The 288358-nt window shown below is 43.9% G+C and overlaps 1 protein-coding gene and 2 pseudogenes across 1 annotated transcript; 1 reads left to right on the top strand and 2 right to left on the bottom strand.

Moving 5' to 3' along the window:
• The first annotated feature begins 147822 nt into the window (after positions 1–147822).
• Positions 147823–149209, top strand: LOC147959638 (uncharacterized; annotated as a pseudogene).
• An 11045-nt stretch (positions 149210–160254) lies between these two features.
• Positions 160255–161324, bottom strand: LOC147959639 (uncharacterized; annotated as a pseudogene).
• Positions 161325–163180: 1856 nt separating this feature from the next.
• Positions 163181–167509, bottom strand: LOC125529220 (Kelch repeat-containing F-box family protein). The gene is made up of 2 exons (XM_048693629.2): positions 166981–167509; positions 163181–164496 (listed from the first exon to the last, which is right to left on the bottom strand). Exons 1-2 carry the CDS (start codon positions 167342–167344, stop codon positions 163526–163528), a joined length of 1335 nt encoding a protein of 444 aa, XP_048549586.2. The 5' UTR covers positions 167345–167509; the 3' UTR covers positions 163181–163525.
• Positions 167510–288358: the final 120849 nt, after the last annotated feature.

The raw sequence follows: 288358 nt of genomic DNA on the forward strand, positions 1-288358 counted from the left end.
TGGTAAATTAATTGCCGTGCGCGAGCTCTAGTAATTGGTCCAGTATATGTAACAATAGGGGCTGTGGGTGTAACAATGGTATTGATGTCCTCATCAATGCGTGTTCTTGCTCCAATGTTCATCCTTCTCCAAGCTAGGCCCTTCATTTGAAAGCAAAACAAATGTATCCAATTTAGGCAGCATCATAATCTCATGAACATTAGAATCATTACCAAGAAACGAAAGTACCTGGTAATTTAATTGGCGTGCGCGAGCTCTAGTAATTGGTCCAGTATATGTAACAGTAGGGGCTGTGGGTGTAACAATGGTATTGATGTCCTCATCAAACCATGTCCGGATTTGTAGCAGGTGGCAAGTGGATGGATTCTTCTGTTAAGAAGAAAGACATCGAGGAGCTTCGAGAGGCCGGATACCTGGCCAAGGAGATCGTTCACTGTCTCCCGGCCGAAGGACAGATCGTCCCTACCCAGAGCCCCATGAGAGGGTTGTGTTTCTCGCACATTTCGTCCGTGGGCTGGGATTCCCTCTCCACCCGTTTGTCTGCAGACTGATGTTTTAGTACGGGCTAGACATCCATGATCTAGCCCCCAACTTTATCCTCAACGTCTCAGCATTTATAGTCGTTTTCGAGGCCCTCCTTTGTATCCCGCCTCACTTCAGCCTATGGCTGAAGACTTGCAATGTTAAGCAGAAGGTGGTGAGAGGCCAACAGGCAGAGTGCGGAGGCGCCATGGTGGGCAAGATGCCCAACGTTACATGGTCTGAAGGCTCCTTTGTGGAGACAGTGAAGGGGTGGCAGTCGGGGTGGTTCTACATCACCGAGCACGTAAATGTTCCAAATGTTCCTCCAAAGATTTGCTATAAATCAATATGTCATCAAAGTAAACTACCACAAATCGTCCAATGAAAGCACGTAAAACTTCGTTCATTAACCTCATGAAAGTACTAGGTGCATTAGTTAACCCAAAAGGCATGACTAACCACTCATATAATCCAAACTTAGTTTTAAATGCTGTTTTCCATTCATCTCCCAATTTCATACGAATTTAATGGTAACCACTACGCAAATCAACTTTGGAGAATATTGTAGAGCCACTCAATTCATCAAGCATATCATCTAGCCTAGGAATAGGATGGCAATAATGAATAGTAATATTATTAATGCCTCTACAATCAACGCACATACGTGACGTACCATCCTTTTTCGGCACTAAAATGATAGGAACAGCACAAGGACTAAGGGATTCGCGTATATAACCTTTGTCGAGCAGTTCTTGTACTTGACGCATAATCTCCTTCGTCTCCTCTGGATTGGTACGGTATGGTGCACGGTTGGGTAATGATGCACCGGGAATTAAGTCAATTTGATGCTCAATCCCGCGAATAGGTGGTAATCCCGGTGGCACGTCTTGTGGAAAGACGTCGGCGAACTCCTGCAAAATGTTAGTGACAGCAGGAGGCAAAGAGGAAGGCACGTCCTCGTATGAAAATAATGCCTCTTTGCACACAAAAGCATAGCAAACAGATTTGCTAAAATCTAGATCATCAATATCAGATTTGGTGGCAAGTAAACATGCACTTTTCAATTTAATTTCAGAAGCAACACTAGATTGTTTATTATTATTAGGCTGCATTTGTTGCTCCAATTCTTTTGCCACAATCTGATTTTCACTCTTAGTTTTCTCCTGTTTTGCTTTATTAGCTCTATTAATATCATCTTTCAAAATGGAATCAGGAGTCATAGGAATCAAGGTAATATTTTTATCCTTATGAACAAGAGTATACTGATTGTTTCTACCATGGTGAATAGAATTTTTATCAAATTGCCATGGTCTACCAAGTAATAAGGAACATGCTTGCATCGGTACCACATCACAATCAACATAATCAGCATATGTAGAGATACTAAAATGCACACGAACAGTACGTGTTACCTTAACCTTGCCGCTGTTGTTGAACCATTGGATGTAGTAAGGATGTGGATGTGGTCTTGTGGTGAGAGATAGCTTCTCCACCATCTCGATGCTAGCCAAGTTGTTGCAACTCCCTCCATCTATGATCACGCGAACAGAACGTTCCTTCACAACTCCCTTTGTATGGAACAAATTATGCCTCTGATTTTGCTCAGCTTGTGTAACCTGCACACTCAAAACACGTTGAGCAACTAAACATTCATACCTGTCAGCATCTTCAGGAGCCATGTATTGCGTCTCATGATCAGAATCGTCTCCACCGTGTTCGTCACGTGTAATAAGAGCCAAAGTCTCCTCATCATAGTCACTAGCGGACTCATACCCACCATCCTCAGTAACAATCATCACACGCTTAGATGGGCATTCTCTCGCATAATGACCTCCACCCTTGCAACGTCGACAAATAATATCATGTGTTTGCCCTGTTGATGCCATGGATGAAGAAGAGCTCTTTGTAGGCCCAGAAGGTGTGCTCTTGGCAGATAGTGGTGATTGTGCCTGCTTTATTGTATCACGGTTGGAGGTGGCAGCCGACGGAGGCGCCGGTGAAGCAGAACGTGTGGAAGTAGATGATGCACGTGGTGTCCATGAAGAAGGTCGACCTGCAGAAAAGTTAGTCCGCGCCAATGCCTGTCGATCCTGCACTTCACGTTCAGCTTTACAAGCAAGATGGAATAAACGAGTGATATTAGTATACTCCTTATACTCTAGAATCGTCTGAATCTCTCTATTTAATCCACCCATAAAACGTGCAAGCATAGCTTCATTCTCCTCAACAATACCACATCTAATCATGCCAGTTTGTAATTCCTGATAATATTCTTCTACAGAATTTTTTCCCTGTCTTAAGCGCTGCAATTTTTGAAGTAATTCACGTTGATAATATGGTGGAACCCAACGAGTACGCATAGCAGTTTTCAAAGCAGCCCAAGTAGCAGGAATGGGATATAATCTACAATGCTCAGACCACCAAACACATGCAAAACTAGTGAATGCACAAATAGCAGCAGGAACACGTCTCTCCTCGGGATATTGTAAACATGTAAATCGTTGTTCAGTTTCTAACTCCCAAGTAAGATATATATCAGGAACATATCTACCCTCAAATGGTGGAATATTCAATTTTAGCTTAGGGAGATGGTCATGATCTCGTACCTGATGTTGAGCCCTACCATTGCCATTATTTGCATGTGGACGACCTGATGGTTGCTGTGCTGGTGGTGGCACGTAGTTCTGATTTTGATCAACCTCATCCTCGTAATCGCCAGCAAAATCATCCTCCTCCGCATCAGCAGCAGGAGCCACAGAAGTAGCAACAGCAGCACCAACAGTTTGGCCAGGTGCAAGAGGGAGACGGCTCGCTCGGCGGAGGGCTGTTTCACGATGTGTAGGTAGTCGTCGTTGTTGTTGTTGTAGAGGTGCGTTAGGTGCAGCCGGTGGTGGTGGTGGAAGACGCACGAGCAATTCATTAAACCTGTCATCGAGCTTTGTTTCGAACGTCTTCTCCATGTCATCTATCTTCTCCATGGCCTCTTCAAATCTGTTTAGCACATCCTGCACCTGTCCATTCATCATTTGCTGAAATTTATCATGCAACTCCTGATTCGTCATGTTCTCCCAGTCAGTCTCGTCGGCTTGTGATCCTGCCATGGTTAGCAACAATAGAAAACACACAACAATATGATCCTACAGAATACTAACAAGAGGTGGTGGTGGCGGGTGTCACAAATCCGTCAAGCAAATCTCAAATTCTTACCAGTTCTTACGCAGCAGCAGGCGGTGATCGGCAACCGTTGTAGTCAAAACTCTCAAAAGCTTGGATAGAGCGATTGCCAGGGAGAGTCAAACGCACGACGTAGAGGTATGTGGAGCTGGGAAGGCTTATAGTATGGTAGCAAAAAGGGTCAGCAATAATCAATCCAGAGATGCAAAGTTGAATAAACGCTCAACGACGGTACTGTGCTGGTCCTAGGCTAGACCGTGCTAGAGACGTGAGCCTAGAACACTAACAAAATCACGGCGCTGCACGTAAATAAGGGAAAAGCACACTCTGGAACTTTTTTTTCGCTTTTTTTTGCGCTCCTCTAATTATTTTTTTGCGCTCCTCTTTTTTTTTGCGAAAAATTACTATAATGGCGAGTGTCTCAAAACTCTTCCCTCGTCAAACTGATAGGATGGGCACGGATTTTTTTTTTCACTTTTTTTTTTCTGAAATCAGGGCAGCGACGACGAAAAAGTGCGACAAAAAATCACTATGATGGCACGTGGCTCAAAAGACTCAGAAAAGCCTAAAAATAGGATAGGGAAAAAATATTTTTGCCCGTGAAAATTTTGGCCTAAAAACTGCCCGGGGGTCTCCAGACTTTTTTTTTTCGAGACCTACGCAGGCAAGGAAACACGAATCGGAATTGAGATTGATCTCAAGAACAAACCTAATATGAGAAGAACTCGGATTGGTGGTGGATATATGGTTACAGATTGGTGGTGGTATATGGATACAGATTGGTGGTGGTATATGGATACGGATTGGTGGTGGTATATGGATACGGATTCAGAACGGTGGCGGATAAGCAATGGTGGTAGATGGGCGATGATGATGGTGCGGCGGCGGCGTGACAACTTATGACCAGAACTCGAAACTCTAAAGGACTAGACTCTAAGACCAGCAACTTGACACGACGATGCAACCGCAAATTCAACAAAGCAAAAACCCTAAAAAGATTATGCAAAGGCTCAGATTGGTTCGGATATGATGAACTAACCCTAATTTTTTTTGTGGCTTTTTCGTGGACTGTAGGTATGAAGAACAGACTCGATCTAATCTACGAAAAACTGTAAAAATCTCACCGAGCAACCTGGAAATCTGATACCACTTGATAAAGGCAAAGGTGTCCCGATGTTTCGATGAGATGGTGGCTATCGTTTTCTGTGGGAGTCGACCTTGACGATCCGACTACGAACGTGCGAGACGTCGCGCCTTAGCAATCGCTAAACCAACTTCCGAGGGGTTATTGACCACGCCGAAGCACGATCAACCTGCCACGAGGGCCTATTTCCTGCGAGCAAACGAAGAACAAGCAAGAAACTGAGATTGCAATCGGGATATTGCGAATATAAGATGAAAGCTTTATTGATCAAGGTGGGGTTCTGTGACGTCTTGGTCTGGTCGTTGGACACAAACGAAGTACGAGAAGTTGCAGCTATGGCGAAACCAACCCTAACTCTTGTTTCCCCACACATACGGACTCTAAAAATAGCCTATACTTAAGTATTTCGAAATTACATGGGCCTGGCCCATTAATAAGGTGACGTAGCACCTAGAATAGCCTATGGACGAATATTATGAAGTGGCATCTTGTATATTTCGTCCATGGCTTCATGCACTCCTTATGGCGGCTTCAAAGTCCTGAAATCATCACTTGTAACTCCGTTCTTGATCCCCTTGCGCATGCCATCAACTTCATGTGTGTTCTTGCTCCAATGTTCATCCTTCTCCAAGCTAGGCCCTTCATTTGAAAGCAAAACAAATGTATCCAATTTAGGCAGCATCATAATCTCATGAACATTAGAATCATTACCAAGAAACGAAAGTACCTGGTAATTTAATTGGCGTGCGCGAGCTCTAGTAATTGGTCCAGTATATGTAACAGTAGGGGCTGTGGGTGTAACAATGGTATTGATGTCCTCATCATCCTCCCCTTCTTGAAATGAAGTCGTCCTCGACGGAAGCTCATCTTCCTCACCCAAATAAGGCTTCAAATCTGCAATATTAAAAGTGGGACTAACCCCAAAATCTGCAGGTAGCTCAAGTTTATATGCATTATCATTTATTTTCTCTAAAACCTTAAAAGGACCATCAGCACGTGGCATTAGCTTTGATTTGCGCAGATTAGGAAATCTATCTTTACGCAAATGTAACCAAACAAGATCTCCAGGTGCAAACACAACATGTTTTCTACCCTTATCTCCAGCAAGTTTATATTTAGCATTCATACGCTCAATGTTTTCCTTAGTTAACTCATGCATTTTTAAAATCAATTCAGAACGTTCTTTAGCATCAAAATTAACCTTCTCTGAAGATGGAAGAGGCAACAAATCAATAGGTGCACGAGGTAGGAAACCATACACAATTTCAAAAGGGCACATGTTAGTAGTAGAATGCAATGAACGATTATAAGCAAATTCAATATGAGGCAAGCATTCTTCCCACATTTTCTTGTTATTCTTCAAAACAGCCCTAAGCATAGTAGACAAAGTTCTATTGACTACTTCAGTTTGTCCATCAGTTTGGGGGTGACAAGTAGTACTAAAAAGCAGCTTAGTCCCCAACTTAGCCCATAAACATCTCCAAAAGTGGCTAAGAAATTTAGTATCACGATCTGAAACAATAGTATTTGGCACACCATGTAAGCGAATAATTTCACGAAAGAACAAATCAGCAACATTAACAGCATCATCGCTTTTATGACATGGTATAAAGTGTGCCATTTTCGAGAACCTATCCACGACAACAAATATGCTATCCCTCCCCTTCTTTGTTCTAGGTAAACCTAAAACAAAGTCCATATATATATCCTCCCAAGGAACACTAGGTACAGGCAAAGGCATATATAAACCATGAGGATTGAGTCGTGACTTAGCTCTTTGACATGTAGTGCAGCGAGCAACAAAACGCTCAACATCCCGTCTCATCTTTGGCCAAAAGAAATGTGTAGCAAGTATATCCTCCGTCTTCTTGACGCCAAAGTGTCCCATTAATCCTCCTCCATGCGCCTCCTGCAACAACAAAAGACGAACGGAGCTAGCTGGAATGCATAGCTTGTTAGCACGAAACACAAATCCTTCGTTAAGAACGAACTTGTTCCAAGTTCTCCCTTCCTTACAATTCTGCAATACATCTTTAAATTCAGCATCATTAACATATTGATCCTTGATGGTCTCCAAACCAAATATTTTAAAGTCAAGTTGTGAAAGCATAGTATAACGACGAGACAAGGCATCAGCAATAACATTTTCTTTACCCTTCTTGTGTTTAATCACATAAGGGAAAGTCTCAATGAATTCAACCCATTTAGCATGTCGACGGTTCAGTTTTGCTTGACTTTTAATGTGTTTCAAAGATTCATGATCAGAATGTATAACAAATTCCTTGGGCCATAAATAATGTTGCCATGTTTCTAAGGTCCGAACAAGAGCATATAATTCTTTATCATAAGTAGAATAGTTCAGACTAGGCCCACTCAATTTTTCAGAAAAGTATGCAACAGGTTTTCCATCTTGTAATAACACACCTCCTAATCCAATTCCACTAGCATCACATTCAAGCTCAAAAGTCTTATTGAAATTAGGAAGTTGGAGTAAAGGAGCATGTGTCAACTTATCTTTCAATACCGTGAAGGCTTCTTCCTGTGCGGTACCCCAAACAAAAGGTACATCCTTCTTTGTAAGCTCGTTGAGAGGTGCAGCAATGGTGCTGAAATCTCTCACAAAACGCCTATAAAAACCAGCGAGGCCAAGGAAACTCCTCACTTGTGTGACCGTTTTGGCCTGCGGCCAACTCTCAATAGCTTCAATCTTGGCTTTATCAACTTCAATTCCCTGTGGAGTAACAACATAGCCAAGAAAAGATACTCGGTCGGTGCAAAAGGTGCACTTTCCAAGGTTACCAAACAAACGTGCATCACGTAGAGCAATAAAAACAGCACGTAAATGTTCCAAATGTTCCTCCAAAGATTTGCTATAAATCAATATGTCATCAAAGTAAACTACCACAAATCGTCCAATGAAAGCACGTAAAACTTCGTTCATTAACCTCATGAAAGTACTAGGTGCATTAGTTAACCCAAAAGGCATGACTAACCACTCATATAATCCTCAAGGGCCATACTTAAAATATTTGGTTTGGAGACCATCAAGGATCAATATGTTAATGATGCTGAATTTAAAGATGTATTGCAGAATTGTAAGGAAGGGAGAACTTGGAACAAGTTCGTTCTTAACGAAGGATTTGTGTTTCGTGCTAACAAGCTATGCATTCCAGCTAGCTCCGTTCGTCTTTTGTTGTTGCAGGAGGCGCATGGAGGAGGATTAATGGGACACTTTGGCGTCAAGAAGACGGAGGATATACTTGCTACACATTTCTTTTGGCCAAAGATGAGACGGGATGTTGAGCGTTTTGTTGCTCGCTGCACTACATGTCAAAGAGCTAAGTCACGACTCAATCCTCATGGTTTATATATGCCTTTGCCTGTACCTAGTGTTCCTTGGGAGGATATATATATGGACTTTGTTTTAGGTTTACCTAGAACAAAGAAGGGGAGGGATAGCATATTTGTTGTCGTGGATAGGTTCTCGAAAATGGCACACTTTATACCATGTCATAAAAGCGATGATGCTGTTAATGTTGCTGATTTGTTCTTTCGTGAAATTATTCGCTTACATGGTGTGCCAAATACTATTGTTTCAGATCGTGATACTAAATTTCTTAGCCACTTTTGGAGATGTTTATGGGCTAAGTTGGGGACTAAGCTGCTTTTTAGTACTACTTGTCACCCCCAAACTGATGGACAAACTGAAGTAGTCAATAGAACTTTGTCTACTATGCTTAGGGCTGTTTTGAAGAATAACAAGAAAATGTGGGAAGAATGCTTGCCTCATATTGAATTTGCTTATAATCGTTCATTGCATTCTACTACTAACATGTGCCCTTTTGAAATTGTGTATGGTTTCCTACCTCGTGCACCTATTGATTTGTTGCCTCTTCCATCTTCAGAGAAGGTTAATTTTGATGCTAAAGAACGTTCTGAATTGATTTTAAAAATGCATGAGTTAACTAAGGAAAACATTGAGCGTATGAATGCTAAATATAAACTTGCTGGAGATAAGGGTAGAAAACATGTTGTGTTTGCACCTGGAGATCTTGTTTGGTTACATTTGCGTAAAGATAGATTTCCTAATCTGCGCAAATCAAAGCTAATGCCACGTGCTGATGGTCCTTTTAAGGTTTTAGAGAAAATAAATGATAATGCATATAAACTTGAGCTACCTGCAGATTTTGGGGTTAGTCCCACTTTTAATATTGCAGATTTGAAGCCTTATTTGGGTGAGGAAGATGAGCTTCCGTCGAGGACGACTTCATTTCAAGAAGGGGAGGATGATGAGGACATCAATACCATTGTTACACCCACAGCCCCTACTGTTACATATACTGGACCAATTACTAGAGCTCGCGCACGCCAATTAAATTACCAGGTACTTTCGTTTCTTGGTAATGATTCTAATGTTCATGAGATTATGATGCTGCCTAAATTGGATACATTTGTTTTGCTTTCAAATGAAGGGCCTAGCTTGGAGAAGGATGAACATTGGAGCAAGAACACACATGAAGTTGATGGCATGCGCAAGGGGATCAAGAACGGAGTTACAAGTGATGATTTCAGGACTTTGAAGCCGCCATAAGGAGTGCATGAAGCCATGGACGAAATATACAAGATGCCACTTCATAATATTCGTCCATAGGCTATTCTAGGTGCTACGTCACCTTATTAATGGGCCAGGCCCATGTAATTTCGAAATACTTAAGTATAGGCTATTTTTAGAGTCCGTATGTGTGGGGAAACAAGAGTTAGGGTTGGTTTCGGACCCCACCCTCAAGGGCCATACTCAAGGGCCATACTTTTTTTTCGGAAATCAGGGCAGCGACGACGAAAAAGTGCGACAAAAAATCACTATGATGGCACGTGGCTCAAAAGACTCAGAAAAGCCTAAAAATAGGATAGGGAAAAAATATTTTTGCCCGTGAAAATTTTGGCCTAAAAACTGCCCGGGGTCTCCAGACTCTTTTTTTTTCCGAGACCTACGCAGGCAAGGAAACACGAATCGGAATTGAGATTGATCTCAAGAACAAACCTAATATGAGAAGAACTCGGATTGGTGGTGGATATATGGTTGTGGTATATGGCAGCGGTGGTGGTATATGGTAGCGGTGGTGGTATATGGATAGAGATTGATGGTGGTATATGGATACGGATTGGTAGTGGTATATGGATACGGATTTAGAGCGGTGGCGGATAAGCAAAAGTGGTAGATGGGCGATGATGATGGTGCGGCGGCGGCGTGACAACTTATGACCAGAACTCGAAACTCTAAAAGACTAGACTCTAAGACCAGCAACTTGACACGACGATGCAACCGCAAATTCAACAAAGCAAAAACCCTAAAAAGATTATGCAAAGGCTCAGATTGGTTCGGATATGATGAACTAACCCTAATTTTTTTGTGTGGCTTTTTTGTGGACTGTAGGTATGAAGAACAGACTCGATCTAATCTACGAAAACTGTAAAATCTCACCGAGCAACCTGGAAATCTGATACCACTTGATAGAGGCAAAGGTGTCCCGATGTTTCGATGAGATGGTGGCTATCGTTTTCTGTGGGAGTCGACCTTGACGATCCGACTACGAACGTGCGAGACGTCGCGCCTTAGCAATCGCTAAACCAACTTCCGAGGGGTTATTGACCACGCCGGAGCACGATCAACCTGACCACGAGGGCCTGTTTCCTGCGAGCAAACGAAGAACAAGCAAGAAACTGAGATTGCAATCTGGATATTGCGAATATAAGATGAAAGCTTTATTGATCAAGGTGGGGTTCTGTGACGTCTTGGTCTGGTCGTTGGACACAAAGAAGTACGTGAAGTTGCAGCTATGGCGAACTTTTAATCTAAACAAAACCCAAAGTCTAAACGACGCCCTAAGGGCTGTATATATGGAGGAAGAGAGGGGAATTTCGTGGCCCTTGATGGTGGGGTCCGAAACCAACCCTAACTCTTGTTTCCCCACACGTACGGACTCTAAAAATAGCCTATACTTAAGTATTTCGAAATTACATGGGCCTGGCCCATTAATAAGGTAACGCAGCACCTAGAATAGCCTATGGACGAGTATTATGAAGTGGCATCTTGTATATTTCGTCCATGGCTTCATGCACTCCTTATGGCGGCTTCAAAGTCCTGAAATCATCACTTGTAACTCCGTTCTTGATCCCCTTGCGCATGCCATCAACTTCATGCGTGTTCTTGCTGCAATGTTCATCCTTCTCCAAGCTAGGCCCTTCATTTGAAAGCAAAACAAATGATGAGGACATGACTACCTTGGATACGACCAAAAATATTGCATACATGCATATTTGTCAGGTGATTTCTAATGCAAACTATTCAATAATCTATTTATGTTATCCAAAACAAAAATACTTCACACACTTTTGTGTTTTGTCTAATTGCAGGTGTATGGGACATTTGTACAATCCACATATGAAGACAAGGGAAAAGGAGAAGTTTAGGTTGTGTTCAAAAAGTCCTCTCACGTCACTTTTGGGCCAAGAGAAGATAGAGTCCAAGTCTCTCACGTTCTGGATTCAGATTCGGACTGCACAGACATACCTGACTCAAAACGCCAACAACTTTTTCATACGGACTCCGAATTGGGTGATTCTTTTTTTGTTGGAAACTAGATTTCGTGCTCTTTCCAACCCAATTGGATTCACCTTCAAATTCATCCGGAGCGTTGAGTTACGGACGAAACAATCTGACATTGCAGCAGAATCCGAGTCAAACTACAAGCCCAAAGGTGTTGCATCACCTCCACTTGGGCCCATGAGCCTTGTACGACCTAGGGTTAGTTTTAGGCTGCCTTGGGACGTCCTCCCACCTCCTTGGCCGCCACCCCTTGCTCCTATATAAGTAGATCCATCTAGTAGCTTTTTCCTGGGGATTTGTTTAGTTAAAAGTTAGCCATTGCAACTTCGTGTACTTCGTTTGTGTCCAACGACCAGACCAAGACCGCTTACGGATCCCCACCATTATCAATACCTCATATATATTTGCAATATTCAGATTGCTTTAACATATTCTTGCTCGTTCTTCGATTGCTTGCAGGAATAGACCTTCATGGTCAGGCTGACCGTGCTTCCGGCATCGTCAGTAACCTCAGGAGATTGGTTTAGCGATTGCTAAGGCGCAACGTCGTGCACGTTTGTAGTCGGATCGTCAAAGTCGTCTCCACCAAATCGATAGTTATCATCTCATCGAAAGATCGGGACCCTCGCCTCTATCAACAAATGTATCCAATTTAGGCAGCATCATAATCTCATGAACATTAGAATCATTACCAAGAAACGAAAGTACCTGGTAATTTAATTGGCGTGCGCGAGCTCTAGTAATTGGTCCAGTATATGTAACAGTAGGGGCTGTGGGTGTAACAATGGTATTGATGTCCTCATCACATCTCACCTCTACATGGACATACACATGCCCGGGTTCCCGGCAAGGCTCATCTTTTTTTATTAATATGCTAATACGAGTACAAGCATTACAGAATAGAAACATGGACTAGAGAGATTACATTATTTGAATTAAAATTTGGCAATCGCCGACAGATATAAGATTGAAAAAAGAGGAGTGCCTCGTAATGCCTTTTCCCCTGTCCATCTCCTACAGGACGAGGTCGAAGAGGCCGGAGGCTGGCGCCGTTGGGATTTGGCGCCTCCCCGGTAGGGAGGAAGAAACCGGAAGGCAAGTGATAGAGGCAAAGGTGTCCCGATGTTTCGATGAGATGGTGGCTATCGTTTTCTGTGGGAGTCGACCTTGACGATCCGACTACGAACGTGCGAGACGTCGCGCCTTAGCAATCGCTAAACCAACTTCCGAGGGGTTATTGACCACGCCGGAGCACGATCAACCTGACCACGAGGGCCTGTTTCCTGCGAGCAAACGAAGAACAAGCAAGAAACTGAGATTGCAATCGGGATATTGCGAATATAAGATGAAAGCTTTATTGATCAAGGTGGGGTTCTGTGACGTCCTGGTCTGGTCGTTGGACACAAACGAAGTACGCGAAGTTGCAGCTATGGCGAACTTTTAATCTAAACAAAACCCTAAGTCTAAACGACGCCCTAAGGGCTGTATATATGGAGGAAGAGAGGGGAATTTCGTGGCCCTTGAGGGTGGGGTCCGAAACCAACCCTAACTCTTGTTTCCCCACACATACGGACTCTAAAAATAGCCTATACTTAAGTATTTCGAAATTACATGGGCCTGGCCCATTAATAAGGTGACGCAGCACCTAGAATAGCCTATGGACGAATATTATGAAGTGGCATCTTGTATATTTCGTCCATGGCTTCATGCACTCCTTATGGCGGCTTCAAAGTCCTGAAATCATCACTTGTAACTCCGTTCTTGATCCCCTTGCGCATGCCATCAACTTCAGGTGTGTTCTTGCTCCAATGTTCATCCTTCTCCAAGCTAGGCCCTTCATTTGAAAGCAAAACAAATGTATCCAATTTAGGCAGCATCATAATCTCATGAACATTAGAATCATTACCAAGAAACGAAAGTACCTGGTAATTTAATTGGCGTGCGCGAGCTCTAGTAATTGGTCCAGTATATGTAACAGTAGGGGCTGTGGGTGTAACAATGGTATTGATGTCCTCATCATCCTCCCCTTCTTGAAATGAAGTCGTCCTCGACGGAAGCTCATCTTCCTCACCCAAATAAGGCTTCAAATCTGCAATATTAAAAGTGGGACTAACCCCAAAATCTGCAGGTAGCTCAAGTTTATATGCATTATCATTTATTTTCTCTAAAACCTTAAAAGGACCATCAGCACGTGGCATTAGCTTTGATTTGCGCAGATTAGGAAATCTATCTTGACGCAAATGTAACCAAACAAGATCTCCAGGTGCAAACACAACATGTTTTCTACCCTTATCTCCAGCAAGTTTATATTTAGCATTCATACGCTCAATGTTTTCCTTAGTTAACTCATGCATTTTTAAAATCAATTCAGAACGTTCTTTAGCATCAAAATTAACCTTCTCCGAAGATGGAAGAGGCAACAAATCAATAGGTGCACGAGGTAGGAAACCATACACAATTTCAAAAGGGCACATCTTAGTAGTAGAATGCAATGAACGATTATAAGCAAATTCAATATGAGGCAAGCATTCTTCCCACATTTTCTTGTTATTCTTCAAAACAGCCCTAAGCATAGTAGACAATGTTCTATTGACTACTTCAGTTTGTCCATCAGTTTGGGGGTGACAAGTAGTACTAAAAAGCAGCTTAGTCCCCAACTTAGCCCATAAACATCTCCAAAAGTGGCTAAGAAATTTAGTATCACGATCTGAAACAATAGTATTTGGCACACCATGTAAGCGAATAATTTCACGAAAGAACAAATCAGCAACATTAACAGCATCATCGCTTTTATGACATGGTATAAAGTGTGCCATTTTCGAGAACCTATCCACGACAACAAATATGCTATCCCTCCCCTTCTTTGTTCTAGGTAAACCTAAAACAAAGTCCATAGATATATCCTCCCAAGGAACACTAGGTACAGGCAAAGGCATATATAAACCATGAGGATTGAGTCGTGACTTAGCTCTTTGACATGTAGTGCAGCGAGCAACAAAACGCTCAACATCCCATCTCATCTTTGGCCAAAAGAAATGTGTTGCAAGTATATCCTCCGTCTTCTTGACGCCAAAGTGTCCCATTAATCCTCCTCCATGCGCCTCCTGCAACAACAAAAGACGAACGGAGCTAGCTGGAATGCATAGCTTGTTAGCACGAAACACAAATCCATCGTTAAGAACGAACTTGTTCCAAGTTCTCCCTTCCTTACAATTCTGCAATACATCTTTAAATTCAGCATCATTAACATATTGATCCTTGATGGTCTCCAAACCAAATATTTTAAAGTCAAGTTGTGAAAGCATAGTATAACGACGAGACAAGGCATCAGCAATAACATTTTCTTTACCCTTCTTGTGTTTAATCACATAAGGGAAAGTCTCAATGAATTCAACCCATTTAGCATGTCGACGGTTCAGTTTTGCTTGACTTTTAATGTGTTTCAAAGATTCATGATCAGAATGTATAACAAATTCCTTGGGCCATAAATAATGTTGCCATGTTTCTAAGGTCCGAACAAGAGCATATAATTCTTTATCATAAGTAGAATAGTTCAGACTAGGCCCACTCAATTTTTCAGAAAAGTATGCAACAGGTTTTCCATCTTGTAATAACACACCTCCTAATCCAATTCCACTAGCATCACATTCAAGCTCAAAAGTCTTATTGAAATTAGGAAGTTGGAGTAAAGGAGCATGTGTCAACTTATCTTTCAATACCGTGAAGGCTTCTTCCTGTGCGGTACCCCAAACAAAAGGTACATCCTTCTTTGTAAGCTCGTTGAGAGGTGCAGCAATGGTGCTGAAATCTCTCACAAAACGCCTATAGAAACCAGCGAGGCCAAGGAAACTCCTCACTTGTGTGACCGTTTTGGGCTGCGGCCAACTCTCAATAGCTTCAATCTTGGCTTTATCAACTTCAATTCCCTGTGGAGTAACAACATAGCCAAGAAAAGATACTCGGTCGGTGCAAAAGGTGCACTTTCCAAGGTTACCAAACAAACGTGCATCACGTAGAGCAATAAAAACAGCACGTAAATGTTCCAAATGTTCCTCCAAAGATTTGCTATAAATCAATATGTCATCAAAGTAAACTACCACAAATCGTCCAATGAAAGCACGTAAAACTTCGTTCATTAACCTCATGAAAGTACTAGGTGCATTAGTTAACCCAAAAGGCATGACTAACCACTCATATAATCCAAACTTAGTTTTAATTGCTGTTCTCCATTCATCTCCCAATTTCATACGAATTTGATGGTAACCACTACGCAAATCAACTTTGGAGAATATTGTAGAGCCACTCAATTCATCAAGCATATCATCTAGCCTAGGAATAGGATGGCGATAACGAATAGTAATATTATTAATGCCTCTACAATCAACGCACATACGCGACGTACCATCCTTTTTTGGCACTAAAATGATAGGAACAGCACAAGGACTAAGGGATTCGCGTATATAACCTTTGTCGAGCAGTTCTTGTACTTGACGCATAATCTTCTTCGCCTCCTCTGGATTGGTACGGTATGGTGCATGGTTGGGTAATGATGCACCGGGAATTAAGTCAATTTGATGCTCAATCCCGCGAATAGGTGGTAATCCCGGTGGCACGTCTTGTGGAAAGACGTCGGCGAACTCCTGCAAAATGTTAGTGACAGCAGGAGGCAAAGAGGAAGGCACGTCCTCGAATGAAAATAATGCCTCTTTGCACACAAAAGCATAGCAAACAGATTTGCTAAAATCTAGATCATCAATATCAGATTTGGTGGCAAGTAAACATGCACTTTTCAATTTAATTTCAGAAGCAACACTAGATTGTTTATTATTATTAGGCTGCATTTGTTGCTCAAATTCTTTTGCCACAATCTGATTTTCACTCTTAGTTTTCTCCTGTTTTGCTTTATTAGCTCTATTAATATCATCTTTCAAAATGGAATCAGGAGTCATAGGAAGCAAAGTAATATTTTTATCCTTATGAACAAGAGTATACTGATTGTTTCTACCATGGTGAATAGAATTTTTATCAAATTGCCATGGTCTACCAAGTAATAAGGAACATGCTTGCATCGGTACCACATCACAATCAACATAATCAGCATATGTAGAGATACTAAAATGCACACGAACAGTACGTGTTACCTTAACCTTGCCGCTGTTGTTGAACCATTGGATGTAGTAAGGATGTGGATGTGGTCTTGTGGTGAGAGATAGCTTCTCCACCATCTCGATGCTAGCCAAGTTGTTGCAACTCCCTCCATCTATGATCACGCGAACAGAACGTTCCTTCACAACTCCCTTTGTATGGAACAAATTATGCCTCTGATTTTGCTCAGCTTGTGTAACCTGCACACTCAAAACACGTTGAGCAACTAAACATTCATACCTGTCAGCATCTTCAGGAGCCATGTATTGCGTCTCATGATCAGAATCGTCTCCACCGTGTTCGTCACGTGTAATAAGAGCCAAAGTCTCCTCATCATAGTCACTAGCGGACTCATACCCACCATCCTCAGTAACAATCATCACACGCTTAGATGGGCATTCTCTCGCATAATGACCTCCACCCTTGCAACGTCGACAAATAATATCATGTGTTTGCCCTGTTGATGCCATGGATGAAGAAGAGCTCTTTGCAGGCCCAGAAGGTGTGCTCTTGGCAGATAGTGGTGATTGTGCCTGCTTTATTGTATCACGGTTGGAGGTGGCAGCCGACGGAGGCGCCGGTGAAGCAGAACGTGTGGAAGTAGATGATGCACGTGGTGTCCATGAAGAAGGTCGACCTGCAGAAAAGTTAGTCCGCGCCAATGCCTGTCGATCCTGCACTTCACGTTCAGCTTTACAAGCAAGATGGAATAAACGAGTGATATTAGTATACTCCTTATACTCTAGAATCGTCTGAATCTCTCTATTTAATCCACCCATAAAACGTGCAAGCATAGCTTCATTCTCCTCAACAATACCACATCTAATCATGCCAGTTTGTAATTCCTGATAATATTCTTCTACAGAATTTTTTCCCTGTCTTAAGCGCTGCAATTTTTGAAGTAATTCACGTTGATAATATGGTGGAACCCAACGAGTACGCATAGCAGTTTTCAAAGCAGCCCAAGTAGCAGGAATGGGATATAATCTACAATGCTCAGACCACCAAACACATGCAAAACTAGTGAATGCACAAACAGCAGCAGGAACACGTCTCTCCTCGGGATATTGTAAACATGTAAATCGTTGTTCAGTTTCTAACTCCCAAGTAAGATATATATCAGGAACATATCTACCCTCAAATGGTGGAATATTCAATTTTAGTTTAGGGAGATGGTCATGATCTCGTACCTGAGGGTGAGCCCTACCATTGCCATTATTTGCATGTGGACGACCTGATGGTTGCTGTGCTGGTGGTGGCACGTAGTTCTGATTTTGATCAACCTCATCCTCGTAATCGCCAGCAAAATCATCCTCCTCCGCATCAGCAGCAGGAGCCACAGAAGTAGCAACAGCAGCACCAACAGTTTGGCCAGGTGCAAGAGGGAGACGGCTCGCTCGGCGGAGGGCTGTTTCACGATGTGTAGGTAGTCGTCGTTGTTGTTGTTGTAGAGGTGCGTTAGGTGCAGCCGGTGGTGGTGGTGGAAGACGCGCGAGCAATTCATTAAACCTGTCATCGAGCTTTGTTTCGAACGTCTTCTCCATGTCATCTATCTTCTCCATGGCCTCTTCAAATCTGTTTAGCACATCCTGCACCTGTCCATTCATCATTTGCTGAAATTTATCATGCAACTCCTGATTCGTCATGTTCTCCCAGTCAGTCTCGTCGGCTTGTGATCCTGCCATGGTTAGCAACAATAGAAAACACACAAGAATATGATCCTACAGAATACTAACAAGAGGTGGTGGTGGCGGGTGTCACAAATCCGTCAAGCAAATCTCAAATTCTTACCAGTTCTTACCCAGCAGCAGGCGGTGATCGGCAACCGTTGTAGTCAAAACTCTCAAAAGCTTGGATAGAGCGATTGCCAGGGAGAGTCAAACGCACGACGTAGAGGTATGTGGAGCTGGGAAGGCTTATAGTATGGTAGCAAAAAGGGTCAGCAATAATCAATTCAGAGATTGCAAAGTTGAATAAACGCTCAACGACGGTACTGTGCTGGTCCTAGGCTAGACCGTGCTAGAGACGCGAGCCTAGAACACTAACAAAATCACGGCGCTGCACGTAAATAAGGGAAAAGCACACTCTGGAACTTTTTTTTTCGCTTTTTTTTTGCGCTCCTCTTTTTTTTTTGCGAAAAATTACTATAATGGCGAGTGTCTCAAAACTCTTCCCTCGTCAAACTGATAGGATGGGCATGAAATTTTTTTTTTCACTTTTTTTTTCGGAAATCAGGGCAGCGACGACGAAAAAGTGCGACAAAAAATCACTATGATGGCACGTGGCTCAAAAGACTCAGAAAAGCCTAAAAATAGGATAGGGAAAAAATATTTTTGCCCGTGAAAATTTTGGCCTAAAAACTGCCCGGGGGTCTCCAGACTCTTTTTTTTTTTCGAGACCTACGCAGGCAAGGAAACACGAATCGGAATTGAGATTGATCTCAAAAACAAACCTAATATGAGAAGAACTCGGATTGGTGGTGGATATATGGTGGTGGTATATGGCAGCGGTGGTGGTATATGGTAGCGGTGGTGGTATATGGATAGAGATTGATGGTGGTATATGGATACGGATTGGTGGTGGTATATGGATATGGATTCAGAGCGGTGGCGGATAAGCAAAAGTGGTAGATGGGCGATGATGATGGTGCGGCGGCGGCGTGACAACTTGTGACCAGAACTCGAAACTCTAAAAGACTAGACTCTAAGACCAGCAACTTGACACGACGATGCAACCGCAAATTCAACAAAGCAAAAAAACCCTAAAAAGATTATGCAAAGGCTCAGATTGGTTCGGATATGATGAACTAACCCTAATTTTTTTTTGTGTGGCTTTTTCGTGGACTGTAGGTATGAAGAACAGACTCGATCTAATCTACGAAAAACTGTAAAATCTCACCGAGCAACCTGGAAATCTGATACCACTTGATAGAGGCAAAGGTGTCCCGATGTTTCGATGAGATGGTGGCTATCGTTTTCTGTGGGAGTCGACCTTGACGATCCGACTACGAACGTGCGAGACGTCGCGCCTTAGCAATCGCTAAACCAACTTCCGAGGGGTTATTGACCACGCCGGAGCACGATCAACCTGACCACGAGGGCCTGTTTCCTGCGAGCAAACGAAGAACAAGCAAGAAACTGAGATTGCAATCGGGATATTGCGAATATAAGATGAAAGCTTTATTGATCAAGGTGGGGTTCTGTGACGTCTTGGTCTGGTCGTTGGACACAAACGAAGTACGCGAAGTTGCAGCTATGGCGAACTTTTAATCTAAACAAAACCCTAAGTCTAAACGACGCCCTAAGGGCTGTATATATGGAGGAAGAGAGGGGAATTTCGTGGCCCTTGAGGGTGGGGTCCGAAACCAACCCTAACTCTTGTTTCCCCACACATACGGACTCTAAAAATAGCCTATACTTAAGTATTTCGAAATTACATGGGCCTGGCCCATTAATAAGGTGACGCAGCACCTAGAATAGCCTATGGACGAATATTATGAAGTGGCATCTTGTATATTTCGTCCATGGCTTCATGCACTCCTTATGGCGGCTTCAAAGTCCTGAAATCATCACTTGTAACTCCGTTCTTGATCCCCTTGCGCATGCCATCAACTTCATGCGTGTTCTTGCTCCAATGTTCATCCTTCTCCAAGCTAGGCCCTTCATTTGAAAGCAAAACAAATGTATCCAATTTAGGCAGCATCATAATCTCATGAACATTAGAATCATTACCAAGAAACGAAAGTACCTGGTAATTTAATTGGCGTGCGCGAGCTCTAGTAATTGGTCCAGTATATGTAACAGTAGGGGCTGTGGGTGTAACAATGGTATTGATGTCCTCATCAGCAAGCGTCAATGGTGATGCTGTCGAAGGACCAGATGGGAGGCATGGAGTCGCCGGCAAACACGACTCGTCAGAACGGTCGTCCCCATTCTTAATGTGTCGGGGGTTTCGCGGTCCTCTGCACCACTACCACCCGAAAACCTCAGCGCGGCCATCACGCCAGACGCCATGCTCTCCAGGCTTTCCCACAGAGAGCATGGTTGTCCCCTAACGTTGAAGTCATTGCACGTCCTAGAGACATATATGAGAGAAAGAATCCTCCTTGCATCACAGGAAGGCAACGCTCAGGAGGAGTCGGATTCGCCACCACTACCAGCGAATCTCCTCCGCAACTCTCCCCAATGTCGTGGAGGGAAGAAGCATGAGGAGCGATCGACTACCACGTGATGTGCCCGCCTCGAGCCGCGACATGGTGTTGTCCATGTCCCCTCCCATAGAAATCAAGGCCACGGGCGGCCCAACAGCAAACGCACTGGGGTTGCCATTCCCGGCGTTGTCGCCTCGCCGCCCGAGTCCTCCTTTCAAATCTAGAGAAAACCTCGGAATGGATCCAGGGGGCTGGACCCAAGGCCTCTCCTTCGACATCACCAACAGAAGCGGAGAATAAAGAAGAAGAAGGATGCGATGAATGACTCCGCCCCTCCCTTTAATAGGCAGGGCGAGGAGGGGGGCTGCTCCATCGTCGGGTGACCACCACCCTCCTCCGCTAATTGAAGATGACCGGGCCATCACCATGATGCTCTCCCATGCAACGCACCTCCGTTACCTACCCCACACGATGCATGCCGCATACGTGGCCTAGGATAAGGCCGTGGTGGTAAGAGTGAATTGGCAGTTTCTACCCTGTACATTAAAGTCATTCATGGGCCATTACTGCAGCGACCCCACCACTATTAGCTTTACACGACGCGCGGAGAAACCAGAAACTGGCCTGAAATCAAGGCTAATGAAGATGCAAAGAAGACTTCAAGAGACCAACCTCTTCAGCAACCCTCTCCTATGCAATTATTAGGCCCTACCCCGGCATCGCTCGGCAGCGCGTTCGGGGCAGGCTGATGTCTACTACACAACCTTCTTCTTGTAGACGTTGTTGGGCCTCCAAGTGCAGAGGTTTGTAGGACAGTAGCAAATTTCCCTCAAGTGGATGACCTAAGGTTTATCAATCCGTAGGAGGCGTAGGATGAAGATGGTCTCTCTCAAGCAACCCTACAACCAAATAACAAAGAGTCTCTTGTGTCCCCAACACACCTAATACAATGGTTAATTGTATAGGTGCACTAGTTCAGCGAACAGATGGTGATACAAGTGCAATATGGATGATAGATAAAGGTTTTTGTAATCTGAAAATATAAAAACAGCAAGGTAACTAATGATAAAAGTGACATAAACGGTATTGCAATGCTAGGAAACACGGCCTAGGGTTCATACTTTCACTAGTGCAAGTCCTCTCAACAATAATAACACAATTGGATCATATAACTATCCCTCAACATGAAACAAAGAGTCACTCCAAAGTCACTAACAGCCGAGAACAAACGAAGAGATTATGGTAGGGTATGAAACCACCTCAAAGTTATTCTTTCCAATCAATCCGTTGGGCTATTCCTATAATTGTCACAAACAGCCCTAGAGTTCGTACTAGAATAACACCTAAGACACAAATCAACCAAAACCCTAATGTCACCTAGATACTCCAATGTCACCTCAAGTATCCGTGGGTATGATTATACGATATGCATCACACAATCTCAGATTCATCTATTCAACCAACACATAGGACCTCAAAGAGTGCCCCAAAGTTTCTATTGGAGAGTCAAGACGAAAACGTGTGCCAACCCCTATGCATAGGTTCATGGGCGGAACCCGCAAGTTGATCACCAAAACATACATCAAGTGAATCAATAGAATAACCCATTGTCACCACGGTTATCCCACGCAAGACATACATCAAGTGTTCTCAAATCCTTAAAGACTCAATCCGATAAGATAACTTCAAAGGGAAAACTCAATCCATTACAAGAGAATAGAGGGGGAGAAACATCATAAGATCCAACTATAATAGCAAAGCTCGCGATACATCAAGATCGTATCACCTCAAGAACACGAGAGAGAGAGAGAGAGAGAGAGAGAGAGAGAGAGATCAAACACATAGCTACTGGTACATACCCTCAGCCCTGAGGGAGAACTACTCCCTACTCGTCATGGAGAGCACCAGGATGAGGAAGATGGCCACCGGAGAGGGATTTCCCCCTCCGGTAGGGTGCCGGAACGGGTCTAGATTGGTTTTTGGTGGCTACGGAGGCTTCTGGCGGCGGAACTCCCGATCTATTGTGCTCCCCGATTGTTTTAGGGTATATGGAGATATATAGGAGGAAGAAGTGCGTCAGGGGGTCCACGAGGGGCCCACGAGGGTGGAGGGCGCGCCCAGGGGGGGTGGGCGCACCCCCCTGCCTCGTGGCTTCCTCGTTGATCCCCTGACGTGCACTCCAAGTCTTCTGGGCTTCTTCTGATCCAAAAATAAGTTCCATGAAGTTTCAGGTCAATTGGACTCCATTTGATTTTCCTTTTCTGCCATATTCTAAAACAAGGAAAAAACAGAAACTGGCACTGGGCTATAGGTTAATAGGTTAGTCCCAAAAATCATATACAATAGCATATAAATGCATATAAAACATCCAAGGTTGATAATATAATAGCATGGAACAATCAAAAATTATAGTTACGTTGGAGACGTATCAGCATCCCCAAGCTTAATTCCTGCTCGTCCTCGAGTAGGTAAATGACAAAAACTGAATTTTTGATGTGGAATGCTACCTACCATATTTCTCTAAGTAATTCTCTTCATTTTGGCAAGAATATTCAGATCCATAAGATTCAAGACAAAAGTTTAATATTGACATAAAAATAATAATACTTCAAGCATACTAAGTAAGCAATTATGTCTTCTCAAAATAACATGGCCAAAGAAAGCTATCCCTACAAAATCATATAGTATGGCTATGCTCCATCTTCACCACACAAAGTATTTAAAATCATGCACAACCCCGATGACAAGCCAAGCAATTGTTTCATACTTTTGATGTTCTCAAACTTTTTCATTCTTCACGCAATACATGAGCGTGAGCCATGGACATAGCACTATAGGTGGAATAGAATGGTGGTTGTGGAGAAGACAAAAAGGAGAAGATAGTCTCATATCAACTAGGCGTATCAATGGACTATGGAGATGCCCATTAATAGATATCAATGTGAGTGAGTAGGGATTGACATGCAACGGATGCACTAGAGCTATAAGTATATGAAAGCTCAACTAAAAGAAACTAGTTGGTGTGCATCCAACTTGCTTGCTCACGAAGACCTAAGGCATTTTGAGGAAGCCCATCATTCGAATATACAAGCCAAGTTCTATAATGAAAGATTCCCACTAGTATATGAAAGTGACAACATAGCAGACTCTCTATCATGAAGATTATGGTGCTACTTTGAAGCACAAGTGTGGTAAAAGAATAGTAGCATTGTCCCTTCTCTCTTTTTCTCTCATTTTTTTTATTTGGGCCTTCTCTTTTTTATGGCCTTTTTGGGGGCTTCTTTGGCCTCTTTTATTTATTTATTTTCATCTGGAGTCTCATCCCGACTTGTGGGGGAATCATGGTGATGAGGACATCAATACCATTGTTACACCCATAGCCCCTACTGTTACATATACTGAACCAATTACTAGAGCTCGCGCAAGCCAATTAAATTACCAGGTACTTTCGTTTCTTGGTAATGATTCCAATGTTCATGAGATTATGATGCTGCCTAAATTGGATACATTTGTTTTGCTTACAAATGAAGGGCCTAGCTTGGAGAAGGATGAACATTGGAGCAAGAACACGCATGGAGTTGATGGCATGCGCAAGGGGATCAAGAACGGAGTTACAAGTGATGATTTCAGGACTTTGAAGCCGCCATAGGGAGTGCATGAAGCCTTGGACGAAATATACAATATGCCACTTCATAATATTCGTCCATAGGCTATTCTAGGTGCTGCGTCACCTTATTAATGGGCCAGGCCCATGTAATTTCGAAATACTTAAGTATAGGCTATTTTTAGAGTCCGTATGTGTGGGGAAACAAGAGTTAGGGTTGGTTTCGGACCCCACCCTCAAGGGCCACGAAATTCCCGCCCTCTTCCTCCATATATACAGCCCTTAGGGCGTCGTTTAGACTTTGGGATTTGTTTAGTTAAAAGTTAGCCATTGCAACTTCGTGTACTTCATTTGTGTCCAACGACCAGACCAAGACCGCTTCCGGATCCCCACCATTATCAATACTTCATATATATTTGCAATATTCAAATTGCTTTATCATATTCTTGCTCGTTCTTCGATTGCTTGCAGGAATAGACCTTCGTGGTCAGGCTGACCGTGCTTCCAGCATCGTTAGTAACCTCAGGAGATTGGTTTAGCGATTGCTAAGGCGCAACGTCGTGCACGTTTGTAGTCGGATCGTCAAAGTCGTCTCCACCAAATCGATAGTTATAATCTCATCGAAAGATCGGGACCCTCGCCTCTATCAAGTGGTATCATGGTCTCCATCATCCTTTCCTCACTTGGGACAATGCTCTAATAATGAAGATCATCACACTTTTATTTACTTACAACTCAAGAATTACAACTCGATTCTTAGAACAAGATATGACTCTATATGAATGCCTCTGGCGGTGTGCCGAGATGTGCAATGACTCATGAGTGACATGTATGAAAGAATTATGAATGGTGGCTTTGCCACAAATACGATGTCAACTACATGATCATGCAAAGCAATATGACAATGATGGAGCGTGTCATAATAAACGGAACGGTGGAAAGTTGCATGGCAATATATCTTAGAATGGCTATGGAAATGCCATAATAGGTAGGTATGGTGGCTGTTTTGAGGAAGGTATATGGTGGGTTTATGATACCGGCGGAAGGTAGCAATGATGGAAGGGTGAGAGTGCGTATAATCCATGGACTCACCATTAGTCATAAAGAACTCACATACTTATTGCAAAAATCTATTAGTTATCGAAACAAAGTACTACACGCATGCTCCTAGGGGGATAGATTGGTAGGAAAAGACCATCGCTCGTCCCCGAGCGCCACTGATGAGGACATCAATACCATTGTTACACCCACAGCCCCTACTGTTACATATACTGGACCAATTACTAGAGCTCGCGCACGCCAATTAAATTACTAGGTACTTTCGTTTCTTGGTAATGATTCTAATGTTCATGAGATTATGATGCTGCCTAAATTGGATACATTTGTTTTGCTTACAAATGAAGGGCCTAGCTTGGAGAAGGATGAACATTGGAGCAAGAATACGCATGGAGTTGATGGCATGCGCAAGGGGATCAAGAACGGAGTTACAAGTGATGATTTCAGGACTTTGAAGCCGCCATAAGGAGTGCATGAAGCCTTGGACGAAATATACAAGATGCCACTTCATAATATTCGTCCATAGGCTATTCTAGGTGCTGCGTCACCTTATTAATGGGCCAGGCCCATGTAATTTCGAAATACTTAAGTATAGGCTATTTTTAGAGTCCGTATGTGTGGGGAAACAAGAGTTAGGGTTGGTTTCGGACCCCACCCTCAAGGGCCACGAAATTCCCCCCTCTTCCTCCATATATACAGCCCTTAGGGCGTCGTTTAGACTTTGGGTTTTGTTTAGATTAAAAGTTCGCCATAGCTGCAACTTCGCGTACTTCGTTTGTGTCCAACGACCAGACCAAGACGTCACAGAACCCCACCTTGATCAATAAAGCTTTCATCTTATATTCGCAATATCCAGATTGCAATCTCAGTTTCTTGCTTGTTCTTCATTTGCTCGCAGGAAACAGGCCCTCGTGGTCAGGTTGATCGTGCTCCGGCGTGGTCAATAACCCCTCGGAAGTAGGTTTAGCGATTGCTAAGGCGCGACGTCTCGCACGTTCGTAGTCGGATCGTCAAGGTCGACTCCCACAGAAAACGATAGCCTCCATCTCATCGAAACATCGGGACACCCTCGCCTCTATCAAGTGGTATCAGATTTCCAGGTTGCTCGGTGAGATTTTTACAGTTTTTCATAGATTAGATCGAGTCTGTTCTTCATACCTACAGTCCACGAAAAAGCCACAAAAAAAATTAGGGTTAGTTCATCATATCCGAACCAATCTGAGCCTTTACATAATCTTTTTAGGGTTTTTGCTTTGTTGAATTTGCGGTTGCATCGTCGTGTCAAGTTGCTGGTCTTAGAGTCTAGTCTTTTAGAGTTTCGAGTTCTGGTCATAAGTTGTCACGTGGCCGCCGCACCATCATCATCGCCCATCTACCACCATTGCTTATCCGCCACCGTTCTGAATCCGTATCCATATACCACCACCAATCCGTATCCATATACCACCACCAATCTGTATCCATATACCACCACCAATCTGTAACCATATATCCACCACCAATCCGAGTTCTTCTCATATTAGGTTTGTTCTTGAGATCAATCTCAATTCCGATTCGTGTTTCCTTGCCTGCGTAGGTCTCGGAAAAAAAAAGTCTGAAGACCCCCGGGTAGTTTTTAGGCCAAAATTTTCACGGGCAAAAATATTTTTTCCCTATCCTATTTTTAGGCTTTTCTGAGTCTTTTGAGCCACGTGCCATCATAGTGATTTTTTGTCGCACTTTTTCGTCGTCGCTGCCCTGGTTTCCGAAAAAAAAGTGGAAAAAAAATTTTCGTGCCCATCCTATCAGTTTGACGAGGGAAGAGTTTTGATACACTCGCCATTATAGTAATTTTTCGCAAAAAAAAAAGAGGAGCGCAAAAAAAAAGAGGAGCGCAAAAAAAAGCGAAAAAAAAAGTTCCAGAGTGTGCTTTTCCCTTATTTACGTGCAGCGCCGTGATTTTGTTAGTGTTCTAGGCTCGCGTCTCTAGCACGGTCTAGCCTAGGACCAGCACAGTACCGTCGTTGAGCGTTTATTCAACTTTGCATCTCTGAATTGATTATTTCTGACCCTTTTTGCTACCATACTATAAGCCTTCCCAGCTCCACATACCTCTACGTCGTGCGTTTGATTCTCCCTGGCAATCGCTCTATCCAAGCTTTTGAGAGTTTTGACTACAACGGTTGCCGATCACCGCCTGCTGCTGGGTAAGAACTTGTAAGAATTTGAGATTGGCTTGACAGATTTGTGACACCCGCCACCACCACCTCTTGTTAGTATTCTGTAGGATCATATTCTTGTGTGTTTTCTATTGTTTCTAACCATGGCAGGATCACAAGCCGACGAGACTGACTGGGAGAACATGACGAATCAGGAGTTGCATGATAAATTTCAGCAAATGATGAATGGACAGGTGCAGGATGTGCTAAACAGATTTGAAGAGGCCATGGAGAAGATAGATGACATGGAGAAGACGTTCGAAACAAATCTCGATAACAGGTTTAATGAATTGCTCGCGCGGCTTCCACCACCACCACCGGCTGCACCTAACGCACCTCTACAACAACAACAACGACGACTACCTACACATCGTGAAACAGCCCTCCGCCGAGCGAGCCGTCTCCCTCTTGCACCTGGCCAAACTGTTGGTGCTGCTGTTGCTACTTTTGTGGCTCCTGCTGCTGATGCGGAGGAGGATGATTTTGCTGGCGATTACGAGGATGAGGTTGATCAAAATCAGAACTACGTGCCACCACCAGCACAGCAACCATCAGGTCGTCCACATGCAAATAATGGCAATGGTAGGGCTCACCCTAAGGTACGAGATCATGACCATCTCCCTAAACTAAAATTGAATATTCCACCATTTGAGGGTAGATATGTTCCTGATATATATCTTACTTGGGAGTTAGAAACTGAACAACGATTTACATGTTTACAATATCCCGAGGAGAGACGTGTTCCTGCTGCTGTTTGTGCATTCACTAGTTTTGCATGTGTTTGGTGGTCTGAGCATTGTAGATTATATCCCATTCCTGCTACTTGGGCTGCTTTGAAAACTGCTATGCGTACTCGTTGGGTTCCACCATATTATCAACGTGAATTACTTCAAAAATTGCAGCGCTTAAGACAGGGAAAAAATTCTGTAGAAGAATACTATCAGGAATTACAAACTGGCATGATTAGATGTGGTATTGTTGAGGAGAATGAAGCTATGCTTGCACGTTTTATGGGTGGATTAAATAGAGAGATTCAGACGATTCTAGAGTATAAGGAGTATACTAATATCACTCGTTTATTCCATCTTGCTTGTAAAGCTGAACGTGAAGTGCAGGATCGACGGGCATTGGCGCGGACTAACTTTTCTGCAGGTCGACCTTCTTCATGGACACCACGTGCATCATCTACTTCCACACGTTCTGCTTCACCGGCGCCTCCGTCGGCTGCCACCTCCAACCGTGATACAATAAAGCAGGCACAATCACCACTATCTGCCAAGAGCACACCTTCTGGGCCTGCAAAGAGCTCTTCTTCATCCATGGCATCAACAGGGCAAACACATGATATTATTTGTCGACGTTGCAAGGGTGGAGGTCATTATGCGAGAGAATGCCCATCTAAGCGTGTGATGATTGTTACTGAGGATGGTGGGTATGAGTCCGCTAGTGACTATGATGAGGAGACTTTGGCTCTTATTACACGTGACGAACACGGTGGAGACGATTCTGATCATGAGACTCAATACATGGCTCCTGAAGATGCTGACAGGTATGAATGTTTAGTTGCTCAACGTGTTTTGAGTGTGCAGGTTACACAAGCTGAGCAAAATCAGAGGCATAATTTGTTCCATACAAACGGAGTTGTGAAGGAACGTTCTGTTCGCGTGATCATAGATGGAGGGAGTTGCAACAACTTGGCTAGCATCGAGATGGTGGAGAAGCTATCTCTCACCACCAGACCACATCCACATCCTTACTACATCCAATGGTTCAACAACAGCGGCAAGGTTAAGGTAACACGTACTGTTCGTGTGCATTTTAGTATCTCTACATATGCTGATTATGTTGATTGTGATGTGGTACCTATGCAAGCATGTTCCTTATTACTTGGTAGACCATGGCAATTTGATAAAAATTCTATTCACCATGGTAGAAACAATCAGTATACTCTTGTTCATAAGGATAAAAATATTACTTTGCTTCCTATGACTCCTGATTCCATTTTGAAAGATGATATTAATAGAGCTAATAAAGCAAAACAGGAGAAAACTAAGAGTGAAAATCAGATTGTGGCAAAAGAATTTGAGCAACAAATGCAGCCTAATAATAATAAACAATCTAGTGTTGCTTCTGACATTAAATTGAAAAGTGCATGTTTACTTGCCACCAAATCTGATATTGATGATCTAGATTTTAGCAAATCTGTTTGCTATGCTTTTGTGTGCAAAGAGGCATTATTTTCATACGAGGACGTGCCTTCCTCTTTGCCTCCTGCTGTCACTAACATTTTGCAGGAGTTCGCCGACGTCTTTCCACAAGACGTGCCACCGGGATTACCACCTATTCGCGGGATCGAGCATCAAATTGACTTAATTCCCGGTGCATCATTACCCAACCGGGCACCATACCGTACCAATCCAGAGGAGACGAAGGAGATTATGCGTCAAGTACAAGAACTGCTCGACAAAGGTTATATACGCGAATCCCTTAGTCCTTGTGCTGTTCCTATCATTTTAGTGCCGAAAAAGGATGGTACGTCGCGTATGTGCGTTGATTGTAGAGGCATTAATAATATTACTATTCGTTATCGTCATCCTATTCCTAGGCTAGATGATATGCTTGATGAATTGAGTGGCTCTACAATATTCTCCAAAGTTGATTTGCGTAGTGGTTACCATCAAATTCGTATGAAATTGGGAGATGAATGGAAAACAGCATTTAAAACTAAGTTTGGATTATATGAGTGGTTAGTCATGCCTTTTGGGTTAACTAATGCACCTAGTACTTTCATGAGGTTAATGAACGAAGTTTTACGTGCTTTCATTGGACGATTTGTGGTAGTTTACTTTGATGACATATTGATTTATAGCAAATCTTTGGAGGAACATTTGGAACATTTACGTGCTGTTTTTATTGCTCTACGTGATGCACGTTTGTTTGGTAACCTTGGAAAGTGCACCTTTTGCACCGACCGAGTATCTTTTCTTGGCTATGTTGTTACTCCACAGGGAATTGAAGTTGATAAAGCCAAGATTGAAGCTATTGAGAGTTGGCCGCAGGCCAAAACGGTCACACAAGTGAGGAGTTTCCTTGGCCTCGCTGGTTTTTATAGGCGTTTTGTGAGAGATTTCAGCACCATTGCTGCACCTCTCAACGAGCTTACAAAGAAGGATGTACCTTTTGTTTGGGGTACCGCACAGGAAGAAGCCTTCACGGTATTGAAAGATAAGTTGACACATGCTCCTTTACTCCAACTTCCTAATTTCAATAAGACTTTTGAGCTTGAATGTGATGCTAGTGGAATTGGATTAGGAGGTGTGTTATTACAAGATGGAAAACCTGTTGCATACTTTTCTGAAAAATTGAGTGGGCCTAGTCTGAACTATTCTACTTATGATAAAGAATTATATGCTCTTGTTCGGACCTTAGAAACATGGCAACATTATTTATGGCCCAAGGAATTTGTTATACATTCTGATCATGAATCTTGGAAACACATTAAAAGTCAAGCAAAACTGAACCGTAGACATGCTAAATGGGTTGAATTCATTGAGACTTTCCCTTATGTCATCAAACACAAGAAGGGTAAAGAAAACGTTATTGCTGATGCCTTGTCTCGTCGTTATACTATGCTTTCACAACTTGACTTTAAAATATTTGGTTTGGAGACCATCAAAGATCAATATGTTCATGATGCTGAATTTAAAGATGTATTGCAGAATTGTAAGGAAGGGAGAACTTGGAACAAGTTCGTTCTTAACGATGGATTTGTGTTTCATGCTAACAAGCTATGCATTCCAGCTAGCTCCGTTCGTCTTTTGTTGTTGCAGGAGGCGCATGGAGGAGGATTAATGGGACACTTTGGCATCAAGAAGACGGAGGATATACTTGCTACACATTTCTTTTGGCCAAAGATGAGACGGGATGTTGAGCGTTTTGTTGCTCGCTGCACTACATGTCAAAGAGCTAAGTCACGACTCAATCCTCATGGTTTATATATGCCTTTGCCTGTACCTAGTGTTCCATGGGAGGATATATCTATGGACTTTGTTTTAGGTTTACCTCGAACAAAGAAGGGGAGGGATAGCATATTTGTTGTCGTGGATAGGTTCTCGAAAATGGCACACTTTATACCATGTCATAAAAGCGATGATGCTGTTAATGTTGCTGATTTGTTCTTTCGTGAAATTATTCGCTTACATGGTGTGCCAAATACTATTGTTTCAGATCGTGATACTAAATTTCTTAGCCACTTTTGGAGATGTTTATGGGCTAAGTTGGGGACTAAGCTGCTTTTTAGTACTACTTGTCACCCCCAAACTGATGGACAAACTGAAGTAGTCAATAGAACATTGTCTACTATGCTTAGGGCTGTTTTGAAGAATAACAAGAAAATGTGGGAAGAATGCTTGCCTCTATTGAATTTGCTTATAATCGTTCATTGCATTCTACTACTAAGATGTGCCCTTTTGAAATTGTGTATGGTTTCCTACCTCGTGCACCTATTGATTTGTTGCCTCTTCCATCTTCGGAGAAGGTTAATTTTGATGCTAAAGAACGTTCTGAATTGATTTTAAAAATGCATGAGTTAACTAAGGAAAACATTGAGCGTATGAATGCTAAATATAAACTTGCTGGAGATAAGGGTAGAAAACATGTTGTGTTTGCACCTGGAGATCTTGTTTGGTTACATTTGCGTAAAGATAGATTTCCTAATCTGCGCAAATCAAAGCTAATGCCACGTGCTGATGGTCCTTTTAAGGTTTTAGAGAAAATAAATGATAATGCATATAAACTTGAGCTACCTGCAGATTTTGGGGTTAGTCCCACTTTTAACATTGCAGATTTGAAGCCTTATTTGGGTGAGGAAGATGAGCTTCCGTCGAGGACGACTTCATTTCAAGAAGGGGAGGATGATGAGGACATCAATACCATTGTTACACCCACAGCCCCTACTGTTACATATACTGGACCAATTACTAGAGCTCGCGCACGCCAATTAAATTACCAGGTACTTTCGTTTCTTGGTAATGATTCTAATGTTCATGAGATTATGATGCTGCCTAAATTGGATACATTTGTTTTGCTTACAAATGAAGGGCCTAGCTTGGAGAAGGATGAACATTGGAGCAAGAATACGCATGGAGTTGATGGCATGCGCAAGGGGATCAAGAACGGTGTTACAAGTGATGATTTCAGGACTTTGAAGCCGCCATAAGGAGTGCATGAAGCCTTGGACGAAATATACAAGATGCCACTTCATAATATTCGTCCATAGGCTATTCTAGGTGCTGCGTCACCTTATTAATGGGCCAGGCCCATGTAATTTCGAAATACTTAAGTATAGGCTATTTTTAGAGTCCGTATGTGTGGGGAAACAAGAGTTAGGGTTGGTTTCGGACCCCACCCTCAAGGGCCACGAAATTCCCCCCTCTTCCTCCATATATACAGCCCTTAGGGCGTCGTTTAGACTTTGGGTTTTGTTTAGATTAAAAGTTCGCCATAGTTGCAACTTCGCGTACTTCGTTTGTGTCCAACGACCAGACCAAGACGTCACAGAACCCCACCTTGATCAATAAAGCTTTCATCTTATATTCGCAATATCCAGATTGCAATCTCAGTTTCTTGCTTGTTCTTCATTTGCTCGCAGGAAACAGGCCCTCGTGGTCAGGTTGATCGTGCTCCGGCGTGGTCAATAACCCCTCGGAAGTTGGTTTAGCGATTGCTAAGGCGCGATGTCTCGCACGTTCGTAGTCGGATCGTCAAGGTCGACTCCCACAGAAAACGATAGCCTCCATCTCATCGAAACATCGGGACACCCTCGCCTCTATCAGCCACTCATAAGGAAGACAATCAATAAATAAATCATGGGCCGACTTCATCGCATAACGGTTCACCATACGTGCATGCTACGGGAATCACAAACTTCAACACAAGTATTTCTCAAATTCACAATTACTCAACTAGCATGACTCTAATATCACCATTTCCGTATCTCAAAACAATTATCAAGTATCAAACTTCTCTTAGTATTCAATGCACTCTATATGAAAGTTTTTATTATATCCCTCTTGGATGCCCATCATATTAGGACTAGTTTCATAACCAAAGAAAACTACCATGCTGTTCTAAAGGACTCTCAAAATAATATAAGTGAAGCATGAGAGATCAATTATTTCTATAAAATAAAACCACCACCGTGTTGTAAAAAGATATACGTGAAGCACTAGAGCAACAACGAACTACTCCAAAAGATATAAGTGAAGATCAATGAGTAGTCGAATAATTATGCAACTATATGAAGACTCTCTAACATTTAATTATTTCAGATCTTGGTATTTTATTCAAACAGCAAGCAAAGCAAAAGAAAATAAAATGACGCTCCAAGCAAAACACATATCATGTGGCGAATAAAAATATAGCTCCAAGTAAAGTTACCGATGAACGAAGACGAAAGAGGGGATGCCTTTCGGGGCATCCCCAAGCTTAGGCTTTTGGTTGTACTTGAGTATTACCTTGGGGTGCCTTGGTCATCCCCAGGCTTAGGCTCTTTCCACTCCTTATTCCATAGTCCATCGAATCTTTACCCAAAACTTGAAAACTTCACAACACAAAACTTAACAGAAAACTCGTAAGCTCCGTTAGCGAAAGAAAACAAAACACGACTTCAAGGTACTGTAATGAACTCATTCTTTATTCATATTGGTGTAATATCTACTGTATTCCAACTTCTCTATGGTTCATACCCTCCATACTACTCATAGATTCATCAAAATAAGCAAACAACACATAGAAAACAGAATCTATCAAAAACAGAACAGTCTGTAGTAATCTGAATCAAACGTATACTTCTGGAACTCATAAAATTCTCCAATAAATTGCTGGACGTGAGTAATTTATCTATTAATCATCTGCAAAAATAATTAACTAAATAGCACTCTCCAATAAAAACTGGCAGCAATTCTCGTGAGCGCTAAAGTTTCTGTTTTTTACAGCATGATCGCAAAGACTTTCCCCAAGTCTTCCCAAAGGTTCTACTTGGAACAAACACTAATTAAAAGCATAAAACCACATATAAACAGAGGCTAGATGAATTATTTATTACTAAACAGGAGCAAAAAGTAAGGAACAAAAATAAAATTGGGTTGCCTCCCAACAAGCGCTATCGTTTAACGCCCCTAGCTAGGCATGATGGTTTCAATGATGCTCGCATAAAAGATAATTGTAACATAAAGAGCATCATGAAGAATATGAATAGCACATTTAAGTCTAACCCACTTCCTATGCATAGGTATTTTGTGAGCAAACAACTTGTGGGAACAATAATCGACTTGCATAGGAAGGTAAAACAAGCATAACTTCAAAACTTTAAGCACATAGAGAGGAAACTTGATATTATTGCAATTCCTACAAGCATATATTCCTCCCTCATAATAATTTTCAGTAGAATCATGAATGAATTCAATAATATAACCAGCACCTAAAGCATTCTTTTCATGATCTACAAGCATAGAATTTTTATTACTCTCCACATAAGCAAAATTCTTCTCATTCGGAATAGTGGGAGTATCATAAGAGACTCCAATACTATAAATTGTTTCCACATTAAAAGAGTAATGTTCAGAGAAGGGGTAATCATAATCATGACAAGTTTTATAAATATAATCACTACTTTTTATAGCATAAGTATCATCACAATAATCATCATAGGTAGGAGGCATGCTATCATCATTATAAATTTGCATATTAAAACTTGGGAGACTAAAAATATCATCTTCATTAAACGTAGCATCCCCAAGCTTGGGACAAACATTAATTGCAGCAAACATATTCTCAAAAACATCATCTTCATCAAACATAGCATCCCCAAGCTTGGGCCTTTTCATATCATAAGCATAATCACTCTCATCATTAATAGTATGGATAGCACCAATAGTATAGCAATTATCATATTCTTCCAAGAAAGTGCCAAAAAGATTTTCAAGATCATAAGAAGTATCATTATCTTCCACAATTATATTTTCATGAGGCACAATAGTAATAGGAGCAGTATTATTTGGGGGAGATATCTTTTTACCTCTCTTCCTTTTTCTTTTCTTCTTTTTCACCACGTCATGTGTGGGTTCAATCCTCTTTTTGGAGCTCCTTATGAATGAGATTGGTTGAATAGAAGGCTCCTCCTCGTTACCTAATTCATCATAAGAAATAATAGGAGGATATTGGGAAATCTCTTCCCTTTCATTAGTATTCTCTTCATCATCTATTTGCTTTATTTTCTTTATGTAATTGGCAATATAAGGATTTTCAATGCAATTCACCGCACAATACATATAAATTTCCTCTAGATCAAAGCCAAGAAGTTTATAACGGGCAAATTCTGGAAGATGCTTAGTTATATGTTTCATTTCTTCGTAGCCCATAAGCAAACTAAGTTCATTATAATGTGCAAGGGAAATCAAGTCATCACAATTTTTGGACACGATTAGATCAAGAAACAATTTGCATCGGATAGCTAAATGACCCTGTTCATTGCAAAGTCCACAATTACGGCCAAGAAAATTTAAATTTTCAGCACAATCATCTAGCCTTTCTTGCAACAATTTAGTTTCTAAGTACTTATGCCTCTTGCAACATCTATCTTCCCTAGTTGGTGTATACTTGCAAACCCAATGCACTCCACAAAAATTGACATGTTTATAGGAGACATTTTCATCATAACTAGTGCAATCATCATTAGTACTATGGATATTCAAGGGATTCATACTAACAACATTGCAATCATGCTCATCATTCAAATATTTAGTGCCAAACATTTTAATGCATTCTTATTCTAACACTTTGGCACAATTTTCCTTTCCATCATACTCACGAAAGATATTAAAAAGATGAAGCATATGAGGCAAACTCAATTCCATTTTTTTGTAATTTTTTTATAAACTGAACTAGTGATAAAACAAGAAACTAAAAGACTCGATTGCAAGATCTAAAGATATACCTTCAAGCGCTAACCTCCCCGGCAACGGCGCCAGAAAAGAGCTTGATGTCTACTACACAACCTTCTTCTTGTAGACGTTGTTGGGCCTCCAAGTGCAGAGGTTTGTAGGACAGTAGCAAATTTCCCTCAAGTGGATGACCTAAGGTTTATCAATCCGTAGGAGGCGTAGGATGAAGATGGTCTCTCTCAAGCAACCTTGCAACCAAATAATAAAGAGTCTCTTGTGTCCCCAACACATCCAATACAATGGTAAATTATATAGGTGCACTAGTTCGGCGAAGAGATGCTGATACAAGTGCAATATGGATGATAGATAAAGGTTTTTGTAATCTGAAAAATATAAAAACAGCAAGGTAACTAATGATAAAAGTGAGCGTAAACGGTATTGCAATGCTAGGAAACAAGGCCTATGGTTCATACTTTCACTAGTGCAAGTCCTCTCAACAATAATAACACAATTGGATCATATAACTATCCCTCAACAAGCAACAAAGAGTCACTCCAAAGTCACTAATAGCGGAGAACAAACGAAGAGATTATGGTAGGGTACGAAACCACCTCAAAGTCATTCTTTCCAATCAATCCGTTGGGCTATTCCTATAAGTGTCACAAACAGCCCTAGAGTTCATACTAGAATAACACCTTAAGACACAAATCAACCAAAACCCTAATGTCACCTAGATACTCCAATGTCACCTCAAGTATCCGTGGGTATGATTATACGATATGCATCACACAATCTCAGATTCATCTATTCAACCAACACATAGGACCTCAAAGAGTGCCCCAAAGTTTCTACCGGAGAGTCAAGACGAAAACGTGTGCCAACCCCTATGCATAGGTTCATGGGCGGAACCCGCAAGTTGATCACCAAAACATACATCAAGTGAATCAATAGAATAACCCATTGTCACCACGGTTATCCCACGCAAGACATACATCAAGTGTTCTCAAATCCTTAAAGACTCAATCCGATAAGATAACTTCAAAGGGAAAACTCAATCCATTACAAGAGAGTAGAGGGGGAGAAAGATCATAAGATCCAACTATAATAGCAAAGCTCGCGATACATCAAGATCGTATCACCTCAAGAACACGAGAGAGAGAGAGAGAGAGATCAAACACATAGCTATTGGTACATACCCTCAGCCCCGAGGGAGAACTACTACCTCCTCGTCATGGAGAGCACCGGGATGAGGAAGATGGCCACCGGAGAGGGATTTCCCCCTCCGGCAGGGTGCCGGAACGGGTCTAGATTGGTTTTTGGTGGCTACGGAGGCTTCTAGCGCCGGAACTCCCGATCTATTGTGCTCCCCGATCGTTTTAGGGTATATGGAGATATATAGGAGGAAGAAGTCCATCAGGGGGGCCACAAGGGGCCCACGAGGGTGGAGGGCGCGCCCAGGGGGGGTGGGCGCGCCCCCTGCCTCATGGCTTCCTCGTTGATCCCCTGACGTGCACTCCAAGTCTTCTGGGCTTCTTCTGATCCAAAAATTAGTTCTGTGAAGTTTCAGGTCAATTGGACTCTGTTCGATTTTCCTTTTCTGCGATATTCTAAAACAAGGAAAAAACAGAAACTGGCACTAGGCTCTAGGTTAATAGGTTAGTCCCAAAAATCATATAAAATAGCATATAAATGCATATAAAACATCCAAGGTTGATAATATAATAGCATGGAACAATCAAAAATTATAGATACGTTGGAGACGTATCACAGGCCCGGGGGCTTCTATCGTGCAATAAACCCTGGGTCTGTTTCCCAGACTGTGCATAGGCTCGGGAACAAGATTGAAGCACCAGCCCAAGTGAGAGTACAAGAGCCCAAGAGATTCGAAGGACCAACATGCAGATCAGAAGGACCAAGATCAAGCCAAGGAAGCGTGATGTTGTCAAGAGAAAAGCCTCCCTTGCCGGGTAGGCGACCCGGCAAGGGGCGAGGCCACCCCCAGATACAAAAACGAGGTGCCCCGATAGGGCCTGCCGGGGCTCACAGAGGGAAAACCGCCTCACCAACCACTCCAACACGACCCACGTCGGCGATCAGTGCGGTGTGAAGCCGCAAAGTGATTATGTGACAGTCATTTGCCACATGGCAGCCATTTCCTACATGAGAAACCCACAGATGACACCCGTCCTGTGACGTGTCAGCGAGCAGGCGCGCAGCTGGCAAGATAGCCCGGCAAGCCTTGCCAGGCAACCAACGATGTGACGTTAAGCGGTGCATTTAATGCGCCCCTGTCAGCCCGTAGAGTTAGGTATGATAGCACTATTTGCTATCTTATTAGTGCATAATGACTTCTTTGACACTGTGGTTACCGCTTGACCTATAAAAGGAGGCCGATGGCAACTGTAGAAAGGGTTAGAAGATTGGATAACTCACACCCCCATATGCGCGTAGTTGTTGCTGCCTGAGGCAACCCCTGCCGGGCAAGTGTACTGTGCACCACCACCATCTTTTCCACCATCAATCCACCAAAGCAGGAGTGTGGTTTTATGCCTCACGGCGGTCCAAACTTGGGTAAATCGCTCGTGTGATCTCCGCCACGCTGTCCCACGCTGGTCTGCTCTTTATGCAACCCGTCGCCCCTGCCGAACGAGCAAGGGACCTCCTGGTCCCATAGGTGGCCCTGGTTTCCTGCGACAGGCGCCCGCGTTTTGTAAACCGGCAGTAACTTATTGTAACAAATAGAACTTATAAGTACTAGTTAGGAAGGTAGATAATGAACATATATACGCTCTCCATTATTTTATAGCCAATTTGGGAACATTCGGAACCAAATAGGAAGAGGGATGAGGGAGTCTTGGATTAAGGGGTCCTCAGACATCCGACATGTGTGACATGGGCCGAACTATTGGGCCATGAAGATGCAAGAGAGAAGACTTCCTCCCGTGTCCGGATGGTACTCTCCTTTGCGTGGAAGTCAAGCTAAAACGTCTGGATGTATTATCGCCTTTCTCTGTAATCAACTTTGTACAACCCTAGGCCCCTCTGGCGTCTATATAAACCAGAGGGTTTAGTCCGTAGGGAAAATCATAATCATACAGGCCAGACTTCTAGGGTTTAGCTACAACGATCTCGTGGTAGATCAACTCTTGTAATCTTTATATTCATCAAGATCAATCCAGCAGGACGTAGGGTATTACCTCCATCAAGAGGGCCCAAACCTGGGTAAACATCGTGTCCCTTGTCTCCTGTTACCATCGACCCTAGACGCACAGTTCGGGACCCCCTACTCGAGATCCGCCGGTTTTGACACCGACATTGGTGCTTTCATTGAGAGTTCCACTATGACGTCAAAGTTAGGGTTGATGGCTCGCCTCGTTATCGAAGACAGTATCACCTCAGGAGGAGCTCTGGCCTCAGGCCCAACCCTCTGGTTGGGAGGCTTTACCATGACCCCCGTTCGGCCGTTAAGCTGACGATGACTTCGCATGTCATAAAAAATCGCCTCCGTGTTGACTCTGAATACTCCAGATGGATGGATTCGGTGGAGTGGCTGTCTTTAAATGAACTCCTGGATCACATCGCCGCCATGGGGGTCGCTACTGACTATGATCAGATTGGGCTTAAACCCGATAAGAGAGAAATCAGATCTCCGCCGATCACCCATCAAATAGCGGTCGTAGAAGAGCAAAACAACAATTCTTCCCCTATGCTGAAGACGAACTATTTTTGGATCTTTGAGCTCGAAGAGCCAGATACCTGCCTGTGGAACGACACTCCAAGCCCTCCGAATCCGGAATCGGGCGCGGGGCCCGGAAAATCATTGGACATTCCGGAACCCGAACTAATAAGCTCAGAAACTTCTCAAACCCCGGACTCCAAATTGGGTCAGGGTTAGGATTTAAAGCCACCCACCCACCACATGCAATATTCAACAAGAAATTTCGATCATCCGGATATATGCGACCTCACGTGCATACAACAGCAGTCTCAGGGAACAGTCCATCACTTTTGGTCCAGGTTCCTCCTTGTCAAAGACAAGATTAAAGATTGCCGCGACGAGGACGCGATTCCCGTATTCTTCAATAATTGCATGGACCAAGTAATCCTCAATGCCATCAACCGCCGTCGTGTATTACACTTCACGGCCTTGGCAACTATAGTACAGAAGTACGACACAATGGAAAGCGCCTGGAAAACTCAAACAGCTCGCTGGGAGCCACCGGTCTCCACCCAACCCCTCGAGCGAACAAAACGGATGCACCCTCGCTGGCCACCGAACCCATAGTAAAGAAAACTAAACCCATTACGGGACGCGGAACCGTTCTTGGGGGATTGGCTCGATGGGCCATGCAAAATACACACGACACCGGATACCGTTCCAACCCACAGCCTTAGAGCATGTTGGATACTCCCGCAAGTGGCCAAGAGCGGCGAGGATATCCTCACCAAACATACCGCAGAGCAACTCCCCGTGGAAAACGACGACCACAGAGTATTGACAGTCTTCGACACTTTTGCTTCAAACAATCGGCACAAGAGGGCACTCCGCGACCTCGCCGAAGTCTGCCAAGTCGCAACAATAAATCCCTGGAACAACACGGCCATAACTTTCAACGCCAGTGATGAACCCAAAATCCGGTCAGTCCGGGCACCAGCCGCCTTGGTCCTCAACCCAATTGTGGATGGCGGCAGCGGACTAAACCTCATCTATGAGGACACACTGAATAAAATGGAAATAGACAGGAGCCGTATCGAGCATAGTAATACGACCTTCCGCGGGATCATTCCCAGTCGGGAGGCACGATGCGCAGGAAAAATTACACTTGACGTGGTATTCGGCACGCGGGAGAACTATCGGTCCGAAGAGATAACCTTCCAAGTGGCTCCTTTCAACAGTGGATATCACGCCCTGTTGGGGCGAGATGCATTCACATGCTTTCAAGCTATACCTCATGATAGAGGCTAAGGTGTCCCGATGTTTTGATGAGATGGTGGCTATCGTTTTCTGTGGGAGTCGACCTTGACGATCCGACTACGAACGTGTGAGACGTCGCGCCTTAGCAATCGCGAAACCAACTTCTGAGGGTTATTGACCACGCCGGAGCACGATCAACCTGACCACGAGGGTCTGTTTCCTGCGAGCAAACGAAGAACAAGCAAGAAACTGAGATTGCAATCGGGATATTGCGAATATAAGATGAAAGCTTTATTGATCAAGGTGGGGTTCTGTGACGTCTTGGTCTGGTCGTTGGACACAAACGAAGTACGCGAAGTTGCAGCTATGGCGAACTTTTAATCTAAACAAAACCCAAAGTCTAAACGACGCCCTAAGGGCTGTATATATGGAGGAAGAGGGGGGAATTTCGTGGCCCTTGAGGGTGGGGTCCGAAACCAACCCTAACTCTTGTTTCCCCACACATACAGACTCTAAAAATAGCCTATACTTAAGTATTTCGAAATTACATGGGCCTGGCCCATTAATAAGGTGACGCAGCACCTAGAATAGCCTATGGACGAATATTATGAAGTGGCATCTTGTATATTTCGTCCAAGGCTTCATGCACTCCTTATGGCGGCTTCAAAGTCCTGAAATCATCACTTGTAACTCCGTTCTCGATCCCCTTGCGCATGCCATCAACTCCATGCGTGTTCTTGCTCCAATGTTCATCCTTCTCCAAGCTAGGCCCTTCATTTGTAAGCAAAACAAATGTATCCAATTTAGGCAGCATCATAATCTCATGAACATTAGAATCATTACCAAGAAACGAAAGTACCTGGTAATTTAATTGGCGTGCGCGAGCTCTAGTAATTGGTCCAGTATATGTAACAGTAGGGGCTGTGGGTGTAACAATGGTATTGATGTCCTCATCATCCTCCCCTTCTTGAAATGAAGTCGTCCTCGACGGAAGCGCATCTTCCTCACCCAAATAAGGCTTCAAATCTGCAATGTTAAAAGCGGGACTAACCCCAAAATCTACAGGTAGCTCAAGTTTATATGCATTATCATTTATTTTCTCTAACACCTTAAAAGGACCATCAGCACGTGGCATTAGCTTTGATTTGCGCAGATTAGGAAATCTATCTTTACGCAAATGTAACCAAACAAGATCTCCAGGCGCAAACACAACATGTTTTCTACCCTTATCTCCAGCAAGTTTATATTTATCATTCATACGCTCAATGTTTTCCTTAGTTAACTCATGCATTTTTAAAATCAATTCAGAACGTTCTTTAGCATCAAAATTAACCTTCTCTGAAGATGTGATAGAGGCAACAAATCAATAGGTGCACGAGGTAGGAAACCATACACAATTTCAAAAGGGCACATCTTAGTAGTAGAATGCAATGAGCGATTATAAGCAAATTCAATATGAGGCAAGCATTCTTCCCACATTTTCTTGTTATTCTTCAAAACAGCCCTAAGCATAGTAGACAATGTTCTATTGACTACTTCAGTTTGTCCATCAGTTTGGGGGTGACAAGTAGTACTAAAAAGCAGCTTAGTCCCCAACTTAGCCCATAAACATCTCCAAAAGTGGCTAAGAAATTTAGTATCACGATCTGAAACAATAGTATTTGGCACACCATGTAAGCGAATAATTTCACGAAAGAACAAATCAGCAACATTAACAGCATCATCGCTTTTATGACATGGTATAAAGTGTGCCATTTTCGAGAACCTATCCACGACAACAAATATGCTATCCCTCCCCTTCTTTGTTCGAGGTAAACCTAAAACAAAGTCCATAGATATATCCTCCCATGGAACACTAGGTACTGGCAAAGGCATATATAAACCATGAGGATTGAGTCGTGACTTAGCTCTTTGACATGTAGTGCAGCGAGCAACAAAACGCTCAACATCCCGTCTCATCTTTGGCCAAAAGAAATGTGTAGCAAGTATATCCTCCGTCTTCTTGACGCCAAAGTGTCCCATTAATCCTCCTCCATGCGCCTCCTGCAACAACAAAAGACGAACGGAGCTAGCTGGAATGCATAGCTTGTTAGCACGAAACACAAATCCATCGTTAAGAACGAACTTGTTCCAAGTTCTCCCTTCCTTACAATTCTGCAATACATCTTTAAATTCAGCATCATGAACATATTGATCTTTGATGGTCTCCAAACCAAATATTTTAAAGTCAAGTTGTGAAAGAATAATATAACGACGAGACAAGGCATCAGCAATAACATTTTCTTTACCCTTCTTGTGTTTAATGACATAAGGGAAAGTCTCAATGAATTCAACCCATTTAGCATGTCTACGGTTCAGTTTTGCTTGACTTTTAATGTGTTTCAAAGATTCATGATCAGAATGTATAACAAATTCCTTGGGCCATAAATAATGTTGCCATGTTCCTAAGGTCCGAACAAGAGCATATAATTCTTTATCATAAGTAGAATAGTTCAGACTAGGCCCACTCAGTTTTTCAGAAAAGTATGCAACAGGTTTTCCATCTTGTAATAAAACACCTCCTAATCCAATTCCACTAGCATCAAATTCAAGCTCAAAAGTCTTATTGAAATTAGGAAGTTGGAGTAAAGGAGCATGTGTCAACATCTTTCAATACCGTGAAGGCTTCTTCCTGTGCGGTACCCCAAACAAAAGGCACATCCTTCTTTATAAGCTCGTTGAGAGTTTCGAGTTCTGGTCATAAGTTGTCACGCCGCCGCCGCACCATCATCATCGCCCATCTACCACCATTGCTTATCCGCCACCGTTCTGAATCCGTATCCATATACCACCACCAATCCGTATCCATATACCACCACCAATCTATATCCGTATACCACCACCGCTACCATATACCACCACCGCTGCCATATACCACAACCATATATCCACCACCAATCCGAGTTCTTCTCATATTAGGTTTGTTCTTGAGATCAATCTCAATTCCGATTCGTGTTTCCTTGCCTGCGTAGGTCTCGGAAAAAAAAAGAGTCTGGAGACCCCGGGCAGTTTTTAGGCCAAAATTTTCACGGGCAAAAATATTTTTTCCCTATCCTATTTTTAGGCTTTTCTGAGTCTTTTGAGCCACGTGCCATCATAGTGATTTTTTGTCGCACTTTTTCGTCGTCGCTGCCCTGATTTCCGAAAAAAAAAGTGAAAAAAAAAATTTCGTGCCCATCCTATCAGTTTGACGAGGGAAGAGTTTTGAGACACTCGCCATTATAGTAATTTTTCGCAAAAAAAAAGAGGAGCGCAAAAAAAAAGAGGAGCGCAAAAAAAAGCGAAAAAAGAAAGTTCCAGAGTGTGCTTTTCCCTTATTTACGTGCAGCGCCGTGATTTTGTTAGTGTTCTAGGCTCGCGTCTCTAGCACGGTCTAGCCTAGGACCAGCACAGTACCGTCGTTGAGCGTTTATTCAACTTTGCATCTCTGAATTGATTATTGCTGACCCTTTTTGCTACCATACTATACGCCTTCCCAGCTCCACATACCTCTATGTCGTGCGTTTGACTCTCCCTGGCAATCGCTGATAGAGGCAAAGGTGTCCCGATGTTTCGATGAGATGGTGGCTATCGTTTTCTGTGGGAGTCGACCTTGACGATCCGACTACGAACGTGCGAGACGTCGCGCCTTAGCAATCGCTAAACCAACTTCCGAGGGGTTATTGACCACGCCGGAGCACGATCAACCTGACCACGAGGGCCTGTTTTCTGCGAGCAAACGAAGAACAAGCAAGAAACTGAGATTGCAATCTGGATATTGCGAATATAAGATGAAAGCTTTATTGATCAAGGTGGGGTTCTGTGACGTCTTGGTCTGGTCGTTGGACACAAACGAAGTACGCGAAGTTGCAGCTATGGCGAACTTTTAATCTAAACAAAACCCAAGGAAAAAGCTACTAGATGGATCTACTTATATAGGAGCAAGGGGTGGCGGCCAAGGAGGTGGGAGGACGTCCCAAGGCAGCCTAAAACTAACCCTAGGTCGTACAAGGCTCATGGGCCCAAGTGGAGGTGATGCAACACCTTTGGGCTTGTAGTTTGACTCGGATTCTGCTGCAACGTCAGATTGTTTCGTCCGTAACTCAACGCTCCGGAGGAATTTGAAGGTGAATCCAATTGGGTTGGAAAGAGCACGAAATCTAGTTTCCAACAAAAAAAGAATCACCCAATTCGGAGTCTGTATGAAAAAGTTGTTGGCGTTTTGAGTCAGGTATGTCTGTGCAGTCCGAATCTGAATCCAGAACGTGAGAGACTTGGACTCTATCTTCTCTTGGCCCAAAAGTGACGTGAGAGGACTTTTTGAACACAACCTAAACTTCTCCTTTTCCCTTGTCTTCATATGTGCATTGTACAAATGTCCCATACACCTGCACTTAGACAAAACACAAAAGTGTGTGAAGTATTTTTGTTCTGGATAACATAAATAGATTATTGAATAGTTTGCATTAGAAATCACCTGACAAATATGCATGTATGCAATATTTTTGGTCGTATCCAAGGTAGTCATGTCCTCATCATCCTCCCCTTTTTGAAAATAAAGCCGTCCTCGGCGTTGCTTAATCTGAAATGTGGCTAACAAAAGAGACAAGGTGTACATGTTGTATATGTATATGTCATCCAGTTTAACTTCCCTTGATTTTCGCACGTATGACACATGTATACATGAGTAACTTTCATAGTTCATAAAAACTAAAGCCAAAAAATTATCACAGGAAGTAGAAGGCATGAAAATATTGGAACTCTGTTTGCACATATAAGTGAAGCTCTTATTCTCTTCAAAAGATTGGCAATGTTCATCATTAAACCATCCTAACTTCGATGAATAAACCTTACTTGCATCAAATTTGCATGCTACAACATGCTTAAATAAGCAAACATGCAATAAGTCATTGGACACAGAATCATCATCAAGATTAGAGGTCATATCAAAATGATTAAACATTGGTTCTTTTGCATCAACAGTTAATTCAATGGGTGCACTCAAAATTGTTGATATTTCAGTTGTTTGATCACATGACGCATTCATGACAGTAACAAGAGTCTCTAAAATAGGTGGTGTGCTCAAATCAACAGGTAACTCAACACATGATGCATTCAAGTTAACTAGGCATGCTTCATTCTCATGTGAAGTTATATCATCAATACCTTTACTGTTACCTCGCAGAGATGTAGCTGATGTAGGTACGGACGTTGACAATGTACCATACTCTTGAGATGATATTGCGCTCACAATCCGAGGTGGGGCTGCTCTAGTAGGTGCAATAGTGGAGTAACCAACCGGCGATGGTGAGCATGAACTGGAATAGTAGTTGTTGTAGTCACCCAATGCATCCTCCTGTATCTGTCTCTCAAAGGTACAAGCACGGACATACATACCAGTAATGCAACGAGGAATATACCGAAATCTTGCCTGAATATCATGGTTCAAACCACCAAAAAATCTATTCATTGTATCATCCTCAGATTCTTCTATGTCACAATGATGCATATAAGATTTGAACTCTTGGTAGTAAGCATGAACAGTGTTACTGCCTTGTTTTAATTGCTCCAATTTGCAACGCAATTCACGACGATAGTAAGGAGGAAAAAATTGTTGTCTCATTACAGCTTTCAAAACTTTCCAAGTTGTGGGTTGGTTATCAATGTTTTTCTTACAATGTACACTCCACCAAACAGAAGCAAAACCAGTAAATGCTCTAATGGTAGCTCGTACTCTCTCAAGTTCAGAAAAATCATGGTGACTAAAAACTTGTTCTACTTCAAGCTCCCAAGCTAGATAAATAGCAGGATTAAATCTACCCTCAAATGATGGTAAAGAGATAACCTGACCATATGCTTGTGTGTGTTGTCCCAACTCTTGTGATGGTGAAGATGTGTCCGTCGTCCAAGAACTTCTATCTCTGGAACCTTTCATGATTAGTAGAAAGAAGAACCAAAATTCGAGAATAATGTTCCTATGAACTACTAGGATGTGGTTGTAAAGTGCTCACAGTAAAGCAAATATCAATATCTTACAAGTTCTTACCATGCGGCAGGTGGTGACAGGCAACCAGCGGTGTCAAATAACTTCGAAGATTGTGTAAAGCGATTGCCAGGGGAACGTGCGTATACACGGTGTAGAAATATGTGGAGCTGGATTGGCTATATATGGTAGCAAAAGATTAGCAATAATCAATTCAGAGATGCAATGTTGAATAAACGCTCAACGACGGTACTGTGCTGGTCCTAGGCTAGACCGAACTAGAGACGCGAGCCTAGAACACTAATGAGGTCACGTCGTAGCACAACCAGCATCAATGAAGGATACTAAGTAGCTCTGGACAGCAAGATATAAGTGAAGATCACAACGGCAGTAAAGATAATGATGTGAAACAACAGCCAAGCTGTTTTACTGAACAGTGCACAAAACAGATTCCAATCCGAATTCAACTACGAGATTGAGTCTAAAAAGATCCGAATTTTGTTTTTTTTTCTCGCACTTTTTTTTTCTTTCTCTCCTTTTTTTCTCTGACTTTTTTTCTCTTTTTTTCTCTCGTTTTTTTTTCTCTCTTTTTTTTCCCCTCTTTCCAACACAAACTAGATAAGATGCAGATTGGATCAAGTGAAGATGTGAACGATCTCAACTATTATTATGACAATGAATGGTGGGTAGCATGTGGTGGAAATTGATGGATGGGTGGTGGACAGCGGAAGAGATAATGATGCAGCGGTGGCGTGACTAATGTGAACAGAACTCGAAACTCTAAACGAACTAGACACTAAGACCAGCAACTCGACACGACGATGCAACTGATAATTCAACTATGCAAGCAATGAAAAGAAAATTGCAAAGGCTCAGACTGGCTTGGACCAAGGATGAATAGATCTAACTCTTTTTTGTGGCTTTTTCTTGGACAATAGGTAAGAAAATAAATCTAATCTAGGAAAACTGGAAATTCTCACTGAGCAACCTGAAAACTGATACCACTTGATAGAGGCAAAGGTGTCCCGATGTTTCGATGAGATGGTGGCTATCGTTTTCTGTGGGAGTCGACCTTGACGATCCGACTACGAACGTGCGAGACGTCGCGCCTTAGCAATCGCTAAACCAACTTCCGAGGGGTTATTGACCACGCCGGAGCACGATCAACCTGACCACGAGGGCCTGTTTCCTGCGAGCAAACGAAGAACAAGCAAGAAGCTGAGATTGCAATCTGGATATTGCGAATATAAGATGAAAGCTTTATTGATCAAGGTGGGGTTCTGTGACGTCTTGGTCTGGTCGTTGGACACAAACGAAGTACGCGAAGTTGCAGCTATGGCGAACTTTTAATCTAAACAAAACCCAAGGAAAAAGCTACTAGATGGATCTACTTATATAGGAGAAAGGGGTGGCGGCCAAGGAGGTGGGAGGACGTCCCAAGGCAGCCTAAAACTAACCCTAGGTCGTACAAGGCTCATGGGCCCAAGTGGAGGTGATGCAACACCTTTGGGCTTGTAGTTTGACTCGGATTCTGCTGCAACGTCAGATTGATTCGTCCGTAACTCAACGCTCCGGACGAATTTGAAGGTGAATCCAATAGGGTTGGAAAGAGCACGAAATCTAGTTTCCAACAAAAAAAGAATCACCCAATTCGGAGTCTGTATGAAAAAGTTGTTGGCGTTTTGATTCAGGTATGTCGGTGCAGTCCGAATCTGAATCCAGAACGTGAGAGACTTGGACTCTATCTTCTCTTGGCCCAAAAGTGACGTGAGAGGACTTTTTGAACACAACCTAAACTTCTCCTTTTCCCTTGTCTTCATATGTGGATTGTACAAATGTCCCATACACCTGCACTTAGACAAAACACAAAAGTGTGTGAAGTATTTTTGTTCTGGATAACATAAATAGATTATTGAATAGTTTGCATTAGAAATCACCTGACAAATATGCATGTATGCAATATTTTTGGTCGTATCCAAGGTAGTCATGTCCTCATCAGCTAGCCAAGTTATCATCTCATCGAAAGTTATCATCTCATGTCCAAATCGATAGTTATCATCTCATCGAAAGATCGGGACACCCTCGCCTCTATCACTGGGAGAACATGACGAATCAGGAGTTGCATGATAAATTTTAGCAAATGATGAATGGACAGGTGCAGGATGTGCTAAACAGATTTGAAGAGGCCATGGAGAAGATAGATGACATGGAGAAGACGTTCGAAACAAAGCTCGATGACAGGTTTAATGAATTGCTCGCGCGTCTTCCACCACCACCACTGGCTGCACCTAACGCACCTCTACAACAACAACAACGACGACTACCTACACATCGTGAAACAGCCCTCCGCCGAGCGAGCCATCTCCCTCTTGCACCTGGCCAAACTGTTGGTGCTGCTGTTGCTACTTTTGTGGCTCCTGCTGCTGATGCGGAGGAGGATGATTTTGCTGGCGATTACGAGGATGAGGTTGATCAAAATCAGAACTACGTGCCACCACCAGCACAGCAACCATCAGGTCGTCCACATGCAAATAATGGCAATGGTAGGGCTCACCCTAAGGTACGAGATCATGACCATCTCCCTAAACTAAAATTGAATATTCCACCATTTGAGGGTAGATATGTTCCTGATATATATCTTACTTGGGAGTTAGAAACTGAACAACGATTTACATGTTTACAATATCCCGAGGAGAGACGTGTTCCTGCTGCTGTTTGTGCATTCACTAGTTTTGCATGTGTTTGGTGGTCTGAGCATTGTAGATTATATCCCATTCCTGCTACTTGGGCTGCTTTGAAAACTGCTATGCGTACTCGTTGGGTTCCACCATATTATCAACGTGAATTACTTCAAAAATTGCAGCGCTTAAGACAGGGAAAAAATTCTGTAGAAGAATACTATCAGGAATTACAAACTGGCATGATTAGATGTGGTATTGTTGAGGAGAATGAAGCTATGCTTGCACGTTTTATGGGTGGATTAAATAGAGAGATTCAGACGATTCTAGAGTATAAGGAGTATACTAATATCACTCGTTTATTCCATCTTGCTTGTAAAGCTGAACGTGAAGTGCAGGATCGACGGGCATTGGCGCGGACTAACTTTTCTGCAGGTCGACCTTCTTCATGGACACCACGTGCATCATCTACTTCCACACGTTCTGCTTCACCGGCGCCTCCGTCGGCTGCCACCTCCAACCGTGATACAATAAAGCAGGCACAATCACCACTATCTGCCAAGAGCACACCTTCTGGGCCTGCAAAGAGCTCTTCTTCATCCATGGCATCAACAGGGCAAACACATGATATTATTTGTCGACGTTGCAAGGGTGGAGGTCATTATGCGAGAGAATGCCCATCTAAGCGTGTGATGATTGTTACTGAGGATGGTGGGTATGAGTCCGCTAGTGACTATGATGAGGAGACTTTGGCTCTTATTACACGTGACGAACACGGTGGAGACGATTCTGATCATGAGACTCAATACATGGCTCCTGAAGATGCTGACAGGTATGAATGTTTAGTTGCTCAACGTGTTTTGAGTGTGCAGGTTACACAAGCTGAGCAAAATCAGAGGCATAATTTGTTCCATACAAACGGAGTTGTGAAGGAATGTTCTGTTCGCGTGATCATAGATGGAGGGAGTTGCAACAACTTGGCTAGCATCGAGATGGTGGAGAAGCTATCTCTCACCACCAGACCACATCCACATCCTTACTACATCCAATGGTTCAACAACAGCGGCAAGGTTAAGGTAACACGTACTGTTCGTGTGCATTTTAGTATCTCTACATATGCTGATTATGTTGATTGTGATGTGGTACCGATGCAAGCATGTTCCTTATTACTTGGTAGACCATGGCAATTTGATAAAAATTCTATTCACCATGGTAGAAACAATCAGTATACTCTTGTTCATAAGGATAAAAATATTACTTTGCTTCCTATGACTCCTGATTCCATTTTGAAAGATGATATTAATAGAGCTAATAAAGAAAAACAGGAGAAAACTAAGAGTGAAAATCAGATTGTGGCAAAAGAATTTGAGCAACAAATGCAGCCTAATAATAATAAACAATCTAGTGTTGCTTCTGAAATTAAATTGAAAAGTGCATGTTTACTTGCCACCAAATCTGATATTGATGATCTAGATTTTAGCAAATCTGTTTGCTATGCTTTTGTGTGCAAAGAGGCATTATTTTCATTCGAGGACGTGCCTTCCTCTTTGCCTCCTGCTGTCACTAACATTTTGCAGGAGTTCGCCGATGTCTTTCCACAAGACGTGCCACCGGGATTACCACCTATTCGCGGGATTGAGCATCAAATTGACTTAATTCCCGGTGCATCATTACCCAACCGGGCACCATACCGTACCAATCCAGAGGAGACGAAGGAGATTATGCGTCAAGTACAAGAACTGCTCGACAAAGGTTATATATGCGAATCCCTTAGTCCTTGTGCTGTTCCTATCATTTTAGTGCCGAAAAAGGATGGTATGTCGCGTATGTGCGTTGATTGTAGAGGCATTAATAATATTACTATTCGTTATCGTCATCCTATTCCTAGGCTAGATGATATGCGTGATGAATTGAGTGGCTCTACAATATTCTCCAAAGTTGATTTGCATAGTGGTTATCATCAAATTCGTATGAAATTGGGAGATGAATAGAAAACAGCATTTAAAACTAAGTTTGGATTATATGAGTGGTTAGTCATGCCTTTTGGGTTAACTAATGCACCTAGTACTTTCATGAGGTTAATGAACGAAGTTTTACGTGCTTTCATTGGACGATTTGTGGTAGTTTACTTTGATGACATATTGATTTATAGCAAATCTTTGGAGGAACATTTGGAACATTTACGTGCTGTTTTTATTGCTCTACGTGATGCACGTTTGTTTGGTAACCTTGGAAAGTGCACCTTTTGCACCGACCGAGTATCTTTTCTTGGCTATGTTGTTACTCCACAGGGAATTGAAGTTGATAAAGCCAAGATTGAAGCTATTGAGAGTTGGCCGCAGCCCAAAACGGTCACACAAGTGAGGAGTTTCCTTGGCCTCGCTGGTTTCTATAGGCGTTTTGTGAGAGATTTCAGCACCATTGCTGCACCTCTCAACGAGCTTACAAAGAAGGATGTACCTTTTGTTTGGGGTACCGCACAGGAAGAAGCCTTCACGGTATTGAAAGATAAGTTGACACATGCTCCTTTACTCCAACTTCCTAATTTCAATAAGACTTTTGAGCTTGAATGTGATGCTAGTGGAATTGGATTAGGAGGTGTGTTATTACAAGATGGAAAACCTGTTGCATACTTTTCTGAAAAATTGAGTGGGCCTAGTCTGAACTATTCTACTTATGATAAAGAATTATATGCTCTTGTTCGGACCTTAGAAACATGGCAACATTATTTATGGCCCAAGGAATTTGTTATACATTCTGATCATGAATCTTTGAAACACATTAAAAGTCAAGCAAAACTAAACCGTCGACATGCTAAATGGGTTGAATTCATTGAGACTTTCCCTTATGTGATTAAACACAAGAAGGGTAAAGAAAATGTTATTGCTGATGCCTTGTCTCGTCGTTATACTATGCTTTCACAACTTGACTTTAAAATATTTGGTTTGGAGACCATCAAGGATCAATATGTTAATGATGCTGAATTTAAAGATGTATTGCAGAATTGTAAGGAAGGGAGAACTTGGAACAAGTTCGTTCTTAACGATGGATTTGTGTTTCGTGCTAACAAGCTATGCATTCCAGCTAGCTCCGTTCGTCTTTTGTTGTTGCAGGAGGCGCATGGAGGAGGATTAATGGGACACTTTGGCGTCAAGAAGACGGAGGATATACTTGCTACACATTTCTTTTGGCCAAAGATGAGACGGGATGTTGAGCGTTTTGTTGCTCGCTGCACTACATGTCAAAGAGCTAAGTCACGACTCAATCCTCATGGTTTATATATGCCTTTGCCTGTACCTAGTGTTCCTTGGGAGGATATTTCTATGGACTTTGTTTTAGGTTTACCTAGAACAAAGAAGGGGAGGGATAGCATATTTGTTGTCATGGATAGGTTCTCGAAAATGGCACACTTTATACCATGTCATAAAAGCGATGATGCTGTTAATGTTGCTGATTTGTTCTTTCGTGAAATTATTCGCTTACATGGTGTGCCAAATACTATTGTTTCAGATCGTGATACTAAATTTCTTAGCCACTTTTGGAGATGTTTATGGGCTAAGTTGGGGACTAAGCTGCTTTTTAGTACTACTTGTCACCCCCAAACTGATGGACAAACTGAAGTAGTCAATAGAACATTGTCTACTATGCTTAGGGCTGTTTTGAAGAATAACAAGAAAATGTGGGAAGAATGCTTGCCTCATATTGAATTTGCTTATAATCGTTCATTGCATTCTACTACTAAGATGTGCCCTTTTGAAATTGTGTATGGTTTCCTACCTCGTGCACCTATTGATTTGTTGCCTCTTCCATCTTCGGAGAAGGTTAATTTTGATGCTAAAGAACGTTCTGAATTGATTTTAAAAATGCATGAGTTAACTAAGGAAAACATTGAGCGTATGAATGCTAAATATAAACTTGCTGGAGATAAGGGTAGAAAACATGTTGTGTTTGCACCTGGAGATCTTGTTTGGTTACATTTGCGTAAAGATAGATTTCCTAATCTGCGCAAATCAAAGCTAATGCCACGTGCTGATGGTCCTTTTAAGATTTTAGAGAAAATAAATGATAATGCATATAAACTTGAGCTACCTGCAGATTTTGGGGTTAGTCCCACTTTTAATATTGCAGATTTGAAGCCTTATTTGGGTGAGGAAGATGAGCTTCCGTCGAGGACGACTTCATTTCAAGAAGGGGAGGATGATGAGGACATCAATACCATTGTTACACCCAAGTAAGATATATATCAGGAACATATCTACCCTCAAATGGTGGAATATTCAATTTTAGTTTAGGGAGATGGTCATGATCTCGTACCTGAGGGTGAGCCCTACCATTGCCATTATTTGCATGTGGACGACCTGGTGGTTGCTGTGCTGTTGGTGGCACGTAGTTCTGATTTTGATCAACCTCATCCTCATAATCTCCCACATAATCATCCTCCTCCACATCAGCAGTAGGAGCCACAGAAGTATCAACAGCAGCACCAGCAGTTTGGCCCGACTAAAGAGGGACACGGCTCTCTCGGCGGAGGGCTGTTTCCCGACGTGGAGGTAGTCGGTGTTGTTGCTGCTGTTGCAGAGGTGCGGCCGGAGCAGGCGGTGGTGGTGGTGGAAAACGCGAAAGCAATTCAGCAAACTTGTTATCGAGCTTTGTTTCAAACGTCTTCTCCATGCCATCTATCTTCTCCATGGCCTCTTCAAATCTGTTTATCACATCTTGCACCTGTACACTCATCATTTGCTGAAACGTATCATGAAGCTCCTTGTTCGTCAAGTTCTCCCTGTCAGTCTCGTCGGATTGTGATCCTGGCATGGTTAGCAGCAATAGAAACACACAAGATGATAGAGGCAAAGGTGTCCCGATGTTTCGATGAGATGGTGGCTATCGTTTTCTGTGGGAGTCGACCTTGACGATCCGACTACGAACGTGCGAGACGTCGCGCCTTAGCAATCGCTAAACCAACTTCCGAGGGGTTATTGACCACGCCGGAGCACGATCAACCTGACCACGAGGGCCTGTTTCCTGCGAGCAAACGAAGAACAAGCAAGAAGCTGAGATTGCAATCTGGATATTGCGAATATAAGATGAAAGCTTTATTGATCAAGGTGGGGTTCTGTGACGTCTTGGTCTGGTCGTTGGACACAAACGAAGTACGCGAAGTTGCAGCTATGGCGAACTTTTAATCTAAACAAAACCCCCAGTCTAAACGACGCCCTAAGGGCTGTATATATGGAGGAAGAGAGGGGAATTTCGTGGCCCTTGAGGGTGGGGTCCGAAACCAACCCTAACTCTTGTTTCCCCACACATACGGACTCTAAAAATAGCCTATACTTAAGTATTTCGAAATTACATGGGCCTGGCCCATTAATAAGGTGACGCAGCACCTAGAATAGCCTATGGACGAATATTATGAAGTGGCATCTTGTATATTTCGTCCAAGGCTTCATGCACTCCTTATGGCGGCTTCAAAGTCCTGAAATCATCACTTGTAACTCCGTTCTTGATCCCCTTGCGCATGCCATCAACTCCATTCGTGTTCTTGCTCCAATGTTCATCCTTCTCCAAGCTAGGACCTTCATTTGTAAGCAAAACAAATGTATCCAATTTAGGCAGCATCATAATCTCATGAACATTAGAATCATTACCAAGAAACGAAAGTACCTGGTAATTTAATTGGCGTGCGCGAGCTCTAGTAATTGGTCCAGTATATGTAACAGTAGGGGCTGTGGGTGTAACAATGGTATTGATGTCCTCATCATCCTCCCCTTCTTGAAATGAAGTCGTCCTCGACGGAAGCTCATCTTCCTCACCCAAATAAGGCTTCAAATCTGCAATGTTAAAAGTGGGACTAACCCCAAAATCTGCAGGTAGCTCAAGTTTATATGCATTATCATTTATTTTCTCTAAAACCTTAAAAGGACCATCAGCACGTGGCATTAGCTTTGATTTGCGCAGATTAGGAAATCTATCTTTACGCAAATGTAACCAAACAAGATCTCCAGGTGCAAACACAACATGTTTTCTACCCTTATCTCCAGCAAGTTTATATTTAACATTCATACGCTCAATGTTTTCCTTAGTTAACTCATGCATTTTTAAAATCAATTCAGAATGTTCTTTAGCATCAAAATTAACCTTCTCCGAAGATGGAAGAGGCAACAAATCAATAGGTGCACGAGGTAGGAAACCATACACAATTTTAAAAGGGCACATCTTAGTAGTAGAATGCAATGAACGATTATAAGCAAATTCAATATGAGGCAAGCATTCTTCCCACATTTTCTTGTTATTCTTCAAAACAGCCCTAAGCATAGTAGACAATGTTCTATTGACTACTTCAGTTTGTCCATCAGTTTGGGGGTGACAAGTAGTACTAAAAAGCAGCTTAGTCCCCAACTTAGCCCATAAACATCTCCAAAAGTGGCTAAGAAATTTAGTATCACGATCTGAAACAATAGTATTTGGCACACCATGTAAGCGAATAATTTCACGAAAGAACAAATCAGCAACATTAACAGCATCATCACTTTTATGACATGGTATAAAGTGTGCCATTTTCGAGAACCTATCCACGACAACAAATATGCTATCCCTCCCCTTCTTTGTTCGAGGTAAACCTAAAACAAAGTCCATAGATATATCCTCCCAAGGAACACTAGGTACAGGCAAAGGCATATATAAACCATGAGGATTGAGTCGTGACTTAGCTCTTTGACAGGTAGTGCAGCGAGCAACAAAACGCTCAACATCCCGTCTCATCTTTGGCCAAAAGAAATGTGTAGCAAGTATATCCTCCGTCTTCTTGACGCCAAAGTGTCCCATTAATCCTCCTCCATGCGCCTCCTGCAATAACAAAAGACGAACGGAGCTAGCTGGAATGCATAGCTTGTTAGCACGAAACACAAATCCATCGTTAAGAACGAACTTGTTCCAAGTTCTCCCTTCCTTACAATTCTGCAATACATCTTTAAATTCAGCATCATTAACATATTGATCCTTGATGGTCTCCAAACCAAATATTTTAAAGTCAAGTTGTGAAAGCATAGTATAACGACGAGACAAGGCATCAGCAATAACATTTTCTTTACCCTTCTTGTGTTTAATGACATAAGGGAAAGTCTCAATGAATTCAACCCATTTAGCATGTCTACGGTTCAGTTTTGCTTGACTTTTAATGTGTTTCAAAGATTCATGATCAGAATGTATAACAAATTCCTTGGGCCATAAATAATGTTGCCATGTTTCTAAGGTCCGTACAAGAGCATATAATTCTTTATCATAAGTAGAATAGTTCAGACTAGGCCCACTCAATTTTTCAGAAAAGTATGCAACAGGTTTTCCATCTTGTAATAACACACCTCCTAATCCAATTCCACTAGCATCACATTCAAGCTCAAAAGTCTTATTGAAATTAGGAAGTTGGAGTAAAGGAGCATGTGTTAACTTATCTTTCAATACCGTGAAGGCTTCTTCCTGTGCGGTACCCCAAACAAAAGGTACATCCTTCTTTGTAAGCTCGTTGAGAGGTGCAGCAATGGTGCTGAAATCTCTCACAAAACGCCTATAGAAACCAGCGAGGCCAAGGAAACTCCTCACTTGTGTGACCGTTTTGGGCTGCGGCCAACTCTCAATAGCTTCAATCTTGGCTTTATCAACTTCAATTCCCTGTGGAGTAACAACATAGCCAAGAAAAGATACTCGGTCGGTGCAAAAGGTGCACTTTCCAAGGTTACCAAACAAACGTGCATCACGTAGAGCAATAAAAACAGCACGTAAATGTTCCAAATGGTCCTCCAAAGATTTGCTATAAATCAATATGTCATCAAAGTAAACTACCACAAATCGTCCAATGAAGGCACGTAAAACTTCGTTCATTAACCTCATGAAAGTACTAGGTGCATTAGTTAACCCAAAAGGCATGACTAACCACTCATATAATCCAAACTTAGTTTTAAATGCTGTTTTCCATTCATCTCCCAATTTCATACGAATTTGATGGTAACCACTACGCAAATCAACTTTGGAGAATATTGTAGAGCCACTCAATTCATCAAGCATATCATCTAGCCTAGGAATAGGATGACGATAACGAATAGTAATATTATTAATGCCTCTACAATCAACGCACATACGCGACGTACCATCCGTTTTCGGCACTAAAATGATAGGAACAGCACAAGGACTAAGGGATTCGCGTATATAACCTTTGTCGAGCAGTTCTTGTACTTGACGCATAATCTCCTTCGTCTCCTCTGGATTGGTACGGTATGGTGCACGGTTGGGTAATGATGCACCGGGAATTAAGTCAATTTGATGCTCAATCCCGCGAATAGGTGGTAATCCCGGTGGCACGTCTTGTGGAAAGACGTCGGCGAACTCCTGCAAAATGTTAGTGACAGCAGGAGGCAAAGAGGAAGGCGCGTCCTCGAATGAAAATAATGCCTCTTTGCACACAAAAGCATAGCAAACAGATTTGCTAAAATCTAGATCATCAATATCAGATTTGGTGGCAAGTAAACATGCACTTTTCAATTTAATTTCAGAAGCAACACTAGATTGTTTATTATTATTAGGCTGCATTTGTTGCTCAAATTCTTTTGCCACAATCTGATTTTCACTCTTAGTTTTCTCCTGTTTTGCTTTATTAGCTCTATTAATATCATCTTTCAAAATGGAATCAGGAGTCATAGGAAGCAAAGTAATATTTTTATCCTTATGAACAAGAGTATACTGATTGTTTCTACCATGGTGAATAGAATTTTTATCAAATTGCCATGGTCTACCAAGTAATAAGGAACATGCTTGCATAGGTACCACATCACAATCAACATAATCAGCATATGTAGAGATACTAAAATGCACACGAACAGTACGTGTTACCTTAACCTTGCCGCTGTTGTTGAACCATTGGATGTAGTAAGGATGTGGATGTGGTCTTGTGGTGAGAGATAGCTTCTCCACCATCTCGATGCTAGCCAAGTTGTTGCAACTCCCTCCATCTATGATCACGCGAACAGAACGTTCCTTCACAACTCCCTTTGTATGGAACAAATTATGCCTCTGATTTTGCTCAGCTTGTGTAACCTGCACACTCAAAACACGTTGAGCAACTAAACATTCATACCTGTCAGCATCTTCAGGAGCCATGTATTGCGTCTCATGATCAGAATCGTCTCCACCGTGTTCGTCACGTGTAATAAGAGCCAAAGTCTCCTCATCATAGTCACTAGCGGACTCATACCCACCATCCGCAGTAACAATCATCACACGCTTAGATGGGCATTCTCTCGCATAATGACCTCCACCCTTGCAACGTCGACAAATAATATCATGTGTCTGCCCTGTTGATGCCATGGATGAAGAAGAGCTCTTTGCAGGCCCAGAAGGTGTGCTCTTGGCAGATAGTGGTGATTGTGCCTGCTTTATTGTATCACGGTTGGAGGTGGCAGCCGACGGAGGCGCCGGTGAAGCAGAACGTGTGGAAGTAGATGATGCACGTGGTGTCCATGAAGAAGGTCGACCTGCAGAAAAGTTAGTCCGCGCCAATGCCTGTCGATCCTGCACTTCACGTTTAGCTTTACAAGCAAGATGGAATAAACGAGTGATATTAGTATACTCCTTATACTCTAGAATCGTCTGAATCTCTCTATTTAATCCACCCATAAAACGTGCAAGCATAGCTTCATTCTCCTCAACAATACCACATCTAATCATGCCAGTTTGTAATTCCTGATAATATTCTTCTACAGAATTTTTTCCCTGTCTTAAGCGCTGCAATTTTTGAAGTAATTCACGTTGATAATATGGTGGAACCCAACGAGTACGCATAGCAGTTTTCAAAGCAGCCCAAGTAGCAGGAATGGGATATAATCTACAATGCTCAGACCACCAAACACATGCAAAACTAGTGAATGCACAAACAGCAGCAGGAACACGTCTCTCCTCGGGATATTGTAAACATGTAAATCGTTGTTCAGTTTCTAACTCCCAAGTAAGATATATATCAGGAACATATCTACCCTCAAATGGTGGAATATTCAATTTTAGTTTAGGGAGATGGTCATGATCTCGTACCTGAGCGTGAGCCCTACCATTGCCATTATTTGCATGTGGACGACCTGATGGTTGCTGTGCTGGTGGTGGCACGTAGTTCTGATTTTGATCAACCTCATCCTCGTAATCGCCAGCAAAATCACCCTCCTCCGCATCAGCAGCAGGAGCCACAGAAGTAGCAACAGCAGCACCAACAGTTTGGCCAGGTGCAAGAGGGAGACGGCTCGCTCGGCGGAGGGCTGTTTCACGATGTGTAGGTAGTCGTCGTTGTTGTTGTTGTAGAGGTGCGTTAGGTGCAGCCGGTGGTGGTGGTGGAAGACGCGCGAGCAATTCATTAAACCTGTCATCGAGCTTTGTTTCGAACGTCTTCTCCATGTCATCTATCTTCTCCATGGCCTCTTCAAATCTGTTTAGCACATCCTGCACCTGTCCATTCATCATTTGCTGAAATTTATCATGCAACTCCTGATTCGTCATGTTCTCCCAGTCAGTCTCGTCGGCTTGTGATCCTGCCATGGTTAGCAACAATAGAAAACACACAAGAATATGATCCTACAGAATACTAACAAGAGGTGGTGGTGGCGGGTGTCACAAATCCGTCAAGCAAATCTCAAATTCTTACCAGTTCTTACCCAGCAGCAGGCGGTGATCGGCAACCGTTGTAGTCAAAACTCTCAAAAGCTTGGATAGAGCGATTGCCAGGGAGAGTCAAACGCACGACGTAGAGGTATGTGGAGCTGGGAAGGCTTATAGTATGGTAGCAAAAAGGGTCAGCAATAATCAATTCAGAGATGCAAAGTTGAATAAACGCTCAACGACGGTACTGTGCTGGTCCTAGGCTAGACCGTGCTAGAGACGCGAGCCTAGAACACTAACAAAATCACGGCGCTGCACGTAAATAAGGGAAAAGCACACTCTGGAACTTTTTTTTTTTGCTTTTTTTTTTGCGCTCCTTTTTTTTTTTGCGCTCCTCTTTTTTTTTTGCGCTCCTCTTTTTTTTTTTTGCGAAAAATTACTATAACGGCGAGTGTCTCAAAACTCTTCCCTCGTCAAACTGATAGTATGGGCACGAAAATTTTTTCTCCACTTTTTTTTTTCGGAAATCAGGGCAGCGACGACGAAAAAGTGCGACAAAAAATCACTATGATGGCACGTGGCTCAAAAGACTCAGAAAAGCCTAAAAATAGGATAGGGAAAAAAAAATTTGCCCGAGAAAATTTTGGCCTAAAAACTGCCCGGGGGTCTCCAGACTCGTTTTTTTTCCCGAGACCTACGCAGGCAAGGAAACACGAATCGGAATTGAGATTGATCTCAAGAACAAACCTAATATGAGAAGAACTCGGATTGGTGGTGGATATATGGTTGTGGTATATGGCAGCGGTGGTGGTATATGGTAGCGGTGGTGGTATATGAATACAGATTGGTGGTGGTATATGGATACGGATTGGTGGTGGTATATGGATATGGATTCAAAGCGGTGGCGGATAAGCAAAAGTGGTAGATGGGCGATGATGATGGTGCGGCGGCGGCGTGACAACTTATGACCAGAACTCGAAACTCTAAAAGACTAGACTCCAAGACCAGCAACTTGACACGACGATGCAACCGCAAATTCAACAAAGCAAAAACCCTAAAAAGATTATGCAAAGGCTCAGATTGGTTCGGATATGATGAACTAACCCTAATTTTTGTTTTGTGGCTTTTTCGTGGACTGTAGGTATGAAGAACAGACTCAATCTAATCTACGAAAAACTGTAAAATCTCACCGAGCAACCTGGAAATCTGATACCACTTGATAGAGGCAAAGGTGTCCCGATGTTTCGATGAGATGGTGGCTATCGTTTTCTGTGGGAGTCGACCTTGACGATCCGACTACGAACGTGCGAGACGTCGCGCCTTAGCAATCGCTAAACCAACTTCCGAGGGGTTATTGACCACGCCGGAGCACGATCAACCTGACCACGAGGGCCTGTTTCCTGCGAGCAAACGAAGAACAAGCAAGAAGCTGAGATTGCAATCTGGATATTGCGAATATAAGATGAAAGCTTTATTGATCAAGGTGGGGTTCTGTGACGTCTTGGTCTGGTCGTTGGACACAAACGAAGTACGCGAAGTTGCAGCTATGGCGAACTTTTAATCTAAACAAAACCCCCAGTCTAAACGACGCCCTAAGGGCTGTATATATGGAGGAAGAGAGGGGAATTTCGTGGCCCTTGAGGGTGGGGTCCGAAACCAACCCTAACTCTTGTTTCCCCACACATACGGACTCTAAAAATAGCCTATACTTAAGTATTTCGAAATTACATGGGCCTGGCCCATTAATAAGGTGACGCAGCACCTAGAATAGCCTATGGACGAATATTATGAAGTGGCATCTTGTATATTTCGTCCAAGGCTTCATGCACTCCTTATGGCGGCTTCAAAGTCCTGAAATCATCACTTGTAACTCCGTTCTTGATCCCCTTGCGCATGCCATCAACTCCATTCGTGTTCTTGCTCCAATGTTCATCCTTCTCCAAGCTAGGACCTTCATTTGTAAGCAAAACAAATGTATCCAATTTAGGCAGCATCATAATCTCATGAACATTAGAATCATTACCAAGAAACGAAAGTACCTGGTAATTTAATTGGCGTGCGCGGGCTCTAGTAATTGGTCCAGTATATGTAACAGTAGGGGCTGTGGGTGTAACAATGGTATTGATGTCCTCATCATCCTCCCCTTCTTGAAATGAAGTCGTCCTCGACGGAAGCTCATCTTCCTCACCCAAATAAGGCTTCAAATCTGCAATGTTAAAAGTGGGACTAACCCCAAAATCTGCAGGTAGCTCAAGTTTATATGCATTATCATTTATTTTCTCTAAAACCTTAAAAGGACCATCAGCACGTGGCATTAGCTTTGATTTGCGCAGATTAGGAAATCTATCTTTACGCAAATGTAACCAAACAAGATCTCCAGGTGCAAACACAACATGTTTTCTACCCTTATCTCCAGCAAGTTTATATTTAACATTCATACGCTCAATGTTTTCCTTAGTTAACTCATGCATTTTTAAAATCAATTCAGAATGTTCTTTAGCATCAAAATTAACCTTCTCCGAAGATGGAAGAGGCAACAAATCAATAGGTGCACGAGGTAGGAAACCATACACAATTTTAAAAGGGCACATCTTAGTAGTAGAATGCAATGAACGATTATAAGCAAATTCAATAGGAGGCAAGCATTCTTCCCACATTTTCTTGTTATTCTTCAAAACAGCCCTAAGCATAGTAGACAATGTTCTATTGACTACTTCAGTTTGTCCATCAGTTTGGGGGTGACAAGTAGTACTAAAAAGCAGCTTAGTCCCCAACTTAGCCCATAAACATCTCCAAAAGTGGCTAAGAAATTTAGTATCACGATCTGAAACAATAGTATTTGGCACACCATGTAAGCGAATAATTTCACGAAAGAACAAATCAGCAACATTAACAGCATCATCACTTTTATGACATGGTATAAAGTGTGCCATTTTCGAGAACCTATCCACGACAACAAATATGCTATCCCTCCCCTTCTTTGTTCGAGGTAAACCTAAAACAAAGTCCATAGATATATCCTCCCAAGGAACACTAGGTACAGGCAAAGGCATATATAAACCATGAGGATTGAGTCGTGACTTAGCTCTTTGACAGGTAGTGCAGCGAGCAACAAAACGCTCAACATCCCGTCTCATCTTTGGCCAAAAGAAATGTGTAGCAAGTATATCCTCCGTCTTCTTGACGCCAAAGTGTCCCATTAATCCTCCTCCATGCGCCTCCTGCAATAACAAAAGACGAACGGAGCTAGCTGGAATGCATAGCTTGTTAGCACGAAACACAAATCCATCGTTAAGAACGAACTTGTTCCAAGTTCTCCCTTCCTTACAATTCTGCAATACATCTTTAAATTCAGCATCATTAACATATTGATCCTTGATGGTCTCCAAACCAAATATTTTAAAGTCAAGTTGTGAAAGCATAGTATAACGACGAGACAAGGCATCAGCAATAACATTTTCTTTACCCTTCTTGTGTTTAATGACATAAGGGAAAGTCTCAATGAATTCAACCCATTTAGCATGTCTACGGTTCAGTTTTGCTTGACTTTTAATGTGTTTCAAAGATTCATGATCAGAATGTATAACAAATTCCTTGGGCCATAAATAATGTTGCCATGTTTCTAAGGTCCGAACAAGAGCATATAATTCTTTATCATAAGTAGAATAGTTCAGACTAGGCCCACTCAATTTTTCAGAAAAGTATGCAACAGGTTTTCCATCTTGTAATAACACACCTCCTAATCCAATTCCACTAGCATCACATTCAAGCTCAAAAGTCTTATTGAAATTAGGAAGTTGGAGTAAAGGAGCATGTGTTAACTTATCTTTCAATACCGTGAAGGCTTCTTCCTGTGCGGTACCCCAAACAAAAGGTACATCCTTCTTTGTAAGCTCGTTGAGAGGTGCAGCAATGGTGCTGAAATCTCTCACAAAACGCCTATAGAAACCAGCGAGGCCAAGGAAACTCCTCACTTGTGTGACCGTTTTGGGCTGCGGCCAACTCTCAATAGCTTCAATCTTGGCTTTATCAACTTCAATTCCCTGTGGAGTAACAACATAGCCAAGAAAAGATACTCGGTCGGTGCAAAAGGTGCACTTTCCAAGGTTACCAAACAAACGTGCATCACGTAGAGCAATAAAAACAGCACGTAAATGTTCCAAATGGTCCTCCAAAGATTTGCTATAAATCAATATGTCATCAAAGTAAACTACCACAAATCGTCCAATGAAGGCACGTAAAACTTCGTTCATTAACCTCATGAAAGTACTAGGTGCATTAGTTAACCCAAAAGGCATGACTAACCACTCATATAATCCAAACTTAGTTTTAAATGCTGTTTTCCATTCATCTCCCAATTTCATACGAATTTGATGGTAACCACTACGCAAATCAACTTTGGAGAATATTGTAGAGCCACTCAATTCATCAAGCATATCATCTAGCCTAGGAATAGGATGACGATAACGAATAGTAATATTATTAATGCCTCTACAATCAACGCACATACGCGACGTACCATCCGTTTTCGGCACTAAAATGATAGGAACAGCACAAGGACTAAGGGATTCGCGTATATAACCTTTGTCGAGCAGTTCTTGTACTTGACGCATAATCTCCTTCGTCTCCTCTGGATTGGTACGGTATGGTGCACGGTTGGGTAATGATGCACCGGGAATTAAGTCAATTTGATGCTCAATCCCGCGAATAGGTGGTAATCCCGGTGGCACGTCTTGTGGAAAGACGTCGGCGAACTCCTGCAAAATGTTAGTGACAGCAGGAGGCAAAGAGGAAGGCGCGTCCTCGAATGAAAATAATGCCTCTTTGCACACAAAAGCATAGCAAACAGATTTGCTAAAATCTAGATCATCAATATCAGATTTGGTGGCAAGTAAACATGCACTTTTCAATTTAATTTCAGAAGCAACACTAGATTGTTTATTATTATTAGGCTGCATTTGTTGCTCAAATTCTTTTGCCACAATCTGATTTTCACTCTTAGTTTTCTCCTGTTTTGCTTTATTAGCTCTATTAATATCATCTTTCAAAATGGAATCAGGAGTCATAGGAAGCAAAGTAATATTTTTATCCTTATGAACAAGAGTATACTGATTGTTTCTACCATGGTGAATAGAATTTTTATCAAATTGCCATGGTCTACCAAGTAATAAGGAACATGCTTGCATAGGTACCACATCACAATCAACATAATCAGCATATGTAGAGATACTAAAATGCACACGAACAGTACGTGTTACCTTAACCTTGCCGCTGTTGTTGAACCATTGGATGTAGTAAGGATGTGGATGTGGTCTTGTGGTGAGAGATAGCTTCTCCACCATCTCGATGCTAGCCAAGTTGTTGCAACTCCCTCCATCTATGATCACGCGAACAGAACGTTCCTTCACAACTCCCTTTGTATGGAACAAATTATGCCTCTGATTTTGCTCAGCTTGTGTAACCTGCACACTCAAAACACGTTGAGCAACTAAACATTCATACCTGTCAGCATCTTCAGGAGCCATGTATTGCGTCTCATGATCAGAATCGTCTCCACCGTGTTCGTCACGTGTAATAAGAGCCAAAGTCTCCTCATCATAGTCACTAGCGGACTCATACCCACCATCCGCAGTAACAATCATCACACGCTTAGATGGGCATTCTCTCGCATAATGACCTCCACCCTTGCAACGTCGACAAATAATATCATGTGTCTGCCCTGTTGATGCCATGGATGAAGAAGAGCTCTTTGCAGGCCCAGAAGGTGTGCTCTTGGCAGATAGTGGTGATTGTGCCTGCTTTATTGTATCACGGTTGGAGGTGGCAGCCGACGGAGGCGCCGGTGAAGCAGAACGTGTGGAAGTAGATGATGCACGTGGTGTCCATGAAGAAGGTCGACCTGCAGAAAAGTTAGTCCGCGCCAATGCCTGTCGATCCTGCACTTCACGTTCAGCTTTACAAGCAAGATGGAATAAACGAGTGATATTAGTATACTCCTTATACTCTAGAATCGTCTGAATCTCTCTATTTAATCCACCCATAAAACGTGCAAGCATAGCTTCATTCTCCTCAACAATACCACATCTAATCATGCCAGTTTGTAATTCCTGATAATATTCTTCTACAGAATTTTTTCCCTGTCTTAAGCGCTGCAATTTTTGAAGTAATTCACGTTGATAATATGGTGGAACCCAACGAGTACGCATAGCAGTTTTCAAAGCAGCCCAAGTAGCAGGAATGGGATATAATCTACAATGCTCAGACCACCAAACACATGCAAAACTAGTGAATGCACAAACAGCAGCAGGAACACGTCTCTCCTCGGGATATTGTAAACATGTAAATCGTTGTTCAGTTTCTAACTCCCAAGTAAGATATATATCAGGAACATATCTACCCTCAAATGGTGGAATATTCAATTTTAGTTTAGGGAGATGGTCATGATCTCGTACCTGAGCGTGAGCCCTACCATTGCCATTATTTGCATGTGGACGACCTGATGGTTGCTGTGCTGGTGGTGGCACGTAGTTCTGATTTTGATCAACCTCATCCTCGTAATCGCCAGCAAAATCACCCTCCTCCGCATCAGCAGCAGGAGCCACAGAAGTAGCAACAGCAGCACCAACAGTTTGGCCAGGTGCAAGAGGGAGACGACTCGCTCGGCGGAGGGCTGTTTCACGATGTGTAGGTAGTCGTCGTTGTTGTTGTTGTAGAGGTGCGTTAGGTGCAGCCGGTGGTGGTGGTGGAAGACGCGCGAGCAATTCATTAAACCTGTCATCGAGCTTTGTTTCGAACGTCTTCTCCATGTCATCTATCTTCTCCATGGCCTCTTCAAATCTGTTTAGCACATCCTGCACCTGTCCATTCATCATTTGCTGAAATTTATCATGCAACTCCTGATTCGTCATGTTCTCCCAGTCAGTCTCGTCGGCTTGTGATCCTGCCATGGTTAGCAACAATAGAAAACACACAAGAATATGATCCTACAGAATACTAACAAGAGGTGGTGGTGGCGGGTGTCACAAATCCGTCAAGCAAATCTCAAATTCTTACCAGTTCTTACCCAGCAGCAGGCGGTGATTGGCAACCGTTGTAGTCAAAACTCTCAAAAGCTTGGATAGAGCGATTGCCAGGGAGAGTCAAACGCACGACGTAGAGGTATGTGGAGCTGGGAAGGCTTATAGTATGGTAGCAAAAAGGGTCAGCAATAATCAATTCAGAGATGCAAAGTTGAATAAACGCTCAACGACGGTACTGTGCTGGTCCTAGGCTAGACCGTGCTAGAGACGCGAGCCTAGAACACTAACAAAATCACGGCGCTGCACGTAAATAAGGGAAAAGCACACTCTGGAACTTTTTTTTTTCGCTTTTTTTTTTGAGCTCCTTTTTTTTTTGCGCTCCTCTTTTTTTTTGCGCTCCTCTTTTTTTTTTTTTTGCGAAAAATTACTATAACGGCGAGTGTCTCAAAACTCTTCCCTCGTCAAACTGATAGTATGGGCACGAAAATTTTTTTTCCACTTTTTTTTTCGGAAATCAGGGCAGCGACGACGAAAAAGTGCGACAAAAAATCACTATGATGGCACGTGGCTCAAAAGACTCAGAAAAGCCTAAAAATAGGATAGGGAAAAAAAAATTTGCCCGAGAAAATTTTGGCCTAAAAACTGCCCGGGGGTCTCCAGACTCGTTTTTTTCCCGAGACCTACGCAGGCAAGGAAACACGAATCGGAATTGAGATTGATCTCAAGAACAAACCTAATATGAGAAGAACTCGGATTGGTGGTGGATATATGGTTGTGGTATATGGCAGCGGTGGTGGTATATGGTAGCGGTGGTGGTATATGAATACAGATTGGTGGTGGTATATGGATACGGATTGGTGGTGCTATATGGATATGGATTCAAAGCGGTGGCGGATAAGCAAAAGTGGTAGATGGGCGATGATGATGGTGCGGCGGCGGCGTGACAACTTATGACCAGAACTCGAAACTCTAAAAGACTAGACTCCAAGACCAGCAACTTGACACGACGATGCAACCGCAAATTCAACAAAGCAAAAACCCTAAAAAGATTATGCAAAGGCTCAGATTGGTTCGGATATGATGAACTAACCCTAATTTTTGTTTTGTGGCTTTTTCGTGGACTGTAGGTATGAAGAACAGACTCAATCTAATCTACGAAAAACTGTAAAATCTCACCGAGCAACCTGGAAATCTGATACCACTTGATAGAGGCAAAGGTGTCCCGATGTTTCGATGAGATGGTGGCTATCGTTTTCTGTGGGAGTCGACCTTGACGATCCGACTACGAACGTGCGAGACGTCGCGCCTTAGCAATCGCTAAACCAACTTCCGAGGGGTTATTGACCACGCCGGAGCACGATCAACCTGACCACGAGGGCCTGTTTCCTGCGAGCAAACGAAGAACAAGCAAGAAGCTGAGATTGCAATCTGGATATTGCGAATATAAGATGAAAGCTTTATTGATCAAGGTGGGGTTCTGTGACGTCTTGGTCTGGTCGTTGGACACAAACGAAGTACGCGAAGTTGCAGCTATGGCGAACTTTTAATCTAAACAAAACCCCCAGTCTAAACGACGCCCTAAGGGCTGTATATATGGAGGAAGAGAGGGGAATTTCGTGGCCCTTGAGGGTGGGGTCCGAAACCAACCCTAACTCTTGTTTCCCCACACATACGGACTCTAAAAATAGCCTATACTTAAGTATTTCGAAATTACATGGGCCTGGCCCATTAATAAGGTGACGCAGCACCTAGAATAGCCTATGGACGAATATTATGAAGTGGCATCTTGTATATTTCGTCCAAGGCTTCATGCACTCCTTATGGCGGCTTCAAAGTCCTGAAATCATCACTTGTAACTCCGTTCTTGATCCCCTTGCGCATGCCATCAACTCCATTCGTGTTCTTGCTCCAATGTTCATCCTTCTCCAAGCTAGGACCTTCATTTGTAAGCAAAACAAATGTATCCAATTTAGGCAGCATCATAATCTCATGAACATTAGAATCATTACCAAGAAACGAAAGTACCTGGTAATTTAATTGGCGTGCGCGAGCTCTAGTAATTGGTCCAGTATATGTAACAGTAGGGGTTGTGGGTGTAACAATGGTATTGATGTCCTCATCACAAGAATATGATCCTACAGACTACTAACAAGTGGTGGTGGTGGCGGATGTCACAAATCCGTCAAGCAAATCTCAAATTCTTACCAGTTCTTACCCAGCAGCAGGCGGTGATCGGCAACCGTAATAGTCAAAACTCTCAAAAGCTTGGATAGAGCGATTGCCAGGGAGAGTCAAACGCACGACGTAGATGTATGTGGATCTGGGAAGGCTTATAGTATGGTAGCAAAAAGGGTCAGCAATAATCAATTCAGAGATGCAAAGTTGAATAAACGCTCAACGACGGTACTGTGCTGGTCCTAGGCTAGACCGTGCTAGAGACGCGAGCCTAGAACACTAACAAAATCACGGCGCTGCACGTAAATAAGGGAAAAGCACTCTCGAACTCTTTTTTCGCTCTTTTTTTTTGCGCTCCTTTTTTTTTGCGCCTCTTTTTTTTGCGAAAAATCACTATAATGGCGAGTGTCTCAAAACTCTTCCCTCGTCAAACTGATAGGATGGGCACGAAATTTTTTTTTCACTTTTTTTTCGGAAATCAGGGCAGCGACGACGAAAAAGTGCGACAAAAAATCACTATGATGGCACGTGGCTCAAAAGACTCAGAAAAGCCTAAAAATAGGATAGGGAAAAAAAATTTGCCCGTGAAAATTTTGGCCTAAAAACTGCCCGGGGGTCTCCAGACCGTGAAATTTTTTTTTCCGAGACCTACGCAGGCAAGGAAACACGAATCGGAATTTAGATTGATCTCAAGAACAAACCTAATATGAGAAGAACTCGGATTGGTGGTGGATATATGGTTGTGGTATATGGCAGCGGTGGTGGTATATGGTAGCGGTGGTGGTATATGGATATAGATTGGTGGTGGTATATGGATACGGATTGGTGGTGGTATATGGATATGGATTCAGAGCGGTGGCGGATAAGCAAAAGTGGTAGATGGGCGATGATGATGGTGCGGCGGCGGCGTGACAACTTATGACCAGAACTCGAAACTCTAAAAGACTAGACTCTAAGACCAGCAACTTGACACGACGATGCAACCGCAAATTCAACAAAGCAAAAACCCTAAAAAGATTATGCAAAGGCTCAGATTGGTTCGGATATGATGAACTAACCCTAAATTTTTTTGTGGCTTTTTCGTGGACTGTAGGTATGAAGAACAGACTCGATCTAATCTACGAAAAACTGTAAAATCTCACCGAGCAACCTGGAAATCTGATACCACTTGATAGAGGCTAAGGTGTCCTGATGTTTCGATGAGATGGTGGCTATCGTTTTCTATGGGAGTCGACCTTGATGATCCGACTACGAACGTGCGAGACGTCGCGCCTTAGCAATCGCTAAACCAACTTCCGAGGGTTATTGACCACGCCGGAGCACGATCAACCTGACCACGAGGGTCTGTTTCCTGTGAGCAAACAAAGAACAAGCAAGAAACTGAGATTGCAATCGGGATATTGCGAATATAAGATGAAAGCTTTATTGATCAAGGTGGGGTTCTGTGACGTCTTGGTCTGGTCGTTGGACACAAACGAAGTACGCGAAGTTGCAGCTATGGCGAACTTTTAATCTAAACAAAACCCAAAGTCTAAACGACGCCCTAAGGGCTGTATATATGGAGGAAGAGGGGGGAATTTCGTGGCCCTTGAGGGTGGGGTCCGAAACCAACCCTAACTCTTGTTTCCCCACACATACGGACTCTAAAAATAGCCTATACTTAAGTATTTCGAAATTACATGGGCCTGGCCCATTAATAAGGTGACGCAGCACCTAGAATAGCCTATGGACGAATATTATGAAGTGGCATCTTGTATATTTCGTCCAAGGCTTCATGCACTCCTTATGGCGGCTTCAAAGTCCTAAAATCATCACTTGTAACTCTGTTCTTGATCCCCTTGCGCATGCCATCAACTCCATGCGTATTCTTGCTCCAATGTTCATCCTTCTCCAAGCTAGGCCCTTCATTTGTAAGCAAAACAAATGTATCCAATTTAGGCAGCATCATAATCTCATGAACATTAGAATCATTACCAAGAAATGAAAGTACCTGGTAATTTAATTGGCGTGCGCGAGCTCTAGTAATTGGTCCAGTATATGTAACAGTAGGGGCTGTGGGTGTAACAATGGTATTGATGTCCTCATCAGCAAGTCACTCATCGACGTCGGGATCTACATAAAACCCATCGGAGGGGGCGGTGTTGTCGTCTGAAAACGGTAATTAAGCAAACATGAGTACAAAGGTACTCAGCAAGTCTTACATCAGAACCTACTATACATGCTCACTCTCAAGAAGGTGGTGGAGTTATTGCAGCAAGCCAGCTTTGACTCTTGGCTAAGCTATCCTATGAGACACCACTAGTAAAAATAGTTTTCGCACACGAGTCCACTAATCACCAACACAATACTCCACCGGGGATCCTCCCTCGTCATCCTACGAGAGGGCCATCCTCGGTACTCACACTTATCTTGAGTCTTTTAGTAGTAACCATTAACTTGTATACGAACTGTATAGGCAACCAAGTAGTCCTTTACCGCGGACGCGGCTATTCGAATAGTTTTATACCCTGCAGGGGTGTACTACGTCACACATGTTTCCACCACTTAGCGTCTGCACACGACATGTGCTCGGCAGACTTCAAGCGAAAGCCGACGTGGGTGTAGACCACGACCTGACTAACCACACAAGTCTCTAGTCCAGGTTTATCGCCTATTCAGGTTCCATCCGCAAGGAAATCCGGCCGGGGTGTCCTCAACGGCCCCAAACGATGTGTGCAGGGTCCCGAGACGCCAAACGGGAGCTCGGCATACCCGGCCATGGTGTATCTATCACATCATAGCCCACCCCTAGGGTCAGCGCTACGCACGGCCGCCAACACATAACCTACAAACACCAGAGACTAGTTGCAACTCCTGGACAGAGGACGAGAGGGGTCGGTAAGTCGTGCGGGGTCATATTTCAGGGCCCAATGTGTGGTAGTAGTTGAATCTTAAATCACGCATACAGATCTCAATTCTTATGGAGGGCCTCAATGAAACTACCCACCATGTACTCCTACATGGCCTCTCATCGATACCTTTACCAAATCATGTTCAACACATCCCTCACATTACCGACATAATCATTTCACTCTAGCCCATCACCCAGATGAACCAGACCTGACACAACTCTAAGCATAGCAGGCATAACAAGGTAGGAAACACATACATGGCTCAATCAACTCCTACACATGCTAGTGGGTTTCATCTAGTTACTGTGGCAATGACAGGTCATGCAGAGGATAAGGGTTCAACTACCGCAACACACAACAGTTTGAAACGTTGTTGTCTTAATGCAGTAAATGAAAGCAGAGGCGAGAACATGGGATTGTATCGATATGATCAATGGGGCTGCTTGCCTGATGGAGTAGTAGTAGGGTACTGCCCTTCAGTTGGATACTCGGAGATATCCTCAGAGGCAGAACCTACCACGAAGGACGCACAGAACATAATCAACACATGGCAATATGCAACAATATGATGCATGCTATGACATGGCAAAATGATGTGTCATGCCTGATGCAATGTGAAACAAGTTGAAATGGGTCCATTTGTATCAAAGATTCAAATGAAAGCTTAAGTTCTTATGCATAATAAGTGCATTAGCTTGTTCCACCTAAACAGCAAGGTTAAAGTGTTTTGTCATGCATGAACCCATTACAGATGGAAAGATTGAATTTTTCTGATCACTTTTCATGTATAACTTGTTTGATTTGGACCTATGGTTGATTTTCTATGATTTTTAGAAGTTTAGGCTATTTTCTGGAATTTCCTATATAAGAATAAATCCATAAAATGAATAATTGCGTCAGCACTGCGTCACTGTGACATCAGCGAGTCAAAGGCGCCAACCCAGGTCAAACCTGACTGGTGGGCCCCATCTGTCAGTGTCTCAGCTAACTAACAAAATTAAGTTAGTACTAACTAACTGTCAGTGGGGCCTGGGCTCGCATGTCAGTGACCTAAACTAACTAAATTTAGTTAGCACTAATCCTAACCTAATTAACAGGCCGGCCCCACCTGTCATAGGCTCAGGGGGGAGTCAACCTGGGCCCACACGGGTCAAACATGGTCAACTCGTCGGCGGCTTGACGCCGGTGACGACAGACGCGGCGGAGGGGCTCGGGTTTGCATCTCCGGCGACTAAATCGACGGCGGAGAGCAGCTACGTGATGCGGGGAGCTAGCCACGTCGTTTGGTGGTGGAAGTGGAGCTCGGGGAGGCCGGGAACGACGCCGGCGACGACCTTGGCGGTCGCCGGAGCTCGGGTGAAGATGGATCCGAGGCTACAGGGCACGGCGAGGCACGTGGAGTGGTGCGTTAGGCTCCTGGGGACGTGGTGAGTGTGGTGACGCGCTCGGATTCGAACTTACGCGCCTGTGGCCACGGCGGTGACATGGCCGGCGGAGCCGAGCTCTCGGCCGTGATGGCCAACGGGGTTAGAGGGCACCTCGAGCGATGTGGCTAGGGGAGAAGAGAGAGGAGCTCATGGCGAGTGCAGCGGGCATCGAAGCGGGCTCGGGGAAGCTTGGGAGGCGGCGAATCATCGGCGGCGATCTCCGGTGGCCGACGAGGGGAGCGGAAGCGATGGCGGCGTTGCAGCGCGTCCGAGGCCTCGTGGCTCGTCGAGGAGGTCGAGGGAGATGCTGCGGAGCTCGTGGGCACGGTGGGGTGACACGGGGACGACGGTGGCTACGGCTACGGCGGCCAGACGGCGGCGGCTGCGTCGTCCATGGCTTCGGGGGAGCGAGGGAGAGAGCAGGGGGAGGAATGAGGTGTCCAGGGGGTCGGTGCGGCGACGTGGAGCTCGCCCATGTGTCCAGGGGCGCGGGCGGCAAGCAGCTGATGCCGTGGCGAGCTCGTGCTCGCCGGCGTCACCTCTGTGCCTGCCTGGCGAGGGAGAAGCAGCTGGCTGGCATGGGCCAGCACAGTGCTGGGCCGGCCAGGTGCGCTGCGGCCAGGTAAGTTCCCTCCTTCTCTTTTATTTCTGTTTTTCTATTTTTCTGTAAGTTTGTGGCTTTATTAAAAATACTAAAACGTTTCCAAAAATCCTAAAAATAATTGTGGGCTCTGTTGGGATTATTCCTAACAGCCCTCACTTAAATCCAGGATTATTTGGGCATTTAAAATATTTTATAGTATTTAAATGCCCAAATTCAAATACTTATGATTTAATTCAAAAAATCCAGAATGTCCTAGAAAAGAGTGCACCATTTTTGCCAGGGGTTTTATCCCAATCCAGAAATGGTGAACATTTTGTGAAGGGCATTTTGGGTTCATTGAAAATAATTTTAGTAAACCCTAGTTGTTTCCAGGGGGTGCTGAGGGTTCTGTCATCCTCATTTCAAGTTTCTGTAAAAGTAGACATGATGCAACACTCTAATGCATGAACTAGCTAGGATGTGACAGTCTTGCCTTGATCTCTCCACCCCTCGCGAGCCAGCCTGGTGAGGCCGCTCCTGGGTAGGTCTTGTGTCATCCGCCTCGCGAGGCTTGGCCCCTCGCGAGGGTCTTGAATGCTTGTTGGTGAAGATGGGCCGTACGGGCCTGCTCGCAGAGCCACGCCGTGGGCCGCAGGCAGGCAAGTCTGGGGACCCCCATTCCCAAAACGCCGATAGTAGCCCCCGGGCCCAAGGCGCGCTCGGTCTTGGCTTCGAGGCGAAGCCAAAGGGCAAGTGCGGAGCGCCGCGGGCCCCAATAGCATGCGGCCTTGGTCGACGTGTGGTGGTTGATTGGTCGTGTGCATCTCCGCTTCCCCACGCAGCCTCGACAACTTCCTGATTTGACGGGTACTTGCTGCATGCAGGAAAAAGATCATTATTACCTTAGATCGTGGAGGCTGACGGTTGGCCTCCCCTTGGCTATAAATGGGAGGTGGGGGCGGAGCCCCCATCATCCGTCTCTCCTCTGCCTCTCCCGCTTCTTCTCCTTCCTTGCTCCACTCCTTGCTAGTGTAGTCATGGCGCCGATTTGGAGATTCTCAGCCGCGGAGAAGGGCAAGGCTCCCCTCAACGAGCCCGAGCTGCTCCCGCTAAAGAAGAGGAGGCCCCATCGTCGCAAGATGGTCGTGAGGTCGGTGGTGTCGCGGCCGTGGTACGAAAGGCCGCCTCCTGGGTACCCGTTGCCCTTGTATGCTCATGCTGACGATTCCGGAGGGAGGAGCGATGAGCGCCGCCGCCCGTGCCAGGGCCGTGGCCGCGGTGGCGCACGCTGTTGCCCCAGGGGTCCACGCCGCGGACTCCCCGCGCGAGTTCGTGTTGTGGGCGGCGATGCCCCCGAGCACTTGGATTCGCCTTACACAGTTCTTCTTCGCCGAGATGCCACCGAGAGGCCCTCTCAAGCTTTGGCTGCAGCACGCCGACTGCGACGCCCCGGTGACTGGAGCGGAAGTTGAGGTCGTCGCCTCCGGGAGGATCTTCATGACTCGAGGCTGAGGCGAGATTGCCCGAGCCTACCGTGCAAATGGCGCCCTCGCCATCCACTTCGAGTATGACGGCGCCTCCATGCTGTTCTTCAAGGTCTTCGACGAGGAAGGCCGCCGCTTGGAGTGCTGCCCTGAAGGAGGTCGCTAGGACGGCGCAGCGGCGGGCGCCTGGCCTGCCGCTGGCCTCGCCTGCAGCTCCTCCAGCGACAACGGTGATTCTTGGTGGTCCAGCGATTCTCCCGAGCTCATAGGGACTCCAGAGACGAGCGACGATGACTACGTGCCCCTAAGCTCCCGCCGTGCCCGGAGCAGGGCCTCGGCATCCAGCCGCCGTTGTCGCTGATCTGGATGGGGTTGGCGCCGGCCTCACGTGGCCCACTGTTGATGATGGCGTCAGCGATGTCCGGCGTGTGTAGATAGAACTCCTAGGAATTCATGTCCTTTTGTTCCCTGCGAGGAATCGAATCGAACCCCGTGGGGGCGTGTAAAGCGTCTGTAATGCCTTTTTATTCATATCATCCTTATTAGGAAAATTTTCGAACACGCGTCCTCCTGAGGCTAGGTCTCCCCTTTCCAACCCCGCGGCATCTTGGTGCTCTACGCCGACAGGTTCCGGTCCCCAGGCAGGCTGCAGCCGTCGCTAGTATGCCAGGTCGAGATGACGTGGTCAAGGCCAGGAGGTGAGCGGCCCAGGTCCAGTAAGAGCTCCTGAGGCGCGATGCTCAAGAGGTCCCCTTTAGCATGCAAGCAGCTACCTGGGGATGAGAAAGGGAGGCGACGTTGCCGCAGCAGGGCAGCGAAGAGGCGAGGATTCTATGCCATAGCGGTGGGTCGGTCTGGGTGCAGGACTTATCTTGGCATTCCAGAGCTGGTTCCTCGTGTTGTGCCAGACTTGGGCGTCGGCCGCTGCTGGGTAGCTAGGTTAGGCCCGTGCGAGCATCCTCAGGTCCCGGCCCTCAAGCGAGCTCAGCCGCCGTTGGTATGCCAGGTCGCGATGTCGTGGTCAAGGCCAGGGGGTTAGGGCTGGAGAGCTAGTAAGAGCTCCTGCGTCGCGATGCTCAGGAGCCCCCCTTTTAATGCGCAAGCAAGTCGCATGGGAGAAGAGAGAGAGTCCGTGGTACCGCTCGCTATAATCCTCAGGAAGTTCATGCATGTTAGCGCGAGGAGGGGAACAAACCGTCGCGGTGATCGCCCGTCCGTTGCCAACTTGTGGGAGGGGACTCCCTACTGCGGAGAGCCGCCGGGGCGTGTACAGCCCCGCCCTGACACGTGGCTTGCACGGCAAGGCTGGAGGAGGAGTATCTGGGCACCCGTGAGCCAGCGCGGGACTCACGAGGCCCTACCTCAAGGCGGGTTGTGCCTGGTCTTGATTCTTGTTCGTTGTGTTGTTCCTATGAGGTGGTCAGACAACCTGTGTCGAGCGAATCTCCTGAGGTTATCGCGTGAGAAAGCCAAGCACCAACGGCCCCAGGAGGTGACGTGAACGGGGCCGGCCCACCAGATAGAGCTCAGCCGTTGGATTTATCGACGCTGCAGGGACGTGCCCAAGTACAAACGCCGTGCCTAACCCTCTCACGTGAAGGGTCATGAAGAAAGACGACCGACGCACGGCTCCCATGGTGGCAACAATCAAGCAGGTGATAACCATAGATAGATTATGCATGGAAAGCAAACATGCCACTTGGTCAGGCCCGAGCGGCTTGGGGATGATGCATCCCGAGGGGCGCCCCCAGCAAGGTAAGCTAAGGACATAAAAAAGAAGGGATACATGCCATAGGGACGGACCCACGCGGCCTGGGAATGATGCAGCCCTGGGGGCGCTCCCAGCTAAATAAACTTGGAAAGTGTCACCTGGTTCCGTTGATGAAGGGGTGTTGAGGCAGCTGAAGGTACGCGGCGAAGGGGTTGCTCTTGACAAGCCACCGCGGCCCTGAGCCTCGAGAGGCTCTGGGGGTCCAGGCGGTTCCTTGAGGACCGTCGCCATCTCCGGCAGGACTGTGTGGTGCCTGGCCTCCTGACCCGCCATGACGCTCCGCAGGTTGCGCTGGAAGGCAGCAGTCACACTCGGCAGGCCGAACGGCATGCGAACGTAGCTGTGAGCTGGGCCCTCACAGCGCCCAACACACGAAGGCCAGAAGTGCTCCTGAGATGCGGCTCGGTTGAGCCCTGGTATGTCAATGTAGACGCGCAGCTCACCACCTTCGCCAAGGTGGGGAGCAACGCCAGGTGGGCGGCAGTCGCCATGTATTGCTCTTGCTTCTTGAAGCTCCTGAGATACCTTGGTGATGAACTCCTGGGCACCGGGCGCTCCTTGCCCAGTATCCTCCTGAGGAAAACATGCCGCGAAGCACACCTCTCGCGACGTTGGCAAGGTCTGAGGCCCTCCAGAAGAGAGCCCCCAAGCCTGCCCGAGGAGGGCGCCGGGCGCGCCTTCCTATGCGATAGAGGGAGGCGCCCCAGGCACGGGCACTGATCCTGACGAGGTGCCACTTGCGGTGCTGCCCTCCCGAGGTCCGACACGGAGTAGCTGCTTCTTCTTCTTGGGGACGACCTCATGAGGGTACCGAGCTGCATTGTTGTTGGGGTCTTCGATTGACGCTGCTTGGGAGGCGTGCTCGAGGGAGCACACCTCATCTCTTTCTTCGCAGGGGACTGTGATGATCCCGTTGCTCCCTGGCATCTTGAGGATGTTGTAGCTGTGGTGCGTCACTGCCATGAACTTGGCCAGGGCTGGGTACCCGAGGATGGCATTTTATAGCAGACGGATGTGGGCGACGTCGAAGTCAATGAGCTCGGTGCGGTAGTTGTTGCGTTCTCCAAAGGTGACTGGGGGCAGACCTGACCTATCAGCATGGTGGAGCCGTCGGTCACTCCTGAGAAAGGCTTGGTAGGCTGAAGCTGATCGTAGGGCACTTGTAGGTTCTCGAACGTCTTGACGGGAAGGACGTTGAGCCCTGCGCCGCTGTCGATGAGGGTCTTGGTGACTTGCACGTTGCTGATGACGGGCAAACAAAGCAATGGGAGAGCACCAGCGGTAGCCGCGCACTTGAGCTAATCTACCGAACTGAAAGTGATGGCACACATGGACCACCTAAGCGGGCGAGTGGCCTCGAGCTTGGGGAGAACTGCGTTTACCTTGCGAGCAAACTTCTTGAAGATACGCTGTGAGGCTGGGGCTTGAGCTCTGCCCAAGATGCAGGCGATAGCACGTGGCTCCTGGAAGCCCCCAGCCCCCTCGTCTTGATGGTGGTCGTCGTTCCTTCTTGGTGGTGGCGGTAGCGGATGAAGACTGGGGTTGCCCTGAGGGCGATCCTCGCGAGGCTGATCCCTCCAGGCGCCCTCGCGAGGCTGATCTCGCCAGCGGTCCTCTTGAGGTTGGTCGCGCCACTCCTGGCGTGGGCCATGGTCGTCCCAGCGTCCTCCGCCATGTCCTCCTCCTCGGTCGTAGCCTCGGTCCTTGCGCTGGGGGCGTCGACCGAAGCGTCCATCACGAATGGCCCTGAGCTCTTGACAATCGTTGGTGTTGTGGTTGTGCATGTTGTGGAAGGCGCAGAATGGTCGGCTGCCCTTGGATGACTCCAGCTGGTCCCTGCCGTGCTTCGTGTCCGTCTCCACCGCGAGCACGGCAACTCCCTTGCGCTTCACGTCCTTGGCCTTGGATTTCTTCTCCTCCGGGTCGGCAGCTGGGAGCTCGAGGAGGGAAAGGCGCCCTTCCTCATCCCTTGCACACTTGGTCGCCGGGTTGAACGGCTCCAGGGATGTGCACAGCTCCTCGTGGATGGCGAGCTCCTCCTCATCTTGACGTCGCGGATGCCATCGGAGAACGCAGAGATGATGGCCTCTTCTTTCACCTTGGGGATCTTGAGGCGGACGTTGTTGAAGCGCTGGATGTACTTCTGGAGGGTCTCTCCCGGTTGTTGCTTGACGCGGCGCAGGTCACCCGCGGCCGGGGGGCGGTCGCGAGTGCCCTGGAAGTTGGCGATGAAGCAGTCGTGCATCTCGTTCCAAGAAGAGATGGAGCCCGGAGGTAGGTTCAGGAGCCACGAACGAGCGCCATCCTTGAGAGCCATAGGGAACCAGTTCGCCATGACCTTCTCGTCGCTGTTGGCCGCCTCGATGCTCAGCTCGTAGAGCTGCAAGAACTCTGCGGGGCCGGGGGTTCCGTCGTAGCGAGGGGGTAGACCCGGCTTGAACTTGCCCGGCCAGGCGACGCTACGCAGCTCGGGGGTGAAGGCGCGGCAGCCGGCCGTGGTCACCGGGACCCGCCATGGAGGTGGAGCCTGGTCTTGGTACCCGCCCGCCACCACGGCAAGCAGCGCATGGCCCTTCCGCGTCAAGCGAACCTGACGCGGCGGTGTAGGTAGCGGTGGAGCATTCTCTTGCGGTCGAGGAACTTCTTGACAGCTTCTTCCTTCACGCACGGGTGCTTGGCGCGGCGGGTCGCACCGCAGAGCCGCGTGCCTTGGCGCTAGGGCACCGTCTTGGTGTAGGGGTGGCGGAGGTGCTACGTGAGCTGCGTCGCCCGTAGCTGGCGGTGGACGAGGCAGCGAGAGGGATGGTGCAGGGGAGCCCCCTGCGGTGCTGACGAGCTCGGCAATGCGGTCCAACCAGTCCTCGTAGAGGTCGTCGACTGGACGGTAATGCAGGAGCTCGCGCGCCATGAGTAGTGTGGCCCGCACGTCCGTGAGAGCGTGACGAGCGTGAGACGAGGAACCAGCGGGGGTCAGCGATGGAGTCGCGGTGTGGCCGTCCCGCCGCACCGAGGGGTGCAACGAGGATGCTTGATGTTCGTTTCCCGCCGGGCCGGTGGCGGCGTTGGCGGCGGGTGACGGAGAATGACGGGGAGGCCCGCCGACAGGAGCCGTCTGGGCGACGCGGGCGACGAGGGCGGCCCGACGCTCAGCTCGAGCGCGACGAGCGTCCGACATGGTTGCGACGAAGCTGTGGAACACGGAGCGACGGAAGGAAAGCATCGGCGCAGCCCCTACCTGGCACGCCAAATGTCCGATTTCGGGTTCCGGCCAAACCCTTAAGGTTCAAAAAATGGGGTGCGCGCGAAGATCTCTCCCTCACCAATCACGCCCTCACACACTTCGCAATTTCTAGGCTAGGCAGCCGAACTCACAACACACAAGACACAAGATTTATACTGGTTCGGGCCACCGTTGTGGTGTAATACCCTACGCCAGTGTGGTGATGGTGGATTGCCTCTTGGGCTGAGGATGAACAGTACAAGGGGAAGAACAGCCTCCTGAGGAGAGGTGTTCTTGTGCTTGGTGGACTTGTGGTTGTGAGGATGGATCTCTCTCTCTATGATTAGTTAGTTGCCCCTCCTACTATGTAGCTAGTCCTATTTATAGAGGCCCTGGTCCTCTCCCAAAATATTGAGCGGGAAGGGAGCCAACAACGACCAATTTGAAAGGGGACAGCTAGTACAGCTTATCCTGACAAAAGTAGTCTTTGCCTGCCAAAGGCTCTGGTGGTACGCCGTCTTGGGCTCCACGGTGACCTCCTTCTTGCCGTCCTGCTGGTCTTGGTCTCATTGCACCGATATGGAAACCTTTGCGTGACGCCTCGGTACTCTTCGTCTGCGCTTGCCTCCTTAGCACCAAAGTGGAAACAAGGACATTGTGCGCACTGGCGCCCGCCTGGCACCCGCCTGGTCTCGATCATCATGGCTCACGTCACTGGAACCTCGCGAGGTTTGTCTTGCCTTGATCTCTTCGCCCCTCGCGAGCCAGCCTGGTGAGGCCGCTCCTGGGGAGGTCTTGTGTCGTCCTCCTCGCGAGGCTTGGCCCCTCGCGAGGGTCTTGAATGCTTGTTGGTGAAGATGGGCCGTACGGGCCCGCTCGCAGAGCCACGTCGTGGGCCGCAGGCAGGCAAGTCTGGGGACCCCCGTTCCCAGAACGCCGACACTATGTGTTTAATCTCTCTCTCTCTCTCTCTCGTGTTCTTGAGATGTCACAATCTTGATGTATTGCGGGTTTGTTAATATAGTCGGATCATATGGTGTTTTCCCCTCACTATCTTGTTGTGCTTTTATGGATTTGAGAGCACTTGATATATGTCTTGCAATTGAATACTCATGGTGACAATGGGGTATCATATTGATTTACTTGATATATGTTTTGGCACTCAACTCGCGAATTCTAGAGTTGACATTGGGGTAATCTATGTATAGGGGTTGATGCACGTTCTTGTCTTTGTTTCTCAAGTAGAAATCTTGAGGCACTCTTTGAAGTTCTTTGTGTTGGATTGAGTATTATGAATATGAATTTGCTTTGGTGTTATTTTAGTACGAACTCTAGGATAGATCGAACGAAAAGAATAGATTTGTGTTATTTTAGTATGAACTCTTGAATAGATCGAACGGAAAGAATAGCTTTGAGGTGGTTTCGTACCCTACAAAAAAATTATTCTTATGTTCTGCGCTAGATAGGAACTTTGGAGTGATTCTTCATCGCACTTTGATGGGTGGTTATATGATCCAATTATATTAGCATTGTTGAAAGGTTGGACTAGTGAAAGTACGGACCCTAGGCCTCATTTTCAAGCATTGCAATACCGTTTTTGTGCCCGTTTACTATTTTCTACCTTGCTATTTTTATTTATTCAGATTATAAAAATATAATTCTACCATCGATATTACACTTTTATCACCATCTCTTCGTCGAACTAGTGCATCTATAGAATTTGCCATTGTATTGGGTGTGTTGGGGACACAAGGGATTTCTTGTATTTGGTTGCAGGGTCGTTTGAGAGAGACCATCTTCATCCTACACCTCTCACGGATTGATAAACCTTAGGTCATCCGCTTGAGGGAAAATTGCTATTGTCCTACAAAACTCTTCACTTGGAGACCCAACACGTGTCTACAAGAATAAAGTTGCATAGTAGACATCAGTGTACTATGTTTCACCACCTCCATTCCACCATCAATCCACCAAAGTAAGAGTAGGGTTTTCTGTCGTGCTCTCTGTCGTGCTGCCATACGCGACGTCCCCCTGCCGAACCAACAAGGGGCCTCCTGGTCCCGTAGGTGGCCGTGGATATCCCGCGACAGAAGCATTATCCTCTCCCTTGGCCAAGGGTATCTTGACGATCTCCTCCCCTGACCTTGTCTTGGGCTTCTTGGTCAACTTTTCCTCCAGTTCCAGCTCAGCAACCTTACAGAAAGAGATAGTGAGATTTTTGACAACTTATTTTTGAGCAATTGGAGGGACAACATTGCAAGGAATACATTTTGTGTTTGAACAAGAATTCCTTTTGAAACCATCATTATCCTTTTTTATTCTATCACTCCTCCTTACCTCAATTTCAACTAGAGGAGTTTTGCCACCTCTACTTTTATTTATATTCTCGGGTCCAAAGGGCTACAAAAGAGCTTGTGATCCTAAGTCTTGCTGGTTGGAGGAGTCTCCGTCATTTTCTTTATTGTTTCCCAAAGCTTGCTTCATCTCAAGAGCATTGATCTAACAAACAGGTGCATGAAAAGTTGAGCATTTATCAGGTATGTGGAAAGTATAACTTATTCATTTCCTTCAACTTCAGATAGTAATTCCCACAAAGGAGATTTTAACATATGTATAGTCCATCCAAATTTATCAGGCATCGTAAGAAGATGGATAATGAAGTTGAACCAACTTATAGGTATGTTGATAGAGAATGTATTTTTATCGTCCAAGGATTTCTCTGCAATTTTTTTTTCCAAATAAGCAGACCTTCCTTAGAGAGAGCAGTTTCATTATTAGCATTAGCATACATTTGAATATTTTTTAGAACTAGCAATGAGGAAGCCATTTTAAAATGATCATTGATTTGCTCCAACCAGTTACCTTCAAGGCCAACATGTAAATCACCAATGTTTGAAATTGGAGCAAGACTACCTTTTGTGGTGTTAACCAAATTTGTTGTTTCCTCGGCAGAGGGAAGAAGTGGCACATCAGATCTATCAACAGTCCTGAGACTGGTGCAGATACATAACAGTTGGGTCCTCTTGGGAAGGAGGAACAGTTTCACTGTCCCTATCAGCAGATATAATTGGATTAAATTCAGCAAGAGTGGCATGTTCCACATGTTGGGAAACGTTGCATGGAAAACAAAAGAATTCTACACACACAAGATCTATCCATGGAGATGCATAGCAACGAGGGGGAGAGTGTGTCTACGTACCCTCGTAGACCGTAAGCAGAATCGTTTAACAACGCGGTTGATGTAGTCGAACTTCTTCGCGCTCCAACCGATCAAGTACCGAACGTACGGCACCTCCGCGTTCTGCACACGTTCAGCTCGGTGACGTCCTCCGCCTTCTTGATCCAGCAAGATGGCGAGGTAGTAGATGAGTTATGGCAGCTCGACGGTGTGGTGACGGTGATGGTGAAGTGATCTCCGTAGGGCTTCGCCTAAGCACTGCGAAAATATGACCGGGGTGTAAACGTGGAGGGGGCGCCGCACACGGCTAGGCAATTGTCTGTTGTGTGCTAGGCACCCCCCCTCCCACTTATATATAGGTGGAGGAGGGAGGAGGCAGCCTAGAGGCGCCCCAAGTGGGGCCGAATCCCACTTGGGGTCCTGCCCCGAGCTGCGCCCCCTGCCATGTATGAGTGCCGGAGGAAGGCAGGGGAGGATTGCGTCCCCCCTTTCCTTTCTCACTTGAGGAGGGAAAGGAAGGAGGGGCCAACCCTCCGTTTTCCTTCCCCTAGGGCCTGCTGTCCAAGGAAGGGGTGCACGAGGGGCTGGTTTGTCCCCCCTTTGGCCCATTAGGCCCATACACTTACCGGGGGTGTCCGGAACCCCTTCTAGTGACCCGATGACTACCCGGTGCATCCCGAAACCCTTCCGGTGTCCGAATACCATCATCCTATATATCAATCTTTACCTCTCGACCATTTCAAGACTCCTTGGCATGTCCATGATCTCATCCGGGACTCCAAACAACATTCGATCACCAAATCATATAACTCATATAACACTATATCGTCAACGAACATTAAGCGTGCGAACCCTACGGGTTCAAGAACTATGTAGACACGACCCAGACACCTCTCAGGTTAATAACCAATAGCGGAACCTGGATGCCCATATTGGCTCTTACATATTCGATGAACATCTTTATCGGTCGAACCGTTATGACAACATACGTAATTCTCTTTGTCCATCGGTATGTTACTTGCCCGAGATTCGATCGTCGGTATCTTCATACCTAGTTCAATCTTGTTATCGGCAAGTCTCTTTATTCGTTCCATAATACATCACCTCATGAATAAACTCCTTAGTCATTTGCTTGCAAGCTTATGATGTGTATTACCGAGAGGGCCCAGAGATACCTCTTCGATGATCGGAGTTAGAAATCCTAATCTCGATCTATGCCAACTCAACAAACACCTTCGGAGATACCTATAGAGCATCTTTATGATCACCCAGATACGTTGTGATGTTTGATAGCACACAAGGTTTTCCTCCGGTATCCGGGAGTTGCATAATCTCATAGTCGAAGGAATATGTATTTGACATGAAGAAAGCAATAGCAATAAACTGAACGATCTATATGCTAAGCTAATGGATGGGTCTTGTCCATCACATCATTCTCCTAATGATGTGATCACGTTATCAAATGGCAACACATGAAGACTGGGCTATCGCCACCATCCATCCGCTCCCAGCCGATGCGCCATTCCCCAATGTAAGAGAAGTTCTTGAAGAGTTTGTAGTAGTGCATAAGCGCTTGGGGTTACAGGACGTTCAGAGGTATCCTTTTCGGAAACCTGAACCATCTTTGATCAACGAGCTAGTCTAGTAGAGGATTAATAGGGACACGGTGTTTGTTTATGTATTCACACATGTATTTAAGTTTCCGATCAATACAATTCTAGCATGAATAATAAACCTTTATCATGAATAAGGAAATATAAAATAACAACTTTATTATTGCCTCTAGGGCATATTTCCTTCACCTCAATCTCAGCTACCTCCACTTACTCCTGAACTGCAACATTGTTGTTGGGGACAACAACATCATCCACTACAACATCCACTTGCTGAACTGCAGCAAACTGATCATGCATATCCACATCATTCACAACATTCTGATCAACATGAAAAACATCATTGTTTAGCTCCTGTATGGGATGAATGTCCTCATCATCAGATTGATAAGCTTGTATGATATTTGGCAAACCATTAGCAATAGCACTGAGAGGTTGTGGCACTTGAACTGCATGGAGAGGAGCACCAACTTGGAGAACCCCAACATGGACCACATTAAAAACTCGTACATGAGGACCAAAGTTGTTTGAATTATCACTTTCAGAGGAAGACATATGATGTAAGACTGCTATTACTAGCAACAGGTAAAAGTTCTTCCCCATCAGCCCAAGCAATTTCTTCTTGTTGAACAACATCCAGAAGGTCATGTAAGGCTTCATTGTGATTTTTGGGTTGTGGTAATCCCTAGTTGTCATCTTCTTCCAATTCACCATCTTCCTGATTTTCCATGTAATTGTTATTAAGAGCTGCCTGATGAAATCCAGACTCAATCTATGCATCCTCAGGTACTGGTTGTGGGTCAACATTGTCAGACGGAATCAAGTCCTCGTCTGCAGGACCTCCACCAAGTAACTCACTAGCAAGCACTTCAACTGAAGACGACAACCCATCTTCTTCAAATTCGTCCCCTTCTAACCATCTAAGGCTTTTGGGAATGATCTCCAAATTCATAACCCTAGTCTTAACCAAAATGCGCCCCATGTGCTCATCCTCTTTATCCTAGGAAATTAGACGCCCAAATTGACTAACAACATTAGCCAGATCTTCATTGTTATGGAAATCAAAGGGAACTCCCGTGAGCATAAGCCAGACAGTCCTATTGAAATGAACTCTTCTATGATTCCTCCCTTCATCATGCTTAATAAAAGAGATAAACACGTCGCCAAATTGATGCGGTCTATAGCACAAGCTTGTCCCTATCTCAGACTCTTGTGAGATGCACATAAGCTTCCCCAAAAGGATACCTCTAAACGTCCTGCAACCCCAAGCACTTATGCACTACTACAAACTCTTCAAGAACTTCTGTTACATTGGGGAATGGCGCGTCGGCTGGGAGCGCATGGATGGTGGCAATAGCCCAGTCTTCATGGTGACGTAGTCAATGAGGAAGCACCATCCTTGCCACCCCATTGCGCCCCTCAATGTGCCGAATATCAAACCCGTGAGGCACAAAAGGGCGTGGGTCGATGGGGATGTTTGCCATGGAGGCAGGCGCGCTCGGAGCAAAAGCCGATGATAACCTTGACGAGACAGGAGTAGGGTTTGAGCACTGTAGAGGAGGGGCAGAGCCAGAGGGTGGATAAGCTGAGGAGGCAAGTGCCAATCGAGGCTGAAAGTTAGGAAAAGCTCACATACAAAGCTCTCCAAAATAGGAAACAACCGAAGGGTCATGGGCTGGGCCGACATAAACCAACCTTGGACCATACCAGGGGCCCATGCCGCTTCTGGTGGGCTACTAAAAGTAGCAAAATTCAAATAAGGGTAAAGCCTAGTGAACCGTTTAACCATGCACTCCTTGGCAAAGTACCCAGACATCTGCATGCATAACATTGAACCAAACCATTTGAATGTGCCCCCAAATATATTAGAAGAGCATGTGCAAAGTTTGGGGTTCAATCTCAACCTAAAAACATCAAAAGGGAACATGCTCTATATAAAACTTAATAATATCAATTAACAAAATAATTTAGTGTTGGGTATTTTCTTTTTTATTTATTTGAGAAAATTGCATGATGCCATGATGAATGCAAGATAAAATAACAATTAAAATGTTTGGGTAGGTACTCAAGGATGTTACACAAAAGAAACAAATTTGCCATTAGACAAGTACAAACATTTTTGATGAATTGCAATGGTTTAGTGTAATAAGGGATATTGGTGTAATGCGTTGGATGATATTATTGAGCCTCGAGGGTGAGTATATATTGAGTACAAGACTTGGAAGGCAAGACGTCTCCTAGAGATAAGATGGAAACAATTCATATCTAATCATTGACAATCTCTAAATACCAAATATATCTCTAACATCCCCCCGCAATCGTAGGGGTAGCATTGCAAACAACAAGAGCGTCACGGACAGTTAGACTGGAGAGAATAGCAGCCGACGGGCTCACATCCTCCTGCAGTCATAGCGGGAGCGCCGTGGACGGTGTCGCGTCGTGGACGCATGGGCTGTAGGGGAAGCCAACGAGTTGATCAAGCGAGGTGATAGCCCTTTGTGCCATTGTCGATGGAGCCGAGAGCGTAGGGTGGTGTAGCCGTGGTCGAGGTAGCCGTGTGAGGGATGTCGTGGTCCATGTCGAGTCGTGGTGGTCGGTGTCGAGGTAGTCGTCACAGAGCCGCGGAAGAAGAGTGGCGGTGGCAGCCCGAGGATGCCGTGACGATGGCTAGGTTAGGAGTGTGGCGGCGTTGCTCGAAGTAGGCAGGAAGAACTCGACAGCATGACGAAAACCAACACGAATAGTGGCGTTCCCGTGCTTAGGAAGGCGGCACGGCGCATACCACACGGAAGTTGATGTGTGTGGACGGTGAAGAGGACCGCATGCCGCGGTGCTACGACCCGAAGGGGCGACGCAGCGGCAGCACTCGGGTCGGGGCGACGGTGGGGAACAACTCAGGGCGGCAGTAGGGACTGCGTGCCACACTCGCTACGGCCCGATGAGATGACGTAGCGGCATCACAAGGGTCGGTGCAGCCACGGGGATGGCCTGAAGCAAACGACCTTGGGGCAGCGGTGGACCGCAGGCCGCGGCAATATGACCCAAAGGGGCGACGCAGTGGCAGCGCGTGGGTCGGTGCAGCCGCGGGAAGAACCATGGGCGGCGTAGGGACAGTGTGCCACGCTCGCTATGACCCGATGGGACAATGTAGCAGTAGCGCGTGGGTCGGTGCAGCCACAGAGACGGCCTAGAGTGGACCACCGCAGAGCGGAAACGGACCGCGGGCCACGACACTACGATCCAAAGGGCGAGGCAGCGGCAACACATGGGTCGATGCAGCCGTGGTAAAAACCATGGAACGGGGATGCTACGGTGAGAAGAGACGAGGCAACGGTAGTCCGTTGCTTGATCGGAAGGGCGCCTTGTACTCGTAGACGATCTTCGTCAGAATTTGGTGCAGGCACAAATGTTGATCATATCGGACGGGTGTATATCAGGCGGGCGGACGAGCCAGGAGACATGTGCAAGCACACAAACAACCCCCATCCCACCCTGGATGCAGTATACATATGTACGAGAGGTCAACATGGCCAATGCGTGATGAGGACATCAATACCATTGTTACACCCACAGCCCCTACTGTTACATATACTGGACCAATTACTAGAGCTCGCGCACGCCAATTAAATTACCAGGTACTTTCGTTTCTTGGTAATGATTCTAATGTTCATGAGATTATGATGCTGCCTAAATTGGATACATTTGTTTTGCTTACAAATGAAGGTCCTAGCTTGGAGAAGGATGAACATTGGAGCAAGAACACGAATGGAGTTGATGGCATGCGCAAGGGGATCAAGAACGGAGTTACAAGTGATGATTTCAGGACTTTGAAGCCGCCATAAGGAGTGCATGAAGCCATGGACGAAATATACAAGATGCCACTTCATAATATTCGTCCATAGGCTATTCTAGGTGCTGCGTCACCTTATTAATGGGCCAGGCCCATGTAATTTCGAAATACTTAAGTATAGGCTATTTTTAGAGTCCGTATGTGTGGGGAAACAAGAGTTAGGGTTGGTTTCGGACCCCACCCTCAAGGGCCACGAAATTACCCTCTCTTCCTCCATATATTGATGAGGACATCAATACCATTGTTACACCCACAGCCCCTACTGTTACATATACTGGACCAATTACTAGAGCTCGCGCACGCCAATTAAATTACCAGGTACTTTCGTTTCTTGGTAATGATTCTAATGTTCATGAGATTATGATGCTGCCTAAATTGGATACATTTGTTTTGCTTACAAATGAAGGTCCTAGCTTGGAGAAGGATGAACATTGGAGCAAGAACACGAATGGAGTTGATGGCATGCGCAAGGGGATCAAGAACGGAGTTACAAGTGATGATTTCAGGACTTTGAAGCCGCCATAAGGAGTGCATGAAGCCATGGACGAAATATACAAGATGCCACTTCATAATATTCGTCCATAGGCTATTCTAGGTGCTGCGTCACCTTATTAATGGGCCAGGCCCATGTAATTTCGAAATACTTAAGTATAGGCTATTTTTAGAGTCCGTATGTGTGGGGAAACAAGAGTTAGGGTTGGTTTCGGACCCCACCCTCAAGGGCCACGAAATTACCCTCTCTTCCTCCATATATACAACCCTTAGGGCGTCGTTTAGACTTGGGTTTTGTTTAGATTAAAAGTTCGCCATAGCTGCAACTTCGCGTACTTCGTTTGTGTCCAACGACCAGACCAAGACGTCACAGAACCCCACCTTGATCAATAAAGCTTTCATCTTATATTCGCAATATCCAGATTGCAATCTCAGCTTCTTGCTTGTTCTTCGTTTGCTCGCAGGAAACAGGCCCTCGTGGTCAGGTTGATCGTGCTCCGGCGTGGTCAATAACCCCTCGGAAGTTGGTTTAGCGATTGCTAAGGCGCGACGTCTCGCACGTTCGTAGTCGGATCGTCAAGGTCGACTCCCACAGAAAACGATAGCCACCATCTCATCGAAACATCGGGACACCTTTGCCTCTATCAAGTGGTATCAGATTTCCAGGTTGCTCGGTGAGATTTTACAGTTTTTTCGTAGATTAGATCGAGTCTGTTCTTCATACCTACAGTCCACGAAAAAGCCACAAAAAAAAATTTAGGGTTAGTTCATCATATCCGAACCAATCTGAGCCTTTGCATAATCTTTTTAGGGTTTTTGCTTTGTTGAATTTGCGGTTGCATCGTCGTGTCAAGTTGCTGGTCTTAGAGTCTAGTCTTTTAGAGTTTCGAGTTCTGGTCACAAGTTGTCACGCCGCCGCCGCACCATCATCATCGCCCATCTACCACTTTTGCTTATCCGCCACCGCTCTGAATCCATATCCATATACCACCACCAATCCGTATCCATATACCACCATCAATCTCTATCCATATACCACCACCACTACCATATACCACCACCGCTGCCATATACCACCACCATATATCCACCACCAATCCGAGTTCTTCTCATATTAGGATTGTTCTTGAGATCAATCTCAATTCCGATTCGTGTTTCCTTGCCTGCGTAGGTCTCGGAAAAAAAAAAAAAAGAGTCTCGAGACCCCCGGGCAGTTTTTAGGCCAAAATTTTCTCGGGCAAAAATTTTTTTCCCTATCCTATTTTTAGGCTTTTCTGAGTCTTTTGAGCCACGTGCCATCATAGTGATTTTTTGTCGCACTTTTTCGTCGTCGCTGCCCTAATTTCCGAAAAAAAAAGTGGCAAAAAAAAAATTTTCGTGCCATCCTATCAGTTTGACGAGGGAAGAGTTTTGAGACACTCGCCATTATAGTAATTTTTCGCAAAAAAAAAAAAAAAAAAAAAGAGGAGCGCAAAAAAAAAAGAGGAGCGCAAAAAAAAAAAAAAGAGGAGCGCAAAAAAAAAAGCGAAAAAAAAAAAGTTCCAAAGTGTGCTTTTCCCTTATTTACGTGCAGCGCCGTGATTTTGTTAGTGTTCTAGGCTCGCGGTCTAGCCTAGGACCAGCACAGTACCGTCGTTGAACGTTTATTCAACTTGGCATCTCTGAATTGATTATTGCTGACCCTTTTTGCTACCATACTATAAGCCTTCCCAGCCCCACATACCTCTACGTCGTGCGTTTGACTCTCCCTGGCAATCGCTCTATCCAAGCTTTTGAGAGTTTTGACTACAACGGTTGCCGATCACCGCCTGCTGCTGGGTAAGAACTGGTAAGAATTTGAGATTTGCTTGACGGATTTGTGACACCCGCCACCACCACCTCTTGTTAGTATTCTATAGGATCATATTCTTGTGTGTTTTCTATTGTTGCTAACCATGGCAGGATCACAAGCCGACGAGACTGACTGGGAGAACATGACGAATCAGGAGTTGCATGATAAATTTCAGCAAATGATGAATGGACAGGTGCAGGATGTGCTAAACAGATTTGAAGAGGCCATGGAGAAGATAGATGACATGGAGAAGACGTTCGAAACAAAGCTCGATGACAGGTTTAATGAATTGCTCGCGCGTCTTCCACCACCACCACCGGCTGCACCTAACGCACCTCTACAACAACAACAACGACGACTACCTACGCATCGTGAAACAGCCCTCCGCCAAGCGAGCCGTCTCCCTCTTGCACCTGGCCAAACTGTTGGTGCTGCTGTTGCTACTTCTGTGGCTCCTGCTGCTGATGCGGAGGAGGATGATTTTTCTGGCGATTACGAGGATGAGGTTGATCAAAATCAGAACTACGTGCCACCACCAGCACAGCAACCATCAGGTCGTCCACATGCAAATAATGGCAATGGTAGGGCTCACCCTCAGGTACGAGATCATGACCATCTCCCTAAACTAAAATTGAATATTCCACCATTTGAGGGTCGATATGTTCCTGATATATATCTTACTTGGGAGTTAGAAACTGAACAACGATTTACATGTTTACAATATCCCGAGGAGAGACGTGTTCCTGCTGCTGTTTGTGCATTCACTAGTTTTGCATGTGTTTGGTGGTCTGAGCATTGTAGATTATATCCCATTCCTGCTACTTGGGCTGCTTTGAAAACTGCTATGCGTACTCGTTGGGTTCCACCATATTATCAACGTGAATTACTTCAAAAATTGCAGCGCTTAAGACAGGGAAAAAATTCTGTGGAAGAATATTATCAGGAATTACAAACTGGCATGATTAGATGTGGTATTGTTGAGGAGAATGAAGCTATGCTTGCACGTTTTATGGGTGGATTAAATAGAGAGATTCAGACGATTCTAGAGTATAAGGAGTATACTAATATCACTCGTTTATTCCATCTTGCTTGTAAAGCTGAACGTGAAGTGCAGGATCGACAGGCATTGGCGCGGACTAACTTTTCTGCAGGTCGACCTTCTTCATGGACACCACGTGCATCATCTACTTCCACACGTTCTGCTTCACCGGCGCCTCCGTCGGCTGCCACCTCCAACCGTGATACAATAAAGCAGGCACAATCACCACTATCTGCCAAGAGCACACCTTCTGGGCCTGCAAAAAGCTCTTCTTCATCCATGGCATCAACAGGGCAGACACATGATATTATTTGTCGACGTTGCAAGGGTGGAGGTCATTATGCGAGAGAATGCCCATCTAAGCGTGTGATGATTGTTACTGAGGATGGTGGGTATGAGTCCGCTAGTGACTATGATGAGGAGACTTTGGCTCTTATTACACGTGACGAACACGGTGGAGACGATTCTGATCATGAGACGCAATACATGGCTCCTGAAGATGCTGACAGGTATGAATGTTTAGTTGCTCAACGTGTTTTGAGTGTGCAGGTTACACAAGCTGAGCAAAATCAGAGGCATAATTTGTTCCATACAAAGGGAGTTGTGAAGGAACGTTCTGTTCGCGTGATCATAGATGGAGGGAGTTGCAACAACTTGGCTAGCATCGAGATGGTGGAGAAGCTATCTCTCACCACAAGACCACATCCACATCCTTACTACATCCAATGGTTCAACAATAGCGGCAAGGTTAAGGTAACACGTACTGTTCGTGTGCATTTTAGTATCTCTACATATGCTGATTATGTTGATTGTGATGTGGTACCTATGCAAGCATGTTCCTTATTACTTGGTAGACCATGGCAATTTGATAAAAATTCTATTCACCATGGTAGAAACAATCAGTATACTCTTGTTCATAAGGATAAAAATATTACTTTGCTTCCTATGACTCCTGATTCCATTTTGAAAGATGATATTAATAGAGCTAATAAAGCAAAACAGGAGAAAACTAAGAGTGAAAATCAGATTGTGGCAAAAGAATTTGAGCAACACATGCAGCCTAATAATAATAAACAATCTAGTGTTGCTTCTGAAATTAAATTGAAAAGTGCATGTTTACTTGCCACCAAATCTGATATTGATGATCTAGATTTTAGCAAATCTGTTTGCTATGCTTTTGTGTGCAAAGAGGCATTATTTTCATTCGAGGACGCGCCTTCCTCTTTGCCTCCTGCTGTCACTAACATTTTGCAGGAGTTCGCCGACGTCTTTCCACAAGACGTGCCACCGGGATTACCACCTATTCGCGGGATTGAGCATCAAATTGACTTAATTCCCGGTGCATCATTACCCAACCGTGCACCATACCGTACCAATCCAGAGGAGACGAAGGAGATTATGCGTCAAGTACAAGAACTGCTCGACAAAGGTTATATACGCGAATCCCTTAGTCCTTGTGCTGTTCCTATCATTTTAGTGCCGAAAAAGGATGGTACGTCGCGTATGTGCGTTGATTGTAGAGGCATTAATAATATTACTATTCGTTATCGTCATCCTATTCCTAGGCTAGATGATATGCTTGATGAATTGAGTGGCTCTACAATATTCTCCAAAGTTGATTTGCGTAGTGGTTACCATCAAATTCGTATGAAATTGGGAGATGAATGGAAAACAGCATTTAAAACTAAGTTTGGATTATATGAGTGGTTAGTCATGCCTTTTGGGTTAACTAATGCACCTAGTACTTTCATGAGGTTAATGAACGAAGTTTTACGTGCCTTCATTGGACGATTTGTGGTAGTTTACTTTGATGACATATTGATTTATAGCAAATCTTTGGAGGACCATTTGGGACATTTACGTGCTGTTTTTATTGCTCTACGTGATGCACGTTTGTTTGGTAACCTTGGAAAGTGCACCTTTTGCACCGACCGAGTATCTTTTCTTGGCTATGTTGTTACTCCACAGGGAATTGAAGTTGATAAAGCCAAGATTGAAGCTATTGAGAGTTGGCCGCAGCCCAAAACGGTCACACAAGTGAGGAGTTTCCTTGGCCTCGCTGGTTTCTATAGGCGTTTTGTGAGAGATTTCAGCACCATTGCTGCACCTCTCAACGAGCTTACAAAGAAGGATGTACCTTTTGTTTGGGGTACCGCACAGGAAGAAGCCTTCACGGTATTGAAAGATAAGTTAACACATGCTCCTTTACTCCAACTTCCTAATTTCAATAAGACTTTTGAGCTTGAATGTGATGCTAGTGGAATTGGATTAGGAGGTGTGTTATTACAAGATGGAAAACCTGTTGCATACTTTTCTGAAAAATTGAGTGGGCCTAGTCTGAACTATTCTACTTATGATAAAGAATTATATGCTCTTGTTCGGACCTTAGAAACATGGCAACATTATTTATGGCCCAAGGAATTTGTTATACATTCTGATCATGAATCTTTGAAACACATTAAAAGTCAAGCAAAACTGAACCGTAGACATGCTAAATGGGTTGAATTCATTGAGACTTTCCCTTATGTCATTAAACACAAGAAGGGTAAAGAAAATGTTATTGCTGATGCCTTGTCTCGTCGTTATACTATGCTTTCACAACTTGACTTTAAAATATTTGGTTTGGAGACCATCAAGGATCAATATGTTAATGATGCTGAATTTAAAGATGTATTGCAAAATTGTAAGGAAGGGAGAACTTGGAACAAGTTCGTTCTTAACGATGGATTTGTGTTTCGTGCTAACAAGCTATGCATTCCAGCTAGCTCCGTTCGTCTTTTGTTATTGCAGGAGGCGCATGGAGGAGGATTAATGGGACACTTTGGCGTCAAGAAGACGGAGGATATACTTGCTACACATTTCTTTTGGCCAAAGATGAGACGGGATGTTGAGCGTTTTGTTGCTCGCTGCACTACATGTCAAAGAGCTAAGTCACGACTCAATCCTCATGGTTTATATATGCCTTTGCCTGTACCTAGTGTTCCTTGGGAGGATATATCTATGGACTTTGTTTTAGGTTTACCTCGAACAAAGAAGGGGAGGGATAGCATATTTGTTGTCGTGGATAGGTTCTCGAAAATGGCACACTTTATACCATGTCATAAAAGCGATGATGCTGTTAATGTTGCTGATTTGTTCTTTCGTGAAATTATTCGCTTACATGGTGTGCCAAATACTATTGTTTCAGATCGTGATACTAAATTTCTTAGCCACTTTTGGAGATGTTTATGGGCTAAGTTGGGGACTAAGCTGCTTTTTAGTACTACTTGTCACCCCCAAACTGATGGACAAACTGAAGTAGTCAATAGAACATTGTCTACTATGCTTAGGGCTGTTTTGAAGAATAACAAGAAAATGTGGGAAGAATGCTTGCCTCATATTGAATTTGCTTATAATCGTTCATTGCATTCTACTACTAAGATGTGCCCTTTTGAAATTGTGTATGGTTTCCTACCTCGTGCACCTATTGATTTGTTGCCTCTTCCATCTTCGGAGAAGGTTAATTTTGATGCTAAAGAACGTTCTGAATTGATTTTAAAAATGCATGAGTTAACTAAGGAAAACATTGAGCGTATGAATGCTAAATATAAACTTGCTGGAGATAAGGGTAGAAAACATGTTGTGTTTGCACCTGGAGATCTTGTTTGGTTACATTTGCGTAAAGATAGATTTCCTAATCTGCGCAAATCAAAGCTAATGCCACGTGCTGATGGTCCTTTTAAGGTTTTAGAGAAAATAAATGATAATGCATATAAACTTGAGCTACCTGCAGATTTTGGGGTTAGTCCCACTTTTAACATTGCAGATTTGAAGCCTTATTTGGGTGAGGAAGATGAGCTTCCGTCGAGGACGACTTCATTTCAAGAAGGGGAGGATGATGAGGACATCAATACCATTGTTACACCCACAGCCCCTACTGTTACATATACTGGACCAATTACTAGAGCTCGCGCACGCCAATTAAATTACCAGGTACTTTCGTTTCTTGGTAATGATTCTAATGTTCATGAGATTATGATGCTGCCTAAATTGGATACATTTGTTTTGCTTACAAATGAAGGTCCTAGCTTGGAGAAGGATGAACATTGGAGCAAGAACACGAATGGAGTTGATGGCATGCGCAAGGGGATCAAGAACGGAGTTACAAGTGATGATTTCAGGACTTTGAAGCCGCCATAAGGAGTGCATGAAGCCATGGACGAAATATACAAGATGCCACTTCATAATATTCGTCCATAGGCTATTCTAGGTGCTGCGTCACCTTATTAATGGGCCAGGCCCATGTAATTTCGAAATACTTAAGTATAGGCTATTTTTAGAGTCCGTATGTGTGGGGAAACAAGAGTTAGGGTTGGTTTCGGACCCCACCCTCAAGGGCCACGAAATTACCCTCTCTTCCTCCATATATACAGCCCTTAGGGCGTCGTTTAGACTTGGGTTTTGTTTAGATTAAAAGTTCGCCATAGCTGCAACTTCGCGTACTTCGTTTGTGTCCAACGACCAGACCAAGACGTCACAGAACCCCACCTTGATCAATAAAGCTTTCATCTTATATTCGCAATATCCAGATTGCAATCTCAGCTTCTTGCTTGTTCTTCGTTTGCTCGCAGGAAACAGGCCCTCGTGGTCAGGTTGATCGTGCTCCGGCGTGGTCAATAACCCCTCGGAAGTTGGTTTAGCGATTGCTAAGGCGCGACGTCTCGCACGTTCGTAGTCGGATCGTCAAGGTCGACTCCCACAGAAAACGATAGCCACCATCTCATCGAAACATCGGGACACCTTTGCCTCTATCAATGCGCAAGCACCAACGTGCACACCCATGCACTGGATGCGACCTTTGTGGTCTGGGTGGATCAGCCAACGCAGATGCTCGAGCAGCAACCCACGCCCAGGCGAGGCGCCTCGATAGTCACAGGCATGTGGGGAGGATGAGAGGCCAGCAAAGGACATCCCGAGCAATTGCCGTACCAGCGCATCAGACGCGCGACATGTGTGTAGCCCGTCGCCTTGTGGCAACCGATCCAGATGGAGACGACGAAGATGTCGATGGGGCATAGGCGCAGTGTAGACGACGAGGGCGACTCAATCCGATCTTAGATCAAAAAACCAAAAAAGAAATGCTGATTAGACGACCTGCGTGAGAGAGAAAAATCCAGATTAAGCATCAGGAAAAACACTCTCTACGACAGCCGATCAATACGACCGGCGAAGGAACCCTAGGTACGGGTGGTACGGGTGGTGCGGCTGGCGGTTGATGAGGACATGAATACCTTGGATACGACCAAAAATATTGCATACATGCATATTTGTCAGGTGATTTCTAATGCAAACTATTCAATAATCTATTTATGTTATCCAGAACAAAAATACTTCACACACTTTTGTGTTTTGTCTAATTGCAGGTGTATGGGACATTTGTACAATCCACATATGAAGATAAGGGAAAAGGAGAAGTTTAGGTTGTGTTCAAAAAGTCCTCTCACGTCACTTTTGGGCCAAGAGAAGATAGAGTCCAAGTCTCTCACGTTCTGGATTCAGATTCGGACTGCACAGACATACCTGACTCAAAACGCCAACAACTTTTTCATACGGACTCCGAATTGGGTGATTCTTTTTTTGTTGGAAACTAGATTTCGTGCTCTTTCCAACCCAATTGGATTCACATTCAAATTCGTCCGGAGCGTTGAGTTACGGACGAAACAATCTGACGTTGCAGCAGAATCCGAGTCAAACTACAAGCCCAAAGGTGTTGCATCACCTCCACTTGGGCCCATGAGCCTTGTACGACCTAGGGTTAGTTTTAGGCTGCCTTGGGACGTCCTCCCACCTCCTTGGCCGCCACCCCTTGCTCCTATATAAGTAGATCCATCTAGTAGCTTTTTCCTTGGGATTTGTTTAGTTAAAAGTTAGCCATTGCAACTTCATGTACTTCGTTTGTGTCCAACGACCAGACCAAGACCGCTTCCGGATCCCCACCATTATCAATACTTCATATTTATTTGCAATATTCAGATTGCTTTATCATATTCTTGCTCGTTCTTCGATTGCTTGCAGGAATAGACCTTCGTGGTCAGGCTGACCGTGCTTCCAGCATCGTCAGTAACCTCAGGAGATTGGTTTAGCGATTGCTAAGGCGCAACGTCGTGCACGTTTGTAGTCGGATCGTCAAAGTCGTCTCCACCAAATCGATAGTTATCATCTCATCGAAAGATCGGGACACCCTCGCCTCTATCAAGTGGTATCAGTTTTCAGGTTGCTCGGTGAGAATTTCCAGTTTTCCTAGATTAGATTTATTTTCTTACCTATTGTCCAAGAAAAAGCCACAAAAAAGAGTTAGATCTATTCATCCTTGGTCCAAGCCAGTCTGAGCCTTTGCAATTTTCTTTTCATTTCTTGCATAGTTGAATTATCGGTTGCATCGTCGTGTCGAGTTGCTGGTCTTAGTGTCTAGTTCATTTAGAGTTTCGAGTTCTGTTCACATTAGTCACGCCACCGCCGCATCATTATCGCTTCCGCTGTCCACCACCCATCCATCAATTTCCACCACGTGCTACCCACCATTCATTGTCATAATAATAGTTGAGATCGTTCACATCTTCACTTGATCCAATCTGCATCTTATCTAGTTTGTTTTGGAAAGAGGGAGAAAAAAAGAGAGAAAAAAAAACGAGAGAAAAAAAAGGAGAAAAAAAAAGGAGAGAAAGAAAAAAAAAGTGTGAGGAAAAAAAGAGAGAAGAAAAAAACAAAAAAATCGGCACAAACTTTTTCAGAGGAAAGTTGGAGACAAAGTTGTTGATATATCCTGCTTGGCTGTTGTTTCACCTCATTATCTTTACTGCCGTTGTGATCTTCACTTATATCTTGCTGTCCAGAGCTACTTAGTATCCTTCATTGATGCTAGTTGTGCTACGACGTGACCTCATTAGTGTTCTAGGCTCGCGTCTCTAGTTTGGTCTAGCCTAGGACCAGCACAGTACCATCGTTGAGCGTTTATTCAACATCGCATCTCTGAATTGATTATTGCTAATCTTTTGCTACCATATATAGCCAACCCAACTCCACATATTTCTACACCGTGTATACGTACGTTCCCCTGGCAATCGCTTTACACAATCTTCAGAGTTATTTGACACCGCTGGTTGCCTGTCACCACCTGCTGCTTGGTAAGAACTTGTAAGATATTGATATTTGCTTTACTGTGAGCGCTTTACCACCACACCCTAGTAGTTCATAGGAACATTATTCTTGAATTTTGTTTCTTGTTTCTACTAATCATGACAGGTTCCGAAGATAGAAGTTCTTGGACGACGGACACATCTTCACCATCACGAGAGTTGGGACAACACACACAAGCACATGGTCAGGTTATCTTTTTACCGTCATTTGAGGGTAGATTTAATCCTACTACTTATCTAGCTTGGGAGCTTGAAGTAGAACAAGTTTTTAGTCACCATGACTTTTCTGAACTTGAGCGAGTGCGAGCAGCCACTAGAGCATTTACTGATTTTGCTTCTGTTTGGTGGAGTGTACATTGTAAGAAAAACATTGATAACCAACCCACAACTTGGAAAGTTTTGAAAGCTGTAATGAGACAACAATTTTTCCCTCCTTATTATCGTCGTGAATTGCTTCGCAAATTCGAACAATTTAAACAAGGCAACAACACTGTTCATGCTTACTACCAAGAGTTCAAATCTTATATGCATCATTGTGACATAGAAGAATCTGAGAATGATACAATGAATAGATTTTTTGGTGGTTTGAACCATGATATTCAGGCAAGATTTCAGTATATTCCTCGTTGCATTACTGGTATGTATGTCCGTGCTTGTACCTTTGAGAGACAGATACAGGAGGATGCATTAGGTGACTACAACAACTACTATTCCAGTTCATGCTCACCACCGCCGGTGGGTTCCTCCATCATTGCACCTCGGATTATGAGCGCGGCATCATCTCAAGGGTATGGTACATTGTCAACGTCCGTACCTACATCAGCTACATCTTTGCCACAAGGTAACAGTAAAGATATTGATAATATAACTTCACATGAGAAAGATGCATGCCTAGTTAACTTGAATGCGTCATGTATTGAGTTACCTGTTGATTTGAGCACACCGCCTATTTTGGAGAGTGATCAAACAACTGAAATATCAACAATTTTGAGTGCACCCATTGAATTAACTGTTGATGCAAAAGAACTAATGTTTAATCATTTTGATATGGCCTCCAATCTTGGTGATGATTCTGTGTCCAATGGCTTATTGCATGTTTGCTTATTTAAGCATGTTGTAGAATGTAAATTTGATGCAAGTAAGGTTTATTCACCAAAGTTGGGATGGTTTAAGGATGAACATTGCGAATCTTTTGAAATGAATAAGAGCTTCACTTATATGTGCAAACTGAGTTCTAATATTTTCATGCCTTCTACTTCTTGTGATAATTTTTTGGCTTTAGTTTTTATGAACTATGAAAGTTACTCATGTATACATGTGTCATACGTGCAAAAATCAAGGGAAGTTAAACTGGATGACATATACATATACAACATGTACACCTTGTCTCTTTTGTTAGCCACATTTCAGATTAAGCAACGCCGAGGACGGCTTTGTTTTCAAAAAGGGGAGGATGATGAGGACATGAATACCTTGGATACGACCAAAAATATTGCAAACATGCATATTTGTCAGGTGATTTCTAATGCAAACTATTCAATAATCTATTTATGTTATCCAGAACAAAAATACTTCACACACTTTTGTGTTTTGTCTAATTGCAGGTGTATGGGACATTTGTACAATCCACATATGAAGATAAGGGAAAAGGAGAAGTTTAGGTTGTGTTCAAAAAGTCCTCTCACGTCACTTTTGGGCCAAGAGAAGATAGAGTCCAAGTCTCTCACGTTCTGGATTCAGATTCGGACTGCACAGACATACCTGACTCAAAACGCCAACAACGTTTTCATACGGACTCCGAATTGGGTGATTCTTTTTTTGTTGGAAACTAGATTTCGTGCTCTTTCCAACCCAATTGGATTCACATTCAAATTCGTCCGGAGCGTTGAGTTACGGACGAAACAATCTGACGTTGCAGCAGAATCCGAGTCAAACTACAAGCCCAAAGGTGTTGCATCACCTCCACTTGGGCCCATGAGCCTTGTACGACCTAGGGTTAGTTTTAGGCTGCCTTGGGACGTCCTCCCACCTCCTTGGCCGCCACCCCTTGCTCCTATATAAGTAGATCCATCTAGTAGCTTTTTCCTTGGGATTTGTTTAGTTAAAAGTTAGCCATTGCAACTTCATGTACTTCGTTTGTGTCCAACGACCAGACCAAGACCGCTTCCGGATCCCCACCATTATCAATACTTCATATTTATTTGCAATATTCAGATTGCTTTATCATATTCTTGCTCGTTCTTCGATTGCTTGCAGGAATAGACCTTCGTGGTCAGGCTGACCGTGCTTCCAGCATCGTCAGTAACCTCAGGAGATTGGTTTAGCGATTGCTAAGGCGCAACGTCGTGCACGTTTGTAGTCGGATCGTCAAAGTCGTCTCCACCAAATCGATAGTTATCATCTCATCGAAAGATCGGGACACCCTCGCCTCTATCAAGTGGTATCAGTTTTCAGGTTGCTCGGTGAGAATTTCCAGTTTTCCTAGATTAGATTTATTTTCTTACCTATTGTCCAAGAAAAAGCCACAAAAAAGAGTTAGATCTATTCATCCTTGGTCCAAGCCAGTCTGAGCCTTTGCAATTTTCTTTTCATTTCTTGCATAGTTGAATTATCGGTTGCATCGTCGTGTCGAGTTGCTGGTCTTAGTGTCTAGTTCATTTAGAGTTTCGAGTTCTGTTCACATTAGTCACGCCACCGCCGCATCATTATCGCTTCCGCTGTCCACCACCCATCCATCAATTTCCACCACGTGCTACCCACCATTCATTGTCATAATAATAGTTGAGATCGTTCACATCTTCACTTGATCCAATCTGCATCTTATCTAGTTTGTTTTGGAAAGAGGGAGAAAAAAAGAGAGAAAAAAAAACGAGAGAAAAAAAAGGAGAAAAAAAAAGGAGAGAAAGAAAAAAAAAGTGTGAGGAAAAAAAGAGAGAAGAAAAAAACAAAAAAATCGGCACAAACTTTTTCAGAGGAAAGTTGGAGACAAAGTTGTTGATATATCCTGCTTGGCTGTTGTTTCACCTCATTATCTTTACTGCCGTTGTGATCTTCACTTATATCTTGCTGTCCAGAGCTACTTAGTATCCTTCATTGATGCTAGTTGTGCTACGACGTGACCTCATTAGTGTTCTAGGCTCGCGTCTCTAGTTTGGTCTAGCCTAGGACCAGCACAGTACCATCGTTGAGCGTTTATTCAACATCGCATCTCTGAATTGATTATTGCTAATCTTTTGCTACCATATATAGCCAACCCAACTCCACATATTTCTACACCGTGTATACGTACGTTCCCCTGGCAATCGCTTTACACAATCTTCAGAGTTATTTGACACCGCTGGTTGCCTGTCACCACCTGCTGCTTGGTAAGAACTTGTAAGATATTGATATTTGCTTTACTGTGAGCGCTTTACCACCACACCCTAGTAGTTCATAGGAACATTATTCTTGAATTTTGTTTCTTGTTTCTACTAATCATGACAGGTTCCGAAGATAGAAGTTCTTGGACGACGGACACATCTTCACCATCACGAGAGTTGGGACAACACACACAAGCACATGGTCAGGTTATCTTTTTACCGTCATTTGAGGGTAGATTTAATCCTACTACTTATCTAGCTTGGGAGCTTGAAGTAGAACAAGTTTTTAGTCACCATGACTTTTCTGAACTTGAGCGAGTGCGAGCAGCCACTAGAGCATTTACTGATTTTGCTTCTGTTTGGTGGAGTGTACATTGTAAGAAAAACATTGATAACCAACCCACAACTTGGAAAGTTTTGAAAGCTGTAATGAGACAACAATTTTTCCCTCCTTATTATCGTCGTGAATTGCTTCGCAAATTCGAACAATTTAAACAAGGCAACAACACTGTTCATGCTTACTACCAAGAGTTCAAATCTTATATGCATCATTGTGACATAGAAGAATCTGAGAATGATACAATGAATAGATTTTTTGGTGGTTTGAACCATGATATTCAGGCAAGATTTCAGTATATTCCTCGTTGCATTACTGGTATGTATGTCCGTGCTTGTACCTTTGAGAGACAGATACAGGAGGATGCATTAGGTGACTACAACAACTACTATTCCAGTTCATGCTCACCACCGCCGGTGGGTTCCTCCATCATTGCACCTCGGATTATGAGCGCGGCATCATCTCAAGGGTATGGTACATTGTCAACGTCCGTACCTACATCAGCTACATCTTTGCCACAAGGTAACAGTAAAGATATTGATAATATAACTTCACATGAGAAAGATGCATGCCTAGTTAACTTGAATGCGTCATGTATTGAGTTACCTGTTGATTTGAGCACACCGCCTATTTTGGAGAGTGATCAAACAACTGAAATATCAACAATTTTGAGTGCACCCATTGAATTAACTGTTGATGCAAAAGAACTAATGTTTAATCATTTTGATATGGCCTCCAATCTTGGTGATGATTCTGTGTCCAATGGCTTATTGCATGTTTGCTTATTTAAGCATGTTGTAGCATGTAAATTTGATGCAAGTAAGGTTTATTCACCAAAGTTGGGATGGTTTAAGGATGAACATTGCGAATCTTTTGAAATGAATAAGAGCTTCACTTATATGTGCAAACTGAGTTCTAATATTTTCATGCCTTCTACTTCTTGTGATAATTTTTTGGCTTTAGTTTTTATGAACTATGAAAGTTACTCATGTATACATGTGTCATACGTGCAAAAATCAAGGGAAGTTAAACTGGATGACATATACATATACAACATGTACACCTTGTCTCTTTTGTTAGCCACATTTCAGATTAAGCAACGCCGAGGACGGCTTTGTTTTCAAAAAGGGGAGGATGATGAGGACATGAATACCTTGGATACGACCAAAAATATTGCAAACATGCATATTTGTCAGGTGATTTCTAATGCAAACTATTCAATAATCTATTTATGTTATCCAGAACAAAAATACTTCACACACTTTTGTGTTTTGTCTAATTGCAGGTGTATGGGACATTTGTACAATCCACATATGAAGATAAGGGAAAAGGAGAAGTTTAGGTTGTGTTCAAAAAGTCCTCTCACGTCACTTTTGGGCCAAGAGAAGATAGAGTCCAAGTCTCTCACGTTCTGGATTCAGATTCGGACTGCACAGACATACCTGACTCAAAACGCCAACAACGTTTTCATACGGACTCCGAATTGGGTGATTCTTTTTTTGTTGGAAACTAGATTTCGTGCTCTTTCCAACCCAATTGGATTCACATTCAAATTCGTCCGGAGCGTTGAGTTACGGACGAAACAATCTGACGTTGCAGCAGAATCCGAGTCAAACTACAAGCCCAAAGGTGTTGCATCACCTCCACTTGGGCCCATGAGCCTTGTACGACCTAGGGTTAGTTTTAGGCTGCCTTGGGACGTCCTCCCACCTCCTTGGCCGCCACCCCTTGCTCCTATATAAGTAGATCCATCTAGTAGCTTTTTCCTTGGGATTTGTTTAGTTAAAAGTTAGCCATTGCAACTTCATGTACTTCGTTTGTGTCCAACGACCAGACCAAGACCGCTTCCGGATCCCCACCATTATCAATACTTCATATTTATTTGCAATATTCAGATTGCTTTATCATATTCTTGCTCGTTCTTCGATTGCTTGCCGGAATAGACCTTCGTGGTCAGGCTGACCGTGCTTCCAGCATCGTCAGTAACCTCAGGAGATTGGTTTAGCGATTGCTAAGGCGCAACGTCGTACACGTTTGTAGTCGGATCGTCAAAGTCGTCTCCACCAAATCGATAGTTATCATCTCATCGAAAGATCGGGACACCCTCGCCTCTATCAAGTGGTATCAGTTTTCAGGTTGCTCGGTGAGAATTTCCAGTTTTCCTAGATTAGATTTATTTTCTTACCTATTGTCCAAGAAAAAGCCACAAAAAAGAGTTAGATCTATTCATCCTTGGTCCAAGCCAGTCTGAGCCTTTGCAATTTTCTTTTCATTTCTTGCATAGTTGAATTATCGGTTGCATCGTCGTGTCGAGTTGCTGGTCTTAGTGTGTAGTTCATTTAGAGTTTCGAGTTCTGTTCACATTAGTCACGCCACCGCCGCATCATTATCGCTTCCGCTGTCCACCACCCATCCATCAATTTCCACCACGTGCTACCCACCATTCATTGTCATAATAATAGTTGAGATCGTTCACATCTTCACTTGATCCAATCTGCATCTTATCTAGTTTGTTTTGGAAAGAGGGAGAAAAAAAGAGAGAAAAAAAACGAGAGAAAAAAAAGGAGAAAAAAAAGTCATAGAAAAAAAAAGGAGAGAAAGAAAAAAAAAGTGTGAGGAAAAAAAGAGAGAAGAAAAAAACAAAAAAATCGGCACAAACTTTTTCAGAGGAAAGTTGGAGACAAAGTTGTTGATATATCCTGCTTGGCTGTTGTTTCACCTCATTATCTTTACTGCCGTTGTGATCTTCACTTATATCTTGCTGTCCAGAGCTACTTAGTATCCTTCATTGATGCTAGTTGTGCTATGACGTGACCTCATTAGTGTTCTAGGCTCGCGTCTCTAGTTTGGTCTAGCCTAGGACCAGCACAGTACCATCGTTGAGCGTTTATTCAACATCGCATCTCTGAATTGATTATTGCTAATCTTTTGCTACCATATATAGCCAACCCAACTCCACATATTTCTACACCGTGTATACGTACGTTCCCCTGGCAATCGCTTTACACAATCTTCAGAGTTATTTGACACCGCTGGTTGCCTGTCACCACCTGCTGCTTGGTAAGAACTTGTAAGATATTGATATTTGCTTTACTGTGAGCGCTTTACCACCACACCCTAGTAGTTCATAGGAACATTATTCTTGAATTTTGTTTCTTGTTTCTACTAATCATGACAGGTTCCGAAGATAGAAGTTCTTGGACGACGGACACATCTTCACCATCACGAGAGTTGGGACAACACACACAAGCACATGGTCAGGTTATCTTTTTACCGTCATTTGAGGGTAGATTTAATCCTACTACTTATCTAGCTTGGGAGCTTGAAGTAGAACAAGTTTTTAGTCACCATGACTTTTCTGAACTTGAGCGAGTGCGAGCAGCCACTAGAGCATTTACTGATTTTGCTTCTGTTTGGTGGAGTGTACATTGTAAGAAAAACATTGATAACCAACCCACAACTTGGAAAGTTTTGAAAGCTGTAATGAGACAACAATTTTTCCCTCCTTATTATCGTCGTGAATTGCTTCGCAAATTCGAACAATTTAAACAAGGCAACAACACTGTTCATGCTTACTACCAAGAGTTCAAATCTTATATGCATCATTGTGACATAGAAGAATCTGAGAATGATACAATGAATAGATTTTTTGGTGGTTTGAACCATGATATTCAGGCAAGATTTCAGTATATTCCTCGTTGCATTACTGGTATGTATGTCCGTGCTTGTACCTTTGAGAGACAGATACAGGAGGATGCATTAGGTGACTACAACAACTACTATTCCAGTTCATGCTCACCACCGCCGGTGGGTTCCTCCATCATTGCACCTCGGATTATGAGCGCGGCATCATCTCAAGGGTATGGTACATTGTCAACGTCCGTACCTACATCAGCTACATCTTTGCCACAAGGTAACAGTAAAGATATTGATAATATAACTTCACATGAGAAAGATGCATGCCTAGTTAACTTGAATGCGTCATGTATTGAGTTACCTGTTGATTTGAGCACACCGCCTATTTTGGAGAGTGATCAAACAACTGAAATATCAACAATTTTGAGTGCACCCATTGAATTAACTGTTGATGCAAAAGAACTAATGTTTAATCATTTTGATATGGCCTCCAATCTTGGTGATGATTCTGTGTCCAATGGCTTATTGCATGTTTGCTTATTTAAGCATGTTGTAGCATGTAAATTTGATGCAAGTAAGGTTTATTCACCAAAGTTGGGATGGTTTAAGGATGAACATTGCGAATCTTTTGAAATGAATAAGAGCTTCACTTATATGTGCAAACTGAGTTCTAATATTTTCATGCCTTCTACTTCTTGTGATAATTTTTTGGCTTTAGTTTTTATGAACTATGAAAGTTACTCATGTATACATGTGTCATACGTGCAAAAATCAAGGGAAGTTAAACTGGATGACATATACATATACAACATGTACACCTTGTCTCTTTTGTTAGCCACATTTCAGATTAAGCAACGCCGAGGACGGCTTTGTTTTCAAAAAGGGGAGGATGATGAGGACATGAATACCTTGGATACGACCAAAAATATTGCAAACATGCATATTTGTCAGGTGATTTCTAATGCAAACTATTCAATAATCTATTTATGTTATCCAGAACAAAAATACTTCACACACTTTTGTGTTTTGTCTAATTGCAGGTGTATGGGACATTTGTACAATCCACATATGAAGATAAGGGAAAAGGAGAAGTTTAGGTTGTGTTCAAAAAGTCCTCTCACGTCACTTTTGGGCCAAGAGAAGATAGAGTCCAAGTCTCTCACGTTCTGGATTCAGATTCGGACTGCACAGACATACCTGACTCAAAACGCCAACAACGTTTTCATACGGACTCCGAATTGGGTGATTCTTTTTTTGTTGGAAACTAGATTTCGTGCTCTTTCCAACCCAATTGGATTCACATTCAAATTCGTCCGGAGCGTTGAGTTACGGACGAAACAATCTGACGTTGCAGCAGAATCCGAGTCAAACTACAAGCCCAAAGGTGTTGCATCACCTCCACTTGGGCCCATGAGCCTTGTACGACCTAGGGTTAGTTTTAGGCTGCCTTGGGACGTCCTCCCACCTCCTTGGCCGCCACCCCTTGCTCCTATATAAGTAGATCCATCTAGTAGCTTTTTCCTTGGGATTTGTTTAGTTAAAAGTTAGCCATTGCAACTTCATGTACTTCGTTTGTGTCCAACGACCAGACCAAGACCGCTTCCGGATCCCCACCATTATCAATACTTCATATTTATTTGCAATATTCAGATTGCTTTATCATATTCTTGCTCGTTCTTCGATTGCTTGCCGGAATAGACCTTCGTGGTCAGGCTGACCGTGCTTCCAGCATCGTCAGTAACCTCAGGAGATTGGTTTAGCGATTGCTAAGGCGCAACGTCGTACACGTTTGTAGTCGGATCGTCAAAGTCGTCTCCACCAAATCGATAGTTATCATCTCATCGAAAGATCGGGACACCCTCGCCTCTATCAGCGGTCATGAGACCGACCGCCCCAGGGGTGGCGCGAAGCGGAAGCGGCAGGTGGCGGCTAGCGTTGGCTCGGTTAGGCTGATACCATGTAATAAGGGATATTGGTGTAATCCGTTGGATGATATTATTGAGCCTCGAGGGTGAGTATATATTGAGTACAAGACTTGGAGGGCAATACTTTTCCTAGAGATAAGATGGAAACAATTTCTATCTAATCTCGGACAATCTCTAAATACCTAATATATCTCTAACATTTTTAGACAATAGAAATTCCTAAATTTTCCATGTGACCATTACAAAATTTGTGAAGTTGTTATGGTTTGGGAAACATATAGTCCTGAATTTTCCATGTGACCACTAGAAACATTTTTCAAAATTTGATATGTTTGGATAACATTTTTGTTATTACCATGGAAAATTATGAACAACAACTAAACATCTAGGCAAATCTAAAAACAACACTACAAAATTACATGGTTTATTTGAAAACCCGGAAATTCATGCTCCGTTTATAAGATTACTAGATAAAATTCCACACTCAATCTTCAGAGAAAGTTGCGCATTGTTCAACTCTGCTATTGATGCCACATGTGATGACCCACAAGTATAGGGGATCTATCGTAGTCCTTTCAATAAGTAAGAGTGTCAAACCCAACGAGGAGCAGAAGGAAATGATAAGCAGTTTTCAGTAAGGTATTCTCTGTAAGCACTGAAATTATCGGGTAACAGATAGTTTTGTGATAAGATAATTTTTAATGGGTAACAAGTAATAAAAGTAAATAAGGTGCAGCAAGATGGCCCAATCCTTTTTGTAGCAAAGGACATTCCTGGACAAACTCTTATATCAAGGAAAGCGCTCGCGAGGACACATGGGAATTATCGTCAAACAAGTTATCATCACGTTCATATGATTCGCGTTCGGTACTTTGATAATTTGATATGTGGGTGGACCGGTGCTTGGGTATTGCCCTTACTTGGACAAGCATCCCACTTATGATTAACCCCTCCTACAAGCATCCGCAACTACAAAAGAAGTATTAAGGTAAACCTAACCATAGTATGAAACATATGGATCCAAATCAGCCCCTTACCAAGCAACACATAAACTAGGGTTTAAGCGTTTGTCACTCTAGCAACCCATCATCTACTTATTACTTCCCAATGCCTTCCCTAGGCCCAAACAATGGTGAAGTGCCATGTAGTCGACATTCACATGACACCACTAGAGGAAATACAACATACATCTCATCAAAATACCGAACGAATACCAAATTCACATGACTACTTATAGCAAGACTTCTCCCATGTCCTCAGGAACAAACGTAACTACTCACAAATCATATTCATGTTCACAACCAGAGGGGTATTAATATGGATAAAGGAACTGAACATATGATCTTCCACCAACTAAACCAACTAGCATCAACTACAAGGAATAATCAACACTACTAGCAACCCATAGGTACCAATCTGAGGTTTTGGGACAAAGATTGGATACAAGAGATGAACTAGGGTTTGAGATGAGATGGTTCTGGTGAAGATGTTGATGGAGATTGACCCCCTCCCGATGAGAGGATCGATGGTGATGATTTTGTTGGGGAATGCGGTAATTTCAAAAAAAATCCTATGCACACGCAAGATTATGGTGATGCATAGCAACGAGAGGGGAGAGTATCGTCTACATACCCTTGTAGACCGTAAGCGGAAGTGTTATGACAACGCGGTTGATGTAGTCGTACGTCTTCACGATCGACCGATCCTAGTATCGAACGACACCTCCGCGATCTGCACACATTCAGCTCGGTGACGTCCTGCGAACTCATGCTCCAGTAGAGCTTCGTGGGAGAGTTTCGTCAGCACGATGGCGTGATGATGGTGATGATGTTGCTACCGGAACAGGGCTTCGCCTAAGCACCACTACGATATAACCGAGGTGGATTATGGTGGAGGGGGGCACCGCACACGGCTAATGATAGAGGCTAAGGTGTCCCGATGTTTCGATGAGATGGTGGCTATCGTTTTCTGTGGGAGTCGACCTTGACGATCCGACTACGAACGTGCGAGACGTCGCGCCTTAGCAATCGCTAAACCAACTTCCGAGGGTTATTGACCACGCCGGAGCACGATCAACCTGACCACGAGGGTCTGTTTCCTGCGAGCAAACGAAGAACAAGCAAGAAACTGAGATTGCAATCGGGATATTGCGAATATAAGATGAAAGCTTTCTTGATCAAGGTGGGGTTCTGTGACGTCTTGGTCTGGTCATTGGACACAAACGAAGTACGCAAAGTTGCAGCTATGGCGAACTTTTAATCTAAACAAAACCCAAAGTCTAAACGACGCCCTAAGGGCTATATATATGGAGGAAGAGGGGGGAATTTCGTGGCCCTTGAGGGTGGGGTCCGAAACCAACCCTAACTCTTGTTTCCCCACACATACGGACTCTAAAAATAGCCTATACTTAAGTATTTCGAAATTACATGGGCCTGGCCCATTAATAAGGTGACGCAGCACCTAGAATAGCCTATGGACGAATATTATGAAGTGGCATCTTGTATATTTCGTCCAAGGCTTCATGCACTCCTTATGGCGGCTTCAAAGTCCAGAAATCATCACTTGTAACTCCGTTCTTGATCCCCTTGCGCATGCCATCAACTCCATGCGTGTTCTTGCTCCAATGTTCATCCTTCTCCAAGCTAGGCCCTTCATTTGTAAGCAAAACAAATGTATCCAATTTAGGCAGCATCATAATCTCATGAACATTAGAATCATTACCAAGAAACGAAAGTACCTGGTAATTTAATTGGCGTGCGCGAGCTCTAGTAATTGGTCCAGTATATGTAACAGTAGGGGCTGTGGGTGTAACAATGGTATTGATGTCCTCATCATCCTCCCCTTCTTGAAATGAAGTCGTCCTCGACGGAAGCGCATCTTCCTCACCCAAATAAGGCTTCAAATCTGCAATGTTAAAAGTGGGACTAACCCCAAAATCTACAGGTAGCTCAAGTTTATATGCATTATCATTTATTTTCTCTAACACCTTAAAAGGACCATCAGCACGTGGCATTAGCTTTGATTTGTGCAGATTAGGAAATCTATCTTTACGCAAATGTAACCAAACAAAATCTCCAGGCGCAAACACAACATGTTTTCTACCCTTATCTCCAGCAAGTTTATATTTAGCATTCATACGCTCAATGTTTTCCTTAGTTAACTCATGCATTTTTAAAATCAATTCAGAACGTTCTTTAGCATCAAAATTAACCTTCTCTGAAGATGGAAGAGGCAACAAATCAATAGGTGCACGAGGTAGGAAACCATACACAATTTCAAAAGGGCACATCTTAGTAGTAGAATGCAATGAGCGATTATAAGCAAATTCAATATGAGGCAAGCATTCTTCCCACATTTTCTTGTTATTCTTCAAAACAGCCCTAAGCATAGTAGACAATGTTCTATTGACTACTTCAGTTTGTCCATCAGTTTGGGGGTGACAAGTAGTGCTAAAAAGCAGCTTAGTCCCCAACTTAGCCCATAAACATCTCCAAAAGTGGCTAAGAAATTTAGTATCACGATCTGAAACAATAGTATTTGGCACACCATGTAAGCGAATAATTTCACGAAAGAACAAATCAGCAACATTAACAACATCATCGCTTTTATGACATGGTATAAAGTGTGCCATTTTCGAGAACCTATCCATGACAACAAATATGCTATCCCTCCCCTTCTTTGTTCGAGGTAAACCTAAAACAAAGTCCATAGATATATCCTCCCAAGGAACACTAGGTACTGGCAAAGGCATATATAAACCATGAGGATTGAGTCGTGACTTAGCTCTTTGACATGTAGTGCAGCGAGCAACAAAACGCTCAACATCCCGTCTCATCTTTGGCCAAAAGAAATGTGTAGCAAGTATATCCTCCGTCTTCTTGACGCCAAAGTGTCCCATTAATCCTCCTCCATGCGCCTCCTGCAACAACAAAAGACGAACGGAGCTAGCTGGAATGCATAGCTTGTTAGCACGAAACACAAATCCATCGTTAAGAACGAACTTGTTCCAAGTTCTCCCTTCCTTACAATTCTGCAATACATCTTTAAATTCAGCATCATGAACATATTGATCTTTGATGGTCTCCAAACCAAATATTTTAAAGTCAAGTTGTGAAAGCATAGTATAACGACGAGACAAGGCATCAGCAATAACATTTTCTTTACCCTTCTTGTGTTTAATGACATAAGGGAAAGTCTCAATGAATTCAACCCATTTAGCATGTCTACGGTTCAGTTTTGCTTGACTGTTAATGTGTTTCAAAGATTCATGATCAGAATGTATAACAAATTCCTTGGGCCATAAATAATGTTGCCATGTTTCTAAGGCACGAACAAGAGCATATGATTCTTTGTCATAAGTAGAATAGTTCAGACTAGGCCCACTCAATTTTTCAGAAAAATATGCAACAAGTTTGCCATCTTGTAATAACACACCTCCTAATCCAATTCCACTAGCATCACACTCAAGCTCAAAAGTCTTATTAAAATCAGGAAGTTGGAGTGAAGGAGCATGTGCCAACTTATCTTTCAATACCGTGAAGGCTTCTTCCTGTGCGGAACCCCAAACAAAAGGCACATCCTTCTTTGTAAGCTCGTTGAGAGGTCTGGCAATGGTGCTGAAATCTCTCACAAAACGCCTATAGAAACCAGCGAGGCCAAGGAAACTCCTCACTTGTGTGACCGTTTTGGGCTGCGGCCAACTCTCAATAGCTTCAATCTTGGCTTTATCAACTTCAATTCCCTGTGGAGTAACAACATAGCCAAGAAAAGATACTCGGTCGGTGCAAAAGGTGCACTTTCCAAGGTTTCCAAACAAACGTGCATCACGTAGAGCAATAAAAACAGCACGTAAATGTTCCTCCAAAGATTTGCTATAAATCAATATGTCATCAAAGTAAACTACCACAAATCGTCCAATGAAAGCACGTAAAACTTCGTTCATTAACCTCATGAAAGTACTAGGTGCATTAGTTAACCCAAAAGGCATGACTAACCACTCATATAATCCAAACTTAGTTTTAAATGTTGTTTTCCATTCATCACCCAATTTCATACGAATTTGATGGTATCCACTACGCAAATCAACTTTGAAGAATATTGTAGAGCCACTCAATTCATCAAGCATATCATCTAGCCTAGGAATAGGATGACGATAACGAATAGTAATATTATTAATGCCTCTACAATCAACGCACATACGCGACGTACCATCCTTTTTCGGCACTAAAATGATAGGAACAGCACAAGGACTAAGGGATTCGCGTATATAACCTTTGTCGAGCAGTTCTTGTACTTGACGCATAATCTCCTTCGTCTCCTCTGGATTGGTACGGTATGGTGCACGGTTGGGTAGCGAAGCACCGGGAATTAAGTCAATTTGATGCTCAATCCCTCGAATAGGTGGTAATCCCGATGGCACGTCTTGAGGAAAGACGTCAGCGAACTCCTGCAAAATGTTAGTGACAGCAGGGGACAAAGAGGAAGGCACGTCCTCGAATGAAAATAATGCCTCTTTGCACACAAAAGCATAGCAAACAGATTTGCTGAAATCTAGCTCATCAATATCAGATTTGGTGGCAAGTAAACATGCACTTTTCAATTTAATTTCAGAAACAACAGTAGATGGTTTCTTATTAGGCTTCATTTGGTGCTCAAATTCTTTTGCCACAATCTGATTTTCACTCTTATTTGTCTCCTGTTTTGCTTTATTAGCTCTATTAATATCATCTTTCAAAATGGAATCAGGAGTCATAGGAAGCAAAGTAATATTTTTATCGTTATGAACAAGAGTATACTGATTGTTTCTACCATGGTGTACAGAATTTTTATCAAATTGCCATGGTCTACCAAGTAATAAGGAACATGCTTGCATAGGTACCACATCACAATCAACATAATCAGCATATGTAGAGATACTAAAATGCACACGAACAGTACGTGTTACCTTAACCTTGCCGCTGTTGTTGAACCATTGGATGTAGTAAGGATGTGGATGTGGTCTTGTGGTGAGAGATAGCTTCTCCACCATCTCCATGCTAGCCAAGTTATTGCAGCTCCCTCCATCTATGATCACGCGAACAGAACGTTCCTTCACAACTCCCTTTGTATGGAACAAATTATGCCTCTGATTTTGCTCAGCTTGTGTAACCTGCACACTCAAAACACGTTGAGCAACTAAACTTTCATACCTGTCAGCATCTTCAGGAGCCATGTATTGCGTCTCATGATCAGAATCGTCTCCACCATGTTCGTCACGTGTAATAAGAGTCAAAGTCTCCTCATCATAGTCACTAGCGGACTCATACCCACCATCCTCAGTAACAATCATCACACGCTTAGATGGGCATTCTCTCGCATAATGACCTCCACCCTTGCAACGTCGACAAATAATATCATGTGTTTGCCCTGTTGATGCCATGGATGAAGAAGAGCTCTTTGCAGGCCCAGAAGGTGTGCTCTTGGTAGATAGTGGTGATTGTGCCTGCTTTATTGTATCACGGTTGGAGGTGGTAGCCGACGGAGGCGCCGGTGTAGCAGAACGTGTGGAAGTAGATGATGCACGTGGTATCCATGATGAAGGTCGACCTGCAGAAAAGTTAGTCCGCGCCAATGCCTGTCGATCCTGCACTTCACGTTCAGCTTTACAAGCAAGATGGAATAAACGAGTGATATTAGTATACTCCTTATACTCTAGAATCGTCTGAATCTCTCTATTTAATCCACCCATAAAACGTGCAAGCATAGCTTCATTCTCCTCAACAATACCACATCTAATCATGCCAGTTTGTAATTCCTGATAATATTCTTCTACAGAATTTTTTCCCTGTCTTAAGCGCTGCAATTTTTGAAGTAATTCACGTTGATAATATGGTGGAACCCAACGAGTACGCATAGCAGTTTTCAAAGCAGCCCAAGTAGCAGGAATGGGATATAATCTACAATGCTCAGACCACCAAACACATGCAAAACTAGTGAAAGCACAAACAGCAGCAGGAACACGTCTCTCCTCGGGATATTGTAAACATGTAAATCGTTGTTCAGTTTCTAACTCCCAAGTAAGATATATATCAGGAACATATCTACCCTCAAATGGTGGAATATTCAATTTTAGTTTAGGGAGATGGTCATGATCTCGTACCTGAGGGTGAGCCCTACCATTGCCATTATTTGCATGTGGACGACCTGGTGGTTGCTGTGCTGTTGGTGGCACGTAGTTCTGATTTTGATCAACCTCATCCTCATAATCTCCCACATAAGCATCCTCCTCCACATCAGCAGTAGGAGCCACAGAAGTATCCACAGCAGCACCAGCAGTTTGGCCCGACTGAAGAGGGACACGGCTCGCTCGGCGGAGGGCTGTTTCCCGACGTGGAGGTAGTCGGTGTTGTTGCTGTTGTTGCAGAGCTGCGGCAGGAGCAGCCGGTGGTGGTGGTGGAAAACGCGAAAGCAATTCAGCAAACTTGTTATCGAGCTTTGTTTCAAACGTCTTCTCCATGCCATCTATCTTCTCCATGGCCTCTTCAAATCTGTTTATCACATCTTGCACCTGTCCATTCATCATTTGCTGAAACGTATCATGAAGCTCCTTGTTCGTCAAGTTCTCCCAGTCAGTCTCGTCGGCTTGTGATCCTGGCATGGTTAGCAGCAATAGAAACACACAAGAATATGATCCTACAGACTACTAACAAGTGGTGGTGGTGGCAGGTGTCACAAATCCGTTAAGCAAATCTCAAATTCTTACCAGTTCTTACCCAGCAGCAGGCGGTGATCGGCAACCGTTGTAGTCAAAAACTCTCAAAAGCTTGGATAGAGCGATTGCCAGGGAGAGTCAAACGCACGACGTAGATGTATGTGGAGCTGGGAAGGCTTATAGTATGGTAGCAAAAAGGGTCAGCAATAATCAATTCAGAGATGCAAAGTTGAATAAACGCTCAACGACGGTACTGTGCTGGTCCTAGGCTAGACCGTGCTAGAGACGCGAGCCTAGAACACTAACAAAATCACGACGCTGCACGTAAATAAGGGAAAAGCACACTCTGGAACTTTTTTTTTCGCTCTTTTTTTGCGCTCCTTTTTTTTTGCGCTCCTCTTTTTTTTGCGAAAAATCACTATAATGGCGAGTGTCTCAAAACTCTTCCCTCGTCAAACTGATAGGATGGGCACGGAAGTTTTTTTTTCACTTTTTTTTTCGGAAATCAGGGCAGCGACGACGAAAAAGTGCGACAAAAAATCACTATGATGGCACGTGGCTCAAAAGACTCAGAAAAGCCTAAAAATAGGATAGGGAAAAAAATTGCCCGTGAAAATTTTGACCTAAAAACTGCCCGGGGGTCTCCAGACTCTTTTTTTTTCCGAGACCTACGCAGGCAAGGAAACACGACTCGGAATTTAGATTGATCTCAAGAACAAACCTAATATGAGAAGAACTCGGATTGGTGGTGGATATATGGTTGTGGTATATGGCAGCGGTGGTGGTATATGGTAGCGGTGGTGGTATATGGATAGAGATTGGTGGTGGTATATGGATACGGATTGGTAGTGGTATATGGATATGGATTCAGAGCGGTGGCGGATAAGCAAAAGTGGTACATGGGCGATGATGATGGTGCGGCGGTGGCGTGACAACTTATGACCAGAACTCGAAACTCTAAAAGACTAGACTCTAAGACCAGCAACTTGACACGACGATGCAACCGCAAATTCAACAAAGCAAAAGCCCTAAAAAGATTATGCAAAGGCTCAGATTGGTTCGGATATGATGAACTAACCCTAATTTTTTTGTGTGGCTTTTTTTCGTGGACTGTAGGTATGAAGAACAGACTCGATCTAATCTACGAAAAACTGTAAAAATCTCACCGAGCAACCTGGAAATCTGATACCACTTGATAGAGGCTAAGGTGTCCCGATGTTTCGATGAGATGGTGGCTATCGTTTTCTGTGGGAGTCGACCTTGACGATCCGACTACGAACGTGCGAGACGTCGCGCCTTAGCAATCGCTAAACCAACTTCCGAGGGTTATTGACCACGCCGGAGCACGATCAACCTGACCACGAGGGTCTGTTTCCTGCGAGCAAACGAAGAACAAGCAAGAAACTGAGATTGCAATCGGGATATTGCGAATATAAGATGAAAGCTTTATTGATCAAGGTGGGGTTCTGTGACGTCTTGGTCTGGTCGTTGGACACAAACGAAGTACGCGAAGTTGCAGCTATGGCGAACTTTTAATCTAAACAAAACCCAAAGTCTAAACGACACCCTAAGGGCTGTATATATGGAGGAAGAGGGGGGAATTTCGTGGCCCTTGAGGGTGGGGTCCGAAACCAACCCTAACTCTTGTTTCCCCACACATACGGACTCTAAAAATAGCTTATACTTAAGTATTTCGAAATTACATGGGCCTGGCCCATTAATAAGGTGACGCAGCACCTAGAATAGCCTATGGACGAATATTATGAAGTGGCATCTTGTATATTTCGTCCAAGGCTTCATGCACTCCTTATGGCGGCTTCAAAGTCCTGAAATCATCACTTGTAACTCCGTTCTTGATCCCCTTACGCATGCCATCAACTCCATGCGTGTTCTTGCTCCAATGTTCATCCTTCTCCAAGCTAGGCCCTTCATTTGTAAGCAAAACAAATGTATCCAATTTAGGCAGCATCATAATCTCATGAACATTAGAATCATTACCAAGAAACGAAAGTACCTGGTAATTTAATTGGCGTGCGCGAGCTCTAGTAATTGGTCCAGTATATGTAACAGTAGGGGCTGTGGGTGTAACAATGGTATTGATGTCCTCATCAGCTAAAAGATCAACTGATCAACTTGTCTGTCCATGGGGTGCCCCCCTCCCCCGTATATAAAGGAGTGGGGGAGGGGGAGGGCCGTCCCTCTCTATGGCGCGCCCTGGGGGAGTCCTACTCCCCATTTCCTAGTAGAAGTAGGAGCCCTTCCAAGTAGGAGTAGGAGAGGAAGGAAGGAGGAGAGAGGAAGGAAGGAAAGGGGGGCCGACTCCCCTCCCAATTCAGATTGGGCTTGGGGCGCGCCTCCCTCTTTTCCCTTCCCTCTCCTCTATTCCACTAAGGCCCAATAAGGCCCATATACTCCCCGGGGGGTTCCGGTAACCTCCCGGTACTCCGAAAAAATGCCCGAACCACTCGGAACCATTCCGATGTCCAAATATAGGCTTCTAATATATCGATCTTTATGTCTCGACCATTTCGAGACTCCTCGTTATGTCCGTGATCAAAACCGGGACTCTGAACTACCTTCTGTACATGAAAACACATAAACTCGTAATACCGATCGTCACCGAACGTTAAGCGTGCGAACCCTACGGGTTCGAGAACTATGTAGACATGACCGAGACTTATCTCTGGTCAATAACCAATAGTGGAACTTGGATGCTCATATTGGTTCCTACATATTCTACGAAGATCTTTATCGGTCAAACCGCATAACGGTATACGTTGTTCCCTTTGTCATCGGTATGTTACTTGCCCGAGATTAGATCGTCGGTATCTCAATACCTAGTTCAATCTCGTTACCGGCAAGTCTCTTTACTCGTTCCGTAATGCAACATCCCGTAACTAACCCATTAGTCACATTGCTTGCAAGGCTTATAGTGATGTGCATTACCGAGAGGGCCCAGAGATACCTCTCCGACAATCGGAGTGACAAATCCTAATCTCGATTCATGCCAACTCAACAAACACCATCAGAGACACCTGTAGAGAACCTTTATAATCACCCAGTTATGTTGTGATGTTTGGTAGCACACAAAGTGTTCCTCCGGTATTCGGGAGTTGCAAGATCTCATAGTCATAGGAACATGTATAGTTATGGAGAAAGCAAAAGCAACTAACTAAACGATCATCGTGCTAAGCTAACGGATGGGTCACGTCAATCACATCATTCTCTAATGATGTGATCCCGTTAATCAAATGACAACTCATGTCTATGGTTAGGAAACATAACCATCATTGATTCAATGAGCTAGTCAAGTAGAGGCAAACTAGTGACACCCTGTTTGTCTATGTTTTCACACATATACTATGTTTCCGGTTAATACAATTCTAGCATGAATAATAAGCATTTATCATGATATAAGGAAATATAAGTAACAACTTTATTATTGCCTCTAGGGCATATTTCCTTCAGTCTCCCACTTGCACTAGAGTCAATAATCTAGATTACATTGTAATGATTCTAACACCCAGGGAGTCTTGGTGCTGATCATCTTTTGCTCGTGAGAGAGGCTTAGTGAACGGGTCTGCAACATTCAGATCCGTATGTATCTTGCAAATCTCTATGTCTCCCTCCTTGACTTGATCACGGATGGAATTGAAGTGTCTCTTGATGTGTTTGGTTCTCCTGTGAAATCTGGATTCCTTTGCCAAGGCAATTGCACCAGTATTATCACAAAAGATTTTCATTGGACCCGATGCACTAGGTATGACACCTAGATCGGATATGAACTCCTTCATCCAGACTCCTTCATTTGCTGCTTCTGAAGCAGCTATATATTCTGCTTCACACGTAGATCCCGCCACGACGCTCTGCTTGGAACTACACCAACTGACAGCTCCACCATTTAATAAAAACACGTATCCGGTTTGTGACTTAGAGTCATCCGGATCAGTGTCAAAGCTTGCATCGACGTAACCGTTTACGACGAGCTCTTTGTCACCTCCATATACAAGAAACATATCCTTAGTCCTTTTCAGGTATTTCAGGATGTTCTTGACCGCTGTCTAGTGATCCACTCCTGGATTACTTTGGTACCTCCCTACTAAACTGATGAGGACATCAATACCATTGTTACACCCACAGCCCCTGCTGCTATACATACTGGACCAATTACTAGAGCTCGCGCACGCCAATTGAATTATCAGGTGCTTTCGTTTCTTGGTAACAATTCTAATATTCATGAGAATATGATGCTTCCTAAATTGGATACATTTGTCTTGCTTACAAATGAAGGGCCTAGCTTGGACAAGAAAGATGAACCTTGGAACAAGTTCAAGCGTGGAGATGGTGGCATGTGCAAGGGGATCCAGAACGGAGTTACAAGTGATGATTTCAGGACTTTGAAGCCACCATAAGGAGTGCATGAAGCCTTGGACGAAATATACAAGATGCCACTTCATAAATTTCGTCCAGAGGCTATTTTAGGTGCTGTGTCACCTTATTATTGGGCCAGGCCCATGTATTTTCGAAATACTAAGTATAGGTTGTTTTTAGAGTCCGTATGTGTGGGGAAACAAGAGTTAGGGTTGATATCGGACCCCTCCTCCAAGGGCCACGAAATTCCCCCCTCTTCCTCCATATATACAACCCTTAGGGAGCCGTTTAGACTTTGGGATTTGTTTAGTTAAAAGTTAGCCATTGCAACTTCGTGTACTTCGTTTGTGTCCAATGACTAGACCAAGACCGCTTACGGATCCCCACCATTATCAATACTTCATATATATTTGCAACATTCAGATTGCTTTATCATATTCTTGCTCGTTCTTCGATTGCTTGCAGGAATAGACCTTCGTGGTCAGGCTGACCGTGCTTCCGGCATCGTCAGTAACCTCAGGAGATTGGTTTAGCGATTGCTAAGGCGCAACGTCGTCCACATTTTTAGTCGGATCGTCAAAGTCGACTCCACCAAATCGATAGTTACCATCTCATCGAAAGATCGGGACCCTCGCCTCTATCAAGTGGTATCAGATTTTTAGGTTGCTCGGTGAGATTTTACAGTTTTTCGTAGTTTAGGTCGAGTCTGTTCTTCATACCTACAGTCCACGAGAAAGCCACAAAAAATTTAGGGTTAGTTCATCATATCCAAACCAATCTGAGCCATTGCATAATCTTTTAAGGGTTTTGCATTGTTGAGTTTGTGGTTGCATCGTCGTGTCTAGTTGCTGGTCTTAGTGTCTAGTCCTTTAGAGTTTCGAGTTCTGTTCACAAGTAGTCACGCCGCCGCCGCATCATCATCATCACCGATGCCATATACCACCATCGTCATCATCACTGCCATATACCACCATCATCATCGCCGCTGCCATATACTATATATCCACTGCCATCACGCCAATCCGAGTCCACCTGCAACATATATACGCCACCAGTCCGAGCTCCACCAGATTTATCTCCGCCACCAGTCCTAGTCCAGTTTTTTGTTACTCTGTTTTGGATTTCCAGATCACGCGATACTCCGAGTCGTGATAGCGTAGGACTCCTGAACTTTCGTGCTACCCGCAGAAGAAAAATAGTTCCAAACTCAAAAAAAAGTGCAAAAAAAGAAAAAAAAAGAAAAAAATTCAGAGTGTGCTCCTCCCTTGTTTACGTGCAGCGTCGTGATTTTGTTAGTGTTCTAGGCTCGCGTCTCTAGCACGGTCTAGCCTAGGACCAGCACAGTACCGTCGTTGAGCGTTTATTCAACTTTGCATCTCTGAATTGATTATTGCCGACCCTTTTTGCTACCATATTATAAGCCTTCCCAGCTCCACATACATCTACGTCGTGCGTTTGACTTTCCCTGGTAATCGCTCTATCCAAGCTTTGAGAGTTTTGACTACGACAGTTGCCGATCACCACCTGCTGCTGGGTAAGAACTGGTAAGAATTTGAGATTTGCTTGACGGATTTGTGACACCACCACCACCTCTTGTTAGTAGTCTATAGGATCATATTCTTGTGTGTTTCTATTGTTGCTAACCATGGCAGGATTACAAGCCGACGAGACTGACTGGGAGAACATGACGAATAAGGAGTTGCATGATAAATTTCAGCAAATGATGAGTGGACAGGTGCAAGATGTGCTAAATAGGTTTGAAGAGGCCATGGAGAAGATAGATGGCATGGAGAAGACGTTCGAAACAAAGCTCGATAACAAGTTTAATGAATTGCTCGCGCGTCTTCCACCACGACCACCGGCTGCCCCTAACGCACCTCTACAACAACAACAACAACAACAACAACAACAACAACAGCAACAACGTCGCTTTCCAAATCAAGTGGGACGAGCACAGCGCATTCCCATTGACCCTGGGCAAAATTTGGGTGCCACTGTTGATGCTTCGGCCACTCCTGCTGCTACTGCAGACGTGGTGGACCATTACGAGGATGAGGTTGACCAAACTCAGAACTACGTGCAACCACTAGCACCACCACCACCAGGTCGTCCTCATGCATATCATCGCAACGGTAGGGCTGCACCACCACCTGAGGTACATGACCATCTTCCTAAACTAAAATTGAATATTTCACCATTTGTGGGTAGATATGTTCCTGATATATATCTTACTTGGGAGTTAGAAACTAAACAACGATTTACATGTTTACAATATCCTGAGGAGAGACGTGTTCCTGCTGCTATTTGTGCTTTCACTAGCTTTGCATGTGTTTGGTGGTCTGAACATTGTAGATTATATCCTATTCCAACTACTTGGGCTGCTTTGAAAACAGCTATGCGTACTCGTTGGGTTCCACCATATTATCAACGTGAATTACTTCAAAAATTGCACAGTTTAAGACAAGGAAAAAATTCTGTAGAAGAATATTATCAGGAATTACAAACTGGCATGATTAGATGTGGTATTATTGAGGAGAATGAAGCTATGCTTGCACGTTTTATGGGTGGATTGAATAGAGAGATTCAGACCATTCTAGAGTATAAGGAGTATACTAATGATGAGGACATCAATACCATTGTTACACCCATAGCCCCTACTGTTACATATACTGGACCAATTACTAGAGCTCGCGCACGCCAATTAAATTACCAGGTACTTTCGTTTCTTGGTAATGATTCTAATGTTCATGAGATTATGATGCTGCCTAAATTGGATACATTTGTTTTGCTTACAAATGAAGGTCCTAGCTTGGAGAAGGATGAACATTGGAGCAAGAACACGAATGGAGTTGATGGCATGCGCAAGGGGATCAAGAATGGAGTTACAAGTGATGATTTCAGGACTTTGAAGCCGCCATAAGGAGTGCATGAAGCCTTGGACGAAATATACAAGATGCCACTTCATAATATTCGTCCATAGGCTATTCTAGGTGCTGCGTCACCTTATTAATGGGCCAGGCCCATGTAATTTCGCAATACTTAAGTATAGGCTATTTTTAGAGTCCGTATGTGTGGGGAAACAAGAGTTAGGGTTGGTTTCGGACCCCACCCTCAAGGGCCACGAAATTCCCCTCTCTTCCTCCATATATACAGCCCTTAGGGTGTCGTTTAGACTTGGGTTTTGTTTAGATTAAAAGTTCGCCATAGCTGCAACTTCACGTACTTCGTTTGTGTCCAACGACCAGACCAAGACGTCACAGAACCCCACCTTGATCAATAAAGCTTTCATCTTATATTCGCAATATCCAGATTGCAATCTCAGTTTCTTGCTTGTTCTTCGTTTGCTCGCAGGAAACAGGCCCTCGTGGTCAGGTTGATCGTGCTCCGGCGTGGTCAATAACCCCTCGGAAGTTGGTTTAGCGATTGCTAAGGCGCGACGTCTCGCACGATCGTAGTCGGATCGTCAAGGTCGACTCCCACAGAAAACGATAGCCACCATCTCATCGAAACATCGGGACACCTTTGCCTCTATCAAGTGGTATCAGATTTCCAGGTTGCTCGGTGAGATTTTACAGTTTTTCGTAGATTAGATCGAGTCTGTTCTTCATACCTACAGTCCACGAAAAAGCCACACAAAAAAAAATTAGGGTTAGTTCATCATATCCGAACCAATCTGAGCCTTTGCATAATCTTTTTAGGGTTTTTGCTTTGTTGAATTTGCGGTTGCATCGTCGTGTCAAGTTGCTGGTCTTAGAGTCTAGTCTTTTAGAGTTTCGAGTTCTGGTCATAAGTTGTCACGCCGCCGCCGCACCATCATCATCGCCCATCTACCACTTTTGCTTATCCGCCACCGCTCTGAATCCTTATCCATATACCACATACCACCACCGCTACCATATACCACCACCGCTGCCATATACCACAACCATATATCCACCACCAATCCGAGTTCTTCTCATATTAGGTTTGTTCTTGAGATCAATCTCAATTCCGATTCGTGTTTCCTTGCCTGCGTAGGTCTCGAAAAAAAAAAAAGTCTGGAGACCCCCGGGCAGTTTTTAGGCCAAAATTTTCACGGGCAAAAATATTTTTTCCCTATCCTATTTTTAGGCTTTTCTGAGTCTTTTGAGCCACGTGCCATCATAGTGATTTTTTGTCGCACTTTTTCGTCGTCGCTGCCCCGATTTCCGAAAAAAAAAAGTGAAAAAAAAAATTTCGTGCCCATCCTATTAGTTTGACGAGGGAAGAGTTTTGAGACACTCGCCATTATAGTAATTTTTCGCAAAAAAAAAAAAAAGAGGAGCGCAAAAAATAAAAAAGAGGAGCGCAAAAAAAAAAAGAGGAGCGCAAAAAAAAAAGCAAAAAAAAAAAAGTTCCAGAGTGTGCTTTTCCCTGATTTACGTGCAGCGCCGTGATTTTGTTAGTGTTCTAGGCTCGCGTCTCTAGCACGGTCTAGCCTAGGACCAGCACAGTACCGTCGTTGAGCGTTTATTCAACTTTGCATCTCTGAATTGATTATTGCTGACCCTTTTTGCTACCATACTATAAGCCTTCCCAGCTCCACATACCTCTACGTCGTGCGTTTGACTCTCCCTGGCAATCGCTCTATCCAAGCTTTTGAGAGTTTTGACTACAACGGTTGCCGATCACCGCCTGCTGCTGGGTAAGAACTGGTAAGAATTTGAGATTTGCTTGACGGATTTGTGACACCCGCCACCACCACCTCTTGTTAGTATTCTGTAGGATCATATTCTTGTGTGTTTTCTATTGTTGCTAACCATGGCAGGATCACAAGCCGACGAGACTGATTGGGAGAACATGACGAATCAGGAGTTGCATGATAAATTTCAGCAAATGATGAATGGACAGGTGCAGGATGTGCTAAACAGATTTGAAGAGGCCATGGAGAAGATAGATGACATGGAGAAGACGTTCGAAACAAAGCTCGATGACAGGTTTAATGAATTGCTCGCGCGTCTTCCACCACCACCACCGGCTGCACCTAACGCACCTCTACAACAACAACAACGACGACTACCTACACATCGTGAAACAGCCCTCCGCCGAGCGAGCCGTCTCCCTCTTGCACCTGGCCAAACTGTTGGTGCTGCTGTTGCTACTTCTGTGGCTCCTGCTGCTGATGCGGAGGAGGATGATTTTGCTGGCGATTACGAGGATGAGGTTGATCAAAATCAGAACTACGTGCCACCACCAGCACAGCAACCATCAGGTCGTCCACATGCAAATAATGGCAATGGTAGGGCTCACCCTCAGGTACGAGATCATGACCATCTCCCTAAACTAAAATTGAATATTCCACCATTTGAGGGTAGATATGTTCCTGATATATATCTTACTTGGGAGTTAGAAACTGAACAACGATTTACATGTTTACAATATCCCGAGGAGAGACGTGTTCCTGCTGCTGTTTGTGCATTCACTAGTTTTGCATGTGTTTGGTGGTCTGAGCATTGTAGATTATATCCCATTCCTGCTACTTGGGCTGCTTTGAAAACTGCTATGCGTACTTGTTGGGTTCCACCATATTATCAACGTGAATTACTTCAAAAATTGCAGCGCTTAAGACAGGGAAAAAATTCTGTAGAAGAATATTATCAGGAATTACAAACTGGCATGATTAGATGTGGTATTGTTGAGGAGAATGAAGCTATGCTTGCACGTTTTATGGGTGGATTAAATAGAGAGATTCAGACGATTCTAGAGTATAAGGAGTATACTAATATCACTCGTTTATTCCATCTTGCTTGTAAAGCTGAACGTGAAGTGCAGGATCGACAGGCATTGGCGCGGACTAACTTTTCTGCAGGTCGACCTTCTTCCTGGACACCACGTGCATCATCTACTTCCACACGTTCTGCTTCACCGGCGCCTCCGTCGGCTGCCACCTCCAACCGTGATACAATAAAGCAGGCACAATCACCACTATCTGCCAAGAGCGCACCTTCTGGGCCTGCAAAGAGCTCTTCTTCATCCATGGCATCAACAGGGCAGACACATGATATTATTTGTCGACGTTGCAAGGGTGGAGGTCATTATGCGAGAGAATGCCCATCTAAGCGTGTGATGATTGTTACTGAGGATGGTGGGTATGAGTCCGCTAGTGACTATGATGAGGAGACTTTGGCTCTTATTACACGTGACGAACACGGTGGAGACGATTCTGATCATGAGATGCAATACATGGCTCCTGAAGATGCTGACAGGTATGAATGTTTAGTTGCTCAACGTGTTTTGAGTGTGCAGGTTACACAAGCTGAGCAAAATCAGAGGCATAATTTGTTCCATACAAAGGGAGTTGTGAAGGAACGTTCTGTTCGCGTGATCATAGATGGAGGGAGTTGCAACAACTTGGCTAGCATCGAGATGGTGGAGAAGCTATCTCTCACCACAAGACCACATCCACATCCTTACTACATCCAATGGTTCAACAACAGCGGCAAGGTTAAGGTAACACGTACTGTTCGTGTGCATTTTAGTATCTCTACATATGCTGATTATGTTGATTGTGATGTGGTACCTATGCAAGCATGTTCCTTATTACTTGGTAGACCATGGCAATTTGATAAAAATTCTATTCACCATGGTAGAAACAATCAGTATACTCTTGTTCATAAGGATAACAATATTACTTTGCTTCCTATGACTCCTGATTCCATTTTGAAAGATGATATTAATAGAGCTAATAAAGCAAAACAGGAGAAAACTAAGAGTGAAAATCAGATTGTGGCAAAAGAATTTGAGCAACAAATGCAGCCTAATAATAATAAACAATCTAGTGTTGCTTCTGAAATTAAATTGAAAAGTGCATGTTTACTTGCCACCAAATCTGATGTTGATGATCTAGATTTTAGCAAATCTGTTTGCTATGCTTTTGTGTGCAAAGAGGCATTATTTTCATTCGAGGACGCGCCTTCCTCTTTGCCTCCTGCTGTCACTAACATTTTGCAGGAGTTCGCCGACGTCTTTCCACAAGACGTGCCACCGGGATTACCACCTATTCGCGGGATTGAGCATCAAATTGACTTAATTCCCGGTGCATCATTACCCAACCGTGCACCATACCGTACCAATCCAGAGGAGACGAAGGAGATTATGCGTCAAGTACAAGAACTGCTCGACAAAGGTTATATACGCGAATCCCTTAGTCCTTGTGCTGTTCCTATCATTTTAGTGCCGAAAAAGGATGGTACGTCGCGTATGTGCGTTGATTGTAGAGGCATTAATAATATTACTATTCGTTATCGTCATCCTATTCCTAGGCTAGATGATATGCTTGATGAATTGAGTGGCTCTACAATATTCTCCAAAGTTGATTTGCGTAGTGGTTACCATCAAATTCGTATGAAATTGGGAGATGAATGGAAAACAGCATTTAAAACTAAGTTTGGATTATATGAGTGGTTAGTCATGCCTTTTGGGTTAACTAATGCACCTAGTACTTTCATGAGGTTAATGAACGAAGTTTTACGTGCCTTCATTGGACGATTTGTGGTAGTTTACTTTGATGACATATTGATTTATAGCAAATCTTTGGAGGACCATTTGGAACATTTACGTGCTGTTTTTATTGCTCTACGTGATGCACGTTTGTTTGGTAACCTTGGAAAGTGCACCTTTTGCACCGACCGAGTATCTTTTCTTGGCTATGTTGTTACTCCACAGGGAATTGAAGTTGATAAAGCCAAGATTGAAGCTATTGAGAGTTGGCCGCAGCCCAAAACGGTCACACAAGTGAGGAGTTTCCTTGGCCTCGCTGGTTTCTATAGGCGTTTTGTGAGAGATTTCAGCACCATTGCTGCACCTCTCAACGAGCTTACAAAGAAGGATGTACCTTTTGTTTGGGGTACCGCACAGGAAGAAGCCTTCACGGTATTGAAAGATAAGTTAACACATGCTCCTTTACTCCAACTTCCTAATTTCAATAAGACTTTTGAGCTTGAATGTGATGCTAGTGGAATTGGATTAGGAGGTGTGTTATTACAAGATGGAAAACCTGTTGCATACTTTTCTGAAAAATTGAGTGGGCCTAGTCTGAACTATTCTACTTATGATAAAGAATTATATGCTCTTGTTCGGACCTTAGAAACATGGCAACATTATTTATGGCCCAAGGAATTTGTTATACATTCTGATCATGAATCTTTGAAACACATTAAAACTCAAGCAAAACTGAACCGTAGACATGCTAAATGGGTTGAATTCATTGAGACTTTCCCTTATGTCATTAAACACAAGAAGGGTAAAGAAAATGTTATTGCTGATGCCTTGTCTCGTCGTTATACTATGCTTTCACAACTTGACTTTAAAATATTTGGTTTGGAGACCATCAAGGATCAATATGTTAATGATGCTGAATTTAAAGATGTATTGCAGAATTGTAAGGAAGGGAGAACTTGGAACAAGTTCGTTCTTAACGATGGATTTGTGTTTCGTGCTGACAAGCTATGCATTCCAGCTAGCTCCGTTCGTCTTTTGTTATTGCAGGAGGCGCATGGAGGAGGATTAATGGGACACTTTGGCGTCAAGAAGACGGAGGATATACTTGCTACACATTTCTTTTGGCCAAAGATGAGACGGGATGTTGAGCGTTTTGTTGCTCGCTGCACTACATGTCAAAGAGCTAAGTCACGACTCAATCCTCATGGTTTATATATGCCTTTGCCTGTACCTAGTGTTCCTTGGGAGGATATATCTATGGACTTTGTTTTAGGTTTACCTCGAACAAAGAAGGGGAGGGATAGCATATTTGTTGTCGTGGATAGGTTCTCGAAAATGGCACACTTTATACCATGTCATAAAAGTGATGATGCTGTTAATGTTGCTGATTTGTTCTTTCGTGAAATTATTCGCTTACATGGTGTGCCAAATACTATTGTTTCAGATCGTGATACTAAATTTCTTAGCCACTTTTGGAGATGTTTATGGGCTAAGTTGGGGACTAAGCTGCTTTTTAGTACTACTTGTCACCCCCAAACTGATGGACAAACTGAAGTAGTCAATAGAACATTGTCTACTATGCTTAGGGCTGTTTTGAAGAATAACAAGAAAATGTGGGAAGAATGCTTGCCTCATATTGAATTTGCTTATAATCGTTCATTGCATTCTACTACTAAGATGTGCCCTTTTGAAATTGTGTATGGTTTCCTACCTCGTGCACCTATTGATTTGTTGCCTCTTCCATCTTCGGAGAAGGTTAATTTTGATGCTAAAGAACGTTCTGAATTGATTTTAAAAATGCATGAGTTAACTAAGGAAAACATTGAGCGTATGAATGCTAAATATAAACTTGCTGGAGATAAGGGTAGAAAACATGTTGTGTTTGCACCTGGAGATCTTGTTTGGTTACATTTGCGTAAAGATAGATTTCCTAATCTGCGCAAATCAAAGCTAATGCCACGTGCTGATGGTCCTTTTAAGGTTTTAGAGAAAATAAATGATAATGCATATAAACTTGAGCTACCTGCAGATTTTGGGGTTAGTCCCACTTTTAACATTGCAGATTTGAAGCCTTATTTGGGTGAGGAAGATGAGCTTCCGTCGAGGACGACTTCATTTCAAGAAGGGGAGGATGATGAGGACATCAATACCATTGTTACACCCATAGCCCCTACTGTTACATATACTGGACCAATTACTAGAGCTCGCGCACGCCAATTAAATTACCAGGTACTTTCGTTTCTTGGTAATGATTCTAATGTTCATGAGATTATGATGCTGCCTAAATTGGATACATTTGTTTTGCTTACAAATGAAGGTCCTAGCTTGGAGAAGGATGAACATTGGAGCAAGAACACGAATGGAGTTGATGGCATGCGCAAGGGGATCAAGAACGGAGTTACAAGTGATGATTTCAGGACTTTGAAGCCGCCATAAGGAGTGCATGAAGCCTTGGACGAAATATACAAGATGCCACTTCATAATATTCGTCCATAGGCTATTCTAGGTGCTGCGTCACCTTATTAATGGGCCAGGCCCATGTAATTTCGCAATACTTAAGTATAGGCTATTTTTAGAGTCCGTATGTGTGGGGAAACAAGAGTTAGGGTTGGTTTCGGACCCCACCCTCAAGGGCCACGAAATTCCCCTCTCTTCCTCCATATATACAGCCCTTAGGGCGTCGTTTAGACTTGGGTTTTGTTTAGATTAAAAGTTCGCCATAGCTGCAACTTCACGTACTTCGTTTGTGTCCAACGACCAGACCAAGACGTCACAGAACCCCACCTTGATCAATAAAGCTTTCATCTTATATTCGCAATATCCAGATTGCAATCTCAGTTTCTTGCTTGTTCTTCGTTTGCTCGCAGGAAACAGGCCCTCGTGGTCAGGTTGATCGTGCTCCGGCGTGGTCAATAACCCCTCGGAAGTTGGTTTAGCGATTGCTAAGGCGCGACGTCTCGCACGATCGTAGTCGGATCGTCAAGGTCGACTCCCACAGAAAACGATAGCCACCATCTCATCGAAACATCGGGACACCTTTGCCTCTATCAACTAATATCACTCGTTTATTCCATCTTGCTTGTAAAGCTGAACGTGAAGTGCAGGATCGACAGGCATTGGCGTGAACTAACTTTTCTGCAGGTCGATCTTCATCATGGACACCATGTGCATCCTCTATTTCCACTCCACCAGCACCTCCATCAGGTGCCACCTCCAGCTGTGATACAAGAAAGCAGGCACAACAACCACTATCTGCCAAGAGCACACCTGTCAGACCTGCGAAGAGCTCTTCTTCGTCCATGGCATCAACAGGGCACACAAGTGATATTATTTGTCGTCGTTGTAAGGGAAGAGGACATTTTGCGAGAGAATGCCAATCTCAGCGTGTCATGATTGCTACTGAGGATGGTGGGTATGAGTCCGCTAGTGACTATGATGAGAGACTTTGGCTCTTATTACACGTGAAGAACACGGTGGAGATGATTCTGATCATGAGACGCAATACATGGCTCCTGAAGATGCTGACAGGTATGAATGTTTAGTTGCTCAACGTGTTTTGAGTGTGCAGGTCACACAAGCTGAGCAAAATCAAAGGCATAATTTGTTCCATACAAAGGGAGTTGTGAAGGAACATTTTGTTCGCGTCATCATAGATGGAGGGAGCTGCAATAACTTGGCTAGCATGGAGATGGTGGAGAAGCTATCTCTCAACACAAGACCACATGCACATCCTTACTACATCCAATGGTTCAACAACAGTGGCAAGGTTAAGGTAACACGTACTGTTCGTGAGCATTTTAGTATCTCTACATATGCTGATTATGTTGATTGTGATGTGGTACCTATGCAAGCATGTTCCTTATTACTTGGTAGACCATGGCAATTTGATAAAAAAATTGTACACCATGGTAGAAACAATCAGTATACTCTTGTTCATAAGGATAAAAATATTACTTTGCTTCCTATGACTCCTGATTCCATTTTGAAAGATGATATTAATAGAGCTAATAAAGCAAAACAGGAGAAAAATAAAAGTGAAAATCAGATTGTGGCAAAAGAATTTGAGCAACAAATGTAGCCTAATAATAAACCATCTACTGTTGCTTCTGAAATTAAATTGAAAAGTGCATGTTTAATTGCCACCAAATCTGATATTGATGATTTAGATTTTAGCAAATCTATTTGATATGCTTTTGTGTGCAAAGAGGCATTATTTTCATTCGAGGACGTGCCTTCCTCTTTGCCTCCTGCTGTCACTAACATTTTGCAGGAGTTCCCTGACGTCTTTCCACAAGACGTGCCACCGGGATTACCACCTATTCGAGGGATTGAGCATCAAATTGACTTAATTCCCAGTGCATCATTACCCAACCATGCACCATACCGTACCAATCCAGAGGAGACGAAGGAGATTATGCATCAAGTACAAGAACTGCTCGACAAAGGTTATATACGCGAATCCCTTAGTCCTTGTGTTGTTCCTATCATTTTAGTGCCGAAAAAGGATGGTACGTCACGTATGTGCGTTGATTGTAGAGGCATTAATAATATTACTATTCGTTATTGTCATCCTATTCCTAGGCTAGATGATATGCTTGATGAATTGAGTGGCTCTACAATATTCTCCAAAGTTGATTTGCGTAGTGGATACCATCAAATTCGTATGAAATTGGGAGATGAATGGAAAACAGCATTTAAAACTAAGTTTCGATTATATGAGTGGTTAGTCATGCCTTTTGGGTTAACTAATGCACCTTGTACTTTCATGAGGTTAATGAACGAAGTTTTACGTGCTTTCATCGGACAATTTGTGGTAGTTTACTTTGATGACATATTGATTTATAGCAAATCTTTGGAGGAACATTTGGAACATTTACGTGCTATTTTTATTGCTCTACGTGATGCACGTTTGTTTGGTAACCTTGGAAAGTGCACCTTTTGCACCGACCGAGTATCTTTTCTTGGCTATGTTGTTACTCCACATGGAATTGAAGTTGATAAAGCCAAGATTGAAGCTATTGAGAGTTGGCCGCAGCCCAAAACGGTCACACAAGTGAGGAGTTTCCTTGGCCTTGCTGGTTTCTATAGGCGTTTTGTGAGAGATTTCGGCACCATTGCCACACCTCTCAACGAGCTTACAAAGAAGGATGTGCCTTTTGTTTGGGGTTCCGCACAGGAAGAAGCCTTCACGGTATTGAAAGATAAGTTGGCACATGCTCCTTCACTCCAACTTCCTGATTTTAATAAGACTTTTGAGCTTGAATGTGATGCTAGTGGAATTGGATTAGGAGGTGTGTTATTACAAGATGGCAAACTTGTTGCATACTTTTCTGAAAAATTGAGATGATGAGGACATCAATACCATTGTTACACCCACAGCCCCTACTGTTACATATACTGGACCAATTACTAGAGCTCGCGCACGCCAATTAAATTACCAGGTACTTTCGTTTCTTGGTAATGATTCTAATGTTCATGAGATTATGATGCTGCCTAAATTGGATACATTTGTTTTGCTTACAAATGAAGGTCCTAGCTTGGAGAAGGATGAACATTGGAGCAAGAACACGAATGGAGTTGATGGCATGCGCAAGGGGATCAAGAACGGAGTTACAAGTGATGATTTCAGGACTTTGAAGCCGCCATAAGGAGTGCATGAAGCCTTGGACGAAATATACAAGATGCCACTTCATAATATTCGTCCATAGGCTATTCCAGGTGCTGCGTCACCTTATTAATGGGCCAGGCCCATGTAATTTCGAAATACTTAAGTATAGGCTATTTTTAGAGTCCGTATGTGTGGGGAAACAAGAGTTAGGGTTGGTTTCGGACCCCACCCTCAAGGGCCACGAAATTCCCCTCTCTTCCTCCATATATACAGCCCTTAGGGCGTCGTTTAGACTTTGGGTTTTGTTTAGATTAAAAAGTTCGCCATAGCTGCAACTTCGCGTACTTCGTTTGTGTCCAACGACCAGACCAAGACGTCACAGAACCCCACCTTGATCAATAAAGCTTTCATCTTATATTCGCAATATCCAGATTGCAATCTCAGTTTCTTGCTTGTTCTTCGTTTGCTCGCAGGAAACAGGCCCTCGTGGTCAGGTTGATCGTGCTCCGGCGTGGTCAATAACCCCTCGGAAGTTGGTTTAGCGATTGCTAAGGCGCGACGTCTCGCACGTTCGTAGTCGGATCGTCAAGGTCGACTCCCACAGAAAACGATAGCCACCATCTCATCGAAACATCGGGACACCTTTGCCTCTATCAAGTGGTATCAGATTTCCAGGTTGCTCGGTGAGATTTTACAGTTTTTCGTAGATTAGATCGAGTCTGTTCTTCATACCTACAGTCCACGAAAAAGCCACACAAAAAAAATTAGGGTTAGTTCATCATATCCGAACCAATCTGAGCCTTTGCATAATCTTTTTAGGGTTTTTGCTTTGTTGAATTTGCGGTTGCATCGTCGTGTCAAGTTGCTGGTCTTAGAGTCTAGTCTTTTAGAGTTTCGAGTTCTGGTCATAAGTTGTCACGCCGCCGCCGCACCATCATCATCGCCCATCTACCACTTTTGCTTATCCGCCACCGCTCTGAATCCTTATCCATATACCACATACCACCACCGCTACCATATACCACCACCGCTGCCATATACCACAACCATATATCCACCACCAATCCGAGTTCTTCTCATATTAGGTTTGTTCTTGAGATCAATCTCAATTCCGATTCGTGTTTCCTTGCCTGCGTAGGTCTCGAAAAAAAAAAAGTCTGGAGACCCCCGGGCAGTTTTTAGGCCAAAATTTTCTCGGGCAAAATTTTTTTTCCCTATCCTATTTTTAGGCTTTTCTGAGTCTTTTGAGCCACGTGCCATCATAGTGATTTTTTGTCGCACTTTTTCGTCGTCGCTGCCCTGATTTCCGAAAAAAAAAAGTGGAAAAAAAATTTTCGTGCCCATCCTATCAGTTTGACGAGGGAAGAGTTTTGAGACACTCGCCATTATAGTAATTTTTCGCAAAAAAAAAAAGAGGAGCGCAAAAAAAAAGAGGAGCAAAAAAAAAAAGAGGAGCGCAAAAAAAAAGCGAAAAAAAAAGTTCCAGAGTGTGCTTTTCCCTTATTTACGTGCAGCGCCGTGATTTTGTTAGTGTTCTAGGCTCGCGTCTCTAGCACGGTCTAGCCTAGGACCAGCACAGTACCGTCGTTGAGCGTTTATTCAACTTTGCATCTCTGAATTGATTATTGCTGACCCTTTTTGCTACCATACTATAAGCCTTCCCAGCTCCACATACCTCTACGTCGTGCGTTTGACTCTCCCTGGCAATCGCTCTATCCAAGCTTTTGAGAGTTTTGACTACAACGGTTGCCGATCACCGCCTGCTGCTGGGTAAGAACTGGTAAGAATTTGAGATTTGCTTGACGGATTTGTGACACCCGCCACCACCACCTCTTGTTAGTATTCTGTAGGATCATATTCTTGTGTGTTTTCTATTGTTGCTAACCATGGCAGGATACAAGCCGACGAGACTGACTGGGAGAACATGACGAATCAGGAGTTGCATGATAAATTTCAGCAAATGATGAATGGACAGGTGCAGGATGTGCTAAACAGATTTGAAGAGGCCATGGAGAAGATAGATGACATGGAGAAGACGTTCGAAACAAAGCTCGATGACAGGTTTAATGAATTGCTCGCGCGTCTTCCACCACCACCACCGGCTGCACCTAACGCACCTCTACAACAACAACAACGACGACTACCTACACATCGTGAAATAGCCCTCCGCCGAGCGAGCCGTCTCCCTCTTGCACCTGGCCAAACTGTTGGTGCTGCTGTTGCTACTTCTGTGGCTCCTGCTGCTGATGCGGAGGAGGATGATTTTGCTGCCGATTACGAGGATGAGGTTGATCAAAATCAGAACTACGTGCCACCACCAGCACAGCAACCATCAGGTCGTCCACATGCAAATAATGGCAATGGTAGGGCTCACCCTCAGGTACGAGATCATGACCATCTCCCTAAACTAAAATTGAATATTCCACCATTTGAGGGTAGATATGTTCCTGATATATATCTTACTTGGGAGTTAGAAACTGAACAACGATTTACATGTTTACAATATCCCGAGGTGAGACGTGTTCCTGCTGCTGTTTGTGCATTCACTAGTTTTGCATGTGTTTGGTGGTCTGAGCATTGTAGATTATATCCCATTCCTGCTACTTGGGCTGCTTTGAAAACTGCTATGCGTACTCGTTGGGTTCCACCATATTATCAACGTGAATTACTTCAAAAATTGCAGCGCTTAAGACAGGGAAAAAATTCTGTAGAAGAATATTATCAGGAATTACAAACTGGCATGATTAGATGTGGTATTGTTGAGGAGAATGAAGCTATGCTTGCACGTTTTATGGGTGGATTAAATAGAGAGATTCAGACGATTCTAGAGTATAAGGAATATACTAATATCACTCGTTTATTCCATCTTGCTTGTAAAGCTGAACGTGAAGTGCAGGATCGACAGGCATTGGCGCGGACTAACTTTTCTGCAGGTCGACCTTCTTCATGGACACCACGTGCATCATCTACTTCCACACGTTCTGCTTCACCGGCGCCTCCGTCGGCTGCCACCTCCAACCGTGATACAATAAAGCAGGCACAATCACCACTATCTGCCAAGAGCACACCTTCTGGGCCTGCAAAGAGCTCTTCTTCATCCATGGCATCAACAGGGCAGACACATGATATTATTTGTCGACGTTGCAAGGGTGGAGGTCATTATGCGAGAGAATGCCCATCTAAGCGTGTGATGATTGTTACTGAGGATGGTGGGTATGAGTCTGCTAGTGACTATGATGAGGAGACTTTGGCTCTTATTACACGTGACGAACACGGTGGAGACGATTCTGATCATGAGACGCAATACATGGCTCCTGAAGATGCTGACAGGTATGAATGTTTAGTTGCTCAACGTGTTTTGAGTGTGCAGGTTACACAAGCTGAGCAAAATCAGAGGCATAATTTGTTCCATACAAAGGGAGTTGTGAAGGAACGTTCTGTTCGCGTGATCATAGATGGAGGGAGTTGCAACAACTTGGCTAGCATCGAGATGGTGGAGAAGCTATCTCTCACCACAAGACCACATCCACATCCTTACTACATCCAATGGTTCAACAACAGCGGCAAGGTTAAGGTAACACGTACTGTTCGTGTGCATTTTAGTATCTCTACATATGCTGATTATGTTGATTGTGATGTGGTACCTATGCAAGCATGTTCCTTATTACTTGGTAGACCATGGCAATTTGATAAAAATTCTATTCACCATGGTAGAAACAATCAGTATACTCTTGTTCATAAGGATAAAAATATTACTTTGCTTCCTATGACTCCTGATTCCATTTTGAAAGATGATATTAATAGAGCTAATAAAGCAAAACAGGAGAAAACTAAGAGTGAAAATCAGATTGTGGCAAAAGAATTTGAGCAACAAATGCAGCCTAATAATAATAAACAATCTAGTGTTGCTTCTGAAATTAAATTGAAAAGTGCATGTTTACTTGCCACCAAATCTGATATTGATGATCTAGATTTTAGCAAATCTGTTTGCTATGCTTTTGTGTGCAAAGAGGCATTATTTTCATTCGAGGACGCGCCTTCCTCTTTGCCTCCTGCTGTCACTAACATTTTGCAGGAGTTCGCCGACGTCTTTCCACAAGACGTGCCACCGGGATTACCACCTATTCGCGGGATTGAGCATCAAATTGACTTAATTCCCGGTGCATCATGACCCAACCGTGCACCATACCGTACCAATCCAGAGGAGACGAAGGAGATTATGCGTCAAGTACAAGAACTGCTCGACAAAGGTTATATACGCGAATCCCTTAGTCCTTGTGCTGTTCCTATCATTTTAGTGCCGAAAAAGGATGGTACGTCGCGTATGTGCGTTGATTGTAGAGGCATTAATAATATTACTATTCGTTATCGTCATCCTATTCCTAGGCTAGATGATATGCTTGATGAATTGAGTGGCTCTACAATATTCTCCAAAGTTGATTTGCGTAGTGGTTACCATCAAATTCGTATGAAATTGGGAGATGAATGGAAAACAGCATTTAAAACTAAGTTTGGATTATATGAGTGGTTAGTCATGCCTTTTGGGTTAACTAATGCACCTAGTACTTTCATGAGGTTAATGAACGAAGTTTTACGTGCCTTCATTGGACGATTTGTGGTAGTTTACTTTGATGACATATTGATTTATAGCAAATCTTTGGAGGACCATTTGGAACATTTACGTGCTGTTTTTATTGCTCTACGTGATGCACGTTTGTTTGGTAACCTTGGAAAGTGCACCTTTTGCACCGACCGAGTATCTTTTCTTGGCTATGTTGTTACTCCACAGGGAATTGAAGTTGATAAAGCCAAGATTGATGCTATTGAGAGTTGGCCACAGCCCAAAACGGTCACACAAGTGAGGAGTTTCCTTGGCCTCGCTGGTTTCTATAGGCGTTTTGTGAGAGATTTCAGCACCATTGCTGCACCTCTCAACGAGCTTACAAAGAAGGATGTACCTTTTGTTTGGGGTACCGCACAGGAAGAAGCCTTCACGGTATTGAAAGATAAGTTAACACATGCTCCTTTACTCCAACTTCCTAATTTCAATAAGACTTTTGAGCTTGAATGTGATGCTAGTGGAATTGGATTAGGAGGTGTGTTATTACAAGATGGAAAACCTGTTGCATACTTTTCTGAAAATTGAGTGGGCCTAGTCTGAACTATTCTACTTATGATAAAGAATTATATGCTCTTGTTCGGACCTTAGAAACATGGCAACATTATTTATGGCCCAAGGAATTTGTTATACATTCTGATCATGAATCTTTGAAACACATTAAAAGTCAAGCAAAACTGAACCGTAGACATGCTAAATGGGTTGAATTCATTGAGACTTTCCCTTATGTCATTAAACACAAGAAGGGTAAAGAAAATGTTATTGCTGATGCCTTGTCTCGTCGTTATACTATGCTTTCACAACTTGACTTTAAAATATTTGGTTTGGAGACCATCAAAGATCAATATGTTCATGATGCTGAATTTAAAGATGTATTGCAGAATTGTAAGGAAGGGAGAACTTGGAACAAGTTCATTCTTAACGATGGATTTGTGTTTCGTGCTAACAAGCTATGCATTCCAGCTAGCTCCGTTCGTCTTTTGTTATTGCAGGAGGCGCATGGAGGAGGATTAATGGGACACTTTGGCGTCAAGAAGACGGAGGATATACTTGCTACACATTTCTTTTGGCCAAAGATGAGACGGGATGTTGAGCGTTTTGTTGCTCGCTGCACTACATGTCAAAGAGCTAAGTCACGACTCAATCCTCATGGTTTATATATGCCTTTGCCTGTACCTAGTGTTCCTTGGGAGGATATATCTATGGACTTTGTTTTAGGTTTACCTCGAACAAAGAAGGGGAGGGATAGCATATTTGTTGTCGTGGATAGGTTCTCGAAAATGGCACACTTTATACCATGTCACAAAAGCGATGATGCTGTTAATGTTGCTGATTTGTTCTTTCGTGAAATTATTCGCTTACATGGTGTGCCAAATACTATTGTTTCAGATCGTGATACTAAATTTCTTAGCCACTTTTGGAGATGTTTATGGGCTAAGTTGGGGACTAAGCTGCTTTTTAGTACTACTTGTCACCCCCAAACTGATGGACAAACTGAAGTAGTCAATAGAACATTGTCTACTATGCTTAGGGCTGTTTTGAAGAATAACAAGAAAATGTGGGAAGAATGCTTGCCTCATATTGAATTTGCTTATAATCGTTCATTGCATTCTACTACTAAGATGTGCCCTTTTGAAATTGTGTATGGTTTCCTACCTCGTGCACCTATTGATTTGTTGCCTCTTCCATCTTCGGAGAAGGTTAATTTTGATGCTAAAGAACGTTCTGAATTGATTTTAAAAATGCATGAGTTAACTAAGGAAAACATTGAGCGTATGAATGCTAAATATAAACTTGCTGGAGATAAGGGTAGAAAACATGTTGTGTTTGCACCTGGCGATCTTGTTTGGTTACATTTGCGTAAAGATAGATTTCCTAATCTGCGCAAATCAAAGCTAATGCCACGTGCTGATGGTCCTTTTAAGGTTTTCGAGAAAATAAATGATAATGCATATAAACTTGAGCTACCTGCAGATTTTGGGGTTAGTCCCACTTTTAACATTGCAGATTTGAAGCCTTATTTGGGTGAGGAAGATGAGCTTCCGTCGAGGACGACTTCATTTCAAGAAGGGGAGGATGATGAGGACATCAATACCATTGTTACACCCACAGCCCCTACTGTTACATATACTGGACCAATTACTAGAGCTCGCGCACGCCAATTAAATTACCAGATACTTTCGTTTCTTGGTAATGATTCTAATGTTCATGAGATTATGATGCTGCCTAAATTGGATACATTTGTTTTGCTTACAAATGAAGGTCCTAGCTTGGAGAAGGATGAACATTGGAGCAAGAACACGAATGGAGTTGATGGCATGCGCAAGGGGATCAAGAACGGAGTTACAAGTGATGATTTCAGGACTTTGAAGCCGCCATAAGGAGTGCATGAAGCCTTGGACGAAATATACAAGATGCCACTTCATAATATTCGTCCATAGGCTATTCCAGGTGCTGCGTCACCTTATTAATGGGCCAGGCCCATGTAATTTCGAAATACTTAAGTATAGGCTATTTTTAGAGTCCGTATGTGTGGGGAAACAAGAGTTAGGGTTGGTTTCGGACCCCACCCTCAAGGGCCACGAAATTACCCTCTCTTCCTCCATATATACAGCCCTTAGGGCGTCGTTTAGACTTGGGTTTTGTTTAGATTAAAAGTTCGCCATAGCTGCAACTTCGCGTACTTCGTTTGTGTCCAACGACCAGACCAAGACGTCACAGAACCCCACCTTGATCAATAAAGCTTTCATCTTATATTCGCAATATCCAGATTGCAATCTCAGTTTCTTGCTTGTTCTTCGTTTGCTCGCAGGAAACAGGCCCTCGTGGTCAGGTTGATCGTGCTCCGGCGTGGTCAATAACCCCTCGGAAGTTGGTTTAGCGATTGCTAAGGCGCGACGTCTCGCACGTTCGTAGTCGGATCGTCAAGGTCGACTCCCACAGAAAACAATAGCCACCATCTCATCAAAACATCGGGACACCTTTGCCTCTATCAGTGGGCCTAGTCTGAACTATTCTACTTATGACAAAGAATTTTATGCTCTTGTTCGTGCCTTAGAAACATGGCAACATTATTTATGGCCCAAGGAATTTGTTATACATTCTGATCATGAATCTTTGAAACACATTAAAAGTCAAGCAAAACTGAACCGTAGACATGCTAAATGGGTTGAATTCATTGAGACTTTTCCTTATGTCATTAAACACAAGAAGGGTAAAGAAAATGTTATTGCTGATGCATTGTCTCGTCGTTATACTATGCTTTCACAACTTGACTTTAAAATATTTGGTTTGGAGACCATCAAAGATCAATATGTGCATGATGCTGAATTTAAAGATGTATTGCAGAATTGTAAGGAAGGGAGAACTTGGAACAAGTTCGTTCCTAACGATGGATTTGTGTTTCGTGCTAACAAGCTATGCATTCCAGCTAGCTCTGTTCGTCTTTTGTTGTTGCAGGAGGCGCATGGAGGAGGATTAATGGGACACTTTGGCGTCAAGAAGACGGAGGATATACTTGCAACACATTTCTTTTGGCCAAAGATGAGACGGGATGTTGAGCGTTTTGTTGCTCGCTGCACTACATGTCAAAAAGCTAAGTCATGACTCAATCCTCATGGTTTATATATGATGCGGAGCATCCTATGGACATCACCATGTCAAGAGTTCATTCGGCAAGTGACATGTGCGACATCTACTTCACATACATAAAGGTGAATCCTCTCCTTTACACGTGCTCACTTGACCCCTTCGAGGATGGTATACTACTTGACCCTCCATCGTGCATCAATAGGTATTGTCAGAGCTTCACGGATGACGACGAGGAGTGCAAGCACCAAGGATCACCTACACCATCCGCGAGGGAAGCGTGGAAGAGAAGGAAGAAGAAGCCTGGCCAAGCTTCTGGAAAGCCCGGAACTTCCGGCCGCTGCCCGGAACTTCCGGCCACCGGAACCTCCGGCCATCCCGGAGCTTCCGGCCCTGCTGCACCGAAGCCGTCCGAGAGTGTGCCAACTCTCTAGATAGCCCGGACCCTGCCCGGACCTTCGCCCGGAACCTCCGGCGCCCGGACCTTCCGGCCGTCCCCGGAACTTCCGGCCCTGCCTGCACGCAGACACTCGGGTCGAAGCCCATGTACCCTTTCGCCCCTCACTTACCCCTTCGTGGACCTAGACTATATATACTCCTCCACCTCCTCCTTTCTAGGGTTAGCGTTGGTTTAGCTCATACTTCGAGATAGAGCTACGCTCATCCATATCGGATCTCCTCCTTGCGAGAGACCGCGGCCTCTTCGGAGAAGATCCCTTTGGATTCAAGGCCCCTTCTAAGGGAAGATCCCCTCGTGGATTCAAGACCCCTCTTGGGCGGGCCCCCTCAAGACCTCCTCACGGAGAACACCGGCTACCTATGTATCGTCCCTAGTTGATCGTGTACCGTGTATCTGATGAGGACATCAATACCATTGTTACACCCACAGCCCCTACTGTTACATATACTGGACCAATTACTAGAGCTCGCGCACGCCAATTAAATTACCAGGTACTTTCGTTTCTTGGTAATGATTCTAATGTTCATGAGATTATGATGCTGCCTAAATTGGATACATTTGTTTTGCTTACAAATGAAGGGCCTAGTTTGGAGAAGGATGAACATTGGAGCAAGAACACGCATGGAGTTGATGGCATGCGCAAGGGGATCAAGAACGGAGTTACAAGTGATGATTTCAGGACTTTGAAGCCGCCATAAGGAGTGCATGAAGCCTTGGACGAAATATACAAGATGCCACTTCATAATATTCGTCCATAGGCTATTCTAGGTGCTGCGTCACCTTATTAATGGGCCAGGCCCATGTAATTTCGAAATACTTAAGTATAGGCTATTTTTAGAGTCCGTATGTGTGGGGAAACAAGAGTTAGGGTTGGTTTCGGACCCCACCCTCAAGGGTCACGAAATTCCCCCCTCTTCCTCCATATATACAGCCCTTAGGGCGTCGTTTAGACTTTGGGTTTTGTTTAGATTAAAAGTTCGCCATAGCTGCAACTTCGCGTACTTCGTTTGTGTCCAACGACCAGACCAAGACGTCACAGAACCCCACCTTGATCAATAAAGCTTTCATCTTATATTCGCAATATCCCGATTGCAATCTCAGTTTCTTGCTTGTTCTTCATTTGCTCGCAGGAAACAGACCCTCGTGGTCAGGTTGATCGTGCTCCGGCATGGTCAATAACCCTCGGAAGTTAGTTTAGCGATTGCTAAGGCGCGACGTCTCGCACGTTCGTAGTCGGATCGTCAAGGTCGACTCCCATTGAAAACGATAGCCGCCATCTCATCGAAACATCGGGACACCTTAGCCTCTATCAGTATCGTTCCATGTATCCGAGGATCTAGCACATGTGTGATCTATTCATGTTGGTTTGAGTGTTTTCTCTCGTTTTCCCCTTTGTGTTCTCCGTGTTCTTCGCGGGATTCCACTCCTTTTGTGAAAGATCGGGCCATAGGGTTCTACCCTACATCATCTTGGATCAGAGCCAGCTTGTCTCTTGATACCATCATCTTGAGCCACGTTGATCACTATTTCGGAGCCTCCCCTCTTCGTTTTCTAGCCTAATTTTGTTGTGTCCTTCCCCAATTTCGAAAATCCCCACCAAAAATAGCCCCAATTTTTTTGTGATTTGTTGGTTTGACGATGTTTTGTTGATTTTGATCCATGGATTCGTTGTGTCTCAAGTGGATCTAGCATTCCCCATCTTTCCCCCCATTTCTATCCACAAAATCTTCCCAATTTTGACCATGGAAATCAAGTTTTTCCGCCCACATTCTCGGATCTGGAATTTAGGGTTCGTCCCGGAAGAAATTTCACGACCCCCGGAACTTCCGGACTCCCCCGGAACTTCCGTCCCAGCCCCGGAACTTCCGGGCTAAACAGAGAGTTTACCCAAAATCCCCCGACTTCCCCGAGACTTTTTCCGCGACCCCCGGAACTTCCGGCCACCCCCTGGAACTTCCGGCCTAACCTGAAACATTACACAGAATTTTAGCATCAGCCTCTTTCACCGTTTTGGTCACAACTTTTCGCTCCGAACTCCGATTTGAGTGTTCTTTGGTTCGTTTTGAAGCTATCGGCGTGCCCAAGGACCTCACCTTGGTTTCACCACCTTTTGACACCATCATTTTTTTGGAAACTTTGGCATCTTTGCCTAGGCCTTCCACCATATCATCCGCTACACCATCACCGACTTCTGCAACCTAACCAATTTTGTTCCCCATCGCATATGTGGTTACTTGAGGAGTGATTTGAGTCTCCTAAGGTGTCTAGGCTACTTAGGGACGGTTGCTTCTTCATCAACCACCACCACCACCATAACTTCCGCATAGGCTTACCAACCATACACTTCTTCCTCCCCAACCTAACCCAATTTTGTTTCTGTTGTGAGTTGTGTCTCCTAAGGTGTTTCGGCTACTTAGGGACCGTGCTTCCAACTCCGACTCACATAACCCAATAACCCTCCACTTCTGCATTGCCTACTCGCATAACCCATCATTGCATTGTCGCAATCCCATTGAGCTTCCGCAACACCACCACCGCATCCCGCTACCACCATTTTGACATTTGAGATTTTGAGTTCGCAGTTTTTCCATTTCCTAAGGTGTTTTGGCTACTTAGGGACGAGTCTCCATCATCTTGGTATCTCCATCAAGATCACCGCCACTCATCATCGACAAGGACGGTAACCTCCATATCATCTTGGTATCGTGGTATCCCTCCATTGTATATTCCCTTGCCATTGCATTGATAACCCCTAGCCCATTTTGCGTCACTTGCCTATCGAGACTAGCCATTTGATTATTGCTGGCAACGTTACTTGTGCACATTAGTGATCATCGAGCTACACCTCCCATTGCATACATACCATACCATAGGTATCATCTTGTTATCATATCATCTCGTGTGCCTCAAGTTTGTTCCCGCATATACACAATAGCTATCTTGGTTTGTGCATTGTGCAAAAGTGGCCATACAAAAAAAGAGAATAAAGCTTTTAAGCAAAGAAAAAGAGTGAACAAAGAGCTTGTAAGCAAGTGCCAAAGCATCATACCACATTGTCATATAAGATCATCTTGGATCATAACACCGGGAACCATATATACATAGCATACTTGGGATAGAAGTCATTGCATTTTTGTCTCCTATAGGTTGTGCACAAGTGTCGTATCCGCCTATTGAGCAATCGTGCTAGCGTCTCTCTAGAGTTGTGCAACAAGAGCATTTTCCGTGGATTCCACATTTTGAGCTCACTCCTTGGTTGCATGACCCCATTTATCTATCCGTGTGTGTGTTTCCGTGTGCCACATATTGCTATTGGTCTACTTGTTTCACTTGCGAATTTGTGAATCTCTTTCAACATTATTGACTCTTGCTAACATTTTGCATAAAAAAATTGTGCCACTATCCTCACTGAGCTCCACCATAAGCCTTATTCGTGTAGGTGTGAGAAACCGACAAGAATTGGTACCAATTGTGCTATTTCCTTGTCCACATTGGAGTGATCATTGATCCACTTTCAACTTCGGTTAAGGTACATTTGGTATTCGTTCTTCTCTTTCTCCACTCATATTGGCTCGAATCTTGTGATGGATAGGCAAGGCATTTCGTCTCCGATCTTCCACAACAACGGCGGCGTGTACAACTACATCAACAACAAGCTTTCCGCACAAAAGGAGGAGCAAGATGCAAGGATGGAGGAGATTCGGACCTTGTTGATCAACCGTTCTTCCCCTTCATCATCCTCAAGGCGGCGACGTTCAAGTCACAAGTCTTCGGAGCGTAAAAATGATGCAAGCGCAAGTCATCCTCGTCCACATCTCCATGGAGACCACCATCACGTTTGTGATCCACCTCGTCAGGAAGGGAAAGTCACCTCCAAGCAACATGTGCACGACGACGACGAACGACATCTACATTGAGCTAAAGAACGACAACGACAACATCATCATGAAGATGCTCGAGATGCACCTACCTACAAGTCGCAACAAGCCCTACTTCACGCCAAGTCCAAACTTCATGACCACAAGAGAAGACCGCGAGACAAGCACCAAGACGGAGCTACGGCTACACCAACCACTAAGGCATCTTCGCCTTCGGATATATGGCATCTTCGCCAACAAGCACCTCAAGACTACACTCAAGAGAAGCTCCCCAAGCTCAAGTCCGCGACTTCCACGAGCTACTACGACCTCAACATCGACCACACGATTCCTTTCTATGGGACTCAAGAACCCGAGGAGTATCTTGAGTGGGAGCGTTTGATGGACGACTACCTCAAGCTACATCAAGTCCCTCCCGAAGATCAAGTGAAGTGCGCCACAAGGAACTTCCATGACTACGCGTCCACATGGTGGCTTTACACACCTTCGGAGAGCTACGACATGAGTTGGCCTAAGACGAAGAGAGCTTTGCGGCGAGAGTTTGTGCCTCCAACCTACACGGAACAACTTCAATGCCAATTGGAGAACACCATCCAAGGATCCAAGTCCATCGACGAGTACTTCAAGGAGATGAAGATTGCCTTGCGACGAGTCGGTGTGGACGACCCCATTTCGATGACGTTCCACTTCATGATGGGATTGCACAACGACATCTCCAAGACGATCTTCCTCGAGAACTACAAGTCCCTCGACGACAACTACATTGGTGCTCTCAAGGTGGAACAAGAACTCATGAAGGCCAAAGTTTCTCTACCCCAAGCTCACTTCACGACGACCAAGCTCCATGAGAACGAGCATGAGGCTAGTACCACCACGATGTCCAAGCCCGACGAGCTCCAAGATGCTACTCCCAAGTTCGACGCCATCCCTCTTTGTGGCATTGATGATGCCGAGTCCTCCATGACTCTTTTTCAAGACGATGCGGTGACGAGTACGACTACGGAGACCCTCAAGGACCAAGCTTTGAAGGTGAGCGACAAGGTGGCGAGCAAGGATGATGCTTCCATCTTAGGAGGCGAGAGTGATGATGTGCCATCTTCGGCCTTCATCCACAGCGAGAGTGATGTTGTGCCATCTTCGACCTTCATCCATGATGACGACTACGAGATGGTTGAGCATGGGATTTTCCCTTCGACCACGGCGACATGTGATGACTTGAGTGACTTTAGCCACCATATTGAGAGTGAGAGTGATTTCACCACTAGCCCCATATATGATGTGTTTCCACTATTCCCATGTGAGGAGAGCCACAACCCCCACCTCTTGAGTGAGATGAGTGACTCCACCATATGTGAGTTTGAGTGCACCTATTTTGAGGGAGTGAGTGAACCACCACATAGAGAGAGTGAGATAGTTGATAGGTCATGTGAGGCCACTTTTAGCACTAACGACTTGACCTCTACCTCTATTGTGTCTTCTCATTTGGTGCTAGGTCCCTTATATGATGATGCGCCGCTTCTCGACGACTTCGTCCTACCTTTGGACAAGACGATGGCCATGGTGGAATATGATGCACCCCCCACATGGTTCCATCACAATGATGATCTTGACCACCATTTGGTCTTTCCCACCTCACCTACACCACTTGAGTGGAATGAACAAGGTAACATAGGTGAAGATGATGCTCTAGTCCCACTAGTGGACATTCATGACATTGATTGCTTGCATGATGTTGATCCCCCTATTGACATACTTCATGCTAGTATGATTTCCCCATGCGATGATTTACCCATTTATGATGAGTATGATGATTGCCATGTGGAGTCTATTAGTTGTGATGCCATGTTACATAGGATTTCTTGTGCTAATTCTCTCGGTCACATCATGTTTGCCAATCCGCTTGACTTCTCATATGCTATGCATGAGATCGACCACATGTCATATTTGCAATCTCTTCATAGTGACTATGCATATGCCATTCAGATTAACCCAATTTGCACATATGGCATAGATGACAAGCCTATGGTTATTGGCATTTGTTTCTCTTGTGATGATATTGACATGCTACCTTTGCATCATTTATCTCATATGCCATGCCATGACCACCTAGCTTCGGATATGCATTGTTTTGGATATTGTCCATTTTCTCCATATGATGTTCCCATTATTGCTCATGAGGAGACCCCCATAGTTTCCTCATACATGTTTGGAGATTTTGTTCACTCCCATCCATTGCATGATCCCAATACTTGTATGCACAATATGCTTCCCATGAATACACATGCTATTGATGTGCCATATACTTGTATGCTAAATTTGCATCCCCATCGTGTCATACACAGTAACTATTCTTTCATGATGGATGACATGTTCTTATACCATGCATCAAATTTCTTTGACCGATGCTTATCTTGTGCTAACTCACACGTGCACATACACATCATGATGGATGATGTGTACATTTACCACGTGCACAATTTCTTTGGTTTGTGTCTCTTTTGTGTAAGTACCCATGAATTCTTGTCAACCTCGCAATCCCACGAGTTGACAAAACGAGCTCTAGAGAGCAATGATGACTTGGGATCCCATGGATTGCATTTCCCACCGCTCTCTTCACGCGAAGTCTTCGCGCATTTCTTCTACATGACCCTCACTTGGCTATGGGTTATTGTCCATTACATATTATATGCCCATCTTGCCATGTTCACTTTGCATGATATGCTCATTACTATGCCTTTGCCATGCATTTGTGACCCACGCTTTGCATTACACATGCTGATTGATTCTCATACTTGTATGTGTATTTGCAAGCTTGGTGGAGATATCACTTGTTATTGCCATATTTGCTTTGTACCCCATGCCTGTGATGATACTTTCATCTTGCTTTGTGTTCGTGCTTGCGATATGTCATGTGCATTGCCTATGCCTATTATTTGCTCTCATGACATGATTGCCATGATTTACTCTAGTATGTTGCATCTTCGCACTACTAGCTTGCATGACTTGATTACTATGCTTGACTTGATTGCCTCACACATGATGAACAATTGCTCTTTCTATTGTGTTGAGTGCCACACTATATTCACTACACCCCATGCACATTATGCTTGGATTGTCTTGCACCTGACCCATGTGTTTAGACACTTCATTTTACTTGGTGTTGTGAATGATTCATATGCCTATCATCGACCTTACATTGAGCAATTTGTGAATGCTTGCTATGAACTTGAGGTAGATGCTTCTTCTCTTGTCACACATATTTCAATCACTACCTCACATTCACATGCTTGTTTCCATGATGTCCTTCTTTGTGCTCAATTTATGTGCTTACATGCCATGTCACAATCCTTTGTCACACCATATGCTATGCTTGATGACAACACTTGTTGGGTGAATCACCTCTTGAATGCTTGGTTTTGCACTAACGGTAACCGCATTTGTTTTTCCAAGTGTTTGTTCTCCTTGCTCCTTTTGAAGGAATCACGAGACGGTGCGACATTGGAGAGTGCCCATTTCAAGCTTCAAGATGACGAGAACATGGTGATCGACCACTACTACACGGTGATGCCATCTCTTTCCCATGGTGATTTGGATTTCGATTCGAGATCGGATCTTTCCCAAGGGGGAGGGGATGATGCGGAGCATCCTATGGACATCACCATGTCAAGAGTTCATTCGGCAAGTGACACGTGCGACATCTACTTCACATACATAAAGGTGAATCCTCTCCTTTACACGTGCTCACTTGACCCCTTCGAGGATGGTATACTACTTGACCCTCCATCATGCATGCATAGGTATTGTCGGAGCTTCACGGATGACGAGGAGGAGTGCAAGCGCCAAGGATCACCTACACCATCCGCAAGGGAAGCGTGGAAGAGAAGGAAGAACAAGCCTGGACAAGCTTCTGGAAAGCCCAGAACTTCCGGCCGCTGCCCGGAACCTCCGGCCATCCCGGAGCTTCCGGCCCTGCTGCACCGAAGCCGTCCGAGAGTGTGCCAACTCTCTAGATAGCCCGGACCCTGCCCGGACCTTCGCCCGGAACCTCCGGCGCCCGGACCTTCCGGCCGTCCCCGGAACTTCCGGCCCTGCCTGTGCGCAGACACTCGGGCCGAAGCCCATGTGCCCTTTCGCCCCTCACTTACCCCTTCGTGGACCTAGACTATATATACTCCTCCACCTCCTCCTTTCTAGGGTTAGTGTTGGTTTAGCTCATACTTCGAGATAGAGCTACGCTCATCCATATCGGATCTCCTCCTTGCGAGAGACCGCGGCCTCTTCGGAGAAGATCCCTTTGGATTCAAGGCCCCTTCTAAGGGAAGATCCCCTTGTGGATTCAAGACCCCCTCTTGGGCGGCCCCCTCAAGACCTCCTCACGGAGAAGACCGGCTACCTATGTATCGTCCTTAGCTGATCGTGTACCGTGTATCGTTCCATGTATCCGAGGATCTAGCACATGTGTGATCTATTCATGTTGGTTTGAGTGTTTTCTCTCGTTTTCCCCTTTGTGTTCTTCGTGTTCTTCGCGGGATTCCGCTCCTTTCGTGAAAGATCGGGCCATAGGGTTCTACCCTACATTAATATATGCCTTTGCCTGTACCTAGTGTTCCTTGGGAGGATATATCTATGGACTTTGTTTTAGGTTTACCTCGAACAAAGAATGGGAGGGATAGCATATTTGTTGTCGTGGATAGGTTCTCGAAAATGGCACACTTTATACCATGTCATAAAAGCGATGATGCTGTTAATGTTGCTGATTTGTTCTTTCGTGAAATTATTCGCTTGCATGGTGTGCCAAATACTATTGTTTCAGATCATGATACTAAATTTCTTAGCCACTTTTGGAGATGTTTATGGGCTAAGTTGGGGACTAAGCTGCTTTTTAGTACTACTTGTCACCCCCAAACTGATGGACAAACTGAAGTAGTCAATAGAACATTGTCTACTATGCTTAGGGCTGTTTTGAAGAATAACAAGAAAATGTGGGAAGAATGCTTGCCTCATATTGAATTTGCTTATAATCGTTCATTGCATTCTGCTACTAAGATGTGCCCTTTTGAAATTGTGTATGGTTTCCTACCTCGTGCACCTATTGATTTGTTGCCTCTTCCATCTTCGGAGAAGGTTAATTTTGATGCTAAAGAACATGCTGAATTGATTTTAAAAATGCATGAGTTAACTAAGGAAAACATTGAGCGTATGAATGCTAAATATAAACTTGCTGGAGATAAGGGTAGAAAACATGTTGTGTTTGCACCTGGAGATCTTGTATGGTTACATTTGCGTCAGGATAGATTTCCTAATTTGCGCAAATCAAAGCTAATGCCACGTACTGATGGTCCTTTTAAGGTGTTAGATAAAATAAATGATAATGCATATAAACTTGAGTTGCCTGCAGATTTTGGGGTTAGTCCCACTTTTAACATTGCAGATTTGAAGCCTTATTTGGGTGAGGACGATGAACTTTCGTCGAGGACGACTTCATTTCAAGAAGGGGAGGATGATGAGGACATCAATACCATTGTTACACCCACAGCCCCTGCTGCTATACATACTGGACCAATTACTAGAGCTCTCGCACGCCAATTGAATTATCATGTGCTTTCGTTTCTTGGTAACGATTCTAATGTTCATGAGAATATGATGCTGCCTAAATTGGATACATTTGTCTTGCTTAAAAATGAAGGGCCTAGCTTGGACAAGAAAGATGAACCTTGGAACAAGTTCAAGCGTGGAGATGATGGCATGCGCAAGGGGATCCAGAACGGAGTTACAAGTGATGATTTCAGGACTTTGAAGCCACCATAAGGAGTGCATGAAGCCTTGGACGAAATATACAAGATGCCACTTCATAAATTTCGTCCAGAGGCTATTTTAGGTGCTGCGTCACCTTATTATTGGGCCAGGCCCATGTATTTTTGAAATACTTAAGTATAGGTTGTTTTTAGAGTCCGTATGTGTGGGGAAACAAGAGTTAGGGTTGGTTTCAGACCCCTCCTCCAAGGGCCACGAAATTCCCCCCTCTTCCTCCATATATACAGCCCTTAGGGCGTCGTTTAGACTTTGGGATTTGTTTAGTTAAAAGTTAGCCATTGCAACTTCGTGTACTTCGTTTGTGTCCAACGAACAGACCAAGACCGCTTACGGATCCCCACCATTATCAATACTTCATATATATATTCGCAATATTCAGATTGCTTTATCATATTCTTGCTCGTTCTTCGATTGCTTGCAGGAATAGACCTTTGTGGTCAGGCTGACCGTGCTTCCGGCATCGTCAGTAACCTCAGGAGATTGGTTTAGCGATTGCTAAGACGCAACGTCGTGCACATTTGTAGTCAGATCGTCAAAGTTGACTCCACCAAATCGATAGTTATCATCTCATCGAAAGATCGGGACCCTCGCCTCTATCATAAACTTATAGCTAGGCACACATTAGGTCTGGTACACAGCATTGCATACATGATAGAGCCTCTGGCTCATGCTAAAAGGTTGATGTCGGACAAGGAAGACAACGTAATGGGTTATGTTTTCTTATGTCCGAATAAAGTATATTGTCTTGGATCATCCAACATGTTGAGCTTGCTTTTCCCCCTCATGCTAGCCAAATTCTTTGCACCAAGTAGAGATACTACTTGTGCTTCCAAGCATTCCTTAAACCAGTTTTGCCATGAGAGTCCACCATACCTACCTATGAATTGAGTAAGATCCTTCAAGTAAGTTGTCATCGATGCATGCAATAAAAATTGCCCTCTAAATATGTATGATATATTAATGTGGAGAAAATAAGCTTTATACGATCTTGTGATGTGGAAGAAATAAAAACGACGGACTGCATAATAAAGGTCCATATCACAAGTGGCAATATAAAGTGGCGTTCTTTTGCATTAAGATTTTGTGCATCCAACCATAAAAGCGCATGACAACCTCTGCTTCCCTCTGCGAAGGGCCTATCTTTTACTTTTATCTTCTACCTTATGCAAGAGTCATGGTGATCTTCACCTTTCCTTTTTACATTTTATCTTTTAGCAAGCACATTGTGTTGGAAAGATCCTCATATATATATCCAATTAGATGTAAGCTATCATGAACTATTATTGTTGACATTACCCTTGAGGTAAAAGTTGGGAGGCGCATCTATAAGCCCCTATCTTTCTCTGTGTCCGATTAAAACTTTGAACCCATAAATATCACGTGAGTGTTAGCAATTGTGAAAGACTAAATGATAGTTGAGTATGTGGAGTTTGCTAAATCAAAGCTTTGACATAGACCCTTCCTAAAAATAAGATGAATTGAAATTGTTTGATAACTGAGAATATAGTTTGTTAGTTTCAAGAGAGTTTATGATCTATACTTTAACATGTGAACAGCTTGTTACTTGATCATGAAAAGTTTTATGAAAATGAGCTACTGTTATGATATATAATGATGCTAGAAAAAGTGATTGGAACTATCATTGATGAAACTTATGCACTTGCTAGCATTCGCACTTCATAAATTATTTCTTTTATCATTTACCTACTCGAGGACGAGCAGGAATTAAGCTTGGGGATGCCGATACGTCTCCAATGTATGTATAATTTATGAAGTATTCATGCTATTATATTATCAACCTTGGATGTTTTATATGCATTTATATGCTATTTTATATGGTTTTTGGGACTAACCTAATAACCTAGAGCCCAGTGCCAGTTTCTGTTTTTTCCTTGTTTTTGAGTTCTACAGAAAAGGAATATCAAACGGAGTCCAATTGACGTGCCAATTTTTAACGATTTTTTATGGACCAAAAGAAGACCCCGGAGTAAAAGAGTTGGGCCAGGAGAGTCCCGGGGCGTCCACGAGGGTGGGGGCGCCCCCTCCCCCCCCCCCCCAGGCACGTGGGCCTGCCTCATAGACGCCTGGGCACCTCCTTGACGTGAGACCGACGCCAAAAATTCCTATAAATACAGAAACCTCAGAAAATTAACCTAGATTGGGAGTTCCGCCGCCAGAAGCCTCCATAGCCATCGAAAACCAATCTAGGCCCTCTCCGGCACCCTGTCGAAGGGGGCCATCATCACCGGAGAGCATGGAGGAGGATCCCGGAGGGGCCATTATCATCATGAAGGCCAAGGACCAGAGGGAGAACCTCTCCCCATCCAGGGGGAGGCCATGGAGGAGGAAGCACAAGGGGGAGAACCTCTCCTCCTCTCTCTCGGTGGCATCGGAGTGCCATCGGGAGGGGAATCATCGTTGCGGTGATCGTCTTCATCATCATCACCATCCTCATCTCTTTTACGCGGTCCACTCTCCGGCACCCCGCTGTAATCCCTACTTGAACATGGTGCTTTATGCCACACATTATGATCCAATGATGTGTTGCCATCCTATGATGTTTTGAGTAGATATCCTTCGTTTTTGGGTTGATTGATGATCTAGATTGGTATGAGTTGTATGTTTTACTTTGGTGTTGTCCTGTGGTGCCCTCCGTGTCGCGCAAGCGTGAGGGATTCCTGCTGTAGGGTGTTGCAATACGTTTATGATTCGCTTACAGTGGGTTGCGTGAGTGCTGAAACACAAATCCGAGTAAGGGGTTGTTGCGTATGGGATAAAGAGGACTTGATGCTTTAATGCTATGGTTGGGTTTTACCTTAATGATCTTTAGTAGTTGCGGATGCTTGCTAGAGTTCCAATCATAAGTGCATATGATCCAAGTATAGAAAGTATGTTAGCTTATGCCTCTCCCTCATATGAAACTGCAATAGTGATTACTGGTCTTATTAACGATTGCCTAGGACAATTCCGCACACTGATCCACCATTATTCCACACTCGCTATTTATAATATTTAGTAATATATTCTAACTTTATGATAGCAGCACCTACTTTTATATTTTAGCTCTCCGATATCATACAAAGTTATCCTCTTCATACCCACAACATAGTTTTATTTCTCGTTGCTAGTTGGAAGCAAACATTCGGTGTACGTAGAGTCGTATCAGTGGCAGATAGGGCTTGAGAGAATATTGATCTTACCTTTAGCTCCTTGTGGGTTCGACACTCCATACTTATCACTTCCACCTTTGGAAATTGCTACGATGATTCCTTGCACTTGGGGATTATCACATCATCATAAGCATCATTCATAGTAGGAGTAGCATCATCAATAACTTGCGACATATCAGAATTAATAGCATGTGGTGGTGTTGCAAGTTTACTTATAACAGAAGGTGAATCTAAAGCAGAACTGGATGGCAGTTCCTTACCTCCCCTCGTCTTTGAGGGAAATATCTTAGTCTTAGCATCCTTCAGATTCTTCATAGTGACAATATGATAATAATCCCAAGTGACTCAACAAATATAGATATGCTCCCCAGCAACGGCGCCAGAAAAAGGTCTTGATAACCCACAAGTACAGGGGATCGCAACAGTTTTCAAGGGTAGAGTATTCAACCCAAATTTATAGATTCGACACAAGGGGAGCCAAAGAATATTTGAAGGTATTAGCAGCTGAGTTGTGAATTCAACCACACCTGGAGATTAATTATCTGTAGAAAGTGATCAGTAGCAAAGTAGTTTGATAGTTTTGATAGTAGTAGCAGCAGCAATAGTAACAATAATAGTGATAGCAGTAATTTTGTAGCAAGTGTAACAGTGATGATAGCAGTAGTAACTTAGCAGAAAAAATATTAAATAAATTCATCGGTGACTTGTTGGATGATATTCATCATGTGACAGTTATAACCTAGGGCGATGCGGCACTAGCTCCAGTTCATCAATATAATGTAGGCATGTATTCTGTAAATAGTCATACGTGCTTTATTAAAAGAACTTGCATGACATCTTTTGTCCTACCCTCCCGTGGTAGCGGGGTCCATATTGGAAACTAAGGGATATTAAGGCCTCCTTTTAATAGAGAACCGGAACAAAGCATTAACACATAGTGAATATATGAACTCCTCAAACTATGGTAATCACCGGAAGAAGTCCCGGTTATTGTCACTCCGGCGTTACCGGATCATAACACCTAGTAGGTGACTATAACTTGCAAGATCAGATCTAGAACATGAATAAAATGGTGATAACATAAACGGTTCAGATCTGAAATCATGGCACCCGGGCCCAAAGTGACAAGCATTAAGCATGGCGAAGTCATAGCAACATCAATCTAAGAACATAGTGGATCCTAGGGATCAAGCCCTAACGAAACTAACTCGATTACATGATGAATCTCATCCAACTCCTAACCGACCAGCGAGCCTACGAAGGAATTACTCACTCCCAGTGGGGAGCATCATGGAATTGGCGATGGAGAAGGGTTGGTGATGATGAAGAACGAAGATCCCCCTCTCCGAAGCCCCAAACGGACTCCAGGTCTGCCCTCCCGAGGAAGAACAGGGCTTGACGGCGGCTCCATCTCGTGGATGGCGATAATTCTCTCTCCCTGATTTTTCTCTGAAAATTGGATTTTATAGTGTTGGTTTCAGGGTCTGCGGGGCCACCAGGTGGGGACAACCCACCTGGGCGCGCCAGGAGAGGGGGCGCACCCTGGTGGGTTGTGCCCACCCAGGGCCCCTCTCCGGTGGGTCTTGGCTCCAGAAATTCTTATATATTATATAAAAATTCCTTGCAAAGTTTCTTTCCATTCTGAGAACTTTTATTTCTGCACAAAAACAACACCATGGTAGTTCTGTTGAAAACAGCGTCAGTCCGGGGTTAGTTTCATTCAAATCATGCAAATTAGAGTCCAAAACAAGAGGAAAGCGTTAGGAAAAGTACATACGTTGGAGACGTATCACCCCCCGTCTTAAATTTCCGCTTGACCCCAAGCCCACGCAACGTAGAACCTCCGGGATCCCATGGCATCTCTATGTGCAGCACCCAAACTCCATACTGCTTGCTTGTGGCCACGCCATTTTCATAAGTGTACTGTCCAGATGATGGGAAGACATGGCACAGGTATGCCTCATGGAAAGAGGCCAGGATTGCGAACTCTCCTCTTGTAATAGCCATCGACGTGAGTAGACCATTGTCCCATGGTGAGGTTACACACAGGACTCTTGTAGGAACATGTGGTAGGCTGAAATTTTCTTCCAAGGAGAAGAAAAACCAAGGTTTCTGCCCTACTGACGCCACAATGATTTCCAGTCCCTTCTCATCCATTAGAGACACATCCCTGGCATTTGTTCTAAGTGGTGGAGGCCACGGCCGCAAAAGTTCATAGGGCAAACACTCCGGGAGCCAAATTGACAGTACCAAACAACACATTTGCTGATTGTTGTAACTCCGGAATATGCATGAATTCATTGCCATCAGTAGGACAAGGGCAGCTGAGAACCCTTGCAATTGTGATGTGACCGAGATTCCAAGGAAGCAGCGATAAATGGAGTGAAAAGTTACTTGCCGCCAGATGACCGACACCAGCAGGAGAAGAATTGTGACCCGAATCCCAAGGGAGAAGCAAAACCAGATGATGAGTAATTGTACTTATCTCGGAAGAACCAACAACAATTATAAGCCTTATCGTTGTTGATTGAGGAAGATTGATGTCGACCATGTAATACTGGAAAGCCCACCACTGAACGAATGCCTCGTTAGCATTGAACAGATTATCTCCAACAGCAATTGCATGAACATGAACAAGCTCACTCTGTGCAGCGAAGCAAAACAAACTGACAGTAAACCAATAAGCTAGCAGAGCTCCTTTCAAGCCAACTATTCGCATAATAATCTCATAATATGCCTTTGTTTGCCTCTTCAGCAACATGTGATGCAAACTTGGCATTGGATACTTCCAAGAGCTCAGTTTCCTATAATGCAATGGAGTAATCTTAACTGGTGTGAGATCTGGCCATAATATTAGAAATCCAGGAAGTGTAAGACCCAGCCCAGCATGTTGATTCATGAGAATCTCATGAGTGCCAATATGGTTTGGTGGTTTGTCTGACTTGCTATTGGCCTGCCCACTTCCTCCAAATCTGAACAAGCACCAGATGTTTTCACTAGACCCCATACAAAATATTCAGAAGTAAAAGGCATAGCATGTTCGAGTAGGCTCCCCTTGCAACTGGAGTACCGCTTCGCATATAATTTTCTAGAGTATTGCAAGATGATTGTTCCTTCTCTCATTATCCTTGGAAGTACTGTTGTACTGTGATGACTGTTCGATGTTACAACAATAGCTTTGTAACAAATTGCAATTATTCTCCTTCTTGAATTGAGAACCACCTCTTTTCCGGAGCCCAGCCGACCAGGGTACTTCCACCGATGGCTATAGAAATAGGTCGTCCAAGAAGGCCATGGTTTCTTCCAATGTAATTCTGCAATTATATCTCTTGATGACCTATCAATCTCCAAACTGCAAATGGACACCTCTAGATGCACAAGAATGCACAGAACAGTACTTCCACGAGAAATATGGAGCACCACTGGTATATCATGTTTTAGTAAACTGCATTTGTTCGGATGCTCGTACACTTGCAGACTCAGTGCCAACACCACTTGGGGTAGTAGCCATGAAAACGACAGTGATTTCCAACGTACTCCAGGAAACAGATGCCCATGTGCTCTCTCCACTAGAATTTCTCTGCTCTGAAGCGCACAACACAAACTCCCAATCACAGCATGAGCAGCATTTTCATAAGAACCCCGGCCTAGTTTCCTCTTCAGCATTCCAGGTTTTGCACTTGGCATAGAACAACTCCTAGAGCTCATAACTTTTGAGAATATTTCCATAAGAATTTTGGCTGCAGAACCACTTGGAAGCCCTTGTAGTATTGAAGTAGAAGGAATCTGTAGCAGCCATCTATCAGTGTACAGAAGAATGGGACTGCTCTCACCAACTGATTGTTGCACAGTCATACCAGCTGAAGAAATTTTCACAAGGCTCCCCAATGCTTCCAGCTGCGCCATCTTCCATATCGGAATGCATGCAAAGGATGGCCATGGTAACGGATGCAACTCAACCCTACTATCAGTGACTTGAGTGAACTGGGACGTTAATGCGAATGTGCTCTTGATAGATACCTTTGTCGAACACCTAGTGGGTGCAAAGCTGTCCAGATCAAGGATAGGGAACAACCAACGCAGAAGCATTGGTGAGGCTTCATGTGGCATTGTGAAGGATGTAGGTGCACTCCAGGGAACTAGGCACGACGCCATTGGGTCGTCTCTGTCAGTATTATGATAGATGCCACGTACAAGTGCAGCAAGCTCTGGAGTGACGTTGCCGACGACCATGGATGAAGATAGTGTCGTGGACGAAGTGAGCGCCGACTCCTCGGGCGTGTCGTAGCTTGGGCACCCTGTCGAACAAGTGGTGGGCGTCGCAGTAGCTTCGTTGGTGTCGTCGACTTCGAGCACCTTGTTAGTCACACTGAACTCCAGGACGGAATTGTCGGTGGTCGCGAACGGAGTTGGCGCCATAGGCGTGGCGAGCTCGAACGGAGTCGCGCTGATGGCGTCCATGGACACCTCGAGTTGGAGGTCATCGGTGGAAGTAGCGGACGCCTCATCATGGCGCTCGACTGCGGCCAACGCTGCAGCCCACTCCGCGTAGGGAGTGTCATCGTAGAAGTACGAGGGCGCCATCCAGTCGTCATCCGGCATGGTGATGGTGGTGTAGACTGGCGGGACGTGGTCGACAGCAAGGATGCAACAGCCATCGTAGATAGCATGGCCATCCAGGGCATCTCGAGCTCGGGCCGCCCTCCATCGAGACCGGAACTCGGCATACGCCTCCACGCCGTACATCCCGTCCACCACCCACTCGTATGCACAGATCACATATCCATCATCGGAGCGGCAAAACAACTGTCGAATCGACTCGACGGTAACCACATCACGAACATCGCTGATCCGGGCGTGAAGAACGCCTTCGGGGCAGACTAATTTGTGGCTTGGCATACTGTCGAATAGGTTGGAGGCACTGGTTGGAGGGGAAAATGTGTGGAGATTTTGAGGAATTTCGGAGGATGATCGAACGGCTCTGATACCAATTGTTAGGATCCAACTAGTTGATTCACTCAATCACCATGACCTAGTTGTGATTCAAGGATTACAAGAGGAAGACCCAGAGAGAGGGAGGAGACAGAGGAGGAAGACGAGCTCTACGGAAGAAGGAACGCACACGCCTGGCCAAGGCCGAAGCCCATCCATCCAAGACAACTCCATCGAGGCCATCTCTCTTGTATTTGTAGTGGTTGGCCGGTAGCTCTTGAGCGGCCCAGGCCCAGCCCAAGCGACAAGAAGGAGGCCACTGACAGCTCAGTGCACTCAGATTAGAGAGGGGGTTAGGGATCGGGCGCATCGAGCGTGGTCCCTGTCGTGGCGGCGCTATCGTCCCTGAACAGGAGACCGATCGGGAGGTGGAAGGAGGTAAGGTGGGTCGGAGTGTCGGTCGCTCGGAGAGAACCAAGGGGAGGAAGACAGGTGGGGTGTGGCGCTGACCTGGGCGGGCAGCCTCAGTGAGGTGGGCTGGCATGCTGCACACTTGTCGGGCTGGGCCTTGGGCGCTACTGCTCGCTGCGCTGCGCTGAAGTGGTCTGGCCTGCTGCGCTGCACTGCGCGCAAGCAGAATTTAGCCTTTAGTCTGTTATTTTTTTACAGAAATCATTTTGGCTCCAAAATTGTACCAAAACATTATATATATATAAAAAAACAGAACACCCACAAAAAAACAAATAGAGTTACATATAGCATAGTGAACATTTTTTCAGTCCAAAATACTTATATAAAATACATATAATATTTTCATAAACTTTAATTTGACAGTTATAAAATGTCCAATAAAAACATTCTTTTCAACTCCGGGGAAAAATTCAAATAAGATTTAAATCATTTCCAACTCTTTTGTATTGAAGGAGTCATATTACCTTCTCTCAAAAAAAATTGGTTGGATTTGTTTTAAATGTTGAAACCAAAATAAGAGAATATTCAATTATTCACCAATATCATTCTTTGAGGAAGTCATGTCATCCTCTCATATATGAATTGGAAATATTATGAATATTCTCAAAGTTCAAAATAAGGCCGAAAGGAATATTCAGGAAGCCATTTTTATTCCATCTCATTTGAATATTCAATAAATCCAAAATAAGATGCAAATGTAAAATTGGGAAAGTCCTTTTATTCCCTCTCGAAAAAATATTCATTTAACACCAAAAATTTCAAATCCTAGTCAAAATTTACAAACAACGAGCAACACAAGCCAATTTTAAATTAATTCTATTTAAATAATTAACATTTCAAAATTTAGAATTTTGGGATGTTACAACAGTTCAACACAACATGCTCCTTGCGTGTGACCCAGTTGATGCATGCTAATCATCCATCCACAATTTCTGTCCAAGATGAAAAGCTGCAGAGCAAGCCCCAGATGGTGCATACTAATCATCAATTATGTGATTCTAGTTTATCATTTATGATAAACTAAATGATAAACTAATCCTTCTTTTCACAACGATAATGAGAAGTCATCACAAGTACTCCCTCCTTCCATCTATATAGGGCCTAATGCATTTTTTAAGACCGCCTTTGACTATTGACAAGATTAATAGTACATGACATGCACAATGTGAAAATTATATCATTGAAAACTCCTTTCACACACGAATTTAACGGTGTGCTTTGTGTAAGTTGCATGTCATATATTATTACTCTAATATTTGGTCAAAGTTAGCCTCGAAAAACGCATTAGGCCCTATATAGATGGAAGGAGGGAGTAATATGGATCAGAGGGAGTAGCAATCTTTCCCAGATGGTATTGACAGACATTCTTTGTTAACATATGAATCTGAGAAAGGATGTACATTTCAACACATATGTAGAGAAACCCGTTCTACATCACCGTTGCTTTCAGAGATCAGTGACAGGTATTGCACCCATACGCACTTGACAGGGAAGAACCATCTTTCAGCATCATCACAATGTCCAAATTGTGGCAGCTGAAATTATAAATAAAGAGATCTTGATCATCTAAATACTGTGAGCGAGATCTTCAGATTTACTATCCAGGTGTTCTGACAAGAAAAACTACACAATGCTGCATTATTAGATCTAAACAGTTATCTCTAAGAAAATATTTATAGGAAAACATCATACAGATTCTAGAGATGCAGCACAAGCTCCACTTGATACAGTTGCCCATCAAACCTCAAGCCCAAGGATTCTGCAGGATGCAAAAGTGCATCAACCATTCCACCAAAAACATACACACAGTAACCAGAAGTATCTACACATGCCCCATGGAAGGACCGACAATTCGGGGATTGGCCATCTATCCTTAGTTTTTTCCACATCCTCTTTGCCATTTTCCTGTTACCTGACTCAAACTGAAGTAAAGCTGGTATATCTAAGATCCAGAAATCATCCATCCGCCGTCTTTCTTTGTCCTCCCCACCATATACAAGGATCTTGCCACCAAAGAGAAATGTTGCTGAATGCCCAGCCCGGGGAGAAGGCAATTCACCAAGAATACTAGACAAATCGTACTTTTGCTCTTTCCATTGCAGCAAATGATCACCAATATCAAACAGCCAGACATCACTAAGCACCTCATATTCTGATCCTCTACCACCAAAAAGAACCATGCGCCTATCACCAATCCAAGTTAAGGTGTGGCCAGAACGAGCTGAAGGCAAAGGTCCAGTATTCCTCATTCGGCGCCAACTGCCAGATCGAAGTCCATCGGAGAGATCAAGAAGCCATGTATCACCAAGCCGGCTTCCATGCACCCCTATCCCACCGTGAATCACAATGAACTTATCATCTATGCAGCAGGCTGCATGGGCCCCACGAGGAGATGGTGCCAGGGGGCCTATCTCCAGCAGTCTCCATGAGATCCTCATCCTGCAAGGTTCTTCACAGATTATTTGGCCTATCCATGTGTCATTCAAACGAAGCCCACGGTCATTAATCCCGCCAAACAGGACTAGTGCATCACCAACGAGAATGCATGAATGACCAAAACGACCACTTGGAGTACCAGAGGCCAATTGCTGCCAGGTAAGTGAATTGGATGATCTAGTTCCAGCTCTATTTCCAACATATGTTGCCCAGATATCATCAAGATGACGACCTAACTAGAGCAAAAGAGAATATCAGAAAGCATACGAGATCGCAATAAATCAGAACAAACATTAGATAGCTGATTTCTACAAAGATTTGTAACATAATGCAACCGTTGTTATGTACAGATAGACAGAAAAAGGTGCAAACCTCAAACATAAGTCCAGAAAGAAAATTCAGCAAAGCTAAAAACAGGAATAGTTGTCTGAAGAATTACTAGTTTATCTAATAAGCATCTGAAAAGAGATGTGCAGATGCAAACTCATCCTGAGGAGAGCTCACACTATCAACAGAATGAGTAACTAAAATGCTGCTGGATTGAACTTTGACATTTCTACTGTATCACGTTTAGTTGTGTGTGTGTGTTTTTTTCAACACTAGTTGTGTGTACATGGTAGAACCTGTTACATCTGCCCACGCTTTTGGTCAGTATCCAAGTCAACGCAACACTATAACCGATGGAAACCACCGTTATATATAAGGCTCACTGTAATAGATAATCTAAACCAATTGAACTAGTGAAACTTCAAATTGCTAATTATAAGGTATCACTTATCTAGCATTTCTACCAAGGTACACATGTATTGGCAGAATAGTAGCATGACACTGGCTTTGGGGGAACAAAATCCGTCTGTCTCACAAATTAACATCTTTATTAGTAAAAACTTCTTTAATACTTGAGCAGAAACATCCACACACCCATAAAAATTTCACAGGAGAAAAGACATCTAATGAATCCAACACTTTATTTGTGATTTAGGACAGATTTTGCATATTTCGAAACCTACCAGGCCAAGGTAATACAGTTCATATTCAACCTACTAAACAAGGCAATCAATCAACTTAACCCAACATAGTGTGGTGTTTAGATTTAATTAAAAAGACCAAAAGATAAATATTGAATCTGAACAAACATTGGCAAACATAGAGATGAAAATGGTAAACAGCAAAAACCAACAATAATCAGTAACGACAAATGAAGTAATAAAAAGTTAGATAGGTCTAAAGGTGTCATTTAAACATTCCAAGATTTTTAACTTTAGTATAAATCTCATATATTGGTTTCCGTGTTGCTGCAGCAGTGTGTGAGTATTTGCTTTGGTACACCCCTCGTAAAACTTTGAACATTTAAAAGCAAACAAACGCTGAAGATTAAACTTTGTAGCCAACTAGTAATCTTAGTTTTGACATTTATTTTATGCTAAAACAAAACTAGTCCGTAAAACTCGTACTACTTTTTCGATAAGAAAAAGGTTTTACTACTAATTCATGCATGTAGGAACAATTTTCTGTGATCTTTCTAATGGTGCCCCACGCCAACATCATACACCTTGCCCACTTATGAATCAATAGTAGTGCCTACTCATTACAACTTTTTATCGTCTTATGAAGCCAACCTATATCTGCTCCGAGTGAGTTGTACCAAGTAGCAGAACTTTAACCAAGACACAAACACGATCATGCAGAGTGACCCACACATATCAAAGTCAACCAATACATACTAGATAGATGGGCTGCCACAGCAAGAACAATAGACCATGTGTCTTAGTTTCAGGGAGATAATGCATTCAAAAAGGAATAGACATAATAGGAACAATACATAATATCTGACAAAGGAGCTAAATTTGTTGTTGGTTCGATCTTCTTTTACAACAATGGGATTTAGAGCCACATTGCAACTATTTCTGTAACTGGTACATATTTGCCCCTACATTCTTGTAACTCTTATGCTATTAAGATTTGTGCAAGTTTTCTGTAGAGGTGCATAGAAACAGGACTCGTGATCTGTAGAGATGTGAGCTATGATTGTGTAGCCTCCCTATTATTTCTGTATTAGGTCAAATAGTCTTGAATCACGCTTGTTACGCAATCCCAAGCCTGCTAGGTTAGCGTCCTGGCCCCAAGGTCCATTGCGAGGGGACAGCTTCGCCCCTTTAAGTCTTGCTCTGCCTCCTCCCATAGCCAATGTGGGACAACAGTCTCATAATTATAAATCCAATCAAATACTACAATACTCTCCAAATAATCAAAAATTTCCTCTCAATATAAAATTTCACTCAGCTAAGCTGCAGCTAGGCTCTCCAAACAATTGCACATGTTTTGTCATTAACCTAACAAAAGTAAAACTTGTCTTCCGATTATTTATCTTAATCTTGGACAAACATAGCAAATATCTCATGCTCCCTCCATCCAAAATTACTTGTCGCTCAAAAGGATGTATCTAGCACTGAAATACTTCTAGATACATCCATTTCAGTGATAACTAATTCCGGACGGAGGTAGTGCTAAATTAACCAACACCCACACTACTATGGCATAATAAGGATCTCTGGAAAAAATTGTAGTCTGTGAGCAATTTTTCACAACGAAATCAACTACAGTTCTTAGTTCCGACACAACCCCAGATGATCAAATTCCTCGATGTTATACGAAGCCCAATGAAAGCAATTTGATAACAAGAATAGACTGAAAAAATTAAACGGCTGGATTTTACCTCCCTCGCAGCCACCGCCGAAGACTACTAGCCAGCCGGCCACGAGATTGATGGAGTGCGACGCACGGGGCCGTGGCGAGGTGCCCTTCACCTGGAGCCGGCGCGCCTGCAGAGCGCTTAGTCGGGCGACCTCGGCGTAGAGGCGGCGCCATGGCACGCCGCACCGCCAGTCCGCGAGCGCAGCGGCGGCGGCGCGTGCCCCCCAGTCGCGTCGGCAGAGCGCCTCCCAGAGCACGTCGGAGGAGGCCCAGTCGCGAAAGGCGCGGCAGGTGGCGGCGAAGGAGAGCACGGCCTCGGCTGGAAGGAGGCGCAGGATGGACAGCACCTGGTCGTAGCCCAGGTGTCCGACGGGCGCCGCGTCCATCGCTTACTGCCGCTTGTCGATTCTTGGCACTTGCCCTCTGTGACTTCCCGTGGTGTTTGCCTCCTAGGGCGCCATGAATTGCCAGTCGATTCCCCACATGTTATACCTAGCAGACCATGGTTCTTGGTTTCTTGGCCTCTTCGGTGATTGGATGGATGTTATGACAAGTAGATGCGGTATTGTACTACTTCGTCCCATAATATAATACATTTTTTAACTGAAATCATATAGAGTATATTCCATTGACCAAAAAGCACAGCAGCATCGCTGGCTATCAAGTTTTGCACAAAATCAGGGGCATCATTTGACCATAAAGCTGGGAATGATAGCCTTGCCCCTGCACCATACTTCGCTAGAGCGTCTGCAACTTTATTACATGCTCTTGGGGTAGAAAGTAATACAGAAAAAATTAAAATTTAGTCGAGTAAAATATTTAATCTCCTTGAAGATAATACCATTTGTCGTCATATCTTGGTCGTCTGACCGAAGCGCTTGCACAAGCTGGGATGCATCTGTTTCAACGTGGACTTCTGATATACCTCGTGCCTGGGCAGCCTGTAAGCTCTCAAGACACGTAATTGCTTCTGCATGTAGAGGGTCTTGGACGTGCAGCATGTATCCAGCGCCTGCCCCAAGGGCATGTCCTTGACTGTCACGGACAATGAAACCCCATCCTTCTGTTGCTAGGTCATCATTCATGATAATCTTTAGTGCATTCTGTTCTGAAGGTACCCAACTACTCTCTGGCATCGTTATAGAATTTTTCCTCACACAATGGATGTGGTGCTTCTCAGCGGCTCACCTGCATTTTTTTATTTCTTGTATCCCACCACACCCAGAGCATTGTGATACATACGAGTCTTTTGTCCTCTGGCAGTGTTAGGATTCTGGTGACTAGCTTCTTCGCACCCACCTCATCAAGAAACGGAATTCTAGTTTGCTCCAACTGCAACTCCCTCCACAGTGGTTTGACTTGTTTACATCTTAAGAAAATGTGCACCCCATCCTCATCCTTAGGCTCACAAACTGGGCAAAGTGTATCCACTTCCATGCCCCGCCGAGAAATACTCAGACGGTGCGGAAGGCTATTATGAGCAAGTCTCCACAAAAACTGCTTAACTCTCTCAGGGCATTGGATCTTCTAGATTGAGCTCCATCTAAATTTGTCTACACACGTGCTTGAATCACCCGTCTGCCGCCGAGCCTGCCGTTGTTGATTATCCCTAATCATGTGATAGAGGCAAAGGTGTCCCGATGTTTCGATGAGATGGTGGCTATCGTTTTCTGTGGGAGTCGACCTTGACGATCCGACTACGAACGTGCGAGACGTCGCGCCTTAGCAATCGCTAAACCAACTTCCGAGGGGTTATTGACCACGCCGGAGCACGATCAACCTGACCACGAGGGCCTGTTTCCTGCGAGCAAACGAAGAACAAGTAAGAAACTGAGATTGCAATCTGGATATTGCGAATATAAGATGAAAGCTTTCTTGATCAAGGTGGGGTTCTGTGACGTCTTGGTCTGGTCGTTGGACACAAACGAAGTACGCGAACTTACAGCTATGGCGAACTTTTAATCTAAACAAAACCCAAAGTCTAAACGACGCCCTAAGGGCTGTATATATGGAGGAAGAGGGGAATTTCGTGGCCCTTGAGGGTGGGGTCCGAAACCAACCCTAACTCTTGTTTCCCCACACATACGGACTCTAAAAATAGCCTATACTTAAGTATTTCGAAATTACATGGGCCTGGCCCATTAATAAGGTGACGCAGCACCTAGAATAGCCTATGGACGAATATTATGAAGTGGCATCTTGTATATTTCGTCCATGGCTTCATGCACTCCTTATGGCGGCTTCAAAGTCCTGAAATCATCACTTGTAACTCCGTCCTTGATCCCCTTGCGCATGCCATCAACTTCATGCGTGTTCTTGCTCCAATGCTCATCCTTCTCCAAGCTAGGCCCTTCATTTGAAAGCAAAACAAATGTATCCAATTTAGGCAGCATCATAATCTCATGAACATTAGAATCATTACCAAGAAACGAAAGTACCTGGTAATTTAATTGGCGTGCGCGAGCTCTAGTAATTGGTCCAGTATATGTAACAGTAGGGGCTGTGGGTGTAACAATGGTATTGATGTCCTCATCATCCTCCCCTTCTTGAAATGAAGTCGTCCTCGACGGAAGCTCATCTTCCTCACCCAAATAAGGCTTCAAATCTGCAATATTAAAAGTGGGACTAACCCCAAAATCTGCAGGTAGCTCAAGTTTATATGCATTATCATTTATTTTCTCTAAAACCTTAAAAGGACCATCAGCACGTGGCATTAGCTTTGATTTGCGCAGATTAGGAAATCTATCTTTACGCAAATGTAACCAAACAAGATCTCCAGGTGCAAACACAACATGTTTTCTACCCTTATCTCCAGCAAGTTTATATTTAGCATTCATACGCTCAATGTTTTCCTTAGTTAACTCATGCATTTTTAAAATCAATTCAGAACGTTCTTTAGCATCAAAATTAACCTTCTCCGAAGATGGAAGAGGCAACAAATCAATAGGTGCACGAGGTAGGAAACCATACACAATTTCAAAAGGGCACATCTTAGTAGTAGAATGCAATGAACGATTATAAGCAAATTCAATATGAGGCAAGCATTCTTCCCACATTTTCTTGTTATTCTTCAAAACAGCCCTAAGCATAGTAGACAATGTTCTATTGACTACTTCAGTTTGTCCATCAGTTTGGGGGTGACAAGTAGTACTAAAAAGCAGCTTAGTCCCCAACTTAGCCCATAAACATCTCCAAAAGTGGCTAAGAAATTTAGTATCACGATCTGAAACAATAGTATTTGGCACACCATGTAAGCGAATAATTTCACGAAAGAACAAATCAGCAACATTAACAGCATCATCGCTTTTATGACATGGTATAAAGTGTGCCATTTTCGAGAACCTATCCACGACAACAAATATGCTATCCCTCCCCTTCTTTGTTCTAGGTAAACCTAAAACAAAGTCCATAGATATATCCTCCCAAGGAACACTAGGTACAGGCAAAGGCATATATAAACCATGAGGATTGAGTCGTGACTTAGCTCTTTGACATGTAGTGCAGCGAGCAACAAAACGCTCAACATCCCGTCTCATCTTTGGCCAAAAGAAATGTGTAGCAAGTATATCCTCCGTCTTCTTGACGCCAAAGTGTCCCATTAATCCTCCTCCATCTGCCTCCTGCAACAACAAAAGACGAACGGAGCTAGCTGGAATGCATAGCTTGTTAGCACGAAACACAAATCCATTGTTAAGAACGAACTTGTTCCAAGTTCTCCCTTCCTTACAATTCTGCAATACATCTTTAAATTCAGCATCATTAACATATTGATCCTTGATGGTCTCCAAACCAAATATTTTAAAGTCAAGTTGTGAAAGCATAGTATAACGACGAGACAAGGCATCAGCAATAACATTTTCTTTACCCTTCTTGTGTTTAATCACATAAGGGAAAGTCTAAATGAATTCAACCCATTTAGCATGTCGACGGTTCAGTTTTGCTTGACTTTTAATGTGTTTCAAAGATTCATGATCAGAATGTATAACAAATTCCTTGGGCCATAAATAATGTTGCCATGTTTCTAAGGTCCGAACAAGAGCATATAATTCTTTAACATAAGTAGAATAGTTCAGACTAGGCCCACTCAATTTTTCAGAAAAGTATGCAACAGGTTTTCCATCTTGTAATAACACACCTCCTAATCCAATTCCACTAGCATCACATTCAAGCTCAAAAGTCTTATTGAAATTAGGAAGTTGGAGTAAAGGAGCATGTGTCAACTTATCTTTCAATACCATGAAGGCTTCTTCCTGTGCAGTACCCCAAACAAAAGGTACATCCTTCTTTGTAAGCTCGTTGAGAGGTGCAGCAATGGTGCTGAAATCTCTCACAAAACGCCTATAGAAACCAGCGAGGCCAAGGAAACTCCTCACTTGTGTGACCGTTTTGGGCTGCGGCCAACTCTCAATAGCTTCAATCTTGGCTTTATCAACTTCAATTCCCTGTGGAGTAACAACATAGCCAAGAAAAGATACTCGGACGGTGCAAAAGGTGCACTTTCCAAGGTTACCAAACAAATGTGCATCACGTAGAGCAATAAAAACAGCACGTAAATGTTCCAAATGTTCCTCCAAAGATTTGCTATAAATCAATATGTCATCAAAGTAAACTACCACAAATCGTCCAATGAAAGCACGTAAAACTTCGTTCATTAACCTCATGAAAGTACTAGGTGCATTAGTTAACCCAAAAGGCATGACTAACCACTCATATAATCCAAACTTAGTTTTAAATGATGTTTTCCATTCATCTCCCAATTTCATACGAATTTGATGGTAACCACTACGCAAATCAACTTTGGAGAATATTGTAGAGCCACTCAATTCATCAAGCATATCATCTAGCCTAGGAATAGGATGACGATAACGAATAGTAATATTATTAATGCCTCTACAATCAACGCACATACGCGACGTACCATCCTTTTTCGGCACTAAAATGATAGGAACAGCACAAGGACTAAGGGATTCGCGTATATAACCTTTGTCGAGCAGTTCTTGTACTTGACGCATAATCTCCTTCGTCTCCTCTGGATTGGTACGGTATGGTGCCCGGTTGGGTGATGATGCACCGGGAATTAAGTCAATTTGATGCTCAATCCCGCGAATAGGTGGTAATCCCGGTGGCACGTCTTGTGGAAAGACGTCGGCGAACTCCTGCAAAATGTTAGTGACAGCAGGAGGCAAAGAGGAAGGCACGTCCTCGAATGAAAATAATGCCTCTTTGCACATAAAAGCATAGCAAACAGATTTGCTAAAATCTAGATCATCAATATCAGATTTGGTGGCAAGTAAACATGCACTTTTCAATTTAATTTCAGAAGCAACACTAGATTGTTTATTATTATTAGGCTGCATTTGTTGCTCAAATTCTTTTGCCACAATCTGATTTTCACTCTTAGTTTTCTCCTGTTTTGCTTTATTAGCTCTATTAATATCATCTTTCAAAATGGAATCAGGAGTCATAGGAAGCAAAGTAATATTTTTATCCTTATGAACAAGAGTATACTGATTGTTTCTACCATGGTGAATAGAATTTTTATCAAATTGCCATGGTATACCAAGTAATAAGGAACATGCTTGTATCGGTACCACATCACAATCAACATAATCAGCATATGTAGAGATACTAAAATGCACACGAACAGTACGTGTTACCTTAACCTTGCCGCTGTTGTTGAACCATTGGATGTAGTAAGGATGTGGATGTGGTCTTGTGGTGAGAGATAGCTTCTCCACCATCTCGATGCTAGCCAAGTTGTTGCAACTCCCTCCATCTATGATCACGCGAACAGAACGTTCCTTCACAACTCCCTTTGTATGGAACAAATTATGCCTCTGATTTTGCTCAGCTTGTGTAACCTGCACACTCAAAACACGTTGAGCAACTAAACAGTCATACCTGTCAGCATCTTCAGGAGCCATGTATTGCGTCTCATGATCAGAATCGTCTCCACCGTGTTCGTCACGTGTAATAAGAGCCAAAGTCTCCTCATCATAGTCACTAGCGGACTCATACCCACCATCCTCAGTAACAATCATCACACGCTTAGATGGGCATTCTCTCGCATAATGACCTCCACCCTTGCAACGTCGACAAATAATATCATGTGTTTGCCCTGTTGATGCCATGGATGAAGAAGAGCTCTTTGCAGGCCCAGAAGGTGTGCTCTTGGCAGATAGTGGTGATTGTGCCTGCTTTATTGTATCACGGTTGGAGGTGGCAGCCGACGGAGGCACCGGTGAAGCAGAACGTGTGGAAGTAGATGATGCACGTGGTGTCCATGAAGAAGGTCGACCTGCAGAAAAGTTAGTCCGCGCCAATGCCTGTCGATCCTGCACTTCACGTTCAGCTTTACAAGCAAGATGGAATAAACGAGTGATATTAGTATACTCCTTATACTCTAGAATCGTCTGAATCTCTCTATTTAATCCACCCATAAAACGTGCAAGCATAGCTTCATTCTCCTCAACAATACCACATCTAATCATGCCAGTTTGTAATTCCTGATAATATTCTTCTACAAAAATTTTTCCCTGTCTTAAGCACTGCAATTTTTGAAGTAATTCACGTTGATAATATGGTGGAACCCAATGAGTACGCATAGCAGTTTTCAAAGCAGCCCAAGTAGCAGGAATGGGATATAATCTACAATGCTCAAATCACCAAACACATGCAAAACTAGTGAATGCACAAACAGCAGCAGGAACACGTCTCTCCTCGGGATATTGTAAACATGTAAATCGTTGTTCAGTTTCTAACTCCCAAGTAAGATATATATCAGGAACATATCTACCCTCAAATGGTGGAATATTCAATTTTAGTTTAGGGAGATGGTCATGATCTCGTACCTGAGGGTGAGCCCTACCATTGCCATTATTTGCATGTGGACGACCTGATGGTTGCTGTGCTGGTGGTGGCACGTAGTTCTGATTTTGATCAACCTCATCCTCGTAATCGCCAGCAAAATCATCCTCCTCCGCATCAGCAGCAGGAGCCACAGAAGTAGCAACAGCAGCACCAATAGTTTGGCCAGGTGCAAGAGGGAGACGGCTCGCTCGGCGGAGGGCTGTTTCACGATGTGTAGGTAGTCGTCGTTGTTGTTGTTGTAGAGGTGCGTTAGGTGCAGCCGGTGGTGGTGGTGGAAGACGCGCGAGCAATTCATTAAACCTGTCATCGAGCTTTGTTTCGAACGTCTTCTCCATGTCATCTATCTTCTCCATGGCCTCTTCAAATCTGTTTAGCACATCCTGCACCTGTCCATTCATCATTTGCTGAAATTTATCATGCAACTCCTGATTCGTCATGTTCTCCCAGTCAGTCTCGTCGGCTTGTGATCCTGCCATGGTTAGCAACAATAGAAAACACACAAGAATATGATCCTACAGAATACTAACAAGAGGTGGTGGTGGCGGGTGTCACAAATCCGTCAAGCAAATCTCAAATTCCTACTAGTTCTTACCCAGCAGCAGGCGGTGATCGGCAACCGTTGTAGTCAAAACTCTCAAAAGCTTGGATAGAGCGATTGCCAGGGAGAGTCAAATGCACGACGTAGAGGTATGTGGAGCTGGGAAGGCTTATAGTATGGTAGCAAAAAGGGTCAGCAATAATCAATTCAGAGATGCAAAGTTGAATAAACGCTCAACGACGGTACTGTGCTGGTCCTAGGCTAGACCGTGCTAGAGACGCGAGCCTAGAACACTAACAAAATCACGGTGCTGCACGTAAATAAGGGAAAAGCACACTCTGGAACTTTTTTTTTCGCTTTTTTTTTGCGCTCCTCTTTTTTTTTGCGCTCCTCTTTTTGTTGTTTTTTTTGCGAAAAATTACTATAATGGCGAGTGTCTCAAAACTCTTCCCTCGTCAAACTGATAGGATGGGCACGAAAATTTTTTTTCCACTTTTTTTTTTCGGAAATCAGGGCAGCGACGACGAAAAAGTGCGACAAAAAATCACTATGATGGCATGTGGCTCAAAAGACTCAGAAAAGCCTAAAAATAGGATAGGGAAAAAATATTTTTGCCCGTGAAAATTTTGGCCTAAAAACCGCCCGGGGGTCTCCAGACTCTTTTTTTTTCCCGAGACCTACGCAGGCAAGGAAACACGAATCGGAATTGAGATTGATCTCAAGAACAAACCTAATATGAGAAGAACTCGGATTGGTGGTGGATATATGGTTGTGGTATATGGCAGCGTGGTGGTATATGGTAGCGGTGGTGGTATATGGATAGAGATTGATGGTGGTATATGGATACAGATTGGTAGCGGTATATGGATAAGGATTCGGAGCGGTGGCGGATAAGCAAAAGTGGTAGATGGGCGATGATGATGGTGCGGCGGCGGCGTGACAACTTATGACCAGAACTCGAAACTCTAAAAGACTAGACTCTAAGACCAGCAACTTGACACGACGATGCAACCGCAAATTCAACAAAGCAAAAACCCTAAAAAGATTATGCAAAGGCTCAGATTGGTTCGGATATGATGAACTAACCCTAATTTTTTTTGTGTGGCTTTTTCGTGGACTGTAGGTATGAAGAACAGACTCGATCTAATCTACGAAAAACTGTAAAAATCTCACCGAGCAACCTGGAAATCTGATACCACTTGATAGAGGCAAAGGTGTCCCGATGTTTCGATGAGATGGTGGCTATCGTTTTCTGTGGGAGTCGACCTTGACGATCCGACTACGAACGTGCGAGATGTCGCGCCTTAGCAATCGCTAAACCAACTTCCGAGGGGTTATTGACCACGCCGGAGCACGATCAACCTGACCACGAGGGCCTGTTTCCTGCGAGCAAACGAAGAACAAGCAAGAAACTGAGATTGGAATCTGGATATTGCGAATATAAGATGAAAGCTTTCTTGATCAAGGTGGGGTTCTGTGACGTCTTGGTCTGGTCGTTGGACACAAACATAGTACGCGAAGTTGCAGCTATGGCGAACTTTTAATCTAAACAAAACCCAAAGTCTAAACGACGCCCTAAGGGCTGTATATATGGAGGAAGAGAGGGGAATTTCGTGGCCCTTGAGGGTGGGGTCCGAAACCAACCCTAACTCTTGTTTCCCCACACATACGGACTCTAAAAATAGCCTATACTTAAGTATTTCGAAATTACATGGGCCTGGCCCATTAATAAGGTGACGCAGCACCTAGAATAGCCTATGGACGAATATTATGAAGTGGCATCTTGTATATTTTGTCCATGGCTTCATGCACTCCTTATGGCGGCTTCAAAGTCCTGAAATCATCACTTGTAACTCCGTCCTTGATCCCCTTGCGCATGCCATCAACTTCATGCGTGTTCTTGCTCCAATGCTCATCCTTCTCCAAGCTAGGCCCTTCATTTGAAAGCAAAACAAATGTATCCAATTTAGGCAGCATCATAATCTCATGAACATTAGAATCATTACCAAGAAACGAAAGTACCTGGTAATTTAATTGGCGTGCGCGAGCTCTAGTAATTGGTCCAGTATATGTAACAGTAGGGGATGTGGGTGTAACAATGGTATTGATGTCCTCATCATCATGTGATATGTTGTTTTGACAGAAAACTGTCCATTAGGCGCAAAATACCAAGCCCACGAGTCCACGAAATCCTCAAACAAGGGCAGTGCCAAAATGGCCTTCACATCAGGCGCCCAGAACAGCTCCTGAACCAAAACGTCATCCCTTGTATCGGTTACTGGATTAATTAGTTCAGACACCTTCTGTAATACTATCTGACCCCTCGGCATTATAGGCTTCCTACAGTCATCTCGTGGTAGCCACGGGTCTACCCAAATATCAGTTTCTTCTCCGTTGTCGACCCGTTTAACCAGGCCATCCTTAAGTACTGTGATTCCTTTCAAAATACTCCGCCAAGCATATGAAATTCCTGGTTTAGGCTTGGTGCTTAGTACATCACCATCAGGGTAATATCTAGCTCTCAAAACCCAAGCACAAAGCGAATTAGGATCGGTCAAGAGTCGCCATCCTTGTTTCTAACATCGCCAAATTGAAAGTGTGCAACTCCTTATACCCCAGACCTCCATCCTCCTTTGCTCTTGTCAAAAATTCCCAACTTAACCAATGAGTCTTCATTTCATTCTCTTGTTGTGCCCACCAGAACCTACAGATCATCATATTCAATTCCTCACAAAAACCCTTGGTAAGATCAAAACACGTCATAGCAAACGTGGGTATAGATTGAGCACATGCCTCCACAAGAACTTCCTTCTCAACCTTTGACAGAATCTTCTCCTTCCACCCTTGAAGTCTCTTCCAGATTCTCTCCTTGAGATAGGCAAAGGTCTGAGTCTTTGATTGACCAACATGGACATGTAAACCTAGATAACGATCTCCTTTGCCTTCTCTACTTACTCCTAATGCAACCTTCATCACTCTCCTTGCCGGTTCGCTAGTATTCTGGCTAAAAGTGATGGAAGATTTTTCAACATTTATAGTCTGCCCCGAAAAATCCTCATATAGGTTTAGAATATTTTGCAGATGATGTGGACTATCATGGGTTACTTTTAACAGAATCAATGAGTCATCAGCAAACAATAGATGATTGAACCTCGGGGCTTGGTTACATATACTTACACCTTCCAATGTACCGGTCTCCTCCGCATGATTCAACACCCTAGAAAAGGCCTCTGCACAAATCAAAAAGAGATAGGAGGATATGGGATCCCCTTGCCTCAATCCTCTCTCTGGAATCACCTCATCCGTGAGCTTCCCATTTATCCGAAAACGATATTTAACTGTTGTAACAGTTCATGATCATCTGAATCCACCGCTCAGCAAAACCCATTCTTCTCACCATGGCCTCCAAAAATTGCCACTCCACTCTATCATATGGCTTACTCATATCGAGTTTAAGAGCAGCAACCCCGTCTTTCCCTCTTCTTTTTTATGCATGTAATCAGTTGCTTCATATGCCAACAGGATGTTCTCGTAATTAGGCGTCCATGAACAAAAGCAGTTTGATTAGGTGAGATGATCTCAGGAAGGATACCTTTAAGCCTATTTGCCAACACCTTCGAGATCAGCTTGTACAAAACATTACACAAGCTTATTGGTATCAGGTCCTTCATCGTCTTCGGATTTTGCACCTTAGGAATCAAGACAACACATGTATCATTCCAACTCTCCGTCATTGGGGCACCATTCAGAACTTTCAGCACTTCCTCTGTAACCTTAGGCCCAACCGTAACCCAATATTTCTTATAAAAGACCGCTGCATACCATCCGGCCCAGGCGCTTTAAGATCACCAATACTATCTAGTTGTTGGGGAACGTAGCAGAATTTTAAAATTTTCTACGCATCACCAAGATCAATCTATGGAGTCATCTAGCAACGAGGGAAAGGGGAGTGCATCTACATACCCTTGTAGATCGCGAGCGGAAGCGTTCAAGAGAACGGGGTTGATAGAGTCGTACTCGTCGTGATCCAAATCACCGATGACCAAGTGCCAAACGGACGGCACCTCCACGTTCAACACACTACGGTTGGGAAGACGTCTCCTCCTTCTTGATCCAGCAAGGGGAAGGAGAGGTTGATGGAGATCCAGCAACACGGCGGCGTGGTGGTGGAAGCAGCGGTGATCTCGGCAGGGCTTCGCCAAGCTCCAACGAGAGAGAGAGAGAGAGGTGTTACAAGGGGAGAGGGAGGTGCCAAGGGCTTGGGTGCGGCTACCCTCCCTCCCCCCCACTATATACAGGACCCCTAGGGGGGCGCCGGCCCTAGGAGATCCAATATCCAAGGGGGGGCGGCGGCCAAGGGGGAACTAGCCCCCCAAGTCAGGTGGGGCGCCCCCACCCCTAGGGTTTCCAACCCTAGGCGCAGGGGAAGGCCCATGGGGGGTGCACCAGCCCACCAGGGGCTGGTTCCCCTCCCACTTCATCCCATGGGGCCCTCCGGGATAGGTGGCCTCACCCGGTGGACCCCCGGGACCCTTCCGGTGGTCCCGGTACAATACCGATTACCCCCGAAACTTTCCCGATGGCCGAAACTGGACTTCCTATATATAAATCTTCACCTTCAGACCATTTTGGAACTCCTCGTGATGTCCGGGATCTCACCCGGGACTCCGAAAAACTTTCGGGTTACCGCATACTAATGTCTCTACAACCCTAGCGTCACCAAACCTTAAGTGTGTAGACCCTACGGGTTCGGGAGACACGCAGACATGACCGAGACGACTCTCCGGTCAATAACCAACAGCGGGATCTGGATACCCATGTTGGCTCCCACATGCTCCTCAATGATCTCATTGGATGAACCACGATGTCAAGGATTCAATCAATCCCGTATTCAATTCCCTTTGTCAATCGGTACGTTACTTGCCCGAGATTCGATCGTCGGTATCCCAATACCTCGTTCAATCTTGTTACCGGCAAGTCACTTTACTCGTACCGTAATGCATGATCCCGTGACCAAACACTTGGTCACATTGAGCTCATTATGATGATGCATTACCGAGCGGGCCCAGAGATACCTCTCCATCATACGGAGTGACAAATCCCAGTCTCGATCCGTGTCAACCCAACAGATACTTTCGGGGATACCTGTAGTATACCTTTATAGTCACCCAGTTACGTTGTGACGTTTGGTACACCCAAAGCACTCCTACGGCATCCGGGAGTTACATGATCTCATGGTCTAAGGAAATGATACTTGACATTGGAAAAGCTCTAGCAAACGAACTACACGATCTTGTGCTATGCTTAGGATTGGGTCTTGTCCATCACATCATTCTCCTAATGATGTGATCCCGTTATCAATGACATCCAATGTCCATAGTCAGGAAACCGTGACTATCTATTGATCAACGAGCTAGTTAACTAGAGGCTCACTAGGGACATGTTATGGTCTATGTATTCACACATGTATTATGATTTCCGGATAACACAATTATAGCATGAATAACAGACAATTATCATGAACAAGGAAATATAATAATAATCATTTTATTATTGCCTCTAGGGCATATTTCCAACAGTCTCCCACTTGCACTAGAGTCAATAATCTAGTTACATTGTGATGAATCAAACACCCATAGAGTTCTAGTGTTGATCATGTTTTGCTTGCGGAAGAGGTTTAGTCAACGGATCTGCGACATTCAGATCCGTATGTACTTTGCAAATATCTATGTCTCCATCTTGAACATTTTCACAAATGGAGTTGAAGCGACGCTTGATGTGCCTGGTCTTCTTGTGAAATCTGGGCTCCTTGGCAAGGGCAATAGCTCCAGTGTTGTCACAGAAGAGAGTGATCGGCCCCGACGCATTGGGTATGACTCCTAGGTCGGTGATGAACTCCTTCATCCAAATTGCTTCATGCGTTGCCTCTGAGGCTGCCATGTACTCCGCTTCACATGTAGATCCCGCCATGATGCTTTGCTTGCAATTGCACCAGCTTACTGCCCCACCATTCAAAATATACACGTATCCGGTTTGTGACTTAGAGTCATCCAGATCTGTGTCGAAGCTAGCGTCGACGTAACCCTTTACGACGAGCTCCTCGTCACCTCCATATACGAGAAACCTATCCTTAGTCCTTTTCAGGTACTTCAGGATGTTCTTGACCACTGTCCAGTGTTCCATGCCGGGATTACTTTGGTACCTTCCTACCAAACTCACGGCAAGGTTTACATCAGGTCTGGTACACAGCATGGCATACATGATAGACCCTATGGCTGAGGCATAGGGGACGACACTCATCTTTTCTCTATCTTCTGCCGTGGTCAGACATTGAGCTGAGCTCAATTTCACACCTTGCAACACAGGCAAGAACCCCTTCTTGGACTGATCCATATTGAACTTCTTCAATATCTTATCAAGATATGTGCTTTGTGAAAGACCTATGAGGCGTCTCGATCTATCTCTATAGATCTTGATGCCTAATATGTAAGCAGCTTCTCCAAGGTCCTTCATTGAAAAACACTTATTCAAGTAGGCCTTAATACTGTCCAAAAGTTCTATATCATTTCCCATCAAAAGTATGTAATCCACATATAATATGAGAAATGCTACAGAGCTCCCACTCACTTTCTTGTAAACGCAGGCTTCTCCATAAGTCTGCATAAACCCAAATGCTTTGATCATTTTATTAAAGCGAATGTTCCAACTCCGAGATGCTTGCACCAGCCCATAGATGGAGCGCTGGAGCTTGCATACCTTGTTAGCATTCTTAAGATCGACAAAACCTTCCGTGATAGAGACTAAGGTGTCCCGATGTTTCGATGGGATGGTGGTTATCGTTTTCTGTGGGAGTCGACCTTGACGATCCGACTACGAACGTGCGAGACGTCGCGCCTTAGCAATCGCTAAACCAACTTCCGAGGGTTATTGACCACGCCGGAGCACGATCAACCTGACCACGAGGGTCTGTTTCCTGCGAGCAAACGAAGAACAAGCAAGAAACTGAGATTGCAATCGGGATATTGCGAATATAAGATGAAAGCTTTATTGATCAAGGTGGGGTTCTGTGACGTCTTGGTCTGGTCGTTGGACACAAACGAAGTACGCGAAGTTGCAGCTATGGCGAACTTTTAATCTAAACAAAACCCAAAGTCTAAACGACGCCCTAAGGGCTGTATATATGGAGGAAGAGGGGGGAATTTCGTGGCCCTTGAGGGTGGGGTCCGAAACCAACCCTAACTCTTGTTTCCCCACACATACGGACTCTAAAAATAGCCTATACTTAAGTATTTCGAAATTACATGGGCCTGGCCCATTAATAAGGTGACGCAGCACCTAGAATAGCCTATGGACGAATATATGAAGTGGCATCTTATATATTTCGTCCAAGGCTTCATGCACTCCTTATGGCGGCTTCAAAGTCCTGAAATCATCACTTGTAACTCTGTTCTTGATCCCCTTGCGCATGCCATCAACTCCATGCGTGTTCTTGCTCCAATGTTCATCCTTCTCCAAGCTAGGCCCTTCATTTGTAAGCAAAACAAATGTATCCAATTTAGGCAGCATCATAATCTCATGAACATTAGAATCATTACCAAGAAACGAAAGTACCTGGTAATTTAATTGGCGTGCGCGAGCTCTAGTAATTGGTCCAGTATATGTAACAGTAGGGGCTGTGGGTGTAACAATGGTATTGATGTCCTCATCATTCCGGCTGCATCATATACAATTCTTCCTTAAGAAAGCCGTTAAGGAATGCCGTTTTGACGTCCATTTGCCATATCTCATAATCATAGTATGCGGCAATTTCTAACATGATTCGTACGGACTTCAGCTTCGCTACGGGTGAGAAGGTCTCATCGTAGTCAACCCGTTGAACTTGTCGATAACCCTTAGCGACAAGTCGAGCCTTATAGATGGTAACATTACCATCCGCGTCCGTCTTCTTCTTAAAGATCCATTTATTCTATATCGCTCGCCGATCATCGGGCAAGTCTGTCAAAGTCCATACTTTGTTTTCATACATGGATCCTATCTCGGATTGCATGGCTTCAAGCCATTTGTTGGAATCTGGGCCCGCCATTGCTTCTTCATAGTTCGAAGGTTCACTGTTGTCTAACAATATGATTTCCAGGACAGGGTTGCCATACCATTCTGGTGTGGAACGTGTCCTTGTGGACCTTCGAAGTCCAGTAGCAACTTGATCCGAAGTACCTTGATCATCATCATTAACTTCCTCTCTAGTTGGTGCAGGCATCCACAGGAACATCTTCCTGAGCTGCGCTACTTTCCGGTTCAAGAGGCAGTACTTCATTGAGTTCTACTTTCCTCCCACTTACTTCTCTCGAGAGAAACTCTTTCTCCAGAAAGGACCCGTTCTTGGCAACAAAGATCTTGCCTTCGGATCTGAGGTAGAAGGTATACCCAATGGTTTCCTTAGGGTATCCTACGAAGACGCATTTTCCCGACTTGGGTTCGAGCTTTTCAGGTTGAAGTTTCTTGACATAAGCATCGCATCCCCAAACTTTTAGAAACGACAGCTTAGGTTTCTTCCCAAACCATAATTCATACGGTGTCGTCTCAACGGATTTAGACGGTGCCCTATTTAAAGTGAATGTAGCTGTCTCTAGAGCGTATCCCCAAAATGATAGCGGTAAATCAGTGAGTGACATCATAGATCGCACCATATCCAATAGAGTGCGATTACGACGTTCGGACACACCGTTACGCTGAGGTGTTCCAGGCGGCGTGAGTTGTGAAACGATTCCACATTTCCTTAAGTGCGTACCAAATTCGTGACTTAAATATTCTCCCCCACGATCTGATCGTAAGTATTTTATCTTTCGGTCACGTTGATTCTCTACCTCATTCTGAAATTCCTTGAACTTTTCAAAGGTCTCAGACTTGTGTTTCATCAAATAGACATACCCATATCTACTTAAGTCATCAGTGAGAGTGAGAACATAACGATAGCCACCGCGAGCCTCAACGCTCATTGGACCGCACACATTAGTATGTATAATTTCCAATAAGTTGGTTGCTCGCTTCATTGTTCCGGAGAACAGAGTCTTGGTCATTTCACCCATGAGGCATGGTTCGCACGTGTCAAATGATTCGAAATCAAGAGACTCCAAAAGTCCATCTGTATGGAGCTTCTTCATGCGTTTGACACCGATGTGACCAAGGCGGCAGTGCCACAGATATGTGGGACTATCATTATCAATCTTACATCTTTTGGTATTCACACTATGAATATGTGTAACATCACGTTCGAGATTCATTAAGAATAAACCATTGACCAGCGGGGCATGACCATAAAACATATCTCTCATATAAATAGAACAACCATTATTCTCGGATTTAAATGAGTAGCCATCTCGTATTAAACGAGATCCAGATACAATGTTCATGCTCAAAGCTGGCACTAAATAACAATTATTGAGGTTTAAAACTAATCCCGTAGGTAAATGTAGAGGTAGCGTGCCGACGGCGATCACATCGACCTTGTAACCATTCCCGACGCGCATCGTCACCTCGTCCTTCGTTAGTCTCCGCTTATTCCGCGGCTCCTATTTTGAGTTACAAATATGAGCAACCGCACCGGTATCAAATACCCAGGAGCTACTATGAGTACTAGTAAGGTACACATCAATTACATGTATATCACATATACCTTTAGTGTTGCCGGCCTTCTTGTCCGCTAAGTATTTGGGGCAGTTCCGCTTCCAGTGTCCCTTTCTGATAGAGGCTAAGGTGTCCCGATGTTTCGATGAGATGGTGGCTATCGTTTTCTGTGGGAGTCGACCTTGACGATCCGACTACGAACGTGCGAGACGTCGCGCCTTAGCAATCGCTAAACCAACTTCCGAGGGTTATTGACCACGCCGGAGCACGATCAACCTGACCACGAGGGTCTGTTTCCTGCGAGCAAACGAAGAACAAGCAAGAAACTGAGATTGCAATCGGGATATTGCGAATATAAGATGAAAGCTTTATTGATCAAGGTGGGGTTCTGTGACGTCTTGGTCTGGTCGTTGGACACAAACGAAGTACGCGAAGTTGCAGCTATGGCGAACTTTTAATCTACACAAAACCTAAAGTCTAAACAACGCCCTAAGGGCTGTATATATGGAGGAAGAGGGGGGAATTTCGTGGCCCTTGAGGGTGGGGTCCGAAACCAACCCTAACTCTTGTTTCCCCACACATACGGACTCTAAAAATAGCCTATACTTAAGTATTTCGAAATTACATGGGCCTGGCCCATTAATAAGGTGAAGCAGCACCTAGAATAGCCTATGGACGAATATTATGAAGTGGCATCTTGTATATTTCGTCCAAGGCTTCATGCACTCCTTATGGCGGCTTTAAAGTCCTGAAATCATCACTCGTAACTCCGTTCTTGATCCCCTTGCGCATGCCATCAACTCCATGTGTGTTCTTGCTCCAATGTTCATCCTTCTCCAAGCTAGGCCCTTCATTTGTAAGCAAAACAAATGTATCCAATTTAGGCAGCATCATAATCTCATGAACATTAGAATCATTACCAAGAAACGAAAGTACCTGGTAATTTAATTGGCGTGCGCGAGCTCTAGTAATTGGTCCAGTATATCTAACAGTAGGGGCTGTGGGTGTAACAATGGTATTGATGTCCTCATCATCCTCCCCTTCTTGAAATGAAGTCGTCCTCGACAGAAGCGCATCTTCCTCACCCAAATAAGGCTTCAAATCTGCAATGTTAAAAGTGGGACTAACCCCAAAATCTACAGGTAGCTCAAGTTTATATGCATTATCATTTATTTTATCTAACACCTTAAAAGGACCATCAGCACGTGGCATTAGCTTTGATTTGCGCAGATTAGGAAATCTATCTTTACGCAAATGTAACCAAACAAGATCTCCAGGCGCAAACACAACATGTTTTCTACCCTTATCTCCAGCAAGTTTATATTTAACATTCATACGCTCAATGTTTTCCTTAGTTAACTCATGCATTTTTAAAATCAATTCAGAACGTTCTTTAGCATCAAAATTAACCTTCTCTGAAGATGGAAGAGGCAACAAATCAATAGGTGCACGAGGTAGGAAACCATACACAATTTCAAAAGGGCACATCTTAGTAGTAGAATGCAATGAACGATTATAAGCAAATTCAATATGAGGCAAGCATTCTTCCCACATTTTCTTGTTATTCTTCAAAACAGCCCTAAGCATAGTAGACAATGTTCTATTGACTACTTCAGTTTGTCCATCAGTTTGGGGGTGACAAGTAGTACTAAAAAGCAGCTTAGTCCCCAACTTAGCCCATAAACATCTCCAAAAGTGGCTAAGAAATTTAGTATCACGATCTGAAACAATAGTATTTGGCACACCATGTAAGCGAATAATTTCACGAAAGAACAAATCAGCAACATTAACAGCATCATCGCTTTTATGATATGGTATAAAGTGTGCCATTTTCGGGAACCTATCCACGACAACAAATATGCTATCCCTCCCCTTCTTTGTTCGAGGTAAACCTAAAACAAAGTCCATAGATATATCCTCCCAAGGAACACTAGGTACAGGCAAAGGCATATATAAACCATGAGGATTGAGTCGTGACTTAGCTCTTTGACATGTAGTGCAGCGAGCAACAAAACGCTCAACATCCCGTCTCATCTTTGGCCAAAAGAAATGTGTAGCAAGTATATCCTCCGTCTTCTTGACGCCAAAGTGTCCCATTAATCCTCCTCCATGCGCCTCCTGCAACAACAAAAGACGAACGGAGCTAGCTGGAATGCATAGCTTGTTAGCACGAAACACAAATCCATCGTTCTTGTTCCAAGTTCTCCCTTCCTTACAATTCTGCAATACATCTTTAAATTCAGCATCATGAACATATTGATCTTTGATGGTCTCCAAACCAAATATTTTAAAGTCAAGTTGTGAAAGCATAGTATAACGACGAGACAAGGCATCAGCAATAACATTTTCTTTACCCTTCTTGTGTTTAATGACATAAGGGAAAGTCTCAATGAATTCAACCCATTTAGCATGTCTATGGTTCAGTTTTGCTTGACTTTTAATGTGTTTCAAAGATTCATGATCAGAATGTATAACAAATTCCTTGGGCCGTAAATAATGTTGCCATGTTTCTAAGGTCCGAACAAGAGCATATAATTCTTTATCATAAGTAGAATAGTTCAGACTAGGCCCACTCAATTTTTCAGAAAAGTATGCAACAGGTTTTCCATCTTGTAATAACACACCTCCTAATCCAATTCCACTAGCATCACATTCAAGCTCAAAAGTCTTATTGAAATTAGGAAGTTGGAGTAAAGGAGCATGTGTCAACTTATCTTTCAATACCGTGAAGGCTTCTTCCTGTGCGGTACCCCAAACAAAAGGCACATCCTTCTTTGTAAGCTCGTTGAGAGGTGCAGCAATGGTGCTGAAATCTCTCACAAAACGCCTATAGAAACCAGCGAGGCCAAGGAAACTCCTCACTTGTGTGACCGTTTTGGGCTGCGGCCAACTCTCAATAGCTTCAATCTTGGCTTTATCAACTTCAATTCCCTGTGGAGTAACAACATAGCCAAGAAAAGATACTCGGTCGGTGCAAAAGGTGCACTTTCCAAGGTTTCCAAACAAACGTGCATCACGTAGAGCAATAAAAACAACACGTAAATGTTCCAAATGTTCCTCCAATGATTTGCTATAAATCAATATGTCATCAAAGTAAACTACCACAAATCGTCCAATGAAAGCACGTAAAACTTCGTTCATTAACCTCATGAAAGTACTAGGTGCATTAGTTAACCCAAAAGGCATGACTAACCACTCATATAATCCAAACTTAGTTTTAAATGATGTTTTCCATTCATCTCCCAATTTCATACGAATTTGATGGTAACCACTACGCAAATCAACTTTGGAGAATATTGTAGAGCCACTCAATTCATCAAGCATATCATCTAGCCTAGGAATAGGATGACGATAACGAATAGTAATATTATTAATGCCTCTACAATCAACGCACATACGCGACGTACCATCCTTTTTCGGCACTAAAATGATAGGAACAACACAAGGACTAAGGGATTCGTGTATATAACCTTTGTCGAGCAGTTCTTGTACTTGACGCATAATCTCCTTCGTCTCCTCTGGATTGGTACGGTATGGTGCCCGGTTGGGTGATGATGCACCGGGAATTAAGTCAATTTGATGCTCAATCCCGCGAATAGGTGGTAATCCCGGTGGCACGTCTTGTGGAAAGACGTCGGCGAACTCCTGCAAAATGTTAGTGACAGCAGGAGGCAAAGAGGAAGGCACGTCCTCGAATGAAAATAATGCCTCTTTGCACACAAAAGCATAGCAAACAGATTTGCTAAAATCTAGATCATCAATATCAGATTTGGCGGCAAGTAAACATGCACTTTTCAATTTAATTTCAGAAACAACAGTAGATGGTTTATTATTAGGCTTCATTTGGTGCTCAAATTCTTTTGCCACAATCTGATTTTCACTCTTATTTGTCTCCTGTTTTGCTTTATTAGCTCTATTAATATCATCTTTCAAAATGGAATCAGGAGTCATAGGAAGCAAAGTAATATTTTTATCGTTATGAACAAGAGTATACTGATTGTTTCTACCATGGTGTACAAAATTTTTATCAAATTGCCATGTTCTACCAAGTAATAAGGAACATGCTTGCATAGGTACCACATCACAATCAACATAATCAGCATATGTAGAGATACTAAAATGCACACGAACAGTACGTGTTACCTTAACCTTGCCGCTGTTGTTGAACCATTGGATGTAGTAAGGATGTGGATGTGGTCTTGTGGTGAGAGATAGCTTCTCCACCATCTCCATGCTAGCCAAGTTATTGCAGCTCCCTCCATCTATGATCACGCGAACAGAACGTTCCTTCACAACTCCCTTTGTATGGAACAAATTATGCCTCTGATTGTGCTCAGCTTGTGTAACCTGCACACTCAAAACACGTTGAGCAACTAAACATTCATACCTGTCAGCATCTTCAGGAGCCATGTATTGCGTCTCATGATCAGAATCGTCTCCACCGTGTTCGTCACGTGTAATAAGAGCCAAAGTCTCCTCATCATAGTCACTAGCAGACTCATACCCACCATCCTCAGTAACAATCATCACACGCTTAGATGGGCATTCTCTCACATAATGACCTCCACCCTTGCAACGTCGACAAATAATATCATGTGTTTGCCCTGTTGATGCCATGGATGAAGAAGAGCTCTTTGCAGGCCCAGAAGGTGTGCTCTTGGCAGATAGTGGTGATTGTGCCTGCTTTATTGTATCACGGTTGGAGGTGGCAGCCGACGGAGGCGCCGGTGTAGCAGAACGTGTGGAAGTAGATGATGCACGTGGTGTCCATGATGAAGGTCGACCTGCAGAAAAGTTAGTCCGTGCCAATGCCTGTCGATCCTGCACTTCACGTTCAGCTTTACAAGCAAGATGGAATAAACGAGTGATATTAGTATACTCCTTATACTCTAGAATCGTCTGAATCTCTCTATTTAATCCACCCATAAAACGTGCAAGCATAGCTTCATTCTCCTCAACAATACCACATCTAATCATGCCAGTTTGTAATTCCTGATAATATTCTTCTACAGAATTTTTTCCCTGTCTTAAGCGCTGCAATTTTTGAAGTAATTCACGTTGATAATATGGTGGAACCCAACGAGTACGCATAGCAGTTTTCAAAGCAGCCCAAGTAGCCGGAATAGGATATAATCTACAATGCTCAGACCACCAAACACATGCAAAACTAGTGAATGCACAAATAGCAGCAGGAACACGTCTCTCCTCGGGATATTGTAAACATGTAAATCGTTGTTCAGTTTCTAACTCCCAAGTAAGATATATATCAGGAACATATCTACCCTCAAATGGTGGAATATTCAATTTTAGTTTAGGGAGATGGTCATGATCTCGTACCTGAGGGTGAGCCCTACCATTGCCATTATTTGCATGTGGACGACCTGGTGGTTGCTGTGTTGGTGGTGGCACGTAGTTCTGATGTGGAGGAGGATGATTATGTGGGAGATTATGAGGATGAGGTTGATCAAAACCAGAACTACATGCCACCACCAGCACAGCAACCACCAGGTCGTCCACATGCAAATAATGGCAATGGTAGGGCTCACCCTCAGGTACAAGATCATGACCATCTCCCTAAACTAAAATTGAATATTCCACCATTTGAGGGTAGATATGTTCCTGATATATATCTTACTTGGGATTTAGAAACTGAACAACGATTTACATGTTTACAATATCCCGAGGAGAGACGTGTTCCTGCTGCTGTTTGTGCATTCACTAGTTTTGCATGTGTTTGTGATAGAGGCTAAGGTGTCCCGATGTTTCGATGAGATGGTGGCTATCATTTTCTGTGGGAGTCGACCTTGACGATCCGACTACGAACGTGCGAGACGTCGCGCCTTAGCAATCGCTAAACCAACTTCCGAGGGTTATTGACCACGCCGGAGCACGATCAACCTGACCACGAGGGTCTGTTTCCTGCGAGCAAACGAAGAACAAGCAAGAAACTGAGATTGCAATCGGGATATTGCGAATATAAGATGAAAGCTTTATTGATCAAGGTGGGGTTCTGTGACGTCTTGGTCTGGTCGTTGGACACAAACGAAGTATGCGAAGTTGCAGCTATGGCGAACTTTTAATCTAAACAAAACCCAAAGTCTAAACGACGCCCTAAGGGCTGTATATATGGAGGAAGAGGGGGGAATTTCGTGGCCCTTGAGGGTGGGGTCCGAAACCAACCCTAACTCTTGTTTCCCCACACATACGGACTCTAAAAATAGCCTATACTTCAGTATTTCGAAATTACATGGGCCTGACCCATTAATAAGGTGACGCAGCACCTAGAATAGCCTATGGACAAATATTATGAAGTGGCATCTTGTATATTTCGTCCAAGGCTTCATGCACTCCTTATGGCGGCTTTAAAGTCCTGAAATCATCACTTGTAACTCCGTTTTTGATCCCCTTGCGCATGCCATCAACTCCATGTGTGTTCTTGCTCCAATGTTCATCCTTCTCCAAGCTAGGCCCTTCATTTGTAAGCAAAACAAATGTATCCAATTTAGGCAGCATCATAATCTCATGAACATTAGAATCATTACCAAGAAACGAAAGTACCTGGTAATTTAATTGGCGTGCGCGAGCTCTAGTAATTGGTCCAGTATATGTAACAGTAGCGGCTGTGGTTGTAACAATGGTATTGATGTCCTCATCAAATTTCGTGGCCCTTGAGGGTGGGGTCCGAAACCAACCCTAACTCTTGTTTCCCCACACATACGGACTCTAAAAATAGCCTATACTTAAGTATTTCGAAATTACATGGGCCTGGCCCATTAATAAGATGACGCAGCACCTAGAATAGCCTATGGACGAATATTATGAAGTGGCATCTTGTATATTTCGTCGAAGGCTTCATGCACTCCTTATGGCGGCTTTAAAGTCCTGAAATCATCACTTGTAACTCCGTTCTTGATCCCCTTGTGGATGCCATCAACTCCATGTGTGTTCTTGCTCCAATGTTCATCCTTCTCCAAGCTAGGCCCTTCATTTGTAAGCAAAACAAATGTATCCAATTTAGGCAGCATCATAATCTCATGAACATTAGAATCATTACCAAGAAACGAAAGTACCTGGTAATTTAATTGGCGTGCGCGAGCTCTAGTAATTGGTCCAGTATATCTAACAGTAGGGGATGTGGGTGTAACAATGGTATTGATGTCCTCATCACTTTCCCTTGCAATAAAAGCACTCAGTCTCAGGTTTGGGTCCATTCTTTGACTTCTTCCCGGCAACTGATTTACCGGGCGCGGCAACTCCCTTGCCGTCCTTCTTGAAGTTCTTCTTACCCTTGCCTTTCTTGAAACTAGTGGTTTTATTGACCATCAACTTGATGTTCCTTTTTGATTTCCACCTCCGCTGATTTTAGCATTGAAAAAACTTCAGGAATAGTTTTCACCATCCCCTGCATATTGTAGTTCATCACAAAGCTCTTGTAGCTAGGTGGGAGCGACTGAAGGATTCTGTCAATGACCGCCTCGTCCGTGAGGTTAATGTCCAACTGGGACAAGCGGTTGTGCAACCCAGACATTTTGAGTATGTGCTCACTGACAGAACTATTTTCCTCCATCTTACAACTGTAGAACTTGTCGGAGACTTCATATCTCTCGACCCGGGCATGAGCTTGGAAAACCATTTTCAGCTCTTCGAACATCTCATATGCTCCGTGTTGCTCAAAACGCTTTTGGAGCCCCGGTTCTAAGCTGTAAAGCATGCCGCACTGAACGAGGGAGTAATCATCAGCATGTGACTGCCAAGCGTTCATAACGTCTTGGTTCTCTGGGATGGGTGCTTGACCTAGCGGTGCTTCTAGGACATATGCTTTCTTGGCAGCTATGAGGATGATCCTCAGGTTCCGGACCCGGTCCATATAGTTGCTCCCATCATCATTCAGCTTGGTTTTCTCTAGGAACGCGTTGAAGTTGAGGTTGACATGAGCTGTGACGCCCAGGTAATTAAGCTACAATAACCCTCTGCTAAGGATGCCGCGTCACCTTGGTTACTGTTGATAAACTCGAGTTAGTTCAAAAACGATTCAAATTCAAATTTAAAATATAGGCAAACAGTTAAAGTTTTCAAAAATTAGAACTAAATTGTTCATCATGTGGCAAATAATCCCTAACTAATTGAGGCGAAGAAACCACATTCTTATAGAAAGTTTAGATGCATTTGAATAATTAAAACAGTAGGTAAAACAATGAAATAAATGTCTTTTGCATTTTATAAAATAATAAACTGTTTATTTAGTTGCCCCTAAGTTAATGGGATAGTAGCATAATTATTAACACTAAATTAGTGACTGATTTTATAATTTATAAAACTAATACAAATGAGAAGTGAAAAGAAAACAGAAAAGTAACTAAATAAAAGAAAACAAAATAAACTAAACCTATCGGGCACCTTGGCCCATTTAGCTATAACAGCCCCAGCCCACCTAACTCTTCCCCTCCCCGCTACAGGAGCCGGGGGGATCATGGAGGCCATCCATGGCGCCCCGGCCAGGTGCCGGCCATCCACGGCCATCCCCCTCGTCTATAAGGCCCTGACCCCCCTCCCTGGAACCCTAGTTCCCCTCCTCTCCTCCCTCCCTCGCGCCCCCGTCCTCTTTTCCCCTCTAGTTGCCCGTCGACGGCGTGCCCGAGGACACCACCGTCGCCGCCTCGCCTCATCTCCGCGCCAGATCAGAGCGCCGTCGTCCCCTGCTTCCTCTTCGCCGACTAGACGGAGTTGAGGGACCCGGCATCGACCCTTGCCAGTCGTCTTTGACATCGACCCGACGAGCTCCGTCGATGATTTCCGGCAACCACAAGCCTTCCCCAAGCTGCCTTTTGCACACCTGCAGGCTCCCGGTGAGCCGCGTCTCCCCTCCTGCTTTCTCCTCTGCTCCCGTTGCTGAACACCAGCCATAGCCGCCGTCAGACGTAGCCCCGTTCGACGCGCTCACCGACCGTTGTCACGCCCCCAATATCGCGTGCACGCGCCCACAGGTCCATGTGCCTCGTCCTCACCCTCGTGGCCGTGTCCGCAGTCCTCGCACGGCCTCGCTTCGCTCTCACACGCCCGCGCGCTGCCTCCCCGATGCTCTCCACTGCTGCTGCTACTGTCGCGTACCCTGCGTGCTTGCTGCCACCGATGCCGCGCTCATCTCCGTTTCCTGCCGCTGCCGTGTTGCTCGTCCACGCTACCCGTGGCCCCGTTGCTCCCCTACACCGCGCCCGCTGTGGCCTGCACATGCCGCAGCCCTCGCTCGGCCTCGCCTCGCTCGTCTTGCACCTTACCCCGCGGAACCCACCGTGTCGCATGTGGCCGCCGGACCACGCATCACTGCCCGCGCCTGGCCGCACCCTGCGCCGCCTGAACGCGCGTTCGCGCGCCCACCTACGCTGCTCCACCGCCGCCCCGCGCCTCGCTCGCCATCCGCCTCGGCGCCGCTCGCAGCCGAGCCCGCAGCTCCTCCCCATGCCGCGCCCGCCTCGCCTCTGGCCGCCCTCCGCCGGCGCCGCCCGGCGGTGTTGCCTGCCCCGTGCCGTCCCATCCCCTCCTCCCTGTCGTGGCCCCCTGGCCGCGCCGCGTCGGCGCCCCCGCTGGCCTCGCTCCGCGCCCAGGCGTAGCGCCCCTCGGGCACGGGCGCCCGCCCGTTACGCGTCGCCCGCTAAATCCTTCTGGGCAGCTGACCACAGGGGCCCACGCCCCTGTCCAAAAAAAAGATTAAAAAATATATATTAAGATTTCTAAAAAAATAATGTTTAATTAATCAGTTAATTAATCAATTAATTAACTTAATTAAATTGGTTTAGTTAAACTAACTAATTAGCTAGCCCACTAAATCATCTAATTAGCTAGATGTGTCAATGACAGGTGGACCCCAGTCAGCCTTTTGACCGGTCAAAAGTTGACTGTTGACCATGTTGACTCAGCACCCCCCTGGACCCCATTGTCAGCCGCATGTGCATGTTGCTGGGTACACTTTTGTGTACCCATTGCAATATAGCTATTTAATATTTTCGAATTAATTTAAATAAGAAAATTCTGAAAATGTTATAATCTTTGAAAATCAATATAAAATAATCTATAATTCGGATGAAAAAACTTTGTACATGAAAGTTGCTCAGAACAACGAGACGAATCCGGATACGCAGCCCATTTGTCCTCAACACATCACTAGCATAGCAAACACGCAACTTTCCCCCTCCGGTTCATTTGTCTGAAAACGCGGAACACCGGGAATACTTTCCCGGATGTTTTCCCCCTTTGCCGGTATCACCTACTACTGCGTTAGGTCACCTCTAGCACCGCGTATTGCCATGTTACGGTTTGTGATGCTTTGATTGCTCTGTTATTTATTGTGTCCCCCCTCTGTTACTTCTTTCCGGTAGACCCCGAGACTGCCGGCGACCCCTAGATCGACTACGGAGTTGATGACCCCTCCTTGCCAGAGCAACCAGGCAAGCCCCCCCTTTGATCACCAGATATCGCCTACTCTTCTCTATACTGCTTGCATTAGAGTAGTGTAGCATGTTACTGCCTTCCGTTAATCCTATCCTGATGCATAGCCTGTCATTGTTGCTACAACTATTGATACCTTACCTGCAATCCTAAATGCTTAGTATAGGATGCTAGATTTTCATCAGTGGCCCTACACTCTTGTCCGTCTGCCATGCTGTACTACTGGGCCGTGATCACTTCGGGAGGTGATCACGGGCATATACTATATACTTTACACTGTTACATTACCGGTGATACTGTTTGGAGATGGGGGCTGAAGGGGCAGGTGGCTCCATCTAGGTAGTGGTAGGCCTGAGTTCCCGACGGCCCCCGACTGTTACTTTGAGGCGGAGCGACAGGGCAGGTTGAGACCACCTAGGAGAGAGGTGGGCCTGGCCCTGGTAGGCGTTCGCGGATTCTTAACACGCTTAACGAGATCTTGGTATTTGATCTGAGTCTGGCTACTGGCCTATACGCACTAACCATCTACGCGGGGACAATTATGGGCACTCGACGTCGTGGTATCAGCCGAAGCCTTCGTGACATCAGCGACTGAGCAGCGCGCGCCGGGTTGGACCGCGTAACGCAACTTCCTTTGTAATGGAGGTTGCTAGGTCTGCTCACCGGCCGCGTACGCAACGTGCAGGTGTATAATGGGCGATGGGCCCAGACCCCTGCGCCATAGGATTTAGACCGGCGTGCTGACCTCTCTGTTGTGCCTAGGTAGGGCTGCGCCGTGTTGATCTTCCAAGGCCGGGCATGACCCAGGAAAGTGTGTCCGGCCAAATGGGATCGAGCGTGTTGGGTTATCTGGTGCACCCCTACAGGGAAGTTAATCTATTTGAATAGCCGTGATCTTTGGTAACAGGACGACTTGGAGTTGTACCTTGACCTTATGACAACTAGAACCGGATACTTAATAAAACACAGCCTTCCAAGTGCTAGATATAACCCGGTGGTCGCTCTCTAACAGGGCGATGAGGAGAGGACCGCCGGGTAGGATTATGCTACACGATGCTACTTGGTGAACTTACCATCTACTCTCTTCTTCTGCTGCAAGATGGAGGTTACCAGAAGCGTAGTCTTCGACAGGACTAGCTATCCCCCTCTTATTCCAGCATTCTGCAGTTCAGTCCACATATGATACCCTTATTCCATTTGATACCAATGCATACATATGTAGTGTAGCTCCTTGCTTGCGAGTACTATGGATGAGTACTCACGGTTGCTTTGCTCCCCCTTTTCCCCCTTCCTATACCCGATTGCTGCAACCAGACGATGGAGTCCAGGAGCCAGACACCACTGTCGATGACGACTACTACTACTCAGGAGGTGCCTACTACTACGTGCAGTCCGCTGATGACGACTAGGAGTAGTTTAGGAGGATCCCAGGCAGGAGGCCTGCACCTCTTTCGATCTGTATCCCAGTTTGTGCTAGCCTTCTTAAGGCAAATTTTTTTAACTTATGTCTGTACTCAGATATTGTTGCTTCCGCTGACTCGTCTATGATCGAGCTCTTGTATTCAAGCCCTCGAGGCCCCTGGCTTGTAATATGATGCTTGTATGACTTATTTTATTTGTAGAGTTGTGTTGTGATATCTTCCTGTGAGTCCCTGATCTTGATTGTACACGTTTGTGTGTATGATTAGTGTACAATTGAATCAGGGGCGTCACAAGTTGGTATCAGAGCCGACTGCCTGTAGGAATCCCCCTTCCAAACTCCTTGGCCGAAGTTGAGTCTAGTCATTGCAAAACTTTTACTAACATGGCTGTGCGGCTTACTGGCCCACGTCGCCATTTGGTGGTATTAGGATCTTTTATTCCTCGACCTTTACTCTGGGACTCTGATCTCTCCTCTATTCGGGTCAAATGATTTTGCTAACTCTAACTCTAGGTTCTCGTAACTATTTCTCCCGGAGAGCCCTCATTCCAGAAGATCACCTGCTTTGTCAGAAGATTCTGAGGATATCCCTCGATATTTTCCCGAGACCCTTGTGCTCATCGCCTTTGCAATTCATTGCCACCGATATATCCCTATGGATATCTGCATGCACTTGTTATTCTCATGATCATTTCTCGTCGCTCTTGTTGTTACAAAATGCCTCGAACTATTCTCCGTTGTCCCAAGAATCCTTTGAGTTTACTGTCTTGCGGTTTTATTTCGCATGAAAACCTTTATGGTTTTTTTCTTCTCACATTTATCGAGGATCCGTTCTTCTCACTTGTTCATGTGTCTCACAAATTTCTTCGGAATACTTTTCGATCTTTCGAAAATCCTCTGCAACCAGTTATTCTTGAAATTCTTGCCCCCTTGCATTATGGTTAATTCCATATGACTAGTAGTCCTTGATAACATCCCTTGTCTTAGTCATTTTGAGCCTATTGATTCAATATGTTCGTACGCACGCAGTCATCAGGTTATCCCTTTTAAAATTATCTTTCCGACTCAGACGTCATTCCGGACATGAGTTGGTTCTCGGCAATTCAAACCTTTATTGATTGTCCAACTAAGTGTTTTCAACTTATCCATCCTTAGTCAGAGCGTTTGCTTTTGATCCCTTGTATTGGAAAATCTTAATTCCTTTGCATTTGAGCTTAAATTAGTCAGTTGTTTCTACGGTCTGATCTGCTTACCTTTTTCCTTCTTCTGGTTGAGTACCGATGCTCACATTAGATCCCTTGTGGACCACCAGATCCTTTGTTGGATTTTATTTGACACCGTCCTTCATATTCGATAACCTTGTGAGCCTTTCCATGGGTATATAATGCCTTTGGTAAATTGTATCATCTGCTTTTGAACAATGCTCTACTTTTGAGCTTATATTATTTACTCAGAAGTTTGTGGTATATGTTCCTAAGGTGCCCTGATGGGTTGAACCTACGCCTTCCCTAATCCATGTGAACCCGAAAGATTTCACGGGTCATACTTATCTGGTATTGCACCAGGTATAAAAAACTTTCAACAATTAATGTCATTTTTGAAATACGAGCAGTGAATGAAAGGTTATGCATTGAAGAAGTGGGAGTCGACCTTGAACTTTGTCTTCATGCCCATGGACACAATGTAGATCTTATCATTAAAGCTTCTCTTAAATTAATTATTCCTTTGGTATAAGTTCATCTTATATCTGGGATCTGGCCTTTTGCAATCGTGGTTCCGACCATATTTTCTCTTTGATCCCATTTCTCGGACAAGTTAAAGTACTTGTCTTTTGCAAGTCAATACACCAGTCCTACCTCTACCTTGATCTACCGTCGAGTATTACCCTCTGGTATCTCGAGAATATCTAAGAACTGTGTTGCATATTATGAGTCTTCATCAGCTATTATTTCTCACTAGTTCCAATTTTTCATGGGTTCTGGGTTGTCGTCAATCGAGAACATTGATAAGTGAATCGACTCCGAGCTCCGATGCGATAACTCTAAGTAATTTTCGTTGCTTATGTGTTTAATAATCCTTCAAGTCATTCCTATCCTGATTGGCTATATCCTTATCATGCTAAATTTTAACTGTGCTACCTGGTCCTTCCCGGAGCACAACTTTCAATGATGAGCTAAACTTACGTCGATCTTCCTTGTCATATCATTTCTCCTTGAACATCAAGCTTGACCTCTCGACAAATGTGTCGTGATCATGATCTACATTCTGAGCGTTTCCAGGATATCAATCTAATTCATGAGAGATATCATCCTTACCCCTTGATAATTTGGGTTATCATCGACAACATTATTGCATTCCCTCCAACACGAAACTTGTTCTTGTTTTGTGTTGTATCTTGATTCCCTTGCTATCTAGCTTAGGTTATGTGCTACCTTCTAGTATTACTGTCTTTTATGTCAAGAATGTCATGAAATTTCACCACCTCTTAATAATTCTTGGTACAAGTGATACATCCCACCATCTACATTCATCTCTTGGTCCCCGTGTTGTTTCCAACCGGAATACCGGCGATTGAACTATGATGTGTAAAATTCAAAATTACTGGCAACCTTATTGCTTGTAAGATAATGAACGTAGTTTCATTCTTTGTGTATTGGTTATCGAATCACCATTCTAACATTAATCATGCTACCTAAGCCCATATTTTGGGTGCACTTTTCAACCAATGTTTAAAATTGTGTATGTTGTCCTCGAGCATACATCATTATATCATTTGATCTGATAGTTTTTATCTCCTTGTTCACATACTTGTGGGAATCCATCTTTTGGAAATCTCGATGAATTGTCGCTGAGTCGATCGGCCACCTCCTCACCTCTCCTTGAATTAATGAAGAGCTCTTGTTTCGGAACTCGATTCCATAGTTCAATTCCCGAGAATCTTACAATGTCATCTCGACAATGTGTGTTGCACCTTTCTTCTCAGGCATCCCGAGTCTGAGTTATCCTGACACCAATCAGATCTGAATCTCGGTCAGATATGATGGTTGGAACATATTTCCAAGAGTTATAACAATGGTCTTTATGTGACCCAGTAAGGTGCTGTCGTGCCTAGCACACCTGGCCGAAGGCCCTATTGTTATAGATTCCTTTTCAGCAAGGTTATCCATTCTTCCATGAGGAAATTGTAAGACTTATTCTATAAGTTGTCTTCGATGGATCCTTTGTATCCAAAGTCTGACCTTTGCTTGAAGACCATGTCAATGCTATCTCGAAGCATGGCTGTGGTAATCCGATTTTCAATAAGAGCATTTGAAGCACAATGCAAAATTTTCTTTGTCATTTATCCTAACACCGTTGTATGGGTAATATCATGAGATTCCTCCCCACTTACCTAAATGGTTTTCTACTTTCTATCATGTCATGGATATCATGCTCCGCTTGTCCTTGGGAAGGATATAACCCTGAAATATGTGTTTAAACACATTTCCCTTTCCGTTGTTCTGATTTAAAACTGATAACCATTTTTCCTTCCCATTGGTTTGTTTAAACCCTTATTGTGATCTGTATGATATAAGCAGTAATATTCCCTGCTTATGTAAACACCTCGGTGTACAACTCTGGCTGTAAGACCCTGTTACTATTGTTGATGACATTCCGGTAACCACCGATGGACGAGAACTTTGCCTATTGGTCCGCCTCGTTCAAACGAGCAGGAAAATGGTTCTCTTCGTCCCTCGCCCTTGGTACCGACGTTGTTGCCGACATAATCGACAGGCTACCCTCTGACATGCCTTTCTATCATGACTATGCAAGATGTCACCGCTCCTCCTACTTTTACCCCACATGGTGGGCCCATAACCCATAGTTCCACAGGATCGAAACCTGACTCTCCTGTACACCCCCTGTTCCCAAAGTTATTCCTCCCGCGTGGACTCGTATGTAATTCATGAGCCACCTTCCGATGAGATCATCAATTCTGGCATCGGAAACAATAATTATTCCGTTGCTTGAAACCCCTTTCACCTTCTAGCTAGGCATTGAACGATTGCCTGGCTGCTTGAAACTTGTTGGACCTTCCAACTTTACTCTCGATGTGTTCTATTTGTTCAACTCGAGAGGTACTCATATGCTCATTCATGGGTTAATCCCAGGTTATTACCCTTATAGCATTCTGTCGTTTCCGATCTACCCCATTACCTATTTGTAAATACGATGAAGATCCCGAAGAAAGGATGCCGACTTCATCATGAGGACCTGAAGCAGAGAAATGAAGCCATCAATGTATTGGACCGGTCTGTTCGAGAAGAGCAAGCCAAAATGAGAAGGCCCGCTAGATTCGTAACCAAACCTTCCCCCTTTCACTACCTCTTAAATCTCGGGACGAGATTTCTTGTACTGGAGGAGAATTGTGACGCCCGGGTAATTAAGCTACAGTAACCCTCTGCTAAGGATGCCACGTCACCTTGGTTACTGTTGATAAACTCGAGTTAGTTCAAAAACGATTCAAATTCAAATTTAAAATATAGGCAAACAGTAAAAGTTTTCAAACATTAAAACTAAATTGTTCATCATGTGGCAAATAATCCCTAACTAATTGAGGTGAAGAAACCACATTCTTATAGAAAGTTTAGATACATTTGAATAATTAAAACAGTAGGTAAAACAATGAAATAAATGTCTTGATAGAGGCAAAGGTGTCCCGATGTTTCGATGAGATGGTGGCTATCGTTTTCTGTGGGAGTCGACCTTGACGATCCGACTACGAACGTGCGAGACGTCGCGCCTTAGCAATCGCTAAACCAACTTCCGAGGGGTTATTGACCACGCCGGAGCACGATCAACCTGACCACGAGGGCCTGTTTCCTGCGAGCAAACGAAGAACAAGCAAGAAACTGAGATTGCAATCTGGATATTGCGAATATAAGATGAAAGCTTTATTGATCAAGGTGGGGTTCTATGACGTCTTGGTCTGGTCGTTGGACACAAACGAAGTACGCGAAGTTGCAGCTATGGCGAACTTTTAATCTAAACAAAACCCAAAGTCTAAACGACGCCCTAAGGGCCGTATATATGGAGGAAGAGGGGGGAATTTCGTGGCCCTTGAGGGTGGGGTCCGAAACCAACCCTAACTCTTGTTTCCCCACACATACGGACTCTAAAAATAGCCTATACTTAAGTATTTCGAAATTACATGGGCCTGGCCCATTAATAAGGTGACGCATCACCTAGAATAGCCTATGGACGAATATTATGAAGTGGCATCTTGTATATTTCGTCCATGGCTTCATGCACTCCTTATGGCGGCTTCAAAGTCCTGAAATCATCACTTGTAACTCCGTTCTTGATCCCCTTGCGCATGCCATCAACTTCATGCGTGTTCTTGCTCCAATGTTCATCCTTCTCCAAGCTAGGCCCTTCATTTGAAAGCAAAACAAATGTATCCAATTTAGGCAGCATCATAATCTCATGAACATTAGAATCATTACCAAGAAACGAAAGTACCTGGTAATTTAATTGGCGTGCGCGAGCTCTAGTAATTGGTCCAGTATATGTAACAGTAGGGGCTGTGGGTGTAACAATGGTATTGATGTCCTCATCATGTCTTTTGCATTTTATAAAATAATAAACTGTTTATTTAGTTGCCCCTAAGTTAATGGGACAATAGCATAATTATTGACACTAAATTAGTGACTGCTTTTATAATTTATAAAACTAATACAAATGAGAAGTTAAAAGAAAACAGAAAAGTAACTAAATAAAAGAAAACAAAATAAACTAAACCTATCGGGCACCTTGGCCCATTTAGCTATAACAGCCCCAGCCCACCTAACTCTTCCCCTCCCCGCTACAGGAGCCGGGGGGATCGTGGAGGCCATCCATGGCGCCCCGACCAGGTGCCGGCCATCCACGGCCATCCCCCTCGTCTATAAGGCCCTGACCCCCCTCCCTGGAACCCTAGTTCCCCTCCTCTCCTCCCTCCCTCGCGCCCCCGTCCTCTTTTCCCCTCTGGTCGCCCGTCGACGGCGCGCCTGAGGACACCACCGTCGCCGCCTCGCCTCGTCTCCGCGCCAGATCAGACCGTCGTCGTCCCCTGCTTCCTCTTCGCCGACTAGACAGAGTCGGGGGACCCTGCATCGACCCCTGCCAGTCGTCTTCGACATCGACCTGACGAGCTCCGTCGATGATTTCCGGCAACCACAAGCCTTCCCCAAGCTGCCTTTTGCACACCTGCAGGCTCCGATGAGCCGCGTGTCCCCTCCTGCTTTCTCCTCTGCTCCTGTTGCCGAACACCAACCATAGCCGCCGCCAGACGTAGCCCCGTTCGACGCGCTCACCGACCGTCGTCGCGCCCCCAATATCGTGTGCACGCGCCCACATGTCCCCGCGCCTCGTCCTCACCCTCGTGGCCGTGTCCACAGTCCTCGCACGGCCTCGCTTCGCTCTCACACGCCCGCGCGCTGCCTCCCCGCTGCTCTCAACTGCTCCTGCTACTGTCGCGTACCCTGCGTGCTTGCTGCCACCGATGTCGCGCTCATCTCCGTTTCCTGCCGCTGCCGTGTTGCTCGTCCACGCTGCCCGTGGCCCCGTTGCTCCCCTACACCGCGCCCGCTGCGGCCTGCACATGCTGCAGCCCTCGCTCGGCCTCGCCTCGCTCGTCTTGCACCTTACCCCGCGGAACCCACCGTGTCGCGTGTGGCCGCCGGACCACGCATCACTGCCCGCGCCTGGCCGCACCCTGCGCCGCCTGCACGCGCGCTCGCGCGCCCACCTACGCTGCTCCACCGCCGCCCCGCGCCTCGCTCGCCATCCGCCTCGGCGCCGCTCGCCGCCGAGCCCGCAGCTCCTCCCCATGCCGCGCCCGCCTCGCCTCTGGCCGCCCTCCACCGGTGCCGCCCGGCGGTGTTGCCGGCCTCGCGCCGTCCCATCCCCTCCTCCCGGTTGTGGCCCCCTGGCCGCGCCGCGTCGGCGCCCCCGCTGGCCTCGCCCCGCGCCCAGGCGTAGCGCCCCTCGGGCACGGGCGCCCGCCCGTTACGCCCGTCGCCCACTAAAGCCTTCTGGGCAGCTGACCATAGGGGCCCACGCCCCTGTCCAAAAAAAGATTAAAAAATATATATTAAGATTTCTAAAAAAATAATGTTTAATTAATTACTTAATTAATCAATTAAGTAACTTAATTAAATTGGTTTAGTTAACTAACTAATTAGTTAGCCCACTAAATCATCTAATTAGCTAGATGTGTCAATGACAGGTGGACCTCAGTCAACCTTTTGACCGGTCAACAGTTGACTGTTGACCATGTTGACTCAGCACCCCCCTGGACCCCACTGTCAGCTGCATGTGCATGTTACTGGGTACACTTCTGTGTACCCATTGCAATTTAGCTATTTAATATTTTCGAATTAATTTAAATCAGAAAATTCAGAAAATGTTATAATCTTTGAAAATCAATATAAAATAATCTATAATTCAGATGAAAAAACTTTGTACATGAAAGTTGCTCAGAACGACGAGACGAATCTGGATACGCAGCCCGTTTGTCCTCCACACATCACTAGCATAGCAAACACGCAACTTCCCCCCTCCGGTTCATTTGTCTGAAAACGCGGAACACCGGGAATACTTTCCCGGATGTTTTCCCCCTTCGCCGGTATCACCTACTACTGCGTTAGGTCACCTCTAGCACCGCGTATTGCCATGTTACGGTTTGTGATGCTTTGATTGCTCTGTTATTTATTGTGTCCCCCCTCCGTTACTTCTTTCCGGTAGACCTCGAGACTGTCGGCGACCCCTAGATCGACTACGGAGTTGATGACCCCTCCTTGCCAGAGCAACCAGGCAAGCCCCCCCTTTGATCACCAGATATCGCCTACTCTTCTCTATACTGCTTGCATTAGAGTAGTGTAGCATGTTACTGCCTTCCGTTAATCCTATCCTGATGCATAGCCTGTCATTGTTGCTACAACTATTGATACCTTACCTGCAATCCTAAATGCTTAGTATAGGATGCTAGATTTTCATCAGTGGCCCTACACTCTTGTCCGTCTGCCATGCTATACTACGGGCCGTGATCACTTCGTGATGAGGACATCAATACCATTGTTACACCCACAGCCCCTACTGTTACATATACTGGACCAATTACTAGAGCTCGCGCACGCCAATTAAATTACCAGGTACTTTCGTTTCTTGGTAATGATTCTAATGTTCATGAGATTATGATGCTGCCTAAATTGGATACATTTGTTTTGCTTACAAATGAAGGGCCTAGCTTGGAGAAGGATGAACATTGGAGCAAGAACACGCATGGAGTTGATGGCATGCGCAAGGGGATCAAGAACGGAGTTACAAGTGATGATTTCAGGACTTTGAAGCCGCCATAAGGAGTGCATGAAGCCTTGGACGAAATATACAAGATGCCACTTCATAATATTCGTCCATAGGCTATTCTAGGTGCTGCGTCACCTTATTAATGGGCCAGGCCCATGTAATTTTGAAATACTTAAGTATAGGCTATTTTTAGAGTCCGTATGTGTGGGGAAACAAGAGTTAGGGTTGGTTTCGGACCCCACCCTCAAGGGCCACGAAATTCCCCCCTCTTCCTCCATATATACAGCCCTTAGGGCATCGTTTAGAAATTGGGGTTTTGTTTAGATTAAAAGTTCGCCATAGCTGCAACTTCGCGTACTTCGTTTGTGTCCAACGACCAGACCAAGACGTCACAGAACCCCACCTTGATCAATAAAGTTTTAATCTTATATTCGCAATATCTAGATTGCAATCTCAGTTTCTGGCTTGTTCTTTGTTTGCTCGCAGGAAACAGACCCTCGTGGTCAGGTTGATCGTGCTCCGGCGTGGTCAATAACCCTCGGAAGTTGGTTTAGCGATTGCTAAGGCGCGACGTCTCGCACGTTCGTAGTCGGATCGTCAAGGTCAACTCCCACTGAAAACGATAGCCACCATCTCATCGAAACATCGGGACACCTTAGCCTCTATCAAGTGGTATCAGATTTCCAGGTTGCTCGGTGAGATTTTACAGTTTTTCATAGATTAGATCGAGTCTGTTCTTCATACCTACAGTCCACGAAAAAGCCACACACAAAAAAAATTAGGGTTAGTTCATCATATCCGAACCAATCTGAGCCTTTGCATAATCTTTTTAGGGTTTTTGCTTTGTTGAATTTGCGGTTGCATCGTCGTGTCAAGTTGCTGGTCTTAGAGTCTAGTCTTCTAGAGTTTCGAGTTCTGGTCATAAGTTGTCACGCCGCCGCCGCACCATCATCATCGCCCATCTACCACTTTTGCTTATCCGCCACCGCTCTGAATCCATATCCATATACCACTACCAATCCGTATCCATATACCACCATCAATTTCTATCCATATACCACCACCGCTACCATATACCACCACCGCTGCCATATACCACAACCATATATCCACCACCAATCCGAGTTCTTCTCATATTAGGTTTGTTCTTGAGATCAATCTAAATTCCGATTCGTGTTTCCTTGCCTGCGTAGGTCTCGGAAAAAAAAAATTTCCCTATCCTATTTTTAGACTTTTCTGAGTCTTTTGAGCCACGTGCCATCATAGTGATTTTTTGTCGCACTTTTTCGTCGTCGCTCCCCTGATTTCCGAAAAAATGTAAAAAAAAAAAAATTGTGCCCATCCTATCAGTTTGACGAGGGAAGAGTTTTGAGACACTCGCCATTATAGTGATTTTTCACAAAAAAAAGAGGGGCGCAAAAAAAAAGGAGCGCCAAAAAAAACAAAAAAAAAGAGAGCGAAAAAAAAGAGAGAGTTCCAGAGTGTGCTTTTCCCTTATTTACGTGCAGCGCCCTGATTTTGTTAGTGTTCTAGGCTCGCGTCTCTAGCACGGTCTAGCCTAGGACCAGCACAGTACCGTCGTTGAGCGTTTATTCAACTTTGCATCTCTGAATTGATTATTGCTGACCCTTTTTGCTACCATACTATAAGCCTTCCCAGCTCCACATACATCTACGTCGTGCGTTTGACTCTCCCTGGCAATCGCTCTATCCAAGCTTTTGAGAGTTTTTGACTACAACGGTTGCCAATCACCGCCTGCTGCTAGGTAAGAACTGGTAAGAATTTGAGATTTGCTTGACGGATTTGTGACACCCGCCACCACCACCACTTGTTAGTAGTCTGTAGGATCATATTCTTGTGTGTTTCTATTGCTGCTAACCATGCCAGGATCACAAGCCGACGAGACTGACTGGGAGAACTTGACGAACAAGGAGCTTCATGATACGTTTCAGCAAATGATGAGTGGACAGGTGCAAGATGTGATAAACAGATTTGAAGAGGCCATGGAGAAGATAGATGGCATGGAGAAGACGTTTGAAACAAAGCTCGATAACAAGTTTGCTGAATTGCTTTCGCGTTTTCCACCACCACCACCGGCTGCTCCTGCCGCACCTCTGCAACAACAGCAACAACACCGACTACCTCCACATCGGGAAACAGCCCTCCGCCGAGCGAGCCGTGTCCCTCTTCAGTCGGGCCAAACTGCTGGTGCTGCTGTTGATACTTCTGTGGCTCCTACTGCTGATGTGGAGGAGGATGATTATGTGGGAGATTATGAGGATGAGGTTGATCAAAATCAGAACTACGTGCCACCACCAGCACAGCAACCACCAGGTCGTCCACATGCAAATAATGGCAATGGTAGGGCTCACCCTCAGGTACGAGATCATGAACATCTCCCTAAACTAAAATTGAATATTCCACCATTTGAGGGTAGATATGTTCCTGATATATATCTTACTTGGGAGTTAGAAACTGAACAACGATTTACATGTTTACAATATCCCGAGGAGAGACGTGTTCCTGCTGCTGTTTGTGCTTTCACTAGTTTTGCATGTGTTTGGTGGTCTGAGCATTGTAGATTATATCCTATTCCGGCTACTTGGGCTGCTTTGAAAACTGCTATGCGTACTCGTTGGGTTCCACCATATTATCAACGTGAATTACTTCAAAAATTGCAGCGCTTAAGACAGGGAAAAAATTCTGTAGAAGAATATTATCAGGAATTACAAACTGGCATGATTAGATGTGGTATTGTTGAGGAGAATGAAGCTATGCTTGCACGTTTTATGGGTGGATTAAATAGAGAGATTCAGACGATTCTAGAGTATAAGGAGTATACTAATATCACTCGTTTATTCCATCTTGCTTGTAAAGCTGAACGTGAAGTGCAGGATCGACAGGCATTGGCGCGGACTAACTTTTCTGCAGGTCGACCTTCATCATGGACACCACGTGCATCATCTACTTCCACACGTTCTGCTACACCGGCGCCTCCGTCGGCTGCCACCTCCAACCGTGATACAATAAAGCAGGCACAATCACCACTATCTGCCAAGAGCTCACCTTCTGGGCCTGCAAAGAGCTCTTCTTCATCCATGGCATCAACAGGGCAAACACATGATATTATTTGTCGACGTTGCAAGGGTGGAGGTCATTATGCGAGAGAATGCCCATCTAAGCGTGTGATGATTGTTACTGAGGATGGTGGGTATGAGTCCGCTAGTGACTATGATGAGGAGACTTTGGCTCTTATTACACGTGACGAACACGGTGGAGACGATTCTGATCATGAGACGCAATACATGGCTCCTGAAGATGCTGACAGGTATGAATGTTTAGTTGCTCAACGTGTTTTGAGTGTGCAGGTTACACAAGCTGAGCAAAATTAGAGGCATAATTTGTTCCATACAAAGGGAGTTGTGAAGGAACGTTTTGTCCGCGTGATCATAGATGGAGGGAGCTGCAATAACTTGGCTAGCATGGAGATGGTGGAGAAGCTATCTCTCACCACAAGACCACATCCACATCCTTACTACATCCAATGGTTCAACAACAGCGGCAAGATTAAGGTAACACGTACTGTTCGTGTGCATTTTAGTATCTCTACATATGCTGATTATGTTGATTGTGATGTGGTACCTATGCAAGCATGTTCCTTATTACTTGGTAGACCATGGCAATTTGATAAAAATTCTGTACACCATGGTAGAAACAATCAGTATACTCTTGTTCATAAAGATAAAAATATTACTTTGCTTCCTATGACTCCTGATTCCATTTTGAAAGATGATATTAATAGAGCTAATAAAGCAAAACAGGAGACAAATAAGAGTGAAAATCAGATTGTGGCAAAAGAATTTGAGCACCAAATGAAGCCTAATAATAAACCATCTACTGTTGTTTTTGAAATTAAATTGAAAAGTGCATGTTTACTTGCCACCAAATCTGATATTGATGAGCTAGATTTCAGCAAATCTGTTTGCTATGCTTTGTGTGCAAAGAGGCATTATTTTCATTCGAGGACGTGCCTTCCTCTTTGCCCCCTGCTGTCACTAACATTTTGCAGGAGTTCGCTGACGTCTTTCCACAAGATGTGCCACCGGGATTACCACCTATTCGAGGGATTGAGCATCAAATTGACTTAATTCCCGGTGCTTCGCTACCCAACCGTGCACCATACCGTACCAATCCATAGGAGACGAAGGAGATTATGCGTCAAGTACAAGAACTGCTCGACAAAGGTTATATACGCGAATCCCTTAGTCCTTGTGCTGTTCCTATCATTTTAGTGCCGAAAAAGGATGGTACGTCGCGTATGTGCGTTGATTGTAGAGGCATTAATAATATTACTATTCGTTATCGTCATCCTATTCCTAGGCTAGATGATATGCTTGATGAATTGAGTGGCTCTACAATATTCTCCAAAGTTGATTTGCGTAGTGGATACCATCAAATTCGTATGAAATTGGGTGATGAATGGAAAACATCATTTAAAACTAAGTTTGGATTATATGAGTGGTTAGTCATGCCTTTTGGGTTAACTAATGCACCTAGTACTTTCATGAGGTTAATGAACGAAGGTTTACGTGCTTTCATTGGACGATTTGTGGTAGTTTACTTTGATGACATATTGATTTATAGCAAATCTTTGGAGGAACATTTGGAACATTTACGTGCTGTTTTTATTGCTCTACGTGATGCACGTTTGTTTGGAAACCTTGGAAAGTGCACCTTTTGCACCGACCGAGTATCTTTTCTTGGCTATGTTGTTACTCCACAGGGAATTGAAGTTGATAAAGCCAAGATTGAAGCTATTGAGAGTTGGCCGCAGCCCAAAACGGTCACACAAGTGAGGAGTTTCCTTGGCCTCGCTGGTTTCTATAGGCGTTTTGTGAGAGATTTCAGCACCATTGCTGCACCTCTCAACGAGCTTACAAAGAAGGATGTGCCTTTTGTTTGGGGTACCGCACAGGAAGAAGCCTTCACGGTATTGAAAGATAAGTTGACACATGCTCCTTTACTCCAACTTCCTAATTTCAATAAGACTTTTGAGCTTGAATGTGATGCTAGTGGAATTGGATTAGGAGGTGTGTTATTACAAGATGGAAAACCTGTTGCATACTTTTCTGAAAAATTGAGTGGGCCTAGTCTGAACTATTCTACTTATGATAAAGAATTATTTGCTCTTGTTCGGACCTTAGAAACATGGCAACATTATTTATGGCCCAAGGAATTTGTTATACATTCTGATCATGAATCTTTGAAACACATTAAAAGTCAAGCAAAACTGAACCGTAGACATGCTAAATGGGTTGAATTCATTGAGACTTTCCCTTATGTCATTAAACACAAGAAGGGTAAAGAAAATGTTATTGCTGATGCCTTGTCTCGTCGTTATACTATGCTTTCACAACTTGACTTTAAAATATTTGGTTTGGAGACAATCAAAGATCAATATGTTCATGATGCTGAATTTAAAGATGTATTGCAGAATTGTAAGGAAGGGAGAACTTGGAACAAGTTCGTTCTTAACGATGGATTTGTGTTTCGTGCTAACAAGCTATGCATTCCAGCTAGCTCTGTTCGTCTTTTGTTGTTGCAGGAGGCGCATGGAGGAGGATTAATGGGACACTTTGGCGTCAAGAAGACGGAGGATATACTTGCTACACATTTCTTTTGGCCAAAGATGAGACGGGATGTTGAGCGTTTTGTTGCTCGCTGCACTACATGTCAAAGAGCTAAGTCACGACTCAATCCTCATGGTTTATATATGCCTTTGCCAGTACCTAGTGTTCCTTGGGAGGATATATCTATGGACTTTGTTTTAGGTTTACCTCGAACAAAGAAGGGGAGGGATAGCATATTTGTTGTCGTGGATAGGTTCTCGAAAATGGCACACTTTATACCATGTCATAAAAGCGATGATGCTGTTAATGTTGGTGATTTGTTCTTTCGTGAAATTATTCGCTTACATGGTGTGCCAAATACTATTGTTTCAGATCGTGATACTAAATTTCTTAGCCACTTTTGGAGATGTTTATGGGCTAAGTTGGGGACTAAGCTGCTTTTTAGTACTACTTGTCACCCCCAAACTGATGGACAAACTGAAGTAGTCAATAGAACATTGTCTACTATGCTTAGGGCTGTTTTGAAGAATAACAAGAAAATGTGGGAAGAATGCTTGCCTCATATTGAATTTGCTTATAATCGCTCATTGCATTCTACTACTAAGATGTGCCCTTTTGAAATTGTGTATGGTTTCCTACCTCGTGCACCTATTGATTTGTTGCCTCTTCCATCTTCAGAGAAGGTTAATTTTGATGCTAAAGAATGTTCTGAATTGATTTTAAAAATGCATGAGTTAACTAAGGAAAACATTGAGCGTATGAATGCTAAATATAAACTTGCTGGAGATAAGGGTAGAAAACATGTTGTGTTTGCGCCTGGAGATCTTGTTTGGTTACATTTGCGTAAAGATAGATTTCCTAATCTGCGCAAATCAAAGCTAATGCCACGTGCTGATGGTCCTTTTAAGGTGTTAGAGAAAATAAATGATAATGCATATAAACTTGAGCTACCTGTAGATTTTGGGGTTAGTCCCACTTTTAACATTGCAGATTTGAAGCCTTATTTGGGTGAGGAAGATGCGCTTCCGTCGAGGACGACTTCATTTCAAGAAGGGGAGGATGATGAGGACATCAATACCATTGTTACACCCACAGCCCCTACTGTTACATATACTGGACCAATTACTAGAGCTCGCGCACGCCAATTAAATTACCAGGTACTTTCGTTTCTTGGTAATGATTCTAATGTTCATGAGATTATGATGCTGCCTAAATTGGATACATTTGTTTTGCTTACAAATGAAGGGCCTAGCTTGGAGAAGGATGAACATTCGAGCAAGAACACGCATGGAGTTGATGGCATGCGCAAGGGGATCAAGAACGGAGTTACAAGTGATGATTTCAGGACTTTGAAGCCGCCATAAGGAGTGCATGAAGCCTTGGACGAAATATACAAGATGCCACTTCATAATATTCGTCCATAGGCTATTCTAGGTGCTGCGTCACCTTATTAATGGGCCAGGCCCATGTAATTTCGAAATACTTAAGTATAGGCTATTTTTAGAGTCCGTATGTGTGGGGAAACAAGAGTTAGGGTTGGTTTCGGACCCCACCCTCAAGGGCCACGAAATTCCCCCCTCTTCCTCCATATATACAGCCCTTAGGGCGTCGTTTAGACTTTGGGGTTTTGTTTAGATTAAAAGTTCGCCAGAGCTGCAACTTCGCGTACTTCGTTTGTGTCCAACGACCAGACCAAGACGTCACAGAACCCCACCTTGATCAATAAAGCTTTCATCTTATATTTGCAATATCCAGATTGCAATCTCAGTTTCTGGCTTGTTCTTCGTTTGCTCGCAGGAAACAGACCCTCGTGGTCAGGTTGATCGTGCTCCGGCGTGGTCAATAACCCTCGGAAGTTGGTTTAGCGATTGCTAAGGCGCGACGTCTCGCACGTTCGTAGTCGGATCGTCAAGGTCAACTCCCACTGAAAACGATAGCCACCATCTCATCGAAACATCGGGACACCTTAGCCTCTATCACTTCGGGAGGTGATCACGGGCATATACTATATACTTTACACTGTTACATTACCGGTGATACTGTTTGGAGATGGGGGCTGAAGGGGCAGGTGGCTCTATCCAGGTAGTGGTGGGCCTGAGTTCCTGACGGCCCCCGACTGTTACTTCGAGGCGGAGCGACAGGGCAGGTTGAGACCACCTAGGAGAGAGGTGGGCCTGGCCCTGGTCGGCGTTCGCGGATTCTTAACACGCTTAACGAGATCTTGGTATTTGATCTGAGTATGGCTACTGGCCTATACGCACTAACCATCTACGCGGGGACAGTTATGGGCACTCGACGTCGTGGTATTAGCCGAAGCCTTTGTGACGTCAGCGACTGAGCGGCGCGCGCCGGGTTGGACCACGTAATGCAAGTTCCTTTGTAATGGAGGTTGCTAGGTCTGCTCACCGGCTGCGTACGCAACGTGCAGGTGTGCAATGGGCGATGGGCCCAGACCCCTGCGCCATAGGATTTAGACCGGCGTGCTGACCTCTCTGTTGTGCCTAGGTAGGGCTGCGCCGTGTTGATCTTCCGAGGCCGGGCATGACCCAGGAAAGTGTGTCCGGCCAAATGGGATCGAGCGTGTTGGGTTATGTGGTGCACCCCTGCAGGGAAGTTAATCTATTCGAATAGCCGTGATCTTCGGTAACAGGACGACTTGGAGTTGTACCTTGACCTTATGACAACTAGAACTGGATACTTAATAAAACACACCCTTCCAAGTGCCAGATATAACACGGTGGTCGCTCTCTAACAGGGCGACGAGGAGAGGACCGCCGGGTAGGATTATGCTACACGATGCTACTTGGTGAACTTACCATCTACTCTCTTCTTCTGCTGCAAGATGGAGGTTACCAGAAGCATAGTCTTCGACAGGACTAGCTATCCACCTCTTATTCCAGCATTCTGCAGTTCAGTCCACATATGATACCCTTATTCCATTTGATACCAATGCATACATATGTAGTGTAGCTCCTTGCTTGCGAGTACTTTGGTTGAATACTCACGGTTGCTTTGCTCCCCCTTTTCCCCCTTCATATACCCGATTGCTGCGACCAGACGATGGAGTCCAGGAGCCAGACGCCACTGTCAATGACGACTACTACTACTCGGGAGGTGCCTACTACTACGTGCAGTCCGCTGACGACGACTAGGAGTAGTTTAGGAGGAACCCAGGCAGGAGGCCTGCACCTCTTTCGATCTGTATCCCAGTTTGTGCTAGCCTTCTTAAGGCAAACTTGTTTAACTTATGTATGTACTCAGATATTGTTGCTTCCGCTGACTCGTCTATGATCGAGCTCTTGTATTCGAGCCCTCGAGGCCCCTAGCTTGTAATATGATGCTTGTATGACTTATTTTATTTGTAGAGTTGTGTTGTGATATCTTCCCGTGAGTCCCTGATCTTGATCGTACAAGTTTGTGTGTATGATTAGTGTACGATTGAATCGGGGGCATCACATGAGCGTTGGCCATTTGATCTACAAGACATTTTGCAAAGATTTTTAGACTAAGTTCATGATAATTAAGTTCATCTAATCAAATTATTTAATGAACTCCCACTCAGATTAGACATCCCTCTAGTCATCTAAGTGATACATGATCCGACTCAACTAGACCGTGTCCGATCATCACATGAGACGGACTAGTCATCATCGGTGACCATCTCCATGTTGATCGTATCTTCCATACGACTCATGCTCGACCTTTCGGTCTCTTGTGTTCCGAGGCCATGTCTGTACATGCTAGGCTCGTCAAGTCAACCTAAGTGTTTTGCATGTGTAAATCTGGCTTACACCCGTTGTATGTGAACGTTAGAATCTATCACACCCGATCATCACGTGGTGCTTCGAGAAAAGGAACTTTCGCAACGGCGCACAGTTAGGGGGAACACTTTCTTGAAATTATTGTGAGGGATCATCTTATTTACTACCGTCGTTCTAAGCAAATAAGAAGCAAAAACATGATAAGCATCACATGCAATCAAATAGTGACATGATATGGCCAATATCATTTGCTCCTTTTGATCTCCATCTTCGGGGCGCCATGATCATCATCGTCACCGGCATGACAACATGATCTCCATCAGCATGATCTCCATCATCGTGTCTTCATGAAGTTGTCTCGTCATCTATTACTTCTACTACTATGGCTAACAGTTTAGTAATAAAGTAAAGTAATTACATGACATTTATGTTGACACGCATGTCATAAACAAATTAAGACAACTCCTATGGCTCATGCCGGTTGTCATACTCATCGACATGCAAGTCGTGATTCCTATTACAAGAACATGATCAATCTCATACATCACATATATCATTCATCACATCCTTTTGGCCATATCACATCACATGGCACATGCTGCAAAAACAAGTTAGACGTCCTCTAATTGTTGTTGCAAGTTTTTACGTGGCTGCTATAGGTTTCTAGCAAGAACGTTTCTTACCTACGCCCAAACCACAACATGATATGCCAATTTCTATTTACCCTTCATAAGGACCCTTTTCATCGAATCCGATCCGACTAAAGTGGGAGAGACATACACCCGCTAGCCACCTTATGCAACCAGTGCATGTCAGTCGGTGGAACCAGTCTCACGTAAGCGTACGTGTAAGGTCAGTCCGGGCCGCTTCATCCCACGATGCCGCCGAATCAAGATAAGACTAGTAACAGCAAGTAAATTGACAAAATCAACGCCCACAACAACTTGTGTTCTACTCGTGCATAGAAACTACGCATAGACCTAGCTCTGATACCACTGTTGGGGAACGTAGCAGAATTTTAAAATTTTCTATGCATCACCAAGATCAATCTATGGAGTCATCTAGCAATGAGGGAAAGGGGAGTGCATCAACATACCCTTGTAGATCGCAAGCGGAAGCGTTCAAGAGAACGGGGTTGATAGAGTCGTACTCGTTGTGATCCAAATCACCGATGACCAAGTGCCGAACGGACGGCACCTCCACGTTCAACACACGTACGGTTGGGAAGACGTCTCCTCCTTCTTTATCCAGCAAGGGGAAGAAGAGGTTGATGGAGATCCAGCAGCACGACAGCGTGGTGGTGGAAGCAGTGGTGATCTCGGCAGGGCTTCGCCAAGCTCCAACGAGAGAGAGGTGTTACGAGGGGAGAGGGAGGCGCCAAGGGCTTGGGTGCGGCTACCCTCCCTCCCCCACTATATATAGGACCCCTAGGGGGGGCGACGGCCCTAGGAGATCCAATCTCCAAGGGGGGGGGGCCAAGGGGGAACTTGCCCCCCAAGTCAGGTGGGGCGCCCCCCACCCCTAGGGTTTCCAACCCTAGGCGCAGGGGGAGGCCCATGGGGGGCGCACCAGCCCACTAGAGGCTGGTTCCCCTCCCACTTCAGCCCATGGGGCCCTCCGGGATAGGTGGCCCCACCCGATGGACCCCCGGGACCCTTCCGGTGGTCCCGGTACAATACCGATTACCCCCGAAACTTTTCCCGATGGCCGAAACTGGACTTCCTATATATAAATCTTCACCTCCGGACCATTCCGGAACTCCTCGTGACATCCGGGATCTCATCCGGGAATCCGAACAACTTTCAGGTTACCGCATACTAATGTCTCTACAACCCTAGCTCACCGAACCTTAAGTGTGTAGACCCTACGGGTTCGGGAGACACGCAGACATGACCGAGACGACTCTCCGGTCAATAACCAACAGCGGGATCTAGATACCCATGTTGGCTCCCACATGCTCCTCGATGATCTCATCAGTTGAACCACGATGTTAAGGATTCAATCAATCTCGTATTCAATTCCCTTTGTCAATCGGTACGTTACTTGCCCGAGATTCGATCGTCGGTATCCCAATACCTCGTTCAATCTCGTTACCGGCAAGTCACTTTACTCGTACCGTAATGCATGATCCCGTGACCAAACACTTGGTCACATTGAGCTCATTATGATGATGCATTACCGAGCGGGCCCAGAGATACCTCTCCGTCATACGGAGTGACAAATCCCAGTCTCGATCCGTGTCAACCCAACAGATACTTTCGGGGATACCTGTAGTATACCTTTATAGTCACCCAGTTACGTTGTGACGTTTGGTACACCCAAAGCACTCCTACGGCATCCGGGAGTTACATGATCTCATGGTCTAAGGAAATGATACTTGACATTGGAAAAGCTCTAGCAAACAAACTACACGATCTTGTGCTATGCTTAGGATTGGGTCTTGTCCATCACATCATTCTCCTAATGATGTGATCCCGTTATCAATGACATCCAATGTCCATAGTCAGGAAACCGTGACTATCTATTGATCAATGAGCTAGTTAACTAGAGGCTCACTGATAGAGGCAAAGGTGTCCCGATGTTTCGATGAGATGGTGGCTATCGTTTTCTGTGGGAGTCGACCTTGACGATCCGACTACGAACGTGCGAGACGTCGCGCCTTAGCAATCGCTAAACCAACTTCCGAGGGGTTATTGACCACGCCGGAGCACGATCAACCTGACCACGAGGGCCTGTTTCCTGCGAGCAAACGAAGAACAAGCAAGAAACTGAGATTGCAATCTGGATAGCGAATATAAGATGAAAGCTTTATTGATCAAGGTGGGGTTCTGTGACGTCTTGGTCTGGTCGTTGGACACAAACGAAGTACGAGAAGTTGCAGCTAGGGCGAACTTTTAATCTAAACAAAACCCAAAGTCTAAACGACGCCCTAAGGGCTGTATATATGGAGGAAGAGGGGGGAATTTCGTGGCCCTTGAGGGTGGGGTCCGAAACCAACCCTAACTCTTGTTTCCCCACACATACGGACTCTAAAAATAGCCTATACTTAAGTATTTCGAAATTACATGGGCCTGGCCCATTAATAAGGTGACGCAGCACCTAGAATAGCCTATGGACGAATATTATGAAGTGGCATCTTGTATATTTCGTCCAAGGCTTCATGCACTCCTTATGGCGGCTTCAAAGTCCTGAAATCATCACTTGTAACTCCGTTCTTGATCCCCTTGCGCATGCCATCAACTCCATGCGTGTTCTTGCTCGAATGTTCATCCTTCTCCAAGATAGGCCCTTCATTTGTAAGCAAAACAAATGTATCCAATTTAGGCAGCATCATAATCTCATGAACATTAGAATCATTACCAAGAAACGAAAGTACCTGGTAATTTAATTGGCGTGCGCGAGCTCTAGTAATTGGTCCAGTATATGTAACAGTAGGGGCTGTGGGTGTAACAATGGTATTGATGTCCTCATCATCCTCCCCTTCTTGAAATGAAGTCGTCCTCGACGGAAGCTCATCTTCCTCACCCAAATAAGGCTTCAAATCTGCAATGTTAAAAGTGGGACTAACCCCAAAATCTGCAGGTAGCTCAAGTTTATATGCATTATCATTTATTTTCTCTAAAACCTTAAAAGGACCATCAGCACGTGGCATTAGCTTTGATTTGCGCAGATTAGGAAATCTATCTTTACGCAAATGTAACCAAACAAGATCTCCAGGTGCAAACACAACATGTTTTCTACCCTTATCTCCAGCAAGTTTATATTTAGCATTCATACGCTCAATGTTTTCCTTAGTTAACTCATGCATTTTTAAAATCAATTCAGAACGTTCTTTAGCATCAAAATTAACCTTCTCCGAAGATGGAAGAGGCAACAAATCAATAGGTGCACGAGGTAGGAAACCATACACAATTTCAAAAGGGCACATCTTAGTAGTAGAATGCAATGAACGATTATAAGCAAATTCAATATGAGGCAAGCATTCTTCCCACATTTTCTTGTTATTCTTCAAAACAGCCCTAAGCATAGTAGACAATGTTCTATTGACTACTTCAGTTTGTCATTCAGTTTGGGGGTGACAAGTAGTACTAAAAAGCAGCTTAGTCCCCAACTTAGCCCATAAACATCTCCAAAAGTGGCTAAGAAATTTAGTATCACGATCTGAAACAATAGTATTTGGCACACCATGTAAGCGAATAATTTCACGAAAGAACAAATCAGCAACATTAACAGCATCATCGCTTTTATGACATGGTATAAAGTGTGCCATTTTCGAGAACCTATCCACGACAACAAATATGCTATCCCTCCCCTTCTTTGTTCGAGGTAAACCTAAAACAAAGTCCATAGATATATCCTCCCAAGGAACACTAGGTACAGGCAAAGGCATATATAAACCATGAGGATTGAGTCGTGACTTAGCTCTTTGACATGTAGTGCAGCGAGCAACAAAACGCTCAACATCCCGTCTCATCTTTGGCCAAAAGAAATGTGTAGCAAGTATATCCTCCGTCTTCTTGACGCCAAAGTGTCCCATTAATCCTCCTCCATGCGCCTCCTGCAACAACAAAAGACGAACGGAGCTAGCTGGAATGCATAGCTTGTTAGCACGAAACACAAATCCATCGTTAAGAACGAACTTGTTCCAAGTTCTCCCTTCCTTACAATTCTGCAATACATCTTTAAATTCAGGATCATTAACATATTGATCCTTGATGGTCTCCAAACCAAATATTTTAAAGTCAAGTTGTGAAAGCATAGTATAACGACGAGACAAGGCATCAGCAATAACATTTTCTTTACCCTTCTTGTGTTTAATCACATAAGGGAAAGTCTCAATGAATTCAACCCATTTAGCATGTCTACGGTTCAGTTTTGCTTGAGTTTTAATGTGTTTCAAAGATTCATGATCAGAATGTATAACAAATTCCTTGGGCCATAAATAATGTTGCCATGTTTCTAAGGTCCGAACAAGAGCATATAATTCTTTATCATAAGTAGAATAGTTCAGACTAGGCCCACTCAATTTTTCAGAAAAGTATGCAACAGGTTTTCCATCTTGTAATAACACACCTCCTAATCCAATTCCACTAGCATCACATTCAAGCTCAAAAGTCTTATTGAAATTAGGAAGTTGGAGTAAAGGAGCATGTGTCAACTTATCTTTCAATACCGTGAAGGCTTCTTCCTGTGCGGTACCCCAAACAAAAGGCACATCCTTCTTTGTAAGCTCGTTGAGAGGTGCAGCAATGGTGCTGAAATCTCTCACAAAACGCCTATAGAAACCAGCGAGGCCAAGGAAGCTCCTCACTTGTGTGACCGTTTCGGGCTGCGGCCAACTCTCAATAGCTTCAATCTTGGCTTTATCAACTTCAATTCCCTGTGGAGTAACAACATAGCCAAGAAAAGATACTCGGTCGGTGCAAAAGGTGCACTTTCCAAGGTTTCCAAACAAACGTGCATCACGTAGAGCAATAAAAACAGCACGTAAATGTTCCAAATGTTCCTCCAAAGATTTGCTATAAATCAATATGTCATCAAAGTAAACTACCACAAATCGTCCAATGAAAGCACGTAAAACTTCGTTCATTAACCTCATGAAAGTACTAGGTGCATTAGTTAACCCAAAAGGCATGACTAACCACTCATATAATCCAAACTTAGTTTTAAATGCTGTTTTCCATTCATCACCCAATTTCATACGAATTTGATGGTATCCACTACGCAAATCAACTTTGGAGAATATTGTAGAGCCACTCAATTCATCAAGCATATCATCTAGCCTAGGAATAGGATGACGATAACGAATAGTAATATTATTAATGCCTCTACAATCAACGCACATACGCGACGTACCATCCTTTTTCGGCACTAAAATGATAGGAACAGCACAAGGACTAAGGGATTCGCGTATATAACCTTTGTCGAGCAGTTCTTGTACTTGACGCATAATCTCCTTCGTCTCCTCTGGATTGGTACGGTATGGTGCACGGTTGGGTAGCGAAGCACCGGGAATTAAGTCAATTTGATGCTCAATCCCTCGAATTGGTGGTAATCCCGGTGGCACGTCTTGTGGAAAGACGTCAGCGAACTCCTGCAAAATTTTAGTGACAGCAGGGGGCAAAGAGGAAGGCACGTCCTCGAATGAAAATAATGCCTCTTTGCACACAAAAGCATAGCAAACAGATTTGCTAAAATCTAGATCATCAATATCAGATTTGGTGGCAAGTAAACATGCACTTTTCAATTTAATTTCAGAAGCAACACTAGATTGTTTATTATTATTAGGCTGCATTTGTTGCTCAAATTCTTTTGCCACAATCTGATTTTCACTCTTAGTTTTCTCCTGTTTTGCTTTATTAGCTCTATTAATATCATCTTTCAAAATGGAATCAGGAGTCATAGGAAGCAAAGTAATATTTTTATCCTTATGAACAAGAGTATACTGATTGTTTCTACCATGGTGAATAGAATTTTTATCAAATTGCCATGGTCTACCAAGTAATAAGGAACATGCTTGCATAGGTACCACATCACAATCAACATAATCAGCATATGTAGAGATACTAAAATGCACACGAACAGTACGTGTTACCTTAACCTTGCCGCTGTTGTTGAACCATTGGATGTAGTAAGGATGTGGATGTGGTCTTGTGGTGAGAGATAGCTTCTCCACCATCTCGATGCTAGCCAAGTTGTTGCCACTCCCTCCATCTATGATCACGCGAACAGAACGTTCCTTCACAACTCCCTTTGTATGGAACAGATTATGCCTCTGATTTTGCTCAGCTTGTGTAACCTGCACACTCAAAACACGTTGAGCAACTAAACATTCATACCTGTCAGCATCTTCAGGAGCCATGTATTGCGTCTCATGATCAGAATCGTCTCCACCGTGTTCGTCATGTGTAATAAGAGCCAAAGTCTCCTCATCATAGTCACTAGCGGACTCATACCCACCATCCTCAGTAACAATCATCACACGCTTAGATGGGCATTCTCTCGCATAATGACCTCCACCCTTGCAACGTCGACAAATAATATCATGTGTTTGCCCTGTTGATGCCATGGATGAAGAAGAGCTCTTTGCAGGCCCAGAAGGTGTGCTCTTGGCAGATAGTGGTGATTGTGCCTGCTTTATTGTATCACAGTTGGAGGTGGCAGCCGACGGAGGCGCCGGTGTAGCAGAACGTGTGGAAGTAGATGATGCACGTGGTGTCCATGAAGAAGGTCGACCTGCAGAAAAGTTAGTCCGCGCCAATGCCTGTCGATCCTGCACTTCACGTTCAGCTTTACAAGCAAGATGGAATAAACGAGTGATATTAGTATACTCCTTATACTCTAGAATCGTCTGAATCTCTCTATTTAATCCACCCATAAAACGTGCAAGCATAGCTTCATTCTCCTCAACAATACCACATCTAATCATGCCAGTTTGTAATTCCTGATAATATTCTTCTACAGAATTTTTTCCCTGTCTTAAGCGCTGCAATTTTTGAAGTAATTCACGTTGATAATATGGTGGAACCCAACGAGTACGCATAGCAGTTTTCAAAGCAGCCCAAGTAGCAGGAATGGGATATAATCTACAATGCTCAGACCACCAAACACATGCAAAACTAGTGAATGCACAAACAGCAGCAGGAACACGTCTCTCCTCGGGATATTGTAAACATGTAAATCGTTGTTCAGTTTCTAACTCCCAAGTAAGATATATATCAGGAACATATCTACCCTCAAATGGTGGAATATTCAATTTTAGTTTAGGGAGATGGTCATGATCTCGTACCTGAGGGTGAGCCCTACCATTGCCATTATTTGCATGTGGACGACCTGATGGTTGCTGTGCTGGTGGTGGCACGTAGTTCTGATTTTGATCAACCTCATCCTCGTAATCGCCAGCAAAATCATCCTCCTCCGCATCAGCAGTAGGAGCCACAGAAGAAGCAACAGCAACACCAACAGTTTGGCCAGGTGCAAGAGGGAGACGGCTCGCTCGGCGGAGGGCTGTTTCACGATGTGTAGGTAGTCGTCGTTGTTGTTGTTGTAGAGGTGCGTTAGGTGCAGTCGGTGGTGGTGGTGGAAGACGCGCGAGCAATTCATTAAACCTGTTATCGAGCTTTGTTTCGAACGTCTTCTCCATGTCATCTATCTTCTCCATGGCCTCTTCAAATCTGTTTAGCACATCCTGCACCTGTCCATTCATCATTTGCTGAAATTTATCATGCAACTCCTGATTCGTCATGTTCTCCCAGTCAGTCTCGTCGGCTTGTGATCCTGCCATGGTTAGCAACAATAGAAAACACACAAGAATATGATCCTACAGAATACTAACAAGAGGTGGTGGTGGCGGGTGTCACAAATCCGTCAAGCAAATCTCAAATTCTTACCAGTTCTTACCCAGCAGCAGGCGGTGATCGGCAACCGTTGTAGTCAAAACTCTCAAAAGCTTGGATAGAGCGATTGCCAGGGAGAGTCAAACGCACGACGTAGAGGTATGTGGAGCTGGGAAGGCTTATAGTATGGTAGCAAAAAGGGTCAGCAATAATCAATTCAGAGAAGCAAAGTTGAATAAACGCTCAACGACGGTACTGTGCTGGTCCTAGGCTAGACCGTGCTAGAGACGCGAGCCTAGAACACTAACAAAATCACGACGCTGCACGTAAATAAGGGAAAAGCACACTCTGGAACTTTTTTTTTTTCGCTTTTTTTTTGCGCTCCTCTTTTTTTTTGCGAAAAGTTACTATAATGGCGAGTGTCTCTAAACTCTTCCCTCGTCAAACTGATAGGATGGGCACGAAATTTTTTTTTCACTTTTTTTTTCGGAAATCAGGGCAGCGACGACGAAAAAGTGCGACAAAAAATCACTATGATGGCACGTGGCTCAAAAGACTCAGAAAAACCTAAAAATAGGATAGGGAAAAAATATTTTTGCCCGTGAAAATTTTGGCCTAAAAACTGCCCGGGGGTCTCCAGACTCTTTTTTTTTCCGAGACCTACGCAGGCAAGGAAACACGAATCGGAATTGAGATTGATCTCAAGAACAAACCTAATATGAGAAGAACTCGGATTGGTGGTGGATATATGGTTACAGATTGGTGGTGGTATATGGATACAGATTGGTGGTGGTATATGGATACGGATTGGTGGTGGTATATGGATACGGATTCAGAACGGTGGCGGATAAGCAATGGTGGTAGATGGGCGATGATGATGGTGCGGCGGCGGCGTGACAACTTATGACCAGAACTCGAAACTCTAAAAGACTAGACTCTAAGACCAGCAACTTGACACGACGATGCAACCGCAAATTCAACAAAGCAAAAACCCTAAAAAGATTATGCAAAGGCTCAGATTGGTTCGGATATGATGAACTAACCCTAATTTTTTTGTGGCTTTTTCGTGGACTGTAGGTATGAAGAACAGACTCGATCTAATCTATGAAAAACTGTAAAAATCTCACCGAGCAACCTGGAAATCTGATACCACTTGATAGAGGCAAAGGTGTCCCGATGTTTTGATGAGATGGTGGCTATCATTTTTTGTGGGAGTCGACCTTGACGATCCGACTACGAACGTGCGAGATGTCGCGCCTTAGCAATCGCTAAACCAACTTCCGAGGGGTTATTGACCACGCCGGAGCACGATCAACCTGACCACGAGGGCCTGTTTCCTGCGAGCAAACGAAGAACAAGCAAGAAACTGAGATTGCAATCTGGATATTGCGAGTATAAGATGAAAGCTTTATTGATCAAGGTGGGGTTCTGTGACGTCTTGGTCTGGTCGTTGGACACAAACGAAGTACGAGAAGTTGCAGCTAGGGCGAACTTTTAATCTAAACAAAACCCAAAGTCTAAACGACGCCCTAAGGGCTGTATATATGGAGGAAGAGGGGGGGAATTTCGTGGCCCTTGAGGGTGGGGGCCGAAACCAACCCTAACTCTTGTTTCCCCACACATACGGACTCTAAAAATAGCCTATACTTGGGCCTGGCCCATTAATAAGGTGACGCAGCACCTAGAATAGCCTATGGACGAATATTATGAAGTGGCATATTGTATATTTCGTCCAAGGCTTCATGCACTCCTTATGGCGGCTTCAAAGTCCTGAAATCATCACTTGTAACTCCGTTCTTGATCCCCTTGCGCATGCCATCAACTCCATGTGTGTTCTTGCTCCAATGTTCATCCTTCTCCAAGCTAGGCCCTTCATTTGAAAGCAAAACAAATGTATCCAATTTAGGCAGCATCATAATCTCATGAACATTAGAATCATTACCAAGAAACGAAAGTACCTGGTAATTTAATTGGTGTGCGCGAGCTCTAGTAATTGGTCCAGTATATGTTACAGTAGGGGCTGTGGGTGTAACAATGGTATTGATGTCCTCATCACTCACTAGGGACATGTTATGGTCTATGTATTCACACATGTATTATGATTTCCGGATAACACAATTATAGCATGAATAACAGACAATTATCATGAACAAGGAAATATAATAATAATCATTTTATTATTTCCTCTAGGGCATATTTCCAACACTAGTGCCTCCTTAATTTCTTCTCCTGTGAATGCATGAAGCAACAGGTCATTCATAGCCGGTGTTACTCGTGGAACAACGTGCTCCAATAGTCGATCCATTCTCTGGCCTGCACAAGAAGTAAAAAGGTTAATATAATATTGGGTCACCACCGCTGCCATCTCCTCCTCTCCTTCTACCACGCCCCCTCCATCCACCTTCATTTCCTTTATTTTGTTTAGTCTCTTCTGTACTGATGCATGCATATGATAGAACTTGGTGTTTTTATCTCCTTTTTGCAGCCAACTCACATGTGCTCTTTGGCGCCAATACATGTCCCGCTGCTGCTCCAAATTATCCAACTTATAGCGCAACACACTCTCCCTTTGCACATGTTCAGTCAAAATAGGCGTCCTCCTCCACCTCTCTAGCTCTTTTTTTGTACGCGCAATGCGTTTCTCTAAATTTCCTAGTATATTTTTGCTCCAGTCTGTGAGATCCAACGCCACATCCTTGAGCACATCTGCCACATCTTCCCTGTGAATCTCACTCCCCACCTTCCAAGCATTTTGAACAATCACCTCACATGCCTCTTCCTCCAACCATTTTGCTTCGAACTTAAAACCAGTACTGTCATTTCTCCCCATGCTCCTCCTTTGAAACTCCACATCAATCACCAATGGTCTATGGTCAGAATGCCTCGGGTCTCCATGTGCTACACGATATGTAGGAAAATGATCACACCATGTCTACGAGGCCACAGCCCTATCCAATCTTTCTCTAATATAACTAGCTTCATTCTAATTATGATTTCTCCATGTGAACATGTCCACCACAAAGCCTAAATCATGAAGCGCACATTCCTCCAGAGTTTCCTTAAACCTATCCATACACCGCTGAGGCCGGACTGCCCCTCCTTCCTTCTCCCATCCCATTAACACCTCATTAAAATCACCTGCACATAGCCATGGCTTGTCGCTGTGATGTTGAATGGTCTTGAGAAGTTTCCATGTAACCTCCTTGTTATCATGATGTGATTCACCATATATGCCTGTGAACCTCCACTGAAACCCATCTTCCCATGTGATCTCCGCATCGATGTGGTACCTAGATTTTAATCCCGCCTTCACTTGAATACCATTCCTCCCAAACAGCGCCAAACCTCCACTCTGCCCTTCACAATTTTTTACCACCATATTAGTCAGTCCTAATTTCCATCTGAAGCACTCCATCCTCCTTTCATCAAGTTTTGTTTTTGACAAAAAGAGAATATCTGGGGCCTCCTTCTTCTGTATATCCAGAAGTCCTTTAACTGTCAGGCCGTTCCCCAATCCCCAACAGTTCCATGCGATGAGCCTCATTGGGTCCTGCAGGGCTGCTCTGGCAGCCCCGCCTTTTTAATTATGGTTATAGCCTCACCCTTGACGTCACTCTCCAAACGTGCCTTCTTGTTTTCATCTTTTGTGGACTCCTCAATCTCCATATCCGCCCTCTCCCTCTTGCCTCCCAGCTCAACACTCAAGCTCAAAATAGTCCCATCTGTCAAAAAAGTCTAATATATGGCCTGAAGGGAGTAAGTTTTTGGCTGCTAGGGCTGATTTGGTTTTCAACAAGGTTAAGGACCTAACTCAACCTAAATCTTTATCCAAATGCTAAGGAATCTCAATCTGTTTTTTGCGCCACAATACGAAGTCGTTTGTTGCTCTAACTCAATCTAAATACTTACCCAAATGCTAAGGAACTTCAATCTATTTTTTGCGCGACAAGACGGAGTCGTTTGATACTTCGCACGAATCTTGACACAAGTGATGACGTGTTTGTCGGTGGAAAACCGCGCGCTCTGAAACGTATCTAGCGCACCTCTCATTCCAAATCACACAGCTCTAGCCACTCTAACTACGTTATCGACTCTTCTTCCCTATCCTATCCCTTCCTCATTCCCACTCGCTCCTCTCGCTTGTCTACCCTCATCGAAATCACCACCAGATCGTGGGCAGGAGGAGGCCTTGTCTATCCTCACCGATATTGCCACCAAATCGAGGGCGGGAGGGGGCCTTCACGACATGTGAGCTTCGTCTACCAGAGGAGCCCATCCACCATCAACCGGGTTCTGTGTGTCCTCTCTGTCAATCATCCCTCATCTCCGCTCACCGGCGCCCCCTACTGCATGCTCTTCGTCGAGGAGCTCATCCACCATCACCAGCGACGAGGCACTTGTTGGGGAACGCAGTAATTTCAAAAAAAAATCCTACGCACACGCAAGATCATGGTGATGCATAGCAACAAGAGGGAAGAGTGTGGTCTGATGACCCACAAGTATAGGGGATCTATCGTAGTCCTTTCGATAAGTAAGAGTGTCGAACCCAACGAGGAGCAGAAGGAAATGATAAGCGGTTTTCAGCAACGTATTCTCTGCAAGCATTGAAATTATCGGTAACAGATAGTTTTGTGATAAGGAAATTGGTAACGAGTAGCAAGTAATAAAAGTAAATAAGGTGCAGCAAGATGTCCCAATCCTTTTTGTAGCAAAGGACAAGCTTGGACTAACTCTTATATGAAGGAAAGCGCTCCCGAGGACACATGAGAATTATCGTCAAGCTAGTTTTCATCACGATCATATGATTCGCGTTCGGTACTTTGATAATCTGAGATGTGGGTGGACCGGTGCTTGGGTACTGTCCTTACTTGGAAAAGCATCCCACTTATGATTAACCCCTATTGCAAGCATCCGCAACTACGACAGAAGTATTAAGGTAAACCTAACCATAGCATGAAACATATGGATCCAAATCAGCCCCTTACGAAGCAACGCATAAACTAGGGTTTAAGCTTCTGTCAGTCTAGCAACCCATCATCTACTTATTACTTCCCAATGCCTCCCTCTAGGACCAAATAATGGTGAAGTGTCATGTAGTCGACGTTCACATGACACCACTAGAGGGATGACAACATACATCTCATCAAAATATCGAACGAATACCAAATTCACATGACTACTAATAGCAAGACTTCTCCCATGTCCTCAGGAACAAACGTAACTACTGACAAAGTATATTCATGTTCATAATCAGAGGGGTATTAATATGCATAATGGATTTGAACATATGATCTTCCACCAAGTAAACAAATTAGCATCAACTACAAGGAGTAATCAACACTGCTAGCAACCCACAGGTACCAATCTGAGGTTTGGATACAAAGATTGGATACAAAGATTGGATACAAGAGATGAACTAGGGTTTGAGATGAGATGGTGCTGGTGAAGATGTTGATGGAGATTGACCCCCTCCCGATGAGAGGATCATTGGTGATGACGATGGTGATGATTTCCCCCTCCCGGAGGGAAGTTTCCCCGGCAGAACAGCTCCGCCAGAGCCCTAGATTGGTTCCGCCTCGTAGCGGCTGAGTCTCGTCCCGAAAGCTTGCTTATGATTTTTTCTCGACAAAAGACTCCATATAGCAGAAGATGGGCATCGGAGGGCCACCAGGGGGCCCACGAGGCAAGGGGGCACGCCCAGGGGGGTAGGGCGCGCCCCCACCCTCGTGGCTGGTGGGTGGCCCCCTGTGGTACTTCTTGCGCTCAGTATTTTTTATATATTCCGGAAATAACTTCCGTGAAGTTTCAGAACTTTTGGAGCTGTGCAGAATAGGTCTCTAATGTTTGCTCCTTTTCCAGCCCAGAATTCCAGCTGCCGGCATTCTCCCTCTTTATGTAAACCTTGTAAAATAAGAGAGAATAGGCATAAGTATTGTGACATAATGTGTAATAACATCCCATAATGCAATAAATATCGATATAAAAGCATGATGCAAAATGGACGTATCAACTCCCCCAAGCTTAGACCTCGCTTGTCGTCAAGCGAAAGCCGAAATCGAAAAATATGTCCACATGTTTAGAGATAGAGGTGTCGATAAAAATAAAATACGGACATGAGGGCATCACGATCATTCTTAGAACATCAACATATATATATATATTGTCATATGATCTCTTATGCTAAAGTAACAATTCAATCACAATTTCAAGTATGAATCATAAACTTCATTGAGAACCAACAAACTCTAATCTCACTCATTGAGGCAATTGCAATTTATCATAACATAGGAAAGAGTCAATATAAGAACTTTTCAGCAAGTCCACATACTCAACCATCTTTTAGTCTTTCACAATTGCTGACATTCACACAACATTTATGGGTATGAAGTTTTAATCGGACACAGAGAAAGATAGGGGCTTATAGTTTTGCCTCCCAACGTTTTACCTCAAGGGTAATGTCAACAATAATAGTTCATGAAGACTCACATACAATTAGCTATATGTATCAAGATCTTTCCAACATATTGTGCTTGCCAAAGGATAAAATGTAAAAAGGAAAGGTGAAGATCACCATGACTCTTATGTAAGGTAGAAGATAAAAGTAAAAGATAGGCCCTTCGCAGAGGGAAGCAGAGGTTGTCATGCGCTTTTATGGTTGGATGCACAAAATCTTAATGCAAAAGAACGTCACTTTATATTGCCACTTGTGATATGACCTTTATTATGCAGTCCGTCGCTTTTATTTCTTCCATATCACAAGATCGTATAAAGCTTATTTTCTCCGCACTAATAAGTCATACATATTTAGAGAGCAATTTTTTATTGCTTGCACCGATGACAACTTACTTGAAGGATCTTACTCAATCCATAGGTAGGTATGGTGGACTCTCATGGCAAAAACGGGTTTAGGGATATTTGGAAGCACAAGTAGTATCTCTACTTGGTGCAAAGAAATTGGCTAGCATGAGAGGGAAAGGCAAGCTCAACATGTTGGATGATCCATGCCAATATAATTTATCTCAGATGAAAGAAAACATAACCCATTATGTTGTCTTCCTTGTCCAATGTCAACTCTTAGCATGTCATACTTTAATGAGTCCTCACAATCATAAAAGATGTCCAAGATAGTATATTTATATGTGAACCTCTCTTTCTTTATTACTTCCTATTAATTGCAATGATGACCAAAACTATGTTTGTCAACTCTCAACAACTTTTATTCATCATACTCTTTATATGTGAAGTCATTACTCTCCATAAGATCCATATGATCTCTTTATTTCTTTTTTATTTCTTCTCTTTTATTTATTCCCTCAAGATCATAGCAAAATCATCAAGCCCTTGACTCAACACTAATCTTTATTATATATAGCTCACAGACTCGATTACGTAGAAGGATCATAAAGCAAAACTCACAACTAGATCATACTAAAACTTTATTCTACTAGATCAAGATATTACTAAAAGGGTCGAACTAAGAAAAATGGTAAAGATAAAAGTGATGGTGATACAATACCGAGGCACTCCCCCAAGCTTGGCAGTTGCCAAGGGGAGTGCCCATACCCGTGTGATCAGTTCTTCTTTGTTGGTGAAGAAGGTGGAGTTGTTGATGATGTAGGCTTGTCGTACCTCTTCCAAGGCATAGGCTCACCATCATAGAAGGATGATCGAGTCTCCCGAATCCTCAAATCTGCAGCCAAACTCATCCTCTTGAATCTATATTCATACTCATAGTTTTGATTTTGCAGGTCATAGATCTGGGCTTGGAGGTGCTCGATTTTCTCGTGAATCTTGAAGATGGCCTCCCCAGTGTCCTTGATGTCCAGTTTGTGCTTGTTGGTGAACTCCGTGATCATAATGTGATTGGACTCGAGTCCACGCTCCACCATCTCCTGACACTTGAAAACTTGTTGCTCCAATGCCTCGAGCCTTGCCTTCGTGCTTCCGGTCCTCCTAGGTCCCTCAGCATCGGGGATGTGCAACAACCCTCACGCATCTCAATGGTTTGAGGGTGTTGCAGCACCTCCACGAGGTAGGGGTTGATGACCTTCTCGAAGAACTTGTCCTTGGGGGAGCTTGAAGACGACATGACGACCTAGATCTGTCAGAAAAACAGCTCGAAACAAAGACAAGAGATATTTGCATGATACGGTGGTCAAAACCTTCGGGAGATTATATAATGAATTTTTACCGACCAAAAGAAGTATCGTGCAAGAAAACGGAGTCCGGAAAGCGCACGAGGTGCCCACGAGGCAGGGGGCGCGCCCAGGGGGTAGGGCGTGCCTCCCGCCCTCGTGGAAGCCTCATGTCCTTTCCGGTCTGCTTCTTATTTTCCTATTTTTCTAAATATTCCAAAACGAAGAAAAAATGCCATTAGAACTGTTTTGGAGTCGGTTTACTTACCGTACCACGTACCTATTCCTTTTCGGAGTCTGAAACGTCCCAAAATGTGTCCTTATGCATTCCTACGGGGTTGCGGTTTCAATAACATTGGTTTCAACATTTATAGGATTACCTGAGATATAATGTTTGATTCTTTGACCGTTCACCATCCTCGGATTTGTGCCTTCGATGTTGATTTTTATGGCACCAGAACGATAGACCTCCTCGATAACGTAAGGACCTTCCCATTTAGAGAGAAGTTTGCCTGAAAAAAATCTTAAACGAGAGTTGTATAGCAATACATAATCACCTACATTGAACTCAGGCTTTTGTATCCTTTTATCATGCCATCTTTTAACTTTGTTCTTAAACAGCTTGGCATTTTCATAAGCCTGGGTTCTCCATTCATCAAGTGAGCTAATGTCAAATAACCTCTTCTCACCGCAAGTTCAAAATCATAATTGAGCTCTTTAATGACCCAATATGCCTTATGTTCTAATTCAAGAGGTAAGTGACATGCTTTACCATAAACCATTTTGTACGGAGACATACCCATAGGATTTTTATATGCAGTTCTATAGGCCCATAATGCATCATCAAGTTTCTTGGACCAATTCTTTCTAGATCTATTAACAATCTTTTGCAAAATTAGTTTGAGCTCTCTGTTACTCAATTCTACTTGACCACTAGACCGTGGGTGATATGGACATGCAATTCTATGATTAACGTCATACTTAGCAAGCATTTTATGAAAGGCACCATGAATAAAATGTGAACCACCATCAGTCATTAAATATCTAGGGACTCCAAACCTCGGGAAAATAACTTCTTTAGGCATCTTAGTAGAGGTGTTATGATCAGCACTACTAGTTGGAATAGCTTCTACCCACTCAGTAACATAATCAACAACAACTAAAATATGTGTATACCCATTAGAGGAAGGGAAGGGTCCCATATAATCAAAACCCCAAACATCAAATGGTTCAATAACAAGTGAATAATTCATAGGCATTTCTTGACGTCTACTAATATTACCAATTCTTTGACATTCATCACAAGATAAGACAAACTTACGGGCATCCTTGAAGAGAATATTATGAAGTGGCATCTTGTATATTTCGTCCATGGCTTCATGCACTCCTTATGGCGGCTTCAAAGTCCTGAAATCATCACTTGTAACTCCGTTCTTGATCCCCTTGCGCATGCCATCAACTCCATGCGTGTTCTTGCTCCAATGTTCATCCTTCTCCAAGCTAGGCCCTTCATTTGAAAGCAAAACAAATGTATCCAATTTAGGCAGCATCATAATCTCATGAACATTAGAATCATTACCAAGAAACAAAAGTACCTGGTAATTTAATTGGCGTGCGCGAGCTCTAGTAATTAGTCCAGTATATGTAACAGTAGGGGCTGTGGGTGTAACAATGGTATTGATGTCCTCATCATCCTCCCCTTCTTGAAATGAAGTCGTCCTCGACGGAAGCTCATCTTCCTCACCCAAATAAGGCTTCAAATCTGCAATGTTAAAAGTGGGACTAACCCCAAAATCTGCAGGTAGCTCAAGTTTATATGCATTATCATTTATTTTCTCTAAAACCTTAAAAGGACCATCAGCACGTGGCATTAGCTTTGATTTGCGCAGATTAGGAAATCTATCTTTACGCAAATGTAACCAAACAAGATCGCCAGGTGCAAACACAACATGTTTTCTACCCTTATCTCCAGCAAGTTTATATTTAGCATTCATACGCTCAATGTTTTCCTTAGTTAACTCATGCATTTTTAAAATCAATTCAGAACGTTCTTTAGCATCAAAATTAACCTTCTCCGAAGATGGAAGAGGCAACAAATCAATAGGTGCACGAGGTAGGAAACCATACACAATTTCAAAAGGGCACATCTTAGTAGTAGAATGCAATGAACGATTATAAGCAAATTCAATATGAGGCAAGCATTCTTCCCACATTTTCTTGTTATTCTTCAAAACAGCCCTAAGCATAGTAGACAATGTTCTATTGACTACTTCAGTTTGTCCATCAGTTTGGGGGTGACAAGTAGTACTAAAAAGCAGCTTAGTCCCCAACTTAGCCCATAAACATCTCCAAAAGTGGCTAAGAAATTTAGTATCACGATCTGAAACAATAGTATTTGGCACACCATGTAAGCGAATAATTTCACGAAAGAACAAATCAGCAACATTAACAGCATCATCGCTTTTATGACATGGTATAAAGTGTGCCATTTTCGAGAACCTATCCACGACAACAAATATGCTATCCCTCCCCTTCTTTGTTCTAGGTAAACCTAAAACAAAGTCCATAGATATATCCTCCCAAGGAACACTAGGTACAGGCAAAGGCATATATAAACCATGAGGATTGAGTCGTGACTTAGCTCTTTGACATGTAGTGCAGCGAGCAACAAAACGCTCAACATCCCGTCTCATCTTTGGCCAAAAGAAATGTGTAGCAAGTATATCCTCCGTCTTCTTGACGCCAAAGTGTCCCATTAATCCTCCTCCATGCGCCTCCTGCAACAACAAAAGACGAACAGAGCTAGCTGGAATGCATAGCTTGTTAGCACGAAACACAAATCCATCGTTAAGAACGAACTTGTTCCAAGTTCTCCCTTCCTTACAATTCTGCAATACATCTTTAAAATCAGCATCATTAACATATTGATCCTTGATGGTCTCCAAACCAAATATTTTAAAGTCAAGTTGTGAAAGCATAGTATAACGACGAGACAAGGCATCAGCAATAACATTTTCTTTACCCTTCTTGTGTTTAATCACATAAGGGAAAGTCTCAATGAATTCAACCCATTTAGCATGTCGACGGTTCAGTTTTGCTTGACTTTTAATGTGTTTCAAAGATTCATGATCAGAATGTATAACAAATTCCTTGGGCCATAAATAATGTTGCCATGTTTCTAAGGTCCGAACAAGAGCATATAATTCTTTATCATAAGTAGAATAGTTCAGACTAGGCCCACTCAATTTTTCAGAAAAGTATGCAACAGGTTTTCCATCTTGTAATAACACACCTCCTAATCCAATTCCACTAGCATCACATTCAAGCTCAAAAGTCTTATTGAAATTAGGAAGTTGGAGTAAAGGAGCATGTGTCAACTTATCTTTCAATACCGTGAAGGCTTCTTCCTGTGCGGTACCCCAAACAAAAGGTACATCCTTCTTTGTAAGCTCGTTGAGAGGTGCAGCAATGGTGCTGAAATCTCTCACAAAACGCCTATAGAAACCAGCGAGGCCAAGGAAACTCCTCACTTGTGTGACCGTTTTGGGCTGCGGCCAACTCTCAATAGCTTCAATCTTGGCTTTATCAACTTCAATTCCCTGTGGAGTAACAACATAGCCAAGAAAAGATACTCGGTCGGTGCAAAAGGTGCACTTTCCAAGGTTACCAAACAAACGTGCATCACGTAGAGCAATAAAAACAGCACGTAAATGTTCCAAATGGTCCTCCAAAGATTTGCTATAAATCAATATGTCATCAAAGTAAACTACCACAAATCGTCCAATGAAGGCACGTAAAACTTCGTTCATTAACCTCATGAAAGTACTAGGTGCATTAGTTAACCCAAAAGGCATGACTAACCACTCATATAATCCAAACTTAGTTTTAAATGCTGTTTTCCATTCATCTCCCAATTTCATACGAATTTGATGGTAACCACTACGCAAATCAACTTTGGAGAATATTGTAGAGCCACTCATTTCATCAAGCATATCATCTAGCCTAGGAATAGGATGACGATAACGAATAGTAATATTATTAATGCCTCTACAATCAACGCACATACGCGACGTACCATCCTTTTTCGGCACTAAAATGATAGGAACAGCACAAGGACTAAGGGATTCGCGTATATAACCTTTGTCGAGCAGTTCTTGTACTTGACGCATAATCTCCTTCGTCTCCTCTGGATTGGTACGGTATGGTGCACGGTTGGGTAATGATGCACCGGGAATTAAGTCAATTTGATGCTCAATCCCGCGAATAGGTGGTAATCCCGGTGGCACGTCTTGTGGAAAGACGTCGGCGAACTCCTGCAAAATGTTAGTGACAGCAGGAGGCAAAGAGAAAGGCGCGTCCTCGAATGAAAATAATGCCTCTTTGCACACAAAAGCATAGCAAACAGATTTGCTAAAATCTAGATCATCAATATCAGATTTGGTGGCAAGTAAACATGCACTTTTCAATTTAATTTCAGAAGCAACACTAGATTGTTTATTATTATTAGGCTGCATTTGTTGCTCAAATTCTTTTGCCACAATCTGATTTTCACTCTTAGTTTTCTCCTGTTTTGCTTTATTAGCTCTATTAATATCATCTTTCAAAATAGAATCAGGAGTCATAGGAAGCAAAGTAATATTTTTATCCTTATGAACAAGAGTATACTGATTGTTTCTACCATGGTGAATAGAATTTTTATCAAATTGCCATGGTCTACCAAGTAATAAGGAACATGCTTGCATAGGTACCACATCACAATCAACATAATCAGCATATGTAGAGATACTAAAATGCACACGAACAGTACGTGTTACCTTAACCTTGCCGCTGTTGTTGAACCATTGGATGTAGTAAGGATGTGGATGTGGTCTTGTGGTGAGAGATAGCTTCTCCACCATCTCGATGCTAGCCAAGTTGTTGCAACTCCCTCCATCTATGATCACGCGAACAGAACGTTCCTTCACAACTCCCTTCGTATGGAACAAATTATGCCTCTGATTTTGCTCAGCTTGTGTAACCTGCACACTCAAAACACGTTGAGCAACCAAACATTCATACCTGTCAGCATCTTCAGGAGCCATGTATTGCGTCTCATGATCAGAATCGTCTCCACCGTGTTCGTCACGTGTAATAAGAGCCAAAGTCTCCTCATCATAGTCACTAGCGGACTCATACCCACCATCCTCAGTAACAATCATCACACGCTTAGATGGGCATTCTCTCGCATAATGACCTCCACCCTTGCAACGTCGACAAATAATATCTTGTGTCTGCCCTGTTGATGCCATGGATGAAGAAGAGCTCTTTGCAGGCCCAGAAGGTGTGCTCTTGGCAGATAGTGGTGATTGTGCCTGCTTTATTGTATCACGGTTGGAGGTGGCAGCCGACGGAGGCGCCGGTGTAGCAGAACGTGTGGAAGTAGATGATGCACGTGGTGTCCATGAAGAAGGTCGACCTGCAGAAAAGTTAGTCCGCGCCAATGCCTGTCGATCCTGCACTTCACGTTCAGCTTTACAAGCAAGATGGAATAAACGAGTGATATTAGTATACTCCTTATACTCTAGAATCGTCTGAATCTCTCTATTTAATCCACCCATAAAACGTGCAAGCATAGCTTCATTCTCCTCAACAATACCACATCTAATCATGCCAGTTTGTAATTCCTGATAATATTCTTCTACAGAATTTTTTCCCTGTCTTAAGCGCTGCAATTTTTGAAGTAATTCACGTTGATAATATGGTGGAACCCAACGAGTACGCATAGCAGTTTTCAAAGCAGCCCAAGTAGCAGGAATGGGATATAATCTACAATGCTCAGACCACCAAACACATGCAAAACTAGTGAATGCACAAACAGCAGCAGGAACACGTCTCTCCTCGGGATATTGTAAACATGTAAATCGTTGTTCAGTTTCTAACTCCCAAGTAAGATATATATCAGGAACATATCTACCCTCAAATGGTGGAATATTCAATTTTAGTTTAGGGAGATGGTCATGATCTCGTACCTGAGGGTGAGCCCTACCATTGCCATTATTTGCATGTGGACGACCTGATGGTTGCTGTGCTGGTGGTGGCACGTAGTTCTGATTTTGATCAACCTCATCCTCGTAATCGCCAGCAAAATCATCCTCCTCCGCATCAGCAGCAGGAGCCACAGAAGTAGCAACAGCAGCACCAACAGTTTGGCCAGGTGCAAGAGGGAGACGGCTCGCTCGGCGGAGGGCTGTTTCACGATGTGTAGGTAGTCGTCGTTGTTGTTGTTGTAGAGGTGCGTTAGGTGCAGCCGGTGGTGGTGGTGGAAGACGCGCGAGCAATTCATTAAACCTGTCATCGAGCTTTGTTTCGAACGTCTTCTCCATGTCATCTATCTTCTCCATGGCCTCATCAAATCTGTTTAGCACATCCTGCACCTGTCCATTCATCATTTGCTGAAATTTATCATGCAACTCCTGATTCGTCATGTTCTCCCAGTCAGTCTCGTCGGCTTGTGATCCTGCCATGGTTAGCAACAATAGAAAACACACAAGAATATGATCCTACAGAATACTAACAAGAGGTGGTGGTGGCGGGTGTCACAAATCCGTCAAGCAAATCTCAAATTCTTACCAGTTCTTACCCAGCAGCAGGCGGTGATCGGCAACCGTTGTAGTCAAAACTCTCAAAAGCTTGGATAGAGCGATTGCCAGGGAGAGTCAAACGCACGACGTAGAGGTATGTGGAGCTGGGAAGGCTTATAGTATGGTAGCAAAAAGGGTCAGCAATAATCAATTCAGAGATGCAAAGTTGAATAAACGCTCAACGACGGTACTGTGCTGGTCCTAGGCTAGACCGTGCTAGAGACGCGAGCCTAGAACACTAACAAAATCACGGCGCTGCACGTAAATAAGGGAAAAGCACACTCTGGAACTTTTTTTTTCGCTTTTTTTTGCGCTCCTCTTTTTTTTTTGCGCTCTTTTTTTTTGCGAAAAATTACTATAATGGCGAGTGTCACAAAACTCTTCCCTCGTCAAACTGATAGGATGGGCACGAAAAAAAATTTCACTTTTTTTTTTCGGAAATCAGGGCAGCGACGACGAAAAAGTGCGACAAAAAATCACTATGATGGCACGTGGCTCAAAAGACTCAGAAAAACCTAAAAATAGGATAGGGAAAAAATATTTTTGCCCATGAAAATTTTGGCCTAAAAACTGCCCGGGGGTCTCCAGACTTTTTTTTTCCGAGACCTACGCAGGCAAGGAAACAAGAATCGGAATTGAGATTGATCTCAAGAACAAACCTAATATGAGAAGAACTCGGATTGGTGGTGGATATATGGTTGTGGTATATGGCAGCGGTGGTGGTATATGGTAGCGGTGGTGGTATATGGATAGAGATTGATGGTGGTACATGGATACGGATTGGTAGTGGTATATGGATAAGGATTCAGAGCGGTGGCGGATAAGCAAAAGTGGTAGATGGGCGATGATGATGGTGCGGCGGCGGCGTGACAACTTATGACCAGAACTCGAAACTCTAAAAGACTAGACTCTAAGACCAGCAACTTGACACGACGATGCAACCGCAAATTCAACAAAGCAAAAACCCTAAAAAGATTATGCAAAGGCTCAGATTAGTTCGGATATGATGAACTAACCCTAATTTTTTTGTGTGGCTTTTTCGTGGACTGTAGGTATGAAGAACAGACTCGATCTAATCTACGAAAAACTGTAAAATCTCACCGAGCAACCTGGAAATCTGATACCACTTGATAGAGGCAAAGGTGTCCCGATGTTTCGATGAGATGGTGGCTATCGTTTTCTGTGGGAGTCGACCTTGACGATCCGACTACGAACGTGCGAGACGTCGCGCCTTAGCAATCGCTAAACCAACTTCCGAGGGGTTATTGACCACGCCGCCGCACCATCATCATCGCCCATCTACCACTTTTGCTTATCCGCCACCGCTCTGAATCCTTATCGATATACCACTACCAATCCGTATCCATATACCACCATCAATCTCTATCCATATACCACCACCGCTACCATATACCACCACCGCTACCATATAGCACAACCATATATCCACCACCAATCCGAGTTCTTCTCATATTAGGTTTGTTCTTGAGATCAATCTCAATTCCGATTCGTGTTTCCTTGCCTGCTTAGGTCTCAGAAAAAAAAAAGTCTGGAGACCCCCGGGCAGTTTTTAGGCCAAAATTTTCACGGGCAAAAATATTTTTTCCCTATCCTATTTTTAGGCTTTTCTGAGTCTTTTGAGCCACGTGCCATCATAGTGATTTTTTGTCGCACTTTTTCGTCGTCGCTGCCCTGATTTCCGAAAAAAAAGTGAAAAAAAAAATTTCGTGCCCATCCTATCAGTTTGACGAGGGAAGAGTTTTGAGACACTCGCCATTATAGTAATTTTTCGCAAAAAAAAAGAGGAGCGCAAAAAAAAAGAGGAGCGCAAAAAAAAAGCGAAAAAAAAAGTTCCAGGGTGTGCTTTTCCCTTATTTACGTGCAGCGCCGTGATTTTGTTACTGTTCTAGGCTCGCGTCTCTAGCACGGTCTAGCCTAGGACCAGCACAGTACCGTCGTTGAGCGTTTATTCAACTTTGCATCTCTGAATTGATTATTGCTGACCCTTTTTGCTACCATACTATAAGCCTTCCCAGCTCCACATACCTCTACGTCGTGCGTTTGACTCTCCCTGGCAATCGCTCTATCCAAGCTTTTGAGAGTTTTGACTACAACGGTTGCCGATCACCGCCTGCTGCTGGGTAAGAACTGGTAAGAATTTGAGATTTGCTTGACGGATTTGTGACACCCGCCACCACCACCTCTTGTTAGTATTCTGTAGGATCATATTCTTGTGTGTTTTCTATTGTTGCTAACCATGGCAGGATCACAAGCCGACGAGACTGACTGGGAGAACATGACGAATCAGGAGTTGCATGATAAATTTCAGCAAATGATGAATGGACAGGTGCAGGATGTGCTAAACAAATTTGAAGAGGCCATGGAGAAGATAGATGACATGGAGAAGACGTTCGAAACAAAGCTCGATAACAGGTTTAATGAATTGCTCGCGCGTCTTCCACCACCACCACCGGCTGCACCTAACGCACCTCTACAACAACAACAACGACGACTACCTACACATCGTGAAACAGCCCTCCGCCGAGCGAGCCGTCTCCCTCTTGCACCTGGCCAAACTGTTGGTGCTGCTGTTGCTACTTCTGTGGCTCCTGCTGCTGATGCGGAGGAGGATGATTTTGCTAGCGATTACGAGGATGAGGTTGATCAAAATCAGAACTACGTGCCACCACCAGCACAGCAACCATCAGGTCGTCCACATGCAAATAATGGCAATGGTAGGGCTCACCCTCAGGTACAAGATCATGACCATCTCCCTAAACTAAAATTGAATATTCCACCATTTGAGGGTAGATATGTTCCTGATATATATCTTACATGGGAGTTAGAAACTGAACAACGATTTACATGTTTACAATATCCCGAGGAGAGACGTGTTCTTGCTGCTGTTTGTGCATTCACTAGTTTTGCATGTGTTTGGTGGTCTGAGCATTGTAGATTATATCCCATTCCTGCTACTTGGGCTGCTTTGAAAACTGCTATGCGTACTCGTTGGGTTCCACCATATTATCAACGTGAATTACTTCAAAAATTGCAGCGCTTAAGACAGGGAAAAAATTCTGTAGAAGAATATTATCAGGAATTACAAACTGGCATGATTAGGTGTGGTATTGTTGAGGAGAATGAAGCTATGCTTGCACGTTTTATGGGTGGATTAAATAGAGAGATTCAGACGATTCTAGAGTATAAGGAGTATACTAATATCACTCGTTTATTCCATCTTGCTTGTAAAGCTGAACGTGAAGTGCAGGATCGACAGGCATTGGCGCGGACTAACTTTTCTGCAGGTCGACCTTCTTCATGGACACCACGTGCATCATCTACTTCCACACGTTCTGCTTCACCGGCGCCTCCGTCGGCTGCCACCTCCAACCGTGATACAATAAAGCAGGCACAATCACCACTATCTGCCAAGAGCACACCTTCTGGGCCTGCAAAGAGCTCTTCTTCATCCATGGCATCAACAGGGCAAACACATGATATTATTTGTCGACGTTGCAAGGGTGGAGGTCATTATGCGAGAGAATGCCCATCTAAGCGTGTGATGATTGTTACTGAGGATGGTGGGTATGAGTCCGCTAGTGACTATGATGAGGAGACTTTGGCTCTTATTACACGTGACGAACACGGTGGAGACGATTCTGATCATGAGACGCAATACATGGCTCCTGAAGATGCTGACAGGTATGAATGTTTAGTTGCTCAACGTGTTTTGAGTGTGCAGGTTACACAAGCTGAGCAAAATCAGAGGCATAATCTGTTCCATACAAAGGGAGTTGTGAAGGAACGTTTTGTTCGCGTGATCATAGATGGAGGGAGTTGCAACAACTTGGCTAGCATCGAGATGGTGGAGAAGCTATCTCTCACCACAAGACCACATCCACATCCTTACTACATCCAATGGTTCAACAACAGCGGCAAGGTTAACGTAACACGTACTGTTCGTGTGCATTTTAGTATCTCTACATATGCTGATTATGTTGATTGTGATGTGGTACCGATGCAAGCATGTTCCTTATTACTTGGTAGACCATGGCAATTTGATAAAAATTCTATTCACCATGGTAGACACAATCAGTATACTCTTGTTCATAAGGATAAAAATATTACTTTGCTTCCTATGACTCATGATTCCATTTTGAAAGATGATATTAATAGAGCTAATAAAGCAAAACAGGAGAAAACTAAGAGTGAAAATCAGATTGTGGCAAAAGAATTTGAGCAACAAATGCAGCCTAATAATAATAAACAATCTAGTGTTGCTTCTGAAATTAAATTGAAAAGTGCATGTTTACTTGCCACCAAATCTGATATTGATGATCTAGATTTTAGCAAATCTGTTTGCTATGCTTTTGTGTGCAAAGAGGCATTATTTTCATTCGAGGACGTGCCTTCCTCTTTGCCTCCTACTGTCACTAACATTTTGCAGGAGTTCGCCGACGTCTTTCCACAAGACGTGCCACCGGGATTACCACCTATTCGCGGGATTGAGCATCAAATTGACTTAATTCCCGGTGCATCATTACCCAACCGTGCACCATAACGTACCAATCCAGAGGAGACGAAGGAGATTATGCGTCAAGTACAAGAACTGCTCGACAAAGGTTATATACGCGAATCCCTTAGTCCTTGTGCTGTTCCTATCATTTTAGTGCCGAAAAAGGATGGTACGTCGCATATGTGCGTTGATTGTAGAGGCATTAATAATATTACTATTCGTTATCGTCATCCTATTCCTAGGCTAGATGATATGCTTGATGAATTGAGTGGCTCTACAATATTCTCCAAAGTTGATTTGCGTAGTGGTTACCATCAAATTCGTATGAAATTGGGAGATGAATGGAAAACAGCATTTAAAACTAAGTTTGGATTATATGAGTGGTTAGTCATGCCTTTTGGGTTAACTAATGCACCTAGTACTTTCATGAGGTTAATGAACGAAGTTTTACGTGCTTTCATTGGACGATTTGTGGTAGTTTACTTTGATGACATATTGATTTATAGCAAATCTTTTTGATGAGGACATCAATACCATTGTTACACCCACAGCCCCTACTGTTACATATACTGGACCAATTACTAGAGCTCGCGCACGCCAATTAAATTACCAGGTACTTTCGTTTCTTGGTAATGATTCTAATGTTCATGAGATTATGATGCTGCCTAAATTGGATACATTTGTTTTGCTTTCAAATGAAGGGCCTAGCTTGGAGAAGGATGAACATTGGAGCAAGAACACGCATGAAGTTGATGGCATGCGCAAGGGGATCAAGAACGGAGTTACAAGTGATGATTTCAGGACTTTGAAGCCGCCATAAGGAGTGCATGAGGCCATGGACGAAATATACAAGATGCCACTTCATAATATTCGTCCATAGGCTATTCTAGGTGCTGCGTCACCTTATTAATGGGCCAGGCCCATGTAATTTCGAAATACTTAAGTATAGGCTATTTTTAGAGTCCGTATGTGTGGGGGAAACAAGAGTTAGGGTTGGTTTCGGACCCCACCCTCAAGGGCCACGAAATTCCCCTCTCTTCCTCCATATATACAGCCCTTAGGGCGTCGTTTAGACTTTGGGTTTTGTTTAGATTAAAAAGTTCGCCATAGCTGCAACTTCGCGTACTTCGTTTGTGTCCAACGACCAGACCAAGACGTCACAGAACCCCACCTTGATCAATAAAGCTTTCATCTTATATTCGCAATATCCAGATTGCAATCTCAGTTTCTTGCTTGTTCTTCGTTTGCTCGCAGGAAACAGGCCCTCGTGGTCAGGTTGATCGTGGTCCGGCGTGGTCAATAACCCCTCGGAAGTTGGTTTAGCGATTGCTAAGGCGCGACGTCTCGCACGTTCGTAGTCGGATCGTCAAGGTCGACTCCCACAGAAAACGATAGCCACCATCTCATCGAAACATCGGGACACCTTTGCCTCTATCAAGTGGTATCAGATTTCCAGGTTGCTCGGTGAGATTTTACAGTTTTTCGTAGATTAGATCGAGTCTGTTCTTCATACCTACAGTCCACGAAAAAGCCACACAAAAAAAAATTAGGGTTAGTTCATCATATCCGAACCAATCTGAGCCTTTGCATAATCTTTTTAGGGTTTTTGCTTTGTTGAATTTGCGGTTGCATCGTCGTGTCAAGTTGCTGGTCTTAGAGTCTAGTCTTTTAGAGTTTCGAGTTCTGGTCACAAGTTGTCACGCCGCCGCCGCACCATCATCATCGCCCATCTACCACTTTTGCTTATCCGCCACCGCTCTGAATCCATATCCATATACCACCACCAATCCGTATCCATATACCACCATCAATCTCTATCCATATACCACCACCGCTACCATATACCACCACCGCTGCCATATACCACCACCATATATCCACCACCAATCCGAGTTCTTCTCATATTAGGTTTGTTCTTGAGATCAATCTCAATTCCGATTCGTGTTTCCTTGCCTGCTTAGGTCTCAGAAAAAAAAAAGAGTCTGGAGACCCCCGGGCAGTTTTTAGGCCAAAATTTTCACGGGCAAAAATATTTTTTCCCTATCCTATTTTTAGGCTTTTCTGAGTCTTTTGAGCCACGTGCCATCATAGTGATTTTTTGTCGCACTTTTTCGTCGTCGCTGCCCTGATTTCCGAAAAAAAAGTGAAAAAAAAATTTCGTGCCCATCCTATCAGTTTGACGAGGGAAGAGTTTTGAGACACTCGCCATTATAGTAATTTTTCGCAAAAAAAAAGAGGAGCGCAAAAAAAAAAGAGCGCAAAAAAAAAGAGGAGCGCAAAAAAAAAGCGAAAAAAAAAGTTCCAGAGTGTGCTTTTCCCTTATTTACGTGCAGCGCCGTGATTTTGTTAGTGTTCTAGGCTCGCGTCTCTAGCACGGTCTAGCCTAGGACCAGCACAGTACCGTCGTTGAGCGTTTATTCAACTTTGCATCTCTGAATTGATTATTGTTGACCCTTTTTGCTACCATACTATAAGCCTTCCCAGCTCCACATACCTCTACGTCGTGCGTTTGACTCTCCCTGGCAATCGCTCTATCCAAGCTTTTGAGAGTTTTGACTACAACGGTTGCCGATCACCGCCTGCTGTTGGGTAAGAACTGGTAAGAATTTGAGATTTGCTTGACGGATTTGTGACACCCGCCACCACCACCTCTTGTTAGTATTCTATAGGATCATATTCTTGTGTGTTTTCTATTGTTGCTAACCATGGCAGGATCACAAGCCGACGGGACTGACTGGGAGAACATGACGAATCAGGAGTTGCATGATAAATTTCAGCAAATGATGAATGGACAGGTGCAGGATGTGCTAAACAGATTTGAAGAGGCCATGGAGAAGATAGATGACATGGAGAAGACGTTCGAAACAAAGCTCGATAACAGGTTTAATGAATTGCTCGCGCGTCTTCCACCACCACCACCGGCTGCACCTAACGCACCGCTGCAACAACAACGACGACGACTACCTGATAGAGGCAAAGGTGTCCCGATGTTTCGATGAGATGGTGGCTATCGTTTTCTGTGGGAGTCGACCTTGACGATCCGACTACGAACGTGCGAGACGTCGCGCCTTAGCAATCGCTAAACCAACTTCCGAGGGGTTATTGACCACGCCGGAGCACGATCAACCTGACCACGAGGGCCTGTTTCCTGCGAGCAAACGAAGAACAAGCAAGAAGCTGAGATTGCAATCTGGATATTGCGAATATAAGATGAAAGCTTTATTGATCAAGGTGGGGTTCTGTGACGTCTTGGTCTGGTCGTTGGACACAAACGAAGTACGCGAAGTTGCAGCTATGGCGAACTTTTAATCTAAACAAAACCCAAGTCTAAACGACGCCCTAAGGGCTGTATATATGGAGGAAGAGAGGGGAATTTCGTGGCCCTTGAGGGTGGGGTCCGAAACCAACCCTAACTCTTGTTTCCCCACACATACGGACTCTAAAAATAGCCTATACTTAAGTATTTCGAAATTACATGGGCCTGGCCCATTAATAAGGTGACGCAGCACCTAGAATAGCCTATGGACGAATATTATGAAGTGGCATCTTGTATATTTCGTCCAAGGCTTCATGCACTCCTTATGGCGGCTTCAAAGTCCTGAAATCATCACTTGTAACTCCGTTCTTGATCCCCTTGCGCATGCCATCAACTCCATTCGTGTTCTTGCTCCAATGTTCATCCTTCTCCAAGCTAGGACCTTCATTTTTAAGCAAAACAAATGTATCCAATTTAGGCAGCATCATAATCTCATGAACATTAGAATCATTACCAAGAAACGAAAGTACCTAGTAATTTAATTGGCGTGCGCGAGCTCTAGTAATTGGTCCAGTATATGTAACAGTAGGGGCTGTGGGTGTAACAATGGTATTGATGTCCTCATCATCCTCCCCTTCTTGAAATGAAGTCGTCCTCGACGGAAGCTCATCTTCCTCACCCAAATAAGGCTTCAAATCTGCAATGTTAAAAGTGGGACTAACCCCAAAATCTGCAGGTAGCTCAATTTTATATGCATTATCATTTATTTTCTCTAAAACCTTAAAAGGACCATCAGCACGTGGCATTAGCTTTGATTTGCGCAGATTAGGAAATCTATCTTTACGCAAATGTAACCAAACAAGATCTCCAGGTGCAAACACAACATGTTTTCTACCCTTATCTCCAGCAAGTTTATATTTAGCATTCATACGCTCAATGTTTTCCTTAGTTAACTCATGCATTTTTAAAATCAATTCAGAACGTTCTTTAGCATCAAAATTAACCTTCTCCGAAGATGGAAGAGGCAACAAATCAATAGGTGCACGAGGTAGGAAACCATACACAATTTCAAAAGGGCACATCTTAGTAGTAGAATGCAATGAACGATTATAAGCAAATTCAATATGAGGCAAGCATTCTTCCCACATTTTCTTGTTATTCTTCAAAACAGCCCTAAGCATAGTAGACAATGTTCTATTGACTACTTCAGTTTGTCCATCAGTTTGGGGGTGACAAGTAGTACTAAAAAGCAGCTTAGTCCCCAACTTAGCCCATAAACATCTCCAAAAGTGGCTAAGAAATTTAGTATCACGATCTGAAACAGTAGTATTTGGCACACCATGTAAGCGAATAATTTCACGAAAGAACAAATCAGCAACATTAACAGCATCATCGCTTTTATGACATGGGATAAAGTGTGCCATTTTCGAGAACCTATCCACGACAACAAATATGCTATCCCTCCCCTTCTTTGTTCGAGGTAAACCTAAAAAAAAGTCCATAGATATATCCTCCCAAGGAACACTAGGTACAGGCAAAGGCATATATAAACCATGAGGATTGAGTCGTGACTTAGCTCTTTGACATGTAGTGCAGCGAGCAACAAAACGCTCAACATCCCGTCTCATCTTTGGCCAAAAGAAATGTGTAGCAAGTATATCCTCCGTCTTCTTGACGCCAAAGTGTCCCATTAATCCTCCTCCATGCGCCTCCTGCAATAACAAAAGACGAACGGAGCTAGCTGGAATGCATAGCTTGTTAGCACGAAACACAAATCCATCGTTAAGAACGAACTTGTTCCAAGTTCTCCCTTCCTTACAATTCTGCAATACTCTTTAAATTCAGCATCATTAACATATTGATCCTTGATGGTCTCCAAACCAAATATTTTAAAGTCAAGTTGTGAAAGCATAGTATAACGACGAGACAAGGCATCAGCAATAACATTTTCTTTACCCTTCTTGTGTTTAATGACATAAGGGAAAGTCTCAATGAATTCAACCCATTTAGCATGTCTACAGTTCAGTTTTGCTTGACTTTTAATGTGTTTCAAAGATTCATGATCAGAATGTATAACAAATTCCTTGGGCCATAAATAATGTTGCCATGTTTCTAAGGTCCGAACAAGAGCATATAATTCTTTATCATAAGTAGAATAGTTCAGACTAGGCCCACTCAATTTTTCAGAAAAGTATGCAACAGGTTTTCCATCTTGTAATAACACACCTCCTAATCCAACTCCACTAGCATCACATTCAAGCTCAAAAGTCTTATTGAAATTAGGAAGTTGGAGTAAAGGAGCATGTGTTAACTTATCTTTCAATACCGTGAAGGCTTCTTCCTGTGCGGTACCCCAAACAAAAGGTACATCCTTCTTTGTAAGCTCGTTGAGAGGTGCAGCAATGGTGCTGAAATCTCTCACAAAACGCCTATAGAAACCAGCGAGGCCAAGGAAACTCCTCACTTGTGTGACCGTTTTGGGCTGCGGCCAACTCTCAATAGCTTCAATCTTGGCTTTATCAACTTCAATTCCCTGTGGAGTAACAACATAGCCAAGAAAAGATACTCGGTCGGTGCAAAAGGTGCACTTTCCAAGGTTACCAAACAAACGTGCATCACGTAGAGCAATAAAAACAGCACGTAAATGTTCCAAATGGTCCTCCAAAGATTTGCTATAAATCAATATGTCATCAAAGTAAACTACCACAAATCGTCCAATGAAGGCACGTAAAACTTCGTTCATTAACCTCATGAAAGTACTAGGTGCATTAGTTAACCCAAAAGGCATGACTAACCACTCATATAATCCAAACTTAGTTTTAAATGCTGTTTTCCATTCATCTCCCAATTTCATACGAATTTGATGGTAACCACTACGCAAATCAACTTTGGAGAATATTGTAGAGCCACTCAATTCATCAAGCATATCATCTAGCCTAGGAATAGGATGACGATAACGAATAGTAATATTATTAATGCCTCTACAATCAACGCACATACGCGACGTACCATCCTTTTTCGGCACTAAAATGATAGGAACAGCACAAGGACTAAGGGATTCGCGTATATAACCTTTGTCGAGCAGTTCTTGTACTTGACGCATAATCTCCTTCGTCTCCTCTGGATTGGTACGGTATGGTGCACGGTTGGGTAATGATGCACCGGGAATTAAGTCAATTTGATGCTCAATCCCGCGAATAGGTGGTAATCCCGGTGGCACGTCTTGTGGAAAGACGTCGGCGAACTCCTGCAAAATGTTAGTGACAGCAGGAGGCAAAGAGAAAGGCGCGTCCTCGAATGAAAATAATGCCTCTTTGCACACAAAAGCATAGCAAACAGATTTGCTAAAATCTAGATCATCAATATCAGATTTGGTGGCAAGTAAACATGCACTTTTCAATTTAATTTCAGAAGCAACACTAGATTGTTTATTATTATTAGGCTGCATTTGTTGCTCAAATTCTTTTGCCACAATCTGATTTTCACTCTTAGTTTTCTCCTGTTTTGCTTTATTAGCTCTATTAATATCATCTTTCAAAATAGAATCAGGAGTCATAGGAAGCAAAGTAATATTTTTATCCTTATGAACAAGAGTATACTGATTGTTTCTACCATGGTGAATAGAATTTTTATCAAATTGCCATGGTCTACCAAGTAATAAGGAACATGCTTGCATAGGTACCACATCACAATCAACATAATCAGCATATGTAGAGATACTAAAATGCACACGAACAGTACGTGTTACCTTAACCTTGCCGCTGTTGTTGAACCATTGGATGTAGTAAGGATGTGGATGTGGTCTTGTGGTGAGAGATAGCTTCTCCACCATCTCGATGCTAGCCAAGTTGTTGCAACTCCCTCCATCTATGATCACGCGAACAGAACGTTCCTTCACAACTCCCTTCGTATGGAACAAATTATGCCTCTGATTTTGCTCAGCTTGTGTAACCTGCACACTCAAAACACGTTGAGCAACCAAACATTCATACCTGTCAGCATCTTCAGGAGCCATGTATTGCGTCTCATGATCAGAATCGTCTCCACCGTGTTCGTCACGTGTAATAAGAGCCAAAGTCTCCTCATCATAGTCACTAGCGGACTCATACCCACCATCCTCAGTAACAATCATCACACGCTTAGATGGGCATTCTCTCGCATAATGACCTCCACCCTTGCAACGTCGACAAATAATATCATGTGTCTGCCCTGTTGATGCCATGGATGAAGAAGAGCTCTTTGCAGGCCCAGAAGGTGTGCTCTTGGCAGATAGTGGTGATTGTGCCTGCTTTATTGTATCACGGTTGGAGGTGGCAGCCGACGGAGGCGCCGGTGAAGCAGAACGTGTGGAAGTAGATGATGCACGTGGTGTCCATGAAGAAGGTCGACCTGCAGAAAAGTTAGTCCGCGCCAATGCCTGTCGATCCTGCACTTCACGTTCAGCTTTACAAGCAAGATGGAATAAACGAGTGATATTAGTATACTCCTTATACTCTAGAATCGTCTGAATCTCTCTATTTAATCCACCCATAAAACGTGCAAGCATAGCTTCATTCTCCTCAACAATACCACATCTAATCATGCCAGTTTGTAATTCCTGATAATATTCTTCTACAGAATTTTTTCCCTGTCTTAAGCGCTGCAATTTTTGAAGTAATTCACGTTGATAATATGGTGGAACCCAACGAGTACGCATAGCAGTTTTCAAAGCAGCCCAAGTAGCAGGAATGGGATATAATCTACAATGCTCAGACCACCAAACACATGCAAAACTAGTGAATGCACAAACAGCAGCAGGAACACGTCTCTCCTCGGGATATTGTAAACATGTAAATCGTTGTTCAGTTTCTAACTCCCAAGTAAGATATATATCAGGAACATATCTACCCTCAAATGGTGGAATATTCAATTTTAGTTTAGGGAGATGGTCATGATCTCGTACCTGAGGGTGAGCCCTACCATTGCCATTATTTGCATGTGGACGACCTGATGGTTGCTGTGCTGGTGGTGGCACGTAGTTCTGATTTTGATCAACCTCATCCTCGTAATCGCCAGCAAAATCATCCTCCTCCGCATCAGCAGCAGGAGCCACAGAAGTAGCAACAGCAGCACCAACAGTTTGGCCAGGTGCAAGAGGGAGACGGCTCGCTCGGCGGAGGGCTGTTTCACGATGTGTAGGTAGTCGTCGTTGTTGTTGTTGTAGAGGTGCGTTAGGTGCAGCCGGTGGTGGTGGTGGAAGACGCGCGAGCAATTCATTAAACCTGTCATCGAGCTTTGTTTCGAACGTCTTCTCCATGTCATCTATCTTCTCCATGGCCTCATCAAATCTGTTTAGCACATCCTGCACCTGTCCATTCATCATTTGCTGAAATTTATCATGCAACTCCTGATTCGTCATGTTCTCCCAGTCAGTCTCGTCGGCTTGTGATCCTGCCATGGTTAGCAACAATAGAAAACACACAAGAATATGATCCTACAGAATACTAACAAGAGGTGGTGGTGGCGGGTGTCACAAATCCGTCAAGCAAATCTCAAATTCTTACCAGTTCTTACCCAGCAGCAGGCGGTGATCGGCAACCGTTGTAGTCAAAACTCTCAAAAGCTTGGATAGAGCGATTGCCAGGGAGAGTCAAACGCACGACGTAGAGGTATGTGGAGCTGGGAAGGCTTATAGTATGGTAGCAAAAAGGGTCAGCAATAATCAATTCAGAGATGCAAAGTTGAATAAACGCTCAACGACGGTACTGTGCTGGTCCTAGGCTAGACCGTGCTAGAGACGCGAGCCTAGAACAGTAACAAAATCACGGCGCTGCACGTAAATAAGGGAAAAGCACACTCTGGAACTTTTTTTTTTCGCTTTTTTTTTGCGCTCCTCTTTTTTTTTTCGCTCCTCTTTTTTTTTTGCGCTCCTCTTTTTTTTTTTTTTTTGCGAAAAATTACTATAATGGCGAGTGTCTCAAAACTCTTCCCTCGTCAAACTGATAGGATGGGCACGAAAATTTTTTTTTTCCACTTTTTTTTTCGAAAATCAGGGCAGCGACGACGAAAAAGTGCGACAAAAAATCACTATGATGGCACGTGGCTCAAAAGACTCAGAAAAGCCTAAAAATAGGATAGGGAAAAAAAATTTTTGCCCGAGAAAATTTTGGCCTAAAAACTGCCCGGGGGTCTCCAGACTCTTTTTTTTTTCGAGACCTACGCAGGCAAGGAAACACGAATCGGAATTGAGATTGATCTCAAGAACAAACCTAATATGAGAAGAACTCGGATTGGTGGTGGATATATGGTTGTGGTATATGGCAGCGGTGGTGGTATATGGTAGCGGTGGTGGTATGTGGTATATGGATAAGGATTCAGAGCGGTGGCGGATAAGCAAAAGTGGTAGATGGGCGATGATGATGGTGCGGCGGCGGCGTGACAACTTATGACCAGAACTCGAAACTCTAAAAGACTAGACTCTAAGACCAGCAACTTGACACGACGATGCAACCGCAAATTCAACAAAGCAAAAACCCTAAAAAGATTATGCAAAGGCTCAGATTGGTTCGGATATGATGAACTAACCCTAATTTTTTTTGTGGCTTTTTCGTGGACTGTAGGTATGAAGAACAGACTCGATCTAATCTACGAAAAACTGTAAAATCTCACCGAGCAACCTGGAAATCTGATACCACTTGATAGAGGCAAAGGTGTCCCGATGTTTCGATGAGATGGTGGCTATCGTTTTCTGTGGGAGTCGACCTTGACGATCCGACTACGAACGTGCGAGACGTCGCGCCTTAGCAATCGCTAAACCAACTTCCGAGGGGTTATTGACCACGCCGGAGCACGATCAACCTGACCACGAGGGCCTGTTTCCTGCGAGCAAACGAAGAACAAGCAAGAAGCTGAGATTGCAATCTGGATATTGCGAATATAAGATGAAAGCTTTATTGATCAAGGTGGGGTTCTGTGACGTCTTGGTCTGGTCGTTGGACACAAACGAAGTACGCGAAGTTGCAGCTATGGCGAACTTTTAATCTAAACAAAACCCAAGTCTAAACGACGCCCTAAGGGCTGTATATATGGAGGAAGAGAGGGGAATTTCGTGGCCCTTGAGGGTTGGGTCCGAAACCAACCTAACTCTTGTTTCCCCACACATACGGACTCTAAAAATAGCCTATACTTAAGTATTTCGAAATTACATGGGCCTGGCCCATTAATAAGGTGACGCAGCACCTAGACTAGCCTATGGACGAATATTATGAAGTGGCATCTTGTATATTTCGTCCAAGGCTTCATGCACTCCTTATGGCGGCTTCAAAGTCCTGAAATCATCACTTGTAACTCCGTTCTTGATCCCCTTGCGCATGCCATCAACTCCATTCGTGTTCTTGCTCCAATGTTCATCCTTCTCCAAGCTAGGACCTTCATTTGTAAGCAAAACAAATGTATCCAATTTAGGCAGCATCATAATCTCATGAACATTAGAATCATTACCAAGAAACGAAAGTACCTGGTAATTTAATTGGCGTGCGCGAGCTCTAGTAATTGGTCCAGTATATGTAACAGTAGGGGCTGTGGGTGTAACAATGGTATTGATGTCCTCATCACTACCTACACATCGTGAAACAGCCCTCCGCCGAGCGAGCCGTCTCCCTCTTGCACCTGGCCAAACTGTTGGTGCTGCTGTTGCTACTTCTGTGGCTCCTGCTGCTGATGCGGAGGAGGATGATTTTGCTGGCGATTACGAGGATGAGGTTGATCAAAATCAGAACTACGTGCCACCACCAGCACAGCAACCATCAGGTCGTCCACATGCAAATAATGGCAATGGTAGGGCTCACCCTCAGGTACGAGATCATGACCATCTCCCTAAACTAAAATTGAATATTCCACCATTTGAGGGTAGATATGTTCCTGATATATATCTTACTTGGGAGTTAGAAACTGAACAACGATTTACATGTTTACAATATCCCGAGGAGAGACGTGTTCCTGCTGCTGTTTGTGCATTCACTAGTTTTGCATGTGTTTGGTGGTCTGAGCATTGTAGATTATATCCCATTCCTGCTACTTGGGCTGCTTTGAAAACTGCTATGCGTACTCGTTGGGTTCCACCATATTATCAACGTGAATTACTTCAAAAATTGCAGCGCTTAAGACAGGGAAAAAATTCTGTAGAAGAATATTATCAGGAATTACAAACTGGCATGATTAGATGTGGTATTGTTGAGGAGAATGAAGCTATGCTTGCACGTTTTATGGGTGGATTAAATAGAGAGATTCAGACGATTCTAGAGTATAAGGAGTATACTAATATCACTCGTTTATTCCATCTTGCTTGTAAAGCTGAACGTGAAGTGCAGGATCAACAGGCATTGGCGCGGACTAACTTTTCTGCAGGTCGACCTTCTTCATGGACACCACGTGCATCATCTACGTCCACACGTTCTGCTACACCGGTGCCTTCGTCGGCTGCCACCTCCAACCGTGATACAATAAAGCAGGCACAATCACCACTATCTGCCAAGAGCACACCTTCTGGGCCTGCAAAGAGCTCTTCTTCATCCATGGCATCAACAGGGCAAACACATGATATTATTTGTCGATGTTGCAAGGGTGGAGGTCATTATGCGAGAGAATGCCCATCTAAGCGTGTGATGATTGTTACTGAGGATGGTGGGTATGAGTCCGCTAGTGACTATGATGAGGAGACTTTGGCTCTTATTACACGTGACGAACACGGTGGAGACGATTCTGATCATGAGACGCAATACATGGCTCCTGAAGATGCTGACAGGTATGAATGTTTAGTTGCTCAACGTGTTTTGAGTGTGCAGGTTACACAAGCTGAGCAAAATCAGAGGCATAATTTGTTCCATACAAAGGGAGTTGTGAAGGAACGTTCTGTTCGCGTGATCATAGATGGAGGGAGTTGCAACAACTTGGCTAGCATCGAGATGGTGGAGAAGCTATCTCTCACCACAAGACCACATCCACATCCTTACTACATCCAATGGTTCAACAGCAGCGGCAAGGTTAAGGTAACACGTACTGTTCGTGTGCATTTTAGTATCTCTACATATGCTGATTATGTTGATTGTGATGTGGTACCTATGCAAGCATGTTCCTTATTACTTGGTAGACCATGGCAATTTGATAAAAATTCTATTCACCATGGTAGAAACAATCAGTATACTCTTGTTCATAAGGATAAAAATATTACTTTGCTTCCTATGACTCCTGATTCCATTTTGAAAGATGATATTAATAGAGCTAATAAAGCAAAACAGGAGAAAACTAAGAGTGAAAATCAGATTGTGGCAAAAGAATTTGAGCAACAAATGCAGCCTAATAATAATAAACAATCTAGTGTTGCTTCTGAAATTAAATTGAAAAGTGCATGTTTACTTGCCACCAAATCTGATATTGATGATCTAGATTTTAGCAAATCTGTTTGCTATGCTTTTGTGTGCAAAGAGGCATTATTTTCATTCGAGGACGTGCCTTCCTCTTTGCCTCCTGCTGTCACTAACATTTTGCAGGAGTTCGCCGACGTCTTTCCACAAGACGTGCCACCGGGATTACCACCTATTCGCGGGATTGAGCATCAAATTGACTTAATTCCCGGTGCATCATTACCCAACCGTGCACCATACCGTACCAATCCAGAGGAGACGAAGGAGATTATGCGTCAAGTACAAGAACTGCTCGACTAAGGTTATATACGCGAATCCCTTAGTCCTTGTGCTGTTCCTATCATTTTAGTGCCGAAAAAGGATGGTACGTCGCGTATGTGCGTTGATTGTAGAGGCATTAATAATATTACTATTCGTTATCGTCATCCTATTCCTAGGCTAGATGATATGCTTGATGAATTGAGTGGCTCTACAATATTCTCCAAAGTTGATTTGCGTAGTGGTTACCATCAAATTCGTATGAAATTGGGAGATGAATGGAAAACAACATTTAAAACTAAGTTTGGATTATATGAGTGGTTAGTCATGCCTTTTGGGTTAACTAATGCACCTAGTACTTTCATGAGGTTAATGAACGAAGTTTTACGTGCTTTCATTGGACGATTTGTGGTAGTTTACTTTGATGACATATTGATTTATAGCAAATCTTTGGAGGAACATTTGGAACATTTACGTGCTGTTTTTATTGCTCTACGTGATGCACGTTTGTTTGGTAACCTTGGAAAGTGCACCTTTTGCACCGACCGAGTATCTTTTCTTGGCTATGTTGTTACTCCACAGGGAATTGAAGTTGATAAAGCCAAGATTGAAGCTATTGAGAGTTGGCCGCAGCCCAAAACGGTCACACAAGTGAGGAGTTTCCTTGGCCTCGCTGGTTTCTATAGGCGTTTTGTGAGAGATTTCAGCACCATTGCTGCACCTCTCAACGAGCTTACAAAGAAGGATGTACCTTTTGTTTGGGGTACCGCACAGGAAGAAGCCTTCACGGTATTGAAAGATAAGTTGACACATGCTCCTTTACTCCAACTTCCTAATTTCAATAAGACTTTTGAGCTTGAATGTGATGCTAGTGGAATTGGATTAGGAGGTGTGTTATTACAAGACTGGAAAACCTGTTGCATACTTTTCTGAAAAATTGAGTGGGCCTAGTCTGAACTATTCTACTTATGATAAAGAATTATATGCTCTTGTTCGGACCTTAGAAACATGGCAACATTATTTATGGCCCAAGGAATTTGTTATACATTCTGATCATGAATCTTTGAAACACATTAAAAGTCAAGCAAAACTGAACCGTCGACATGCTAAATGGGTTGAATTCATTGAGACTTTCCCTTATGTGATTAAACACAAGAAGGGTAAAGAAAATGTTATTGCTGATGCCTTGTCTCGTCGTTATACTATGCTTTCACAACTTGACTTTAAAATATTTGGTTTGGAGACCATCAAGGATCAATATGTTAATGATGCTGATTTTAAAGATGTATTGCAGAATTGTAAGGAAGGGAGAACTTGGAACAAGTTCGTTCTTAACGATGGATTTGTGTTTCGTGCTAACAAGCTATGCATTCCAGCTAGCTCCGTTCGTCTTTTGTTGTTGCAGGAGGCGCATGGAGGAGGATTAATGGGACACTTTGGCGTCAAGAAGACGGAGGATATACTTGCTACACATTTCTTTTGGCCAAAGATGAGACGGGATGTTGAGCGTTTTGTTGCTCGCTGCACTACATGTCAAAGAGCTAAGTCACGACTCAATCCTCATGGTTTATATATGCCTTTGCCTGTACCTAGTGTTCCTTGGGAGGATATATCTATGGACTTTGTTTTAGGTTTACCTAGAACAAAGAAGGGGAGGGATAGCATATTTGTTGTCGTGGATAGGTTCTCGAAAATGGCACACTTTATACCATGTTATAAAAGCGATGATGCTGTTAATGTTGCTGATTTGTTCTTTCGTGAAATTATTCGCTTACATGGTGTGCCAAATACTATTGTTTCAGATCGTGATACTAAATTTCTTAGCCACTTTTGGAGATGTTTATGGGCTAAGTTGGGGACTAAGCTGCTTTTTAGTACTACTTGTCACCCCCAAACTGATGGACAAACTGAAGTAGTCAATAGAACATTATCTACTATGCTTAGGGCTGTTTTGAAGAATAACAAGAAAATGTGGGTGGGAAGAATGCTTGCCTCATATTGAATTTGCTTATAATCGTTCATTGCATTCTACTACTAAGATGTGCCCTTTTGAAATTGTGTATGGTTTCCTACCTCGTGCACCTATTGATTTGTTGCCTCTTCCATCTTCGGAGAAGGTTAATTTTGATGCTAAAGAACGTTCTGAATTGATTTTAAAAATGCATGAGTTAACTAAGGAAAACATTGAGCGTATGAATGCTAAATATAAACTTGCTGGAGATAAGGGTAGAAAACATGTTGTGTTTGCACCTGGAGATCTTGTTTGGTTACATTTGCGTAAAGATAGATTTCCTAATCTGTGCAAATCAAAGCTAATGCCACGTGCTGATGGTCCTTTTAAGGTTTTAGAGAAAATAAATGATAATGCATATAAACTTGAGCTACCTGCAGATTTTGGGGTTAGTCCCACTTTTAACATTGCAGATTTGAAGCCTTATTTGGGTGAGGAAGATGAGCTTCCGTCGAGGACGACTTCATTTCAAGAAGGGGAGGATGATGAGGACATCAATACCATTGTTACACCCACAGCCCCTACTGTTACATATACTGGACCAATTACTAGAGCTCGCGCACGCCAATTAAATTACCAGGTACTTTCGTTTCTTGGTAATGATTCTAATGTTCATTAGATTATGATGCTGCCTAAATTGGATACATTTGTTTTGCTTTCAAATGAAGGGCCTAGCTTGGAGAAGGATGAACATTGGAGCAAGAACACGCATGGAGTTGATGGCATGCGCAAGGGGATGAAGAACGGAGTTACAAGTGATGATTTCAGGACTTTGAAGCCGCCATAAGGAGTGCATGAAGCCATGGACGAAATATACAAGATGCCACTTCATAATATTCGTCCATAGGCTATTCTAGGTGCTGCGTCACCTTATTAATGGGCCAGGCCCATGTAATTTCGAAATACTTAAGTATAGGCTATTTTTAGAGTCCGTATGTGTGGGGAAACAAGAGTTAGGGTTGGTTTCGGACCCCACCCTCAAGGGCCACGAAATTCCCCTCTCTTCCTCCATATATACAGCCCTTAGGGCGTCGTTTAGATTTTGGGTTTTGTTGAGATTAAAAGTTCGCCATAGCTGCAACTTCTCGTACTTCGTTTGTGTCCAACGACCAGACCAAGACGACACAGAACCCCACCTTGATCAATAAAGCTTTCATCTTATATTCGCAATATCCAGATTGCAATCTCAGTTTCTTGCTTGTTCTTCGTTTGCTCGCAGGAAACAGGCCCTCGTGGTCAGGTTGATCGTGCTCCGGCGTGGTCAATAACCCCTCGGAAGTTGGTTTAGCGATTGCTAAGGCGCGACGTCTCGCACGTTCGTAGTCGGATCGTCAAGGTCGACTCCCACAGAAAACGATGGCCACCATCTCATCGAAACATCGGGACACCTTTGCCTCTATCATCATTAGGAACAACAGTAATACCTCCCTTCTCAGGGACACAATGAACAGGACTTACCCACTGACTATCAGCAATGGGATAAATTATACCTGCCTCAAGGAGCTTTAATATTTCTTTTCTTACCACTTCTTTCATCTTAGGATTCAGCCGTCATTGATGATCAATAACTGGTTTGGCATCTTCCTCCAAATTTATTTTGTGTTGACATAGAGTGGGACTAATGCCCTTAAGATCATCAAGAGTATATCCAATAGCAGCACGGTGCTTCTTCAGATTTTTCAATAATCTCTCTTCCTCCTTCTCTGAAAGGTTAGCACTAATAATAATAGGATATATTTTCTTTTCATCAAGATAAGCATATTTAAGAGTATCAGGTAATGGTTTAAGCTCAAACACAGGATCACCCTTGGGTGGAGGAGGATCCCCTAGGATTTCAACATGCAAATTGTGTTTTAGAATAGGTCCCTGTTTAAAGAATACTTCATCTATTTCCCTTCTTTCATTCATGAACATATCATTTTCATGGTCTAGCAAATATTGTTCTAATGGATCAGTAGGAAGCACGACAATAGAAGCAAGACCAATAATTTCATCTTTACTAGACAATTCCTTATCATGGGGTTGTCTACGAAATTTAGCAAAATTAAACTCATGAGACATATCCCCTAAACCAACAGAAACAATATCCTTATTGTAGTCTATCTTAGCATTGACAGTATTTAAGAAGGGTCTACCAAATATAATAGGGCAAAAGCTATCTTGTGGGGAACCAAGAACAAGAAAATCAACATGATATTTAACCTTTCCACACAATACTTCAACGTCTCTAATAATCCCAATTGGTGAAATAGTATCTCTATTAGCAAGCTTAATGGTAACATCAATACCTTCTATCTCAGCTGGTGCACTATCATGCATAATTTCTTTGTATAAGGAAATAGGTATTGCACTAGCACTAGCACCCATATCACACAAGCCATGATAACAATGATCTCCTATTTTAACAGAAATAACAGGCATGCCTACAACAGGTCTATGTTTATCTTTAGCATCAGGTTTAGCAATTCTAGCAGTCTCATCAGAGAAATAAATAACATGCCCATCAATATTATCGACCAAGAGATCTTTAACCATAGCAACATTAGGTTCAACTTTAACTTGCTCAGGGGGTTTAGGTGTCTTAATATTACTTTTGTTGACTACAGTTGAAACTTTAGCATGATCCTTTATTCTAACAGGGAAAGGTGGTTTCTCAACATAAGCAGTAGGTACAGCAGGATCATTATAAGTGATAGTATTTTCTTCAACTTTAATAGGTGCAATTACTTTCACTTCAATGGGAGGATTATATTTAAACCACTTCTCCTTAGGGAGATCAACATGAGTAGCCAAGGATTCATAGAACAAAGCTACTACCTCAGAGTCAAGTCCATATTTAGTGCTAAATTTATGGAAAACATCGGTATCCATAAAAGATTTAACACAATCAAACTTAGATGTTATACCTGACCCCTTACCTTCGTCGAGATCCCAATTTTCAGAGTTGCGTTTAATCTCTCCAATAAATTCCATTTGTACTCAATAGTCTTCATCATAAAGGAACCAGTACAAGAAGTATCGAGCATGGAGCGATTGTTGTCAGAAAGCCGAGCATAAAAATTTTGAATAATCATTTCTCTTGAGAGATCATGATTGGGGCATGAATATAACATTGAATTAAGCCTCCCCCAAGCTTGAGAGATGCTTTCTCCTTCGCGAGGCCAAAAATTATATATATAATTATGGTCACGATGAACAAGATGCATATGTTAAAACTTCTGATGGAATTCCAATTTCAACCATTTGTAGTCTCATGATCCCATATCATCACATAGCCTATACCATGTAAATGCATCTCCCTTTAGATAAAGGGAAGACCTTCTTCTTGATAACATCATCGGGCATACCTGCAAGCTTAAATAATCCACAAATTTCATCCACATAGATTAAGTGTAAGTCGGGATGCAATGTTCCATCTCCTGCAAAAGGATTAGCTAGCAGTTTCTCTATCATATCCGAAGGAATTTTGAAGTAAACATTTTCATTTTCAGTAGGTTCAGTAGGTTGAGGAGCAACTCTTTGCTCTACTGGTCGAGGTGAAGATACCCCGAACAAGCCCCTCAAAGGATTACTTTCCATAGTAACAAGTGACACTAAATTTCAGCACACTATATAAATTTTTCCTTACCAAATTCCACCTACCAAAGGCGCTTCACTCCCCGGCAATGGCGCCAGAAAAGAGTCTTGATGACCCCAAATTATAGGGGATCTACCATAGTCCTTTCGATAAGTAAGAGTGTCGAACCCAATGAGGAGCAGAAGGAAATGATAAGCGGTTTTCAGCAAGGTATTCTCTGCAAGCACTGAAATTATCGGTAACAGATAGTTTTGTGATAAGGTAATTGGTAACGAGTAGCAAATAATAAAAGTAAATAAGGTGCAGCAAGATGGCCCAATCCGTTTTGTAGCAAAGGACAAGCCTGGAGTAACTCTTATATAAAGGAAAGCGCTCCCGAGGACACATGGAGTTATCGTCAAGCTAGTTTTCATCACGATCATATGATTCGCGTTTGGTACTTTGATAATCTGATATGTGGGTGGACCGGTGCTTGGGTACTGTCCTTACTTGGACAAGCATCCCACTTATGATTAACCCCTATTACAAGCATCCGCAACTACAAAAGAAGTATTAAGGTAAACCTAACCATAGCATGAAACATATGGATCCAAATCATCCCCTTACGAAGCAACGCGTAAACTAGGGTATAAGCTTATGTCACTCTAGCAACCCATCATCTACTTATTACTTCCCAATGCCTCCCTCTAGGCCCAAACAATGGTGACAATGGTGAGGTGTCATGTAGTCGACGTTCACATGACACCACTAGAGGGTTGACAACATACATCTCATCAAAATATCGAACGAATACCAAATTCACATGACTACTAATAGCAAGACTTCTCCCATGTCCTCAGGAACAAACGTAACTACTCACAAAGCATATTCATGTTCATAATTAGAGGGATATTAATATGCATAATTGATCTGAACATATGATCTTCCATCAAGTAAACAAACTAGCATCAACTACAAGGAGTAATCAACACTCCTAGCAACCCACAGGTACCAATCTGAGGTTTGGATACAAAGATTGGATACAAGAGATGAACTAGGGTTTGATATGAGATGGTGCTATTGAAGATATTGATGGAGATTGACCCCCTCCCGATGAGAGGATCGTTGGTGATGACGATGGTGATGATTTCCCCCTCCCGGAGGGAAGTTTCCCTGGCAGATCAGCTCCGCCAGAGCCCTAGATTGGTTCCGCCAAGGTTCCGCCTCGTGGCGGCGGAGTCTCGTCCCGAAAGCTTGCTTATGATTTTTTTTTCTCGACGAAAGACTCCATATAGCAGAAGATGGGCATCGGAGGCCCACCAGGGGGCCCACGAGGCAGGGGGCGCGCCCAGGGGGGTAGGGCGCACCCCCACCCTCGTGGCTGGTGGGTGGGCCCCCTCTTGTACTTCTTGCGCTCAGTATTTTTTTATATATTCTGGAAATAACTTCCGTGAAGTTTCAGGACTTTTGGAGCTGTGCAGAATAGGTCTCTAATATTTGCTCCTTTTCCATCCCAGAATTCCAGCTGCCGGCATTCTCCCTCTTTATGTAAACCTTGTAAAATAAGAGAGAATAGGCATAAGTATTGTGACATAATGTGTAATAACAGCCCATAATGCAATAAATATTGATATAAAAGTATGATGCAAAATGGACATATCATGGTCCACGTACCCTCGTAGACCGTAAGCGGAAGCGTTATGACAACGCGGTTGATGTAGTCGTACGTCATCACGATCGACCGATCCTAGTACCAAACGTACGGCACCTCCGCGATCTGCACACGTTCAGCTCGGTGACGTCCCATGAACTCCCGATCCAGTAGAGCTTCGAGGGAGTGTTTCTTCAGCACGATGGCGTGATGACGGTGATGATGATGCTACCGGAGCAGGGCTTTGCCTAAGCACCGCTACGATATAACCGAGGTGGATTATGGTGGAGGGGGCATCGCACACGGCTAAAAGATCATGTAACACCCTCGATGCGACTATATCTCCCACTGTCGAGGCACGACTTAGAGGCATAATCGCATTGAAGGCATATGTCGCAAGTTAGGCAATCTTCACAACATCCCATGTAATATAAATAATAAAGGGGAGATAACATAGTTGGCTTACACTCGCCACGTCAACCAAGTACATAAAATAGCATTACATCATTCAAACACTCATGGCCCGACTACGGCGCCAAAATAAAAGATAACCCAACGTGCGACACGGTCCCGATCACCCCCAACTGGGCACCACTACTGATCATCAGGGAAAGACACATAGTATCGTTGAGAGTCCTCGTCGAACTCCCACTTGAGCTCAAGCGCGTCACCTGGAGCGAAATCATCAGGCCCTGCATCTGGTTTAATAGTAATCTGTGAGCCACAGGGACTCAGCAATCTCGCACCCTCGCGGTCAAGACTATTTAAGCTTAAAAGGTAAGGCAAGGTAAATATGTGGAGCTGCCGCAAGCGACTAGAATATATGGTGGCTAAACTGTTCGCAAAAGAGAGCGAGAAGAGGAGGCAAAGCGCGAGCGAGAAACTAGAGAGTAACTTGGGCAAGCATAACTCCAACACAGTGTCCACCTCCCGGACTCCGCCGAGAAGAGTCCATCACAGTAACACACTCAGTTGATTCATTTTAATTAAGTTAAGGTTCAAGTTATCTACAACCGGACATTAACAAATTCCCATCTGCCCATAACCGCGGGCACGGCTTTCGAAAGTTCAAATCCCTGCATGGGAGTCCCAACTTAGCCCATGACAAGCTCTCACGGTCAACGAAGGAATAAACCTCCTCCCGAGACGTTCCGATCAGACTCGGTATCTCGGTTCTTCAAGACACTTCGACAGGTTAAAACTCATCCAGCAACACCGCCCGAATGTGCCGACAAATCCCGATAGGAGCTGCACATATCTCTTTCTCAGGGCACACTCAGATTGTCCTAGGTACGGGTAGGCCAGCCCAGAGTTGCCCCTGGTGGCCACCGGCAGCTGACAGGTGGACCAACACTCAGAGGAGCACTGGCCCGGGGGGGTTTAAAATAAGATGACCCTCGGGCTCCGGAAACCCAAGGGAAAAAGAGGCTAGGTGGCAAATGGTAAAACCAAGGTTGGGCATTGCTGGAAAAGCTTTAATCAAGGTGAACTATCAAGGGGTTCCCATTATAACCCAACCGCGTAAGGAACGCAAAAATCCGGGAACATAACACCGATATGACGGAAACTAGGGCGGCAAGAGTGGAACAAAACACTAGGCGAGAGGCCGAGCCTTCCACCCTTTACCAAGTGTATAGATGCATTAAGATAACAAGATAATATAATGATATCCCAACAAGTAAATAAATGTTCCAACAAGGAACGGTCTCCAATCTTCACCTGCAACTAGCAAAGCTCAAACATAGTGGGGTAACATAGCCAATCAACGGTTTGCTAGGACATGGTGGGTTAGAGGTTTGACATGGCAATTTGGGAGGCTTGAAAGCAAGTGGTAGGCATCGTAGCATTGGCATAGCAAAAGAGCGAGCATCTAGCAAAGCAAAGATAGTAGTGATTTCGAGGGTATGATCATCTTGCCTGCAAAGTTGTCAGAGTTGACTGGATCCTCGAAAGCAAACTCAACGGGCTCCTCGTTAGCGAACTCGTCTCCCGGCTCTACCCAAACAAGAGAAACAAGCAAACAGAACACAATCAACCACGTGCAAAGCTCAAACAATATGATGCAAAGATGATATGCTATGCGGGATGCGATGCGGGATGCATATGCAAGATTTGACAAGGAATGCCTGAACCTGGCCTCAACTTGGGAATCCAAGTGTGCCACTAGAAAGATGGGATGAAATCGCTTGAAAAGGATATAAGAACGCCGGAATCGGAGTTACGGTTTGGAAATGCCAAGCAATTCAAATATGACACCGGTCTGCGATTTACAACAAGTAGCCATCTAAATGTAATGAGATGAACAAGCTACAGCACCCAAACATGACAACAAAATACATGGCAGGGATGCATTCATGATGCTTAACAAAAGACTAGCACTGAGCTACGGCCAATTCATCCATTAACAGGTTCAAACAAGCATGGCAAAAATGCATATGGCAAACATATTTCAGACTTAGTGAAATTAACACTTCTCTGGAATTCCAGATCAGATAGCACTCTTCGCAGCAACAAAACTACATGCTACAGGACCTGAACATGGCAAAGTAAAGCACGGCATGGAGCTACTCAAAGAGCTTAACAAAAGTCCCTTAGTGACCTTGAGCCAAAATGATAGAGGCAAAGGTGTCCCGATGTTTCGATGAGATGGTGGCTATCGTTTTCTGTGGGAGTCGACCTTGACGATCCGACTACGAACGTGCGAGACGTCACGCCTTAGCAATCGCTAAACCAACTTCCGAGGGGTTATTGACCACGCCGGAGCACGATCAACCTGACCACGAGGGCCTGTTTCCTGCGAGCAAACGAAGAACAAGCAAGAAACTGAGATTGCAATCTAGATATTGCGAATATAAGATGAAAGCTTTATTGATCAAGGTGGGGTTCTGTGACGTCTTGGTCTGGTCGTTGGACACAAACGAAGTACGCGAAGTTGCAGCTATGGCCAACTTTTAATCTAAACAAAACCCAAAGTCTAAACGACGCCCTAAGGGCTGTATATATGGAGGAAGAGAGGGGAATTTCGTGGCCCTTGAGGGTGGGGTCCGAAACCAACCCTAACTCTTGTTTCCCCACACATACGAACTCTAAAAATAGCCTATACTTAAGTATTTCGAAATTACATGGGCCTGGCCCATTAATAAGGTGACGCAGCACCTAGAATAGCCTATGGACGAATATTATGAAGTGGCATCTTGTATATTTCGTCCATGGCTTCATGCACTCCTTATGGCGGCTTCAAAGTCCTGAAATCATCACTTGTAACTCCGTTCTTGATCCCCTTGCGCATGCCATCAACTTCATGCGTGTTCTTGCTCCAATGTTCATCCTTCTCCAAGCTAGGCCCTTCATTTGAAAGCAAAACAAATGTATCCAATTTAGGCAGCATCATAATCTCATGAACATTAGAATCATTACCAAGAAACGAAAGTACCTGGTAATTTAATTGGCGTGCGCGAGCTCTAGTAATTGGTCCAGTATATGTAACAGTAGGGGCTGTGGGTGTAACAATGGTATTGATGTCCTCATCATCCTCCCCTTCTTGAAATGAAGTCGTCCTCGACGGAAGCTCATCTTCCTCACCCAAATAAGGCTTCAAATCTGCAATATTAAAAGTGGGACTAACCCCAAAATCTGCAGGTAGCTCAAGTTTATATGCATTATCATTTATTTTCTCTAAAACCTTAAAAGGACCATCAGCACGTGGCATTAGCTTTGATTTGCACAGATTAGGAAATCTATCTTTACGCAAATGTAACCAAACAAGATCTCCAGGTGCAAACACAACATGTTTTCTACCCTTATCTCCAGCAAGTTTATATTTAGCATTCATACGCTCAATGTTTTCCTTAGTTAACTCATGCATTTTTAAAATCAATTCAGAACGTTCTTTAGCATCAAAATTAACCTTCTCCGAAGATGGAAGAGGCAACAAATCAATAGGTGCACGAGGTAGGAAACCATACACAATTTCAAAAGGGCACATCTTAGTAGTAGAATGCAATGAACGATTATAAGCAAATTCAATATGAGGCAAGCATTCTTCCCACATTTTCTTGTTATTCTTCAAAACAGCCCTAAGCATAGTAGACAATGTTCTATTGACTACTTCAGTTTGTCCATCAGTTTGGGGGTGACAAGTAGTACTAAAAAGCAGCTTAGTCCCCAACTTAGCCCATAAACATCTCCAAAAGTGGCTAAGAAATTTAGTATCACGATCTGAAACAATAGTATTTGGCACACCATGTAAGCGAATAATTTCACGAAAGAACAAATCAGCAACATTAACAGCATCATCGCTTTTATGACATGGTATAAAGTGTGCCATTTTCGAGAACCTATCCACGACAACAAATATGCTATCCCTCCCCTTCTTTGTTCTAGGTAAACCTAAAACAAAGTCCATAGATATATCCTCCCAAGGAACACTAGGTACAGGCAAAGGCATATATAAACCATGAGGATTGAGTCGTGACTTAGCTCTTTGACATGTAGTGCAGCGAGCAACAAAACGCTCAACATCCCGTCTCATCTTTGGCCAAAAGAAATGTGTAGCAAGTATATCCTCCGTCTTCTTGACGCCAAAGTGTCCCATTAATCCTCCTCCATGCGCCTCCTGCAACAACAAAAGACGAACGGAGCTAGCTGGAATGCATAGCTTGTTAGCACGAAACACAAATCCATCGTTAAGAACGAACTTGTTCCAAGTTCTCCCTTCCTTACAATTCTGCAATACATCTTTAAATTCAGCATCATTAACATATTGATCCTTGATGGTCTCCAAAACAAATATTTTAAAGTCAAGTTGTGAAAGCATAGTATAACGACGAGACAAGGCATCAGCAATAACATTTTCTTTACCCTTCTTGTGTTTAATCACATAAGGGAAAGTCTCAATGAATTCAACCCATTTAGCATGTCGACGGTTTAGTTTTGCTTGACTTTTAATGTGTTTCAAAGATTCATGATCAGAATGTATAACAAATTCCTTGGGCCATAAATAATGTTGCCATGTTTCTAAGGTCCGAACAAGAGCATATAATTCTTTATCATAAGTAGAATAGTTCAGACTAGGCCCACTCAATTTTTCAGAAAAGTATGCAACAGGTTTTCCATCTTGTAATAACACACCTCCTAATCCAATTCCACTAGCATCACATTCAAGCTCAAAAGTCTTATTGAAATTAGGAAGTTGGAGTAAAGGAGCATGTGTCAACTTATCTTTCAATACCGTGAAGGCTTCTTCCTGTGCGGTACCCCAAACAAAAGGTACATCCTTCTTTGTAAGCTCGTTGAGAGGTGCAGCAATGGTGCTGAAATCTCTCACAAAACGCCTATAGAAACCAGCGAGGCCAAGGAAACTCCTCACTTGTGTGACCGTTTTGGGCTGCGGCCAACTCTCAATAGCTTCAATCTTGGCTTTATCAACTTCAATTCCCTGTGGAGTAACAACATAGCCAAGAAAAGATACTCGGTCGGTGCAAAAGGTGCACTTTCCAAGGTTACCAAACAAACGTGCATCACGTAGAGCAATAAAAACAGCACGTAAATGTTCCAAATGTTCCTCCAAAGATTTGCTATAAATCAATATGTCATCAAAGTAAACTACCACAAATCGTCCAATGAAAGCACGTAAAACTTCGTTCATTAACCTCATGAAAGTACTAGGTGCATTAGTTAACCCAAAAGGCATGACTAACCACTCATATAATCCAAACTTAGTTTTAAATGCTGTTTTCCATTCATCTCCCAATTTCATACGAATTTGATGGTAACCACTACGCAAATCAACTTTGGAGAATATTGTAGAGCCACTCAATTCATCAAGCATATCATCTAGCCTAGGAATAGGATGACGATAACGAATAGTAATATTATTAATGCCTCTACAATCAACGCACATACGCGACGTACCATCCTTTTTCGGCACTAAAATGATAGGAACAGCACAAGGACTAAGGGATTCGCGTATATAACCTTTGTCGAGCAGTTCTTGTACTTGACGCATAATCTCCTTCGTCTCCTCTGGATTGGTACGGTATGGTGCCCGGTTGGGTAATGATGCACCGGGAATTAAGTCAATTTGATGCTCAATCCCGCGAATAGGTGGTAATCCCGGTGGCACGTCTTGTGGAAAGACGTCGGCGAACTCCTGCAAAATGTTAGTGACAGCAGGAGGCAAAGAGGAAGGCACGTCCTCGAATGAAAATAATGCCTCTTTGCACACAAAAGCATAGCAAACAGATTTGCTAAAATCTAGATCATCAATATCAGATTTGGTGGCAAGTAAACATGCACTTTTCAATTTAATTTCAGAAGCAACACTAGATTGTTTATTATTATTAGGCTGCATTTGTTGCTCAAATTCTTTTGCCACAATCTGATTTTCACTCTTAGTTTTCTCCTGTTTTGCTTTATTAGCTCTATTAATATCATCTTTCAAAATGGAATCAGGAGTCATAGGAAGCAAAGTAATATTTTTATCCTTATGAACAAGAGTATACTGATTGTTTCTACCATGGTGAATAGAATTTTTATCAAATTGCCATGGTCTACCAAGTAATAAGGAACATGCTTGCATCGGTACCACATCACAATCAACATAATCAGCATATGTAGAGATACTAAAATGCACACGAACAGTACGTGTTACCTTAACCTTGCCGCTGTTGTTGAACCATTGGATGTAGTAAGGATGTGGATGTGGTCTTGTGGTGAGAGATAGCTTCTCCACCATCTCGATGCTAGCCAAGTTGTTGCAACTCCCTCCATCTATGATCACGCGAACAGAACGTTCCTTCACAACTCCCTTCGTATGGAACAAATTATGCCTCTGATTTTGCTCAGCTTGTGTAACCTGCACACTCAAAACACGTTGAGCAACCAAACATTCATACCTGTCAGCATCTTCAGGAGCCATGTATTGCGTCTCATGATCAGAATCGTCTCCACCGTGTTCGTCACGTGTAATAAGAGCCAAAGTCTCCTCATCATAGTCACTAGCGGACTCATACCCACCATCCTCAGTAACAATCATCACACGCTTAGATGGGCATTCTCTCGCATAATGACCTCCACCCTTGCAACGTCAACAAATAATATCTTGTGTCTGCCCTGTTGATGCCATGGATGAAGAAGAGCTCTTTGCAGGCCCAGAAGGTGTGCTCTTGGCAGATAGTGGTGATTGTGCCTGCTTTATTGTATCACGGTTGGAGGTGGCAGCCGACGGAGGCGCCGGTGTAGCAGAACGTGTGGAAGTAGATGATGCACGTGGTGTCCATGAAGAAGGTCGACCTGCAGAAAAGTTAGTCCGCGCCAATGCCTGTCGATCCTGCACTTCACGTTCAGCTTTACAAGCAAGATGGAATAAACGAGTGATATTAGTATACTCCTTATACTCTAGAATCGTCTGAATCTCTCTATTTAATCCACCCATAAAACGTGCAAGCATAGCTTCATTCTCCTCAACAATACCACATCTAATCATGCCAGTTTGTAATTCCTGATAATATTCTTCTACAGAATTTTTTCCCTGTCTTAAGCGCTGCAATTTTTGAAGTAATTCACGTTGATAATATGGTGGAACCCAACGAGTACGCATAGCAGTTTTCAAAGCAGCCCAAGTAGCAGGAATGGGATATAATCTACAATGCTCAGACCACCAAACACATGCAAAACTAGTGAATGCACAAACAGCAGCAGGAACACGTCTCTCCTCGGGATATTGTAAACATGTAAATCGTTGTTCAGTTTCTAACTCCCAAGTAAGATATATATCAGGAACATATCTACCCTCAAATGGTGGAATATTCAATTTTAGTTTAGGGAGATGGTCATGATCTCGTACCTGAGGGTGAGCCCTACCATTGCCATTATTTGCATGTGGACGACCTGATGGTTGCTATGCTGGTGGTGGCACGTAGTTCTGATTTTGATCAACCTCATCCTCGTAATCGCCAGCAAAATCATCCTCCTCCGCATCAGCAGCAGGAGCCACAGAAGTAGCAACAGCAGCACCAACAGTTTGGCCAGGTGCAAGAGGGAGACGGCTCGCTCGGCGGAGGGCTGTTTCACGATGTGTAGGTAGTCGTCGTTGTTGTTGTTGTAGAGGTGCGTTAGGTGCAGCCGGTGGTGGTGGTGGAAGACGTGCGAGCAATTCATTAAACCTGTCATCGAGCTTTGTTTCGAACGTCTTCTCCATGTCATCTATCTTCTCCATGGCCTCTTCAAATCTGTTTAGCACATCCTGCACCTGTCCATTCATCATTTGCTGAAATTTATCATGCAACTCCTGATTCGTCATGTTCTCCCAGTCAGTCTCGTCGGCTTGTGATCCTGCCATGGTTAGCAACAATAGAAAACACACAAGAATATGATCCTACAGAATACTAACAAGAGGTGGTGGTGGCGGGTGTCACAAATCCGTCAAGCAAATCTCAAATTCTTACCAGTTCTTACCCAGCAGCAGGCGGTGATCGGCAACCGTTGTAGTCAAAACTCTCAAAAGCTTGGATAGAGCGATTGCCAGGGAGAGTCAAACGCACGACGTAGAGGTATGTGGAGCTGGGAAGGCTTATAGTATGGTAGCAAAAAGGGTCAGCAATAATCAATTCAGAGATGCAAAGTTGAATAAACGCTCAACGACGGTACTGTGCTGGTCCTAGGCTAGACCGTGCTAGAGACGCGAGCCTGGAACACTAACAAAATCACGGCGCTGCACGTAAATAAGGGAAAAGCACACTCTGGAACTTTTTTTTTCGCTTTTTTTTTGCGCTCCTCTTTTTTTTTTTGCGCTCCTCCTTTTTTTTTGCGCTCCTCTTTTTTTTTTGCGAAAAATTACTATAATGGCGAGTGTCTCAAAACTCTTCCCTCGTCAAACTGATAGGATGGGCACGAAATTTTTTTTTCACTTTTTTTTTCGGAAATCAGGGCAGCGACGATGAAAAAGTGCGACAAAAAATCACTATGATGGCACGTGGCTCAAAAGACTCAGAAAAGCCTAAAAATAGGATAGGGAAAAAATATTTTTGCCCGTGAAAATTTTGGCCTAAAAACTGCCCGGGGGTCTCCAGACTGTTTTTTTTTTCCGAGACCTACGCAGGCAAGGAAACACGAATCGGAATTGAGATTGATCTCAAAAACAAACCTAATAGGAGAAGAACTCGGATTGGTGGTGGTATATGGCAGCGGTGGTGGTATATGGTAGCGGTGGTGGTATATGGATAGAGATTGATGGTGGTATATGGATACAGATTGGTGGTGGTATATGGATATGGATTCAGAGCGGTGGCGGATAAGCAAAAGTGGTAGATGGGCGATGATGATGGTGCGGCGGCAGCGTGACAACTTGTGACCAGAACTCGAAACTCTAAAAGACTAGACTCTAAGACCAGCAACTTGACACGACGATGCAACCGCAAATTCAACAAAGCAAAAACCCTAAAAAGATTATGCAAAGGCTCAGATTGGTTCGGATATGATGAACTAACCCTAATTTTTTTTTGTGTGGCTTTTTCGTGGACTGTAGGTATGAAGAACAGACTCGATCGAATCTACGAAAAACTGTAAAATCTCACCGAGCAACCTGGAAATCTGATACCACTTGATAGAGGCAAAGGTGTCCCGATGTTTCGATGAGATGGTGGCTATCGTTTTCTGTGGGAGTCGACCTTGACGATCCGACTACGAACGTGCGAGACGTCGCGCCTTAGCAATCGCTAAACCAACTTCCGAGGGGTTATTGACCACGCCGGAGCACGATCAACCTGACCACGAGGGCCTGTTTCCTGCGAGCAAACGAAGAACAAGCAAGAAACTGAGATTGCAATCTGGATATTGCGTATATAAGATGAAAGCTTTATTGATCAAGGTGGGGTTCTGTGACGTCTTGGTCTGGTCGTTGGACACAAACGAAGTACGCGAAGTTGCAGCTATGGCCAACTTTTAATCTAAACAAAACCCAAAGTCTAAACGACGCCCTAAGGGCTGTATATATGGAGGAAGAGAGGGGAATTTCGTGGCCCTTGAGGGTGGGGTCCGAAACCAACCCTAACTCTTGTTTCCCCACACATACGGACTCTAAAAATAGCCTATACTTAAGTATTTCGAAATTACATGGGCCTGGCCCATTAATAAGGTGACGCAGCACCTAGAATAGCCTATGGACGAATATTATGAAGTGGCATCTTGTATATTTCGTCCATGGCTTCATGCACTCCTTATGGCGGCTTCAAAGTCCTGAAATCATCACTTGTAACTCCGTTCTTGATCCCCTTGCGCGTGCCATCAACTTCATGCGTGTTCTTGCTCCAATGTTCATCCTTCTCCAAGCTAGGCCCTTCATTTGAAAGCAAAACAAATGTATCCAATTTAGGCAGCATCATAATCTCATGAACATTAGAATCATTACCAAGAAACGAAAGTACCTGGTAATTTAATTGGCGTGCGCGAGCTCTAGTAATTGGTCCAGTATATGTAACAGTAGGGGCTGTGGGTGTAACAATGGTATTGATGTCCTCATCACAAAAGGGATCAGAAAATACAATTGCAAGCATGTGAACATGGCAAAAACATAATCAGTTCTCAGACTTAGTGAAAACTGGAGCATGCTGAAAATAGATATCAAGTAGGCATGTTTACGAGCTTGATGCACTCACTACAGAGCAAGTCATGACAATCTAAGTATACACCCATCAAGAATACACAAAATGCAAGCAAGACATGGCAAGAACAATAGCATAGCATGCGCGGATCAACTACAACATCCTCGGCAAAATCGCTAACAAGTAGATAATCTGCCCAGATTCACGAAGTAGCAAAAGTAGAGCTCGATTGACTCAAGCTAGGGTGCTCCATAATTGCAAACAAAGACATGGATGGATAAAGCACTATAAGATTAACAAAACATCCTTACTGATCATCCTCAAAAGAGGCACGGATCACTACGAACCAACATGAACATATGGCCATATGAGATAAACAGGTCAAGGACTTAGTGGAAATGCTAAGTACCTGAAATCAGAATTACCAAGTGCCTCACTTTGCAAGCTTGTGCTAGTCACCACACACATCACAAAAATACATGGGTTGCACCTCTCGAAAAATGGCAAACCCCTTAACAAAGCATATGTAGAGCTCATGGGCATATCATGCACACAATAATCATGACAAAAATGACAAATTTCTAAATGGAGCAGCAGATCTGACAATTATCTCAAGTAGCCCTCTTCTAACAGCATTTCGGGCATCAAGATGAACTCAAATGAAAATGATGCAATGAGATGAAATGATTTGCTCTTTGAGACGAACATTTTGATATGCTATATGCGCAAAACGGAGTTACGGATGCAAAGTTACGGCATGATGAACAGGGCAACATGAGCTAGGGTTTCGGGAGAAAGTCAACCCTCGAGATTTTTGGATCCAGATCTGCACGGACTTCGAGGCGCTCGATGGAAACACTGTTCGCCAGAGATGGGGTCGCCAGGGAAGGAGAAGAAGGCCGGCGAGGGGCGCCGCGGTGGTGGTCCGGCGACGCGGGCGGCGCGGGACGCCGGTGTTGCTAGCGGTGGCGGCGGCGGTGGCCGGTGCCGGAGACGGCGGACGGCGTCGGAGCGGAGGCTCGCCGGCGCGGGCGAGCGCAGCGTCGGGCGCGGCGCGCGAAGAGGCGGGCGGCGGTGCTCGGTGAGTGCGGGCGGCGGGAGGAGCCGGGCGGCTGGGCCGCGGGGGCCCCGCACGGGCGTCGCGGGCCGGCGGCGGGAGGCGGGACGGCGGCGGCCACGTGTCGAGCAGCGGTTGGCGGCGGCGATTTCGTCCGGTGCGGCCCGGACATGTTCGGCGCGCCGGATGGATCGGGGCTAGGGTTAGGAAGGGGAGATCCGCGAATTGAAAATGGGGGTCTGTTTATAGAGGTAGAGGGAGCTAGGAGTGTCCAAATGAGGTGCGGTTTTCGGCCACGCGATCGTGATCGAACGCTCTAGATGATGGAGATGGTTTTGGTGGGTTTTGGGCCAAAATGGAGGGGTGTTGGGCTGCAACACACACGAGACCTTTTCAGTCCCTCGGTTAACCGTTGGAGTATCAAACGAAGTCCAAATGATACGAAATTTGACCGGTGGTCTACCAGCAGTAAACCAAGGCCGCTTGGCAAGTCTTGGTCCAATCCGGAAATGTTTGATCCCCACACACGAAAGAAAGGTAGAAATGACCACCGGAGGAGAACGAAGCGCCGGAATGCAAAACGGACAACGGGGAAAATACTCGGATGCATGAGATGAACACGTATGCAAATGCAATGCACATGATGACATGATATGAGATGCATGACAACGATGACAACACACGGAGACAAAGACCCGAACCCGAGAAAATAAAATAACTTAAAGCCGGAAACAACAAGAGTTGGATTACAAAGTGGGTAAATCATATCCGGGGTGTTACAACACTTCACCACTACGAAAGGATCCCGTCCCGAGATCTAGGACTGAAAGAACGCTGGGTACTCAGAACGGAGGTGATCCTCGCGTTCCCAGGTAGCTTCATGGTCGGAATGGTGTGACCACTTGACTTTGAGGAATTTGATTGACTTGTTGCGAGTCTTGCGTTCAGTCTCTTCAAGAATAGCAACGGGGTGCTCATGATAGGAGAGATCTTCTTGGAGCTCAATGTCCTCGAAGTTGATGGTGCGGTCAGGAGTCTTGAAGCACTTTCGGAGCTGAGAGACATGGACCGCATCATGAACATTTGCAAAGTTTGAAGGAAGCTTGAGTTGATAGGCGAGGTCGCCTCTCTTGCTGACAATCTTGAAAGGTCCCACGTATCTAGGGGCAAGCTTCCCTTTGATACCGAAGCGACGAGTACCTTTCATAGGAGAGACGCGGAGGTAAACATGATCTCCGATCTCGAAAGCCAAATCACGGTGCTTACTATCATAGTAGCTCTTCTGATGGGATTGGGCTGCTTTGAGGTTATCTCGAATGACTTTGCACATTTCTTCTGCCTCTGTGATTAAGTCATTTCCCAAAAGCTGACGTTCACCGGTTTCAGACCAGTTGAGAGGGGTACAACACTTCCTGCCATACAGAATTTCAAATGGGGCCTTGCCCGAACTTGCTTGAAAACTGTTGTTGTAGGAGAATTCAACATAAGGAAGACAATCCTCCCACTTCATGCCGAAGGAGATCACACAAGCCCTGAGCATATCTTCAAGAATCTGGTTGACACGCTCGACTTGACCGCTAGTTTGAGGATGGAAAGCTGTACTGAAGCGGATGTTGGTGTCCATGGCCTTCTGAAAAGAATCCCAAAACTTGGAGGTAAAGATGCTGCCACGGTCTGAAGAGATCACTTGTGGAATACCGTGCGGAGAGACAATTTGAGAGGTATAGAGTTCCGCCAATTGAGCTGCAGTGATTGACTCTTTGATAGGTAGAAAGTGAGCCACTTTGGTGAGTTTGTCGATGACAACGAATATAGCATCATTGCCACGTTTGGACTTTGGAAACCTAGTCACGAAGTCCATTTTAATGTGGTCAAACTTCCATTCCGGAATGGCAAGAGGTTGGAGGAGACCAGCTGGCCTTTGGTGTTCTGCCTTCACTCTTCTGCAAACATCACATTCATTCACGAACTGAGCAATCTCGCGCTTCATTCGAGTCCACCAATAAGCCTGCTTGAGGTCCTGATACATCTTCGTGCTCCCAGGGTGGATGGAGAGGAGAGAATTATGAGCCTCGTTCATGATCCTCGAAGAAGAGAGTATCCTTGTCATCAAGGCGGTAGCACTTGTACTTGGGTTGACTCTTGGCAATCCCAATCTTCACCTTTTTCACCATAGCATCAAGAAGTTGAGCTTGGCGAATCTAGTCTTCCAAGGTAGGAGAGACTTGAAGGTTAACGAGAAAACCTTGAGGAACAACTTGCAGATTAAGTTTGCGGAAAGCTTCACAAAGCTCGGGTTGATAAGGCTTGAGAATCATGCTGTTGCAGTAAGCCTTCCTGCTCAATGCGTCAGCAATCACATTGGCCTTGCCTGGAGTATACTCGATACTCGGATTATACTCTTGAATCATTTCGACCCATCGAGTTTGCCTGAGGTTGAGGTTAGGCTGAGTGAAGATGTACTTGAGACTCTTGTGGTCAGTGAAAATGTCCACTTTTCTTCCCAATAAGAGATGTCTCCAAGTCAAAAAAGCATGCACAACTGCCGCCAACTCGAGATCATGAGTGGGGTAGTTCTTCTCATTGGGCTTCAACTGGCGAGAGGTATAAGCAACAACTTTCTTCTCTTGCATCAATATTGCGCCAAGACCTTGGAGAGAGGCGTCACAAAAGACCTCGTACGGCTTGGATTCATCAGGCGGAGTCAGAACTGGAGCAGTGATCAATTTCTCTTTCAAAGTGTTGAAGGCAATGTCACACTCTGGAGACCAAACGTACTTGACGTGCTTTTGAAGAAGATTTGGGAGAGGCTTCGCGATCTTAGAAAAGTTTTCAACGAATCTTCGACAATAGCTTGCGAGACCGAGGAAGCTACGGAGTTGCTTCACGTTCTGAGGAGGTTCCCAATTCACAATTGCAGACACCTTCTCAGGATTCACGGCAATGCCCTTGGCAGAGATGATATGACCAAGATAAAGAACCTCATCGAGTCAAAATTCGCACTTGGAGAACTTGGCGTAGAACTGGTGTTCCCTCAACTTATCGAGTACCAAACGCAAGTGCTTGGCATGATCTTCCTTGTTCTTCGAGAAAACCAGAATGTCGTCGAGATAGACCAAAACGAAGTCATTGGTGTAGGCGTTGAAGATGAACTTCATCATGCGAGAGAACGTCGGAGGAGCGTTGACGAGGCCAAAAGACATGACAGTGTATTCATATGAACCATAGCTTGTCCTGAAGGCCGTCTTGGGAATATCTTGCTCACGGATTCGAATCTGATGATAACCCATACGGAGATCAAGCTTGGAGAATACTTGGGCACCTTTGAGTTGTTCGAACAGCTCGTTGATGTTGGGAAGTGGGTATTTGTTCTTAATGGTCTTCTTGTTCAATGGACGGTAATCAACACAAAGTCGGTCCGTTCCATCCTTCTTCACAAAAAGAACACCACAACCCCAAGGAGAAGAACTAGGCCGGATGAGACCCATTCTCTCTTGAATATCGAGTTGCTTCTTCAGTTCCTTCAACTCTTCAGGTCCGAGCTTGTAAGGACGCTTGCACACAGGTTCCGTACCAGGCTCAAGATCAATGACGAATTCAACTGGCCGGTGCGGAGGCATTCCTGGAAGCTCTTCTGGAAAGACGTCTTGATATTCGCAAACGACTGGAATTTGCGAGATGGCATTGAGTTCACCCTTCTCATTGGGAGAAAATAGACGGATGGTGTCATCACGAGCGGCAAAGACAATTACATCTTCAGACGAATGAGTCAATTGAATCTGCCTGGCTGCACAGTCAAGATGTGCCTTGTGCTTAGAAAGCCAATCCATCCCGAGAATAAGATCAATATCTGAGTCACCAAGAACCGTTGGAGAAGCCAGAAACTTGTAGTCACCCAAGGTGATAGTAACATCCAGAACGATGGAGTTAGCATGCATGCGCTTACCAGGAGAGACAACTGCTAATGGACTAGGCAAAACTTGCGAAACCAATTCATGCCTAGATGTAAATGGTCTCGAGATGAAACAATGTGATGCACCAGTGTCAAAAAGAACTTTAGCTGGAATATCATTAACAGGAAGGTTACCCATGATGACATCTGACGAATCCTCTGCCTGAGCTGCATTCATCAAGTTGACCTTGGCATGCTTGGTGTTATGCTTGACCACAACTGTACTTGCCGATCTCACAGGAGGAGGAAGACGCCTCTGGTTGAGACACTTGTTGGCATAGTGACCCTTCTGTTGGCACTTGTTGCACGTGACCTCTGAAAGCGGACGGTGGTACGGAGCACTCGATCTTGGAGCTTGACACGAAGTCTTGTTCTGAAAGCCAGGGTTGGTTGGGTGGGAAGATCCACTGCCACCTTTGCTCTTCTGCTGATACGGCTGACGGAACGGAGGAGGAGGAAGCCAATACTTCTGCTGCTTGGCCACTTGAGTAGAGGAAGAAGGAGTAGCATCTCTGACTCGCTTCTTGGAAGCATCACACCTCAGTTGGGCGGCCTCTTGCTTCAGTGCCATGTTGTAGAACTCATCGTACCTCAAGGGCTCAAAGAGAACAAGAGTTAGCTGAATTTCTTCTCTGAGACCACCCCTGAACTGGTATATCATGCTCTTCTCATCAGGGACGTCCTGCTTGGCAAAGCGGGCGAGCTTCTGAAACAACTTGTTGTAGTCATAGACAGACAAAGAGCCTTGCTTCAGGTTGCGGAATTCCTCACGCTTGCTTTCAACCACGGTCTGAGGGATATGGTGAGCTCTGAAATCTTGACGGAATTCATCCCAGGTAATAGCACGTCCACCTCTGGAATCCTTGTACTGCTGGAACCATTCTGCAGCTTGATCTTTGAGTTGGAAGGAAGCGAACTTGACGAAGTCCTCAGGCCTGACGTTACTTCACTCGAAATGCTTGCATAGATCCACAAGCCAATCGTCAGCATCGGTTGCCTCAACACAATTGCTGAAAGTCTTTGGCCCGTTAGCAAGGAACTGGTTGAGTGTAGCAAAGTGATTCTGATTGTTGCCTTGGTTCCCTTGGTTACCTTGATTGTGCTCTTGAAGAATTTGCATGATCAATTGTGTGTTTGCATTGGTTGCGGCCATCACAGCTTGCCATGCCTCTAGAGGAGGTGGAGGTGGTGGTGGATCTTGATTCTGATTCTGATTGGTGCTCTTAGCGGGAGCCATCCTGAAGAGGTTGACCACCGTTAGCACATAGACAGATAAATGAAGCTAAATCCAACGGAATGAAAATTGCAACATATAGTCTTCACATCTGAACAAAATGAACGAATGCATTCCTCTTGAAATGGTCACATATCCATAAATTGAGAAGCCACTTAGAATTTAGGTAGAGAAATAAATCAACAAGGTACGGATCAAGAACGAATACTCGGTAAGAAATCCCAATCTCAAACCAAATATCCGTGGAAGAAGAAACTAGAGCTACAAGAATTCCCACCTATGAAACTCCCGAACCTTTTCGGTTATGCAATCAGGTGTTGGGGATACAGGGGAAGCATAATATCTCACCCAAATCTAGCAAATCCTACATCCAGCTGTATCCATCCTTCAACACATAACCGAGAAAAACTTCGGAAACCATCTACCTCAACCTTCAAAAAGCATCCGTTATACAAGTTATGGCGATACTCCCGAACTCCCGCCCCAGTACTGGGTGGCGTCGAGGTTATCTCACCAACGAACTGCATAAAAGAGATTTTCGATGTCGGCGTACTAAACTCAGGTATTCCAGAACTGCAACAATAAAATTATGACGACAACACCTCAGAGCTCAACTCCCCAAGACACTTCCACAAAACCCCTGACAGGAGGCACCAAGACAATGTTCTCGTCATAAAACCATCGGAACGATTCCAAGATACCCGCGTGATCCTAAATTTTTTTTTAGTGAAATTTGAGAAGAGAAGAGTCAAAACTCTACGTCAGGATGCCTTACCAGAGCGATGAGGAGACTGGGAAGTAAAAAGAATTCCTAAACTCTCCGATATATAATTCCTAAATGACTCAAAACATTTTTCTAGACACAACTCGACCGCTAAAAACGATCAAGCAATGGGGCTCCTAAGGTCGAGGAAGGCTCTGATTACCAACTTGTAACACCCTCGATGCGACTATATCTCCCACGTGTCAAGGCACGACTTAGAGGCATAATCGCATTGAAGGCATATGTCGCAAGTTAGGCAATCTTCACAACATCCCATGTAATATAAATAATAAAGTGGAGATAACATAGTTGGCTTACACTCGCCACGTCAATCAAGTACATAAAATAGCATTACATCATTCAAACACTCATGGCCCGACTACGGCGCCAAAATAAAAGATAACCCAACGTGCGACACGGTCCCGATCACCCCCAACTGGGCACCACTACTAATCATCAGGGAAAGACACATAGTATCGTTGAGAGTCCTCGTCGAACTCCCACTTGAGCTCAAGCGCGTCACCTGGAGCAGAATCATCAGGCCCTGCATCTGGTTTAATAGTAATCTGTGAGCCACAGGGACTCAGCAATCTCGCACCCTCGCGATCAAGACTATTTAAGCTTAAAAGGTAAGGCAAGGTAAATATGTGGAGCTGCCGCAAGAGACTAGAATATATGGTGGCCAAACTGTTCGCAAAAGGGAGCGAGAAGAGGAGGCAAAGCGCGAGCGAGAAACTAGAGAGTAACCTGCGCAAGCATAACTCCAACACCGTGTCCACCTCCCGGACTCCGCCGAGAAGAGGTGATAGAGGCTAAGGTGTCCTGATGTTTCGATGAGATGGTGGCTATCGTTTTCTGTGGGAGTCGACCTTGACGATCCGACTACGAACGTGCGAGACGTCGCGCCTTAGCAATCGCTAAACCAAGTTCCGAGGGTTATTGACCACGCCGGAGCACGATCATCCTGACCACGAGGGTCTGTTTCCTGCGAGCAAACGAAGAACAAGCAAGGAACTGAGATTGCAATCGGGATATTGCGAATATAAGATGAAAGCTTTATTGATCAAGGCGGGGTTCTGTGACGTCTTGGTCTGGTCGTTGGACACAAACGAAGTACGCGAAGTTGCAGCTATGGCGAACTTTTAATCTAAACAAAACCCAAGCAAAAAGCTACTAGATGGATCTACTTATATAGGAGCAAGGGGTGGCGGCCAAGGAGGTGGGAGGACGTCCCAAGGCAGCCTAAAACTAACCCTAGGTCGTACAAGGCTCATGGGCCCAAGTGGAGATGATGCAACACCTTTGGGCTTGTAGTTTGACTCAGATTCTGCTGCAACGTCAGATTGTTTCGTCCGTAACTCAACGCTCCGGACGAATTTGAAGGTGAATCCAATTGGGTTGGAAAGAGCACGAAATCTAGTTTCCAACAAAAAAAGAATCACCCAATTCGGAGTCCGTATGAAAAAGTTGTTGGCGTTTTGAGTCAGGTATGTCTGTGCAGTCCGAATCTGAATCCAGAACGTGAAAGACTTGGACTCTATCTTCTCTTGGCCCAAAAGTGACGTGAGAGGACTTTTTGAACACAACATAAACTTCTCCTTTTCCCTTATCTTCATATGTGGATTGTACAAATGTCCCATACACCTGCAATTAGACAAAACACAAAAGTGTGTGAAGTATTTTTGTTCTGGATAACATAAATAGATTATTGAATAGTTTGCATTAGAAATCACCTGACAAATATGCATGTATGCAATATTTTTGGTCGTATCCAAGGTAGTCATGTCCTCATCATCCTCCCCTTTTTGAAAACAAAGCCGTCCTCGGCGTTGCTTAATCTGAAATGTGGCTAACAAAAGAGACAAGGTGTACATGTTGTATATGTATATGTCATCCAGTTTAACTTCCCTTGATTTTTGCACGTATGACACATGTATACATGAGTAACTTTCATAGTTCATAAAAACTAAAGCCAAAAAATTATCACAAGAAGTAGAAGGCATGAAAATATTAGAACTCAGTTTGCACATATAAGTGAAGCTCTTATTCATTTCAAAAGATTCGCAATGTTCATCATTAAACCATCCCAACTTTGGTGAATAAACCTTACTTGCATCAAATTTACATGCTACAACATGCTTAAATAAGCAAACATGCAATAAGTCATTGGACACAGAATCATCACCAAGATTGGAGGCCATATCAAAATGATTAAACATTAGTTCTTTTGCATCAACAGTTAATTCAATGGGTGCACTCAAAATTATTGATATTTCAGTTGTTTGATCACATGACGCATTCATGACAGTAACAAGATTCTCTAAAATAGGTGGTGTGCTCAAATCAACAGGTAACTCAATACATGACGCATTCAAGTTAACTAGTCATGCATCATTCTCATGTGAAGTTATATCATCAATACCTTTACTGTTACCTTGTGGCAAAGAAGTAGCTGATGTAGGTACGGACGTTGACAATTTACCATACCCTTGAGATGATGCCACGCTCATAATCCGAGGTGCAATGATGGAGGAACCCACCGGCGGTGGCGAGCATGAACAGGAATAGTAGTTGTTGTAGTCACCTAATGCATCCTACTTTATCTGTCTCTCAAAGGTACAAGCACGGACATACATACCAGTAATGCAACGAGGAATATACTAAAATCTTGCCTGAATATCATGGTTCAAACCACCAAAAAATCTATTCATTGTATCATTCTCAGATTCTTCTATGTCACAATGATGCATATAAGATTTGAACTCTTGGTAGTAAGCATGAACAGTGTTGTTGCGTTGTTTAAATTGTTCAAATTTGCGAAGCAATTCACGACGGTTCAAACCACCAAAAAATCTATTCATTGTATCATTCTCAGATTCTTCTATGTCACAATGATGCATATAAGATTTGAACTCTTGGTAGTAAGCATGAACAGTGTTGTTGCGTTGTTTAAATTGTTCAAATTTGCGAAGCAATTCACGACGATAATAAGGAGGGAAAAATTGTTGTCTCATTACAGCTTTCAAAACTTTCCAAGTTGTGGGTTGGTTATCAATGTTTTTCTTACAATGTACACTCCACCAAACAGAAGCAAAATCAGTAAATGCTCTAGTGGCTGCTCGCACTCGCTCAAGTTCAGAAAAGTCATGGTGACTAAAAACTTGTTCTACTTCAAGCTCCCAAGCTAGATATGTAGTAGGATTAAATCTACCCTCAAATGACGGTAAAAAGATAACCTGACCATGTGCTTGTGTGTGTTGTCCCAACTCTCGTGATGGTGAAGATATGTCCGTCGTCCAAGAACTTCTATCTTCGGAACCTGTCATGATTAGTAGAAACAAGAAACAAAATTCAAGAATAATGTTCCTATGAACTACTAGGGTGTGGTGGTAAAGCGCTCGCAGTAAAGCAAATATCAATATCTTACAAGTTCTTACCAAGCAACAGGTGGTGACAGGCAACCACCAGTGTCAAATAACTCTGAAGATTGTGTAAAGCGATTCCCAGGGGAACGTACGTATACACGGTGTAGAAATATGTGGAGCTGGGTTGGCTATATATGTAGCAAAAGATTAGCAATAATCAATTCAGAGATGCAATGTTGAATAAACGCTCAACGACGGTACTGTGCTGGTCCTAGGCTAGACCGAATGATAGAAGCTAAGGTGTCCCGATGTTTCGATGAGATGGTGGCTATCGTTTTCTGTGGGAGTTGACCTTGACGATCCGACTACGAACGTGCGAGACGTCGCGCCTTAGCAATCGCTAAACCAACTTCCGAGGGTTACTGACCACACCGGAGCACGATCAACCTGACCACGAGGGTCTGTTTCCTGCGAGCAAACGAAGAACAAGCAAGAAACTGAGATTGCAATCTGGATATTGCGAATATAAGATGAAAGCTTTATTGATCAAGGTGGGGTTCTGTGACGTCTTGGTCTGGTCGTTGGACACAAACGAAGTACGCGAAGTTGCAGCTATGGCGAACTTTTAATCTAAACAAAACCCAAAGTCTAAACGACGCCCTAAGGGCTGTATATATGGAGGAAGAGGGGGGAATTTCGTGGCCCTTGAGGGTGGGGTCCGAAACGAATCCTAACTCTTGTTTCCCCACACATACGGACTCTAAAAATAGCCTATACTTAAGTATTTCGAAATTACATGGGCCTGGCCCATTAATAAGGTGACGCAGCACCTAGAATAGCCTTTGGACGAATATTATGAAGTGGCATCTTGTATATTTCGTCCAAGGCTTCATGCACTCCTTATGGCGGCTTCAAAGTCCTGAAATCATCACTTGTAACTCCGTTCTTGATCCCCTTGCGCATGCCATCAACTCCATGCGTGTTCTTGCTCCAATGTTCATCCTTCTCCAAGCTAGGCCATTCATTTGTAAGCAAAACAAATGTATCCAATTTAGGCATCATCATAATCTCATGAACATTAGAATCATTACCAAGAAACGAAAGTATCTGGTAATTTAATTGGCGTGCGCGAGCTCTAGTAATTGGTCCAGTATATGTAACAGTAGGGGCTGTGGGTGTAACAATGGTATTGATGTCCTCATCATCCTCCCCTTCTTGAAAGGAAGTCGTCCTCGACGGAAGCGCATCTTCCTCACCCAAATAAGGCTTCAAATCTGCAATGTTAAAAGTGGGACTAACCCCAAAATCTACAGGTAGCTCAAGTTTATATGAATTATCATTTATTTTCTCTAACACCTTAAAAGGACCATCAACACGTGGCATTAGCTTTGATTTGCGCAGATTAGGAAATCTATCTTTACGCAAATGTAACCAAACAAGATCTCCAGGCGCAAACACAACATGTTTTCTACCCTTATCTCCAGCAAGTTTATATTTAGCATTCATACGCTCAATGTTTTCCTTAGTTAACTCATGCATTTTTAAAATCAATTCAGAACGTTCTTTAGCATCAAAATTAACCTTCTCTGAAGATGGAAGAGGCAACAAATCAATAGGTGCACGAGGTAGGAAACCATACACAATTTCAAAAGGGCACATCTTAGTAGTAGAATGCAATGAGCGATTATAAGCAAATTCAATATGAGGCAAGCATTCTTCCCACATTTTCTTGTTATTCTTCAAAACAGCCCTAAGCATAGTAGACAATGTTCTATTGACTACTTCAGTTTGTCCATCAGTTTGGGGGTGACAAGTAGTACTAAAAAGCAGCTTAGTCCCCAACTTAGCCCATAAACATCTCCAAAAGTGGCTAAGAAATTTAGTATCACGATCTGAAACAATAGTATTTGGCACACCATGTAAGCGAATAATTTCATGAAAGAACAAATCAGCAACATTAACAGCATCATCGCTTTTATGACATGGTATAAAGTGTGCCATTTTCGAGAACCTATCCACGACAACATATATGCTATCCCTCCCCTTCTTTGTTCGAGGTAAACCTAAAACAAAGTCCATAGATATATCCTCCCAAGGAACACTAGGTACAGGCAAAGGCATATATAAACCATGAGGATTGAGTCGTGACTTAGCTCTTTGACAGGTAGTGCAGCGAGCAACAAAACGCTCAACATCCCGTCTCATCTTTGGCCAAAAGAAATGTGTAGCAAGTATATCCTCCGTCTTCTTGACGCCAAAGTGTCCCATTAATCCTCCTCCATGCGCCTCCTGCAACAACAAAAGACGAACGGAGCTAGCTGGAATGCATAGCTTGTTAGCACGAAACACAAATCCATCGTTAAGAACGAACTTGTTCCAAGTTCTCCCTTTCTTACAATTCTGCAATACATCTTTAAATTCAGCATCATGAATATATTGATCTTTGATGGTCTCCAACCCAAATATTTTAAAGTCAAGTTGTGAAAGCATAGTATAACGACGAGACAAGGCATCAGCAATAACATTTTCTTTACCCTTCTTGTGTTTAATGACATAAGGGAAAGTCTCAATGAATTCAACCCATTTAGCATGTCTACGGTTCAGTTTTGCTTGACTTTTAATGTGTTTCAAAGATTCATGATCAGAATGTATAACAAATTCCTTGGGCCATAAATAATATTGCCATGTTTCTAAGGTCCGAACAAGAGCATATAATTCTTTATCATAAGTAGAATAGTTCAGACTAGGCCCACTCAATTTTTCAGAAAAGTATGCAACAGGTTTTCCATCTTGTAATAAAACACCTCCTAATCCAATTCCACTAGCATCACATTCAAGCTCAAAAGTCTTATTAAAATTAGGAAGTTGGAGTAAAGGAGCATGTGTCAACTTATCTTTCAATACCGTGAAGGCTTCTTCCTGTGCGGTACCCCAAACAAAAGGCACATCCTTCTTTGTAAGCTCGTTGAGAGGTGCAGCAATGGTGCTGAAATCTCTCACAAAACGCCTATAGAAACCAGCGAGGCCAAGGAAACTCCTCACTTGTGTGACCGTTTTGGGCTGCGGCCAGCTCTCAATAGCTTCAATCTTGGCTTTATCAACTTCAATTCCCTGTGGAGTAACAACATAGCCAAGAAAAGATACTCGGTCGGTGCAAAAGGTGCACTTTCCAAGGTTTCCAAACAAACGTGCATCACGTAGAGCAATAAAAACAGCACGTAAATGTTCCAAATGTTCCTCCAAAGATTTGCTATAAATCAATATGTCATCAAAGTAAACTACCACAAATCGTCCAATGACAGCACGTAAAACTTCGTTCATTAACCTGATGAGGACATCAATACCATTGTTACACCCACAGCCCCTACTGTTACATATACTGGACCAATTACTAGAGCTCGCGCACGCCAATTAAATTACCAGGTACTTTCGTTTCTTGGTAATGATTCTAATGTTCATGAGATTATGATGCTGCCTAAATTGGATACATTTGTTTTGCTTACAAATGAAGGGCCTAGCTTGGAGAAGGATGAACATTGGAGCAAGAACACGAATGGAGTTGATGGCATGCGCAAGGGGATCAAGAACGGAGTTACAAGTGATGATTTCAGGACTTTGAAGCCGCCATAAGGAGTGCATGAAGCCTTGGACGAAATATACAAGATGCCACTTCATAATATTCGTCCATAGGCTATTCTAGGTGCTGCGTCACCTTATTAATGGGCCAGGCCCATGTAATTTCGAAATACTTAAGTATAGGCTATTTTTAGAGTCCGTATGTGTGGGGAAACAAGAGTTAGGGTTGGTTTCGGACCCCACCCTCAAGGGCCACGAAATTCCCCTCTCTTCCTCCATATATACAGCCCTTAGGGCGTCGTTTAGACTTGGGTTTTGTTTAGATTAAAAGTTCGCCATAGCTGCAACTTCGCGTACTTCGTTTGTGTCCAACGACCAGACCAAGACGTCACAGAACCCCACCTTGATCAATAAAGCTTTCATCTTATATTCGCCATATCCAGATTGCAATCTCAGTTTCTTGCTTGTTCTTTGTTTGCTCGCAGGAAACAGGCCCTCGTGGTCAGGTTGATCGTGCTCCGGCGTGGTCAATAACCCCTCGGAAGTTGGTTTAGCGATTGCTAAGGCGCGACGTCTCGCACGTTCGTAGTCGGATCGTCAAGGTCGACTCCCACAGAAAACGATAGCCACCATCTCATCGAAACATCGGGACACCTTTGCCTCTATCAAGTGGTATCAGATTTCCAGGTTGCTCGGTGAGATTTTACAGTTTTTCGTAGATTAGATCGAGTCTGTTCTTCATACCTACAGTCCACGAAAAAGCCACACAAAAAAAATTAGGGTTAGTTCATCATATCCGAACCAATCTGAGCCTTTGCATAATCTTTTTAGGGTTTTTGCTTTGTTGAATTTGCGGTTGCATCGTCGTGTCAAGTTGCTGGTCTTAGAGTCTAGTCTTTTAGAGTTTCGAGTTCTGGTCATAAGTTGTCACGCCGCCGCCGCACCATCATCATCGCCCATCTACCACTTTTGCTTATCCGCCACCGCTCTGAATCCTTATCCATATACCACTACCAATCCGTATCCATATACCACCATCAATCTCTATCCATATACCACCACCGCTACCATATACCACCACCGCTGCCATATACCACAACCATATATCCACCACCAATCCGAGTTCTTCTCATATTAGGTTTGTGCTTGAGATCAATCTCAATTCCGATTCGTGTTTCCTTGCCTGCGTAGGTCTCGGAAAAAAAAAAGAGTCTGGAGACCCCCGGCAGTTTTTAGGCCAAAATTTTCACGGGCAAAAATATTTTTTCCCTATCCTATTTTTAGGCTTTTCTGAGTCTTTTGAGCCACGTGCCATCATAGTGATTTTTTGTCGCACTTTTTCGTCGTCGCTGCCCTGATTTCCGAAAAAAAAAGTGAAATTTTTTTTTGCCCATCCTATCAGTTTGACGAGGGAAGAGTTTTGAGACACTCGCCATTATAGTAATTTTTCGCAAAAAAAAGAAAAAAAGAGGAGCGCAAAAAAAAGAGGAGCGCAAAAAAAAAAGAGGAGCGCAAAAAAAAAGAGGAGCGAAAAAAAAAGAGGAGCGCAAAAAAAAAGCGAAAAAATAAGATCCAGAGTGTGCTTTTCCCTTATTTACGTGCAGCGCCGTGATTTTGTTAGTGTTCTAGGCTCGCGTCTCTAGCACGGCCTAGCCTAGGACCAGCACAGTACCGTCGTTGAGCGTTTATTCAACTTTGCATCTCTGAATTGATTATTGCTGACCCTTTTTGCTACCATACTATAAGCCTTCCCAGCTCCACATACCTCTACGTCGTGCGTTTGACTCTCCCTGGCAATCGCTCTATCCAAGCTTTTGAGAGTTTTGACTACAACGGTTGCCGATCACCGCCTGCTGCTGGGTAAGAACTGGTAAGAATTTGAGATTTGCTTGACGGATTTGTGACACCCGCCACCACCACCTCTTGTTAGTATTCTGTAGGATCATATTCTTGTGTGTTTTCTATTGTTGCTAACCATGGCAGGATCACAAGCCGACGAGACTGACTGGGAGAACATGACGAATCAGGAGTTGCATGATAAATTTCAGCAAATGATGAATGGACAGGTGCAGGATGTGCTAAACAGATTTGAAGAGGCCATGGAGAAGATAGATGACATGGAGAAGACGTTCGAAACAAAGCTCGATGACAGGTTTAATGAATTGCTCGCGCGTCTTCCACCACCACCACCGGCTGCACCTAACGCACCTCTACAACAACAACAACGACGACTACCTACACATCGTGAAACAGCCCTCCGCCGAGCGAGCCGTCTCCCTCTTGCACCTGGCCAAACTGTTGGTGCTGCTGTTGCTACTTCTGTGGCTCCTGCTGCTGATGCGGAGGAGGATGATTTTGCTGGCGATTACGAGGATGAGGTTGATCAAAATCAGAACTACGTGCCACCACCAGCACAGCAACCATCAGGTCGTCCACATGCAAATAATGGCAATGGTAGGGCTCACCCTCAGGTACGAGATGATGACCATCTCCCTAAA

The sequence above is a fragment of the Triticum urartu genome, chromosome 7A (assembly GCF_056163025.1).
Source record: "Triticum urartu cultivar PI428250 chromosome 7A, HENAU_Tu73, whole genome shotgun sequence".
NCBI lineage: Eukaryota > Viridiplantae > Streptophyta > Magnoliopsida > Poales > Poaceae > Triticum > Triticum urartu.

What these genes read in the sequence shown, in the direction of transcription:
- LOC125529220 (XM_048693629.2), bottom strand. Translation starts at nt 167,344, where the DNA reads ATGGACGCGGCGCCCGTCGGACACCTGGGCTACGACCAGGTGCTGTCC. An exon ending in CGGCGGTGGCTGCGAGGGAG is followed by an intron (nt 164,497 to 166,980) that starts GTAAAATCCAGC and finishes TGCTCTAGTTAG; the next exon opens with GTCGTCATCTTGATGATATC.